This window comes from Myotis nattereri, assembly GCF_964212035.1.
Source record: "Myotis nattereri genome assembly, chromosome: 10".
In the NCBI taxonomy this organism is placed as follows: domain Eukaryota; kingdom Metazoa; phylum Chordata; class Mammalia; order Chiroptera; family Vespertilionidae; genus Myotis; species Myotis nattereri.
Genome location: NC_138085.1, coordinates 967,774 through 1,250,837, shown reverse-complemented (window position 1 = coordinate 1,250,837; position 283,064 = coordinate 967,774). Strand labels below are relative to the sequence as shown.

Below are 283,064 nucleotides of genomic sequence, written 5' to 3'. Positions count from 1 at the left end.
GGGCCTTTGGTAAACAATAAGAGAGGCTGCTCCACGGGCCTGTACAAAACGGAAGGTTTTTCTAGGAAACTCAGTGGGACAAAAAGTTAAAAAAAAAAAAAAAGTGCTTCAGGCAAGGTCACCTATCTTTGGAGGAAAAGTGACAGGGGTCTTATCAACTAATGTTTTCAGTTCACGTTCCAGAGCGTGCATGGTGCTTCTGTTGGAGACATTACAAAATATTTGCACATTGTGTTACCCCCCTCAAAAAAAAACTTGTTAAAGTGAAAACTACAATCTCACAATGCAAAATGGCATCACTCATGCTAAAAGCCCATGATACCAAACCTAGATTTAATACCTGACATAATTGTTATTTCACCCTCTCCCAGAAATATAATCTTAATTAACCCGTTGGAATTTTCTGGTCAAGCGCCAGGAAGGTAATGTGTCACTCAGTCCTCTCCATCCCCCATGAAAAGAAGAGGCAATCTGCATGATACACACCTTTCCCATTCCTGCCCAAAATGAACTTACTTTCTTTTGTTAATAGTTGCCTTGCCCACTTTGCTTCCTGTAAAAACCTTCCATCTTGAATGGCCCCCGAGAATTCCCTTCTCGCTGCTACATGGGATGCTGCCCGACTCAGTAATCACTTAAGGAAGCTCATTAGACCTTCAAATTTACTCAGGTGAGTTTTGTTCTTAACACACTAAGTGCCCTGTCAGTCACCGGTGGCTGACACTATACTTCCCATCCGGAAAACAAAACAGGCTGGGCGCTTAACGTGTTAACAAACAATACCTTTTTTCTGTAGACGCGTTTTCAAAATTAAGATATCCAGAGCTTCCTGTGTATTCCCTGAGAACACTCAGGCCCTGAGTTAATTTCCTGGTGACCACACACTGGGTGGCCTGGCCCGGCAGAAATGTGCTCTGATCGTCCGGAAGCCGTGCCTCTGCAGCCCTAGAGAGAAGGCCTGCTAGTCCCCAGCCTCTGCTGGCGGCAGCGGCAGCGCTGGCCCTCGGCTCACAGCTGCACCTGCACATTCCGGCCCCTGTCTCCGCATCACACAGCTTTCTTCCAGGCCCTTCCCATGAGGACACCAGTCAGTGGATTTGGGGCCCACTCTAACCTGGTGTGACCTCATCTTAACTAATTACACCTGAAAAGACCCCATTTCCAAATAAGGTCACATTCTGAAGTTCCAAGTGGACATGAATTTTGGGGAGACTCTATTCAACCCAGTAGAAGACCTACGCTCTCATGAACATATGTCTTGGTAGTTCAACCCCCCTCATCTCTGCCCTTATTTTATTAACCTAAAAGTAAAAGGCCAAAGTGAGGGGCAGCAGCATTTATTTGAGATCAAAAGCATAGCTATTTGGGAAGCACTGATTCAGGCAGAAACCCAAATGATGCTTCAAGTAGGAGATCAGGAGGAGGCCAGGGTCGCTTATGGGACAGGGAAGGAGAACAGTTACATCGATGAAGGAAGGTTCTCCCCAGGTGCAGATAAGCTAACACAGTGATGCTCGTTCTGAAGGGTGTTTCTCATTTCTAGTTCCATAGGTGTCATCCCTCCAATAGTCAGAATATCTGCTTTCTTGTTACCTTTGCAGACAGTCCTGCGGTCCTCTGCTCCACTGGTTGGCAACCCTGACTTGAGCTGCAGGTTCTCTCAGGTCTGGCTCTGGAATGTGGTTTCCTGTAGAGGTGGTCAGTCTTCCCCAGCAGGCTCCAGGCACATAGGGGAGAGCCTGTTGCAGTTCCCTGGACTAGAGCTATCCGTGTGTCCTGTGATAAGGGTTGGGTTGCTTATGACACTGAACACATGATGACAGGAGCATCTTTGACCTAAAATGTTCAGTTGTGAATACTGGAAGGGATGTGGGTATTTCAGAGATCTTGGTACTCTGTGGATGAGCTGCCCTGGGGACTCTATGTTTACTCATGCCGTTAGCTGTTTAGGATCTAATGATGCCGCTGCAAATCAGCTGATTTAATTTAAACTGTTGGTCAGTCCTGAAGATGGAGCTCCCTGCTTTGGGGATGTCAGCGGCCTGCACACCCGTGTCAGCCCCTTGTCGACTCAGGTCTGAACGTGTGATGCTCACACTTTTCCTTCTTTGTTTCCAGGGCAGCCTTCTGAGTGTCGACAACAATCCAGGGAAGGCCCAGATTAAAGCATGCGCAGCCCTAGCTGGTTTGACTCAGCGGAGAGAGCGTCTGGCCATGGACTGGAGGGTCCTGGGTTTGATTCCAGAAGAGGGCACATGCCTCGGTTGCAGGCTCGATTCCCAGCTCTGGTTGGGGCACGCGCAGGAAGTGACCAATCGATGTGTCTCTCACATGGATGTTTCTCTCTCTGTCTCTCCACCTCCCTTCCACTCTCTCTAAAACTCAATGGAAAAATATCCTCGGGTGAGGATTAACATAAGTAAAGCATGCATGCACAGGCGTCCTGCTGCTGCTGCACCACATGGTGTCACATTTGGCTCCAGTCATGTTGGCCATGGCGGGCAGCACAAGAACAAGATAATTTTGAGCACACTTACCAAACACATCTCTGACCTCACAGGGCTCATTAACTTCTCTGAATACTGAGTCAGCTTTTGCAGAAATCAAGTTGCACATTTATTTTTTTATTTTTATACTAGAGGCCCGATGCACGAAATTCGTGCAAGAGTAGGCCTTCCTTCCCCCAGCTGCCAGCACTGGCTTCCCTCTGGCTGCCTGCAGGCACCCAGGACCTGGGCTTCCCTCCAACCCAGGCTTCCTCCAGAAGGACGTCCAGTCTAATTAGCATATTACCCTTTTATTATTGTAGATATTTTTATTGATTTCCGAGAGGAAGCAAGAGGGAGAGAGAGATAGAAACATCAATGATGAGAGAGACATTGATTGACTGCCTCCTGCACGCCCCCCACTGGGGATTGAGCCCGAAACCTGGGTATGTGCACTTGACCAGAATTGAACCCAGGACCTTTCAGTCTGCAGGCTGACACTCTATCTACTGAGCCAAATCGGCCAGGGCTGCACATTTATTATTAATTTTGTAATTTAGGAGAACCTTTAATCTTAGTCTCTAAATGACTGGTGTGACTACATAGGAAGATAGCTGCTGATGGGAAGGCAGACTGCAAGACAGTGTGAGAGTGAGAGAATGAAAGGAGAGTGTGTGGACGTACCGAGAGTGTAGATTTGTGGGTGAGCGATAGCTATACTCCAGGGGACTGTTGGAGACTGTTGGATCGGGCTCCCCTAACCGGGCAGCCTCCACTGCTGCTGAAATTTCTCCCCGAGCAGCCAGATCAGCCGCGGAGACCGCGCCATCTTGAGTGGCTGATATTGGAAGCATATACATCCAGAGACCCTGCAACCACAGCACCCAGGGACCAGCTACAAATCCAGGAACACCGGATCGCAAGCAGCACGAATACGTGGACTCAGAGGAGCCCTGCTTCTCCTCACAAAAGGTCAGATTTCACCTAGATAAAGGTGTGGTTTGTAATTCAGGTTGGAGAGAGGAACACGTGCGGGGGAAGTCTGTGCCCCACAAAGTCCGTGGCTGTTGGGGCCAGCGTGATCCTCGAGTGTGGAAGGGGTCCCGCAGGGCTGCTGGCAGAAGGGAACTCTAAACATCAGCCCATAGCTGTACTGGGTGCAAAAAGGCAGCCTCAGATTTTGCCAGTTTGCTGGCTGCTTAGTGCCAGGGGAGAGAGGACGTGCAGAAGAGACTTTGGGAGAATTGCGCACAGAGCTGGACCGGGGAGGGTTGTGAGCTTGTGCACTTACTCTGGCTCTTTTTTTTTTTTCTCCTTAAATCTTTGCTTTTGATTATTAAACGCAATACATAGGATCGCCCAATTGGGCTCACTCACAGAGACTGCAGGGGAAAGTTGTTTTTGTGGAACCTGGGATCAGTGCGGGGACTAACGACCAAGGAACCAGCTCTGGGTCAGTCGACTCTCCCAAACCAGTATTAAGTGCAATAGGGAAAACAAAACCTAAATACTGGCTAAGGAGGACTTATAGCCTCGGAGGTCAATCCAGAAACACTGCCACCCAGGGGCTGAACCACGAATGGACTCTTCTGCAAACACAAATAAAGGCAGTCTGGGAAAACAAATACTGCCGGCTTTAAAATCGGGACTGTGGTCTACAACACGAAGGAACAGTGTATCGCAGGGAACTTCAACACTCTCCTGAATACCTGACAGGACTAAGGCGTGCTAAGCAGAGGAGTAGAGGAAGTGAAGGACCTTCACTACTGCACATTTTTATTTTTTTCACCTTTTACTTAAGAAACTAAATATTTTTTTTTTTTTCCTCACCCGATTTTACCTTCTTAATTACTGCATTTTTATTTTTAACCAGTATTATTACTACTACCATTTTACCTTTTTTTTAAAGTGTCATTTTATTTTCTCATTATTTTATTTCGGGATTAGTGTTCTACACTCTATTTTCATCTTTCCTTTAGCATCATTTTACTCTATTTCAACTTTACCTTTATGCCAAAACTCTCTTCCTCACTTTTCCCCTTTTGTTGTCCTGTTTCTCTTACCCTATTCCTGCTTTAGATTTTCCCTATTCCTTCTTTTTACCCCCATTAAAATTTCACCCTACTTATATATCTAATTTCCAATCCCCTGCTCCAAGTCCATATACACCTCTCTCTTCTCTTTCTTCACTATCCAAATTTTTTTTCTCTCTGTCGTTTTGTTGTTGTTTGCTTGATTGTTGATTATATTGGTTTTTTTATGCTTATGAGATTGTTTGACTTTTTCTTTTTCTTTTTTTTTATTTTATTTATTTATTTTTTTTGGTTATTTTTTGCTCCGGTTTTCCTTCACCTCGCTTGATATTAGTTGTTGTTTGTAGTTTGCATTCATCTCCAGGGATCTGTTGTTGGCATTTGTTGGGATTAGTGGCTGTTCCATTGGAGTTTTCTCCCCATATAAATAGTTTCTTCCCCTCTTCTATTTCATTCTCTTTCTTTTCTCTCTTACTTTTTTTTCCTTTTCCCAATTTCATTTTTGCACTCCCTTATTTTTCTTCTTTTTCTCTTCTTCTTTCTTTCTTATCCCCTAATTATCTTTTCTCTGGTGGTCACCTTTATTTGGGGTTATTAGTATCGTGAATACATTTGTGTTCAGTGCATTGTGTTTTGTTGTATTGTATTTTGTGACTTTAAATCAATGCAGCAGAGAGAGAACTACATAACCAAACACCTGGAGAAAAGAGATCATGGGGAGACAAAGAAACAGCCCTCATATGGAAGATAAGCACGCATCACCAGAAAAGGAAGTAAACGAAATGGAGGCAATGGAGGCAAGCAACCTGTCAGAGAAAGAATTCAGAGAACTGGTCATAAGGTGGATGAAAAGAAAGGAAGACAAATTCAACAATATGTGTAAGAACCAAGAGGAAATGAAGAAGAACCAAGAAGAAATGAAAAATGACATCACTGCTATAAAGAACTCAATAGAAAGCATTGACAGTAGACTAGAAGAAGCAGAGGACTGCATCAGTGAGCTAGAAGACAAGGTAGGAAAAAAAATACCCAAGCAGAGCAGCTTCTAGAAAAAAAAATTGAAAAGCAGGAGCAGAACCTAAGAGAAATTTGGGACAACATGAAACGAACATCCGCATAATAGCGGTGCCAGAAGGAGAGGAAACTGAGCAAGGTATAGAAAACCTGTTTGACCAAGAAACCAGAAACACCAATCAGAAAGGATATATGCACCCCTATGTTCATAGCAGCACAATTCACCATAGCTAAGATCTGGAAACAGCCTAAGTGCCCATCAGTAGATGAATGGATTAGAAAACTGTGGTACATCTACACGATGGAATACTATGCTGCTGTAAAAAGGAAGGAACTCTTACCATTTGCAACAGCATGGATGGAACTGGAGAGCATTATGCTAAGTGAAATAAGCCAGTCAATGAAGGAAAAATACCACATGATATCACTCATTCATGGATAATAGAGACCATTATAAACTTTTGAACAATAATAGATACAGAGGCAGAGCTGCCTCAAACAGATTGTCAAACTGCAGCAGGAAGTCCGGGGAGGGTTGGGGGGCAGGAGGGAGGGGGGTAAAAGATCAACCAAAGGACTTGTATGCATGCATATAAGCATAACCAATGGACATAAGACACTGGGGGATAGGAGAGGCTAGGGGACTGTCAAGGGTGGGGGGGAAAATGGACACATATGTAATACCCTTTGTAATACTTTAAACAATAAAAAAAAAGGTAAGCAGTTAGCCTCAGGCTACCATGCAAAAAAAAAAAAAAGAAAACTTGTTTGAAGAAATAATGACAGAAAACTTCCCTGACATAGGGAAGAAAAAACTCACACAATTCCAAGAAGCTCACAGAGTCCCAAACAAAATGAACCCCAAAAGACTGACGCCAAGGCACATTATAATTAAATTGGCAAACTCCAACGACAAAGCAAGAATCTTAAAAGTGGCCAGAGAGAGACAGAAAACTACCTACAAAGGATCCCCCATCAGACTAGTGACTGATTTCTCAACAGAAACACATCAGGCAAGAAGGGAATGGAATGAAATATACAAAGTCATGCAAAGGAAGGGTCTGAATCCAAGAATACTGCACCCAGCAAGGCTATCAATCAAAATTGAGGGTGAAATCAGGAGCTTCACAGACAAAAAAGGACTTTGGGAGTTTATTATCACCAAACCAGCAATGCAAGAAATGCTAAAGGGTCTGCTGTAAAAAGAAAAAAATAGGAAATGAAGAAGGAACACAGGGGTAAAGAATAAAAATATTGACAAACAAGTATCTATAAATAATAACTTTAAATGTAAATGGATTAAATGCCCCAATAAAAAGACATAGTGTAACTGAGTGGATAAGAAAACATGACCCATGCATCTGCTGTCTACAGGAAACTCACCTCAGAAAAAAAGATGCACACAAACTGATGGTGAAGGGATGGAAAAAGGTTTTTCAGGCAAATGGAAATGAAAAATAAAAAAAGCTGAGGTAGCAATACTTATTTCTGACAAATTAGATCTCAAAGTGAAGGACATAAAAAGAGATAAGGAAGGCCACTTCATAATACTAAAGGGAGCAATCCAACAAAAAGAAATAAGTCTGGTAAGCATATACACACCCAATATAGGAGCACCCAAATACATAAAAAAAAACTTCTGGAGGAGATCAAAGGAGAGATTGACAGCTATACAATCATAGTAGGGGACTTTAATACCCCACTATCACCATTGGACAAATCCTCTAAACAAAAAATCAGCAAAGAAACATAAATCCTAAATGACTCACTAGATCAGATGGAATTAATTGACATCTTCAGAACATTTTACCCCAAAGCCACAGAATATACATTCTTCTCAAGTGCACATGGGTTATTTTTAAAGATAGACCATATATTGGGTCACAGGCAAAGTCTCTTCAAATTCAAGAAGATAGAAATCATATCAAGCATCTTCTCAAATCACAATGGCATAAAACTGGAAATCAACTACAATAAAAACAATCCAAAAAAATTAAACACATGGAGACTAAATAGCATGCTATTAAACAATGACTGGGTTACCAGAGAGATCAAAGAAGAAATAAAAAACATCATAGCAACAAACAACAATGAAAACACAACAATCCAAAACCTATGGGACACAGCGAAAGCAGTCTTGAGAGGGAAGTTTATAGCTCTACAGGCCTGTCTCAAAAAACAAGAAACAATGATAATAAATTACCTAACCCTACAACTCAAAGAGTTAGGAAGAGAGCAACAAGAAAAGCCCAGTGTAAGCAGAAGGAAGGAAATAATAAAGATCAGGGCGGAGATAAACGACATAGAGACCAAAAAAAACAATACAAAAGATCAACAAAACCAAGAGCTGGTTCTTTGAAAGGATAAACAAGATTGATGAGCCTCTAGCCAGGCTCACCAAGAAGCAAAGAGAGAGGACCCAAATAAACAAAATCAGAAATGAAAGAGGAGAAATAACAACAGACCCCACAGAAATACAAAGGATTGTTAAAAAAAATACTATAAACTGCCCTAACCGGTTTAGCTCAGTGGATAGAGCCTTGGCCTGTGGACTGAAAGGTCCCAGGTTCGATTGGCATGTACCTTGATTGTGGGCACATTCCCAGTAGGTGGTGTGCAGGAGGCAGCTGATCGATGCTTCTCTGTCATCTATGTTTCTAACTCTCTATCCCTCTCCCTTCCTCTCTGTGAAAAATCAATAAAATATATTTTTAAAAAATACTATGAACAACTCTACTCAACAAACTAGACAACCTGGAGGAAATGGACATATTCCTAGAAAAATACAACCTTCCAAAACTCAATCAGGAAGAATCTACAAATCTCAATAGGCCAATAACTATGGAAGAAATTGAAGCAGTCCTAGGTCTTGTCCTGGAGCAAATGGTGTAAGCAGCTGAAACTAATAACACCCACCCCAAATTGGCAAAATTACTCAGCTGGTGAGACAGTTTACAGCCGGGAAGGGCAGAGCTCCCCTGGAAAGGTAAAAAACCAGGGATCTGGGCAGGAAAGTTTGCCAGACCTCTGAGCCCAGAGGCGCAGAGGGAGACCGTGTGGCAGACAGCCGCGTCTCTTGGGACAGGCACAGCCCCTGACTGAGGAAAGGAGATCCTCGGGATTCCTGGAGCCGGGGGATTTGAGATCTGGGTTCTGTAATTACGGAGGACTGAGCCTAAAAGGGGCAGCCTGAAGAGCTGACAAGACCATGCAGTGCTGGTAAGAGAGGAGCTTACAGAGTCTTAGACTTCCCCATTTCCGCGGCCGGCATTTGTTTGTTTGTTTTCACTGAACCCTGTTCATAGGACATTTCGGATACAGATACTCACTTGGCTGAAGAGAGGGAAAAGGTGCGGACGAGTGGAATCTGGGGAGAGGCTGAGGAGAGAAGGGGGGCCAGGAGAGGGGGCAGCAAATTGAGTGCTGAGTCACCCCTGAGCCCAGGACTAGAGCAGCCATTCTCTCCGGAGGTTAGGATTCCTCCCCCCAGCCCCCAGGCAAGGAGCACAGCCACACCTAGATTCCGCCCTAAACGAGATGAATGATTAAAATAATTTGATTATGCCGAAACTGGTTTGGCTCAGTGGATAGAGCATCAGCCTGCAGACTGAAGGGTCCCGGGTTCGATTCCGGTCAAGGGCATGTACCTGGGTTGCGGGCACATCCCCAGTAGGAGATGTGCAGGAGGCAGCTGATTGATGTTTCTCTCTCATCGATGTTTCTGACTCTCTATCTCTCTCCCTTCCTCTCTGTAAAAAATCAATAAAATATATTTTAAAAATAATAATAATAATTTGATTAGTCCCTGGGAATTAACAGGGTCTGGCCTATAGAGGGACTTTCAGTCCCAGCAACAACGATGAAAGCACCAGCTCTGGGCAGTGGACTTCCCCAAACCAGTTTTAAGTGCAATAGGGAAAACAAACCCTAGCTACTGGATAGAGAGGCCATATAGCCTCAGAGGCCAATCCAGAAACACTGCCACCCAGAGGCTGAGCCACAAACTGACTCTTAGGTAAACACAAATTAAGGCAGTCCGGGACACAAATACGGCCTGCTTTAAAATCAGGACCATGGTTTACAACACGGAGGAACAGTGTATCGCCGGGAAATTCAACACTCTCCTGAATACCTGGCAGGACTAAGGCGAGTCAGACTGAAGAGTAGAAGAACCGAAGGACCTTCACTACTGCAAATTTTTATTTATTTATTTTATTCTTTTTTCACCTTTTAACTAAGAAACCAATTTTTTTCTTTTTCCATCACCTGATTTTACCCTTTTAATTACTACATTTTTATTTTTAACTAGTATTATTACTGCTACCATTTTACAATTTTTAAACTGTCATTTTATTTTCTCTTTATTTTATTTTGGGATTAGTGTTCTCCATTCTATTTTCATCATTCCTTTAGCATCATTTTTCTCTACCTCGATTTTACCTCTATGCTAAAACCCTCTTCCTCACCTTTCCCCTTTTGTTGTCCTGTTTCTCTTACCCTATTCCTGCTTTAGGGCCGCGAGGCTGCTGTGGGCACAGGGTTTGGTCTTGGCCCATCCTCTGGGCCCCCACCTGGCTCCTCCTGCTGTGGCCCCCGGTCCCCTGTCTGCCAGCAGCCCTGCTCATGCTGCTGCTGTTCCCACGGGCTGACAGCGCCGGCATGCTAGCATCCGCTGATAGCACAGAGTGATTGGGGCTGGTGGCAGCAGTGGGTGTGAGTGGGGCCGGTGCCATGAGTGGGTGTGAGTGGTAGCTGCTTCCCTGATCACCCCTCACGAGCAGGGGGAGGTGGTAAAGCCCTCAGGGGTGATTGGGGCTGGCAGCTGCCGCTCACACTGCTGATGATGCCAAGTGATCGGACTGGCGCTGGGCACCAGCAGCAGATTCAAGCAGCGGCTCCAGTGCCGACAGTGGGTGCCAGTGGTGGCTCCATTGCTGGTAGCAGGTGCGAGCAGAGCTGTCACCAGCAGCGGGTGAGAGAGGCAGCTGCTGGCCTGGATCACCCCTCAGGAGTAGGGGGAGGTGGAGAAACCCTCAGGGGTGATCAGGGCAGACGCCAGAAGCAGGTGCAAGCACTGGGCAGGACTGCAGCACGCAGAAGCAAAGAATTTTTTGTAACTTCCAGAGGCTCGCCCCGATGACAGTGACTGGTGCCCCATGTTGGTCTGCACCCCTGCTCACCTGCTCCACCGTCCCACCGCAGCCAACGACCGCCAGGTTCTGCAGTCTGCCGCCTGCTGCCAACACTGCCATGTTCCATGCACGCCCCCTGGTGCTCAGTGCACATCATAGCGACCAGTTGTTCGGTTGTTCCACCGTTCAGTCTATTTGCATATTAGCCTTTTATTATATAGGAATTCTCAGAAGAGAAACTACACAAATAATGCAATTTACCATTGCAACAAGAAAATTAAGATAATTAGGAATAAACTTAACCAAGGAGGTAAAAGACTTGTACTCGGAAAACTAAAGGATGTTGAAAAAAGATAGAAAAAGATGTAAACAAGTGGAAGAATATACCATGTTCATGGATTGGTAGAATTAACCTCATTAAAATGTCCATACTACCCAAGGCAATCTACAAAGTCAATGCAATTCCTATTAAAATACAAAAAGCATATTTCACAAATCTGGAAGAAATACTCCAAAAATTTATATGGAACAGGAAAAAGACCCAAATAGTTGTAGCAATCTTGAGAAAAAAGAACAAAGTTGGAGAAATCACAATACCAGATTTCAAGTTGTACTACAAAGCCACCATATTCAAAACAGTCTGGGACTGGCACAAGAACAGGCATGTAGACAATGGAACAGAACAGAAACCAACCCAGGCCATTACACTCAATATCTGACACAGGAGGCAAGAGCATACATTGGGGCAGAGACAGTCTCTTCAATAAATGGTACTGGGAAAATTGGACAAATACATGCAAAAAAAATGAAAATAGACCAACAACTTACATCATACAAAAGAATAAACTCAAAATGGCTAAAAGACTTAAATATAAGTAGTGAAACCATAAAAATCCTAGAAGAAATCATAGGCAGCAAAATCTCAGACATCTCTCATAGCAATATGTTTACAGATACATCTAGGGCAAAGGGAACTAAGAGGAAAATAAACAAATGGGACTATATCAAAATAAAGGGCTTCTTCACAGCAGAAGAAACCATCGGCAAAATGACAAGAGAGCCCACTGCATGGGAGAACATATTTGCCAATGATACATTTGATAAAGGTTAATATTCAAAACATATAAGGAACTCATACAACTTAACAAAAGGAAGACAAACAATCAAATTTAAAAAGTGGGCAAAAACCTAACTAGACACCTTTCCAAAATGGACATACAGATGGCCAAGAGACATATGAAAACATGTTCAATGTCACTGATCATCAAAGAGATGCAAATTCAAACAACACCTGTCAGGATGGCTACCATCAACAAATCAACAAACGACAAGTGCTGGCGAGGATGTGGAGAAAAGGGAACCCTCCTGCACTGCTGGTGGGAATGCAGACTGGGGCCGCCATTATGGAAAACAGTATGGAGTTTCATCAAAAATTTAAAAATGGAACTGCCATTTAACCCAATGACCCCACTTCTAGGAATATATCCTAAGAAACCTGAAGCACCAATCAGAAAGAACGTATGCACCCCTATGTTTGTAGCAGCACAATTTACAAGAGCTAAGATCTGGAAACAGCCCCAGTGCCCATCAGTCTTGGCTTTTAATTCTTTATTTTTTTTTAAGTTTTAAAATATATTTTTATTGATTTTAGAGAGGAAGGGAGAGAGAGAAAGATAAAACATCAATGATGAGAGAGAATCACTGATTGGCTGCCTCCTGCACTCCCCCACTGCAGATTGAGCTTGCAACCTGGGCAAGTGCCCCTGCCTGGAATTGAACCCAGGACCCTTCAGTCCGCAGGTCAATGCCTTATCCACTAAGCCAAACCAGCTAGGGCTTGGCTTTGAATTCTTTAAAAACAAAACAACAACAATGAAAATGGCCATATATTCCCAAACAAAACACATTTCAGGAGAAGAGTGGCATTCCATTTTTACAAGTGCCTTTAATGCCTGGCTTAATGAAAAAGAACTCAATTCTCATATCTGCTTCTGTATTTAATCTGTTGGAATATGTTGCTTTGGTTCATGTATATGCAAACAATCCAGTTTTACTTAGATATTAGATAATGAACTTTTTACAAAACTGTGGCTATTCTCTGGTACAACACCAAAATTTAACAAGTTTCAGTTTGCTAAAGGTCCTTTATGATGTGAGATCTGAAGCCACGTCAATAAATTTCCATAGTCTGTTACATTAATATCCACTGCGTGCATCCCTCACCATGATGATTTGGGGACTGCCATACATTAGTTATCTGGAAAATACTATTCACTGCAATATTTAGATCTTCTAAATGCTGACACATTTCATACAAAATAAAACATCACATTTATTATATCATCACTGTTCTCATCAGCAAAGTATTTTAAGCATTTAGAAGCTGCGAAGCTCACAGGCAGATACAAGTTTTCCAAATTCTAATTTCCACATGAATGCCCTATTTTATCATTTGCAACAGGTATCATTAGTAGTTTTCCTTGAAGTAACAGGGCTCACATCGTTCATTTCCAGAAACATTTGTCAGCTGTACTGTGGTTCGTCTGCTGATGATCCTTCAGGTAAAGTGCTGCTCCACGGAAACATGCTAATTCGGCTCATAATCCAGTCTCCAAAATGCTTTCCTTTGAGACAACAGCAGAGGCAGTAGAGAGATTTGTGTCCTTCCCATTTCAACAGACAGAATAGAAAACACACATGTGCTCAATGGGGTGAGATTTGGTGACAGTAATAATGTCTGTTGCTTCATCAAACTTCTTAAGTGGAACTGGCCTTCGTTACTTTTTAAAATATTTTTATTGATTTCAGAGGAGAAGGGAGAAGGGTAGAGAGATAGAAGCATCAATGATGAGAGAGAATCATTGATAAGCTGCCCCCTCCACACTGAGGCTAGAGCCCACAACTCGGGCATGTGCCCTGGCTGGGAACTGAACTGTGACCTTCTGGTTCATAGGTGGACATTCAACCACTGAGCCACGCCGGCCGGGCTCCATTACTTTTTGATGTGAGTGCACAGCACTGGAGACTAGATGGCTAGAGTGACTGTGCTGCTGCCTTAATCTATAGTCCAGGACTACAATTTCATCTGCTCCAGGACTACATTTCCCAGCATGGCACTGTGCCATCTGCTCCAGGACTACACTTCCCAGCATGGCCACTGTGCCATCTGCTCCAGGACTACACTTCCCAGCATGGCCACTGTGCCATCTGCTCCAGGACTACAATTCCCAGCATGGCCACTGTGCCATTGGTGCAAAGGTCAATGGAATGAAAAGGAACTAGTGTCTTACTGTTATTATGAAGAGTAGAAGCCCGATGCACAAAGATTTGTGCGAGAATGAGCCTTCCTTTCCCTGGCTGGCAGCACCGCCTTTGCTCCAGCCAGAGCCACCTTTCTACTCGCCATCTTTGTTGGGTTAATTTGCATACTCACTCCTGATTGGCTGGTGGGCATTGCGAAGGTACATCAATTTGCATCTTTCTCTTTTATTAGTGTAGATAATTTTAACAACACTGACGTCCTGAAAGCATCTCAACTACCCTTGCCAAGGTTCCTTGGACCACACTTTGAGAACTGCTGCCTAGACCAGGGTCAGCAACCTTCTTCTTAGAGAGCCAGCTAGTAGATATCTCAGGCTTTGTGGGCTCGTCCCCTCCTGCAATGCCAATCACCAGCTCCGGGACCAGTTGGGGGGCCTCCTGAGGAAGAAGCCACACCCCGCTGGTCCAGAGCTGGGTCAGCCTTTAGACCCGAAAAGACAAGTGGGGGAAGGATGGTCAACACCTGGCAGGAGGGTCCTGAAGGACAGTGGCCTTCACCTGAGGTGTGGAAACCAAGGCCTCAACACCCTCCTCTCCCACCCCCAAATCTGCTGGGGAACCCAACGTCAAAGCCCTCCTGGAAGCCGAATCTGGGGAGGCCCAGCTTCCCGCGTAGATCGGGAGGAGACAGCAGGTCTGTGGCCCAGAAGGTCCTGGACTTGCTGCTGGACCAGCTGCATCATCAACTAGACTCCCCCGCACCACCACCCCACACACAGCCCCCCTCCCTCCCGCACACAGCCCCCAACCCCACCCCTTCATGCTGGACCACAACTGACCAGGGCTGGGACCACGCAGACTCAGTCCAGTAAAGGTTTGCAGATGGGGAAGCTCTGCAGAACCAAGGAGTACCCCCTCCTCCCCCCTCCTCATGCCTCCCCTGTAAGTTGTCAGTCAAACCTGCCACGCAGGGGACCACCAGCACCCAAGGTGCCCCACGATGGGTGCCAGTGCTGAGCAGCAACCCCCCCAACCCTGCCCACCTCCTGGCTTGAAAGCGCCTGGCTTGGAGCATGCGCAGCTCCTCCCGCCCACACACCTGCCTGGGCGCGGAAGCCTCTGGGTTTGCAGACCTGCCAGGAGCAGGTGCAGAACCTCTGAACCACCCTCTTCCCCGGAAGCCCCGCCCCCACCCTGCCCCCCAGGCATGCTCCCTGCCCCCCCCCCGCCTTACCCCCCCAGGCATGCTCCCCACCCTGCCCCCCAGGCACGCTCCCCACCCCGCCCCCCCTGCCCCCCAGGGGCGCTCCCAGCCCCCTGCCCTGCCCCCCAGGTGCGCTCCCTGCCCCACCCCTTCCCCGACCCCCAGAGGCGCCCAGTGCTCTGGGCCTTTCCGCTCACCTCCACACCCCGCCCTGTGGCCCTGGTTTTGGTGATAACTTTTTGAAATAAACAAGCGGTGCCCAGCTGGCAGTCTCCGGCTTGTCGCCACACCCTGGCCGGGAGGGGTGAGCGGCTGCAGCCACAGGGGGAGACCACAGGGTCTTGCAGCTGCTGTCTCTCCGGGGCAGGATCTCCAAGTGCAGGGTCTCTGGGTGGGTCTCCCAGGCGGGGTCTCCTGGGCTGGGTCTCCTGGGAGGAGTACCCGGGGCAGCCCGCTATGCAATAAACCATAAGTGCGAGATACATGTTAACTGCTTATTAAAGTTGAGTGTTCTGTCTTCGTTACATTTCATCTTAAAATGGCATTGCTGTTCAGAGTTCTTCACCATGACTCTCATCAACACGGACCTAACTTACCTACAGAAACAGTCTTGAATACGATATCCCTGAGAAGAATCTGATGGGAAAAACCTCAATTTTAAGACATGTGAAAGTATGTTCCTAGCATTTTACTTATTTCAAATAATTTTTAAAATTGATTTTGGAGAAGGGGAGAGAAGCATTGATGCCAGAGCTAAACTTCGGCTGGCTGCCTCCGGTACTGGGAATCAAACTGGCATGGGGTGATGCCCAACCAACGGACTCATATTCCTAGTATTTTAGGTCATGTGCTGGGGGAGGGGAGGGGCAAGCTTAACTACAACAAGACTGTGCACCCACCTTTGTGCCTGCTGTTCCCGCCATCGGAAGAGCTGCTCTTCTTGTCTTTCCATCCTTAGCTTCTCCCGGGGGTCTCTCTGACCTGGAGGGAAGTAGCCACGCACACCCAGCTCCCACCATCGCCCTCTTTGAAGTCTCCGCAGAGTACTCATTGCCTGATCAGGGTCTTGGTTTTTATTTATTGATTCATGTCTTTCTTCTTTTAATAGAATATACATTCCATAGGGATCTATGGATCTTTTAAAAATATATATATATATTTTATTCATTTCAGGGAGGAAGGGAGAGGAAGAGAGCTAAATAGAAACATCAACGATGGGAGAGAATCATTGATTGGCTGCCTCCTGCACATCCCCCACTGGGGATCGAGCCCACAACCGGGGCGTGTGCCCTTGACTGAAATCGAACCTGGGACCCTTCAGTCTGCAGGCTGATGCTCTATCCACTGAGCCAAACCGGCCAGGGCGGGACGTATGGATCTTGAGTGTCTAATTACTTTGCTCTTCTAGGACATAGCAGAGTGCCTGGCATATAATATATGGGCTCAATAAATATTTTCTGTGTGAATGAAGGAAAAAGAAATGATTTGTCATTTTAGAAGCATTGTAGAAGTTGAGTTTCTCTCATTTGTTTTAGGTTGGTGGCTCTCAATCTTGGCTTTGCATTAAGATAACTTACGGAGCTTTCTAAAAACTCCAGAGCCCAAACCACACCCAAATTAGTCAAAATCTCTAGGGGTGGAGCCCAGATATCAGTATTTTTTTAAACCTGGGCATTTTCAAGGCTGTCTGTATGGCTACACCCAAAGAGTGTACCGTCCTTACCACTTGATGGCAGTAGAAACTCTTCAAACACCACCAGCCAATGCTTGAGGCCCTGTCTCTCAGCTAATGATGGACCCATTATTTCACGTCCTTTTATTCTAAAATTAAGCAAACACAAAATAGAACTGAAATTAACAGTATTATAATTATAAACACCAACCTTGATCTGGTGAAACAAATACAAATCTATAATAGATGAAATTATTTTTCTGAATTAATTTTGGCTATTTCTAATGGCTTTCCCTTAACAAAATAATTATACACATTACCATAATAAGCACCTATATGTCTGTCAGGCTAATAAAATAAAAAATACAAATACAATTGTAACCCCCTGAATATGTTTCTTTCCTCCCTGCTCCATTCCTCCCCCCAGGCTTCCTATTCTAAAAAGCCTAAACCTGGCCTACCAGTGTGGCTTAGTGGGTTGAGCATAGTCCCATACACCAGGAGGCCACCGGTTCGATTCCCAGTCAAGGCACCTGCCCTGGTCTCAGGCTCAATCCCCAGTAGGAGGTGTGCTGGAGGCAGCTGATTGATGTTTCTCATTGATGTTTCTCTCTTTCCCCTCTCCCTTCCTCTCTCTTAAATCAATAAAAACGTATTTTTAAAAATAAAAATAAGGGAGAAACCAAGGTGGCCGCATAGGTAAACACTGGAGATTGCTGCCTCACATAATCACTTCAAAAGTACAACTAAAAGACGGAACGGACATCACCCAGAACCACAGGAAGGCTGGCTGAGTGGAAATTCTACAACTAGAAGGAAAGAGAAAAGCATACCGAGACTCAGAGAAGGTGCAGTGAGGAAGTAAAATACTACGGTGCAGAGGTGCGTGCGGAGCGGGCTGGCGGCTGAGGGCGTGGTTGTCTGTTTCAATCAGGAGGGAGTCTCAGGCTCTGAGCTCCAGTTCCGGGCGAGTCTGTGGGGACCCAGACTCATATGGGAGAAGCGGGACTGTCTGGCATCGGTCGGAACTCGAGGGCAGCTTTCTCTCGGAGGGGCTTGCAGCAATTACCGGGACATTGAGAAGCAAAGCCTCTGAGGGCAAGACTGAGAGCAGCCATAACTGCTAGCCCCACCCTGTTGATCCCCTGGGACCCGCCCCGCCCAAGCCCTGCAGGGGAGGCTTTTCCTGGATAGCCTCAGGCAAAGGCTAGATTAGCATCTCCCTAGAGATCCAGGAGCCAGGAAGCCCAGAGGTCAGAGTGGGACCATCCAGTTTGCAGCTCCGTGGAACCATAAAGGACACACTCAGGGGGCAGACTCAGTGAGCACCAAAGCCCCATTGAAGCAAGTCTTGCCCCATAGGATGTCTCCAGCACAGAAGTTCTCCCACTGCAGACACAGCTGATTCTCACAGCCAATTGGCCTGGAGGCCAATTCCTCCCAGTGATACCTACAACAATCAAGGCTTAACTACAACAAGACTGTACACAAAGACCACAAGGGGGTGCACCAAGAGTGTCCTCCTCAGGTAATTGGGGAGGCTGAACCACTGGGCCCTAGAGGACACTTAGCACAGAAAACCACTTTATCAACACAGGAAAGCATAAAAAATGCAGAGACAAAGAAAAAGGACACAAATGACAGAAATGGAAGAAAGCAAACTACTGGATATAGAGTTCAAAACCACACTTTTAAGGTCTTTCAATAATTTTCTAGAAACTGCCGATAAACTTAATGAGATCTATAAGAAATCTAATGAGACCCTCGATGTTGTAATAAAGAACCAACTAGGAATTACTACACTGACTGAAATAAAGAATATTATACAGACTCCCAACAGCAGACTAGAGGCAGCCAGCGCCTGCCACCTGGTAAGGAAGGGGTGGCGGTGGGCATCCTCCCAGCACCAGCGCAGCCAGCACCTGCCGCCTGGGCCTCAGCTTCCAGGGACACCACACCCGAGTGGCCACATAGCAGGAGATGGACGGGGCTGTAAGCCCACACCCTTTCTGATGGGCAGCAGGCATGCTGACCTCGCTCGGAGAGGAGCACCCTTAGGCCCCTCCTCCCCCAGCTGCTCGTGGCACCCAGGGTCCCAGCAGGACCTCCAAACAAAGGCAGCCAGTGCCCGCTCCATAAGGACCAGAGAGAATCGTCTCTCAACAACTCGAGCTGCTAAATATAAAATACCCACCATTATTAGTTGCATTTTAAATTAAACAGGGTGCTTTAAAAAAGTATCTATATACCAGTATTTATAAAAGCCTAAGCAACTGTCCGACCATCCGACTGGTGGCTATGACACACAATGACCACCACGGGGCAGACGCTCTACACAGCAGCTGCCGAACTGTGGTGAGTTGGCAGCTGCAGTTCTTGGGTGATGCACCCAGAACCAGAGAGGAAGGAGCCTGATTCCGGGGTGCGTCACCTGAGAACTGCCCTCTCGCAATCCCGGACCTCTCATAAAATTTGACTCTGTATTTCTTTACTAAGCTACTCAGCATCAAACAAAGGCAAACTTAATTTCACTTTAGACATTTTGATTGTTATCTGAAGGCTGAGGCCTTATGGGAGAGAAACAGTGAGTGAATTCATTTCCCTAAGCAGACAGATCTTCCTTTCTTGCTACTTTGTTACTAGAAAGGAGAAAAATAAGTCTTAGCAAGCGTGCTTAATGTCAAAACGATTTCAGATAAATTTACCTTGTGACTAGGAAAACAGTAGCCCCCGATTGATTGCTCCTGTTCTGCCTTCCTGTGCTACAGCCTGAGGTGAGAACCTGGTTTTCCTGAGTGTGGTTTGCAAGGGCGTCCAGATGGGCAGAGATGCCGAGAGGCCTGGGCGGGGGAGGGGGCAGCAAGGAGTGTGCAAGAAGACGGGGGAGAGAGGGAGGGAGGTCTGGACAAGAGGAGATATGAGATTGTAAATTGGTGCAGCCACTATGGAAAATAGTGTGGAAATTCCTCAAAAAATTAAAAATAGAGCTACCATGTGACCCAGCAACTCCACTTCTGGGTATTTATCCAAAGAAAACAAAAACACTAATTCAAAAAGATAAATGCACCCCTATGTTCATTGCAGCATAATTTACAACTGGAGGCCCAGTGCATGAGATTCGTGCACTGGCGGGGGGGGGGGGGCGTTCCTCAGCCTGGCCTGTGCCCACTTGCAGCCTGGGACCCCTTGGGGGATGTCTGCTTGCGGCTTACCGATACCCCCCAGGTATCGCTATCGGGCCTAAGCCGGCAGTCAGACATGCCTCTCGCAGTCCGGGACCCCTCGCTCCTTACTGGCTGCCTTCAGCAGAGGCGGGAGAGGCTCCTGCCACTGCTGCTGGGCTTGCCAGCTGTGAGCCCGGCTTCTGACTGAGTGGTGCTCCCCCTGTGGGAGTGCACTGACCACCAGTGGACAGCTCCTGCATTGAGCATCTGCCTCCTGGTGGTCAGTGCGTGCCATAGCGACTGGTTAATTTGCATATTACGCTTTTATTATATAGGATAGCCAACATGGAAGCAACCTAAGTGTCCATCACTAGGCAAATGGGTAAAGAAGATGTGGGACATGTATCACAAAATATTACCCAGACATAAAAAAGAATGAAATCTTGCCACTCGTGACAGCATGGATGTACCTAGGTGGTATTGTGTTAAATGAAATAAGTCAGTCAAAGCAAATATGATCTCACTTATATGTAGAATCTAGAAACCAAAATAAATGAACAAACAGAACAGAAACAAACTCATAGAAACAGAGATCATTCTGATGGTGGCCAGATGGAAGCTGGGTGAGTACGGTGAAGGGATTAAGAAGTACAATGCCAGCTGTGAAAACAGTCACGGATGTAAGCACAGCCCAGGGAATGTTGTCAACAATATTGTAAGATATGTGTGGTGTCAGATGAGTCCCAGAGGGGCCAGTGTGACCACTCTTAAGTTACGTAAGTGTCTAATCATATCATATCGTGTGTCGGCTGTGATTGACAAACATTTTTAACGAGGAGATAGTGAGCACCCCAGCAAGTGGAACTTTGTGTGAGAGACGTTATAGCAGAGTTTTCTGATGTTTCCCGGTGTGGTGTGTTGGAACCTTTTCCTTTTCCTCTCCATAAATTTTATCCACATTATTTGGGGATTTTTCAGTAGTTTGGGGGTTTTAGAAAACATATGGCTGGCCCTGGTCAAGTGGCTCAGTCTATTGAGCATCGGCCTGTGTGCCGAAAGGCTCTGGTTGCATCCCCATCAGGGCCCTTGCGGGTGGCAGGCTGGGTGCCCAGTGGGGCATGCAGGAGCCCGCGATGGGGGTCGTGCTCTGGCACACTGATGGCTCCTCTGGGGAGCCAGATCTGAGGCCCCCGGGGCCGCCTGGGCAGTGCCTGGGGGACACCAGGGAAAGACTGCTCCTCCGCAGGCAGGAGGAGGGAGGGGCTCCCTGCCATGTATTTGCGAGAGAAGAGAAGCTCTTTCTAGAAGCACCTTCTTCTCTCCTCGCAGCGCCCCTGCTGGGGGGAAGTCTGCGCCGGTTTCTCCGTGTTGTTTTTCTGTCCGTCCTCATACTGAGCAGCTCAATAGCCACCCGTCGGCCCCCCCATCCCCGCCCCCATCCCATCTGAAACTCCCTCTTCCATTAGCGTTGGATCACAGTGACATCTATACTAATCAATAATAATAAAAGCATAATATGCTAATTAGACCAGACGACCTTCTGGAGGAAGCCAAGGCTGCAAGGGAAGCCAGTGCGGGCGGCCTGGGGAGGCGGGGAGGAAGGCCTACTCTTGCAGGAACTGCGGGCATCGGCCTCTCGTAAGAACGGAGCAGCAATGTCAGCGTCTGTGCGCGGCGCGCTCACACTCCAGCTGCGCCTGCCCAGGAGCGGGCGACCGCGCCCTGGCACCGAGCCACGCTGCGGCTGGAGGCTGGGTGGAGGCGGGCGGAGAGAGACAGGTGCCAGGAAGGAAAACCAGCGCCAGCCCCGGGCGGCACCGTTTCCAGGCCTCACCCGCAGCGGGAGGCGCAGGCCCTGGGGGGTGCACAGGGTCACAGAGGGCGGACAGGTTTTGGCTCCAAAGTGGGTGCTCTTCGCCCGTTACCTCATCCCAAACCAGCCTCCACCCCACCGCCGCCTGGGGGCTGTGCTGGTCCGTCCGCACGTGGCCCGCCCGGCCCGCGGCCACCCGTCCAGGCGCTCCCGGTCCCGGTCCCGCCACCTCACCTGCTTCCGCGCCCCAGCCCCGCGGCTTCCAGCAGCACCTGCGGGGCAAAGCCAGGGCCTCCCAGGAAGCGGAGTTAGCTAGCGGCGCTCGGCGGGAGGTACTGGCTGTTGGTGTGATTATTAAAGCGTCTTTCAGGCTGTTTCTGTCCCGATGCTCCAACCGCACCGAGGCTGCGCGCTCTGGGAAGGGATGGAGCACTTGCCACAGCGCCACCCGGGCCTTCTCTCCGCATTGTGCCTGCGTCCGGGGCAAATAGACCCGCAGGCTGGTTGGCACCGCTGCGCCAGCTGCAAGGGTCCCGGGCTGTGCCCACCCAGCCACGGCCCCACCCGCACCCCGCTGCTTTCCAGGGCAGCGACCTGCTCTCAGATTCTCTAACCATTGAGCAACCAGCCAGGGAGTAATATTCCATTGTCCCACACCTTTTATTTTTTTATTTTTATTAAATTTTTTTTATTGATTTCAGAGAGAGAGAGAGACAGAGAGACAGAGAGAGAGAGACAGAGACAGTTAGAAACACAATGATGAGAGAGAATCATTGATCGGCTGCCTCCTGCACGCCCAGCACTGGGGATCAAGCCCACAACCTCCTGGTTCATAGGCTGATGCTCAACCACTGAGCCACACTGGCCGGGCTGTTCCACACCTTTTATACCCACTCATCTATTGACGGGCATTTGGATTGCTTCCATATCTTGGCTATTGCAAATAATTCTGCAGTGAACATGGGATGCATATATTCTTGCAAATTAGTGTTTTGGGTTTCTTGGAATATATACCCAGAAATGGAATTGCTGAGTCATAAGGCAGTTCATTTTTAATTTTTTGAGGAACCTGCATGGTGTTTTCCACAGTGGCTGCACCAGTCTGCGTTCCCACCAGCAGTTTGTAAGAGTTCCCTTTTCTCCATGAGAAACTTTTGTTTAGACTTGTTCATTTATTGCAAAATTTCTCAGAGGTTTTCTTTATTTTTTTAAGTCTTTTTTAAAAATATATTTTATTGAATTTTTACAGAGAGGAAGGGAGAGGGATAGAGAGTTAGAAACACTGACGAGAGAGAAACATCGATCAGCCGCCTCCCGCACACTCCCCACTGGGTATGTGCCCGCAACCAAGGTACATGCCCTTGATCGGAATCGAACCTGGGACCCTTGAGTCCGCAGATCGACGCTCTATCCACTGAGCCAAACTGGTCAGGGCATTTTTAAGTCTTTTTAAAAAATATTTTTATTGACTTTAGAGAGAGAAAGGGAGATGAGAGAGACAGATCGGCTGCTCCCTGCATGCCCCCTACCAGGGACTGAGCCTGCCACCCGGGCATCGGACAGGGAGGCAACCTTCTGGTGCACAGGAGGAGGCCCACTCACTGCGCCACCCGGCCGGGCTCTCGGAGGCTTGCTATTCTGCGTGTTGTGAGTTTTCTGGAGAGGGTGGGCAAGCTCTTGTTTGACCACAGGATCCTTTTCTGCAGGCATCTCACGGGAAAAGCGTTCCTAGAAGTCCATCGGGTGGAACACTGCGCTAGAGACTCAGATCGGTAAGGTCTCAGAAACCAGACAGGAGGAGCCGACCCCACTTGGCCCAGGGTGTGTCCTTGGAGGTTTCTGAGACGGACTCTGGGGTTTGGACATGGTCATCATTAACCCCTTTTAGAAGAAAGACAAAAATTGTAATTACAGCAACACACATTTTAAAATGGCATTTTCCAAAGTTTTCAAGGCTCTAGCCTAGAACAAATCAAAACAATGTTAGTCGGCTGGCTGCCTGGGGCATTAATTGGTACTAAAGTATCATTAGAAGCACAAGCAATGAAAAAAATTTTTTTGAAAGGATAAACTGAACTTCATCAAGATTAAAAAGTTGTGTGCTTCAAAGAACACTATCAAGAAAGCGAAAAGATGCCCACAGCATAGGAGAAAACCTTGGTGACTTATACATCTGTTAAGGGACTAGTATGCAGAGCACATAAAGAACTCATAGAATTTAGCAATGAAATGACAAATAAACTAATTAAGAAATGAGAATCATCTTTCTCCAAAAAAGATACATAAATGGCCAATAAGCAAAGAAAATGGTCAAGCCATTAGTCATTAGGAAAATGGGTACCACTTCAGCACCATGGGATGGCTGTTCTAAAAAACAGGTGCAGCCCTGGCTGGTGTGGCTCAGTGGATAGAGTGTCAGCCCATGGACTGAAGGGTCCCGGGTTCAATTCTGGTCAAGGGCACGTACCTTGGTTGCAGGTTTCCTGGCCCTGGTTGAGGTGCATGCAGGAGGCAACCAGTTGATGTGTCTCTCTCACATTGATGTTTCTCTCTGTCTCTCCCTCTCCCTTCCACTCTCTCTAAACAATGGAAAAAATATCCTCGGGTGAGGATTAACAACAACAACAACAACAACAACAAAAAGTCATCAGAGCAGAGTGGGTGGTCGCCACAGCCTGGCCTGTGGCCTCCGTTCGCAGGGCTGGGGGCGCGGGGGAGGGGGAGCTGAGCCTCTGAGTCCTTGGGTAGCAGAGAGACAGGCCCTGAGAAAGGGAGGGAAGAGGGACCATCCGCTGTAGCAGAGACAGCTGAGCCTTGAGCCCCCACTCTGGTCCTGGGCTGTCGTCTTTGGGTGGTAAGACCTTGGGCAAGTCCATCCCTTCTCTGGGCCCCTTTCCCCTCCCTCTGCAAAAGGGACCAAATCACATGATCTGGGAAGCCTCTTTAAATCCAGGTGTTGCTCATCAATCACTTTGGGAATAATGTGAAAAGTTTAATGACTGGTGACTTGTCTGGGTGATCGCTAGCTCAGTCAGTCATTCTGGGGCAGCCCAGGGAGGACGGGGCTGCATTTGAGGAACACGTTGCTAGGTGAGGTTGTTGCAGGAACATCCTGGGCCGCACTTCCACAGCCCGGACGCAGGCTGCATGCCACAGCCCATCGCCTCCAGGCTGCATGGCACAGCCCATGGCCTCCAGGCTGCAAGCCTGCAGAGGCTGTTGCTGTGCTGAGCACGGTAGGTGACCGCGACACAGGGTGAGCGTTTGTGTATCTGAAAGTGGAAGAGGTAGTAAAAGCGCAGCGTGGAAGATGACTCGGCATGGACGGCGCCCGCAGGGCTACAGGTTGCTCCGGGTGAGCGGCACACGCAAGAGGAAGCCCTCAGCCAGGCGCGAGGGTCCCGGGCTCCCCCGGAAGTCGCCTGGGTCGCGCCGGGACCGGCCCGCAGGGTCTGGGTGCCACACCTCGTCAGGCACGGCCACGTGGCGGGACTCCACGTTAAGCACAGCTGCTATAATACGTGTTAACAACATTACAGTTTGGTGTTAGAAATAAGTATTCACTTGATTTTGCCATTTTCTCTTCATATTTTGGAGCCCATAACGTTTTTTACAGAATGCAAACATTTTGAAGGGCCCTTAAACTGCAAGCAGGCGCCCTAACCAGTTTGGCTCAGTGGATAGAGCATTGGCCTACGGACTGAAGGGTCCGTGGTTCGATTCCTGGTCAGGGCACATGCCTGGGTTGCAGGCTCGATCCCCCGTAGAGGGTGTGTAGGAGGCAGCTGATCAATGATTCTCTCTCATCATGGATGTTCCTATCTCTCTCTCCCTCTCTAAAATCAATAAAATACGTGTTTTAAAAAAATGCAAGCAGGCTCTGGGCCCGGCGGCTGCCCTCCCAGCTCTGCTACCCTCGCTGACTGGCTCTGATTGCGTCCACATCCGGGCCGTGAAATCTCTCCGGTGGTGTCTGATGGCAGCTGATAAAGGGGCCGGCAAGAGCCTGGCGGGCGCCAGGGGCCTGGAAGCTCACAGCAGACACACACTCTCCATGAGCGCCTCCAGGGAGCCGACTTCAGCAGAATCATGCGACATGTTGGCTGCACTGTGTGTGTGTGTGTGTGTGGCGGGGGGGGGGGGGTGTTCCTCAAAACAAGTTCGCAGCAGCCAAAGCAAGACAGCCAGGCGACCCCGCTCACCACCCAGGCCGGCGCCAAGTGGCCCAGTGAAGAGAGATTGGAGGCCAGGGGAGCTGGGCCTGCAATATGGGAGGGCAGGAGGTGGGGAGGCACGCCCAAGTCTGAGCACGATTCCCCTGAGGAATTCAGCCACCACTGTCTGCGCTGGGCATCCCTCAGGGGCAGGCATCCTCTGGGCCCAGCCCTCAGCTGGCCGGGACCCCATCCGCTCTGAGGGTAGGACTCGGGCTCCGGACCCACAGGCCCTCAACGAAGAGAGAAGCCAACCGCTGACTGAGGTTGTGCCGCTGCTCCTGGTGGCAGGGCAGTGCAGGGCTGAGGCCGGCTGGTCCGCACGCTGGCCACCCCTGCGGACTCCTGCCCACACCTGAGTGGTGGCTGCTGCTAACACCAGTTAGAAAGCCAGTGCTTATGTCCTGCTGCGTTTCTCTCCCAGTGAGGACGAGTGACGTTCAGGGCATGCTGTTTGGCGTGGCCAGTGAGTTAGGGCGTGTGGGAAGCCGCCCAGGGGCAGTGTGGCATCAGAGCCCTTCCTGCTGCTACTGAGCCCTTCCTGCTGCTACTGAGCCCTTCCTGCTGCTACTGAGCCCAGGAAGGGGTGGCTCTCGGGGGCGGTGAAGGGTGGGTGGAGGGTGTGGGCCTGCCTCCGCCTCATGCTCCAGCAGTGGGGGGCCCTGCTCCAGGTGGGGGTCCTGCGGGGTGGGGGAGGGGTGGTCAGAGGCCAGGGCCACCTGGCCGTGAGGACAGAGGGGCCGAGGGACCAAGGCCACTGGGCAGGCCTCCTCCCTGCCTCCCCCCCCCCCCCCCCCGGGCCTCCCCCTCAGCTCAGAGCTTTGACTGCACAGCTGGAGGCAGAAGTGAAGACCCACCTGCTCCCCAGGCTCTGCCCGCTTAGCAGGGGACTGGACGAGGCGGGGGACCGACAGGAGATACCCCAGGACACCCAGGCTTCAGCCAGGCCTGCGTGAAGCAGGCGCCTTCCTCTGGTTCTCAGGGCCTGGGAGGGACCAAGGGAAGTAGACGGGGGTGGGGGTGGGAGTGGGGGTGACCTCAGCGGGAACTTCACGCTCCACGGAGGCAGCTCCCTCACATGTGGTGGGTGGCGCCTGGCTGTGTGATGGGGCATTGAGGGCAGGGGGCAGCGGGGTGGGGGGAGTCAGGGGAGCCCGGCCTCCAGGAGGTGCTGGATGTCCTGCCCTGTCCCCCCGCCCCGCCCCCGCCACCCCTGCTGCTTCCAGCGAGAAGGAAGGGAAGGGCAGGAAGAAGAGCGCATGGAGGCCTCACAGCCAGGCCTGGAGGTGCCCCATTCTTCTCGCTTCCACGGGGACCACTTGGTCTCGGGGCTGCTCCCAGCGAGAAGGGGAGCGGGAAGCTGTGCCCTGGCTGCAGGCCCAGGAGGAAGGGAGGGCTGGGTTTTGATGGACAGCCAGCAGCCTCTGCCCTGGTAGGTAATGATGGCTTCAATCAAAACAGGACATTTAAAGGCAAAACTAAACACTAGGTCCCAGAGTTCAGCTTCCCCCGTCCCCCCCCCCCCCCCCGCCCACGTCCAGGACCCTCAGAACTCCCCTTTCACCTCAGGACTGCCCCTCCTTCGCCTCCCAGAACGCGAGAGCCGCGAGGCAGGAGCTGCGGCCACATTTGAGGTTTATTCCTCTGGATGGAGCATGAGCGCTCCTGGCTGTGCTTTAAGCCTAGTGATTCCGTGTGAGGGCCCTGAGTCAGTGGGGCTGATGCCCAGTGAAGCCAAGTGCATCAGGAAGTGGCTTCCCCTCGACCATGGAAATGTTACCTCCCGATCCTCAGAGGTGGGGCCCAGCCTCGCGGCGATGACCGCTACAAACACACTTGCAAAAGGGAGTTTTCGATCGTGTGCACGGACCTCGCCTCCGGCCACGCTGAGGGGAGGACCTTGCAGAACCTCATCCGAGGCAACGCTGGAAAGACTCTTGATGATTCGGCGCAGAGTGGTCCGTGTTTCCCGCACCCACAAGCCGGCTGGCCGCCTCCTGGAGCTGTACCAGCTGCTGAAGGTGAATTCTGAGTGGGAGTGACACCATCGGACAGGCAAGGGGGTACATCTAGATGTCATTTCCAAACTGCACACTTTCGATGGCTGTGGCGTTTGGGTTTAGAATGTAAGCCAGAAGGGGCTGCGTTTACAGCACCACACACCTGGACACCATTAGAAAGGCCTAATACATCCACACGCCCTCCAGGGGGTCAGCCCTCCCATGGGGAACAGCCAGCCCAGGGTGTGGGCGTCCAACTGTTTCTCCCCTTTCTTCTTGGGAGGCCACTTGGTGGCTCTGTGACCAGCAGGGCGGTGGGCTAAGGAAGGAGAGATGGCGCCCACTCGGTTTTGGCTGAAGCGATGCTTGTCAACAAGGAACTATGAAGATGAGGAGGCTGGACCTAATGACTTAAATCAGCCATCGCACCGTCTTCTACGCCTGAGCGTGATCGGACAAGCGAGTGGAAATCAGGCTCAGGCGGCATCTCCCAGAAGGCGTGGGCCCCCTGCGGGCCATTCTGCGCCGGCTCCTGTCAGGTAGCCCCCCTTTTTCACGTCAGGCAATGCTCTGGAGACCTGATCTGGAGGGAAATGCACTCAGGCAGGAAGCCTCGTCAGGCTGACTCCATACCGTCCCGGGGTCACTGCTTCTCCTCCCTGACCCCTCGAGCCAAGGAAACCCACTGGCATCCAGAAGCCAGGACAGCATGGAGCGAGCTCTGTCGGGAGGCACCGATCTGGGAGGCTAAGCCAGGACTGGCCCGTCACAGGGCTTCTCTCCAGTGCCTGAGAGCTGTGGCCATGGCGAGCAGCCACCAGGAGACCCCGCAATGTGGAGCCCCGACAGCCCCACCTCTGCGAGCTTCTCTCCACTCAGGCAATTGTTCTCTTATATTTTGTTTCTCTCCAAGGAAGAAGCTTGAGTATCTGAGGGGGTGTAGTTTGTGTGCAAGTACTAAGCGGAAATGCCTCGGTGCTGGCCGTCAGAGAAAAGAAACGGTCAGTCCGCTTGCTTCTGCATCTGCTTCCCTTTTCTTTAGTTCCTCTTAGACGTGTCCAGATGAGCATGTCCACCCGTGTCTAAGTGAGCGTGTCCACAGGTGTCTAAGTGAGCATGTTCACCTGCATCTGAGCATGTCCACCCGTGTCTAAGTGAGCATGTCTACCCGTGTCTAAGTGAGCGTGTCCACAGGTGTCTAAGTGAGCATGTCCACCCGTGTCTAAGTGAGCATGTCCACCCGTGTCTAAGTGAGCATGTCCACCCGTGTCTAAGTGAGCGTGTCCACCCGTGTCTAAGTGAGCATGTCCACCCGTGTCTAAGTGAGCGTGTCCACCCGTGTCTAAGTGAGCATGTCCAAATGTGTCTAAGTGAGCATGTCCACCCGTGTCTAAGTGAGCATGTCCACCCGTGTCTAAGTGAGCATGTTCACCTGCATCTGAGCATGTCCACCCGTGTCTAAGTGAGCGTGTCCACCCATGTCTAAGTGAGCGTGTCCACAGGTGTCTAAGTGAGCATGTCCACCCGTGTCTAAGTGAGCATGTCCACCCGTGTCTAAGTGAGCATGTCCACCCGTGTCTAAGTGAGCGTGTCCACCCGTGTCTAAGTGAGCATGTCCACCCGTGTCTAAGTGAGCGTGTCCACCCGTGTCTAAGTGAGCATGTCCATATGTGTCTAAGTGAGCATGTCCACCCGTGTCTAAGTGAGCATGTCCACCCGTGTCTAAGTGAGCATGTTCACCTGCATCTGAGCATGTCCACCCGTGTCTAAGTGAGCGTGTCCACCCATGTCTAAGTGAGCGTGTCCACAGGTGTCTAAGTGAGCATGTCCACCCGTGTCTAAGTGAGCATGTCCACCCGTGTCTAAGTGAGTGTGTCCACAGGTGTCTAAGTGAGCATGTTCACCTGCATCTGAGCATGTCCACCCGTGTCTAAGTGAGCGTGTCCACAGGTGTCTAAGTGAGCATGTTCACCTGCATCTGAGCATGTCCACCCGTGTCTAAGTGAGCGTGTCCACCCATGTCTAAGTGAGCATGTTCACACGTGTCTAAATGAGCATATTCAGGCCACGAAATGGGCAGAAAGGAAAGAAAAGTGAGAGGAAAGTGATGAAAAGCTAACGGGAGATTTTGTAGAGAAGTTTCAATGATCACCACTGTAAAAAAACTGTTTTTTCTTTTAAAACTGTTGGCCGATGTGGCTCAGTTGGTTGGGCATCATCCTATGCTCCAAAGGGTTGCTGGCTTGATTCTGGGTCAGAGCACATGCCCAGGTTGTGAGTTCGATCCCCTGTGTGGGTGTGCAGGAGGCCGATCAATGTTTCACTCTCACATCAATGTTTCTCTCTCTCTCTCTCTCTGTCTCCCTGGTTTGTTTTTTGCAGATATTGACAAGCTTATCTCAAATTCCTAAGGAAATGCCAGAGACCAGAGTAGTAAAATCAATCTTGAAAAAGAACAAAGTCAGGGGACTCACATGTTCTGATTTCAACACTAACTACAAAGTTGCAGCGATTAACACTGAAGTACTGGGGTAGCATAAACACAAAATCAATGGGACAGAATTGAAAGTTCAAAAATAAACTCTGATCATTATGGTCAATTGATTTTCGTCAAGTGTGCAAAAAATTCAAGGGCGAAAGAACAGTCTTTTCAACAAATGATGCTGGGAAAACTGGATATCTATATGTACAAGAATGAAGTTGGACCTCCACCTCACATCTTATCAAAAATGAACTCAAAATGGGTCTGTAAACAAGCACAGCTAGGGTTCAGGAGCTGAAGAAGGGGTTGACGCACAAATGAAAACACTGGACAAGAAATAGGAATTTAGAAATCATGGGGGAGCCAGGTGGAAACGTCCCTCTAGTGGAGAAGCTCCCCCAACCCTGGACCTGCCAGCTTTTTTTTTTTTTTTTTTTAAAGATGAAAGTTTTGTTTACTGAAATGTAAGAAAAAACACTACATGCAAATTTTATGTACTATAGCCAAGAGCACTTGGAGAGTTATTTTTCACCTAAATTTTTTTTGCAAAAGAACTGGAAATAGGCCCATTTTAATAATGAGATACTCATAAAGGCAACACCATATTTACAGCTTTCATAAGATTTCCCTCCTGGTGTGAATTTTCTGAGGCACTGTGCATGAATTCAGGAGGACTTCCCACATTATATATGCGGTGTTTTTCTGTAGTGTGTGTTCTCGTATGTCTTCTTAAGGATGAGGAACAACTGAAGGCTTTCCCCTGCCAGCTTTTTATTCACTTAAATACACATTTGCCCTTTAGGAATGCAAACAGGCATATCAAAGGTAAAGTTTGGAAAACAGTAAAAGAATGATCAGGATAGGGGATTGCCCTGAGCCATTTGGTCAACAGCAGGGCAATATTATCTGCTGAATATCAAAGTCCACTAGCCTTCTAGTGGGACTTTTTGCTAACTACTATTGGTCTTTGCCTCCAGCATGGGTCAAAGACATAACTCTAAGAGTTAAAAGTATAAAACTCTTAGAAGCATAGATAGGGTAAATCTTTGCGAGTTTAGATTAGGCAATGGCTCTTATATATGACACCAAAAGTATAAGCAAAAATAACAGTAAGCTAGACTTCATAAAAATTAAAAACTTTCGTGCTTCAAAGGACACATCAAAAAAGTGAAAAGACATTCACAGTGGGAGACAATGGTTGCAAATCATACATCCAATAAGGGACTTTGTTATGGACTGAACTGTGTTCCCCAATATTCATAATTTGAAGCTCTAGCCCCCAGTGTGATTGTATTTGAGGCAAGGCCTTCAATGAGATAATTAAGGTTGAATGAGATCATAAGGGTGGGCCCTACTCCAACGTGACTGGTGTCTTTATAAGTGTAGGAAGAGACATCAGGGATGTGGACACAGAGAAAAGACCATGTGAAAACACTGCCTACAGGTCAAGGAGAGAGTCCTCAACAGAAACCAACCCTGCTGGAACCTTGACCTTGAACTACCAGACTCCAGAACTGTGAGAAGATAAATGTATGCTATTTAAGCCCTGATTCTGTGGTATTTTATCATGGTAGCCTGAGTAGATTAATGCAGACTTGTATCCGGAATATACAAAGAACTATTACAACTAAAAAATAAAAATGAGCAATGTATAAAAAGAAAATAAATAAATAAAAATGAGCAATGGTCTGAATAGTCAGTTTTCTTTAAAAGATATACAAATGGAATGATGCTAGACATCATTAGCCATCAGGAAGATGAAAATGGGAACCATGATGAGATGTCACTCCACATCAGCTAGGATGGCACAATCACACTGACAATAGCAAATGTCTGAAGACGTGGAGAAATCGAGCCCTCATACACTGCTGGTAGCTGCCGTGGAAAGCAGTTTGGAAGTTCCTCAAAAAGTTAAACCGTTTCCACGTGACCCAGCAACTTAACACCTAGGTTTATATTCAAGAGAACTGAAAATGTGTCCATGAAAAAACATGTACATGACTGTTCATAGCAGCATTATTTATACTTGCTAAAAACTGTAAACAACCCAAATGTCTATCAACTGATGAATGGATACATAGAATGTGGTACATCCATAAATGGAATATTATTTAGCCTTGAAAAGAAGTGAAGGACTGATAAATGCTGCAACTTGGATGAGTCTTGAAAATAGTATGCTAAGTGAAAGAAAGCAGACACAAAAGGCAATATATTGTGTAATTCCCTTTATATGAAATGTCCAGAATAGACGAATCTATAGAGAGCAGATTGGCGGTTGCCAGGGGCTGGGAGAAATAGGGACTGGGAGTGATTCTTATGGGTCCTGGGCTTCTTTTGGAATATGTGACAAAAATGTCCTGGACTTAGATGGCAGCAAAGGATGTACAAACTGCAAATATGCTAAAAACCATGGGATTATATCCTTTTCCGTTTTTTAATTCTCACCTGAGGATATTTTTTGAATGGATTTTAGAGAGAAAGAAAGGAGAGAGAGAGAAAGAGAGAGAGAGAGATCAATTTGTTGCCTCCCATACATGACTTGGGGGCTCAAACCTGCAACCTAGCTGTGTGCCCTGACGGGAATCTTTTGGTGCACAGGACAACGCTCCAACCGACTGAGCCACCTGGCCAGGCCTGGGTTCTATTCTTTAGAAGGTGAATTTTAAAATGTGTTACTTACATCTTATAAAGCTGTTATTTAAGAAACTAAAAAATATTTATGCAGATATACAAATTAAAGGAATTTTCAAAATGTAGTATAGTAGCCTACGTATTGTTTTGTCCACTAGGTTAAAATCTCCAGGCCACTTAATTTGGTTTTTGTTTGTCTGGGTTTTTTCTTTCGTCCCCTTCCTTGTATGGGTTCTGTAGGGTGCTGGTTCCCCTCCATTTTTCTCCGTGTCTAGAGCTGTGTCCAGAGGCATGCTCTGCCCTCAGCAAGCAGAGGGCCTCTCTTCTCCTCCCATGCCTCCTGAGGAGGGCGGGCCAGGGCAAAGGTCGGGCCTGGCCTGTGCATCTTGTGCCCCCCGGCTCCCACTGGGTCCTGAGCATGGTGCCCAAGCCCCCTTTGCAGGGGTGACCCCCTGGTTGCAGCCTCTGGAGGGTGTAAAATGTGGATGACACTGTGCATGTGGGACCTGGGGCCGGAGGTGGGTGGGCGGGTGGGCATGTCTTTTCAACAGGCACCGTTTGTAGTCTGAGTTTTCACCACGCGCTACAGCTGCAATTGTGCCTCACCCTCCCACCCCCAACTCGTACGTTGAAGTCCTCTTTCTCTAAAATCAACGCAAACATACCCTTGGGTGAGGATTTAAAAAAAAAAAAAATATATATATATATATATATATATACACACATATATACACACACACACACATACATATACATATACATACAGACATATCAAAGTACATAATTTTAGGAGACATTGTTTTTAGATTTATAACCACAGCTCCCGTTCCCATCCCCTTTGCTCTCTCTACAAACAGCCTCTTTCAACCCTTTGCCCTTCCTTCTGCTATTTACTTCCCTATTTCTAAATTACATGCTCATACCACTATTTCTTGATTTTTAACATATTATCAATTGACTTCCTGCTATGGAACATGAGAATTCAGGTTTTCTACTCTTTCCCTTCCCCAAAACCATACACTACCCTCACTGTAGTCATAATACAATATTTAGTTAAAACAAACATTCAGTGATTGTTATTTTGATTAAACTAATATGTTCATAGCCAAGCCATATTTTGTATATGATTACATTTCTCCCCTTGGAAAACTTAGTCTCCATTGTGTTAAACTTTCCCTCATTTTAATAACATGCTGTTTTCTATGTATTTGATGCAAACTTTCTCAGTCTCTGCCAGTTTCTCCCAAGCAGACAGCCTCTCGGGCTCATAGCTCTCCTGTCTGCTCAGACGTCCGTCCGTCCGTCCGCCCGCACAGGACTGCTGGGCCCGCTGGGAGCTCCCGCCCAGCCTCCTGTCTTCTACTTCCCGGTTCCTATTTCCTCCCACTTTTTAAATTTATTCCCTCTTTCCACATTCTTCATTATTTCCTGAGAAAGTATATTTGGCAAGTACATTATTTAAATATCTGAAAATATCTTCCTGTGATTAACACATCGTACCTGGCTAATAGCTGGGCTGGGCACAGGCCTCCCAGCCAAAGCGTTCTCTGCCGGGTGTTGGGAGGCTCTGCCCTGCCCTCTAGCTTGTAGTGCTGCTGTTGGGAAGTCATTGCTCTGACTGCTCACCTTTAGTCTGTGGCCTGTTTCTTCCCTTTGGGAGGTTTTAGGATTTTCTTTTCATCCTGGGTGCTGTGAGGTAGATAAGGACGTGCCTCAGCATTTGCCTTTGTTTGTCAGGTTAAACTCTTCAAATTGGGACCTTAGCTTTACCCGCATTTACGGTGGGTCCTTGTTCACATCAACAGGTGTGGAGATGCCCGGCCGGCGGCTCAGTGGTTGAGCGTTAGTTTACGAACCAGGAGGTGCAGTTCGATTCCCAGTCAGGGCACTTGCCTGAGTTGTGGGCTTGATCTCCAGTGGGGGGTGCAGGAGGCAGTGGATCAATGATTCTCTCTCACCACTGATGTTTCTCTCTTTCTCTCCCTTCCTCTTTGAAATAAAAAAATATATATATTTAAAAATTATAGGTGTGAAGAAGTGGAAGGGAAAGGCTCTCCACCTACTCTGGTTAGTAACCATTACTATATACCAAATAAGAAGAGGGACCCTACTTTTACTGGTTCAATGGTGGCTGAAGGTGCACAGAAGACATTTTTAGGTCAAATCCTGGGCTCTGAGAAAGAGTCGTGTAACTTGCATCTTGCAGGAATTATAATTTATGAAGATCCTTTCAGTTGCTCAAGCCCTTTCCTTGTGCTTGAGGTTACGACTGAAACAGAATGTGGATTCTGCACCTGCTGTAGATCAGACCTTCATGCAGAGGAGTGAGATGGCACAGGTGTGCCCAGGGCTGGGGTTGGGTAATCCCAGAGGAAATGATAACAATTAGCATTTGAAAGATGTACCCCGGCCAACACCGGAGATTACTGTTTAGAATAATCTGGTCGGGGACTCCGCTGGCCGGAGTGTCATCTCATGCACCAAGGTGGCGGGTTTGGTTCCGGTCGGGGCACATGCCCAGGGTGCGGGTTCACCCCAGTCAGGGCGCGTATGGGAAGCAACTGATCAATGTTTCTCTCTCACGTGTGTGTCTCTCTCTCTTCCTCTAAAAATCAATAAGAAACACACCCTCTGGTGAGGATGAAAACATAAAACACGGATGAGGGTGCATGTGGGTTGTTTCAGTTCCAGGAACTTGTGTCCGTTCAGTGCAGTGGTCGGCAAACTGCGGCTCGCGAGCCACATGCGGCTCTTTGGCCCCTTGAGTGTGGCTCTTCCTAAGCCTTAGGAGTACCCTAGTTAAGTTAATAACAATGTATCTACCTATATAGTTTAAGTTTAAAAAATTTGGCTCTTAAAAGAAATTTCAGTTGTTGTACTGTTGACTGATGAGTTTGCCGACCACTTTAGTGAAATGACTGACACGTCCCGAGTGCTGTGCGTCCCCAGAGCCGTACTTAATATATCGAACACCGGACAGCACCTCTAGAGAAGGGGCTCTGAGGAAGGGGCTATGATTACCCCAGGTGTATAGTCGAGGAGGCTGAGATTCAGGGAGATGCCCATCTTGCCCAAGGCCAAGGTGCCCAGCTCACTAGCAGCAGGAAGAATGTGATTAGGGTTGTCCATCCTCCCAGGGATGTGCCCTAAAGCCCAGGTCCTGGCTGCTGCCCCCACGACGCCCTCCCTCCTGGACCCTGTGCGAACATTCCTCTTCCAAGCCCGCGAGGAGAGGAGCCACTGCTTGCGGGACTCCCAGGGGCTCCTGGGCACGGGGCCCACTCCGTGCTGGGCCTGTGGTTCGGCCCTGGGTGTTCAGGGCAGGGCCACCTCCCATCCACCCTGCAATCCCAGGGCTGGGCAGTGTGTGGGAAAGGGGTGCCAGTCACTGTCCCCGGAAGGCATGTGCTCTTGCCCCGCTGCGGCCCTGTCGCTGCTGCACCCATCTTGATGACTCCTTCCTCGGGGTCACGCAGAAGCGTGGTCAGTGGCCTGCTGGTGGCTGCCCACTGCCGGTCAGGTCGGGTTTCTGGGCTGAGTCCGTCCGAGCCTCCTTGGCTGCCAGCGAAGAGGTTCATCTACTTTTCATTCTGTCCTAATAACAGCCACGCTTTGGCAGGATCCCTTTGTCCATGCCCGAGGGACGCTCTGGTGTTCTTTTCCTCTTGTGACGGGCAGTACTGGCGGTGAAATTGGACCTTGGTTCTTGAGTTTGGCAAAGAAAGAATTCAGAGCCCAGAACTCAAATTATAAGAGAAACTTTCAGGCAGAGGTGAGGCAGCGGGCTGCACAGGTGCAGGAGACTGGTTACAGAATCAGAAGAAGGGACTTTGAGCTTAGGAGAGGCAAAAGCATGTGCGTGGGGGAAGGAAGGGGGGAGGAAAGGGGAGGGGGGAGGGAGAGGGAAGGAGAGAGAGAGAGAGAGAGAGAGAGAGAGAGAGAGAGAGCGCTGGCTCCTCCTGTCCTGAGGGTTTCGAAGGCTGGGAGTGTGGGGGAGGATCTCAGTAGATCAGGGCACACACCCAGGGTGCAGGTTCAATCAGCTTTATGCTGATGCAACAAAATGAGACTCGTTCCCCTGACTTGGTCCGTCCTTGGGTGTGGTTGGCACAGATGGCACCGAATGGATTTTTAAAAAATAAATCTTTATTGTTGAACATATCATATATGTCCCTCCCCCCCCCCATTGTCCTCCCCCCCCACACTGATTGGATCTTTTAAAATATTATCTTTATTGTTGAAAGTATTACAGCTGGCCCCTTCCCCCACTCCCATTGACCCCCCTCCATCCTGCACTAGTTCCCTCCCTGGGCCTTCGCCTCACTATTGTCTGTGCCTATGGTTATAGATATAAATTCTTTGGTTAATATCTTCTCTCCCTCCCCTCCTCTTCCCTCTGAGTTCATCAGTCTGTTGCATGCTTCTATGTCTCTGGATCTATTTTGTTCATTAGATTCTACATATACGTGAGATCATGTGATATATATCTTTCTCTGACTGGCTTATGTCACTTAGCATGACACTCTCCAGAACCCTCCATGCTGTCTCAAAGGGTAAGAGATCCTTCTTTTTTACAGCCGCATAGTATTCCATGGTGTAGCTGTACCACAGCTTCTTTATCCACTCATCTACCGATGGGCACTTGGCTGTTTCCAGATCTTAGCTATTGTAAATTGTGCTGCTATGAACATAGGGGTGTATATGTTCTTTCTGAATGGTGTTTTGGGTTTCTTAGGATATATTCCTAGAAGCGGAATCACTGGGTCAAATGGCAGTTCCATATTTAATTTAAAAATATATTTTTTTATTAAAAAAAGAAAATATACATTTTTATTGATTTCAGAGAGGAAAGGAGAAGGAGAGAGAGATAGACATCAGCGATGTCAGAGAATCATGGATCGGCTGCCTCCTACACGCCCTACACTGGGGATGTGAGCCCGCCATCCGGGCCTGTGCCCTGACCAGGAATGGAACCCAGGAGCCGCAGTCTGCAGGCCAGTGCTCTATCTACTGAGCCAGACTGGCTGGGGCATATTTCATTTCTGAGAAAGCTCCATAGTGGTTTTCACAGTGACTGTACCAGTCTGCATTCCCACCAACGGTGCTTATCTATGTCCCTGGATAGGGTGATTTAAGCTATTTACCCTCTGGTTGGGGAGGATAAATGTGAGCCATTTACTCTCACGTGCCCTTGGTTAGGGAGGTAGGTTTTCTGCTTTGTTAGAGGCTGTAAACAGCTCGGCTGTTTAACGGTCTCAGTTTCCCTCTTCCATTCGTCCTGGCACACTAGCTGCTCTCATCTCTTGCTCAGTTGTTATATTAGCTGCCTCCCTGTAGAGGTGGACTGGAGTCTCCCACTTCCCCAGACTGTTCAAGGACAGCTTACTCGTGTCTATTTTCATACCAGTTTTGAGGAAATACTCAGTTTTAAAACTCTACCTCCAAATCCCCTATATGTTTTCCTTACTATCACCTATCCCACATTTTCCAGCTTTTCTTTATTACTTTTTAAATTCTATTTATTGATGAGAGAGAGAGAGAGAGAGAGAGAGAGAGAGAGAGAGAATTGTTGTTCCATGTGTTTATGCATTCATCAGTTGATTCTTGTATGTGCCCTTGTAACCGGACAATCATGGGTCCGTACTGCCTGTCACTACTTGAGCCAATTCAGCAGAGACAGGGTAGAATCTTATATGAGCATTTATTCCAATCCTGCTGGCAGCCTGGAAGAGCAGCAGGTCAGAAATCTGCTCTGCCCCCCATAAGCCAGCTGCTTACAGTGGGTAGAAGGACAAAGATTACATGGAAAAGTAGGCAATAGTTATGCCAAATAGCAGTTTACAGGCCTGGAGATTCACAAAGGCCTGGGGGTATGCGAAGGCTGGGGTTTTCAAAGGGCTGGCAGCTCTGGTTTCTGCAACAGGTTGTTAATGTTCCATGATAACAGGTAGCTCCCTGATGGGGAGGGTGGGCTGCATTTCCAGTGAGCTCCTGTTATGCCCAGATTTCAAGATCCCCAAAAAACCACGCCAGGGAGCCAGTCCGATGCAAAAGCAGAGGGTCTCTTATACAAGCTCACTTGGTTCCCCCCCTTGCCTCCATTACTGGGTGCAAGAGAGAGTCCTGAATCCCAAGAGAACAAAGAATTTATAGGGCTTGGGGTCCGGGGGCAGGGTGCAGCTAGGGTCTGGTTACACAAAGACAGGGGGGGTGGCCAGCATACTTTTGGCCTTGGGCTAGTCCCCCCCCCCCCCCCCCCCCCCCCCCCCCCCCGCTTTCCCGTTGGCCGAGATAAGGGCAGGCTGAGTGACTGATACAGCCTGCGGCTTTCTCTTGGAAGAGGGGTTAAGGACACAGCCATCAGTCCTGCTCTGTCATTTCACTCCCAGGTCCTGTGTGTACCTCCCAGCCAGGTTACAGTGCGCCTTCTTTAACCAGAACAAATCCATCACGGTTCACAGAGCATGAGTCATATTTCTTACACTTCTACTCAGTCCCCAATATTCTACTTGTGCCCTGTCACACTCACAGGGATCGAGCCCACACCATGGTGTATTGGGACGTTTGCTCTAACCAGCTGAGCTACCCAGCAGGGCCCTGTTTCCAGCTTTTCAATCCTCAGGACAGACATGACTGGTTTCATATTTGTTCCCCTCGGACCCACCGAGTGGTTTGTGTCCAGGAGGGGCGTCCAGTGCTGAGTTTGTGTGACCCTTGCCTCGGGCCCTGCTTCATCACTACCTCTCCGCAGCGCCCACAGATCCTTTGCCAGAGCATCCACGTGAGTTAAGCATTTAAAAAATCTGAAAAAATTTGTCTTTAACATTTTATGCTACTTTTGGACTATTTGTAAACATGTTTCTTGTTGTTTTAAGTGCTGTGTTATTCCAAACACACCTGGGTCTTCTGGTTGCATCCTAGGTCTGGCCACCTGCAGCTGTGGGTACCAGAGGCCTTTTTCCTCTCTCCTCCTGGGTTTAGGATGCGGGCATCCCAGCGGCCTCCCAGCAGGGGCGGGGCGGGGCGGGAGGGGCGGAGCTTGATGGGAGGGGCGGGGCTGGAGGGCGGAGTTTGACGGGAGGGGGCGGAGTTCGGAGGGGGCGGGGCGGCGGGAGGGGCGGGCCTGGCCGCGCGGTGCGTTTCCTCCCTCCGCCCGGAGCTGTGCGCGGAAGGCGCCGGGACTGAGCACCGTGGGGCCGGCGAGGGCGGGGCGGGCCGGGGCGGCGCGGGGCGGGGCTGGCCGAGCCTGCGCGGGGCGACCTGCGCCCGCCGCGCTCGCGGACGCTCGGGGCGGCCCGGCTGGTGCGCCCGCCGCCGCCGCGCCGCGGCCATGTGGCTCCAGCCCGAGGAGGTGCTGCTCAAGAGCGCGCTGCGCCTGTGGGTGACCCAGAGGAGCAGCGGCTACTTCGTCCTGCAGCGGCGCCGCGGGCACGGCGAGGGGGGCGGCCGCCTCACCGGTAAGGGCGCGGGGGGCGCGGGCGGGCGGCGGGCCCGACCTCGCTCCCCGCGGGGCCGCTGGGCCGGGACCCTGCGGGGCTTGTTTTCTTTTCTCGCATTTTCCCTGCGAGCCCCGGACGGCTGGTGGCGAAGGGGCTGGCGGGCGAGCGGGTGCCTTCGCCGCCGGCCCGGGGACCCCGGAGGCAGCCGTGGCGCGGGAATCGCAGGAAGACGCCGCGGGGTGTGACGGAGGCGCCGGGGCTCCCGGGAAGGGCGCGGGGTGCGCCTCCCGCCCCGCCCGCCCCTGAGCGCGCCCGAGGCTGCAGCTGGCGCCCGGCGGGACCGGTGTGCGCTGGGCCGGCCGGACCGAGAGCCCGAGGCTTTGCCGATCCCAGGCTCGGGGTCGTGGCGCCCACGCTGAGCAGGTCAGCGTCCTACCCCCGTTCAGAGTCTTTCAAGGAATGACAGGAAGACGAAACGCAGGCTTGTAAAATTTATGAAAAACAAAGCCTTTCCCCCCAAAAGTTATCCAAACCGCATGGAAAACCAAGCGGTTGGAAATATGTTTTTAAAAGATGTTACTGACTGTCCTGGGGGACAGGGGTTAATGAAGTGACGTCTCAGGTGTCCGGTCCTGTCAGCGCCATGTGTACTCACCTTGTGCTGCGTGGTCACCACCCAGTCAGGCCTCCCTCCGTCCCGCCGACCCGGGCGCCCTGTTCCCCCGCCCGCCCGCCCCTCTCCCGGCGCCCCCCACGCTGCGTCCTGAGCGGGAGGTGAGGCCCGCCGACGAGGCGCGTGGATCAGCCTTCCCGGCTGTATCCAGGGCACCTCAATGGAATTTCCAAATTGTGGAATCTGAATCTTAGATCTTCTTCCCATCACACCCTCCTGGTGCTGAGGGGGAGAGCAGTGCCCGGGGGAGAGGCGCGGGGTCCTGGGCTCGTTGTTGGTGACTCTGCTGCTTATTCCGGGGAGCCCCTCCCGCTAAGGAGTCTGGGGAATGTGACCCGCTCAGCAGCAGGCCCTGCACCGGCAGAGCCCGCGCCAGGGCAGCGACCCCCCGCCTGACCCCAGAGCGGGGAGCGGCACAGGCCTGGCTAGGAGGGCGGACCCACTGAGCCTGGCGCTGATGGGTCGGGACGGCAGAGTGGCAGGCAGCTGAGGTAACTGGATGGAGGGCTAGTGGGGTGACCTGCTGTCCGGGAGCAGGTGGGCCTGCCGGGGTGGGTCGGGCTGTGTTAGGCCCTGAGGGAGGGAGTCAGGGGAAGAGGCGGGAGCCCGCGGGGCCTTGTCGGGCCCTGAACAGCAGCCACCGGAGGTTGGCGGCAGCCTGTGGCCCGTCCGAGGCCGAGGCGGGCATCGTCTGCGCCCTCCCCTGCCTCCCGGGGCTTATCTGAGTTTTGGTGCATCCGGCACAGCCCCTGGCCTGTAGGTGGTGTCCTTCCGTGGAGGGGGGGCCAGGGCGTGGGGTCTGTCAGTGGGGAGGGAAGGCCGTTCGCCTAGGTCACTGCACACTGGCTGTGGGTGCTCGTGCAGCCGCTCTGCTCTGGGGACTCCGGGCTGTTCCTCCAGCAGGAGAGGCAGATCCAGACGGAGGCAAGGCCTCCGGCCGATGCCCCCCGAGTTCAGGCCGGCCTCCCCGGGAGAGCGGGCCTCCTTCCCGTCCCCCTGCTGGCTTTATCAGGACCCCCTGTGGACTGTCCTGGTGCCAGCTCCGGGCAGCAGGAAGCAGGCACCCCTGCGCGGCTCAGCCGCTGGTCTGACGTGGCCCAGAGGGCAGCTCCACGTTGGTGGCCGTTTTCAGAAATTTCAGAATTCTAACCTGGCAGATTTTCAGCTGTTTATGTTAAAGGTTTAAAACTGAGTTTATCGATGAAAACAATGGACACTAACATGAGGCACACTGTGACCAGTAAGCACTCTGACAAGTTTAAGACAAGGTTTTGTTTCATCGAGGTCATAATTGGTCCTACTCTCTCTCTCACACACACATTTCCTATGCACATCTCCAGTTTTCTTTCTCCATAACTTTCTCACTTTTCAATGTACAAGATACTTATTTTGTTCATTGTTTCTCTACTAAATTGTCTGTCTGTAAGGGCACAGTGCCTAGAGCTGCGTGTAGTGTGTTCTCAGTAAACGTCTGCAGGGTGAGTAGGTGGATGGATGTGTGCATGAGTGAAGGACCTCACTTTTCCTTAAATGTTGGGTGAAGCGGAGGCCCAGCTTTCCGACCGAGGCTGCTGATTACGGGGCACAAGAGCACCCCCTCTCTGCTCGGCTCCCTGTTCCCCTGGCTGCTGGCGGCTGTGGACAGCTGGAGGGATGGTGAAAACAGACCCCCTCCTCCTGTCTTTTCCGTAACTTGCTCCTCCGGGGGGGAAGGATCTGGGCACCAGCGTCCCAGGTGACCTCTGTTACTGCCGCCGGACCTGTCTGGGGAAGTCCATCCTCCGGGGTGGGTGGGGGGCAGCCTCTCCTCCAGGTAGAACCCCGCGTGGCTGATACAGTGTCATAAGATGTTTCCAAAGCGCCCTCAGAAGGCTTTGCTCCCTGGAGCAGGAAGGAGCTAGGGCAGTGATGGCGAACCTCTGACACGTGTGCCAGAGGTGACACGCGAACTCATTTTTTTGGTTGATTTTTCTTTGTTAAATGGCATTTAAATATATAAAATAAATATCAAAAATATAAGTCTTTGTTTTACTATGGTTGCAAAGATCAAAAAATTTCTATATGTGACACGGCACCAGAGTTAAGTTAGGGTTTTTCAAAATGCTGACACGCCGAGCTCAGAAGGTTCGCCATCGCTGAGCTAGGTGTCCCCTGGCTGCGCCTCGGCCACAGAGTGTCAGCACAGGACAGAGGGGAGAGCTAGCACTTGGGAGCCGGTGGACGGGGGACGGGGGACTCGGAACGAGCAGCATCAGCTTCACGACGAGGTCACCGCCCAGCCTGGAGTGGCGGGAACAGCTCAGCCTGATGGGGCCTGGGGGGAGCTGGACGTGATTGAGAGGCTTAGCTTTTTAACCAGTTCATTTGCTAGCTGTGAAGGCTTTTATGATTTTGACTCTACATCAGCCGTGGGCAAACTACGGCCTGTGGGCCGGCCCGTTTGAAATGAATAAAACTAAAAAAAAAAAAAGAAAGACCGTTCTCTTTTATGTAATGATGTTTACTTTGAATTTATATTAGTTCACACAAACACTCCATCCATGCTTTTGTTCCGGCCTCCGGTCCAGTTTAAGTACCCATTGTGGCCCTCCAGTCAAAAAGTTTGCCCACCCCTGAGCTACATTCTGGTGACATTGGATAAAGGAGGAATTTGTTTAAAATGCAAGTGGTAAATCTGATAATATTTTTAGCTCAGATTTCCCCTCCATTAGTGAAACTTGAATGAACTGTGTTAAAAGTTGAGCAGTTCCCGGGTGCTGCTGCCTCACCCCTGCTCCCGGCGAGTCCCCCAGCACCAGGCTCTCACCCGATGCCCTCCCAGCTGCCCTCTGCCTGGGGCCCTCGCCTCCCCATCCTCTCCCACTGCCCCTGCTTTTCCTTCACAGACTCATCGCTGTCGGCAATCTCTGTGGCGCGATCTGTTTGGAGCACACCAGGCCGGTCAGTCCTCGCCGCTGCCGCTGCACTGGCCCTTCTGTCACTGGATACTCTTGATAGATGTATAGGTGCGACCGTGAGGACATCTGAGTAGGGTTGATAGACGTGAACCTTTGAGGATGAGAAATGTTTTGCATTGTTGTGGCAATAGAAATTATGCAGAAAACAGCAACAGGTAACGTAGAGCATCGCCGTTTCCCACGCCCGCCCTTCCCGCATGCTGCAAGGACCAGGGGCAGTGTGTCAGCCCGACAGCCAGCACTAGAGCCCCCCGTGGTAACCTCTATGCAAAGGGTCCTATCAGACCTGGAAGGAGGCCCCAGTACATCAGTGCGGCTCTGTGACTCCGAGTCACTGATGCTCTTGGACATTGGCTGGGTCTGTTATTCCACCAGATTTTATTATTTGCTTCCTTTTATTGACTTTTTTTAAAAAAGGAAAGAAAAATCAATAACAAAATAGACAGCCCCTGAAAAGATCTTAGGAAAAGGTACTGTATTTTGTGATTGGTTTTATTCTGAATAAATAAATATTTACTAATAGAGAATGAACATTGGAACAATAAATAGGATGGTAGTTTGCCAGAAAATTTTAAATATAAAATCTTTTGTGTGAACAGGAGTACATCATGTAAATGTGAACAATAACTAATAAAATGAGCAAAGACTAGAATCTCTCCAGTGCCTGAGAGCCCTCTGGTGTGTTTTGCTGGTACAGTGTGTCGTCCCCCCCCTCCCCCCCCCCCCCCCGTGTTGCGATTCCCTTGCTTTTGTTTGTAGTTTTAACATCTGTATATGTCTCCCTAAAATACATTGTTTAGTTTTGTATGCTTTTGTAACTTTATGAAAGGAGAATCATACGTCGTGTATTTTTCTGAAGCTTATTTTCCCAGGACTCCAGTTATATTTTAAGCGTGTGTGCGTGTGTGTGCGCGCGCGCGTGTGTGTGTGCGTGCGTGTGTGCGCGCGCACGCGTGTGCGTGTGTGTGCGTGTGGCGCGTGTGTGCGCGCATGTGTGCGCGTGTGCGTGTGCGCGCGCGCGCTCGCAGTTTTCCTTCGGGATCTGGGGAGGATGTGTCTCCCGTGGCTACCAAAATCCGCAGATGCTCAATTTCGGTGTAGTTTTTGCATATAAACAGTACACATTCTCCTATATGCTTCTGACATTAAACATTGAAATAAATGTGAGCTATACATACCTTTAAGAAAGATTCCTGAAAACAAGCAAGGTCATTCTCTTCCAACTCACTGGTTCCAGTTCCGGGTCATGGTGGCCGGATGCTCCCAGTAGCTCAGGTGTGCAGACGGGTCCCACTCTGGGCAGGACACCCTCCATCTCAGGGCCGCTCGCACGCTCACTCAGGGACCACGGAGACACGCCAGTCACCCTGCACGCTTCTGAAATGTGGGAGGAACCTGAGTCCCCGAAAACCCAGAGCCGTTCTCATGAAATGACGTTGAATGTAGCAATGTTCTGTTACTCGGTGGTATTTATGTATTCATTCTCCTGTTGGTGGGTATTTGGGTTTCTGGTTGTTTCTGCTGTTACAGATAATGCTGCTGTGAGCATTCCTACCCGATGTCCACGAGTGACCTGCTGGGTGGACCAGCCCAGATGGCCAGGCCGTGCTGCAGTGACAGTCGCTCTCAGCGGCCTGGGGCCCACGTTTGTGTCCCCCGTGCTGTCTCTCTGGCGTGGCCTGCAGGGAGCCGATGACGGCTCCGTCCCTACCGTGCCCATGGCCTCCAGGGTGAGGGGAGGGCAGCGTGGCGAAGCTCATGCTGCTCTTGGAGCTTCCGCTTGGAAGTGACGCCTGTTCTCTTTGTTCGCATCACATTGGCCACAGCAAGTCATGTGCTCCGTGCGGCCTCCCAGGCGTGGCCTGCCATCGCACGCTTGCTGCGGAGAGGAGAGCGTGCCTGCGAGGAGCCCCGCGCCAGCCGACAGATGTGCACCCAGCTTTTCTGGATCATTCCAAGTTGTGTTCCAGGTAGTTGTGCCAGGGCACAGGCTGGCAGCAGTGTGCGAAGATGCCCACGTGGCACTTCCTCACCAGGACTTAGTAGCCAGGTAGGAATTCAGATAACTCAGAACCACCGAGGTGATACTTCCCTTCCTAGTCCGTAGGATGAGAATTTTTATGTGTTTCTTAAGTATTTGTTTTGCCTTTGAGAAATGTTTGTGTCTTTTGCCCATTTTTTCCATGGGAGTTGTGTGTGTGCACACACGTATGTATGTGTTGTGTATTTTTCTTTTTCTTTTTTTAAAAATATATTTTATTGATTTTTTACAGAGAGAAAGGGAGAGAGATAGAGAGTTAGAAACATCAATGAGAGAGAAACATCTACCAGCTGCTTCCTGCACACCTCCTACTGGGGATGTGCCCGCAACCAAGGCACATGCCCTTGACCGGGATCGAACCTGGGACCCTTCAGTCCGCAGGCTGATGCTCTATCCACTGAGCCAAACCGGCCACGGCTGTATTTTTCAATTATATGTATGTTAACATTCCCTTTATGACTTGGCTTTTTATTTTTGAAGAACCAACATTCTTAATTATCATGCAGTCACATGTACCAGTCTTTCTCTTACTAGTTTGTGCTTTTTTGTTATTTGTTTAAGAAAAATCCGTAGAAGGGGGTCTCCAGGGTGTGACGCAGCTGGGGGCCCTCAGACCAGATGGGACAACCCCTAAGACAAGAGAAATTGCTTGCACCCCTGCGGTTCTGGCGCAGGTGGGAGGACGATCTGCCTGCCAGGGGGACTTTGCGGATACATGATTGTTACATGGAAAGCTTAATAAGCACAAAATCCCAGGACAGTTAATTCCAGGGAAAAGGAAAAGTTGTGTGGATTAGGATGTTTCATAGTTTTACTCTAAAATTCAACTCTCAGTGTATACATACTTATAATATGAATTCTGACTGGTGATCTAAATGACAGATTCAGGAAGCAGTGTGTAAGCGTGTTCCCTGAGGGTGTGAAGTGCAGGAAGGGCCAGCTGAGAGTTGGAAGTGGTTGCCTGGGGACGCGAGGAGCAGGAGGCGGTGGGCTGCGGGTTTCTCAGGAGCGCTGTCGCTTCTTTATGCGCACACTTTGATAAAAAGTACATGGAATGGAAACTTCGGGAGAGTGTGGCCTTTTCCCAGTTACCCGCTCTGTGTGGGAGCGGGGCCCGGGAGGCATGAAGCAGCGCTGCGTTCTTGCCTCCCGACAGGTGTCTTTCAGTGTCTGTCCTGCAGTCGCTATGTTTAGCCTTCAGAATGCCCAGCATGTGTGGGTGTGTCTGCCTCACAAAGGCTGGACAGCTATTTTCAGAAATGCATCTCATCGAGCCAAGTCTTTTATTTGGAATTAAAATATATCTATTCTGGACTTCTTTTTCTCTCTAGGGAGGCCATCAGTTTAGAGTTATAAGTTTATGACTTCTTAAAAAATACATTTTTATTGATTTTAGAGAGGAAGGGGGAGGGAAAGATAGAAACATCAGTGATGAGAATCATTGATCAGCTGCCTCCTGCATGCCCCATACTGAGGATTGAGCCCTCAAGCCAGGCCTGTGCCCTGACTGGGAGTCAAACCCTGACCTCCTGGTTCATAGGTTAATGCTTAACCACTGAGCCACGCCAGCCAGGCATAAGTTTATGACTTTTGTAATACTCTGACTGTAACCCGTGCCTTCTGGGGCCTCAGTTTCTTAACCTGAAAAACAGTAATAACGATAATAATTTAAAAACAGTTTTTGATTTGAGGGAGTATTTATACTTCAAACTGAACTATTTTCCACATATCTTGGCAAGTCCCATTTAGTAATTTGTATTTAAAGAAGAAGAAGAAGCAGGGGAAGGTGTCAGTCAGCAGTGCCGGGTCCCGTGTTCTCATGAACCTCACAGTCTAGGGCAGTGGGGATGCGAGTGGTAGTGGTGAGTGGCACTGACCCAGAGAGCACAGACTTGTGAATGGGGTGAGTGCAGGGGATGAGAGGGAGTGATGGGGAGACAGCTGGAGTGTTGGGGGGCGTGCTTGAGGACCTGTGCCTCAGCCGAGACCTGCAGGGTGTGGAGAGGGTCATTTGTTAGTCTGCTGGGTGGGAAGCAGAGAAAGGGCAGCGTGTGCAGAAAGCCTGGTGGCCTCGGAGTCTGTTCTGGACGAGGTGGTGTGCCGAACCTGTGAGCTGTCTAGTAAGGCCTGCAGGGGAGGGAACCACAGGGACTGAGGAGTGGGGGACAGGAGGAAATCAGAATGTATTTTTCCAGAAGCCGGGAGAGAAGTGTATTCAAGCAGGAAGGAGCGAAGGGGGACCAGCTGTGCCGTGAAGAATGGGAAAGGCTTGTGGGATATCTGCAACCTCAGCCAGAGCGGTTCCGTGAAGGCCCGTGTGGTGCAGGCCCGTGTGGTGCAGGCCCGTGTGGTGCAGGCCTGTGGGGTGCAGGCCTGTGGGGTGCGGGCCCGTGTGGTGCGGGTCCGTATGGTGCAGGCCCGTGTGGTGCAGGCCTGTGGGGTGCAGGCCCGTGGGGTGCGGGCCCGTGTGGTGCGGGTCCGTGTGGTGCGGGCCCGTGTGGTGCGGGCCCGTGGGGTGCGGACCCGTGGGGTGCGGGCCCGTGTGGTGCGGGTCCGTGTGGTGCGGGTCCGTGTGGTGCGGGCCCGTGTGGTGCGGGCCCGTGTGGTGCAGGCCCGTGTGGTGCAGGCCCGTGGGGTGCAGGCCCGTGGGGTGCGGGCCCGTGTGGTGCGGGCCCGTGTGGTGCAGGCCCGTGTGGTGCAGGCCCGTGGGGTGCGGGTCCGTGTAGTACAGGCCCGTGTGGTGCAGGCCCGTGTAGTACAGGCCCGTGTGGTGCAGGCCCGTGTAGTACAGGCCCGTGTAGTGCAGGCCCGTGTAGTGCAGGCCCGTGTAGTGCAGGCCCGTGTGGTGCAGGCCCGTGTAGTACAGGCCCGTGTAGTGCAGGCCCGTATAGTGCAGGCCCGTGTGGTGCAGGCCCGTGTAGTACAGGCCGGTGTGGTGCAGGCCCGTGTAGTACAGGCCCGTGGGGTGCGGGTCCATGTAGTACAGGCCCGTGTGGTGCAGGCCCGTGTAGTAAGGCCCGTGTAGTACAGGCCCGTGTAGTACAGGCCCGTGGGGTGCGGGTCCGTGTAGTACAGGCCCGTGTAGTACAGGCCGGTGTGGTGCAGGCCCGTGTAGTACAGGCACGTGGGGTGCGGGTCCATGTAGTACAGGCCCGTGTGTTGCAGGCCCGTGTAGTAAGGCCCGTGTAGTACAGGCCCGTGTAGTACAGGCCCGTGTGGTGCAGGCCCGTATAGTGCAGGCCCGTGTGGTGCAGGCCCGTGTGGTGCAGGCCCGTGTAGTACAGGCCCGTGTGGTGCAGGCCCGTGTGGTGCAGGCCCGTGTAGTACTGGCCCGTGTGGTGCAGGCCCGTGTGGTGCAGGCCCGTGTAGTACAGGCCCGTGTGGTGCAGGCCCGTGTAGTACTGGCCCATGTGGTGCAGGCCCGTGTAGTACTGGCCCATGTGGTGCAGGCCCGTGTAGTACTGCCCCGTGTGGTGCAGGCCCGTGTAGTACAGGCCCATGTGGTGCAGGCCCGTGTAGTACTGGCCCATGTGGTGCAGGCCCGTGTAGTACAGGCCCGTGTGGTGCAGGCCCGTGTAGTACAGGCCCGTGTGGTACAGGCCCGTGTAGTACAGGCCCGTGTGGTGCAGGTACGTGTAGTACAGGCCCGTGTGGTGCAGGTCCGTATAGTGCAGGCCTGTGTAGTACAGGCCCGTGTGGTGCAGGCCCGTGTAGTACAGGTCCGTATAGTGCAGGCCCGTGTGGTGCAGGCCCGTGTGGTGCGGGTCCGTGTGGTGTGGGTCCGTATAGTGCAGGCCCGTATAGTGCAGGCCTGTGTGGTGTGGGTCCGTATGGTGCAGGCCCGTGTAGTACAGGCCCGTGTAGTGCAGGCCCGTGTGGTGCAGGCCCGTGTAGTACTGGCCCGTGTGGTGCAGGCCCGTGTGGTGCAGACCCGTGTAGTACAGGCCCGTGTGGTGCAGGCCCGTGTAGTACTGGCCCGTGTGGTGCAGGCCCGTGTGGTGCAGGCCCGTGTAGTACAGGCCCGTGTGGTGCAGGCCCGTGTAGTACTGGCCCATGTGGTGCAGGCCCGTGTAGTACTGGCCCATGTGGTGCAGGCCCGTGTAGTACTGGCCCGTGTGGTGCAGGCCCATGTAGTACAGGCCCATGTGGTGCAGGCCCGTGTAGTACTGGCCCATGTGGTGCAGGCCCGTGTAGTACTGGCCCGTGTGGTGCAGGCCCGTGTAGTACAGGCCCGTGTGGTACAGGCCCGTGTAGTACAGGCCCGTGTGGTGCAGGTACGTGTAGTACAGGCCCGTGTGGTGCAGGTCCGTATAGTGCAGGCCTGTGTAGTACAGGCCCGTGTGGTGCAGGCCCGTGTAGTACAGGTCCGTATAGTGCAGGCCCGTGTGGTGCGGGTCCGTGTGGTGTGGGTCCGTATAGTGCAGGCCCGTATAGTGCATGCCTGTGTGGTGTGGGTCCGTATGGTGCAGGCCCGTATCGTACAGGCCCGTGTAGTGCAGGCCCGTGTGGTGCAGGCCCGTGTAGTACAGGCCCGTGTGGTGCAGACCCGTGTAGTACAGGCCCGTGTGGTGCAGGCCCGTGTGGTGCAGGCCCGTGTAGTACTGGCCCGTGTAGTGCAGGCCCGTGTGGTGCAGGCCCGTGTAGTACAGGCCTGTGTGGTGCAGGCCCGTGTAGTACAGGCCCGTGTAGTACAGGTCCGTGTGGTACAGGCCCGTGTAGTACAGGCCCGTGTAGTGCAGGCCCGTGTGGTGCAGGCCCGTGTAGTACAGGCCCGTGTAGTGCAGGCCCGTGTAGTACAGGTCCGTATAGTGCAGGCCCGTGTGGTGCAGGCCCGTGTGGTTCGGGTCCGTGTGGTGTGGGTCCGTATAGTGCAGGCCCGTATAGTGCAGGCCCGTGTAGTACAGGCCCGTGTAGTGCAGGCCCGTGTGGTGCAGGCCCGTGTAGTACAGGCCCGTGTGGTGCAGACCCGTGTAGTACAGGCCCGTGTGGTGCAGGCCCGTGTAGTACTGGCCCGTGTGGTGCAGGCCCGTGTGGTGCAGGCCCGTGTAGTACAGGCCCGTGTGGTGCAGGCCCGTGTAGTACAGGCCCGTGTGGTGCAGGCCCGTGTGGTGCAGGTCCGTGGTGTGCAGGCCTGTGGGGTGCTGGTCCGTGGTGTGCAGGCCTGTGGGGTGCGGGTCCGTGGGGTACAGGCCCGTGGGATGCAGGTTCGTCAGGTGTAGGCCCATGCGGTGCAGGCCCATGGGGTGCAGGCCTGTGGGTGCATGCCTGTGGGGTGCAGGCCCGTGGGGTGCAGGTCCGTGGGGTACAGGCCCATGGGATGCAGGCCCGTGTGGTGCGGGTCCGTGGTGTGCAGGCCTGTGGGGTGCAGGTCCGTGGGGTACAGGCCCGTGGGATGCAGGTTCATGGGGTGTAGGCCCGTGGGGTGCAGGCACATGGGGTGCAGGCCTGTGGGTGCATGCCTGTGGGGTGCAGGCCTGTGGGGTGCAGGTCCGTGGGATGCAGGTCCGTGGGGTGCAGGCCTGTGGGGTGCCGGTCCGTGGGGTGCAGGCTGGTGTAGTGCAGGCCCCTGGGGTGTGGGTTGGTCAGTGTGTGGGGATGGGACAGGATGGGTGGTAGAAAGTAGGGATAGCGTGTGAGGGCAGTTCTGTGAAGGTGGGATTTAGTGGTTTTGTTTTTGTTGTTACAAATTATTACTTGTCTGCAAGAAGAGTATGTTAAATGCGCTGGTGTGCATGGGCTGTGAAGTCGGGGGAGAGCTGCCAGGCCGTGAGCGAGCAGTGGGTGGGATGTGGATGGGCCAGGGAGCAGTGGGGCTCCAGGTGAGGCCTCAGGAACGTTTCGCAGGAATGTGCTTTGGAAGTGAGGTTAACCACTCAGGACTGACAAAAACTGCCTCCGAGAACCTGTGGCTGACCACCCAGAGATGAGCTGATTTAGGTGGAACCCCAGGACGTGGGCTTAGCTGGACGGTGAATGTGTCATGGGCAGAAGCACCCTGTGAGGAGACCATGGCAGCTTAACACTGGCCCTGCACACGGTGCCACCTGGTGCTACACAGAGGTGCCTGTGTGGGGGACACCCCTTGTACCATCTGGTTATAAATAATGTTATCAGGATTAAAAAATAAAATTTATTTCTAGAAAGAAAATATAAGATTAAATCTTATTGCAGTAAGTTATACAGGTTGACCAGGAAGTTCTACTATCCTGAATTATTGAGACATTTAACAGGGTCTAAAGTAAATGTGTGGCCCTGGCCAGTTTGGCGTAGTGGATAGAGCATCGGCTTGTGGTCCCAGGTCGATTCCGGTCAAGGGCACGGACCTAGGTTGTAGGCACCTCCCCGGTCCAGGCCCTGGTCAGGGCTTGTGTGGGAGGCAACTAATTGATGTGTTTCGCTCACATCGGTGTTTCTGTTTCTTCCTCTCCCTTCCACTATCTCTAAAAATTAATGGAAAAATAACCTTGCGTGAGGATTAACAAAAAAATTTTTAACTTAAAAAAATCCTTCGGTATGGATTAAAAACAAAACAAAACAATGTGTGGCCCAGAGATTGGGGTTTACTGGTGGGAGGTTTCACTAAAGACACACAGCGGCGTTTCTAATGGGTTGGCCTGATCGTGGGAGTCGGAAGGATTCTGGGGTCTCCCCTGAGAAGCCGTGTCTGCGGGACAGAGCGCCCTGAGCGGACACTCCGCGCTCCCGCGGTGGAGAGGAGAGTCGGTGGTTTATCTGCTCAGCGTGGAGAGCCCAAGTAGGTTCTGACTCCTGTTAGTTGCTGTTAGAATGAAAAAATAACCTGTGACACGGGAGCGGGGCGTTAAAGATTGACCTCAGAACAGAGCTCACGATCTCCCGTCCGCCAGTGCTCAGTCCGGAAGGGTTTGGCTGTGGAGACTAGATTGCAGTCAAGTCCATGTCCCTGTCCCAAACCGCGTGCACACCGCGCCGTGGGCTTTTGGTTTAACTTGGAGCTTCCCTTAGGTCGTTATTTATTTATTTATTTATTTACATTTCTTTATTGGTTAAGGTATTACAAATGTGTCCTCATCCCCCCATTAACCCCCAACCTCCCCCCGCCCCCTCATGCTCTCATCCCCCTGTTGTCCATGTCCACTGGTTTGGCTTATATACATGCATACAAGTCCTTTGGTTGATCTCTTCCCCTTACCCCCACCCTCCCCTACTTTCCCTCTGGGGATTGATAGTCTGATCGCTGTTTCTCTGTCTTTGTATCTGTCCCTGTTCATCAGTCTATGTTGTTCTCTATATTCTACTAATGAGGGACATCATATGGTATTTATCTTTCTCTGACTGGCTTATTTCACTCAGCATAATGCTCTCCAGCTCCATCCATGCTGTTGCAAATGGTAAGAGGTCCTTCTTTTTTACCGCAGCATAGTATTCCATCGTGTAGATGTACCACAGTTTTTTAATCCACTCATCTGCTGATGGGCACTGAGGCTGTTTCCAGATCTTAGCTATGGTGAATTGTGCTGCTATGAACATAGGGGTGCATATATCCTTTCTGATTGGTGTTTCTGGCTTCTTGGGATATATTGCTAGAAGTGGGATCACAGGGTCAAATGGGAGTTCCATTTTTAGTTTTTTGAGGTAGCTTCATACTGTTCTCCACAGTGGCTGCACCAGTCTGCATTCCTACCAGCAGTGCACGAGTGTTCTCCGCATCCTCTCCAACACTTGTCGTTTGTTGATTTGTTGATGATAGCCATTCTGACAGGTGTGAGGCGATACCGCATAGTCGTTTTGATTTGCATCTCTCTGATGACTAGTGACTTTGAGCATGTTTTCATATGTCTCTTGGCCTTCTGTATGTCCTCTTTTGTAAGGTGTCTATTTAGGTCCTTTGCCCATTTTTTGATTGGATTGTTTATCTTCCTTTTGTTAAGTTGTAGGAGTTCCCAGTAAATGTTGGAGGTTAAACCCTTATCGGTGATAACATTGGCAAATATGTTCTCCCACTCAGTGGGCTTTCTTGTTGTTTTGTTGATGGTTTCTTTTGCTGTGTAGAGGCTTTTTATTTCGATGCAGTCCCATTTGTTCATTTTCTCCTTAGTCTCCATTGCCCTAGGAGCTGTATTGGTAAAGATATTGCTACAACAAATGTCTGATAGTTTGCTGCCTATGGATTCTTCTAAGATTTTTATGGTTTCCTCTCTTACATTTAAGTCCTTTATCCATTTTGAGTTTATTTTTGTGTGTGGTATAAGTTGGTGATTTAGTTTCATTCTTTTGCATGTACCTGTCCAATTTTCCCAACACCATTTATTGAAGAGACTGTCTTGACTCCATTGTATGCTCTTGCCTCCTTTGTCAAATATTAATTGAGAATAATGGCTTGGTGGACTTCTATGTTCCCTGTTCTGTTCCATTGGTCTGTCTGTTCTTGTGTCAGTACCAGGCAGTTTTGAGAACAGTGGCTTTGTAATACAGCTTGATATCTGGTATTGTAATCCCTCCAACTTTGTTCTTCTTTCTCAAGGTTGCTGCAGCTATTCGTGGTCTTTTTTTTATTTCAGATGAATTTTTGGTGAGTTTTTTCTAGGTCTGTGAAATATTCTGTTGGTATCTTAATGGGGAGTACATTGAATCTATAGATTGCTTTGGGTAGTATGGACATTTTAATGATGTTGATTCTACCAATCTATGAACACGGTATATTCTTCCATTGGTTTATATTTTCTTCTATCTTTTTTCAACGACCTGTAGTTTTCCAAGTATAGATCATTTACCTCCTTAATTAAGTTTATTCCTAGGTATCTTAATTTTTTTTATTGTAATGGTAAATGGGATTGTTTTTTTAGTTTCTCTTTCTGTGAGTTCATTATTGGTGTATAAAAAAGCCATATATTTCAGGGTGTTAATTTTGTATCCTGCTACATTGCCAAATTCATTTATTAAGTCTCGTAGTTTTTTGATGGAGTCATTATGGTTTTCTATGTACAATATCATGTCATATGTGAATAATGACAGTTCTACTTCTTTTCCAATTTGGATGCCTTTTATTTCTTCTTGTCTGATCGCTATGGCTAGCCCTTCCAGTGCTATGTTAAACAGGAGTGGTGAAAGTGGACATCCCTGTCTTGTTCCTGTTCTTAGGGGAAACGGTTTTAGTTTTTCCCCATTGAGTATGATGTTGGCTGTAGGTTTGTCATATATGGCCTTTATCATGTTGAGATATGCTCCCTCTATTCCCTCTTTGCTGAGAGTTTTTATCAAAAATGGGTGTTGGATTTTGTCAAATGCTTTTTACGTGTCTATTGATATGATCGTGTGATTTTTGTTTTTCAGTGTTTATGTGATGTATCACGTTTATTCATATGCAGATATTGTACCAGCCTTGAATCCCTGGAATAAGCCCCACTTGATCATGGTGTATGATCTTTTTAATATATTGCTGGATGCGATTTGCTAATATTTTGTTGAGGATTTTAGCATCTGCGTTCATCAGGGATATTGACCGGTAATTCTCTTTCTTTGTAGTGTCTTTATCTGGTTTTGGAATTAAGATAATGCTGGCCTTCCAAAAGAGTTTGGAAGTGTTCCTTCCTCTTGGATTTTCTGAAATAGTTTGAGGAGTATAGGTGTTAGTTCTTCTTTGAATGTTTGGAAAAATCTCCCCTATGAAGCCATCCGGGCCTTTTTTTTGGTGGGAGTTTTTTGATTATTGCTTCTATTTCATCAGTTGTTATTGGACTATTCAGGTTTTCTGATTCCTCCTGATTCAGTTTTGGGAGATTTTATTTTTCTAGGAATTTGTCAATTTCATCCACATTGTCCAGCTTGTTGGCATAGAGTTGTTCATAGTATTTTCTTACAATCCTTCCTGTGGTTACTTCTCCACCTTTGTTTCTGATTTCATTTTTTTGGGTCCTGTCTCTTTGTTTCTTGATGAGTCTGGCTAATGGTTTATCTTTTCAAAGCTCTTGGTTTCATTGATTTTTTTGTATTTTATTTTATATTTTTTAGTCTCCATGTTATTGATTTCTGCTCTAATCTTTATTATTTCCTTCCTTCTACTTTGGGATTTTCTTGTTGTTCTCTTTCTAGTTCTTTAAGTGGTAGGGTTAAATAGTTTATTGCTGATTTTTCTTGTTTTTTTGAGGTATGCCTGTAGTGCTATGAACGTCCCTCTCAGGACTGCTTTTGCTGTGTCCCAGAGATTTTGGGTTGTTTTGTGTTCATTTTCATTTGTTTCCGGGAAGCTTTTTTTAAATTTATTTCTTGATCCTGTTGGTAACCCATTCATTGTTTAATAACATGCTATTTGGCCTCCATGTGTTTGAATGTTTTGGGGTGTTTTTACTGTAGTTGATTTCTAATTTCATTCCACTGTGATCTGAGAAGATGCTTGATATTATTTCAATCTTCTTGAACTTGTAGAGACTTTTTTTGTGTCCTAGCATGTGGTCTATCTTTATGAATGACCCATGTGCATCTGAGAAGAGTGTATATTCTGCAGCTTTGGGGTGAAATGTTCAATAAATGTCAATTAAATCCTCCTGATCCAGTGTCTTTTAGAGTCACTGTTTCCTTGTTAAGTTTTTGTCTGGAAGATCTGTCCAGTGACGTCAGTGGGGTGTTAAAGTCCCCTACTATGACTGTATTGTTGTCAATCTCTCCCTTAAAGTCCTCTAGAAGTTTTAAAATATATTTAGGGGCTCCTTTATTGGGTGCATATATGTTTACCAGGGTTCTATTCTCTTGTTGGATCAATCCCTTTAGTATTATGTAGTGACCTTTGTTGTCTCTTGTGATGGCCTCATTTTGAAGTCTATTTTATTGATATGAGTATTGCTACTCCAGCTTTTTTTTCTTTTCCTTTTGCATGGAAATTTTTTTCCCCATCCCTTCACTCTCATCCTGTGTGTGTCTTTTGTTTTGAGGTAGGTCTCTTGTAGACAACATATAGTTGGGTCATGTTTTCGTATCCACTCAGCTACCTTATGCTTTTTGATTGTAGCATTTAATCCATTTACATTTAGGATTATTATTGAGAGGTACTTATTTATAGCCATTTTAATTCTGTATGGCTAGGTTTCTCTCTCTGTTTCTTCTTCTCATTACAGCAGTCCCTTTAGCATTTCTTGTAATGCTGGCTTGGTGGTGATGAACACCTTCAGCCTTTTTTTTTTTGTTTTTTGTCTGGGAAGCTCTTTATTTGACCATCTATTTTGAATGATATACTTGCTGGTTATAATAATCTTGATCTCATATCCTTGCTTTCCATTACCTTGAGGAGTACTTCATGCCATTCCCTTCTGGCCTGTAGAGTTTCTGATGAGAAATCAGGTGTCAGCCTTATGGGAGCTCCTTTGTACTAGGTGTACTGGTTAATAATGCAAATTTTGTAATCAAAGAAAACATGATAATTTCAAGAGATACATCAAAAGTGCTTTTATTCAAAGTAATGTCCATCTCTAGCTACACATTTCCCCCATCTTTCAAGTAATTTGTAGATACCATCCCAATAGAACTTCACTTGTTTTGAGGCAAACCATTCAGAGACCCAATTTTCCACTTCTTCATACATTTTGAAGTGCTGCTCAGAAAGTGCATGTGCCATCGATTGGAACAAGTAGTAATCTGAAGGAGCAAGGTCTGGTGAATACGGGGGTGGGGTGGGTTAATACTTCCCAGGCAAGGTCTTTTACTAGGTATACCGGTTAATAATGCGTATTTTGGGTAATAAATGGAGTCACACATATGTTGATATATATGCGATTTGATATATATGCTATTTTGTTGTATTGACAACAAGCTTCAAAACCATATGTTAAGTTTTCTGAAGCTGTTAGCATCATAGATATTTTTACGCTTAAAAATGTTGAATTGTGTGCCAAAAAAAAGAGCATTTGTAGGAAGTTTTAATTCATTACTTTATTTTGAAGAAAGGTGCTGCTGGATACTTCGGGAAGCTTATGGTGAACATGCTCCATCTCAAGATCCCTGTGAGCGCGGGTTTAAACGCTTTCAAAGTGATGATTTCGATGTGAAAGACAAAGAACGTCCAGGGCAACCGGAAAAGTGTGAAGACCAACAGTGACAAGCGTTACTGGAGGAAGATGTGTGTCAGACTCAGAAACAACTTGCAGAAAGATTAAACGTTGCTCAGCAAACAATTTCCGATCGTTTACCAGCAATGGGAAAGATTTTAAAAAAAGGAAAATGGGTGCCACATCAACTGAACGAAAGACAAATGGAAAACCGAAAAGTCATCAGTAAAATGTTGCTTCAAGGGCACGAAAGAAAGTCTTTTTTGCATCGAATTGTGACTGGCGATGACAAGTGGATTTATTTTGAGAATCCCAAATGCACAAAATCATGGGTTGATCCAGGTCACCCATCAACATCGACTGCAAGGCCAAATCGCTTCGGAAAGAAGACAATGCTCTGCGTTTGGTGGGATCAGGAAGGTGTGGTGTATTATGAGCTTCTAAAACCAGGTGAAACCGTTAATACTGATCGCTGCCAACAACAAATAATCAATTTGAACCACGCTTTAATCGTGAAATGACCAGAATGTGCCAGAAGACACGGCAAAGTAATTTTGCTTCATAACGCACCGTCACACACTTCAAAACCAGTTAAAGACACGTTAAAAGGGCTTGCCTGGGAAGTATTAACCCACCCGCTGTATTCACCAGACCTTGCTCCTTCAGATGACCACTTGTTCCGATCGATGGCACACGCACTTTCTGAGCAGCACTTCAAAACGTACCAAGGAGGAGGCTAGGAAAATGGCGACCGGCAGGAAGGTAGGGAGGGAGAGAGTGTGAGAGCGCAAGGAAGTGATAGAGGAGTGTGTGGACGCGTGTGGTGTGTGTGTATGAGCTAGGGACAGTTAGATTCTGCAGGTCTCCTAAGGGGCTGCTAAACCGGGCAGTCTTAGGCGGCGGACACTCCTGGGCGGCCAGCACGGGCACGGCGACCACGCCATCTTGGGAAACAGAGCTGCTTGAGACTAGGATCCTGGCCTCAGCACCACCCAGTCTGATCTCAGATGCATACCAGGACCCTGCAGCCCCTGGGGACAGAGACCTGTGACCACAGCTACAGACCTGCGGACACCAAAAGTTCAGAAATCACCACGGCAGATCCGTGAGTAACAGAGCCCCTCCCCCTCCCTGCAGGCGTGTGGGCGGCGCCATAGTAACTGATAGACCCACCCCTTGCCCGGGCCTCAGTGCTGCCACAGGAACTATAGCCTGGAAGTGCACGAGCACCTTGGAACTGGTCCCGCATAGTGCCCGCTTCAGGAGTCCTGGGCTGGGAGCAATTGCGCCAACACCGGGATCTGGTCCTGCTTGCACTGCCGGCTTCGGAGCCCTGTGCTGGGAGCAATCTCGCGAACACCAGGAATTTGTTCCGCGTAGCCCGGGGCCCAGGGACCCCGATTCTCTGGGCAGGAGGCAGCACCAAGCACCAGTGACTTGACTGTGTTTCTTATCACCTGCGCCTGAGATCCTGATTTCCTGTGCATTCATACTAAGAGCCAGTGACTCCAATTCTTGGTGCAAGTGCACACAGGGACCCTGATTCTCAATGCGAGGTCGAGCGAAGCAACAGAGACTCTGATACTGGATTCTTGGGGAACTCTGACTCCTGGCCCACGCTAGGGGCGCTGATTTTCAACACGCTCCAGGGGGATCTGTTTCAGCACAGTGCAGGCAGGGTCCCTGATCCTAAGGGTGCGTACGAGGCCACATTGAGCGCTGGCAACACTGACTCTGAGCGAGCCTGGTTCCCACCAACCCACAACAACAACACATCTTAGTGTCAGAGCTCTTCAGTGACACTAGGGTGGTGTGAGGCTCCCACTGCACACGGCCCAGGCCCACGCAACTCGACATTTAATGATGGCAAATGTACAAGACAGAGAGAGAATCTTAAAGGCTGCAAGAGAGAAACAGAGAGTTACTTACAAAGGATCCCCCATCAGATTATCAAATGATTTCTCAACAGAAACACATCAAGCTAGAAGGGAATGGAAGGAGGTATACACAGTGTTGCAAAGCAAAGGACTGAATCCAAGAATACTATATCCAGCAAGACTATCAATCAAAATTGAAGGGGAAATCAGGAGCTTTGCAGACAAAAAAAGGCTAAGGGAGTTTATCACTACCAAGCCAACAATGCAAGAAATGCTAAAAGGAATGCTGTAAAAAGAAGAAATATAAAGGTAAGAAAGAACACAGGCACGAAAATAGAAATGAATCCAAGCACGTATTTTTCAATAATAACTTTAAATGTAAATGGACTAAACGTTCCAATCAAAAGACATCGAGTGGCTGAATGGATACAAAGACATGACCCATATATATGCTGTCTACAAGAGACCCAACTCAGAAAAAGGGACTCACACAGACTGAAAGTGAAGGGATGGAAAAATATCTTTCAGGCAAATGGAAATGAAAAAAAAGCTGGGGTAGCAATACTTATATCTGACAAAATAGACCTCAAAGTGAAGGCCATAACAAGAAATAAGGAAGGCCACTTCATAATATTAAAGGGATTGGTACAACGAGAGGATATAACCCTTATAAACATATATGCACCCAATGCAGGAGTGCTGGGGTCCAACCCCAGCGGGTCCAGGGGTCCCCAAAGGTGTGGACGGGGTCAGCAAAGAAGGAATGACACGGAGACAGCGTTCAGTTGATCAGCAGCCTAGCCAGGATCTCTAGCCAAGTTCTGGTCAGGATCTCCAGCGAAGTCCTGGTTAGGATCTCCAGCCAGGTTCTGTGTCCATGTTCTCTTGCTAGGTTCTCCAGATCTCCAGCCAGGTTCTGTCCAGGTTCTCCAGCCAGGTTCAGTCACCAGGTTCTAGTCAGGTTCTCTTGCCAATTTCTGTAGTCAGGTTCAGTCCAGGATCTTTTGCCATGTTCTCTCCAGCGAAGTTCTTCTGTCTGTGTAGGTTCTGTCTTCTAAGTTCTGTCTTCTAAGTTCTGTGTTCTAAGTTCTGTGTTGTTACATCTGTATTTATACCAATTGATTCCAATCCTATCAATCTCTATTCCAAAGGTTAGGGCGTTTCTTATCTCCATTCCAGGGAGTAAAGATTATGTAGCTTAAGCATGATTGTTCATAGTTAAAGTGATTAATTACCCGCCTGGCACTTAGGCGGGTTTTATTCCCTCCCTAACTTCAGGGGAAAATCCCTACCTGGGGAAACAACCTTTCTCAGAGACCTTGGTTAAAACACATAGTGCCAAGAAGGTGAGCAAACATATTAAGAACAGTATGCCATATATGCCAGGTCCTTTGAAACAGCAAGGATGGACCGGCTCCCGGCACAGGAGCACCCAAATACATAAAGAAACTCCTGGAAAATAACAAGGGAGAAATCAACAACAACACAATCATAGTAGGGGACTTAAACACAACACTGACATCACTGGATAAATCCTCTAGACAAAAAATCAGCGAAGAAACAGCAATCCTAAATGACTCACTAGATCAGATGGACTTAATTGACATCTTCAGAACATTTCACCCCAAAGCCACGGAATATACGTTCTTCTCAAGTGCACATGGGACATCTTCAAAAATAGACCACATATTGGGTCACAAGCAAAGTCTCCCCAAATACAAGAAGATTGAAATCATACCAAGTATCTTCTCAGATCACAAGGGCATAATATTAGAAATAAACCACAATAAAAACAATCCAAAAAACTCAAACACTTGGAAGCTGAATAGCATGTTACTAAATAATAATTGGGTTACCAGTGAGATCAAAGTAGAAATTAAAAACACCCTGGAAACTAATGACAATAACAGTACAATAACCCAAAATATATGGGACACAATGAAAGCAGTTCTGAGAGGGAAGTTTATAATATTACAGGCCTACCTCAAAAAATAAGAAAAAATGATAGTAAATCATTTAACTCTACAACTCAAAGAATTAGAAAGAGAACAACATAAAAAGCCCAGAGTGAGCAGAAGAAAGGAGATAATAAAGATCAGAGCAGAAATAAATGACATAGAGACCAAAAAAACAATACAAAAGATCAATGAAAGCAAGAGCTGGTTCTTTGAAAGGATAAACAAGATTGATGAGCCTCTAGCCAGGCTCACCAAGAAGCAAAGAGAGAGGACTCAAATAAACAAAATCAGAAATGAAAGAGGTGAAATAACAACAGACCCCTCAGAAATTCAAAGAATTCTTAAAAAATACTATGAACAACTCTACTCTAACAAACTAGACAACCTGGAGGAAATGGACATATTCCTAGAAAAATACAATCTTCCAAACTCAATCCAGAGGATTCTAAAAATCTCAACAGGCCAATAATGATGGAAGAAATTGAAGCAGTCATCAAAAAGCTCCCAGCAAACAAAAGCCCAGGGCCAGACGGCTTCACAGGGGAGTTTTACCAAACATTCAAGGAAGAACTAAAACATATCCTCCTCGACTATTCCAAAAAATTCAAGAAGAAGGAACACTTCCCAGCTCATTCTATGAAGCCAGCATCACCCTAATACCAAAACCAGATAGAGACAACACAATGAAAGAGACTTACAGGCCAATATCCCTCATGTACATAGATGCCAAAATACTCAACAAAATTCTAGCAAATCGGATCCAGCAATGCATCAGAAAGATCATACACCATGACCAAGTAGGATTCATCCCAGGGATGCAACGATGGTACACTATCCATAAATCAATAAATGTGACACATCACATAAACGAAATGAGAGATAAAAACTACATAGTCATATCAATTGATGCAGAAAAAGGTTTTTGACAAAATTCAACACCCTTTCTTGATAAAAACTCTCAGCAAAGTGGGAATAGAAGGATCATACCTCAACATAATAAAAGCCATATATGACAAACCCACAGCCAACATCATACTCAATGGGCAAAAACTAAAACCATTTCCCCTGAGAACAGGAACAAGACAGGGATGCCACCTCTCACCACTCCTGTTCAACATAGTACTGGAAGTACTAGCCATTGCGATCAGACAAGAAGAAGAAATAAAAGGCATCCAAATTGAAAAAGAAGCAAAACTGCCCTTATTTGCAGATGACGTGACACTGTACATAGAAAACCCTAAAGACTCCATCAAAAAATTATTAAGAGTTAATAAATGAATTCGGCAATGTAGCAGAATACAAAATTAATGCCAAGAAATCTAAGGCATTTCTTTACACCAATAGTGAACTTACAGAAAGGGAGACTAAAAAAACAATCCCATTTACCATCGCACCAAAAAAATTAAGCTACCTAGGAATAAACTTAACTAAGGAGGTAAAAGACTTATATGCGAAAAACTACAGGACGTTGAAAAAAGAGATAGAGGAAGACATAAACAGATGGAAGAACATAGCATGTTCATGGATTGGTAGAATCAACATCATCAAAATGTCCATACTACCCAAAGCAATCTATAGATTCAATGCAATCCCCATTAAATTACCAATGGCATATTTCACAGATCTAGAACAAACGTTCCAAAAATTCATCTGGAATAAAAAAAAGACCTCGAATAGCTGCAGCTATCCTGAGAAAGAAGAACAAAGTAGGTGGGATCTCAATCCCAAATATCAAACTGTATTACAAAGCCACTGTTCTCAAAACAGCTTGGTACTGGCACAAGAACAGACATATAGACCAGTGGAATAGAATAGAGAACCCAGAAATTGACCCAAAGCACTATGCCCAATTAATATTCGACAAAGGAGGCAAGAGCATACAATGGAGTCAAGACAGTCTCGTCAATAAATGGTGTTGGGAAAATTGTACAGATACATGCAAAAAGATGAAACTAGACCACCAACTCATACCATACACAAAAATAAACTCAAAATGGATAAAAGACTTAAATGTAAAACGGGAAACCTTAAAATACTAGAGGAATCCATAGGCAGCGAAATAGCAAACATATGTCAAAGGAATTTCTTCTCTGATAATGCTCCTAGGGCAATGGAAACTAAAGAGAAAATAAACAAATGGGACTACATTAAAATAAAAAGCTTTTGCACAGCAAAGGCAACCATCAACAAAACAACAAGAAGACCCACTGCATGGGAGAACATATTTGCCAATGATATCACCGATAAGGGTTTAATTTCCAAAATTTAAAAGAAACTCATGAAACTTAATAATAGGAAGATAAACAATCCAATAAAAAAATGGGCAATGGACTTAGATAGACACTTTTCAAAAGAGGACATACAGAGGGCCGAAAGACATATGAAAACATGCTCAAAGTCACTAATTAATATGAGAGATGCAAATCAAAACGACTATGCGGTATCGCCTTACACCGGTCAGAATGGCTATCATCAAATCAACAAACAACAAGTGTTGGAGAGGATGTGGAGAAAAAGGAACCCTTCTGCACTGCTGGTGGAAATGCAGACTGGTGCAGCCACTGTGGAGAACAGTATGGAGCTTCCTCAAAAAACTAAAAATGGAACTCCCATTTGACCCTGTGATCCCACTTCTAGCAATATATCCCAAGAAGCCAGAAACACCAATCAGAAAGGATATATGCACCCCTATGTTCATAGCAGCACAATTCACCATAGCTAAGATCTGGAAACAGCCTCAGTGCCCATCAGCAGATGAGTGGATTAAAAAACTGTGGTACATCTACACAATGGAATACTATGCTGCGGTAAAAAAGAAGGAACTCTTGCCTTTTGCAACAGCATGGATGGAACTGGAGAGCATTATGCTAAGTGAAATAAGCTAGTCAGAAAGATAAATACCACATGATCTCACTCATTTGTGGAATATAGTGAACAACATAGGCTGATGAACAGGGACAGATACAAAGACAGAGAAACAGCGATCAGACTATCAATCCCCAGAGGGAAAGTAGGGGAGGGTGGGGGTAAGGGGAAGAGATCAACCAAAGGACTTGTATGCATGCATATAAGCCAAACCAGTGGACATGGACAACAGGGGGATGAGAGCATGAGTGGAGGGGGGGAAGGATGGGGGTTAATGGGGGGAAATGAGGACACATTTGTAATTCCTTAAATAATAAAGAATTTAAAGATTAAAAAAAAGAAAAGAAAAACTAAACAAACAAACAAACAAACAAAAAACAGGAAACATACCAAGAAGTGGAAAATTGGGTCTCTGAATGGTTTGCCTCAAAACAAGGAAAGTTCTATTGGGACGGTATCCACAAATTACCTGAAAGATGGGGGTAATGTGTAGCTAGCGATGGACATTACTTTGAATAAAAACACTTCTGATGTTTCTCCTGAAGTTATCATGTTTTCTTTGATTACAAGATCTGCATTATTAACCGATACACCTAGTAATATGTCTTTAACTGATTTTGAAGTGTGTGATGGTGTGTTATCATGAAGCAAAATGTCTTTGCTGTGTCTTCTGGCCCATTCTGGTCATTTTACGATCAAAGCATGGTTCAAATTAACCTGGATGTTCTTTGTCTTTCACATCGAAATAATCACTTTTAAAGCATTTAAACCAGCGTTCACAAGTATTTTGAGAAGGAGCATGTTCACCATAAGCTTCCCGAAGTATATGATAACTTTCAGCAGCACTTTTCTTCAAAATAAAGTAATGAATTAAAACTTCCCGCAAATACTCTTTTTTTTTGCATGAAATTCAACGTTTTTAGGTATAAAAATATCTATGATATTAACACCTTCAGAAAATTTGACATATGAAGTTTTGAAGCTTGTCAGTACAACAAAACAGCATACATATCACATTGCATATATATCAACATCTGTGGAACTCTATCTACTGAAAAAAATCTGCATTATTAACCGGTACACCTAGTAGGTAACAATTTGCCTTTCTCTTGCTGCCTTTAAGATTCTCTCTTTGTCTTTAAATTTTGGCATTTTAATTATGATGTGTGGGTGTGGGTCTGTTTGGGTTCTCCTTGTTTGGGTTTCTCTGTGCCTCCTGAACTTGTGTGACTTTTTCCTTTACCAGGTTTGAGAAGTTTTTTGCCATTATTTCTTCAAACACCTTCTCTATTCCTTTCTCCCTTTCTGCCTCTTCTGATACACCTGCTATTCTAATATTGTTACTATTCTAATATTGTTACGTTTCACATCATCCCACAGCTCCCTTAAGCTGTCCTCCTGTTTTTTAATTGTTTTTTTCATTTTGGTTCTCTGATTGAGTGATATTTTCAACTCTGTCTTCTAATTCACTGACTTGATCCTCAGCTTCCCCTAATCTGCTGTGTATTCCTTCCAATTTGTTCTTTATTTGTGTTATGTTATTCTTTATCTCAGACTTTTCTTTTTGCATAGTTACTATATTTTTTTCATACTCTTGAGCATTTTTAACATATCATTACTCTGAACTCTGTTTCAAATAAATTTCTTATCTCTGCCTCATTTATCTCTTCTTCTGAAGAATTCTTTAGTTCTTTCATTTGGGGGTTGTTTCTTTGTTTCCTCATTTTGGTTGTCTGTTTGGGTGTATGACTATGTTTTAGGTAGATCCTGTATGCCTCTCATTCTCTAGTGCAGGACAGTGTTAAAGGCTGTTTCTGACTAATTAGATCAGGCAAAAACTCAAAGCCTCCAGAGACTGCCTCTGTCTACAGACTAATAGGATTTTGACTTAAATTACCCCCAGGCAATCGTCCTCAGGTGTAGTGAGATTTTTTTCAACAGGGTGGGGCAGTTGCCTCTGCTTGGAAGCTAATTGTTATTTTTAATCTAAGTGGCCTCAGGGCAAGGTGTTTCCAATAGGGTATGTCGACTGTCTTCCCCCCAGGCAAGGCAGATATCTGTGTGGGAAACATGTGCTCCACTGCCTGAGGAAATGACTCAGGCCCAGAAACCGGGTGTCTGCCTTCTGAGCTCTATCCCCTGAGTCCCCAGTCCTGGATTCTGCTTTCACAGCTCCAGTCCACTTTGTCCTCCCTCTGCCAGAGCACAAGGTGGGTGGCTCCACAGGGAATTTTTGTGCATTGGCCCTTTAAGAGGGTGCCTGAACTTTCAGCTACCACTCCCTGGCAGACAGCACCCCGCTGCTTTCCACAGGTAGATGTTATGTGGGCACCCTCCTCAGATGTGGCCCTCTCTGCTGAGGAGCCCAGCTTGGGTATTAGATCCCAGAGTTCTCAGTGGCACCCCTCCCCCCCCCCCACAGCCCCCCAGCTGAGATATCTCTCTGGGACTTCAGTTGCTGTCTGTGGGTGCCTGGCCAGCCCTTTCATGCCTCTGCCCTTCCTACCAGTCTCTATGCGTCTCCACCTTCGGTCCTTGGGTATCAGGGTTCTCTCAGGTGATTTTCTGTTGATTATTCAGGAATCCTTTCCGTATTTCAGTTGTAATTCCAGCTTGTTCCTGGGAGCATGTCTGTGCAGCATCCTCCTACTCTGCTGCCCTGTATAAATCTTGCTTCTTTGCTTTGCTTTTCTGTAAACTTCACTCCAGTTAGAAACCTTGCTCACCCTCCACCATCCTTTCTCTTAATTGTTCATGTCTGTATCTGTGTAACAGTGTCAGAGTGGCCAGCCCACACCTGGGAGAGTACAGGACTCATGTATATTTGTTTGGTCTTTTTCCTACAGACTCCACTCATCTCCAAAGTTAAATAGTCAACACCCTCCCCTCCACCTTCACTCCTGGGTTCATGCATTTGTAGTGCACTTAGATTTTGGGGGCCATATTCTGCATTCAGTTGGGTGTCCCTTGACCTGCTAAATGATATTTTAAAAATTTGCAAACATTAAAGTTCATGCTGAAAGCTTTTGTGGGATTTGACGAATGCATGGCATTGTATACCACAATGACAGGGCCATACAGGATCGTTTCACCACCCAGAGGTCCCCAGGTTTGACTAATCACCGCTTCTTCCCGGCAGCCACCGACCTTCCTGCCCTTGCTGTACCTTCCCTCTTCCTTTTTCCAGAATAATTGGAGTCACACAGAGTGCAGCCTTCCTCAGGAGGGCTTCTTCCTCTTCGCAGTTGCAGTTAAGATTCCTCAATGTTTTTTCACGACTTGAGAGCTCACTTCTTTTTATCACGGAATACTACTCCATTCACCTATTGAAGGACATCTTGCTTCTAGTTTGGGGCAATTACAAATTAAAACTTCTGTAAACAGCCCTGGCCGGTGTGGCTCGGTGGATAGAGCGTCGGCCTGCGGACTGAGGAGTCCCGGGTTCGATTCCAGTCAAGGGCATGTACCTTGGTTGGAGGCACATCCCCAGAAGGGGGTGTGCAGGAGGCAGCTGACCGATGTTTCTCTCTCATCGATGTTTCTAACTCTCTATCCCTCTCCCTTCCTTTCTGCAAAAAATCAGTAAAATATATATATTTTTAAAAACACAAAACTTCTGTAAATATTTGCAGGTTTTATGTGGACAGAAGTTTTCATATCATTGGGGCGAATACCCAGGGGGTATGAAAAGACTGTTTAGCTTAGCAGGAAGTTGACAAACTGTATATTAGCATGCCTGTGCCATTTGCAATCCCGTCAGCAATGAGTGAGCTCCTGATGCTCACATCCTCTAAGCAGCGGTTCTCAACCTGTGGGTCGCGACCCCTTTGGTGGTCGAACGACTCTTTCACGGGGGTCGCCTAAGACCATCCTGCATATCAGATATTTACATTACGATTCATAACAGTAACAACATTACAGTTATGAAGTAGCAACGAAAATAATTTTATGGTTGGGTCACAACATGAGGAACTGTATTTAAAGGGCCAGAAGGTTGAGAACATTGTCAGTTTTGGATTTGTTTTTTGGCCACTCTAATGGGTATCTACTAGTATCTTGTTTCAGTGTGCAATTCCCTAGTGAAAAATGATGTCCAGCAGCTTTTCATATGCTTTTTTGTTATCTCTTTGTCTTCTGTCTAAAGTTTATGTTCAGATCTTCTGCCTAAAATTTTAAATCCTCACTTAAGGATATGTTTCTTGAATTGAGAGAGAGAGGGGAGAGAGAGAGAAACATCCAAGGGAGCCTCCTGTCCATGCCCCGACTGAGGATGGAACCACAACGTAGGAATTGATTGCCCTGACCAAAAATTGAACCTACAACCTTTTGGTGTATGGATGACGCTCCAACCAACTGAGCCACCCTTTCTGGGCTCTTTTGCTTATTTTAATTGGGTTGTTTGTTTTCTTATTGAATTTTAATAATTTTTTTGTACATTTTGGATACCAGTCCTTTATCAGATATGTGTTTGCAAATAGTTTTGCTCAGTTGGTGGCTGGTCTTGATTCTCTTAAGTGTCTTTTGCAGAACAATAGTTTTTGGTGTTGTCTCTAAAAAGTCATCACCAAACCCAAGGTCATCTAGATTTTCTCCTATATTTTCTTCCATGAGTTTTCTGGTTTTGTATTAGGTCTGTGATCCATTGTGAGCTAATATTTTTGGTGGAAGGTTTAGGTATGTGTCTTAATTTTGCCTGTTGGTTTGTTTTGCTTATGGATGTCCAGTTGTTCTAAAACCATTTGTTGAAGACTTATCCTTCTCCATTGAATTATCTTTGCTCCTTTGTCAAACAAAGATCAGTTGATTGGATTTGTATGGGTCTGTGTCTGGCTCCTGTTCTGTTCCATTGACCTGTCAATGCTACACTGTCTTGATTGCTGTAGCTTTCTAGTAAATCTTGAAATTGTGTCATGTGAGTTCTTCAACTTTGTTCTTCAGTATTGTGTTGGATCTTCTAGGTAATTACCATTTTATATAAACCTTAGAATTAATTGTCAACATCTATAAAATAGCTGCTGGGATTTTTATTGGGATCACATTGAATCTATAGATCAATCAAGATGGGATGAATTGACATCTTAACATTATTGAATCTCCCATAAATATTGAATATCTATTTAGATCTTTGATTTTTTAAAATCAGATTTTGTAATTTTCTGCATGTAGATATTACTCATCTTTTGTTAGATTTCTACCTAATAAAAATACCATTTGCATCCAGCTGGTGTGGCTCAGTGGTTGAGCATTAACCTATGAACCATGAGGTCAGGGCACATGCCTGGGTTGCAGGCTCAGGAGCAACCGATCGATGATTCTCTCTCATCATTGATGTTTCTGTCTGTCTCTCCCTCTCCCTTCCTCTCTGAAATGAATTAAAAAAAAAAAATACCATTTGCTGTTGTCAGTGGTATTTCCATTTTTGTTTCAAATTCTAGTTGCTCATTGCTGAACTATAGGAAAGCAGCTGTCATATTAATGTTGTGTGCTGCAGTCTTGTTATACTTGCTTATTAGTTCCATAAGGTTTTTTTTGTTGTTGTTGGTTCTTTGGGATTTTCCCAAAAAAGACAAGCATGCCCTGACCGGTATGGCTCAGTGGATGGAGCGTCGGCCTGCGGACTGAAGGGTCCCGGGTCAAGGGCATGTGCCTTGGTCGCCGGCACGTCCCCAGTAGGGGGTGTGCAGGAGGCAGCTTATCGATGTTTCTCTCTCATCGATGTTTCTGGCTCTCTATCCCTCTTCCTTCCTCTCTGTAAAAAATCAATAAAATATTTAAAAAAATAAAAAAAAAAGATAAGCATGTCATCTGTGAACAAAGACAGTTTTATTTCCTCCTTCCCTATCTGTACACTTTTTGTTTCCTCCTCTTGTCTTATTTCACACGGTGTCGAAAATGCCACAAAAGCATTTAGCTTCTCATCAGTAAATATGATCTTTGTAGATATTCTTTGTCAAGTTAAAGAAGTTCTTGATTTTGTGGAGAGTTTTTTAAAAAAATATGCAGAGATGTTGGATTTTGTCAAATGCTTTTCTGCATGAATTGATGTGGTTATGTGATTTTTCTTCTTTATCCTGTGGGAGTGGTGTATTTCATCGGCTGATTTTCAGATATTGAGCCAGCCTTGCATACCTGGAGTAAGTCCCACTGCCCCTGGTGTGTAATTCATTTTGTATGTTGTTGGAGTCACGTTGCTAATATTTTGTTGAGGATTTTACATGGTAGATATTGGTTTGTAGTTTTCCTTTATCTGGTTTTGGTATTAGGATAATGCTGGTCTTACTGAATGAAGTAGGAAATGTTCCCTCTGCTTTTTTTTTTTTTAAAGATTGTGGAGATTATGTTCATGAGTCCCTAGCACTGAGTGGAAGTCACCAGTGGAACCGTCTAGACCTAGCGTTTTCTTTTTTGGCAGGTATTCATTGGCTCAGTTTCTTTAATATAGACTTATTCAAATGACTTATTTCTCCTTGTGTGAATTTTGGCAATTCCGTTTCATGTAAGTGATCAAATTTGTTGGCATGAAGTTGTTCATAGTATTTCCTTATTTTCCTGAGACCGCACAGTGGACAGAGCTGGGGACTCTGCATGTGCACATGTACACACACATGTGTTTCCTAGTACATGTTTATGACAGACACGTTCACGGACACGTTGTCCACATTTCTTTTTGTGCAAAGCTACTATATGAAAGTGAGCGAGCCTCCCGCTGTGCCCAGTATGTCCTGCTGCTGCCCAACACGCCAGTCTTCTTCCCACGTTCGCTTCTCCCTGTTCTCCCGCTGAGAACCCGACTGGCTGCATATCTGGCCCGTCCTGCTGTGGCTGCGCAGCTCCCGCCGGCAGGTGCCGCCTGGCGCTGCCCCACCTCCCGCTGCCCACACGCCCCTGCCGGCAGCGCCCTCCATCTGTCCGTTCTATGGCTTTAGGGAAAGAAAGAAGAAGGGGTGCGTGGGTTTTTATAACAGTTATTCCTTAGGCTGCTCAGTTTTTGCCTCCTTACTGGATCGCTCCTGAATTACAGATTATTAAGGGCTTTTGAAAGCTGTGTGCGGGGTAAAGGGGCTTCGACTTTTATTTATTCATTCATTCATTCATTCATTCCTCACCCAAGGACATCTTTTTAAATTGATTTTAGAGATAGCGAAGGGGAGAGCGAGAAAGAAAGAAGGAAGCATCGACATGAGAAACTTTGATCGGTTGCCTTGGGTAATCACCCCGATCAATCAGGGCTTGAACCTGCATCCCGGGCATGTGCAGTGAGCAGGAGTGGAACCTGCCGCCTTTCAGGCACAGATGCTGCTGCTCCCGGGCAAGCGGCTTTGCCTCAATGCAGAGCCTGAGCAGGGGCTGCGTGGCGGTCAGTTCCCACTCAGAGGGCGCCCTTTTCCTCCTTCGCAGGTCGCCTGGTGGGAGCCCTGGACGCGGTGCTGGACTCCAGCGCACGGGTGGCTCCGTTCCGGATCCTGCTGCAGGTGCCCGGGTCCCAGGTCTGCTCTGCGATCGCGTGCGGTGAGTGACCGAGTGGGTCCGATGCTGATGGGGCTGTGGCCACGGGCGAGTTTTGTTCTGTGCGGAGCCTTCAGATCCTAAGGCCCGAGCGGGGAGGAGCTGCAGGTGGTGCGGCTGGAAGGCAGCCCCTGAGCCCACCTCTTCTCTGAACTCTGTTCTGGTTCTTTAAGCTTCAAACGCACATGGAGGCGATGAGCTGGACAGCTAGCTGGACCTGCTCAGCTCTCCAGTGACTTGCCGCTCCGGGCTGCTGTGCTGGTGACAGGGAATTGAGCCATTTGCTTCTTAATCTGTGTCTAACATAAATCTGCTCTGGGCACCTGCACCTGCACCTGCACCTGCTGTGGTGGAACATCCAGGGCTGTGTCCGAGGGGCGCGGCTCCACGGTGCACTGAGTCGCTGGCTGCAGGCTGGTCTCACTTCCCATCCTGCCCATAAGGGCCCGCCCGTGCCCGCCTCCCGTGCCAGCGCCTGGGGCGAGGCATCCTCACGTCTGAGAGGCCCCTTCTTCTAAAAACCAGAACCAAGAGGTGTCTTTTTAATTACACAGGCAGTACATGTTCACCGTCCAGAATTAAAGCAGGTAGGAGAGAAGGAAAACCAAATCCTTTCCGGCCCTTTCTCCGTTGCGAGTCCTGTCCGCATTCTGCACGCGTGCAGTCTGGCTTTGCTCTTTCTCTGCTGGAGACCGTGGGCTTCGGCGGCACTCGAAGTCCTCAGCCGCCCTGGATACTTTCACTCGGAATAAATACAGAAAAGAGCAAGGAGAAACTGTCATCCGTGTCTCCCATCCAGGACGAACCCTGTTAACGCCTCGGGGTGTCATTTTTTCCAGTCTACTTTTTGTTTTTTACTTTTATTTTTTATATGTTTTTATTAATTTCAGAGAGAGCAAGGGAGAGTGAGAGAGGGATGGAAACATCAATGATGAGAATCATTGCTCAGCTGCCTCCTGCTCGCCCCCCACTGGGGATGTGCCCCATCTGGGAACCAAACGGTGACTTCCTGGTGATGGGTCAGCCACTGAGCCACGCTGGCCAGGCCATTTTGTTTTTAAATTAGGATAAGCCCATCTGTATTTGCATAAAATGATAAAAATGGTGCATGTTTAGTGTAAAGATGTCGATTAACAGTGAAAGGTACAGAGAAGACAGGATCGCTGCCCCCCCCCCCCCCTTCCCCGGGGCACCTGGCACACTGGTCCTGGGCTGCAGGGAGAGGCTCTGAAGCCAGCTTGCCTGGAGCTGTTCCTCATAAAAGCCTCCCGCCTGCACTTGACGTCAATAAGAGAAGAGACACTGCAAAGCCGAAGACATGTGAACTTCCAGTAAATGTTCCTTTAGCGCAGGAGCGTCTTTTCTGGAAGGTTCACTTCAGGTTAGGGGAGAGGTTTTCCGAAGCTTTGCACGGCTAGGCTGTGGCTTTTGAAACAGTGTTTCCATTTTGACTTGAGGCCCATTCCGAGGCTTTCTTCTCCTTCCTTTCTCGTTCTGGAAGTTTCCTTGTTAATTTCGCACTGAGTCCTGTTCTCTTCGCACCACTGTGCTTTCCACCAGTGTTTGGATCACTCCCCTATTTAAATTAATTTCATGCTTCTACTCAAGTGTGCTTTATTTTTAATTTTTGTCTTTTATTTAAAAATTTATTTTTATTGATTTCAGAGAGGAGGGAGAGGGAGAGAGAGATAGAAACATCCACGATGAGAGAGAATCATGGACCGGCTGCCTCCCTCACGCCCCCACTGGGGATCGAGCCCGCCATCCGGGCCTGTGCCCTGACCGGGAATCAGACTGCCACCTTTCTGTCCAGGGCAACACTGCACACGCCAGGGCGACAGTGGGCTCTCGGTGGCACACGGCGTTCGCCAGTTTACTCATCCAATCCTTTCTTAGCGACTTGTTTCTGATGTTTCAAGTATTTCAAAACCTGACACAAACGTCCAGACACTTAACTCTTCCAGGCCACTCGCGACCCCCGTGTCTGCTCCACACCAGATGTGTGCTCGCTGTGTGAGGGGCCCCCGGCCATGGGAAGGCAGACAGCAACCTGGAGTGGGCAGGTACAGGGGGGACAGGAACCGGGACAGCGAGGCAGGCAGGGCCGTGAGCACCGGAAGGGAAGTGCTGCATCAGGGATGTGTGATCAGAATGACCTCTCTCTCTGTCTCTCTCTGTCTCTCTCCCTGTCTCTCTGTGTCTCTCTCTGTCTCTGTCTCTCTTTCTCTGTCTCTGTCTCTCTGTGTGACTCTCTCTCTCTCTCTCTCTCTCTCTCTCTCTCTCAATTACCTGCCTGGGACTGCAGCGACTTCACTGCCCCGCCCCAGCGGTGTCATCCCTGGACCCGACTCAGGCAGGTCTGCAGGTGCTTGGCTGCCTCCTGCATCTTGAGCACAGCAGGCCCCCGAGCAAGCGGTTCTTGTCTTGTCGGTCAGCTTTTCCTGCCAAGGAAGAGAGGGTAGGCAGGCGGTGAGGGCATGTGCCCGGGCTTGTGGTATGGATGTAGGTACTTAGACCTCTTCTGGGAGTTATTTGGGCATCTTAACACAGTGCTATTGACTCACCATATTTAATATTTTATGTCTTGAGCACCGAGAAAGGATCCCTGCCCAGGTTTCACATCTCAGATAAAGCAAATCCAGAAGGGCCGTCAGGGCCTGGGTGGCGCCGGGACGGGCGGGGCAGGAAGATGGTGCAGGGGTGACGGATGTCTGCAGCGGGTTGGCTGCTTGCATGGCAGTGGGGGGCATAGGGCCTTGAGAGCTGCTTTCTTGGGTGAACAATGGCATTTGGCAGCAGCGACCTGTGGATGACTGAGGTTGGAAATAGAGGAGAAATAAGTTGCTATTGTGATTATTTTTTAACTTATGTGGCCCAGACTCCCAGACTTGGTCCCTGCTGGCTGCAGGAGGGGTGGGCATTGAGAGGTGAGACGTGCCCTGTGTCTGCTCAGGCGACTGCCCGACACCCCGCAGCCCGCGTCCTCTGTTCTCCCTCCGTCCCCCCCACTTCTGACCACTGTCATTTCCTTTATTCTTTGCTTCCCCCCAATACAAGACCTCAGAGCCGTGCTTGCCACTGCCCCTCTCATGCCGAGGACAGAGCCTGACATCCAGTGAGACCTGAGGGCGGGCGAGGGTGGCGTGTGGGGAGGTCAGCAAGGGGACCTGTCCCAGGCCAGGGGCTGGGGACAGGCAGAGGTTTGGGCTGAGCCACCAGGACCAGGGAGCAGTAGAGAAACTTCGCCATTTGTAGGAATATATCCTAAGAAACCTGAAGCACCAATCAGAAAGACTGTATGCACCCCTATGTTCATAGCAGCACAATTTACAATAGCTAAGATCTGGAAACAGCCCAAGTGCCCCAAAAAACAGGCATCTTTTTTTTTTTTAAGCTGGGATTTTTATATCTTGTTGACAAAATGAAATTTTCATGCTTATGAAATGTCCCTCTGTCTCTCAAGTAATAACTTTTTGATTCTTCTCTCTGGTGGTGATATGGTTAAGCCAATGTCTTTGGTTAATGTTTGCAAAGTATAATTTTCCATATTCCTCCTTTATGTCTGTGTTGTTTTTTTAAAGAGTAATTTAACTATGTTTTTATTGATTTTGGAGAAAGAGGAAAGGCGAGGAATAGAGAGATAGAAGCATCCATTAGCTAATCCCTACATGTCCCTACTGGGGATTAAGTGCACAACCCGGGCATTTGCCCTGACCAGGATCGAACCGAACCAGTGACCTCTTGGTTCATAGGTGGACGCTCAACCGTTTAGGCCACCAGCTGGCTAATCGGTGCGTTAAACTTTAGATGTTTTCTTCCAAGAAACACATGATGGGTTTTGGGGTTTTTTTTATCCAGCCTGATAATCTTTTTCTTTTTCAAGTTTTTGGGTTGTTTTTATTTTTTTCTTTAAAGTCCATTGATTGTCGCAAAAGCCCAGGGCATTTAACTAAGGAGAAAACAAATGTTCAACTGAGATCTGAGAACCCAGAGCAGTGAGCTGGCCACTGGGCATTCTGGGGAGGGTGGGGGAGCGGGCAGGGGGCCGTGGGGGAGCGGGCATGGGGGGGCTGCGGGGGAGTGGGCAGGGGGCCATGGGGGGCCGCGGGGGAGCGGGCAGGGGGCTGCGGGGAAGCGGGCAAGGGGCCGTGGGGGAGCAGGCATGGGGGCAGCGGGCAGGGGGGCCCGCGGGGGAGCGGGCAGGGGGGCCCGCGGGGGAGCGGGCAAGGGGCCGCGGGGGAGCGGGCAGGGGGGCCCGTGGGGGAGCGGGCAGGGGGGCCCGCGGGGGAGCGGGCAGGGTGCCGTGGGACGTCTGACACAGGCAGCACAGGAGGAAGGCGAGACGCCTGGCAGTGCAGGGTTTCGTCAGCTGCTGTCAGGATGGTGTTGAGCCAGCTTGGCTTCCTTCAGGGTCGGTTCATCTCCCCCCCCACTCCCATCCCCACCCCATAGCTGTCAGTCTGTTCCATGTGTTCACGCCTCTGGTCCTATTTTGTTAGTCAGTTTATTTGTTCATTAGATTCCACATATGAGTGAGATCATGTGATACTTGTCTTTCTCTGACTGGCTTATGTCACTTAGCATGACACTCTCCAGGACCCTCCAAGCTGACTCAAAGGGTAAGAGATCCTTCATTGTTGCTGCTGCATAGTATCCCATGGTGTAAATGTACCACAGCTTCTTTATCCACTCATCTACCGATGGGCACTTGGCTGTTTCCAGAGCTTAGCTATTGTAAATTGTGCTGCTATGAACACAGGACTGCATACATTCTTTCTGATTGATGTTTCAGGTTTCTTAGGATATATTCCTAGAAGTGGGATCACTGGGTCAAAAGGCAGTTCCATATTTAATATTTTGAGGAAACTCCATACTGTTTTCCATAATGGCTGCCCCAGTCTGCATTCCCACCAGCAGTGCAGGAGGGTTCCCTTTTCTCCACATCCTCGCCAGCACTTGTTTGTTGATTTATTGATAGTAACCATTCTGACAGGTGTGAGGTGATAGCTCATTGCCATTTTAATTGCATCTCTATGATGATCAGTGACTTTGAGCATTTTTTCATGTGTCTCATGGCCATCTGCATGTCCACTTTGAAGAGGTGTCTAGTCAGGTCCTTTGCCCATCTTTTAATTAGGATTTTTTGTCTTCTTGCTGTTGATTTGTGTTAGTTCTTTATATACTTTGGAGAGTAAACCCTTAGCTGATGAATCATTGATGAACATGTTGTCCCATGCAGTGGGTTTAAATTTTAGATGTTTTTCTTCCAAGAAACACATGATGGGTTTTGATTTTTTTATCCAGCCTGATAATCTTTTTCTTTTTCAAGTTTTGAGTGTTTCTATTTTACTTTTGGTGGGGAGGTTGTTTTTATTTTGTTTTGGGGGGACTGTTTTTATTTTTTTTCATTTTGTTGGTGGTCAAAACAGGGATCTTGCTTTCTTTTTTTTTAAACATGGTTTTTATTGTTGTAAAATACACGCAACAGAACTTCCCATCTTCACCGTTGTTAGTGCCGCTCAGTGGCGATAAGAACATTTATAATGTTGAGTGACCGTCACCACCATCTCCAGACTCTTCTCCCCAAATGGAAACCCCGTTCCCCTCTCCCACCTCCCTCCCCAGCCCCGGGGACCGCCATCCCCTTCCCTCCCCATGAATGTGACCACTGTGGGGACACCATGGAAGTGGACTCACAGTGTTGGCCTCTTTGTGTCTGGCTCTGTCACGGAGCACAGTGTCCCCGGGCTCATCCCTCTCGTAGCCTGTGTCAGAGTGCCCTGCCATTCCCAAGGCTGAATTGTAATCCACTGCATATTGGCTTTCTTTTTGGAACAGATTTAAAATGATTGGCCCACAAGTAGAGGCCAAGGCCATGGTGTATGGGACATGGACAGTCGACTCCCGGAAGCCAATTCCTAGTCACGGTCAGGGGACAGCACCGGCGGGCACTCACGGCCTGGCTGCAGGCGCAGGCGCAGGCGCAGGGGTCGGCTTTTGGCTTTGACTGAATTGACTCCTAAGTGGCGAGAGCTCCCTGGAGCTCTGAAAGGACAAGGGGACGTGGCTGCCATGTCTGTGGCAGAGGCTCAGCCTGGGCGCTGCTGTGGTTGAGGGTTCAGGCCACAGCGCCTGTTAGTTATTTATCGATCAAGCCTTTGCCGCTGCCTGTGAACAGCACTCAGCTCTACAGAGAGGCACCTGACGGCAGGCGGCTGGTGGGTGACTGCGGCAGCGAAAGTCGCATGTTCACACTCCTGGCAGGTCTGCCCCATGGCCCTGAAGCCAGGCGGTGGCGGGTGGAGTGGCGCCACCGTGATGCCCCTGACATCAGCAGACGGGGTGGGGGAGACCCCCTGATCAGGCAGAGGCATCACTGTGTCTGGGAAGGGTATGTATGTATTTTGAAAAAAGTAGTTAATATTTTAGATTTAGAAAATGGAAAAACATGATTTTGAAATGTCAAGGATCCTAAAGGAAGCTCTGATAGGTTAGTTGACGAATATGTGGCACGTTTTACGACACTGAGAATCACAAGAGTCAGAAACATTCGTGGTCCTCTCAGCACTGTGTTAGCAGGTGCCGTTGGCTTTGGAGAGGGACGGAGCCCGGCACAGGCTGCTGAGGGACTTGCCAGGGTCACCCCGTGCCAGGGCACTCCCTGGGGGCCCAGTGCCCGTCCTCACAGAACGTTCCCTCCCAGTGTCCTTCACGTGCTGCTGTCCCTTATCTCTGCCCTTGACCGTGCCTGGAGTTTCAGTTTCTTGTGTCCACATCACTGTTTGCTTTGTCTTTGCAGAGTGCATTCATTCTGGGAGGAAGTGCCCCCGTGTGGGTCAGACCGTCTTGAGAGCTCTGTGCCAGGGCAGCACAGGCAGTGCCAGCCACGCCTTCTCCCAGAGCAGGGCCCACTGTGTGCCAGGAGTGCCGCCAGAGCCTTCTCTGGGAGCCCACTCAGGGCCACTCGCCGCCCACGCCAGGCTGGGGTTTGCTTGCTTCCTTCGAGTGGCATGGGTGGCATTCTCCATGTGGATATGCATTTGGAAATGGCTGAGTGGGGCCAGGGCTCATGTTCCTTTCCTACTAGGGAGTTCTGTTACCAGCCTCTTACTGTTTTATTTTTATTTTTTTTATTAATTAAATCTTTATTGTTCAGATTATTACATTTGTTCCTCTTTTTTAATCTTTATTGTTCAGATTATTACATTTGTTCCTCTTTTTTCCCCCCATAACTCCCCTCCACCCAGTTCCCACCCCACCCTCCTCCCTCACTCCCCACCCACTGTCCTCATCCATAGGTGTGCGATTTTTGTCCAGTCTCTTCCCGCACCCCCCATATCCCTTTCCCCCCCAAGAATAGTCAGTCCCTTCCCTTTCTATGCCCCTGATTCTATTATAATCACCAGTTCATTCTGTTCATCAGATTATTCACTTGATTTTCAGATTCACTTGTTGATAGATGTGTATTTGTTGTTCATAATTTGTATCTTTACCTTTTTCTTCTTCTTCCTCTTCTTAAAGGATACCTTTCAGCATTTCATCTAATACTGGTTTGGTGGTGATGAACTCCTTTAGCTTTTTCTTATCTGTGAAGCTCTTTATCTGACCTTCAATTCTGAATGATAGCTTTGCTGGATAAAGTAATCTTGGTTGTAGGTTCTTGGCATTCATCACTTTGAGTATTTCTTGCCACTCTCTTCTGGCCTGCAAAGTTTCTGTTGAGAAATCAGCTGACAGTCGTATGGGTACTCCCTTGTAGGTAACTGAGTTTCTTTCTCTTGCTGCTTTTAACACATTGTATGCGGGAAACATGTTTACACGTTTTACGTATTTATACGTTCTACCAGGGTAGTAGAGCGCGGGACACGTATTAATACGTTTTTTATAGACTAGCGGTAGAATGCGGTTAACGTATAAATACGTAAACTAAAGTTATCGTAATTTTACTGAACGTTGCCATTTGCGCAAAAACTTAGCAAAAATGGCCCACGCCACCTGTTAGCGCGCGATAAAAACTACCCACAAACAATGTGTTAAGAGTCTCTCTTTGTCTTTTGCTCTTGGCATTTTAATGATGATGTGTCTTGGTGTGGTCCTCTTTGGATTCCTTTTGTTTGGGGTTCTCTGTGCTTCCTGGACTTGTAAGTCTATTTCTTTCACCAGGTAGGGGAAGTTTTCTGTCATTATTTCTTCAAATAGGTTTTCAATATCTTGCGCTCTCTCATCTTCTGGCACCCCTATAATTCGGATGTTGGTACGCTTGAAGCTGTCCCAGAGGCTCCTTACACTATCTTCGTATTTTTGGATTCTTTTTTCATTTTGCTTTTCCGGTTGGGTGTTTTTTGCTTCTTCGTATTTCAAATCGTTGACTTGATTCTTGCGATCCTCTAGTCTGCTGTTGGGAGTCTGTATAATATTCTTTATTTCAGTCAGTGTATGCTTAATTTCTAGTTGGTCCGTTATCACAACCTCGAGGGTCTCATTAGATTTCTTGTAGGTCTCATTAAGTTTATTGGCAGTTTCTAGAAAATTCTTGAAAAACCTTAAAAGTGTGGTTTTGACTCTATATCCAGTAGTTTTCTTTCCTCCATTTCTGTCATTTGTGACTTGTTTCTTTGTTTCTGCATTTTTTATGCTTCCCTGTGTTGATAGAGTGGCTTTCTGTGCTAAGTGTCCTCTAGGGCCCAGTGGTTCAGCCTCCCCAATTACCTGAGGAGGACACTCTTGGTGCACCCCCTTGTGGTCTTTGTGCACAGTCTTGTTGTAGTTAAGCCTTGATTGTTGTAGGTATCACTGGGAGGAATTGACCTCCAGGCCAATTGGCTATAAGAATCAGCTGTGTCTGCAGTGGGAGAACTTCTGTGCTGGAGACACCCCTCTGGGGCAAGACTTGCTTCAATGGGGCTTTGGTGCTCAACTGTTTTAAATAAAGTATTTTTGTTTATGCTCTAGTAATTTAAACTTAACTAAAAATGTTCTTTCATTAGGGATGTTGCTTACTTATAGTTATTTAAGGGAAAATTCTGAGTCTAACTTTCAGTAAATTTTGAGTTAAAAATCATATTTTAATGATATTGACTGATAATTTGAGAGACAGAGGAAGGGAGAGAGAGAAACATTGATTTGTTATACTTTTCACTCATTGACCGGCTCCTGTATGTGCCCTGGCTGTGCTGGGACCCACAGCCTTGGGGTCTCGGGATGATGCTCTAACCAGCTGACCTCCGGGCGGGCCGGGGGGGGGGGCGGTGTGAAACCTGCTCTCCACCATGGGAGGCTGCCGACCGGCCACTGCTGGGTCCTCGTGTAGCACCGGCCCCGCTCTGCTGGGACAGCCCCTTTCTGTCCTGGACACCGGCCCCGCTCTGCTGGGACAGCCCCTGTCCGTCCTGGGCACCGGCCCTGCTCTGCTGGGACAGCCCCTGTCGGTCCTGGGCACCGGCCCCGCTCTGCTGGGACAGCCCCTGTCCGTCCTGGGCACCGGCCCCGCTCTGCTGGGACAGCCCCTGTCCGTCCTGGGCACTGGCCCCGCTCTGCTGGGACAGCCCCTGTCCATCCTGGGCACCGGCCCCGCTCTGCTGGGATAGCCCCTGTCCTCCTGCGGTAACCCGTTCGCATGGCTCTCTCCTTACCTGACACTGAGCTGTTGTTCTTTTGTTGACATACTTCAGAACAAATGTGACCCGTGCGGGATCTAGAAGTTTTTAAGCCGGAGTCAAACCTTCAGCGCATGCCGCCCAGGCCGCCGGCCTCCGCACGGAGCCGGCCTGGTCAGCAAAGGCAGTGCCGGGGCTCTGAGCCCACGGCCAGCATGACCCCTGCCATGTTAGCACCAGGAGGGGCAGACGAGGCATCGGGTTTCGAAATACGATGGCGTCAATATGACTTCCTGTGGAACGCCCCTCGGTACCAGGGCGGGGTGAGGGGCTCGCGGGGCCTGGTGTGAACAGGGAATCTGGGAGCGCGGCCCCTCCGCCGCTTCTAGCTCTGCGTTCACTTCTGACTTTCCTGACTATTCCTTCCAGGTCAGTGGTCCAGGTTTATGCCTCCTTTGTTGTTAAGAAGGGGTTTTTAATTCTTCCATGAGTATTTTCAAACATACCCCAAAGCAGTAAGAACAGTACAGTGACCCCCCCCCCCCCCCAGGCCGTAGGCAGGGGCATCGGCCATCGTGCAGGTGCATTAGAATCAGGTTTGCCGCTTGGTCTTATTCTCGGAGCCCCTTTTCCTCCTGATGTTTTTAAAGCAAATCCTAGAAATTGCCTTTGCCTCCCCGCCTGCCACAGCCTCGGGATGTGGTCATGCTGGCCCCCGCGTGCATCGTGCAGTGGAGTCAGCTGGCGTTCCTCAGATCGCCGCGTATCCAGGCTTTCGCTTGCCTCCAGACGCTTTCCTGGATCTGGTGGTTCTGATTCATATTCAACTAGAACCACACTCTCATTTCATTGTCTCTTTTAGTCAAGAAAGCTGCCACCCTCCCCTCCCACAATTATTCCCCAAAGCACTGCCTTGGGGGGGAGATGGGGCCCTTGTTATGTAGCATGTTCACAGGCTCTGCTCCTGTGTCCCTCCTCAAGACAACACTTACCTCCTCCTCAGTCCTTCATATTTCCTGGAAACCAGGTGTTTACAAAGGTTCAGCTGTTATGTTTTTTTTCCTTTCTTTTTAATCTTTATTGTTGAGGATATTACAAATGTTCCTCCCTTTCCCCCATTGGCCCTTTCTACCTGGTTTCCGCCCCACCCCAGGCCTTCGCCACCTTATTGTCTGTGTCCAAAGGTAATGCATATCCTATCTAATAAGAAAGGAATATGCTAATTAGCCTTTATGCCCTGAGGTATAATGACCAAGCGCTTCACCACCAGATCAAGGATCAGCAGGAGGATGGGCCGGCGAGGTACAAGTGGGCTGCGGAGAGCTACAGGAGGGGGCAGGGCAGCAAGCTATGGGGGGAGGAGGGGGGGGGGAAGCTACAGGAAGGCAGGGCAGCAACCTACTGGCGCATGGATTCGTGCGCAGGGCTACTAGTATGCCTATAAGATCTTTGGTTAATCTCTTCCCGCCCCCCCTCCCTGCCCCCTTCCCTCTGAGATTCATCAGTCTGTTCCATTTCCATGCCTCTGATTCTATTTTATTCACCAGTTTATTCTGTTCATTAGGTTTCTTAGTCATTTATTTTGATTTTTAGATTCAATTGTTGATAGATACGTATTTATTGACATTTTATGGTTTATATTTTTCTTCTTCTTCTTCATCTTCATCTTCAACCTCATCTTCTTCCTCTTATTAAAGAACTAGAGGCCTGGTGCATGAAATTTGTGCACAGTGGTGGTGGGGGAGTGGAGGGAGTGGGGGGAGGGTGTCCCTCAGCCTGGCCTGCGCCCTCCCCAATATGGGACATCCCGCTCACAATCCGGGACCGCTGGCTCCTAACTGCTCTCCTGCCTGCCAGCCTGATTGCCCCTTAACTGCTCACCTGCCAGCCCGATTGCCCCCAACTGCCCTCCCCTGCTGGCCTGATTGCCCACAATTTCCCTCCGCTGCTGGCCTGTTTGCCCCCAACTGCCCTCCCCTGCAGGCCTGTTTGCCTTTGACATATTCACTAAGATCCTTGAAAGTCTCACTAAGATCCTTGATTAACCTTATAACCATGGTTTTGAACTCTGTATCAAGTAGTTTGCTTGCTTCTTCCATTTCTTTCATTTGTGACATGTTTCTTTGTCTCCACATTTTGGCTGCTTCTCTGTGTTTGTTTCCATATACTCCCTCTGTCCCATAATAACAGTAGTAAGTGAATATTTAAACGGGAATTATTGGCGAATGCAGCTGTAAGTTATGTTGTAGTGCAAAATTGCGAAGCCTTCAATCAAAATCAGTGTTTCATGACATCTGTCATTTGTTTTGACACATCTTTCAATTTTTAGGTTAATCTAATTATTATGAACTAGAGGCCCGGTGCACAAAAATTTTTGCACTCGGGGGGGAGGGGGGTCGCTCAGCCCGGCCTGTGCCCTCTCGCAGTCTGGGACCCCTCGGGAGATAACAACTTGCTGGCTTAGGCCTGCTCCAGGGTGGCAGAGGGCAGGCCCAATCCCTAGGTGCAGCCCCTGGTTGGGCTCAGAGCAGGGTCGATTGGGGAGTTGGGGCACTGCCCCCTGTCATGCACAAAGCAGGGCCAATCAGGGGGTTGGGGTGCTGCCACCAGTCACGCACAGAGCAGGGCCCATCAAGGCATTGGGGCGCTGCCCGCTGTCACGCACAGAGCAGGGCCCATCAGGGGGGTTGGGGCTCTGTACCCGGTCATGCACAGAGCAGGGTCGATCAGGGGGTTGGGGAGCTCCCCCCTGTCATGCACAGAGCAGGGCCCATCAGGGGCTTGGGGAGCTCCCCCCTGTCACGCACAGAGCAGGGCCGATCAGGGGGTTGAGGAGCTCCCCCCTGTCACTCACAGAGTAGGGCCGATAGGGGAGTTGGGGCTCCGCCCCCTGTCACACACAGCAGGGCGGATCAGGGAGTTGGGGTGCCGCCACTCTCACACTCAGGGCAGGGCTGATAGGGAGGTTATGGCTCTATCCCATCACACACAGAGCAGGGCTGTGGGGGGGCGTTGGGGCGCCGCACCCTGTCACACACAGAGCAGGGCCGATCAGGGGGTTGGGGCGCCGCACTGTCACACACAGAGCCGCAGGGCGACCAGGGGGTTGGGGAGCTCCCCCCTATCAGGCACAGAGCAGGGCTGATCAGGGGGTTGGGGCGCCTTCCCCTGTCACGAACAGAGCAGGGAGGTTGTGGCCCCGCCCCCTGTCACACACAGAGCCACAGGGCGATCAGGGGGTTTGGGCACTGCGCCTTGTCACGCTGATCCCGGTGCCAGGAGGCCTCTCGGCTCCGCTGGTCCCGGTGCTGGGAGGCCTCGCGGCTCCGCTGATCCCGGTGCTGGGAGGCATATTACTCTTTTACTATATAGGATTGAGGCCTGGTGCATGGGTGGGGGCCAGCTGGTTTGCCCTGAAGGGTGTCCTGGATCAGGGTGGGGGTCCCCACTGGAGTGCCTGGCCAGCCTGGGTGAGGGGATGATGACTGTTTGCAGCTGGTCACACACCCTTCTGGGTGGCGGTCCCCATTGTGGTGCCTGGCCAGTCTGGGTGAGGGGCTGAGGGCTGTTTTCAGGCTGGCGGGTGACTGAAGCTCCCAACTGCTCCTTTTTTTCTTTTTTCTTTTTTTATTCTGGGCCAGCTTTAGCTCTGGCTCCAGCTCTGAGGCCTCTGCTGCTGAAAGCAGGTATCTGGTTTGTTTGGGTTCTATAATCGAAACACTGTATCAACTCCAGCTCTGAGATCGCAGCTGGCTGAAAGCAGGTTTCTGGGGTTTTGTTTAGCTTCTATATTTGTAACAATGTTTCAAACTGCAAGCTCAGAGGCCGGCAAAGCAGGCGGGGAATGTTGGAGTCCTCCGTCACTGAAGGCAGCTTGAAGTGGACATGAGGAGACGCTGGAGTTGATACAGTGTTTCGATTATAGAACCCAAACCAGATACCTGCTTTCAGCAGCAGAGGCCTCAGAGCTGGAGCCAGAGCTAAAGCTGGCATAGATTTTAGAGAGCTGTGGCCTCCAAACGAAACACCACAGACCTGGCAGCAGCAGCAGCTGCTTCCTCACAGCCCAGGGGCTGGACACGACACAGGTGCAGGCGGGAGGGTGTCTGTGGAGGCCTCGCCCGGCCGGGCAGCCAGCTCTGGCTACATGTTTAAATCCAGTCACCGCTCGTAAGCAATGTCCAGGGACTGGTTAGCGTGTGATCACACCGCGGGGAGCGCGGGACTGGTTCTGCGGGCGCCTGCGGCTTCCGTGGGCCTTGCCGCTGGGCCCGTGTCCCAGGTGGCTCAGCCCCGCCAGCGTGCGCGTCTGTTCCCTCGGTGACGGGAGTGCTCACATTTGCTAGACTGTTCAGTGTAAATGTAAAATGTCTGTCAGGAACAGAGAGACCTTTTCTGTGACATGGAACCTTCATACTTGCTTAATTTTAATTACACAAACTTGTCCACATAAGTGAAAAGTAAGCTCTCCCTTGTCAACTTTTAACACATGCATTCGGAAAGCCTACTTTATTATGTAGCGGACTTGGCTGTACCCCGTGGTCCGCGTAGCCTGTGGCACCGAGGTCCTGGGATGCCATCGCCCCGTCCCGGCGGGGCCTCACCTGCACCGGGAGGCCGCCCGCCGCTCCTGAGGGGGGCTGCTTGGCTGGCCTGAGCCGCCCAGCGTCTGCGGACGCATCTGTGTTAATAACCTGGTCAGCAGCCTTGTTTATCCATTCAATTTTTTTGGATTGCTTTCTTTTCTTATTGATTTAACTTAATTTTCTAAAAATTTAAGCTTTTTTACAATTTCTTAATCAAACCTAAAATATCCATAAAACAAAATATTTGTCGAGACACCACGTTTCCATCACTTGCGGCTGGGCATCCTGCCGTCGACAAACATTTGACAAATATACCAAGTCCCCACGCATGTGTCACGCCGCGCCCTTGCCCTCCCCGCGGCTCTGGAAGTCGCTCCGTGTCAGAGTCGGCGTGGCCCACCTCGCCCTCGCCCTCGCCCTCGCCCTCCAGACAGACCGAGTCTTCAGGCTGCTCTCCGCTGGTGGACGCTGTGTGTTTTCCACCTTCGCCAGCGCGGCCTGTGCCCCGTGGTAACCTGGCAGGTAAGGACCTTCGTGCTTTTGCTGCCGCGCCGTTGGGATGGAGCACTTGAGGGGGTCGCTGGACCCAGAGTGGGGACGGGCTCCGCGGCGCTTCTGCCAGCGAAACGCCCTCAGCACTGGGTGGCGTGTCAGCACCCAGGCTCCTCATCAGACCCGGTGTCACAGTTTTGCCAACCTCATAGATGTTTCTGCAGAGTTTCATTTTCATTCCTTTTATTATGGTTAAGGGCTGTTTCCAGAACCTCCTGTTCTTACCCTTTGCCTGGTATTTTATTGGGCGGTTTTTCTTTTTTTAAAAATATTTTTATTTAAAATAAAATATTTATTTAAATATTTTATTTTATTGAGTTTAGAGACAGAGGAAGAAGGAGAGGGAGATAGGATCATCAATAGGAGAGAAACATGGATCTCCTGCCTCTTGCACGCCCCCTCCTGGGGGTCGAGCCTACCACCGGGCCTGTGCCCTGACCAGAAGCGAACCTGCCACCTCTTGGTTCCTGGGTCGGCACTCAACCACTGAGCAACACAGTCCAGCCTGTTCTTTTTCTTCTTCAATTTCAGATACTGTCAGTATGTTAGGAATATTACCTTTTATCTAAGATACAAAATTTTAAAAATGTTTCCCCAGTTTGCCATGTCTTTTCGTGGCTTTGCTTTTGCTTTTGGTGTATTATACCACACAAAGTTTTTTATATGTAGTGGGATTTACAGCTCGCCCTTTATACTTCCTGATTTTGTCATGGTTAGGAAGGTCTTCTCAGTCCCAAGGTATACAGGAGTTCACTCATGTTTCCTTCAAGTATTGGTAAATTAATGGGTATTTTGGTACTTTTTAAAGTTGTTCCATGTCTTGTTGCTTGCATTGTTTCTGATAAGAAATCTGCTGTCAGTGTTTGTTCCTCAGGAAATACTGTCTTTTTCTTCTTTGTTACTGGTTTTTACCAATTTGATTAGGACATGTGTTTGTGATTTTCTTTATGCTTTCTCTGCATGGTGTTTGAGATCTGTGTGTTTATAGTGTTCATCAAACTGGAAAAAAGGCTTCAGCTCTTACTTCTTTAAATATGTGTGTATATACACTGAGTGGCCAGATTATTATGACCACCTGACATTTGTAGGCAAATTAGCCGTACACTGCATCGTATGGGATATGGAAGCTGAAGGCCTGTTCGAACACCTTTGCTGTCTGCAGTTACCAAGATAAAACGTCTCAAATTCACACAGGAACACAAGGATTGGACAGTTGAGCATTGGAAAAAAGTCATGTAGTCCGATGAATCACGTTTCCAGTTGCCTCATGCAGATGGCAGAGTGAGAATTTGGTGGAAACAGTATGAAAGCATGCACCCCACATGCATGAGTACAACCCTTCAAGCTGGTGGGGGCAGTGTTATGGCTTGGGCATGTTTTCCTGGCATGATTTGGGCCCTTTAATTCGTGTGGAACAACGTCTGAATAGCACAACATACCTAAGTATTGTTGCTGATCAAGTTCATCCTGTCATGTTGATGGCGTATCCCAATGGAGATGGCTTCTTCCAACAAGACAATGCGCCATGCCACGGTGCTCGTATTGTGCAGGAGTGCTTTCAAGAACATGAGGGAGACTTTACCTTGCTTAGGTGGCCCCCACAATCACCAGATCTCAATCCAATTGAGCATTTGTGGGACGAAGTTAAAAGAGCCGTCAGGCAGCTGGTTCCACAACCATCAAATCTCACAGAACTGGACAGTGCTATTCATCGGGCATGGTGTCAGATTCTTTGCATCACCTTTCAACATCTCGTGGAGTCAATGCCAAGAAGAATCGCCACAGTATTGGAGGCAAAAGGTGGCCCAACGAAGTACTGATGGTGTGGTATAATAATCTGGCCACTCAGTGTATATCTTTCTGTTATCTGACCCTCCTTTTTTCCCTTTTTTCCCGGGACACACTTTTTTTGCTGCTGTTAATCCTCACCTGAGGATATTTTTTCCATTGCTTTTCAGAGAGATAGGAAGGGAGGAAGGAGGGGGAAGAGAGAGAGAAACATCTATGTGAGAGAGACACGTCAACTGGTTGCCTCCTACACGCACCCCAACTAGGGGACGGGGAACGAACTGCAACTCAGATACATACTCTTTTTTTTTTTTTTAAATATATTTTTATTGATTTCAGAGAGGAAGGGAGAGGGAGAGAGAGATAGAAACATCAATGATGAGAGAGAATCATTGATCAGCTGCCTCCTGCATGCCCCACACTGGGGACCAAGCCCAAACCCAGGCATGTGCTTTTGACCAGAATCGAACCCAGGACCCTTCAGTCCGCAGGCCAAGGGTCTTTTCACTGAGCCAAACCAGTGAGGCCAGGTACGTACTCTTGACCGGGCATTGAACCCGCCACCCTTTGGTGGATGGGCTGATGCTCTGACCATTGAATCACACCAGCCAGAGCCAATTACACACTTTTAGGCTGGTTGTTATTCCAAAACTCACTGAATCCCTGTTCTTTCTCTTGTTAATTCTTTTTTTAAAAAATGTTTTTATTGATTTCAGAGAGGAAGGGAGAGGGAGAGAGAGAGAGAAACATCAATGATGAGAGAGAATCATTGATCAGATGCTTCCTGCACGCCCCCTACTGGGGATCAAGCCCACAACCCGGGTATGTGCCCTTGACTGGAATCGAACGCAGGACCCTTCAGCCCGCAGGCCAATGCTCTGTGCACTGAGCCACACCAGCTAGGGGTTGTTACTTCTTTTTCCTCTGTAGGTAATTATTTTTCACTGTAGGTAGTTTTTATCGCCATATCCTCAGGTTCTCTGCTCCTTTCCCCTGCAATGTCTAATTTACCTCTAATCCCATCCAGGATATGTCTGCTTTCAGACACCGATTTTACCCCTGCACACTAGCTCTGAGTCTTTTTGTATACCTCCTGTTCAGTCTCTCACCGTGCTTAACTGCCCTCTGCTTTTTGAACATTGGAGTGTATTTATAGTGGCTGTTTTATGACCTTGCCTATTGGTATTTATCTGTGTTATTTCTGGTTCTGTTTCTATTGATCGGTGTTTCTTCTGGGAGGAAAACCGATCTCTGCATCTTTGCTCCTCTCCTGCTTCTGTTTTGAGAGGTGTTGCCAGAGGCACCAAGACAAGGACATTTAAGTGACTTTCAATTAGAAATGGAAAATCGATTGCACTTTCAGTATTAAGGAGGTTGAGTTTATTTGTTTTTCACTTATTCTAAATACTTGGAAGACTCATTTTAATTTGAAGGCAAAATGGCAAGGAAATTATGTAAAAAGAAAGGTTTAAAATTTACTTTCTTAACCCATCCAGTGAGACATGTACACAGCAAAAGCCCTGGAAGTCGAGGGTGTGACCCTCCCTGCCCGCCAGGTCCTGTGAGGATGCTGCTCAGACGCACACGTTTCCTTTAGGCAAGTGGGGCCCTGGTCCCACCCTCTCCCTGTTGTAACTGCCTCTGAGTAACTGAGTGAGGGGTGAGTGGCATTTAGGAATGACAGTACTTTGACAGTTACACTTTAATTTTTGTTTTTTTTAGAATGCATGGTATATTTTATAATTAATTAGTTAATTAATTTTGTTAATCCTCACCTGAGGATATTTTCCAATTGATTTTTTTTTTAGAGAGAGAGAGAGTGGAAGGGAGGGGGAAAGGCAGAGAGAGAGAAACATTGATGTGAGAGAGACACATTGATTGGTTGCCTCCCATGCAAGCCCCGACCAGGGCTGGGGATCAAGCCTGCAACCGAGGCCCATGCCCTTGACTGGAATCGAACCCGGATCCTTCAGCCCACAGGCTGGCGCTCTACCCACTGAGCCACACCAGTAGGGCTAGTACACCTTTAATTTGCCACTTTGTGTGTGTGGCGTCTAGTCCAGGCATTAGACAGTGGCCGTTGGTGTTTGGAGCAGACCCGAGCGAGGTGCACGCGATGCCCCTTTGCTTGTGAACCAGGGTCTCGGTGGCTGGAGAAGGTGTTCCATTCAAGTGGACATTTATTATGCAGAGACTTGCTTTTTGAAAGTGAAGCTTGGATCAAGTTATTTATGGCTGTGTTTGTGCAGAAGCTGTAGGTGTAGTCAACACGACGCTTGTTTTATTTCCTGAAAGTGCCTCTGGGAAAAGCAAAGAGAATAAATATTGTGTGAGTTTCTAAGCAACTCAGATGTCGTCTCCCCTCGCGCTCCCCTCGCCCCGCCGCCTGTCTCCAGAGTGTATTACAGACGAACCAGAAAAACCAGGCCTCCGGGGCTCATCCGCCTTGGGGTCCTCCAGGCTGAGTGGGGATGCTGGCGGGCTCGGAGAGCAGGGGCACCTCGCTGGGGCGCGTGCTGCACAGGCCGGTCTGCGCCTCTGGCTGCTCTTCCTGTGAGCACGGTTTTGTGAGTCCTTTATTTAGAAATTACCAGTGTGGTTTGTTCTGTGGTCTTAGCTGAGGTTTCTCATACTGTATTTTAGTTATAAATCTGATTTTTTACTTCCCACATGGGTAATGTTTAAGATCCACTGAACTTTCTTTTTCTGCAAAATTAGGGGTCTTAATAAAACAAAGTGTAATTCAATATTTGGACTCGTGTTGTCAGCCAGGCACTCCTGTGAGTGCTGATTTTAGAGAGCTGTGGCCTCCAAACGAAACACCACAGACCTGGCAGCAGCAGCAGCTGCTTCCTCACAGCCCAGGGGCTGGACACGACACAGGTGCAGGCGGGAGGGTGTCTGTGGAGGCCTCGCCCGGCCGGGCAGCCAGCTCTGGCTGTGCCCCCGCACTCCTGGTGTGTGTGCCACTCCTTATGAGGACACCAGTCCTTCTGGGCCAGGGCTCCACCCCGTGACCCGGAGAACCTGCTCACCACCCACCGGCCTGCTGCAGCGGGACAGGCGGCCTGCTGCAGCAGGACAGGCGGGCCTGGGCCTCGGGGAGGTGGGGCGGGGCAGGCCTGCAGCAGCGTCCTGGTCTTGGAAGTCGCGCGTGGGGCGGGCTGCCATTGTGTTGAGTTCATCTGTAGCCTTTTTCTCATTCTGCCTCTTCAGTGCATGACAAATTCTCACTTTCTTCTCTTCTCTCTCCCATTTCCCGCCACGTTGCCCATGACTTGGCTTTGACCACGACCCACAAACAGGTGTATTCATGTGCGCAGAAGTCCGAGGTGTAGTTCACAGGGCAGGGTCACCCTCATGAGGGTGTGCACGTGCTTTCTCCTCTGTGTCATGTTCTAAAAGCTGGTTTCTGAGGGGCCCCTTCGCATAGTTGGAGAACAAGCTCCCAGCGTCGTCACACGCGGAAAGGCTCCGTCCCTGATTTATGGCATTTTGAAGCCAGTCATGAGACTTCCCTGCAGAGGAAATGATAGTTTGGAACATTTCCCTGCCATTTGGCAGCTTTGGTAGGAAATGGAGGACGGTGCAGTGGAAAAGTTTCCTCACACGCCGTCCTTGCTGGGGAGGCGTCCGGTGCGTCACCTCAGGCCCGGGGGGGGGGGGGGGACCGTCACGCTGTGCTCAGTGGTGGCCTCTGGGTGCAGTTATTCTCTTTCTCAAGGTGTCGTTTAGAATTATCTTTTCCTGTCATAAGCTCTTCCCCAGCAGGTAGAAGAAGTTGTTCTTTTAGTCCTCACCCCAAGATATGTTTTTATTGACTTTAGAGAGAGGAGGGAGAGAGAGAGAGAGGGAAAAACATGGATGTGAGTGAGAAACATCCATTGGCTGCCTCCCATACGCCCCTGACCGGGGATTGCACTGGTCACCTAGGTATGTGCTCTGACTGGGAGTTGAACCCACAACCTTTCTGGGGTACGGAATGATGCTCCAAACAACTTGTGATCCGAGAAACGCGTGGGTGGTCTCCTCTGCTGCTGGTGGGGGCTCCTGGGGAACTGCTGGAATAAGCATTCCCAGAGGCCCCTGGGAAGGCGAGTGAATGTTATTTGTGTGGGATTATATCCGGGTTCCCTCAGCCCCACCTCCCTTCATCCCAGTCCTGCAAGAGGTGCAGCTGGGAGTCGGCAGAGCTGGGAGCAAAGCCAGAGTCCAGTTTCTGCCCCACGTGCAGCGGGGCCAGTCGGCATCAGGCGAGCTGCAGTCCATCGGCCCAGGGTAGGTCCACACGGCCATGGGCACATGGCAGGTGAGGGCGCCCAGGGCGTGCACCCCCTGCTACCAGAGTCCCGGGAGCACAGCGAGGGAGCGCCTTCATTTAGGAGGTGGCGGATCTCAGTCCTCCCGCCCTTGCAGTGGCCACCCCTGCTCTGGCCAGTGACCTGTTCCCAGGTGTGACTGACCGACAGGTGCCTTCCCTGTGTCTCCCAGCCTTGCCCGGGCAGGCCTGCAATTGGCCTGCCCTTTGCTCCTTTACAGTTATTAATAACTGGGTACATTCCCATGGCATTGAATGAGCCACCAGCCAGGGCCGTAGAAGAATTTTTTAAAGAATAATGGTTTAATTTTGTGATGGCTGTCTTCATTCGTATGACATACTGTGATGTGGTCATGGTGTCTGGTTATCAGCTGAGATGAAGGAACCTGCTTCCTGTCCAGGGACATGGCTGAGGGGCTCGGCCGGCAAGCACAAGGCCGAGTCAAGCACAAGGCCGGCAAGCACTCGAGTCAAGCCGTCGGCGGTGCCGGCCCTGTGGCCTCTGCAGATGCTCCGTAGTGATGAGACCCAGCTTATCGGGGGCTGCAGGGCCCTTCAGGGTTGAGCGGGGGACCTTTCATTCATATGTGACCGTGGAGACGCATCGGCCTCCGTCTCCTCTCTCAGGCGCATCGCGCATTGATGGGACGGCTGCAATAGAAGGGCCCCGGGGAGTCCTCGCCCTCTCCCTCCTTCCTGACCCTTCAGCTCTTCGTCGTGGAACAGGAAGTGCGTGACGCATGGAGCAGCTCACTGAGGACCAGTGCGCTCTCCTCTCCCACTGACTGCTCGCTTTACAGAAGCTCCTGAGCCGAGGGCTGTGTTATCACAGGCAATGAAGGATGAAGATCCAGAAAGAGGCCTGGAAGCGAGGAGAGAGCGAGGCCCGGGCAGGTCTGTCGGCCCAGCCCAGCCCAGGGGCTCTGGAGGTCGTGGCGTGCTTTGCCTGCTGCAGACGCCGTGCCCGACCTGCCAGGGGTCGGGCGTCTGTTGTGTCTGTGACTGGCGCTGCGGTTGCTGTGTGAGGACACTGACCCAGCAAGGAGGTGCCGGCGGGCGGTGGGCAGCAGGCCCTGCGCGCCCCATCCGCCCCGAGCCTGGGAGCCTGGGAGCCTGGGAGCCTGGGGCCGGGGCCGGGGCCAGTCAGGCAGCATTTGGAAGTTTCATGGGTTCATGCAGTGCAGGCCAGAACGGTTTGGTTTGATTTTGTGTCAAAATGTTCTTTCCCTTTAGGAGAGGAATGGGGGGTCTGGAGGGCCCCGGTTTCCGGACACCACAGGGCCTCCTCGATGGGAGGGTGGAGGAGCCAGAGGGTTACAGCCAGTCACCTGGAGCTGTGATTGGGGCGGGAAGGGCACCAGGTGTCTGACCGGTGGGGTCAGACCGGACCTGGGCTCAGCAACCTCGGTACCTGGGTTCTGGGTTCTGCTGGGAGAGACTCCCGAGCCAAGACTCCAACTGTAAGAACGTTTATTTGGAAAGTCACAGAAGAGGAAGAAATGATGGTAGAAGAAATGGCTGAGGAACAAGTTACAGCGGCAGAGAAGGGCCCTTGGAGGTTAGAAGTGAGGAAGGTGGTAATGGTTACACTCGCCAGGTGGGGGAGAAAGGCACAGTGGTGCTCCCTGGAGGGAGGCGCTGGGTCCTCCTTCTTAGGGCTTCAGGGTGGAGACCTTAGGGGAGGTCCCAGGGAAGATCTCAGTAGAACAGTCAGCAGCTTCCCAGGCGTGTCCTTTCAGGGTCATGGTCTCCATGATTGGTCAGTGCCAGGGGGTCATTACCCAGTGCAGCTGGGCCCAGTCAGCCGTGGGGACACTTGTCTGGTTCTGCTGCTCTTCTGGGCCTGGAGTGAACCACATCTGAGGCCTAGATGTTACCTCTGGGGAGGAAGGTCAGGGGTCCAAACCGCAGGACTAGCGACCTGCTGGGGAGGGAGGTCACGGGGGGAGGGAGGTCCCTACAATGGATTGCCTGTCGCCAGGCACCTCGACCTGTCCATCGTCCATCCACTGCGGCCACAGCCCCGATGGCTGATCCTGAGTTTCTTGTCCTTTCAGAGCCAGACAGGGTGGCGGGTGCTGGGTAGCTGAGTAGGGTCACCGGTCGTTAGGGACTGAATTGTGACCCTCAAAGGATTCACACGTTGAAGGCCTGTCCCCCGTGGTGGTCCTGGGAGCTGGGAACTGTGGGAGGCATTAGGATGAGAGGAGGTCATAGGCAGGGTGACTCCAGGCCCCTCGGCCCCGGCCAGGTGTGGACAGTGAGGCAGCAGCCGTCTGTGAGCCGGGAAGGTCCTCCCCGGAACCAACCTGCCACCATGTCTGAGGCTCCAGGACTCAGCCGTGAGCAACAGCTGCTGTGAGACCTCTGCCTGGTGTGCCCTCAAGCAGCCCACGCGGCTGAGAGCGGACCAGGTGCCCGCGGGCCTGTGGGCAGAGGTGCGGGCAGCCACGGGCTGGCTCCAGGACGGACGGAAGCCTGTCGTTAGTAGTGACTGAAGGACATTGTTTTGGCAGTGCCGTGCCTGAACCTTGGGAGAATACAAGAAAAAACCGTTGTTTTAAACTCATTTTTCCTTGTCGTATTCCTACCTTCCTATTTACTCTTTCCCACACTGCCCGCTCAGACGGTGCTGGTGCAGGTCCTTTGCCCTCCCTGGCCCCAAACGCACATCCCAGTGAGTTCTGTGGCCTTTATATGAGTCGGGTGTTGTAAGGTCCACTCATGCACTCGTACTCTGGGAGGGAAAGGTCAGTGTTAGAGTGAGGGCCTGGCTGTTAGTGGGGCGTGGCCTATGTTAGTGTCATATGGCCTGTGTTAGTGGGGCGTGGCCTGTTAGTGGGGCGTGGCCTGTGGCTCATGCCCCTTGCCACGGCTTCCCTCCTGCTGTGGTTTGCCTGATGCCATCGCTCCTTCATGGCTAAAGTGTCTCCTGCTTCCACTTTGGAAATCTGACTCTGCCATCAGCCTGTATCTGCTCCTGGTGCCCAGGAGCCTCCCCTGTCCAGCACCAGCTTCTTCACACCCAGGACTTCACTGAGCCTCTGCTCTGTGCCAGCCTTCACTGGCTGCGGGCACAGCCCAGGTGCCCACTGCCCAGTGGCGAGGACGAGGATACTCCCTGAGAGGAAGTACAGACAGCTAACACGGCTGACACGTTCACACAGCCAACACAGCCAACTAACACGGCTGACACGGCTGACAAGGCTGACACGCTCACACAGCTAACACGGCTGACACAGCTTACACGGCTGACACGTCTGACAAGGCTGACACGCTCACACAGCTAACACGGCTGACACAGCTTACACGGCTGACACACTCAAACAGCAGCTTTCCAGGTGTGTTCTTTCAGGGTCATGGTCTCCTCAATGGTCAGCGCCAGGGCAGGGGGGTCATTACCCAGTGTAGCTGGGCCTGATGTAAGCCGTGGGGACACTTTGTTGGTTCATTTCTAACACTGAACCAATACAGCCAACATGGCTGACACGCTTACACAGCCAACACAGCTGACACAGCTGACACAACTAACATGGCTGACACGCTCACTCAGCCAACACAGCTGACACAGCTGACACAACTAACATGGCTGACACGCTCACACAGCAAACACAGCTGACACAGCCGACGCAACTAATAGGGCTGACACGCTCACTCAGCCAACACAGCTGACACAGCCGACACAACTAACATGGCTGACACGCTCACACAGCCAACACAGCTGACACAGCCGACACAACTAACATGGCTGACACGCTCACTCAGCCAACACAGCTGACACAGCCGACACAACTAACATGGCTGACACATTCACACAGCCAACACAGCTGACACAGCTGACACAACTAACATGGCTGACACGCTCAGCCAACACAGCTGACAAAACTAACATGGCTGCCACGCTCACACAGCCAACACAGCTGACACAGCTGACACAACTAACATGGCTGACACGCTCACTCAGCCAACACAGCTGACACAGCTGACACAACTAACATGGCTGCCACGCTCACACAGCCAACACAGCTGACACAACTAACATGACTGACACGCTCACTCAGCCAACACTAATACAGCCGACCCAACTAACATGGCTGACACGCTCACACAGCCAACACTAATACAGCCGACCGAACTAACATGTCTGACACGCTCACTCAGCCAACACTAATACAGCCGACCCAACTAACATGTCTGACACGCTCACACAGCCAACACAGCTAATACAGCCGACACAACTAACTTGGCTGACACGCTCACTCAGCCAACACAGCTGACACAGCCGACACAACTAACATGAATGACACACTCACTCAGCCAACACAGCTGACACAGCCGACCCAACTAACATGGCTGACACGCTCACTCAGCCAACACAGCTGACACAGCTGACACAACTAACATGGCTGACACGCTCACACAGCCAACACAGCTAATACAGCCGACCCAACTAACATGGCTGACACGCTCACTCAGCCAACACAGCTGACACAGCCGACACAACTAACATGGCTGGCACGCTCACACAGCCAACACAGCTGACACAGCCGACACAACTAACATGGCTGACACGCTCACTCAGCCAACACAGCTGACACAACTAACATGGCTGACACGCTCACACAGCCAACACAGCTAATACAGCCGACCCAACTAACATGGCTGACACGCTCACACAGCCAACACAGCTGACACAACTAACATGGCTGACACGCTCACACAGCCAACACAGCTGACACAACTAACATGGCTGACACATTCACACAGCCAACACAGCTGACACAGCTGACACAACTAACATGGCTGACACGCTCACACAGCCAATACAGCTGACACAGCTGACACAACTAACATGGCTGACACGCTCACACAGCCAACACAGCCGACACAACTAACATGGCTGACACACTCACACAGCCAACACAGCTGACACAGCCGACGCAACTAACATGGCTGACACGCTCACACAGCCAACGCAGCTGACACAGCCGACACAACTAACATGGCTGACACGCTCACACAGCCAACACAGCTGACACAGCTGACGCAACTAACATGGCTGACACGCTCACACAGCCAACACAGCTGACACAGCTGACACAAGTAACATGGCTGACACGCTCACACAGCCAACACAGCTGACACAGCCGACACAAGTAACATGGCTGACACGCTCACACAGCCAACACAGCTAATACAGCCGACACAACTAACATGGCTGACACGCTCACTCAGCCAACACAGCCGACACAACTAACATGGCTGACACATTCACACAGCCAACACAGCTGACACAGCTGACACAACTAACATGGCTGACACGCTCACACAGCCAACACAGCTGACACAGCCGACACAACTAACATGGCTGACACGCTCACACAGCCAACACAGCTGACACAGCCGACACAACTAACATGGCTGACACATTCACACAGCCAACACAGCTAATACAGCCGACACAACTAACATGGCTGACACGCTCACACAGCCAACACAGCTGACACAGCTGACGCAACTAACATGGCTGACACGCTCACACAGCCAACACAGCTGACACAGCTGACACAACTAACATGGCTGACACGCTCACACAGCCAACACAGCTGACACAGCCGACACAAGTAACATGGCTGACACGCTCACACAGCCAACACAGCTAATACAGCCGACACAACTAACATGGCTGACACGCTCACTCAGCCAACACAGCCGACACAACTAACATGGCTGACACATTCACACAGCCAACACAGCTGACACAGCTGACACAACTAACATGGCTGACACGCTCACACAGCCAACACAGCTGACACAGCCGACACAACTAACATGGCTGACACGCTCACACAGCCAACACAGCTGACACAGCCGACACAACTAACATGGCTGACACGCTCACACAGCCAACACAGCTGACACAGCCGACGCAGCTAACATGGCTGACACGCTCACTCAGCCAACACAGCTGACACAGCCGACACAAGTAACATGGCTGACACGCTCACACAGCCAACACAGCTGACACAGCTGACACAAGTAACATGGCTGACACGTTCACACAGCCAACACAGCTGACACAGCCGACACAACTAACATGGCTGACACATTCACACAGCCAACACAACTAACATGGCTGACACATTCACACAGCCAACACAGCTGACACAGCCGACACAACTAACATGGCTGACACATTCACACAGCCAACACAGCTGACACAGCTGACACAACTAACATGGCTGACACGCTCACACAGCCAACACAGCTGACACAGCCGACGCAGCTAACATGGCTGACACGCTCACTCAGCCAACACAGCTGACACAGCCGACACAAGTAACATGGCTGACACGCTCACACAGCCAACACAGCTGACACAGCTGACACAAGTAACATGGCTGACACGCTCACACAGCCAACACAGCTGACACAGCCGACACAACTAACATGGCTGACACATTCACACAGCCAACACAACTAACATGGCTGACACATTCACACAGCCAACACAGCTGACACAGCCGACACAACTAACATGGCTGACACGCTCACACAGCCAACACAGCTGACACAGCCAACACAACTAACACAGCCGACACAGCTAACACAGCTGACACGCTCACACAGCTGACACAACTAACACAGCCGACACAGCTAATACAGTTGACACACTCACACATCCAACACAGCTAACGCAGCCAACACAGCTAACACAGCTAAGCTTTTTGGTAACAGCCTTGCTTAATGCCTCAAAAATAGCATGGTTTTGTTGTTGCTGCTGCCTTTGAAAGAAATTAACTTACTAACACACTTCAATGTTTTTCTTTTAACATGTATTATGAAGCCTCTTTTTTTGTTGTTAATCCTCACCTGAGGATATTTTTTTCCATTGCTTTTTAGAAAGAAAATAGAAGGGGTGAGGGGGGAGGGAAACATTGACTGGTTGCCTCCCACATGTGCCCCCACTTAGAGCAGGGAGTGAACCAGCACCCAGGTATGTGCCCTTGACTGGAAATGCTCTAACTCAGTGGTTCTCAACCTTCTGGCCCTTTAAATACAGTTCCTCATGTTGTGACCCAACCATAAAATTATTTTCGTTGCTACTTCATAACTGTAATGTTGCTACTGTTATGAATTATAATGTAAATATCTGATATGCAGGATGGTCTTAGGCGACCCCTGTGAAAGGGTCGTTGCCCGCCAAAGGGGTCGCGACCCACAGGTTGAGAACCGCTGCTCTAACTCCTGAGCCGCCGGCCAGGGCTGAAGCCTCTTCTTTATGTGTTTTGAGGGAGATGCTGTAAGCCTGGAAGTCGTGTGCAGCCAGGCCTGCTGCAGGCGGCAATGCCTCTCGTAGGCGCTCCCCCAGCCGGGCCGATGCCACTCCTGAGGCCTCATTTTTACGGGGAACCTGTGAGCGTGAGGTTTGCGCTGCTGCGTGGCTCTAACCCTGGAATAGCGCTGTAATCTCGGATATTTTTGTCATTTGTGTGGAGGCCGTAGGAATGCCACATATGAAGGAGGCAGGACGTCCAGAGAGCATGCCCCAGGGTCACCCGGCTGGTGTGGCCTCGGGACAGGTGTCGAAGTCCCCGTGCGGGGAGACCGGGCTCCAGTGGGGCGCATCCTGGGCAGCTGGTCCAGGATGTGAGAACCCAGGATGGGAAAATTCCATAAACATAGATTCGTGTCATCTGGGAAACGAATCCTCGTTCTGGGACTTGCTCTTGTCTCTCAACCCGTGTCTTTCCTGCTGCACCAGGGGCGACGCTGGAGGAGGTGGAGCAGCACTGGGACTGGCTGGAGCAGAACCTGCTGCACACCCTGCCCGTCTTCGACAGCAAGGAGGACGTCGCCAGCTTCGTCAAAGGAAAGGTGCAGGTGGGTGCCCGTGCCGACACCCCTCCCAGCTTCCTTGATGCTTCCTTGTGACCATTTGAACACAAGCATTTTTAACTTAGTCTGCGTTTTCTCCACCGTGACTGAACTCCTGGCCTCACACATAAAGGCAATGAGTCCCTCTTGTCACCTGTTCAGTTTGGCAAAATACACCTAAAATGTGAAAAAGGCCTCATTCTCAGACCCAAGTTTTTGTTATCCTGTACAGAAGTGCAGGCCATTTTTTTTGTCTTAGGGGAAAAAAAAAGTAATATTTGTTTTTGCAGAACAACAATGTTATTTGAGTTTTAAAATTAATTATTCTCAACTTTTTTGCAGTTGCAACATCTTGTGACTATTTTGTTGGGCGTCACACTTTCCTCCTAAAAGTGGATTCTTATTCTGAAAATATGCACATTGAATGGATGTAAAGCCGATTAAGTTTTGAGATGGCAAGAGAGCTGGATGGGGCAGTGCCTGGCTTTCGGAGAGTTTCTCTCGCTGTCTCCTGGGAATCACCCCTCACATCACTGCTCTCACAGTGACATGGCTGGTAGCCATTGTTTTAATAACCCAACCAGGCAGAGAAATGGTTTCTTATTCAAAATTTTACTCTTTTTAAAAAGTATATATTTTTATTGATTTCATAGAGGAAGGGAGAGGGAGATAGAAACATCAGTGACGAGAAAGAACATTGATCGGCTGCCTCCTGCACGCTCCCTACTGGGGACTGAGCCCACAAACCGGGCATGGGCCCTTGACCAGAATCAAACCCAGGACCCTTCAGTCCGCAGGCCAACGCTCTATCCACTGAGCCACACCAGCCAGGGCCACAATGCCACTCTTATGAAACAGCTACACAGTAGCTGTAGTAAGTGTTCCTCCTTTAGGGTAAAACATTCCAGACCATTGATTTTGCTGGGTTGTTTTTCTCTTCAAAAGTCTCCCTTTCCTATACACTAAGCGCTCAGCGTTAGTGAAGGGTGTCAAGTGAAATTGTGATTTTAAAGGGACAGTAGAGAAGCGTTCTTTTCCTTTGGGGGCTGGGGGTACTTGTGGGGTCAGGAAGGAAACAGAGGTCTCTTGAATCCAGCCAGGAGGCGGCTGTGTGGGCTGGTGGCCTCTTGGCTTCGCCTCCGGCCTTTGGGTGAGCAGGTGAGGGGCCGTGGTGGGCGTGCCTGGCTGTGGCTGCACCTCAGCTTGGCCCGGTGGCCTGTACTTGGGTCCCCGGGCCAGGGCGCAGTGAGGCTTAGCTACAGAAACGCCGTTTCCTGCTTATTCTTCACGCTTCCCCCTTTCCTTGGTCTGACGTGGGTTGCGGTGGTTTTTTGCTTGAGTGCTGGAGGGGGATTCGCTTTGGCCCTGTGACTTTAGGAGAGTTTCTGAGGGAGGAGAAATGTCCTCTGCCCATCTAGGTTCTGAGGCTGTGGCCCCAGAAATTCAGCTGACAAAAGTCAGAGTAACAAGAGAAAAGCAAATTTTGTTAACGTGCGTCACGCCAGTACATGGGAGAAACTCGGGGATGGCTAGAGCTTGGGGCTTGTTAGCGTCTTAACAGAGAGCAGCGTGTTTGTAGAGGGGACGGGCAGAGGAGAAGGAGCCTGCGTTGAGGGCGGCAGGCTGTCGGCAGGAAATCCCGGTGGGAACCCGTGGGAGGTGAGGGCGTCTCAGTGTGGACGCCTCCGCTCTGTCTCGCTGGGCAGTCTTTGGAGCCACGGAAACCCCAGCATTACGCTCCTTTTCTACTTTGGAGGACTATAGGGTACCTATGAAATGTGCCAGGTATCACAGTTAGGCAGTCATTAGCTTTATTTTTCCATTGATTATTTTTCTTAGAGAGTGGGAGGGAGAGGGATAGACAGAGAGAAACATCGCCGAGAGACACATCGATTGGCTGCCTGCTGCACGTGGCCAGGGATCGAGCCTATAAATGAAGTTTGTGCTCTTGACCAGGATTAAACCCAGGACCCTTTAGTCCATGGGCTGACGCTCTATCCACTGAGCCAGACCAGCCAGGCGGGCCATTGTTGGCTGTATAGCAACATTGTTGAGCGTAATGAGGAAGACTATTTGTTCCTTTTTTTTTGTTTAAAGGTAACTCCAGCTTGGGTGGTTCTTTGGTGTTGCTGCGCACGGAACTCACATGCCAACCACTGAGTCCTCACAGCCTGTCTGTGGGAGGGGCGGGGGGGAGGGTGTCTGGGGGGGGGTGTCTGGGGGAGGGGCGGGTGTCTGGGGGAGGGGTGGGTATCTGGTGGGGAGGGTGTCTGGGGGAGGGGCGGGTGTCGGGGGGGAGGGTATCGGGGGGAGGGGCGGGTGTCTGGGGGGGAGGGTGTCTGGGGAGGGGCGGGTGTCTGGGGGGGAGGGTGTCTGGGGAGGGGAGGGTGTCTGGGGGGAAGGGTGTCTGGGGGGGAGGGTGTCTGGGGGGAGGGTGTCTGGGGAGGGGCGGGTGTCTGGGGGGGAGGGTGTCTGGGGGGAGGGTGTCTGGGGGGCGGGTGTCTTTGGGGAGGGTGTCTGGGGGAGGGGCGGGTGTCTGGGGAGGGGCGGGTGTCTGGGGGGAGGGTGTCTGGGGAGGGGCGGGTGTCTGGGGGAGGGGCGGGTGTCTGGGGGGAGGGTGTCTGGGGAGGGGCGGGTGTCTGGGGGGGAGGGTGTCTGGGGGGCCGGGGGTAAAGCAGTCGTTTCCGTAGGGAGCTGGGGCCTCGCAGTCAGTGGTTTGCGGAGCCTCCTGGCTGGTGGGTGGCCAAGGAACCCCTGCGCTTAGGTGTCCGCCAGCTGGGCCTCCGCGTGGCTGTGCTTCTGGGGGACAGTCTGGTGAGCGCCTCTCCGTCCTGGTGCGTGTGGCTGAGCAGGAGGGCTCCTCCCACCGGCCCCCCTTCGCCCTTAAAGGGCTGTTGTCTCTGTGCCAGGCCCTGATCGCTGAGGAGACCAGCAGCCGGCTGGCCGCGCAGGAGGAGGAGCCCGAGAAGTTCCGAGAGGCCTTGGTCAAGTTTGAGTCCAGGTTCCAGCTCCCGGAGGCGGAGAAGCTCGTCACCTACTACTCGTGCTGCTGCTGGAAGGGCCGGGTGCCCCGCCAGGGCTGGCTCTACCTCAGCGCCCACCACCTCTGCTTCTACTCCTGCTTCCTGGGCAAGGAGCGTAAGTGCCGGGCGGGGCGCTGGGCCCCAGTGAGTCATTAACGAGGCGTCCGACACAGCACACTTCAGTCAGTAGTTGAGATGATAACAGTAAGAGTTGATTAATTTTCAAGTAACTTCTGCGAAAAATATTTAATGACATTTCCTACTTAATGATGTCACCAGGAAGGGATTCGACTTCAGGAGCGCCATGTGCTCTCCTGCCTTGGGGCTCAGCTCACGGGGCCTCGAGGGGGTTGGCTTTGCACGCAGCTGTCCCCGCCGGCCCCTGTCCCCGCCGGCCCCTGTCCCCCCAGCCCCTGTCCCCCGGCACCTGTCCCCACCGGCCCCTGTCCCCCCGGCCCCTGTCCACGCCGGCCCCTGTCCCCGCAGACCCCTGTCCCCGCCGGCCCCTGTCCCCCCGGCCCCTGTCCCCGCCGGCCCCTGTCCCCGCAGACCCCTGTCCCCGCAGACCCCTGACCCCCGGCCCCTGTCCCCCCGGCCCCTGTCCCCGCCGGCCCCTGTCCCCGCAGACCCCTGTCCCCGCAGACCCCTGACCCCCGGCCCCTGTCCCTCCGGCCCCTGTCCCCGCCGGCCCCTGTCCCCCCGGCCCCTGTCCCCGCCGGCCCCTGTCCTCACCGGCCCCTGTCCCTGCAGGCCCCTGTCCCCCCGGCCCCTGGCTCCCCGGCCCCTGTCGCCCCGGCCCCTGTCCACGCCGGCCTCTGGCCCCCCGGCCCCTGGGCCCCCGGCCCCCGTCCCCGCCGGCCCCCGTCCCCGCCAGCCCCCATCCCCGCCGGCCCCCGTTCCCCCGGCCCCCGTCCCCCCGGCCCCTGTCCCCACCGGCCCCTGTCCCGTCAGCCCCTATCCCCCCGGCCCCTGTCCCCCCCGGCCCCTGTCCCCGCTGGCCCCTGTCCCCGCAGACCCCTGTCCCCGCAGACCCCTGACCCCCGGCCCCTGTCCCCGCCGGCCCCTGTCCCCACAGGCCCCTGTCCCCCCGGCGCCTGGCCCCCCGGCACCTGTCACCGCCGGCCTCTGGCCCCCCGGCCCCTGTCCCCGCCGGCTCCTGTCCCTGCCGGCCCCCATCCCCGCCGGCCCCTGTCCCCCCGGCCCCTGTCCCCGCCGGCCCCTGTCCCCGCCGGCCCCTGTCCCCGCAGACCCCTGTCCCCACAGAACCCTGTCTCCCCGGCCCCCGGCCCCCATCCCCGCCGGCCCCTGTCCCCCCCGGCCCCTGTCCCTGCCGGCCCCTGTCCCCGCAGACCCCTGTCCCCGCCGGCCCCTGTCCCCGCAGACCCCTGTCCCCCCCGGCCCCTGTCCCCGCAGACCCCTTTCCCCCCCGGCCCCTTTCCCCGCCGGCCCCTGTCCCCGCAGACCCCTGTCTCCCCAGCCCCCGTCCCCGCCGGCCCCTGTCCCCGCAGACCCCTGTCTCCCCAGCCCCCGTCCCCGCAGGCCCCTGTCCCCCCCGGCCCCTGTCCCCGCAGACCCCTGTCCCCCCCGGCCCCTGTCCCCGCAGACCCCTTTCCCCCCCGGCCCCTTTCCCCGCCGGCCCCTGTCCCCCCCAGACCCCTGTCCCCGCAGACCCCTGTCTCCCCAGCCCCCGTCCCCGCCGGCCCCTGTCCCCCCCCGGCCCCTGTCCCCGCCGGCCCCTGTCCCCGCAGACCCCTTTCCCCCCCGGCCCCTTTCCCCGCCGGCCCCTGTCCCCCCCAGACCCCTGTCCCCGCAGACCCCTGTCTCCCCAGCCCCCGTCCCCGCCGGCCCCTGTCCCCCCCGGCCCCTGTCCCCGCAGACCCCTTTCCCCCCCGGCCCCTTTCCCCGCCGGCCCCTGTCCCCGCAGACCCCTGTCCCTGCAGACCCCTGTCTCCCCAGCCCCCATCCCCGCCGGCCCCTGTCCCCCCCGGCCCCTGTCCCCGCAGACCCCTGTCCCCCCCGGCCCCTGTCCCCGCAGACCCCTTTCCCCCCCGGCCCCTGTCCCCGCCGGCCCCTGTCCCCGCAGACCCCTGTCCCCGCAGACCCCTGTCTCCCCGGCCCCCGGCCCCCGTCCCCGCCGGCCCCTGTCCCCGCAGACCCCTGTCTCCGCCGGCCCCTGTCCCCGCAGACCCCTGTCTCCGCCGGCCCCTGTCCCCGCAGACCCCTGTCTCCGCCGGCCCCTGTCCCCAACGGCCCCGTGGTGCTCACGGAGGCGAACACGCTGCTGCCCGCAGCCCCGGGCCATTCAGAAGCTCGGCCCTGAGGTCGGCAGGTCGGGCAGCCTCTGCCCTGGCTGCGGTTTCAGGAGCGGCTCTGCTCATGTCTCCTCCAGGGCCTGGAGCCCACGGCGCCACAAACGCCAGTTGTATATTGAATTTTAAAGAGTTATTCTCATTGAAACTTCTTTGGGAACCAAATATGGCTCCATGTGCTATGCAGGTGGTATGATGCTGTGTGTATACATAACTGCACCCAGAAATGCTTCCTTTTTATTCCTGCGTTTGGTTTATGCTTCAAATTGAACCCGAGGGCGGGAGGGCGCCCCGCACTGCGGCCTCCGTGCTAATGCTCTGGTCCAGGGCTGGGGTCCGGCCGAGGGGCCATGTGAGGCCTGAGAATTCATGTGGGCCGGCCCTGCCAAGGCGCTGGGGTGAGTTAATTAAATGTTCGACCAAACAGAGCAGCTAATGTTTAAGTAGATAATTGTGTGTGGCCAGCGAGTGATGTTAAAATATCCCCAAACAAAAACCCCGACAGCCTGGCAGAGCAAAGCCTCCCAGTCCATGCCCCTGTTTGCACAGCCGCCGCTCCCCACAACCTCCCCCCGGGGTGTGTTCTGACCTGCTTCCCACTCTCATGTCCATGTGGAAACTCCTGCTCATCCTTCAAGACTCAGTTCCGACTTAATCGCCTCCAGGGACCTTCCCTGGCCCCCTGGTCACTGGAACCCCGGCTGCGATTATGTGCCGGTCCTGCCCAGTGCCTGGTGCCTTATCTGCTTGCACCTCAGTTTCCCTGTTGAATGAGCTCCTGCAAGGCAGGGCTTTTCACAAGCAGCAGGCAGTGAGGGGGCGTTGATGGTGTAGATGGAGAGAGAGGGAGGGAGATGGGGGGAGAGGGAGGGAGGGGGGAGGGAGGGAGGGGGGAGGGAGGGAAAGACCTTATGTGAAAGCAACTGGGAAGAAGTAGCTGAAGAGCCCTCCTCCCCAGCGATGCTCCCCCGCAGCCGCAGCATTCCTGAAGCACGCGCTACCCAGCATTTCATCGGGGCACTGCCCCCTGCTCCCTTAGATTCTAAAAAATAAAATGAAAACAGCCAACACAATAGCTGATCAGTGGGAATGAATCAGAATTATACCTAGTTTTTTGGTCAGATCGGCAAAAATTATCCTATAGTTTTGGGTAGGCCACAGAATTTTGGTAATTAGTTTGTGCGCCATGACATGAAAAGGTTGAATTCGCGGCTCTAGCCTAATGTGGAAATGTGGCCTTTTAAAATTATTAATGCATGGAAGGCATTATTGCAAAGTAAAAGGAAAGAACTGGTAGAAAGGAAAACACTTAATCCCCCTCTTTATTTGAAAAGGAAAATGAGTTATTTTCCAACACTGGCCAGTCATGGTCACTAAACCTAATTTTGTTAAGATGATAAAATTTGGAGGAAATAAAGGGTTGCCCATATTTGGTGACATTTGTGACTTTCATTTGTGACCTGTGTGTCCCCCGTGCTCTGCAGCACGCTCGCCTGGCTCCACGCGGACACACTTCCGAGATGGACACTTGCTCTGAAGTGGACTGAGCTCTGCATCGCTGTGTAAGGCTCCGTGGACACGGCTGTGCCCTGTCTTCGAAGGCTGTCACACTGTCGTTGGCACAGTCGGAGCTCAGCCCATTTTCCTCACCGAGCTCAGAAGAACCCCTGTGCGCTCAGGGGTGGACAACCCCTGGCACGCGTGCCAAACATGACACACCAGTAACTTTTGTTGGCACGCGAAACTCTCTCTTATAATCTTCCATTTACAATTTTTTTCTTAATATCGACTTTTTTATTTTTCCGATAAATTCAGTGTAGGTGCATGTTAGATAAATAATTTTACATAACATATATACATTAAAAAATAAATGTATTTTTCATCATCATATACTGTGTTTTTGTCGCTCGAATGAATTTTATTATTTCTTCAAGGTTCTTCACATACATACACCTTAAGAGATATCGAGTAGGCGTAACATGATCTCAAAAAATTAGGGTTGGTACACAGAAGAATTTTGAGTCAGAGATCTTGCTGGTGTTGGCACCCACTCACAAAAAGGTTGCCCACCCCTGCTATAGCTCATGCAATGGCTTGAAACCAGCATTTATGTGGATTGAAAAATTTCTGCAACTTTTGCAAAAACTGAAGTTGAAATATGCTTGAGAGAGTGCTCACTGCTGTTTCAGAATGTGTTCCTTGCAGTATGCGTGGCAGCAACTTGGGAAGTTCCCCTTACGCCCAACGCGCGCCACCGGCACGAGCGGTCCCGGCAGCCGCAGCAGCGTTCCGGGCTGGCCCTTTCCTGCTGGTTCAGAGGCATTTGTGTCTCAGTGTCAGAGTGTGTTTTGGGGTAAAATATGTTCTGCTCTTTTTTCTTCTAGTTAAACTTGTGATCCCGTGGGTTGACATCCAGAAGTTAGAGAAAACGTCCAACGCCTTCCTGACGGCCACCATCCGCGTCAGCACGCCCAGCAAGGAGCGGGACTTCTCCATGTTCCTGGACCTGGAGGGGGCGCTGCAGGTCATGGAGCAGCTGGCCGACGTGACGCTGCGCAGGCTGCTGGACAATGAGGGCTTTGACCTGGACCCCCCACTGCAGGAGCCAAGCCAGATCACCAAGAGGTGAGCCCCCGGCCAGGCCCTCCGGGACCTGCTGCCAGCCGCCACGTTGCCCCGCCTGCCTGGCCTGAGCTGTACGAGCCTTAACTTTCCCTCCTAGCAGAACCCACTGCTGTGTTGTTAATCATGACAGAGATGCAGCCATTGGTAGCAATTATTATTCATCTCCTTTATGCCACAGACTTTGATTTCTGGGTTCAATTCCTTTTTTCAGATGTTATTTCAAAATTGATTTTCATAAAAATATACTTCCAGAAAATGTAATACAGTAGCCTCAAGCTAGAATGCTATTCAGCATTGGGCTTTATTAATGAACATTAAGAAAATTTATATTTTTATATTACATTACTTTGTAGAAAACGTTTTCAGGACAGCTGGGTTACGTTCACACCAACTTATTAGAAATGTGCTTACTAAGTGTCTACACTCTCGGAATCGTTGCCCCACATTGATACTCGTCAGGGAGCTTGAGGTATTTGTCCCCTTCAAGAAGCTCCGCGTCTCAAGTCAGCAGGTGTGGGAATGGGCTCCAGTGAAGGTGTTTCCGTGGCTCTTCCTCTGGCACGCCGCCCCACTCCCGGCGAGCGCCTGAGCCTCCTGCACGATGCTCCGCTGCCACGTGAGCTCTGTGACCCCGCGTCTCCTCGCCGCCGACCGGCTCCTTGCTGGGCCCCATCCCAGCCCGAAAGTCCCGCTCGACTGAGCCCCCTCACCCTGTGCTGCAAGAGGTAGCCTGGGGACCTGCTCCCCGCAGCCTAACCATGAGCTATATGTCAGCACTATCTACTTCCCTTTTTTAGTTTTCTTTTTTTTTAAGAGAAAAAGCATGCACACAGCAGTGAGCAAGGGGCTGGCTCACAGGGACGCGTGGCCTCGGCCTCCCCAGGCCCGCCCTCCAAGCTCACACTGCCTCAGAGAACAGACACCCACCGCAGCCCAGCAAGCCACCGGGCAGGGAGGCAGGCAGGCTGTGGGCCCGCAGGGGAGGCGTGGCCTGGGCGCTGCATGTGCCCCCCCCCCCCCCCCCCCCCGTGCCAGGTGCCAACGGGTGACCTGCGGGCAGGGCGAGGCCCGAGTCCTCCCTGGAGAGAACACCCTGGGGTCCCTTCCCCGTGGTGCTGGTGCCCGTGCTTCCCCGCACAGCGCCGGTCTGGCAGCCGACCTCACTGAGGAGCGAGCGCAGGCCGCGCAGCGCTGCCCTCACCGGTCTCCCTGCCACGGCCTTGGGTGAGACGCCCGTGACACCCGCGCTGTGTGCGGGCCGTCCTCGCTGCGGGCTCTGCGAGGCGACGTCTCCTCCTCAGCCCTCCTCGGCGTGTCGACATTTACTGGCTCCAGGGAGTCTCATGGTCACACGCAGGTGCGAACCTAGACAATGTTCAGTGCAGCCTCAAGTGGTGCGAGCACGATGTGCAATAAAGAATTGGAAACAATTTTAAAGAAGAAAGAAAGGAAGTGGGGGAGAGAGGTGAGGACAGAAGGGGCCCTAGGGTGGCTGGCGATGGCGCTCCCAGGATGGCCCAACGAGGGCGGGATGGGGCGTTGGCCTGTGTGGCCGCTCCCTGCACTTGGACCTTCGAAAGCGAAGGACTGCGCCGCCCTCCATCCCCCCAGCTCTCCCTGTGGCTCTGTCCTGGAGACGCCGGCGGACACAAGCAGGTAGTGACTCAGTGGACTTGGCTTCCTGCTGAGAGACCAGGCTTTCAAAGTTTAGGGAAGCAGCCTTCGTGCAGGGCCTGGTCAGCGGGCTGGCGGCCGTCCGGGCTCTCTGTTGATGTTCTCACTTCCCTTCCCAGAGAGCGGCTCTGGAACAGCGCCTCCGGGGTCATGCACCTGGCGACCGTGGAGTGGCACCACGGCTGTGTGTGCTGCCTGGGCCCGGTGGGCACAGCACAGCCAGGCTGTGCCTGCGTGGAGGCGGGGGGAGCTCTCAGGCAGGCAGGACGGGGCACCACGCGGGCCTGGCAAGGGCTCCCAGGTGTGGCCGCCGAGAACCCAGGAAGCAGGCGACTCCTGGAGAGAACATGGAAGGAGGAGGGAAGCAATGGATTGGTTTTAAACTTTTCAGACAGAGAAGATCACGTCTGACGTTGTGAATGACGGAGTGAGGACTGCGACCAGCTAGGGTCGGGGGCGGGAGAGTGTGGGCGTCACTAGTGGAAATTAAGTGTCTTCATTCAAACCCGCTTGGGTGGTGAGCGTGCTGGAGGGCGTCAGCCCCGCGGCCCTCGGGAACGTTTCTGGCGTTGCAAGCTCTTCCTGCCGCACCTACGTAGCTCCTCTCCCAGCTGCCCTGCCCAGCAGCTCCCCTGGCGTCTCAGACCATCCTCAGCTCCTCAGCCCGCGCGTGCCCCTGTCCGGCTGCTCCCCGCGCCCCACTAGGGCTCTCCAGCCTCACGCGGGCCCAGCGCGGCACCTGGGGCTCGTGGGGCCCGAGCCGCCCGCCTCAGGGCAGCCTCCCACCCGCGCCGCGTGCCCGGGCCCTGGTTCTCCGGGCGGAGGGCACGCGAGGACGAAGGAGGAGGAGAGCCTGTGGGTGACCGCGTGGTGCCGCTCAGTGTGGATGAGGTCTGGTCCCTCGGGCTCTGGGCGGGTTTTCACCGCACGCAGCCCCGCCCTCGCTCCCTGGAGCAGCGCACGCGTGGGAGAGGCGGGCCCACGCGCAGACGTGGCTCCTAGGAAAGCTCACCTCGCCTTCCTGCTTGTGTCTGGCAGGTGCCTAACAAGAGACTGTGGAAATCTTTGTGTGTTTATTTATTTACTCTTTTTGTTTTTAATATATTTTTAATGTATAAAATGGCAATCTAGGATGCGCAGAAATGAGTATTTCCTTACTTATCAGAGCATATTATTCTGTTGATTTTTTCAGCAATTTTTTTTATTGTTTAAAGTATTACAAATAGTAGTACATATGACCCCTTTTTTTTCCATTTGACCTTCCCCTGGTCCCCCCTACTCCCAGGACTGCCCCCCCCCCCCAGTGTCTTGTGTCCATTGGTTATGCTAATATGCATGCAGACCAGTCCTTGGGTTGATCTCTTACCCCCCTTCCCGCCCCCTAACCCTCCCCGGCCTTCCCGGTGTTGTTTGACAGTCTGTTCGATGCTTCTCTGCCTCTGTATCTATTTTTGTTCATCAGGTGATAATGGTCTTTATTATCCATAAATGAGTGAGATCATGTGGTGTTTTTCTTTCACTGACTGGAAATGATCTCTGAAAGTATAGTCTTTACTTTTAATTTTTAAAATATGTTTTTATTTATTTCAGAGAGGAAGGGAGAGATAGAAACATTCACGATGAGAGAGAATCATTGATTGGCTGCCTCCTGCACACCCCCCACTGGGGATGGAGCCCACAACCCAGGCATGTGCCCTGACTGGGAATCAAACCCAAGACCCTTCAGTCCGCAGGCGACGCTCTGTCCACTGAGCCACACCAGCCAGGGCTTCCTGTGTTTTTTGACGAGGCAAACTGGCTGCAGGGGACTGAGCTACCCCAGAGGGCGGGTGTGGAGCCAGGATCTGGCCAGCACTAAAGCAACACCGCACAGGCCCGATGGGAAAGCCCGCCTGTGCCCGTCTCGCCACACCTTTCTCCCTCCATCCATCCCAGCACCACCCCCCATTCCACAGGGGAGCCGGCAGTCTCCCCCACGCCCCGGAGGCTCTGGAGAGAGAGGGAGACCTGCTTTGGTCCCTCTTCCCCTAATCTAAGATGGAGAGCTCTAGTTCTGGGTTTGTGGGGAAATAAGAGCACTGCCCACCCCTTGCTTTTTGGGGTCCCCTGAATTTTGAAGTGTGTGCATGTCGCCAGCACTCCCTGCCGTGTTGTCAGGCGTGACTGTCCATGTTCACTTCACTCAGCGGCACACCTGATGGCTCTTGCTGCAGCTTCTGAGGAGCCCGCCAGTTCCCAGGATGGCGAGTGCGAGGAAGGCTGATCGGCGCCGTCCCTGCTGTGCCAGGCCGTGCCATGCCGTGCCCTGCGGCGTGGCTGGTGGGCAGTCAGTGCGGTCGGCTGCTTGGCTGGTTTCCGTCCGTGCGGGTGCTGCTGCCTGGCTTAGGCCTGAGGTCACACCACTCAGCGTTGGAGTGAGAACGCAGATACCGCACAAGGCACCCTTTTACCACGTACTTATTGTTTTAGAAGGCGAGCAAGAGCTTCCCGGCCGCAGCAGAAACACACTCTGGTCAGTGAGGCCAGGAAGGGCCTAGAGGCCCAGGAGGCCCAGGCGGGCTGCTCGGCCACGGGGAAGCCAGAGAAAAGGGGGCCTTGGGGGCAGGTTCAGGGGTGAGCTGGACGAGCCGCCGCCGCTGCTCCCAGGGCGAGTCCTGTGGGGTGTTGGGGTTTAGGACGTGCGCGCCTGTGGGGGAGAGGGCCCGGCTCACCCTTAAAGCACACGCTTAGGGGTCTCCGTTTATCCACAGAGATGTGCCGTCACACGGTCCATGTGGGAACATTGCCGCCACCGGGACGCAGCTGCGCATCCCAGGCACCCACCTCCCACCCCCCACCCCCCACCCCCGGTCTTTGCAGTCACCCGGCTGGTTTCTGTCTTTATAGATTGGCTTCTTCTGGAAACTTCATAGAAAGGGATCAGGCGTGTGTGGTGTTTGTCTGGGCTTCTTTACCTTCGCGTTTCTCAGGGTTTGTGCATATAGAGGTGCCAGCACGTGGTCCCTTTTTATGGCTGAATGACGTGTCATTGTGTGGCTGTGTCACGTTTTACCCGTTTGTCAGTTGATGGTCCGGGTGGTCCCAGCGTTGGGCTGCGATGGGTGACGGTGCTGGGACAGGTGCGTAAGTTCCCGTGGCACGTGTTCCGTTCGGCACCAGCGCAGCCGCTGGCCCTCGGCTCCAGGCCCAGCCCTCTGAGGAGCCGCCCGCGAGGGCCAGCCCTTTAGAGACCGGCTGTCACACGCTCGGTTTGTGGTGACTCCCGGTGTTGTCGGGCCCGGGAGGAACGTGCGGGTCTGAGTCCTTCCCTGACTCTGGTCAGAGGCGCCCACCCGCCTGCGGGCCGCCGCGCCCATGAAGGCCGCACGTGGGTGTGAGTGCGCCGCGGGGGTCCGGGGCTCAGGCAGTGCCCCGCCTCGGTTTACTCCCTTCCTCTCCCCAGGGACCTGGAAGCCCGGGCGCAGAGCGAGCTGTTCCGGGCCGTCTTCAGGCTGCCGCGGCGGGAGAGGCTGCACGCGGTCCGGGACTGCGCCCTGTGGACGCCCTTCAGCCGCCGCCACACTGCCGGGCGCCTGTTCACCTCCGACAGCTACATCTGCTTCGCCAGCAGGGAGGAGGGCTGCTGTCAGGTCCTCCTCCCGCTCCGAGAGGTGGGCCTGCAGGGCGGCGGGCGGCGCGGGGGGAACGGGCCTGGCCTGATAATCCCACTGGGCTGTGGCACTGACTGTTGTTGCTATGGCAGCCTGGGATTTGTAGAACAGTGATAGGTGAGAACAGGGCCTGCTCACCTCCGTGTTATCGATAAAGCTAAAGCGGTAACTTAAAACCTTCCGACAGCTTTAGGCACAAAAGGGAAGAGAAAGGCCACCTTCTCAAAGCATCCCTTGGAAGATACACCTCAAGTGGCTCGGCTGTTATACCCTCCCGGCACTTCAGTTAAAACTTGAACCCTGCTCCTGGCACACGGGCCAGGCCCTTCCCACTGCAGAGGCCACATCTCCCCGCAAACAGCAGCGGCTGCCCTGGAGCTGCAAGCTCCCCCCTGGGCCAGCGGCACCTCTGACACCTCTGAGGCAGGGCCGCCTGGCGGGGGCCACTGAGCACGCTTCCCAGGGGCTCAGCCTGTCTTCACCCCTGACCCCTCCCCGCCTCCCCGCCTGTCTTCACCCCTGACCCCTCCCCGCCTGTCTTCACCCCTGACCCCTCCCCGCCTCCCCTCCTGTCTTCACCCCTGACCCCTCCCCGCCTCCCCTCCTGTCTTCACCCCTGACCCCTCCCCGCCTCCCCACCTGTCTTCGCCCCTGACCCCTCCCCGCCTGTCTTCACCCCTGACCCCTCCCCGCCTCCCCTCCTGTCTTCACCCCTGACCCTTCCCCGCCTCCCCTCCTGTCTTCACCCCTGACCCCTCCCCGCCTCCCCACCTGTCTTCGCCCCTGATCCCTCCCCGCCTCCCCTCCTGTCTTCACCCCTGACCCCTCCCCGCCTCCCCTCCTGTCTTCACCCCTGACCCCTCCCCGCCGCCCTGCCTGTCTTTGCATGTGCAATGTCTTCATTTCACAAATATTCTCATTTCATTTCAAAGTGGAGCAGAAAACCCGGTTGTTGCACACACTCTTATTTTTTAGGTGACGGTCATACATGCACAGCAGCGTTTGGGTTCAGTGTGGAGTAATTCACGCTATTTTGCTGCCCCCTCAGAACTCTTTTCTTACCAGCCTCGTTGATCAACACCCTCCCCGCCTCCCCAGCCCCGGCACCCGCCACCGCACTCTCTGTCCCTGGGGCTTCACTTCTCTGGGGCCTCCTGTAAGTGGAGCCCGCCCGGACGTGCCCTTGGGTGGTGGCCACGGCCCTCACGGGGTATCCTTGGTGCATCCGTGTGCCGCCTGTGCCAGCATGCAGTCTGCGTGTACGGACCACGCGGCGGCCGCTGGCCATCGGGTCGCTGGGCAGCTGCCCTGCTGGCTGTGGTGAAGGTGCTGCCTCACCCGCAGTCTGTGGGATGGGTGGCTCTGTCCGTCCATCCGTCCGTCCATCCGGGACATTCCTGGACGTGCTCAACGCTGCCTCCCCTTCGGCGCAGGTGCTGAGCATTGAGAAGATGGAGGACACGAGCCTGCTTCCCAGCCCCGTCATCGTCAGCGTGCGGGGCCAGATGGCCTTCCAGTTCATCGAGCTGAAGGACAGGGACGCGCTGGTGGAGGCGCTGCTGGGCCGGCTGCGGCGGGTGCAGGCCACCCGCCCCGCGCACCACAGCGCCTCGCAGGGTGACGACAGGGTGCGCCCTCCCGCCGTGGGCCCACCGCGCTGCCCTCTGGTCCCCACCCCACGGGGTGCGTCGGGCTGTGGGCTCTGTGGCCGCCTGGCCATCGCGGACAGTCCTCGGTCGTGTCCTCAGGTGGAGGGAGGGGCCATGTGGGGCCGGGTAACCTCCAAGAGAAGCTGTCGCCCTGCGGGTGGGCCTGCAGGCACCGGCCTGGGCTCCGTCCCTTCCCACCCGCCTCCCCCCCAGCAGAGGGAGGGCAGGAGAGGCTCAGTGCGGGTGGTGTCGAGCGCTGGCGCTGCTCAGCTCTGCACGGTGTGGGGGGGTCTCCCGGGCAGCACAGCGGCCCCCCTTCCCCTGAGGGTCACAGCCTCTGGGTGCGGTTAGTCTGCTTCCTGAGGGTCAGTCCTGGGCAGGTTTAGTTTGTGGGCTCACACCTCCAGGGGCGCCGTGCCCGCTGCGAGGCAGTGACCTGCTGCTTCCTTCCGCCCCGCAGACGCCCCTGCCGCTTGAGTCAACAAGCGCCTGCAGCGACCACACGTTTGGGGACCTGGAAATGGTGTCTTCCCGGAGCAGCGAGGAGAGGGGAGAGGAGGCCCCGGGCGCTGTCCTGCCAATGGTGGGTGCAGGCCCCCCGGCGGGCGCTCCTGGAGCTGGCACGGTGCCGCCTCCCAGCCCCCTGCTCCTGCAGCTCAGCATCAAGGGGGCAGGGGTGCAGGTTGCCGGCCACCCGAACAGCAGGTCCCCGCTCTGCCTCCTGGGCCCAAAGGGGAGGGAGGGGGTGCTGGTCCCCGCTGCCTGCCCCATGTGCGTGCGTGGAGGGGCCGTGCTGGGCGTCCCCTGGGTCCCCTGCGCCCTCCCCTGGCCCAGGCACCCGGGTCCTCCCTCGGCACCGCCTCTCTGCTGGGACGGAGTCTCCTGTCCCTGTGCTCTTGGCCTCAGACGCTTGGTCACAGTTACTCAGTAGCTTCATCTCTGGCGGGAGAAGCTGAGGGAGGTGTTTGCAGGAGGTGAGTGAGCGCAGGCCGGAGCCGTGCGGGAGGTGGCGCCCTGTGGGCGGCTCTGCGGCCTCGTGCTGGTGGCCGTGCGCGCTCTTCCCGGCGGCACCGCGTCCTGCTCATGGCGCTCCGCACGGAGCACCGGCTCACACAGAGGCCCGATTGCCTCCTCCACGGAAGGGTAGCAGTGAATGCACGTGTGAGCTCCCCCCACTGGGACGTGAGATGATTAAAAGCATAAATAAACCCCTCACTTCAAAGGAGCTGACATCCTGCCCTCGGGCCGCTCTGAGGGTGTGGAATGGCCGGTTAGGCCGCAGCTTTCTTGCTCTGATAGAGCCGCGGCGTGTTCGGGTTTGTGTTTCCTCCGCCGGCAGGAAGCTCAGGGCAGGCTCGGATCTGCCCGCTCCCCTTCGCCCTCTGCCCTATCCCCCTTCACCCTCTGCGGCTGAGCTGACCGCGGGCTCTCGCCAGGCCCATGATCAGCTCCCTGGGCCTCCATTCCCACCTCCCCCTCCCGTCTGCTTTGGGTCACGTTAGTGTTGGGACAGACGTTTTCTTCCCATCCAGGTTCCAAGGAAATGGCATTTGGCCGTGGGGGGAGGCGTGGGCCGTGGGGGGAGGCGTGGGCCGTGGGGGAGGCGTGGGCCGTGGGGGGCGGCGTGGGCCGTGGGGAGGTGTGGGCCGGGGGGGGGGCAGCGTGGGCCGGGGGGGGGGGCGGCGTGGGCCATGGGGAGGCGTGGGCCGTGGGGGAGGCCTGGGCCGTGGGGGAGGCCTGGGCCGTGGGGGGCAGCGTGGGCCATGGGGAGGTGTGGGCCGGGGGGGGGGGGGGCGGCGTGGGCCGGGGGGGGGCGTGGGCCATGGGGAGGTGTGGGCCGGGGGGGGGGGGGCGGCGTGGGCCGGGGGGGGGCGTGGGCCATGGGGAGGTGTGGGCCGGGGGGGTGCAGCGTGGGCCGGGGGGGGCGGCGTGGGCCATGGGGAGGCGTGGGCCGTGGGGGAGGTGTGGGCCGGGGGGGGGGAGGCGTGGGCGGGGGGGGCGGCGTGGGCCATGGGGAGGCGTGGGCCGTGGGGGAGGTGTGGGCCGGGGGGAGGTGTGGGCCGGGGGGAGGCGTGGGCCGTGGGGGAGGCGTGGGCCGGGGGGGGGAGGCGTGGGCCGGGGGGGAGGCGTGGGCGGGGGGAGGTATGGGCCGGGGGGAGGCATGGGCCGTGGGGGAGGCGTGGGCCGGGGGGGGGGAGGCGTGGGCGGGGGGGGGGCGGTGTGGGCCATGGGGAGGCGTGGGCCGTGGGGGAGGTGTGGGCCGGGGGGAGGCGTGGGCCGTGGGGGAGGTGTGGGCCGGGGGGAGGCGTGGGCCGGCGGGGGGGGAGGCGTGGGCGGGGGGGGAGCGTGGGCGGGGGGGGAGGCGTGGGCAGGGGTGGAGGCGTGGGCCGTGGGGGAGGCGTCGGCCGTGGGGGGCGCGGCGTGGGCCGTGGGGAGGCGTGGGCTGGCTTCTTTGTACCTTAACGATGTTCCCGTTTCCAGTCCAGGGAAGAGGTAAAGATAAGCCTGTGGAAGGACCACTTTGTGGAATATGGTAGGACCGTGTGCATGTTCCGCACGGAGAAGATCCGGAAGCTGGTGGCCATGGGCCTCCCCCAGTGTTTGCGTGGCAGGCTCTGGCTGCTCTTCTCAGGTGAGCGGGTCTGCGCCTCTGGGCCCCTGTGGTTTCTGGAGCAGTCGTATGACGTATGACAGGCAGGCTGAGCGGTGGGTGTGACCTGGGTGCAGGCTGAGCAGTGGGTGTGACCAGGCTGAGTGGTGAGTGTGACCAGGGTGAGTGGTGGGTGTGACCTGGGTGCAGGCTGAGTGGTGGGTGTGACCAGGCTGAGTGGTGAGTGTGACCAGGGTGAGTGGTGGGTGTGACCTGGGTGCAGGCTGAGTGGTGGGTGTGACCTGGGTGCAGGCTGAGCGGTGGGTGTGACCAGGCTGAGTTCGGGGGGAGTATAGGGAGGGCTCACACCTCCCCCGACGGCCCATGCCTCCCCCTGCGGCCACTGGGCGCTGTCGCTGGGCTGACCTGCTCGCTCCCGCCATCTCAGCCTCCTCACTGCCCCATGTGCGTCTGGCTGGCGTGGGGCCGGTGGAGTGCGAGGCCTAGCGAGGTGTAGAGTCTGTGCTGTCCTGAGGGCTCTGTGAGGAGCCACATCTGCAGGGAAGGGCCGTTCTGGGCGTGAGCCCTCAACAGGCTGCACCTGGGGCCTCCCAGGTGGCTTGCTGGCCGCAGCTGCGACCACCCTGAGCACTGGTTCCTGGGCTCCTCCCTGGGGCCTCTGTCCTGCTCCCTTGCCCGGCCTCTGGCCTGGCACTGCCGCAGCCCCAGGCCCACCCCCTGCTGCTGTGGGTGCTGGGACCTCACGGATGGATGGATGGACTGAGACTCCCGAGCAGGATGCCTTGGTTGCCAGGTTGATAGGAGCCATTTGTCTGCAGGGCTGGGGGCAGAGCAGGGGCAGGGCTGGGGCAGAGCAGGGGCAGGGCTGGGGGCAGAGCAGGGGCAGGGCTGGGGGCAGAGCAGGGACAGGGCTGGGGGCAGGGCTGGGGCAGAGCAGGGACAGGGCTGGGGGCAGGGCTGGGGACAGAGCTGGGGGCAGAGCAGGGACAGGGCTGGGGGCAGGGCTGGGGGCAGAGCAGGGACAGGGCTGGGGGCAGAGCAGGGACAGGGCTGGGGGCAGGGCTGGGGGCAGAGCAGGGGCAGGGCTGGGGGCAGAGCAGGGGCAGGGCTGGGGGCAGAGCAGGGACAGGGCTGGGGGCAGGGCTGGGGGCAGAGCAGGGACAGGGCTGGGGGCAGAGCAGGGACAGGGCTGGGGGCAGGGCTGGGGCAGAGCAGGGGCAGGGCTGGGGGCAGAGCAGGGACAGGGCTGGGGGCAGGGCTGGGGCAGAGCAGGGGCAGGGCTGGGGGCAGAGCAGGGGCAGGGCTGGGGCAGGGCCGCACTCTAGGTGCACTGCCTGGCCTGTCACAATTGTTTCTGTGCACCTGCCTAAATATCTTTTCAAATTAAAAATGCCTTCTGTATTTTTATATTTAAAAAAACAGTCTGTATTCATATTGCAAAAAAAATAATGGGCAAAGAAGGTAACATTACTCATCATGTAGTTCCTAAAGCGGTTTAGGTGGATGGTCTTCCAGGTATTTTAATGAACGAATTTTATTTTATTTTATTATTTTACCTAATTTTAATTTAATTGTATTTACTCAGCCCCACTTGAGGATATGTTTATTGATTTTAGAGAGACAGGAAGGGGAGGGAGAGAGACAGAGATCGGCTGCCTCCCATACAGGCCCCGCCCGAGATTAAACCCCCGCCTTCGGTGCTCAGGGGGCCGCTCCACCAAGCCCCCAGCCGGCAGCGGACCTATTGGAAACACACGTGTGGTTAGCTTCCCATGTCCCTGGGGTTCCATGTGTGGATTCAACCAGCACATTGAAAACATTCGGGGGGAATCCCAGGAAGTTTAAAAAGCAGCGCTCGACATTGCCCCACGCCCAGCGTGGCGCCCACCCCGGAACTGGGCATGTGCAGCCGACCCTGCGTGGCCCCCGTGCTACACAGGTCATATGCGGCCGGACGCAGTATGGAAGGGTTTGAACACCATGGGTTGTGGTATCCGGGGGTTCCTGGGACTGTTCACACACTCACCGCTTATTAAAGAACCGACTGCTCAGTCAGCTCACAAGAGCTGTGGCCTCAGCAGGAGAAGGGCTGGCACGAGGGCTGCTGAGGTATTGAAGCTGTTCAAGGTGCATGCAGCCGTCCGTGTGCGTGCTGGGTGCTGTGTGCCGGGGGCGTTGTCAGTGTGGGTGTCAGTGTGGGTGCCGGGGCGTTGTCAGTGTGGGTGTCAGTGTGGGTGTCAGTGTGGGTGCCGGGGCGTTGCCAGGGTGGGTCCCGGGGGCATTGTCAGTGTGCGTGCAGCATTGGTTCCTTGGCAGTTGTTGTTGTTGCTTCACTGTAGTCGCACCTTCTCCTGCTAACACGTGGGCACTCAATTCTTTCTTGTCGAGTTAATGCATGAATGGGGTGTGTGTGTCTGTGAAAGTATGCATGTGTGTGCGCGCACACATTCCCTCTTTCTGTCACTAGGGAATGCAGCTTAGAGGAGCACATTAATCACTTACGGTATGAACTTTTTGCCCTATATATGTGGTTATTCTTAGAAAGGCCATACTCTTGGTTCTGGGCAGAAATGAAGTCATTTTGGTTGTGTGTAGTCTCAAAATATTTCAGGAGACCCGCTGAGGTTCACTGGCAAGGCAGGTCTTGTGCCCCGGACGCTGTCCCGGGAACCCGCCTCCCTGAATACCTTTCATCGCCAGATGCCATAACCGACCTCGCCTCGCATCCTGGCTACTACGGGCGCCTGGTGGAGGAGTCCCTGGGGAATTGCTGCCTGGCCACGGAGGAGATCGAGCGGGACCTGCACCGGTCCCTGCCGGAGCACCCCGCCTTCCAGACCGAGACGGGCATCGCCGCTCTGAGGAGGGTCCTGACAGCCTACGCCCACCGCAACCCCAGGATCGGATACTGCCAGGTGAGGTGCGGGGGGCCCTCAGTCCACACGGTGCTGGCCCCGCCTTCTGTCTGTGTCCGGCCTTGGGACCAGCACTGTCCTGGGAAGGCTCTGCCCCAGAAAAGGTGTCAGGGAGGTAGGGAAGGCGCCCTGGGCAGGCAGGCTGCTTGCCAGGTCAGACTGGTGCCCGGCCTGAGCTCCTCTGGGCCGAGCCCCGTGGGCAGGCTGGGCAGCCTCCTGCCTCTGGTGCGGAACAGCCTCCTGGCAGCGCGGTCTTTCCCTCTGGAACATGCAGGGTCAGCTTTAACGTGGTGGTGCTTTGGGGAGGAAATGGTGTGTGGGCGCTCACGTCCTCAGTGCGGTGGGCAGCGCCAAGGCTGCCTGAGGACTCGGGCTTGTCGGGCTTCCACGGTGCAGACACACGGAACCCCCAGCAGGTCCTCCACGCAGGGCTAGGGAAGCTCCTGACATTTAGATGCGAGATCTTAAAGATCATAGCTGCCTGTGTGCCTGTGTGATGGGAACACGGGAACAGGCAGTTCAGTCTGGGCCTGAGGGCACCACAGCAGGTCCTGCACTGCCCACGGGCTGACCACAGGGTGACCGGGGCAGGGGGCTGAGACGGCGGGCAAGCCATGGGGACCGAGACGGCGGGCTGGCCATGGGGGCTGAGACGGCGGGCAAGCCATGGGGACCGAGACGGCGGGCTGGCCATGGGGACCGAGACGGCGGGCAAGCCATGGGGACCGAGACGGCGGGCTGGCCATGGGGACCGAGACGGCGGGCTGGCCATGGGGACTGAGACGGCGGGCTGGCCACCGCGGGGACCGAGACGGCGGGCTGGCCATGGGGGCTGAGACGGCGGGCTGGCCACCGCGGGGACTGAGACGGCGGGCTGGCCATGGGGACCGAGACGGCGGGCTGGCCATGGGGACCGAGACGGCGGGCTGGCCATGGGGACTGAGACGGCGGGCTGGCCACCGCGGGGACCGAGACGGCGGGCTGGCCATGGGGACTGAGACGGCGGGCTGGCCATGGGGACCGAGACGGCGGGCTGGCCACCATGGGGACTGAGACGGCGGGCAAGCCATGGGGACCGAGACGGCGGGCTGGCCATGGGGACTGAGACGGCGGGCTGGCCATGGGGACTGAGACGGCGGGCTGGCCATGGGGACCGAGACGGCGGCTGGCCACCGCGGGGACTGAGACGGCGGGCTGGCCACCGCGGGGACTGAGACGGCGGGCTGGCCATGGGGACTGAGACGGCGGCTGGCCATGGGGACTGAGACGGCGGGCTGGCCATGGGGACTGAGACGGCGGGCTGGCCATGGGGACCGAGACGGCGGGCTGGCCATGGGGACTGAGACGGCGGGCTGGCCATGGGGACTGAGACGGCGGCTGGCCATGGGGACTGAGACGGCGGGCTGGCCATGGGGACCGAGACGGCGGGCTGGCCACCGCGGGGACCGAGACGGCGGGCTGGCCATGGGGACTGAGACGGCGGGCTGGCCATGGGGACTGAGACGGCGGGCTGGCCATGGGGACCGAGACGGCGGCTGGCCATGGGGACTGAGACGGCGGGCTGGCCATGGGGACTGAGACGGCGGGCTGGCCATGGGGACCGAGACGGCGGCTGGCCATGGGGACCGAGACGGCGGGCTGGCCATGGGGACCGAGACGGCGGGCTGGCCATGGGGACCGAGACGGCGGGCTGGCCATGGGGACTGAGACGGCGGGCTGGCCATGGGGACCGAGACGGCGGGCTGGCCACCATGGGGACTGAGACGGCGGGCAAGCCATGGGGACCGAGACGGCGGGCTGGCCATGGGGACTGAGACGGCGGGCTGGCCATGGGGACTGAGACGGCGGGCTGGCCATGGGGACCGAGACGGCGGCTGGCCACCGCGGGGACTGAGACGGCGGGCTGGCCACCGCGGGGACTGAGACGGCGGGCTGGCCATGGGGACTGAGACGGCGGCTGGCCATGGGGACTGAGACGGCGGGCTGGCCATGGGGACTGAGACGGCGGGCTGGCCATGGGGACCGAGACGGCGGCTGGCCATGGGGACCGAGACGGCGGCTGGCCATGGGGACTGAGACGGCGGGCTGGCCATGGGGACTGAGACGGCGGGCTGGCCATGGGGACCGAGACGGCGGCTGGCCATGGGGACCGAGACGGCGGGCTGGCCATGGGGACCGAGACGGCGGGCTGGCCATGGGGACCGAGACGGCGGGCTGGCCATGGGGACTGAGACGGCGGGCTGGCCATGGGGACCGAGACGGCGGGCTGGCCATGGGGACTGAGACGGCGGGCTGGCCATGGGGACCGAGACGGCGGGCTGGCCATGGGGACTGAGACGGCGGGCTGGCCATGGGGACCGAGACGGCGGCTGGCCATGGGGACCGAGACGGCGGGCTGGCCATGGGGACCGAGACGGCGGGCTGGCCATGGGGACTGAGACGGCGGGCTGGCCATGGGGACCGAGACGGCGGGCTGGCCATGGGGACTGAGACGGCGGGCTGGCCACCGCGGGGACTGAGACGGCGGGCTGGCCATGGGGACTGAGACGGCGGCTGGCCATGGGGACTGAGACGGCGGGCTGGCCATGGGGACCGAGACGGCGGCTGGCCATGGGGACCGAGACGGCGGGCTGGCCATGGGGACCGAGACGGCGGGCTGGCCACCATGGGGACCGAGACGGCGGGCTGGCCACCATGGGGACCGAGACGGCGGGCTGGCCACCGCGGGGACCGAGACGGCGGGCTGGCCACCATGGGGACCGAGACGGCGGGCTGGCCACCATGGGGACCGAGACGGCGGCTGGCCATGGGGACCGAGACGGCGGGCTGGCCATGGGGACCGAGACGGCGGGCTGGCCACCGCGGGGACTGAGACGGCGGGCTGGCCATGGGGACCGAGACGGCGGGCTGGCCACCGCGGGGACTGAGACGGCGGGCTGGCCATGGGGACTGAGACGGCGGGCTGGCCATGGGGACCGAGACGGCGGGCTGGCCACCGCGGGGACTGAGACGGCGGGCTGGCCATGGGGACTGAGACGGCGGCTGGCCATGGGGACCGAGACGGCGGGCTGGCCATGGGGACTGAGACGGCGGGCTGGCCATGGGGACTGAGACGGCGGGCTGGCCACCGCGGGGACCGAGACGGCGGGCTGGCCACCGCGGGGACCGAGACGGCGGGCTGGCCACCGCGGGGACTGAGACGGCGGGCTGGCCATGGGGACTGAGACGGCGGGCTGGCCATGGGGACTGAGACGGCGGGCTGGCCACCATGGGGACCGAGACGGCGGGCTGGCCATGGGGACTGAGACGGCGGCTGGCCACACTGACAGACACGCAGCCCTCCCACCGCCAGGCATGGGGGTGGGCACCCTGATCTGAGTTGTAGAGCGTTTGGACATGTGCGTTTAATGTCCGAGGCCCATGTGGTCCGCTCAGTAACGCCCCCTGTGGCCCGCAGTCCATGAACATCCTGGCCTCCGTGCTGCTGCTCTACGCCTCCGAGGAGGACGCCTTCTGGCTGCTGGTTGCTGTGTGCGAGCGCATGCTCCCCGACTACTTCAACCGCCGTGTGCTGGGTAAGCGCCCCTCTCCTCCCCCTCCCCTCATCCTCCCCTTCTTTATGTTCCCCTGCCCCTCTCCCATCCCCTCCCCCTCCCTGGGTGCCTGGCATGTGAAAGGCCTGCACAGGCCAGGCGGCTCTCCCAGTCCTGGCCAGGGTCTGGGACCCCTCAGCCCTCTGCACCCACCGCAGGGCTCCAGGTTTGCAAAGCTCACTGGTATAACTGGTGTCACTCACTGGTGTGATTCCCTGCAGTTTTGGCAAAAGGGTGGAATAAAGTCACCTACAAGCATAGATTTTGGATAAAAAACAAACACATTGTTTTACGTTGATCGCTGAACTCAGAAGAAGGAAAGAAAAATGCAAGGCTCAAGAAACAGTTGAACAGTGAAAACCAGAGAGGTGTCTCCCAGCTGGGGGGCAGCAGAGGAGGTGAGGGAAGAACACAGGTAGCCGCCTTTAGGCCCGGCCTCAGGGGGACCTGGAGCCCCGCTGCCCAGCAGGCTGCGGGGAGAGCTCACAGCTCTGCTGTCCGACCTGAAGGGCCCGGAGCGTCAGGGTGGCTGACGTGGAATGCGCACCGTCTGCGGTCCAGCAGCTGCTGGTGGAGAACATGACACCACAGCTGCCTTGGTAACACCCCTGGGGCACCTCCTGGTCATGCCGGTCATGCCGGTCATGCCGGAGGTGGAGATGGCCCAGAGTTAGGTGCAGCAGGGGAGCAGGAAATAGCCAGCTGAGACGGGCCTTGACAGAGGGCGAGGCAGGGGGAAGGGCTGCGGACACCCTGGGAGAGGGAGGGCGGTGGGGGAGGGGCGCTGCCTCCCGCCTTCTGGGGGCCCTGGTATTCCTTCCTGTGCCTGGGCTGGCTCACTGGCTTGCCTCCCTTCTCACTGGATCTTGTGGGGGGGGGGGGGGGTGTGACTTTGTACAGAGGAGCAATGGATAGAGAGCCTGGGGCGGGGAGGCGTGCTGCCGTCAGTCACCAGTGCCTCCGGGATAGCTCGGGCTCCCGTGCTAGCAGGGCTCCCGGTCGGGCCGCACCGCATGCCCGCCCCGTCCAGACTGAACAGGTGGAGGCTCTCCCCTGCCCTGCCCTGCTGTGGACAACCCTGGGCACGCCGCGGTCGCCACCAGTGAACTGGCCTGCCCTGGAGCGGGTGTGGAGCGTGCTCCCTGCTAGGCTGGCTTCCTCCGCACGGAGCCAGCAGCTTTTCCTGTCCTCGCTGAGTGTTCGCTGAGCGAGCATATGGCCATTTGTCTACCTCATCTCGTTAGACAATTTTTTATACTAAATAAAGTTGCGATGAACATTTAAGCTTTTGTGTGAATACTGCCTGTTGTCAGTTTTCGTGAGTATTTACCTACGAGAAGTGCTGGGTCATAGGTTAGTTGTTTGTTTAACTTCATGAGAAACGGTCAGTTCTTCAAAGCATATTATAATGTAGTCACAAACCTTGTATCAGCAATGTATGAGCGTCCCGGTCGCTCCACATCCTTGCTGCACTTGGAATTGTCTTTCTAATTTTAGCCCTTCTAGTGTGTACGAAGTTGCACGTCATGGTGATTTTAACTTGCATTTCTCTGATGATTAGTGATGTTGAACATACATTTTTGTTCTTACTGGCCATTTGTTTATCATCTCTTTGGAAGCGTCTGTTCAGTCTTTTGCCTGTCTTTGAGAGTGTTGGTGGTTCACTTCTTTTTTTTCTTTTTTTTTAATTAAATCTTTATTGTTCAGATTATTACAGTTGTTCTTCTTTCCCCCCCCACCCCCCATAGCTCCCCTCTACCCGGTACCCACCCCACCGTCCGCCCTCACCCCCCCCCCCACTGTCCTCATCCATAGGTGCATGATTTTTGTCCAGTCTCTTCCCGCACCCCCCACACCCTTTTCCCCCCAAGAATAGTCAGTCCACTCCCTTTCTATGCCCCTGATTCTATTATAATCATCAGTTCATTCTGTTCATCAGACTATTTATTCACTTGATTTTTAGGTTCACTTGTTGATAGATGTGTATTTGTTGTTCATAATTTGTATCTTTACCTTTTTCTTCTTCTTCCTCTTCTTAAAGGATACCTTTCAGCATTTCATCTAATACTGGTTTGGTGGTGATGAACTCCTTTAGCTTTTCCTTATCTGTGAAGCTCTTTATTTGACCTTCAATTCTGAATGATAGCTTTGCTGGATAAAGTAATCTTGGTTGTAGGTTCTTGGCATTTATCACTTTGAATATTTCTTGCCATTCCCTTCTGGCCTGCAAAGTTGCTGTTGAGAAATCAGCTGACAGTCGTATGGGTATTCCCTTGTAGGTAACTGACTTTCTTTCTCTTGCTGCTTTTAAGATTCTCTCTTTGTCTTTTGCTCTTGGCATTTTAATGATGATGTGTCTTGGTGTGGTCCTCTTTGGATTCCTTTTGTTTGGGGTTCTCTGCGCTTCCTGGACCTGTAAGTCTATTTCTTTCACCAGGTAGGGGAAGTTTTCTGTCATTATTTCTTCAAATAGGTTTTCAATATCTTGCGCTCTCTCATCTTCTGGCACCCCTATAATTCGGATGTTGGTACGCTTGAAGCTGTCCCAGAGGCTCCTTACACTATCTTCGTATTTTTGGATTTTTTTTTCATTTTGCTTTTCCGGTTGGGTGTTTTTTGCTTCTTCGTATTTCAAAGCTTTGGCTTGATTCTTGCGATCCTCTAGTCTGCTGTTGGAACTCTGCATAATATCCTTTATTTCAGTCAGTGTATGCTTAATTTCTAGTTGGTCCTTTTTCATAACCTCGAGGGTCTCGCTAGATTTTTTGAGGGTCTTACTACATTTATTGGCGGTCTCACCAGACTTTTTGAGGATCTTACTAAATTTATCGGCAGTTTCTAGAAAGTTCTTGAAAAACCTTAAAAGCGTGGTTTTGAACTCTATATCCAGTAGTTTTCTTTCCTCCATTTCTGTCATTTGTGACCTGTTTCTTTGTCTCCGCATTTTTTGTGCTTCCCTGTGTTGATGGAGTGGCTTTCTGTGCTAGGTGTCCTATAGGGCCCAGTGGCTCAGCCTCCCCAATTACCTGAGGAGGACACTCTTGGTGCACCCCCTTGTGGTCTTTGTGCACAGTCTTGTTGTAGTTAAGCCTTGATTGTTGTAGGTATCACTGGGAGGAATTGACCTCCAGGCCACTTGGCTGTGAGAATCAGCTTTGTCTGCAGTGGGAGAACTTCTGTACTGGAGACAACTTTATGGGGCAAGACTTGCTTCAATGGGGCTTTGGTGCTCACTGAGTCTGTCCCCTGAGTGTGTCCCTTATGGATCCGAGGAGCTGCAATCTGGATGGTCCCACTCTGACCACCAGGCACACTGGCTCCTGGATATCTAGGGAGGTCCTAATCTAGCCTCTTCCTGAGGCTACCCAGCAGGAGCTCAGCTGTGAAGCAATGAGAATTGCCTTGGGGCCTTGGGCTAGCTGCAGTTTGTTAGGTAATTTTCAGATTGCAAAGGGCCACGCCTTTCATATGCAAAAGCCGACGCACACAGCTTGGGCGGGGCGGGGGTCCCAGGGGATCAACAGGGCGGAGCAAGCAGCTATGGCTGTCCTCAGAGGCCTCCCTTCTCAGTGTCCCGGCAATCACTGCAAGCACCTCCGAGAGAAAGCTGCCCTCGAGTTCCGACCGATGCCAGACAGTCCAGTTTCTCCCGTATGAGTCTGGGTTCCCAGAGACTCGCCCGCCAACCCTCTCCGAGTGCTCCTCTGTACCTCTGTATTTTACTTCTGCACCGCACCTCCTCTGAGTCTCAGTATGCTTTTCTCTTTCCTTCTAGTTGTAGAATTTCCACTCAGCCAGCCTTCCTGTGGTTCTGGATGATGTCCGTTTTGTCTTTTAGTTGTATTTTTGAAGTGGTTGTGTGAGGCAGCAATTTCAGGTGTTTACCTATGCCGCCATCTTGGTTTCCTCCAGTGATTCACTTCTTATTACTGTGCTGCAGGAGCTCTTTATTTTGAATGCAAGGCCTTTGTTAGGTACACTTACTGCTAGTGTTTTCTTGGAGTTTGAAGTTTGTGTTTCCATGTTTTCTTTTGAAGAACATCACTAATGTTGATTGAAGTCCAATTATAAATTTTCTGTGATTAGTGCTTTTTGTGGCTAAGGAATTTTGCCTTTTTCCTGTATTTTCTTTTTTTTTTTAATTTATCTTTATTGTTGAAAGTATTACAGATGTCCCCCCCCCCCCATGGACTCCCTCTACCCCACTCCCGCCCCCAGGCCTTCCCCGCACTATTGTCTGTCCATGGACTGTCCATCTATGCCTAGAAGCTCATCGGTCAGTCTCTTCCGCCCTGGAAGTTTCATAGCATTAGCTGTGCGACGCATCCCAAGTGCCCTCCCGTCTGGTGTGCAGCATGCGGAGACCCACACAGATGCCCCCTGACTGACACTCCCTTTCCCCATGGAACGGCCTGGTCACAGTGTCAGAAATCTGTGTGGCGGGGATTCTGTCTCCCTGTGCTGCTGGCCTCCCTCGGAGGAGCTGAGTTCAGGCTGACTTCAGAGAGCGCGTCCCTCTCACCCACACGGCCTTCCCCCCAGGGGCCCAGGTGGACCAGTCCGTGTTTGAGGAGCTCATCCAGGAGCAGCTGCCGGAGCTGGCGGAGCGCCTGCGCGACCCCTCGGCCCTGGCGTCCCTGTCGCTCTCCTGGTTCCTGACACTCTTCCTCAGCATCATGCCCCTGGAGAGCGCCGTGCACGTGGTCGACTGCTTCTTCTACGACGGCATCAAGGTCGTCTTCCAGCTGGGGCTGGCCGTGCTGGAGGCCAACGCCGGGGCCCTGTGCAGCAGCCGGGACGACAGCCAGGCCCTCGTGCTCCTCAGCAGGTGCGCCTGGCTGCGGGCTGTGCTGTGCGGGACGAGGTGGGCAGGGGCTATGCCTGGAGGCTCCTGCCCCTCAGCCATCTGCCCCCAGGGGTCCCCGCCTCCCCTCCCTCTTCTCGGCCAAGCGGGAGTCCGGTCGAAAAAGGGCCTCTGGCCCTCCTCGGAGGAGATTCAAAAGTCTGGAGTGTAGATGGAACCTAGTGGCCTGACGGGGCCGCGGGTGGGGGTGGGGGGCGCGCCGGGGTGCCCGGAGCTGCGGGGAGTGGGCTGGCAGGTCCCTTTCGGAAGCTGTGGAGCCTGAGCACCTGTGCACGGACCCTGTGCGGTCACCAGAGAGCGCACAGCCTGCGACCAGAGTCCAGTCCTCAGGTCTGGCTCAGGCTGCCTTCCCTGCCCCTGAGCGGCACCGGGGCTGCCCTGCCCTCTCCTGGGTCAGGGAAATGAGCTGTGGCTGGTGCTGAGCCACGTCTCAGGCCTGTGACCGGCGAGGGCAGCTGGCTCACCGTGAGGCTGTGCTCAGGTTTCTAGATCACATCAAGAATGAGGACAGCCCTGGGCCCCCCATGGGCAGCCACCACGCCTTTGTCTCCGAGGACCAGGAGCCCCCTCCGGTGACGGACATTGGGGACCTGATCCGCGACTCCTATGAGGTAGCGGGGCCCTGCCTGTCCCGCCGCCCGCAGGCACTGCTGGGGAGACGGGACGGGCTGCAGGGGTGGCGGGGCTGTGCCCTCGTGCCCAGGAGGGACCCTCTCCCTGCAGAAGTTCGGGCACCAGTCGGTGGGGCAGATTGAACGCATGCGCTGCAGGCACAGGATCCGGGTCCTCCAGGGCCATGAGGGCACCACCAAGCAGAACGTGGTGAGTGAAGCCTCCTCCATGGGGCGGGGGTGGGGGTGGGGCGTGCCTTGGGCCCCCTGTTGGCCTCCAGCAGGAATACCAGCTTTCTGCCCTGGCCCATGGCTCGGTTGGTTGGAGCTGTCAGCCGATGAACTGAAAGGTGGTGGGTTCGATTCCCAGTCAGGCACCTATCAGGTTAAGGGTTCAATCCCTAGTTGGGGCACTTATAGGAGGCAACTGATCAATCAGAAACATCACATTGCTGTTTCTCTCTCTCAAATTGATAGCCATGTTTTTGGGTGAGGATTAAAAAAGGGTGCCAGCTTTTCCCCGTTGAATTAAGACCTTCACAGAGGTGGCGTGGGTTTTAGTCAGACAGACTGGGAGCAGAGGGCCCGCTGGAGCCTCCGTCCCCCTGTGGGATGAGGACGGTGGCGCGGTGTGGGCCGGAGGAGGCGGCGCACAGACTCCGGGCCCTGGCCTGCGTGCTCCTGGACCGCCCACCCCGCCGTCCAGCCAGGCCAGGGCTGAACTCCACAAGAAGGTCACCTTGGCTGGAGGCCTGTGTGTCTGGAAGGGGCGGGGGGGGGGGGGCAGACCTCACTCACACCTTCGCTGTCTGCTCTCCTGCAGCTCCGCGTGGTCAGCCCTGAAGTCTCGTTCCCCCTTGGCGACCTCGAGGAGCTCTATGACTTGTTCAAGGTGCAGGTCCAGGAAGGGGAGGGAGGGACAGGCCCGGCCACTGTGGTCAGCCTGCCCGGGTGGCGTGTGGGAGCTGACCTGGGACAGCAGAGGTTGTGGCCACCCTGCCTGCTGCCCACCTGTCCCCCGCCCCCCCCCCCGCCCCGCCCACTCCTACCCTCGCTGCTGCTTTTCTACACCAGGTTCCCGGTCCCATCAGATGGAACAGGGGCCCACAGAGACCATCGCTTCATATACGTTTCCATTACTTATAATTCACTCACATGTTCCTGAACATCTACACCTATTCCTATGTTTATGTGGTTGGTATGCATGCCACATACTCTTAATATTTTTTAAATAACTTTATAATATATCATATTTGTAATAATATGCTAAACCATGTTTCTAATATTTGGTGGTTATTTAGGTGGATTCTCAGGTGTTGCTACTTATGCTACAAAGAACATTTTTTTATTGTTAAATATGTTTTTTATTGATTTGAGAGAGAGAGAGAGGAAGGGAGAGGGAGAGAGAGAGAATCATTGATTGCTGACTTCTGCACGCCCCCCACCGGGGGTCGAGCCCGCACCCCGCACATGTAGTGGGGGCTCCGCACACCGTCCCCCGCGAACATCACCTGTTTTCAAGTCTCACCGTTTTTCCTGCTGCAGGAAGAGAAAATACGAAGTCAAAGGTGACTGGGTGTCCCAAGTCCTCTGACTTCGAGAAGGAGAAGCAGGGACACGTGAAGCGGGAAGCGACTGTGCGCTTTAGCATCTACAGTCACATCTATTCAGGGTCAACTATTCTCAATTTGGGAGAATACGTGACATCACAAATCTGGATTTATGTAACGTAAACGATGGCTTTAAATTCACACTTCACTAAGTACTAGTCATGTCATTCATCTTTAAAGAGTTTTAAAGGATGTAGAGCTGACTGTTTCTTGTTTCCTGTTTCCGTATTTCCTGTGAATGATGTGACTGGTACTTAATGAAATTCATTTTCATATTAGCCCTGTCAGTCTTTCATTTTTGTAAGAATAAATACAAATAGAAACTTAAAATAACTTTGAAAATGTACCTCCAAAGGAAATGCCAGTGGAATAGTGTCCTGTCACGGTGCCCAGTTCTGTTGCACAACCTGGTGCCTCCTTTGTCCCGCCAGCCTTCCTTCCAAGCCCAGGTCAGCATCCTGCTCCGCAAGCAGCCCTCTCAGCGGTCCGTTCTCCCCGCGTCTGACCTGAATGTCCTTGGCTTTCGGCCAGACTTCTCACGTTTCAGTGCTTGATCTTCTCTGGTTGGATTTTGCATGCACCTCTTACCTTTTGAGTCAGACTTTTATTTTGTTGAGGGAAAGGCCTGGAGGAGGCGGGTTCAGGAGCCCTTGCTCAGCACCATGGATGGCACCTCCCTGAGCCGGGGAGGTGCAGGTGCGACCATTGTGTCTGTTAACAAGAGCCAGCTCTGATTGCCGTTTTAATCCCCTAAGGCAGTGGTCAGCAAACTGTGGCTTGTGAGCCACATGCGGCTCTTTGGCCCCTTGAGTGTGGCTCTTCCACAAAATACCGACTTCTGCGCATGGGCCACGAAGTTTCAGTCGCACTGTACGTGCACGCCCGCAGGTGGTATTTTGTGGAAGAGCCACACTCAAAGGGCCAAAGAGCCGCATGTGGCTCGCAAGCTGCAGTTTGCCGACCACTGCCCTAAGGCAAGTCTGGTTCTTCCTTTCATTTTTATTGAGATACTAGTGTCCTGGTGCACAGATTCAGGCACATTGAAAGGAAATTAATTAGAAGAAATATTTTAATATCGCTATTCGCCCTTTCTCTATAATAAAAGTTTCAACCAAATTCACGATTGACAATGACAGATCGAAACACACATGTGCGATTGGCACCAGCATGAGCTTTATATGTATCGTGCATGCGCAAGTCAACTTAGCCTTTTATAGACATAGAATAAACTTGTTTAATTAGACCTGCTTTCTGATTTAGCTAAATTTTTTCCAACCCAGTGAAGCACCCTGACTTCTCTTTCAGGTAATTGTCAACAACACAGCAGTAAATATCAACACGAAGCAGATTATTATTGTAGATCATGCAGGGAGAACAAAGGGTAAAATATGTAACTGCAGCAGTGTTTGACTATATTCTGCTCAGCAAGAAAACCTTGGAGTCATTTTCAAGGTCCACCATTTCTTACTTCTTTTCAGTCAGGTCAAGTTTCTAAGCTTTCTAAATCTCCGTTTTTCTGGCTAATGAAAAGAAAATAGGATTCTACTGAGTCTCCTATCTACCTACTCCAGGACTTCTGTGAGGATCAAATGAGATGAGTCACGGGAAAACACTTCACAGACATTTGGTTAAAGTGTAAAATGTTTCCACCTGGCTATAAAGCAAGTCGTGTTCCTGGGCTGAAGAAACTGCAAGGAGGCTAGTGGCTAGGGAGAGGAAGTGGGGCGTTGCTATGTGACGTCATTACCTGGCGCCCGCAGTGGCTGTTTCTGGCTGGGCTGGGCTGGGGGCCGCACTTTGCGCCGTGGGGTCTCGGCATCATCGCTGCGATTTGGTGAGCTGTCTCTCCGGGGTGGTGGCAGGGCCTGTGTGCCACTTGGGGGAAGCCGAGTGTTGCTTTGTCGGCGCCCGGTCTGTGGCGACGTTTCTTTGTAAATGGCCAAGTGGGTATCACTGCAGCTCCTGTGTTGAGCGTGTGCCCCTGATGGTCAGTGCATGTCATAGTGACCAGTCGTATGGTTGGAGGGACACTTAGCATATTAGCCTTTTATATATATACTAGAGGCCTGGTGCACAAAAATTTGTGCACTGGGGGTGGGGGGAGTCCCTCAGCCCGGCCCGCGCCCATTTGCAGTCCAGGACCCTTTGGGGGATGTCCACCTGTTGACTTAGGCCCACTCCCCAGGGGATCAGGCCTAAGCTTGCAGTCAGACATCCTCGGGGGATGTCCAGGGAGCCCTCGGGGGATGTCCAACTGAAGGCTTAGGCCTCCAAGGGATCGGGCCTAAACCATTAGTTGGACATTCTTAGTGCTGCCACGGAGGTGGGAGAGGCTCCTGCCAACACCTCTGCACTGGCCAACCATGAGCCAGCTTCTGGCTGAGCAGGACTCCCCATATAGAAGTGCACTGACCACCAGGGGGCAGCTCCTGCATTGAGCGTCTGCCCCCTGGTGGCCAGTGCGCATCATAGCAACTGGCCATTCTGCTGTTCAGTCAATGTGCATATTAGCCTATTATTATTATTATATAGGATGTCCCTGTTTCCCCCCTTTTGCCCCCTCTACCCAGCTCTTGCCCCCCACTTCTCTCTGGCCATCACCATACTGTTGTTTGTTTCCATGGGTTGTGCATATATTTTCTTTGGCTAATCCCTTCTTTAAATTCACTTCTTTAAATTTTTATTTTCAGATAAGTGCTTATAACTGCCCTATTATATATTTTCTATTATATCATCTAGAACAGCCGTAGGCAAACTATGGCCCGCGGGCCGGATCTGGCCCGTTTGAAATGAATAAAACTATTGAAAAAAAAGACCGTATCCTTTTATGTAATGATGTTTACTTTGAATTTATATTAGTTCACACAAACACTCCATCCATGCTTTTGTTCCGGCCCTCCGGTCCAGTTTAAGAACCCATTGTGGCCTTCAAGTCAAAAAGTTTGCCCACCCCTGATCTAGAATTAAGATTTTTTAATTGAACCCTTGTAAATTTTAGCACAATTTAATAAATTATGCTAGAAGCAATTAGGAGATTTTTCATGTAGTGCAGATACAGTTCAATTAATATTTTATTAACTTTTAATTTTTTAATATTTTAATTTGAAATAATCTCATACATGTAAAAAAAAACCTATAAAATACTACAGCATATTATATATACCCTTCACCCAATTTCTTAGGTGTTAATAATTTAAACATAACCATTATACAACTAACAAAATTTGGAATATATTTTTCTTATAATCTCTTTAATGTTACTTAATCCATTTACTTTGTTTTTGTTAATCTTCACCCAAGAATATTTTTCCATTGAATTTTAGAGAGAGTGAAGGGAAAGGGAGAGACACATTGATTGGTTGCCTCCTGCACATGCTCTGATATGGGCTGGGGATCAAGCCAGCAACTGAGGTACATGCCCTTGACTGGAATGAAACCTGGGACCCTTCAGTCCACGGGCTAATGCTCTATCCCCTGAGCAAAACAGGCTGCAGCTTAATTCATTTACTTTTAATCTATATGTGTCTTTATATTTAAAGTGGGTTTTGTTTTTTATTCACCCTCATAATCTGTCTTTTAATTGGTGCATTTATACCACTGACTTTCAGAGTGCTTACTGATAGAGTGACTGCTATATCAGGCGGCTTCTGGGGCTTCTGGAGCCGGCCAGCGGCCCAGGACCAGATCCGATCACGGGCCGTAGGCAGGCGGCTTCTGGGGTCGCCCACGGGGGCCTGGATGGTGGCTCGCGCTGGCGGCTCGCGCTGTCCTGCCCTGCCTGCGGTATGCAAATTAGTCGCCATCTTTGTTGGCGGTTAATTTGCATATCTTGCTGATTAGCCAAGGGGGGGTGTAGTGAAGGTATGGTCAATTACCATGTTTGTCTATTATTAGATAGGATAGATGATTGATATGAACAGGCATACAGAATGACTTGACTCACACGCATTGGGAAGGGATCACCACAGTAAGTTTAGTTAACACCTTCTTCTCATAGGAACACACACAAAAAAGAAAACAATGTGTTTGCCCTTGTGATGAGAACTTTTAGGATCTATTCTCTTAGCAACTTTCAAATAGACACACACAGTGCTATCCAGTCTCCAAGCGGTAACTACATCCCAGTGCTCACTGACAACTGCAAGTGTGCCTCTGGCCCTCACCAACTGCCCGCTGCCCCCCTGCCCCACCAGTACCACAAACCTGAGCTCTTTTCTGTGGCTCTGTGTTTTTGTTGTTCATTGTTGCTTTTGTGTTTTAGATTTCACATATGAGTGAGATCATATGGTATTTGTCTTTCTGTCTGACTTTCTTCACTTGGCATAGTGTCTTCTGGGTCCACCTGTGCTGTGAAGCAGGTTTAGATCACACAAGCGTGGGTTTGGGGCGTCCCCTCCTAGCCTTTCGGTTAGAGAACCGCTCCGTGCGTCCTGTCTCCCCCGCGAGGTGTGACCGTGTGAAGCACGCTCGGTGTCGGGCTCTCCTGGGAGCACCGGGACCTGCTCCTCTTAACCGTCAGCTACATCTGTTCACTGTTGCTGGGATATTAGGCCCAAGAGAGCATTTAGTCTGTTAAATATCACTTTACTTGCCATCATGTTCTGGTTAACTTTTCAAAATTCAATAAAAAATTTAAACTAAAGGAAGTAAAAGTATACCTACTCTCACCATTGAAAAAATATAAAACTTTAAAGCAAATACAAAAAAAGGATTTAGCCTATCTGCACCTACAGTCCTATCTTGTACAGGAAGTACTCTTCACAATATGGCGAGTCCTTTCCTATTTTACCCTTATGTTCTCTCTCTGTGAACACACACACACACACACACACACACACACACACACACACACAGGCTTATCCTTTTTTCCACACTAAAACAAGATTATGTGCACATATGGCCTGCAATTTTTTGTCATGAATATTTTTCTTTTATATATATTTTTTATTGATTTCAGAGAGGACGGGAGAGGGAGAGAGAGTAGAAACATCAATGATGAGAGAATCATTGATCGGCTGCCTCCTGCACGCCCCACATTGGGGATCGAGCCCATAATCCAGGCGTGTGCCCCGACCGAAAATCAAACCAAGACCAGGTTCATAGGTCAACACTCAACCACTGAGCCATGCCAGCCAGGCAGCCATGAACATTTTTCTAAATCAGTATTACAGCTCTTCCTCATTCTTATAAAATGGCTGCACAGCTTCACTGTAGGGCAGAACCGTAATTTACTTAATGTTTACTTATTCAGGGACATTGTGTGTCCAGTTTCTGCTGCTCGATGCGCAGTGCTGCCTGAGTGGACTTTGCCCAGACACTGCTGCCCTGCGGGGCTTCCTCCGGCGCCGCCCGGCCAGGCAGCTGCGAGGGCTTTGAGCTTTCAGACTCCAGGTCCACGGACAAGGTCTCGCACGCGCACTCCTGCGGCCGCTCCCTCCAGCATTGAATGTTCCGGACCCTTGAGCGCCTTCCTGGTTGTGTAGGAACCGCATGTCTTTGCCTTTAACCTTGCTTGCTCCTCAGTGAGGCTGAGTCGCCCCAGGAGTTCACTGGCTGATTGGGCCCTTCCCGTGCCGCCTGTGGGCGCCGCGCCTGCTTCTGTGTTGTTGGCGTGTGGGGGGCTCTGTGCACACGGGTGGGACTCGTCCTCAGCCCCCGTGCGGTGCTCTTCCGGGCAGGGCTCCATGGGCGTCTGCATCGCAGGCGCCACATGCCCGCAGCAGCTCCGTGCGCTGGGGCTTTCAGGAGCGACTGTATTAGACCTGCGTGCTGCGTGTCGCAATTCTGCAAAGGCTGCTGAAGGCGCATGTCACAGGGACTGACAGTAAAGCGGTGAATGGCATTTGGTTTCTGTCCCAAATGGAGTGTGCGCTGGCACAGTGTGGTGTGGGCACGTGTGGGGACCTGAGTTGTGAGTTGAGACATCCCGGGAGGGGACGTAACGGGGGGCGGGTGGGGGGGGGAGGGTGTGGCCCCCAGTGCCTGGGCCCGTTCTGATGGTTTTAGTTTTCAGTCTGTTCAGACTTTCATACCACCTGTGTTTCCTACTCTGACTTTTTTGGATTGTTAATATATTCATGTGATTGAACATTTAGAACATATCAAACAGTATGCTTTTCCACATTTGGTTCCTTGCCCCCATTTTCCCTCCGACAGGTGACCAGGCGTTGCGCCTTTTGTATCCTGTAGCTTTGGCTACATAAACATCAAATGAAACACTGCATGTCCTCTCTAATTAAAACTATACACTTACAAATGGTTAAAATGGTAAATTTTATAAATACATTTGCTACAAAGAAAAAAAACCTTAATAAAAAAGGGTGTCCAAATTACACTCACATGGTAGCAAGGAAAAGCTTCACATGTCTGGTCGGAGCGGTGAGACCGTGACTTAATTTTTCCATTTGTGTTACAATGATGCGTATTCAATAGTAACGATGTGACAAGGCGGGAATGCCTCCAGCGGTGAGCGGCCCCTCTGCTTTCAGCGGGAGCACATGCTGAGCTGCTACTGGGAGCAGCCGCGGCCCGGGCCCGCCCGCCACGACCCCAGCCGTCCCTACGCCGAGCAGTACCGCATAGACAGCCGGCAGTTTGCACGCCTGTTCCAGCTGGTCTCGCCGTGGACCTGCGGGGCGCACACGGAGATCCTCGCTGAGAGGGCCTTCCGGCTCCTGGACGACAACATGGACCATCTTATCGAATTCAAAGCATTTGCCAGCTGCCTCGGTAGGACTGCTGGCCGCAGCACGTTGCTTTGGGTGTGAGTCTGTGAACACAGCGCAAGGTGTACTGTAGCAGGAACGATGAGCTGTCCTTGTGAATGGCCCGACACAGTTGGTGATTTTTAAAATCACCGCAGGCTCCTCCTGAGGCCTCTCTGCTTCCTGCAGGGGGCCAGGCTCTCAGCCCCAGGTCACTGAGCTGTTCTCATGGCGCCGGGGAGTGGGGACTTGCTAGAAGCCACATCCCTAATGCTTACACGTAAAAAGAGCCTTCGGAAGGCATGAGGCTCCCTGGCAGCTCAGCAGTCACCCGTCACCACCCTTCACATGCTCACGCACACAGTGGGCCTGGGAGCAGGGGAGGAGGAAGTTCTCTATGACAAGTGTATGTGAACTGCTTGCATCTGCTCTCTCCCCCAGACACTATGTATAACGGAGAAATGAATGAGAAAATTAAACTGCTCTACAGGCTCCACGTTCCTCCCGGTAAGAAATTCGGAGACACACTGGGCTCTGTTCTGCCTTGACACTCACTGACCAGCTTTGCGCACAACACGAAAATTCTTTTTATTTTTTATTGGTTTAAGAGAGAGAGGAAGGGAGAGAAGCATCTATTTGAGAGAAAAACATCAACTGTTGTCTCCCGTAGACACCTTAGCTGGGTATACACCCTGACCAGGAATTGAACCTGTGACCTTTCTGTGTAGGAGACAGTGCTCTACCAACTGAGCCACACAGTCAGGGCCTCAAGTTCTTTTTGAATTTCATTTAGACTGGAAGCAACCAATGTTTCTTTTTAAAAAACATATTTTTCTTGATTTCAGAGAAGGAGGAGAGAGAAACATCACTGATGAGAATAATTGATCAGCTGCCTCCTTCCCGCCCCCTACTGGGGATCGAGCCCACAATCTGGGCATGTGCCCTGACTGGGAATCCAACTGTGACCTCCTGGTTCCTAGGCCGGTGCTCAGCCACTGAGCCACGCTGGCCGGGCCATGATGTTTCTGACTTAGGGCTCCTGACGGCAGATTGAGTGCCGCGCTGTGGCCGATGCGGTGGCTCTGATGCGAGTGGGCAGCAGAAGCCTTCAGGACTTGGCAGCACACCTGCCCGGGCTCTGGCTTCTGACCCGCTGGTCCAAGGACCACCCTGTAGGAACTGCTGGCCTGTGGATGTCTGGGGAAGCCAGGCCTGGTGGTCTCAGCAGATGGCTCTTTTATGCTACTGCTTCTGAAGGACCCCTTCAGTTTTCCACCATGTAAGGCCTGGCTTCCTTTAAACTGAAGCAGTGGTAACCAGGAACACAGGAAGCAGTTTTGAAATCTACAGGATCAGACGTGGTGTTCACCTCCAGGTATTGCATGGGCCTTTGAGGTTGGTAGAGGCGGGTGAGGAATTCCAGGTCTCTGGCCTCCTCGCCACAGTCCTGGTGCGGGCGGGGGCCTCGGACAGAACTTCCCGTGAGGCGCCTGGGGCACTGTCAGGCTTCCAGGCCAGGCCAGTGGCTTTCACAGCTAACACCTGTGCCAGCGCTGGAAATGCACGTATTACTGTGGGCTTCTGGGCCCACGTCCTGAGGTTGGCATTGCTGGGCTGATGTGTAACATCGTGTACATTACCTCCGGGGCGCGCTGTGGCACTTCATTGCTACTTCCCTGCAAACAGAATCAGTAAAGTTCTTTGCCATTTACGCCAACATAATTTGCTCTTATTTTTCATGTTTTCCTACTAACATAGAAGACATGCATAGTTATTTCTTTATTATCATCATTGTCTTTACCGTCTTTTCATAATCATTCTATCTGGTATTGCTAAATACGACATGATTGACTTAATTTTATTCAATGATTTCATCTTGAGTTTTAAATAACTTTATTTTGTGATAATTTTAGATTTATAGAAAAGTTACAAAGATCATACAGATCTCATTCTTGATATAACTTTAAATATATTAGTTTTTTTATATCATTTGAGATTGATATTTGTTCTCAATACTTCATATTGAATTATTGTTTCCAAATTACAAGTTTATTTCTAAAAGGCATATTTTAATTCTATTAATCAATTTAAGACCTTTATGGCTTCAGAAAATCCATTTTTCAAAAATGTTCTGAATATATAAAATTGTAATACTTATATTGTGTGACTCTGAATTTAAATTGTTAAATGGAAGATTTGATTTATTTAATATTTGAATTTTTATGCAGTTTTTTTTTTTTTTAAAGTCTTAAGAATGCAGACTCTAAAACAGGGGTGGGCAAACTTTTTGACTCAAGGGCCACAGTGGGTTCCTAAACTGGACCGGAGGGCCGGAACAAAAGCATGGATGGAGTGTTTGTGTGAACTAATATAAATTCAAAGTAAACATCATTACATAAAAGGGTACGGTCTTTTTTTGTTTTTTTGTTTTATTCATTTCAAACGGGCCGGATCCGGCCCGCAGGCCGTAGCTTGCCCACGGCTGCTCTAAAACCTGCAGTTAAACACATCAATTTGCCAAGGCCATGACAAGCCACAATAAAGTATTTTCATTTAAATAAATTTAATTTTAACAAATATGTGCATTCCACCAATAATGAATAACTTTTGGATTAAAGGTAGGACAGATGCACTAGTTGGAAGAGTTGAACTCTCATGAGGAGGTTTGCTGCGGGTCACAGTGTGAATGGAGGCCCAGAGTACCTCTGTCTGCCTGGTGGGAGGCCCAGTGCCTGGCCCCTGCAGCCTCTGACCCTGGGCCTGAGCTGAGGCTTCTGCTGCCACTCAGGAAGTGGAGGCAGGGCCTCAGGCCCTCCGAGTTCTAGGAGAGCTCACTCATTGGCTCCACTGCTTAGCAAAGGCAACAGAAAAGAAATGTCCAGCCGTAACCGGTTTGGCTCAGCGGATAGAGCGCCGGCCTGCAGACTGAAAGGTCCCAGGTTCGATTCCGGTCAAGGGCATGTACCTGGGTTGCGGGCACATCCCCAGTAGGAGATGTGCAGGAGGCAGCTGATCAATGTTTCTCTCTCATCGATGTTTCTAACTCTCTATCCCTCTCCCTTCCTCTATGTAAAAAATCAATAAAATATATTTAAAAAAAAAAGAAAGAAAGAAATGTCCAGATGATTTGCTGCTGTCTCAGGTGACACAGGGCTGAACAGTATCCCAGAGACTAGTAAGTCAGGATGACTAATGTGTGCTTAAGAGGAAAATTCAGCACTCAGGTTATACCCACCATCTTGCTTCTCTCTGATCAGCCTTTTCTTACGGTTACACTCAGAAACAATACTGAAAATAAACTATAATCTCCCACTTTTGGGACCGTGCCCTTATGTCAAAATACCTACTGGAAACCAAGAAAACTGAAGGGTCACTACACTGCTCTAAGAACCACATTATTACTACTTTTTAAATGTATTTTTATTTCAGAGAGGAAGGAAGAGGGAGAGAAACATCAGTGAGAGAGATTTCATTGATCAGCTGCCTCCTGCACACCCCTACTGGGGTTCGAGCCCACAACCTGGGCACATGCCCTGACGAGGAATCGATCCATGACCTCCTGGTTCATAGGAAAGGCCACATTATCAGTGAGCACGACCCACGTGGCATACATGAGCAGGTCACCAGCCAAGGTGGAAAGAGATGAGCTAAATGATGACTCCTCCCAGGATCAAGAACTTCCTTCAGAGAACGCAGTCAGGGTGAGGATTCAGTTTGAGAAGGATTCTGAAAAACATGATGTACCGAGGACACTTGCGAAGGTCAACTTCTCACAGGACACAAAAAGTGACAGTTCACCTTCTGTCTAACAACTTGGCCAGTGCTGACACCAGCCAGGCAGAAGTGATGCCAGGCACACTGGTTTGGCAATGGACAGCTTGGGTTTGGTGAGGGATCTGTTCTTTGGATTGGAATCCAAGTTGAAAATGCCACTAGAAGATTTTTAAAAATATGAAGTGTAGAATACAAACTGACTTAAGAAAAATTTTGTGAAATTACTGTCAGGAAGCCATTAAGATATTAGATTAATCCAGTACTTATATACCTCGTGACTTTTTTACAGTCGATACCTGAGACACCAGTTGGATACTTTACACAGCTGGTGGTCTGTGAAGTCTGAAAGGTTGGCGACAGCTGCTTTAGTTGTTTTTCTCATCAGTGACTCGGAATTCCTAATCCAAATTCAAGTCCCATATTTGTTTTTTCCAACCACGTGGAGGGAGGAACAGGAGAGCACTATTTTGCTTTTGCAAGAAAATATGATGGAGAAATGCATCTGGAGGCCAAATTGTATTGAAAGCAGATGTAAGAGATAAGGGAGTTTCAGATAACCAAATGTAAATCATTCACCAGATTTTAACTTGTGCAGTCCTTGAAGTGAGACATAATGAAAACTTTAAATGTTTAATTCATTTATAATCTTGAATTATGAATTTTATACACACACACACACTAGAGGCCTGGTGCATGAAATTCGTGCACCAAGGGGGGGTTCCCTCAGCCCAGCCTGCACCCAGTCCAATCAGGGAACCCCTCAGGGGATGTCCGACCACCGGTTTAGACCCAATCCCTAGGGATCGAGCCTAAACTGGCAGTCAAAAACCCCTCTCACAATCTGGGACCACTGGCTCCTAACCACTCACTTGCCTAAATTGCCCCTAACCTCTCTGCCTGCCTGCCTGAGCACCCCCAACTGCCCTCCTCTGCCGGCCAATTTGGTTCTGATTGGTCAATTTCTATGTCAGTCAGTGTCAAAAGCTCCACCTCCTAGGCAGACATTGGCTCCTCACAGTTGACCCAGATTTGGTTTTGATTGGTCAGTTTCTATGCCAGTCAGCATCTCTGGGCCTATCAATGGGGCCTGATCAGCAACCTGGTGGAGGCCTGGAGAGAAATGGAGGTACAGCTGTTGGCCAGACTGGGAGAGAGGCAAGTTCTGATCAGCAGCTGCCACAGCAGCTACGGATCAGACCCTGCCTGCCTCTCTCTCTGCAGGCCTTTCTCCAGGCCTGATCTGCAGCCCCCTAAGGCAGTCAGTGCTGGGTTGCCACGAGCCTTAGATGTTTTGACCCTGGCTCTTTATTATATAGATTGGAATTACAAAAATAAGGTTACATTTATAATAAAAGTTCAAATAGCTCATTAAAAGGCTGCAAGTACATCTGAGGATTGTATATAAACTTGGTTTACTCTCTTCCCTAATGCATTGTGTCCTAGTGCCCAGTCAGGTCGTGTTTTCTGTGCCAGGACTGGAGAGGTTGGAAGCCCTGCTCTGTGGTTGATTGGCCTTTCCAGTCCCGTCAATGTTGACTTTATCTGCCCCTTTTCTGGACACTGTCCACTGTGTGAATCTTCCTGCCCTAGGCTCCCATGACATTTGTGTTTATTGGTTCTTGCGTTGAAGCATTTGTTAGTGACTTGTGAATAGGTTTGCTTGGTATCCCAAGCTCTGAGGATAGAGACCGTGTCCTGTTGGACATCTCAGGGCCTGTTTCCCAGGAGTCCATTTCCATCATGCTGGCCCCAGGACCACCCAGTGTTTGTAATTTTCCTCCTATTCAGTTCTGAGTGGCTTCACATGTGCCACTGTGTAGAATTTGCCTTGGACAAAGTTGGGAAAGAGAATGACTACCTTTGTAATAGAAAAGAATAAAGTAAAGGAAAAGAAACAGAGACCTGTCAAGGAGGGGGTAGCTTATCAAGGCTTCGGTGCCATCTTGTGGGCATTTGTTCCATCACAACTGAATTTTGCCTTTGATTTCAGTGAATGGTTTACAGATAAGCTGAGGTTGCTTTTAAAATGAGGATCCTTTGTCCATAATCCCCTTTATAAGTTTTATTAATCTATAACTCATACTGTACAATTTATTTAAAGTGTGCAGCTTGTCATCACCCCAGAAAGCAAGCCCATACCGTGTGGCTTTGCCCCAGTTCATCCATTTTCCTCTGGAGCAGCAGTTCTCAACCTGTGGGTTGTGACCATCGGAAAACACATATAGCATATCAGATATTTATATTACGATCCCTAACAGTAGCAAAATTACAGTTATAAAGTAGCAACAAAAATAATTTTATGGTTGGGGATCACAACATGAGGAGCTGTATTAAAGGGTCGTGGCATTAGGAAGGTTGAGAACCACTGCTCTGTGGAGTCTACATACTTGCCTCGTCCAGGCATTTCCTAGAAAGGGAATCATGTGGTATGTGCTTTTTTGCCTGGCTGCTTTCACTTAGTACGTTTTAAAGGTTCCTCGGGGTGGCAGCATGTACCGGTGTGTCATTTGTGGTGAATGTGATGCTCGGATTTACGGGCATGCCGTCATTTATCCATTCACCAATGCTTAGGAACAACGCTGCTACAGGCATCCGTGTGCCAGTTTTTGAGCTGACCCTTTTCCATTCCCATTTGGTGTGTACCTACCTGTCTAGTGGAATTTGGGGGTTGAATAGTGATTTATGTTTAACTTTTGGGGAACTGCCAGAGTCCTCCCCAACGGGCTGTAACTCCTCCTCCTCCGCCAGCAGTGCGCCAGGGTTCCGATGTGACTGGACCTTTGTGCCGTTCAGCCTTGGAACAGAGCGCGTTGCGTCCAGTAAAGCCTTTTGCAATTTGTTAGAAATTATATAACAGCACGTGCTCAAAGGAAAACACGAGAAGTTTAAGTTACCTGTTACCCCATCTCAAGATTCTGTGTAAAATTTGTGTGTAGGACATACGTACATATAAACTGACGTGTATTTAAACACAGTGGATCTTACTCCACACACTCCCGGCCAATGCCTGTCAGTCCTATGAACTGGCACGTCGTTAACCGCAGCAGGACCGGCACCAGGGAAAGGCATCGCCTTGGTGTGCACTGGGCTCCGCAGACCGTGCAAAGGCTACAGCTGAGGTTGGGGGCTGCTGGCTTAGCTTACTTATCTATTAGCTTCTTTACCCCAAAAGCTTTGATTTTGGTTACAGTAATTTGTTCAATCTCTTTTTAAGCCCTCACTGAAGATGACCAAGACAGCCAGTCACCACTGAAGAACCCTCTGCTGTCCACATCAAGACCCCTGGTCTTTGGGAAAGCAAATGGCATGTACCTTTTCACTGTCAGGAGCCAGATGGCGGCTCTCCTTAGACTTTCCCCGTCCTGAGACTCAGTACTGCACACTGCTTCCCAAGGCCAGGAGCCCGCAGGGCCGCAGTGCCCGAGGGACTGCCCGCAGCCCTCTAGTAGCAAGTAACCCAGCGGCCACGCCCCCTTTGTGGTCCGTTGCTCCCCCCCATTTACCTAGGCTGTTTGTAGATCTTGGTTTAATTTCTCATCTCCCCTTCTGTTTTGCTTTTACTGAAATTATTTAAACTATATGTTGTTTCCTTTGTCTCAGATGATGCCTCCGACTATAAGAAACAGCTAAAGCAGATGATTAAGGATTTAGCCAAAGAAAAAGCTAAATCTGAGACCGAGTTGCCCCAAATGAGCCAGGTATGGATTATATTGTGTGAATTAACTTTTGTCCATCTGTTCAGACGTAAGCCTACTAATTAAGCTGGGGCTCCTTTACCACCAAAGCCATAATCAAAGGGTTTTGTAACTTCTGGGAGCTAGACACTGTGGTAATTAAAATGTCTTCAAAACAGGACACACTGCTTCCTGTCTTTTTTAAAAATATTTTTGACTTCAAAGAGAGGGAGAGATAGAAACATCAATGAGAGGGAATCATTGACCAGCTGCCTCCCACATACCCCTTACTGGGGATCAAGCCCACAACCTGGGCATGTGCCCTTGACCTTTATCGAACCCAGGACCCTTCAGTCCACAGGCTGAGGCTCGATACAGACTCAAACTAGCCAGGGCTGGTTCATGTCTTTGAAAGGTTTTTCTATCACACCCATTTACCCAGGTTGTGATCAAGAGTCAGTTTCTTCCCTGGTGATAACATATGGGGGCACTGTGGACACAGCTTTCTTCCCTAAAAAGCTAGTATACTCCCGTTGCTTCACCGGTATGACAGCGGTTAATCTCCAAAACCTTGGTTTCTGTGCCACATCCCAGCACTTGTGGGTTGAACGGGGTGCACACACTCGATGAATAGCACACTTCTGAGTGGGCTGGTAATTCCTTGGAGGCAAAGGGCAGAGGCTACCTTTTCTCATGTTTTGCTTCCGAGTTCTTTTAAGAATGCACTACACTTCCATCCTGGTCATGCTGCTATGTACTTTTTGTATTCCAGAGAGAATTTATCCAGTTCTGTAAAACGTTGTACAGCATGTTCCACGAAGACCCAGAGGAAAACAACTTGTACCACGCCACTGCCACCGCCGCCACGCTCCTGCTACAGATCGGGGAGGTGGGGCAGCGCAGCAGCAGCAGCTCCAGGAGCTGCTCCCAGGACAGCGGGGAGGGGCCGCGGGCCTCGGCACCTTCTCCTGAGCAGGACTCTGTTTTTATGGACACGGACACTGGGACAGCTCCCCAGAACACCAGGGCATTTCCTGAAGAGGCGGAAGGGGACTGGACAATCTCCCTTGAACACATTTTAGCTTCACTTCTGACTGAACAGTCATTAGTAAACTTTTTTGAAAAGCCACTGGACATTAAATCCAAACTTGAAAATGCCAAGATCAATCAGTACAACCTCAAAACTTTTGAAATGAGCAGCCAATCACTGCCTGAACTTAAGCAAGATAGTGACTTGCTGAGATGAGTTGGCCATAACAAAGCAAGAACCACCCATTTGTGGATTGTCAGCCCCATAAATGCAGATTTCAGTCTCATTCATTCCGAGTATAGTCTTCGTTCTGGGCATCCAGGTAAGCAACCTGACAGCCCCAACTGTGGCCAGAACTGATGCAACCCTCAACATTGTGTTCTTTTTTGAGAGAGACATTGATGTTGCCTTCCATACAAACCCTGGCCTGGGATGGGACCTGCAACCTGTCATGTGCCCTGACTGGGAATCAAACCTGTAGCCTTCCGGTGCGCAGAATGCCGTTCCAACAAACCGAGCCGCAGCAGCCAGGCCAGGCTGTTTGACTCTCAGATTCACTGAAATAGGCACCGCTGCTGTGATGCTTTCATTCAGATAGAACACGGGTCCAATGCTTGATGCTAACCCAGACTAAGAAACGCCCAAGCTCATGTTTCACTTGGATAATGGGAGGTCTAGAGTCAAGTTCACTTTGAAGATCTAAGAGCCACTGTCTGTGCAATTGCATCTGGCTTTTTCTTTGCACAAATTTTGTTTCAATGCTGGTAATTGAAACCATTTTAATATATTTGGTTGTATTCACTTTCCTTACAAAAATGTTGTGTATAAATCATGCTATCAATGTTGGCCTCCAAGATTTTTAATAAGAAATTTTTGTACCGACTCTGGTCCTTGTTTATACCTCGCAGTTATTTGAGTTCTGAGGTCTGGGTTGTGCAGTGAACAGAGGCTGGAGGACTCCCCCCACCCCCCCCACCCCCCAGCACCTGGTGCTCTAAGTCAGCGGTGTACCACTGTGGGGTCTTTAACCCTTACAATTCTGCACACAGTAATGCAGCAGCATCCCTGCAGCACTGTTCTCAGCCGGATTCAGATTTTGGGCTGGATAAGCTTTAGCCCCACGTAAACTGGAACTAAAAATAATCTCATGGGGCCATTACAAGTGAGCTAAGACATTAACTGCAAATGTAAATTACCCCATCAGAATATCAATTACTTTAGAAGACAATTTTATCAATACACATTAACCCTTTGTGGTCCAATGTTGTTTTTGGAATTCAAACAGTCCGGTCCAAATTAATTGACGGGACTGAATGTTGAACTTTTTAATGTTCTTATTGCTCGACGTTGGACCTGCTCCTAGCGCCTGTTCTGTTGAGTCAGCCTCGAGGTTGGACCGGGAGGGTTAAACCTAAGATGCTATGAATTGCATCATTTCAGTTTGTTAAAATGAAAAGTGGCCAATGGCAATTGAGTTCTACATGCCAGTTTCTGGGAAATGTTTATCTTTTAGAATCAATGAAACATGCATGTAAAAGTACTAACCATTGCACCTCCAATGTCCCAACTACCTGTGGGGTCCTAAAGCCAGGCTACACGGCCAAATTACCTAGAAAACCCTGGTTAGGCCTGTCTATATACTCAAACTCCAGGGGCTGGGAAAAGGGATACAGACATGGTATTAAAGAGACCTCTCCAAATGGTTCTGTAGCTGGGAACTACTTTAAGGTTATAAACATTACGTTGCCGTCAAAAACAAAACCAACCTCCAAGGCAGTTGTGTAACTTTATTTGACCATCAGCATTAGTTCTCGTCCGTGTTCACGGCCTGCAGACGGACAGGAGGCGCCGCCTTTCAGCCCATGCCCTTCCCAGCGGCATTAGTTCTCGTCCACGTTCACGGTCTGCAGACCTGCAGAAGGAGGTGTGTCACCTTCCGCCCGCGCCCTCCCCAGCGGCAGCTTGAGGAGCGGCATGAAACTTACTTTTGAAAGTGGTGACAGGCACGTAGGTGACCAATGTGTACAGCTTGTTTGGTGAGTCTTCATCCTCATTACGTTTTCTGGACAAACGTACCCGGATACGATATGGGACATTCCTAATAAGTAACATAAACGTGTTGGTCAGGTCAACGCCCCCTATCATGACACAGGCACCAGGGGTCCTCAGACATCCTGTCCCCACTGCTGTAACAGGCTTCCAAGGCCCCGTCCTTTGTTCCAACCTGATAGGGAGCCGGCAGGACACCTGACCAACGTGGAAACGTGAGCCTAACTTGCCAGGTCCTCTCCCTCTGCCACCAGCACAGAAACTGGTGATGGGCTTGTCTAAAAGGTAAATCTGGAGAAACACCCCCTCTGCAGGCTACACTGAACACGGGACGATGACATGCGCTTTCCCCGCCTCAGGCAGGCAGTCCACTCTCATCGGTCAGAGGATGTGAAGTGTCCGGAAACCTGCAGCTCTTGGCTTCTGACACCACTCCCCACTTACCTCAAAGGAGCCATCATTGGCAGCTCCTTTGTCAGATACATTTCTACTGAACTCGAACTGCTGGCCCACTGCAGGCTGCTCTCAAGGGTTGTCATCCCACTCAACCCCAACATTGAAAAGTCACCCAGACACCACACCCTGCCCTACGCCAGCTCATACCACCGCCCAGCCCCTATCACTTCACTGCCCTTAGCTAGTCCCACCTCCATGCTGGCACCTTCATCTTCCTTCACAGCAAAAACACCTTCCTGCTTTTAAGCAGGGTCTCTTAACCTCGGCACTACTGACATTGGGGCTGGGTGATTCTTTGTTGTGGAGGCTGCTGTGTGTATTCTAGGATGTTTCCAGAACCCTTGGCCTGTGGCAACCCCACCAGTGACCACCAAATGTGTGCTTGGGGAGGGGAGGTAAGATTGCCTCTGGTTGAAAACCAGTGCTCCAGTGGCTTCTAGAGATAAACCCAAACTCTTTGTCACGACCTACAAGACTCCCCATGATCTGCCTCCTGCCTAACTCTCCATCCTCATTCTGTCCTTCAAGTCACTTGTTTGACTTCCACCTTCATCAACCTGTTCCCAGATCACACCACATCTCTTTGGGCAGCACTTCTACCAGCCCCTGCACTGCTGGACCCCCATTTGGGTCTCATTACAAATACCACATCCAAAGGCTTCTCTGCAGACACTAACCCCCTTTGAGATATTGCCTCACTATTTTTTAATAATTCCACTAGAGGCACAGCGCACGAAATTCGTGCATAGGTACGGTCCCTAGGCCTGGCCTGTGATCAGGGCCATCTCCCCCGCCTCCCCGTTTGCCACTGGGAGATTGGAGCTGGCCGGCCAGGAGGAGGGACCAAGAGGTCAGCTGTTCTTGCCCACTCACCAGCCCCGCCCCCACCACCGGCCGCCCTGTGTGGGGTGACCTACGAGGTGGGGGCCTTGGCCTGGCACCACCCGCCACCCACCCTCGGTTCCCTTTCGCTATCCGTCAATGGCGATGGGAGGAAAGGGACTGAGAGGTGGTCAGTGCTCCCCACAGTGACTGGTCAAGTGGTCGTTCAGCTATTAAGGCCAATTTGCATATTGCCCTTGTATCACATAGGACATGCACCAGTGATTACTGAGCTCATACACAGGGTACAGTGCAAGTGGATCAGCTGGTGTAATTTTAACTCTTATAACACGTAACGTCCCACCTTATTCCTTTGGCCCAGACAGCTTTGTTGAGCCTGGTGTCAATGCGCACGTCTGGAGTCCCCATCTCCTTCATGGCAAATTTCCGGATCTCCTTGAGTGCCCGAGGGGCACGCTTCTTGAAACCCCTTAGATTCAGACATAAGTAAAAAATGAATTAAAGGAGCACAAAATTAAATTGAATGTCCTATTTTAATAAAAAACGTAAACCAAACTTTAACAAGGCAGAACAATCCTTTTTTCCACCAGCGCTAATGCCCAGCAACTGGTACAACAGGAGCCGCACCCCCACTTCCAGTGACGGAGGATAAGGCTCTGCACATGACCCTGAAGGAATGCTAGCACATACCATGGCCCACCCTTTCCTGATAAGCAAAAGCGCCCCCAAACTCTATCCTGTCAAGAGGAGAGAATCTAAGAATGCCATTAGAACATGCCTGAGCACAAAGCATACGCTGTACCCACAGGAATATGCTAAGTAGATCTGTCACACCTTCAGACACAGCATGTTTCTGGAGCCCACTCAGTACGAATTTAAGTTCCCTACCCTGGTCTGTGCTGAGAGCAGAGGTTATAAACATTACGCACGGAGCCCCTACCAAACACCTGAGGTCGAGTCAACACTACGGAGCTCTTGGGAGGTGCCAGGCACCGTCATTAACTCCTGATGGTCCCAGCTCTGAGCTTGCACCTTCTGTGTGCTGTTTAGATAAGGACACAGACATCCACTGAAATTTAATGCTTTGACTTAAAAACGTGAAAAAGCAACACTTTACTACAGGCGGAAACGGTCAAACATTTGTAGGCCAATCCAAGGGGGTGCGGAGAGAACAGTCTAAAGAGGTGCTGATGTTTCTGTCTCTCCCCCTTCCTCTCTGGAATAAAAATTTTAGCTCTAACCGGTTTGGCTCAGTGGATAGAGCGCCGGCCTGCAGACTGAGGGGTCCCAGGTTCGAGTCTGGTCAGGGCATGTACCTTGGCTGCGGGCACATCCCCCGTGGGGGGTGAGCAGGAGGCAGCTGACCGATGGTTCTCTCTCATCGATGTTTCTAACTCTCTATCCCTCTCCCTTCCTCTCTGTGAAAAATCAATAAAATATATTTAAAAAAATTTCTTTTAAAGAAAGGGTGTTCGCTGCGTGACGGTCAGAAGGGGCCCACAATGGTTCACCTCTGTAACCCAACGCGCCTCATGGTGCTCTTTCCTGTCAGGAGGCAGACGCATCGGATGCAGCAGGAGCAGCAAAGGGAGCCTGTCACAGGGACTTCATTCTGCTCTAAACCTTCAATAACGGCCGCGGCCCACACAAAACCCGGCTCCCCACGCCCCCACAGCCACCTGACCACATCTCCCTGCTCCCCACTCCTCTCACCAGCTCCTGGTTATTTCTACAAGGGCACACCATTCACTCACATGCTTCACCACCAGGAAGCAAAAGGTGCCAGAGGCCACAACAGGGTGAGGCGACCCCTGGGGCGCATCAGCTGGTGTCGAGTGACAAACACGGACGAGGGGGGACGAGGGAGAGAGCACTGGGCCGGCCGCTGAGACGGGCCACGGCCGAAGGTGCCCAGGCCGCCGGGCAGGGGTGCGCGAGGAAAGCGTGTACGGGGCGGGGCCGACACAAGCCAGCTTCCCTCACCCAGGAACCCAAGCGGCCAGTCCACGTGGAGCCACCGCAAGTCCTCTGGGCTCCACGCGGGGCGGCTGGGGAGCCCGTGGAGGGTGAGGCCGCACCGGGGTCCGGGGAAGGGAACCAGGAGAGGGAGCTGCCACCTAACCACGAGGGACGGAGAACGCCGCAGGGACCCGTGCGACGGGCCGAGGAAGGGCAGAGCCAAGAGGACAAGCTCCTTGGCCAGGGGTGGCCGGACCCCCGAGCCTGAGAGGTAGACACGGCCTGCAGACGGAGGGGCGCGGGCCTGCGCTTAGGGCGTTTGTAACGAAGCACGAAGCGCCTGAGCTCGCTCACCGGCAACGGCCACCTCCGCTTTCCAAGCCCCAGGACCGGGGCGGCCGCAGAGCACCTCTTCTCACTCGCGTATTTTAGCGTTCAGTCTAAGTACGCGGTCTAACTGCCTGCAAGTGAGCTGGGAGGGCAGGGCCTTTGGGTTCCCTGCCGAACCCGCAAGGGCCGCTGGCAGTGCCCATCACAAGGCCTGGCGAGAATAAAGCTCGAAATGCGGGAAGCGGTGGTGGCCGGCCGCGGCTCCTCGGAAGCAACATCAACGCGCAAAGGCCCCGATGCCTGCTCCGGAAGCCGCCGGACCCCAGACAGGCCGAGGCGCCCGGGCCGGGGTGCAGCGCCGACAGCCACCGGTGCCCACGAGCTGCACCCAGCGAGGCCGCCCATTCCAGTACCTGGCGCCCCAGACGCAGGTCCCCCTCCCCTTCGCCTCGGGTCCCAGCCCGGCCAGCGCCCACGTTCCGGAGGGCACGCCCCGCGGGTCCACTCCCGACCCGGGAGGCACTGAAAGGCCCGCTTTCTCTCGCGGCGCACCGCTCGCCTGCCCACGCCCGGGGGAGCCCACGCCCCGCTCCGAGGGGGGCGAGCCCCTCTGCTCCGGCCGCTCTCCCGGAGCCTCCCTCAACCTCGCTGTCCGCCGGCCCCTCCAGCGGGACTCGAACCCTCCGCACCGCATGCGGCCCATGGAGCACAGGCCGGGCGCCTGAAGAAGCTGCCCGGCCCCGCCGGCCTTCCGGCCTCGCGCGGTACTCACACGCCGTGGATGCGCTTGTGGATGTTGATGGTGTACTCCCTGGTCACCACCTCGTTGATGGCGGAGCGGCCCTTCTTCTTCTCGCCACCCTTCTTGGCGGGAGCCATCTAAAGCGAAGCGACACGGAGGCTGAGCAGCGGGGCGCGCACGGCCACGTCCTCCCGCTCGCCCCGCGCGCCGCCGCCCCGAGCCCCTCGCCGGCTCTAGGCCACCCTCTCCCAGGCTGGGAGCCCTCAGCGCCGGGCAGGCTGCCGTCCCGGGACCCCGATGCCCCGGCCCCGCTCAAGAGAGCCCGCCGGCCCGGGAAGCGCCGCTGCGGGCGAGGATGGAGCCCGATGGCTGAAGCCACCGCGCCATGTACTCACCGCGCCCGGCAAGTTGGAAAGAAAGAGCGCGGGGTATTGTGGGAGAGGGAACGCAGGGTCGCAAGTACAACTTCCGGGTCGCCTGGAGCGGGGCGGAGCCAGAGGCGGGGCAGTGACGTCTGTGTGCGCCGGCAAAGCGAGCCGGCCTGGGCTGCTTCCTGTCGGGGCCGGGCTGGCGCATCCGGTCGGCGGCGCCGCGGGTGGCGCGTTCCAGAGTTGTCGGTAGCGGAGCCGGGCTTGGCGAGGAGGCAAGGAAGGGCTGCCGCCTCTGCCTGGGCCCCGGGGGCGGGCAGGGCTCGGGACGCGCGCTCCTGTGCGCCCGCCCCTCCTGGCCGCGTGGGGACTGCGGGCGGGGGCGGGGGCTGCGGCCCGCCCAGGGTCCGCGGGGGCGGAGCGGGGCCAGCGGACGCTCGCGGGGGCGGGCTGGGGAGTGGGCAGTTATGTGGTCGCAGTGGACGGGCGTGAGCAGAGCCAGGACGATGGGCAGGTCAAGGTGCCTGGCGCCAGGCAGTCCATTGTAGGGACCTCCCTCCTCCCCCCGTGACCCCTGACCTTTCCTCCCCTGTGATTTTCCAAATAAATGTTTTCCTACAGTTGGAGTCTTAGCTCTGAATTCTCTCCTAGCCAGAACCCAAGTACCGAGGTTGCTGAGCCCAGGTTCGGTCTGACCCTGCCTGTCAGACACCTGGAACTGTCCCACCACCTAGAACACTATTGTCCTGGACTGTGGGGCCAAGGAGCGTTGTGTCCAGCCGGATGCTTGAATGTGAACAAAAAGGGGGGACCTGGCAGACCACCCAGCTCGGGGCCCCTGCAGGAAGGCTGGACACGCAGTCCTGGGCAGGCATTGCTTCCTCAGCGGAGGGCAGCTGCCTTGACGGAGCCCTGGCCCTGGTTCTCTGGCATCGAGGGTGACATACTGCTAAAATGTCAGACCTTTCCAGACCCTCCCAGGCAGGCCGCTGCGGCAGACCACGCCAGCACAAAGCCCGCATTGCTGCCCGCACCATCTCTTCACCACATCAAATGTTAGCTACGCTGTGCCAGCCCCAGGGAAGGAGTGTGAGAGATGGCGGTGGCTCTGAGGCGGCACCCAGGTCATCCAGGGGCCCAGGAGCGACGGAGCGCTGTCCCCAGCGGGAGTCACAGCCAGCTGGCCCAGGAGCCACGGAGCGCCGTCCCCAGCGGGAGTCACAGCCAGCTGGGTCAGGAGCCACAGAGCGCCGTCCCCAGCGGGAGTCACAGCCAGCTGGCCCAGGAGCCACGGAGCGCCGTCCCCAGCGGGATTCACAGCCAGCTGGCCCAGGAGCCACGGAGCGCCGTCCCCAGCGGGAGTCACAGCCAGCTGGCTCAGGAGCCACAGAGCGCCGTCCCCAGCGGGAGTCACAGCCAGCTAGCCCAGGAGCCACGGAGCGCCGTCCCCAGCGGGATTCACAGCCAGCTGGCCCAGGAGCCACGGAGCGCCGTCCCCAGCGGGATTCACAGCCAGCTGGCCCAGGAGCCACGGAGCGCCGTCCCCAGCGGGAGTCACAGCCAGCTGGCCCAGGAGCCACGGAGCGCCGTCCCCAGCGGGAGTCACAGCCAGCTGGCCCAGGAGCCACGGAGCACCGTACCCAGCGGGATTCACAGCCAGCTGGCCCAGGAGCCACAGAGCGCTGTCCCCAGCGGGAGTCACAGCCAGCTGGCCCATGAGCCACGGAGCGCTGTCCCCAGCGGGATTCACAGCCAGCTGGCCCTGGAGCCACGGAGCGCTGTCCCCAGCGGGATTCACAGCCAGCTGGCCCAGGAGCCACGGAGCGCTGTCCCCAGCGGGAGTCACAGCCAGCTGGCTCAGGAGCCACGGAGCGCTGTCCCCAGCGGGAGTCACAGCCAGCTGGCCCAGGAGCCACGGAGCACCGTACCCAGCGGGATTCACAGCCAGCTGGCCCAGGAGCCACAGAGCGCTGTCCCCAGCGGGAGTCACAGCCAGCTGGCCCATGAGCCACGGAGCGCTGTCCCCAGCGGGATTCACAGCCAGCTGGCCCTGGAGCCACGGAGCGCTGTCCCCAGCGGGAGTCACAGCCAGCTGGCCCAGGAGCCACAGAGCGCTGTCCCCAGCGGGATTCACAGCCAGCTGGCCCAGGAGCCCGCCCCTTAGCGCTTAAGACAGGGAGGGTGGAAGCTAAAGTTTTTGAATCCTCACATGTCTGAAGGTACTTATTCAACTCCAATTTATTACTGTTTTGACTTGTATGGAATTCTAGGTTTAATGCATGTTGAAGGCGGTCTCCATTGCCTCCCTCACCCTGCCTCCGCCTCTCCTCAGGCTGAGGCAACTCTCACACCATAGTGACCTTTGGGATCCCTATGCTCCTGCTCCCCATGCCCCACCTGCAGATACCCTACCCTTTCCAACAGGCTCCCAGCACCCAGGGGGAACTCAGCACCTACAGGTGCCTCCTGGCATCATCCATAGGGGCAAGAAAGTATCACCTTAATCAGAAATCGGTGGAGTTTCCAGGTAACTGGATAGAGGCTACTTGTTGAAGCAAATAGACTGCTCCTATGAAAATCTATAAAATGGGGGTTTGCAGCAGAAGAGGTGGCCTGGCAGGCAGGGGAGCCTAGGCTCTGGGGGCTGGGGGAGTCTGGCAGGCAGCGTTGGCATCATGGGGAGAGCAGTGCCTAGGAGTGGGCACTCCCAGAGAGAGGAGTCCACTGCATGCCAGCCCGGCCCCTCTGAGCCGCCGCCAACATGGAAGACGTGTGGATCCTGTCGGCAGGAGAACCTGGAGTTGGGAAGCCATCTGGTCAGTGAAGAACTCCCAGAGGAGGTTCCTCCCTGGGCAGAAGAAATCACTATTCCAGCTGATGTTGCCCCTGGGAGAGCACCAACACACCGAGATTATTCAGAAGCAGAACAGAATGACGAGCAACTTCAAGAAATACCACAGGCTGATGTCATCTGCATAGTTTATGCTGTTAACAAGCGTTCTGTTGATGAGGTAACAAGTCGGTGGATTCCTCTCATAAATGAAAGAACAAAAACAGCAGCTTGCCTTTGACATTGGTTGGGAACAAATCTGATCTCGTGGGATATAGTAGTGTGGACACCATATCACATCTGGCCCCCAAGTAGCCTAAGTACTTAGGCTGTTCACTATTGACTGAACAAGAGTCTCAAGCTTCAGCCATTACAGTAACGAGATAAAAAGATAGACCTTCAGAAAAAGACTCAAAGAAATGTGTTCAGAGATAATATAATTGGGTGAAAAAACTGGGGAAAGTGGAGTTCTTCAGACTCTTCTTGGAAGAAACTTAATGAGGCAGAAGGAAATTCGTGATGATCATAAATCCTACTATGTGAATAATCCCTGTTTATGTATGTGGATGAGAAGTACTTGTTGCATGATATCTCCGAATAGGAATCTTTCACTGGGGCTGAGAGCACTGTGACATTGCATGCCTGGTATATGATGTCAGTAATCCCAAGTCCTTTGAATACCATGCCAGGATTTTTTAAAATATGTTTTTATTGATTTCAGAGAGGAAGGGAGATAGAAATATCAACGATGAGAGAGAATCATTGATCGGCTGCCTCTGTACGCTCCACACTGGGGATCAAGCCTGCAACCGGGGCATGTGCCCTTGCCCGGAATCGAACCTGGGACCCTTCAGTCCACAGGCCGATGCTCTATCCACTGAGCAAAACCAGCTAGGGCTGTGCCAGAATTTTTAAGCAACACTTTATGGACAGCAGAATCCTTTGCTTAATCATAGCTGCAAAGTCAGACCTGCATGAAGTTAAACAAGAATAGAGTATTTCACCTGCTGATTTCTGCAGGAAACAAAAGCCTCCACCACAAGCCTTCACTTGCAGTACTGCTGAGGCACCCAGTGAAGATGTCCTTGTTAAGTTGACAACAATGGCCATGTACCTGCACATGACACAAGCTGACCTCAAGAGCTCCACGTTTTGGCTTCGAGCAAGTTTTGGTGCTACTGTTTTTGCCGTTTTGGGCTTTGCTATGTACAAAGCATTATTGAAACAGCAATGATTAAAAAAAAATGCTGGTCCCTACCAAAACATACTTTTACGTACATTCTGAATGCTTTAAACTCTGCTAGAAATATTGACATAATTGCAGAGTTACTTTAGTAATTATTTGTAATTCGTGCATAAGAGTATTTTAACGACAGTTGTAACTGCAGTATGGGCTAGCTAGCATATGGAAAGAAACAGCTTAACAGCCAGACTAAAGTGGCTAAATTCCAGAGGCCAAAAGGCAATGTTTTGTAAATAATGTACATATTCAGGCAAGATATAGTCTCCCAAACTTAGTTCTAGAAATGATGTTTCTACATAGTATTGTTGATGCTCAGTAGGCTCATTCTCCTAGGCGTAAGTCAGCTCATGGATCACTTATTTATTTCACATTTACCGGAATGGTCTTTGGGTCCTTGAAGTACACAGGCACAATTTGCCACTTTCTCTCCTTGTTAAAAACAAACAAGCTGCCCTGACGAGTTTGGCTCAGTGGATAGAGCATCGGCCTGGGGACTCAAGGGTCCCGGTTTCGATTCTGGTCAAGGGCATGTACCTTGGTTGTGGGCACATCCCTAGTGCGGAGTGTGCAGGAGGCAGCTGATTGATGTTTCTCTCTCATCAATGTTTCTAACTCTCTATCCCTCTCCCCTCCTCCCTGTAAAAAATCAATAAAACATATTTTAAAAAAACAAACAAGCCAGTGTCAGCTTACCAGCACAGCCTTGGTTGAGTCAAATGGGTGGGCCTGCCTGGAAGCCACCCACTGTCTAGACCAGTGGTCGGCAAACTACGGCTCGCGAGCCACATGCAGCTCTTTGGCCCCTTGAGTGTGGCTCTTCCACAAAATACCACGTGCGGGTGCGCATGTACAGTGCGATTGAAACTTCATGGCCCATGCACAGAAGTCGGTTTTCAGCCTGGGCGAGTCTATTTTGAAGAAGTAGTGTTAGAAGAAGTGGGGCGTGTCGGTTGGTTGGGCGGTCAGTCGGTCGGGCGTTGCGGAGACACGGTTCAGGCAGGCCACGGGATACGCAGTGCAGGGGAGGCGCGAGCGATTCATGCACGAGTTGAGTGAGCCAGTCTGTCAGCAGTCTCATTGTGCAGTGGTTAGTGCTAGTCGCGTCCGCAAATCGCGCGCGGGTGACAAAAGACAGACAAAATAAGTATACAAGACGAGTGTGGATGGGAGAGTTGGAAGGGGTCGACCTCAGAAACCGTACCTCAATCAGATTGAGGACTTTCTTAGCAAAGGCCAGCTTAGGAGTATCCTAGTTAAGTTAATAACAATGTACCTGCCTATATAGTTTAAGTTTAAAAAATTTGGCTCTCAAAAGAAATTTCAATCGTTGTACTGTTGATATTTGGCTCTGTTGACTAATGAGTTTGCCGACCACTGGCCTAGACAATTGTATAGCTGAGTGGAGGCTCTCCTTAAGGAAGGAGGAGCTAAAGGCAATTAGAGGTGTTACCTACAGGGTCCTGTTGCTTCCTTTGCCAGGATGTTGAATTTTATAGCCCTTTCAATCAAATGAGAAAAAAGGTTTGTCTATTATCAATGGTTTCAGTTCAAATAAACAGTCACCACTACAACAATTGAATTTCCTCCCAAAGTGTAAGTCATTCTACAAGGGCTGTGTCTGCCCTAGTGACTCAGCAGCTGCCTGTGGCACGAGTGTTCTATGTCTGGCTGCGATAATCTGGAAGCAGCACTTTTTAAAATGGTGAAATGAATCTCATGAATATAAACTTTCATGATAAACCTATTTCCCATCGTCGACTGTGGAGAAGCAGGGGACTTGGTTAGGGTGTCTGGAAGGAGGGTTAGCCGAAAGGCCAGGGCCGCTGAGGGGCCGTGCTGAAGCAGCCCGCACAAGTCTGAGCTGCTGGGTGTTTTGCTAGAATCTCTATGTTTAGTCTTTAAGCATATACTCAAGGATACCTACCCTGCTGATTGTATCTAGAGGTTAATTTTAGTTCAAGCTGTTGTTACAATAAATGCCAAAGGAGGCAGGCGAGCAGGGCTACTTGGTGGCGATAGCCAAGTAGTGCCTTAGCCTCTTCCACAGAACGTGTGTCAGAGTCATCACTCACCCGTCGCTCAGGGTCTGCCCAGGGTCTGCCTGTCAGTCCCGGCAAAGTGGTGCCCCATGGGAGGAGGAGCCAGGAATGCAACGAAACGCAACGGAACACTCCAAAACTAAGTAAGAAAATGAAGGTAACTGCAGGAAGTCATTGGAGCCGGCTTGGGATTTCCAAGTTCCAGGGAATTGTTTCTCAGCTAAGGAATTCACTACGTCTGTTATGCTTCTTAAGAATGTCAGTATGTTTTCCATTGGAAAAATAATCCTGTTTCTGAAAGTCAGGAAAAAAAGGTTTTTCCTGTATTTGCCTAGGAAGCAAAGGTTTGATATATATGATTAAAATAATTATGTTATATTAATCTGAAAGTTAATTACTTTAAATGAATAAATTACTTAATACCATTTAATAACAATAATTAATAATAATAATAATAATATATCTTTGACCACCTTCCTAGGGTTTGAATTTTAAGATATGCTTTCTCTCCTTATGAAGTAAAATTTTATACTTAAGGTATATGGGGAGCTCTGATAAGTAAGAAAATAATAATTATATTCTATTTACATATGATATTAAATAGATTCTGATATGCTTTCATTTATAACTGTTAAGTTATAATATTGTGGAATATTGTGCTTTACAAAAAGCACAATATGTCATATTACTCTATAAAGTATCTAGATTTATATAAATACTGGCAAGAAAAATCAGATGAAAAAGAGTTTAATTATAGGACTAAATAAACTAAAAATAATTAGTTTTGGTAATTATTGTTCTCATGGCAATGTGTTTGCACGGATCCAATAAGAATCTGATTTCTTCATAACAGGACATAAGTCAGTTTCCAATTGTAGTTTTATTAACCAAAACTTTGCTGGATTCTCATGTCTGAAAGAGACAGGCCAGGACTCTGGATGTCACCAGGATGCTCTAAGGAATGAAGACTGACTGAAGCCGAAAAGCCCCTTGGATAAATAGCCTGGTACCTTGCTTGGTCATGTGGTTCATGGCAGTCTTTCCAGGTAAGGAACAAAGGTTGCTTTCCAGAGAGATGGCATGAAAGAAACATCAAGACACCTGTAGAGACCTCAACTTGAGGAATACACTCCAACTCTATAGGTATTGCAGGTGAAGCCTGATGGCAACTGTGTGGCATAGCTTCTTTGCCCTGGGGGTAAGCTTTATCATGAGATTCCAGCAAGGTGTATATATATCTATATATATATATATATATATATATATATATATATATCTACACTAATAAAAGAGAAACATGGTAATTGGCGTACGACTGCTACCCTTCCCATTGGCTAATCAGGGTGATATGCAAATTAACTGGCAGCCAAGATGGCAGCCGGCAGCCAGGCAGCTAATGCGAACAGGGAGGCTTGCTTGCTTCAGTGACGGAGAACTCCATGTTCCCCGCCTGACTTGCCGGCATCTCAGCTGCAACTCTAAGCAACTATGTTGCGAATATAGAAGCTAAAACCCCCCAGAAACCTGCTTTACTCAGCGGGGCTTCAGCCAGCTGGACCACAACATTGTATCAAATACAGACGGTAAACAAAGGCCAGAAACCTGTTTTCAACAGCTGAGGCCTCAGAGCTAAAGCTGGCCCAGAATAAAAAGAGAAAAAAAGGAGCGATTGGGAGCTTCAGTCCCAGCCTGAAAACAGCCCTCAGCCCCTCAGCCCCTCAGCCAGACTGGCCAGGCACCCCACTGGGGACCCCCACCCTGAAGGGTGTGTGACCAGCTGCAAACAGCCATCATCCCCTCATCCAGGCTGGCCAGGCACCCCAGTGGGGACCCCCACCCTGATCCAGGACACCCTTCAGGGCAAACCAGCCAGCCCTACCCATGCACCAGGCCTCTAATCTATATAGTAAAAGGGTAATATACCTCCCAGCACCGGGATCAGTGGAGCCGCGAGGCCTCCCGGCATCGGGATCAGCGTGACAGGGGGCAGCGCCCAAACCCCCTGATCGCCCTGCAGCTCTGTGTGTGACAGGGGGCGGGGCCACAACCCCCCGCCCCCCACGGGCCCTGCTCTGTGTGTAACGGGGTAGAGCCATAACCTCCCCATTGGCCCTGCCCTGAGTGTGACAGTGGCGGTGCCCCAACCACCTGATCGGCCCTGCTCTGTGGGTGATAGAGGGCGGCACCCCAACCCCCTGATACGCCCTGCCCTGAGTGTGACAGGGGGCGGTGCCCCAACTCCCCTATTGGCCCTACTCTGTGAGTGACGGGGGAGCTCCTCAACCCCCTGATCGGCCCTGCTCTATGCATGACGGGGGAGCTCCCCAAACCCCTGATTGACCCTGCTCTGTGCATGACAGGGTATGGAGCCCCAACCCCCCTGATGGGCCCTGCTCTGTGCATGACAGGGGGTGGCGCTGCAACCTCCCCATCGACCCTGCCTTGAGTGTGACAGGGGGCGAGGCCCCAACCCCCCAATCGGCCCTACCCTGAGCGTGACTGAGGGTGGCATCGCAACCTCCCAATCTGCCCTGCTCTGTGCATGACAGGGGAAGGCGCCCCAACTCCCCAATCGACCCTGCTCTGAGCCCGACCAGGGGCTGCACCTAGGGATTGGGCCTGCCCTCTGCCACCCGGGAGCAGGCCTAAGCCAGCAGGTCGTTATCTCCCGAGGGGTCCCAGACTGCGAGAGGGCACAGGCCGGTCTGAGGGACCCCCCCACCCCCCCAAGTGCACAAATTTTTGTGCACCGGGCCTCTAGTATATATATATGTTTTTTAACGTATAGCGGTCAGTGTATGTAAAGTGCCAGTACAACCTCCGAAAATAGTGCTCTCCCACGTCCAGTCCCGGGGCGCCCGGGGCTAGCCCTTGCCCGTGAGGCCCAGCGGCTGCAGGAAGGGCGGCAGCGGCAGCTCATCCAGGGCCTCGGGGAGGCGGCAGGGCGAGATGGCGGTGACCCGCACCTGCATGGCGCGCACGAAGAGCGAGGGCGGCGCCAGCGCGCCAGCCTCTGGAACTTCTCTTCGCCCAGCAGCCGCTGCCAGCGCGGCCGGTCGCCCAGCAGCTCACGGCGGGCCAGGCGGGCGGCCGCGGGCGTGTACAGCACCAGCAGGTCCAGCAGCAGCAGGCGGCGCTGGCGCGCCTCCCCGGGCGCAGCGGGCGCCTCTCTGGGCACAGCGGGCGCCCCGGTGGCAGGAGTGGCCCCGGAGTCGTGGCCCAGGTGGCGCAGCAGCAGCTCGAGTGGCGTGAGGCCCCCGCCATCGCGCAGGCCGGACGAGGCCCCGTGGCCGAGCAGCAGGAAGAGGCACTCGGGTGGCGCCAGTTCGCAGGCCACGTGCAGCGCCGTGCCACCGCCCTCCACGCGGCCGCAGCCCCGGCGGTCCAGCCGGCGAGAAGTCCCGCTCGGGGCGCAGGACGCGGCGCAGGGCGCCCACGCGGTTGCAGCGCACGGCCAGCGCCACGTGCGGCCCGGCGCGGCGCAGCAGCGGAAGCCGGGGAAGTGGCCGGCAGGTAGCGCGCGGGCCTGGGGGTCGTGCACCAGCGCGCAGAGCAGCGCCTCGGACGGCGAGTAGGCGGCGGCGAGCCCGCGCTCGTCCCCGTGGAAGGCCTCGCTGGCGCGCACGTCCTCCGGCAGCCACACGGGCAGCAGGTCGCGCACTGCCTGGTAGAAGGCGAAGGAGGACTTGCGGCGCTGCGCTGGCGCCCTCCGCTCCCCGGGCCGCTGTGCGTCCCAGGGCATGCTGGCAGGGGCCACGCCGGCCTCCGGGCATGGGCTCCGCGGCCAACCACCTGGTTCCTGCACGGGATCCTCTGGCAGACGTGGGTCTGTCACTGTGCCTCGCAGAACCTCGGCTCCTTCATCGTGGGGGGCGGTGGCCGCGGGCCTGGCTCCCCCCGTGGCGGCAGGAGCGCGTGGTCCCTGCACGGGGAGTTCGGAGGCGAAGGTCCCAGGAAGGACGGACAGACGGGGAGTGGCCGCCGCCCGCGCAGCCGCTCTCTGGGCCGTGGTCCGTCCCAACGCTGGGCGGCGGGCGGGCGGCGGGGGTCGCAGTGCGGCCCTGGCGGGCAGCAAGGCATATATTTTTTAATAGTCTATGTAAGCAACTCTTATCCTTGTTGTGTTCATACAAATAATCAGGCCAAATTATAACTAGATTTAATATAGTAAGTAAATTAGTCTTTACTAAAAATTTTAGGGAGAACAATTGTTTCAACAGGAGATTATTAGAAACTTCTAACTTTTGCCTAATAATACTAAATTTTATAATACAGTTTCTCTTCACCCGATTACAAGCCCTACTTATACCTAGGCAATGCCACCTCTACGCACCATTGCCACCTTCTATGCCCAGTCCTCATCATCCCTCTGACAGAGAGCAAGGATCTCTTGGCTCTGAGAGAAACCTCTGACCTGCCTCAGTAGGAAGTAATTACAGAAGAAACCCAGCGTCCTCTTTTCCTAAAAAAATTCGGAGCCAAGATCCTAGAGGGGGATGTAGTAAGCAGTTAGATAGACATGAGCAGAGCAAGGACGATAGGCCAACTAGAGGAGAGATAGACTCTGAGACATACTTCTTACCATTCCACCTGGTCTGAAGCTGGGAATAGAGGAACCTGTGTAGAACTAACCTTTAATCAAAACTAATTAGAAGGAATTTAGAGTTTTCATGTAATAGAAGGTATAGAAATAAAGGGGAAAAAAGCAAAGTAGATAAACTAAAAGGGTATGTGTAAGTTACAAAAGGATATGTATAAGCTACAGAAGGTATATATAAATTGCAGAAGGTATGTGTAAGTTGTAAAAGGAATGTATAAGTTACAAAGGGTCTGTACAAGTAAAAAAGAACTAAAGTTGAGGAAGTAAAAATTGTAAGAAGGGATATAAAGAAAGGAATATAACAGGAAGAACGGAAAATTAGAGTAGAAATAATTTGTGAAAGTTATGAGTGTTTATTATGAAAGTTATAAGAATGTTTATAGGGGGAGAAACCAAGATGGCGGCATAGGTAAACACCGGAGATTGCTGCCTCGCACAACCACTTCAAAAATACAACTAAAAGACGGAACGGACATCACCCAGAACCACAGGAAGGCTGGCTGAGTGGAAATTCTACAACTAGAGGGAAAGAGAAAAGCATACTGAGACTCAGAGGAGGTGCAGTGCGGAAGTAAAATACTAAGGTGCGGAGGTGTGTGTGGAGCGGGCTGGTGGCTGAGGGCGTGGTTGTCTGTTTCAATCAGGAGGGAGTCTCAGGCTCTGAGCTCCAGTTCCGGGCGAGTCTGTGGGGACCCAGACTCATACGGGAGAAGCGGGACTGTATGGCATTGGTCGGAACTCGAGGGCAACTTTCTCTCTCAGGTACTTGCAGCAATTGCTGGGACACTGAGAAGCAGGGCCTCTGAAGGCAGGACTGAGAGCAGCCATAACTGCTCGATCTGCCCACCCTGTTGATCCCCTGGGACCCGCCCCGCCCAAGCCTTGCATGGAGGCATTTGCTGGATAGCCTCAGGCAGAGGCTAGATTAGCACCTCCCTAGAGATCCAGGACAGAAGTTCTCCCACTACAGACACAGCTGATTCTCACAGCCAATTGGCTTGGAGGTCAAATACTCCCCAGTGTTACCTACAACAATCAAGGCTTAACTACAACAAGACTGCGCACAAAGACCACAAGGGGGTGCACCAAGAAAGCATAAAAAATGCGGAGACAAAGAAACAGGGCACAAATGACAGAAATGAAGGAGAGCAAACTGCTGGATACAGAGTTCAAAACCACACTTTTAAGGGCTTTCAAGAACTGTCTAGAAGCCGCCGATAAATTTAGTAAGACCCTCGAAAAGACTGGTGAGACCGCCGATAAATGTAGTGAGATCCTCAAGAAATCTAGTGAGACCCTTGATGTTGTGATAAAGGACCAACTAGAAATTAAGCATACACTGACTGAAATAAAGAATACTATACAGATTCCCAACAGCAGACCAGAGGATCGCAAGAATCAAGTCAAAGATTTGAAATATGAAGAAGCAAAAAACACCCAACTGGAAAAGCAAAATGAAAAAAAATTCCAAAAATACGAAGATAGTGTAAGGAGCCTCTGGGACAGCTTCAAGCGTACCAACATCAGAATTATAGGGGTGCCAGAAGAAGAGAGAGAGCAAGATATTGAAAACCTATTTGAAGAAATAATGACAGAAAACTTCCCCTACCTGGTGAAAGAAATAGACTTACAAGTCCAGGAAGCGCAGAGAACACCAAACAAAAGGAATCCAAAGAGGACCACACCAAGACACATCATAATTAAGATGCCAAGAGCAAAAGACAAAGAGAGACTCTAAAAAGCAGTAAGAGAAAGAAAATCAGTTACCTACAAGGGAGTACCCATACGACTGTCAGATGATTTCTCAGCAGAAACTTTGCAGGCCAGAAGGGAGTGGCAAGAAATATTCAAAGTGATGAACGCCAAGAACCTACAACCAAGATTACTTTATCCAGCAAAGCTATCATTCAAAATTGAAGGTCAGATAAAAAGCTTCACAGATAAGAAAAAGCTAAAGGAGTTCATCACCACCAAACCAGCATTAGATGAAATGCTGAAAGGTATCCTTTAAGAAGAGGAGGAAGAAGAAAAAGGTAAAGATACAAATTATGAACAACAAATACACATCTATCAACAAGTGAATCTAAAAATCAAGTGAATAAATAATCTGATGAACAGAATGAACTGGTGATTATAATAGAATCAGGGACATAGAAAGGGAATGGACTGACTATTCTTGCGGGGGAGGGGGGGGGGAAGGAGGGTGGGGGGTTCGGGAAGAGACTGGACAAAAATCGTGCACCTATGAATGAGGACAGTGGGTGAGGAGTAAGGGCGGAGGGTGGGGTGGGAACTGGGTGGAGGGGAGTTGTGGGGGGAAAAAAGGAACAAATGTAATAGTCTGAACAATAAAGATTTAATTAAAAAAAAAGAATGTTTATAAAGAAATCTTAAAAGGAATTATAAATATACTGAATAATAAATCTAATAGAGCTCCTAAATTAATCTGAAAAGTAATCATATTATTTTAAATCTTAGAACACATATTCTTATATGTGAATAGGAGGTTAAGTTTCTCTTATTTGTGAATAGGCAGTTAAGTTTCTTTTCAAGGCCTGTGCGAAGTAATTAGGGAGATGACTCAGCTGTGAATCCTGCAAGCAGAACCGATAAGCATAGACCGACACACCTGGAGTCAACATCATCTTGTCAACATCATCTCATCGCCTGACAATAGCTGATGTCTACAGACCCCAGGCCTGCACATGGGTACATTCCTCACCCTAGCTCCTTCCCCTGTATGATCCTGTCCCTACACCGTGCTAGAAGGCAAATTTTAATGCTTGTAAGCACCCTGTCTTCTTAATTAGACTAACCCTTGTTGTCATTGTAATTCTTTTTGTTTTTCTTATAGTCTACAAAATCAGAACTCGAACGGGGAACACACTTCACAGACCCCAACCTTCCAAAGCAGAAAGTTCACCGCCTCCCTGTCTTCTGCAGCCAGCAAAACAAAAAGGGAGGAGATGTGGGGAAGCACAGGACTTGGTTGGAAAGTCTGTAAGGAGGATGCTCCGAATGGTCAGGGGCCTCTGAGGGAACCTTGCCGAAGGTGGCAGCCCCTTCCGTGACTTTTCCCAGCAAGGCTGACCCCCGGGTGTTTTACTGGAATCGTTGTTTAGTCTTCCTTAAAGGACGCATGTGCTTTCTCAAGGATGCTTACCCTGCTGATTGTGGCTAAAGGTTAATTTTAGTTCAAGCTGTTATGACAGTAAAAGCCAAAGGAGGCTACTTGGTGCTGATAGCCAAGTAGTGCCTTCGCCTCTCTTTCAGAGCAAGCTGCTCATCGTCATTTAGGGTCTGTCAGTCAGCCCTGGCAATTTACCTTTCCAACTATTTAAATAAATAATGACTGTGCACCATGAACAAAAGAAAATCTATAAAAGTAGAGGCCGAGCGCCTCCTGCCGTGTGAGAAGGCACCCCGTGGGGGGCGGGACCTGTGCCTGACCAATGTAGCACTGGCGGGCTGCAGCACTGTGTCCGCTGGGGTGGGGGCATGCGCTCCTGTGTGTTGTGTCTCTGCTCTGGCCCACCCTCAGCCCCAGCCTCTGCGTGTGTTGTGTCTCCACTCTGGCCTGCCCCAGCCTCCCCACGGCCGCTGGGGTGGGGGCAGCATGCAGTCCCCTCCTGCCCATCTGCGCGGACAGTGCCTCCTGAGCGGTTGTGATGCAGCTTCTTTTGAGCGGTCATGATGCTCGGATAATTAGAATAGAGGCCTGGTGCATGAAATTCATGCACTGGGGGAGGGGGGGGTGTCCCTCACCCCAGCCTGCACCCTCTCCAATCACTTCTTTTAGTGTTTAGATTCATCAGATAATTGCTCAATTATCCACTTTGTTTTGCCTGTGTAGATATCCTGGCTCAAGCCCATTAACCAACTAATGTACACCAAAGATGAGAAAATCAGGAGAGTGCGCCTATGTTGATATTTCTGTTCTCAGCTCAATGGTTTGTCTTTATCCTTGATGTCTGCTGTCCTCACTAAGAGTTAGCAAATCAGCCCTAGCCAGTTGCTCAGTGGATAGAGCATTGGCCTTCCTACTGAAGGGTCCTGGTTTGATTCCAGTCAAGGACACATACCTGGGTTGTGGGCTTGATCCCCATTGGGGATGTGTAGGAGGCAGCCAATCAATGATTCTCTTTCATCACTAATGTTTCTATCTCTCTCCATCTCTCTTCCTCTCTTTCTAAATATCAATAAAAAAATATTGAAAAGACTTACCAATTATGCTAAGTGAAATAAGCCAGTCAATGAAAGAAAAATACCACATGGTCTCACTCATTTATGGATAATTAAGACCATTATAAACTGATGAACAGAAATAGATACAGAGGGAGAGCAACATTGAGCAGACTGTCAAACTGCAGCGGGAAGGCCGGTCAGGGGCCTCTGAGGGGACCTTGCCAAAGGTGGCAGCCAAGGGTTGGGGGGCAGGAGGGGGGTGGTAAGAGATCAACCGAAGGACTTGTATGCATGCATATAAGCACAACCAATGGACACATACACTGGGGGGTATGGGAGGCCAGAGAAAGGTCAACGGGAGGGGGAAAAAAGGAGACATATATAATACTCTCTGTAATACTTTAAGCAATAAAACAACATTTTAAAAAATTACTAGTGGCCTGGTGCACGGACTCAGGCATTTTGAAAGCAAATTAATTAGAAGAAAGATTTCTATAATAATTACTTTATTGGAAAAATTACATGTCAAAACAGTATATACAATATACTATTATAAAATTAAAATACAAAATATTTTAATATTGCTACTTGCCCTTTATAATAGAAGTGTCAGAGATGAAACAAAATTATTAAAATGTATATGAAAATAATATATAATTTATGATTAATAAATAAACAATAACATGATATAAAACAACAAAGATATGACATAAAAATAACAAAAACATGATAAAAACAACACTGATAAAAACAATGATTGATAATTGATTACTAAATAAACAACATGATATAACAACAAAGACATGATATAAAAACAACAAAAACATGATATAAAAACAACATTGATAAAAACAATGACTGATAAATTGATTAAACAATAGTTGGTTTTCAGACGTATTCTGTCGACGATGCCACTTTCAGCTTCAGAGGTACATTCTGCCAATAGTTGGTCTTCAGATACATTCTGTCATCGCATGCTATTGGGGTGAGCAAATATCACGCATGCGGGAGTCAGCGTTTATTTTTAAATTGCCAGTGCACCTCATATGTACCGGTCAGTCGGTTGAATGGCCAGAGGAATATACAGTTGGTAAATTAGCTTTTTATATATATAAAGCCCGAACAACTAGAACAACCAGAATGACAGGTCACTATGATGTGCATTGCGACCTGCCAACAGGCCAGATGCGGTTGGGGCGCCCCACCCAAACTCCCGCAATTGCTCCCACCGCTGGCCCCGCAACACATTGCCACCTCCCCCAATCTGGGGTGGGGCTGGCTAACCTCCCACATCCCCTCCCACCTTCCCCCAGGCCATCTGAATCCAACCCATGCATGAATATGTGCACCCAGCCTCTAGTTTATATATTAAATTATATGATTTCATGATCTTAAAGAAAGATGTGTTTAGCTCCATCACCACAAAGTGGCTCAATAGTAGCAATAGAAGCAGCAGTTTGACGAACATGAACTCTCATTCTGATCATGCTCACCCAGAATTTAATCTCTGAAACATTTTAAAAAAATATATTTTTATTGATTTCAGAGAGGAAGAGGCCCCGGCAATTTTCCAATGGCCCGGACACCAGGCGTTGCCTTATCAGAGCTCCACCCAGGTGGTCATGGAGACTCAGTTGCACTAGTACAACTCCTTCCAATCCTTGTCCGGGAGCTAGAGACCAGAGCACCGGCAGTCGGAGTGGGCCCAGGGTTGAGGGTGGGTACAGAGGGCGCTGTCCCCACGGGATGAAGAGGACCCAGGAGAGCCACATATCAGATTCCCCGAGAGTGTTCAGCGGCTCTTCCTGCATTTATTATTTATTATTAATTAATTAATTAATTAATTTGATTATTTGATTATTTCTCATAATCCTCAGCCAGGATATCTCTCCCTTGACTTTTAGGGAGACAGAAAAAACCGGGAGAGGCAGACAGAAACATGGATGTGAGGGAGACACCGGCATTGGTTGCCTCTGGCAGGCGCCCCGAGGGGGCAGGGATCCAGCCTGCAAGGGAGGTAAGCGCCCTTGACCCCAGTCGAACCCGAGACCCGTCCATCCACAGGCCTGCGCTCTGTCCACTGAGCCCAACCCGCTGGAGCCTCCTCCACTAGCGGCACAGACACTTCCCTCCCATCCAGGGGTGCCCTCTGTCAGGCGGGAGACCCCTTTCCCTGATTGGGGGTGGAGGTCGTGGTGGCCGGGGGTGGGGGATCCAAGAGTAGCCCCAGGGGTCCCCCCACCAAACCCTCAGCTCCGCCAAGGCGAGGAGGGGCGTGGCTGAGCCGCTCTCCTGGGCCCAGGGTGGGTGTTGGGGGTGGGGAGGCGGAGTGCTGCAGAGTGGCAGGAAGGGGGCGGGCGTCCGAGTGGACCTCAGGGCCGGCCCTGCCTTGGCCACGGGGCGGAGCTTGGGCAAGGAAAACAGAAACATCCAAAAGCCCTGTCCCCGCACCCCGCACCCCGCACCCCGACCTGGTGCTCCGCCACCCGACTCCGCACACCCGCCGCCCCGGCCCGGACCAGATCTCTCTCTTGCACAGCCATCAGCTGTCTCTGGCCCGCCCGTCTCCTGAGCTTCCAAAAGACGCAGGAGGGCGCCTTCTTTGGGGGTGCGATTGCCTGAAAGGCGGAAGGGGGTGTCCACCGCCACCGGGTAGGACGAAGCCCCCCGAGGGATGGCACAAAGCGAGGGGCGGCCTGGGCCTTTGGTGGGGCCCGCGGGGTTCCCTTAGCAGTTGGGGAGCGACCTCCGCCCGCAGCACCGGGGGTTCGATGGGATGCCCCGGGTGTGGGTGGCCTGTTGCCCCCGCAGAGCACAGAGCGCGTGGGGCTTGCACGGGTGCGGGAGGAGGGCAGAGACACGCCCCTGCCAGGCAGCGCTGCTGTCCGTTAGGCGCGAGGCACCATTTCCTAAGTTTTGACGGCGGACGAGGGTGGGCGGGGGTGGGGGTTCAGTTCTGAGAGTAGCCCGGCGGGGCGATGGGAGGTTCCCCCCACACCCCCAAAAGGCGGATGGGGCGGGCTCCAAAAATGGCCATCAAAAGCCTACAGCACCCGGTATTCCCAGGCGGTCTCCCATCCAAGTACTAACCAGGCCCGACCCTGCTTAGCTTCCGAGATCAGACGAGATCGGGCGCGTTCAGGGTGGTATGGCCGTAGACGCTGGAGCCGGCCTCCGGGAGCCTCAAGTGCCCGCGGCGCCCGGGCTCCAGGCCCGCTGAGCCCTGGGCCCCCTGGCCGACCTGGTGCTCAGCTCCCCCCACCCTGCGCCCTCCCGCCCGCCCGCCCTCCAGGCGGGACGAGATCTGTCCCTGCGGAGCCACCAGCTGCCTCTCATCCACCTTCTGAGCTTCCAGGTGATGCGAGGCTCGTGAGAGCCGCTCCCGGGGAGGGGGGGGGGGGGGTTGGGGGGGGCGTGGGGGGGGGGCGGGGGTGTGGGTGCGATGTCCCGGTGAGCCCGCAAGGGGGCGCCCTCTCCATCTGGGCTCCGCTAGGGAGTCCACTTCACATCCCCATCACAGCATTGTGTTGGGGAGAATCCAATGGCTAAACACGTAGTTAGGACCAAAAATGTGCACGTGCCTAGGCAGGGCCCAGGGGGAGTGGAGGTGGAGGCCGCCCACCATGTAGGCCCACAGCCAGCCCCAGGTCTGATGCGCCGAGTCCTGGGAGACCCTCGGAGGGGATGTGGCCTGGGTGGTCACCCCTTCGTTTCCTCCATTTCACCCTCTTCCAGGTGGAGACCTGGCCAGGCGGCCCAGGGCGGTGTGCGTCTACCAGGACCGCAGTGCTGAAGCCCGGGCCTGTTGGAAGCGGCCGTCCAGGCCACATCCCACCCCGTCCAATGATCTGGCCCTCTCTGAGTGTTTGCATCCGGCGCAGGTCGCAAGGCCCACAGGTGTGGCAGGTGTGGTGTCACATGCAGCGGTCCGGGTCTCTAGAAGATTGTTTCCTGCATCATCCCTCGCGTGTGTGTCGGCAGGGTCCCTGGGAAGGCCCAGGAGGACACAGTGGCTTTGCCAGGACACTAAACCGGTCAGACAACACAGGTCTCACGGGGCTCTCCTTAACGCTAGGCCCCTGGTGGCAAGAACGGGGAGCTGGGGCAGGGCAAAGCTGAGTTGGAGAACTTGGAGTATTTCTGGGGGTGTCAGTCAAAAGCCCAGAGGGCTTTCCGGGCAAGTGTGCTTAAAGGAACACATACAGGTAATGGAACCCTGCAAACTTTATGTCACTTCCTCAGTGACAGGACAATACAGAAGCTAGAACTCTGGTCACCAGGCACCACATTCCTGAGACAGGCCCCTATCACCTCACTTGACTGGAGACCTGGGAGAGAGCAGCTTGCTCTCCACTGGTCTCCAGATGTCCTTGGGGTGTGCCTTTGGAAAAGCTTACAGCAAAACTGTTTCACTCAGGCAGACAGTGGTTCTAGTCTCCCTTCTGACGCCTGCTGACGTTGAGCGTTGTGTAGCCTCAGGTAACTTAGGACAGCCTAGCGTTGGCCAATCCCAGGGAGGCCACAACTGGGGGCACTTGAGGGCGTCATATCCGTCCTTGCCACTGTGTGTGTGTGTGCGTTGTGTGTGTGTGCCTGTGCGTTGTGTGTGTGTGTGTGTGTGTTTGTGCTGGAGCAGAAGAAACTGCAGGAGGGGTGGTTTGCTGGGTCAAGTGACTACCTCAGGTCATGGGGGGCATAAGAGGAAGTGAGTGCTGGGGACCAAGGTCCCGTACCCTCTGGAAATCCTAGGGGTTGAGGGCTCATTTTATTCCTCCATGGCTGGAAGTCTATTCAGACAACCCTGTGCACCTGATCAGGGAACATGACTTCATGGTGGGTTTTCCTACTGTGCTGAGACCCAGGCAATTTTCCTGGACACCAGGAGTTGCCTTATCAGAGCTCCACCCAGGTGGTCATGGAGACTCAGTTGCACTAGTACAACTCCTTCCAATCCTTGTCCGGGAGCTAGAGACCAGAGCACCGGCAGTCGGAGTGGGCCCAGGGTTGAGGGTGGGTACAGAGGGCGCTGTCCCCACGGGATGAAGAGGACCCAGGAGAGCCACATATCAGATTCCCCGAGAGTGTTCAGCGGCTCTTCCTGCATTTATTATTTATTATTAATTAATTAATTAATTAATTTGATTATTTGATTATTTCTCATAATCCTCAGCCAGGATATCTCTCCCTTGACTTTTAGGGAGACAGAAAAAACCGGGAGAGGCAGACAGAAACATGGATGTGAGGGAGACACCGGCATTGGTTGCCTCCGGCAGGCGCCCCGAGGGGGCAGGGATCCAGCCTGCAAGGGAGGTAAGCGCCCTTGACCCCAGTCGAACCCGAGACCCGTCCATCCACAGGCCTGCGCTCTGTCCACTGAGCCCAACCCGCTGGAGCCTCCTCCACTAGCGGCACAGACACATCCCTCCCATCCAGGGGTGCCCTCTGTCAGGCGGGAGACCCCTTTCCCTGATTGGGGGTGGAGGTCCTGGTGGCCGGGGGTGGGGGATCCAAGAGCAGCTCCAGGGGTCCCCCCACCAAACCCTCAGCTCCGCCAAGGCGAGGAGGGGCGTGGCCGAGCCGCTCTCCTGGGCCCAGGGTGGGTGTTTGGGGGTGGCGAGGCGGAGTGCTGCAGAGTGGCAGGAAGGGGGCGGGCGTCCGAGTGGACCTCAGGGCCGGCCCTGCCTTGGCCACGGGGCGGAGCTTGGGCAAGGAAAACAGAAACATCCAAAAGCCCTGTCCCCGCACCCCGCACCCCGCACCCCGCACCCCGACCTGGTGCTCCGCCACCCGACTCCGCACACCCGCCGCCCCGGCCCGGACCAGATCTCTCTCTTGCACAGCCATCAGCTGTCTCTGGCCCGCCCGTCTCCTGAGCTTCCAAAAGACGCAGGAGGGCGCCTTCTTTGGGGGTGCGATTGCCTGAAAGGCGGAAGGGGGTGTCCACCGCCACCGGGTAGGACGAAGCCCCCCGAGGGATGGCACAAAGCGAGGGGCGGCCTGGGCCTTTGGTGGGGCCCGCGGGGTTCCCTTAGCAGTTGGGGAGCGACCTCCGCCCGCAGCACCGGGGGTTCGATGGGATGCCCCGGGTGTGGGTGGCCTGTTGCCCCCGCAGAGCACAGAGCGCGTGGGGCTTGCACGGGTGCGGGAGGAGGGCAGAGACACGCCCCTGCCAGGCAGCGCTGCTGTCCGTTAGGCGCGAGGCACCATTTCCTAAGTTTTGACGGCGGACGAGGGTGGGCGAGGGTGGGGGTTCAGTTCTGAGAGTAGCCCTGCGGGGCGATGGGAGGTTCCCCCCACACCCCCAAAAGGCGGATGGGGCGGGCTCCAAAAATGGCCATCAAAAGCCTACAGCACCCGGTATTCCCAGGCGGTCTCCCATCCAAGTACTAACCAGGCCCGACCCTGCTTAGCTTCCGAGATCAGACGAGATCGGGCGCGTTCAGGGTGGTATGGCCGTAGACGCTGGAGCCGGCCTCCGGGAGCCTCAAGAGCCCGCGGCGCCCGGGCTCCAGGCCCGCTGAGCCCTGGGCCCCCTGGCCGACCTGGTGCTCAGCTCCCCCCACCCTGCGCCCTCCCGCCCGCCCGCCCTCCAGGCGGGACGAGATCTGTCCCTGCGGAGCCACCAGCTGCCTCTCATCCACCTTCTGAGCTTCCAGGTGATGCGAGGCTCGTGAGAGCCGCTCCCGGGGAGGGGGGGGGGGGGTTGGGGGGGGCGTGGGGGGGGGCGGGGGTGTGGGTGCGATGTCCCGGTGAGCCCGCAAGGGGGCGCCCTCTCCATCTGGGCTCCGCTAGGGAGTCCACTTCACATCCCCATCACAGCATTGTGTTGGGGAGAATCCAATGGCTAAACAGGTAGTTAGGACCAAAAATGTGCACGTGCCTAGGCAGGGCCCAGGGGGAGTGGAGGTGGAGGCCGCCCACCATGTAGGCCCACAGCCAGCCCCAGGTCTGATGCGCCGAGTCCTGGGAGACCCTCGGAGGGGATGTGGCCTGGGTGGTCACCCCTTCGTTTCCTCCATTTCACCCTCTTCCAGGTGGAGACCTGGCCAGGCGGCCCAGGGCGGTGTGCGTCTACCAGGACCGCAGTGCTGAAGCCCGGGCCTGTTGGAAGCGGCCGTCCAGGCCACATCCCACCCCGTCCAATGATCTGGCCCTCTCTGAGTGTTTGCATCCGGCGCAGGTCGCAAGGCCCACAGGTGTGGCAGGTGTGGTGTCACATGCAGCGGTCCGGGTCTCTAGAAGATTGTTTCCTGCATCATCCCTCGCGTGTGTGTCGGCAGGGTCCCTGGGAAGGCCCAGGAGGACACAGTGGCTTTGCCAGGACACTAAACCGGTCAGACAACACAGGTCTCACGGGGCTCTCCTTAACGCTAGGCCCCTGGTGGCAAGAACGGGGAGCTGGGGCAGGGCAAAGCTGAGTTGGAGAACTTGGAGTATTTCTGGGGGTGTCAGTCAAAAGCCCAGAGGGCTTTCCGGGCAAGTGTGCTTAAAGGAACACATACAGGTAATGGAACCCTGCAAACTTTATGTCACTTCCTCAGTGACAGGACAATACAGAAGTTAGAACTCTGGTCACCAGGCACCACATTCCTGAGACAGGCCCCTATCACCTCACTTGACTGGAGACCTGGGAGAGAGCAGCTTGCTCTCCACTGGTCTCCAGATGTCCTTGGGGTGTGCCTTTGGAAAAGCTTACAGCAAAACTGTTTCACTCAGGCAGACAGTGGTTCTAGTCTCCCTTCTGACGCCTGCTGACGTTGAGCGTTGTGTAGCCTCAGGTAACTTAGGACAGCCTAGCGTTGGCCAATCCCAGGGAGGCCACAACTGGGGGCACTTGAGGGCGTCATATCCGTGCTTGCCACTGTGTGTGTGTGTGCGTTGTGTGTGTGTGCCTGTGCGTTGTGTGTGTGTGTGTGTGTGTGTTTGTGCTGGAGCAGAAGAAACTGCAGGAGGGGTGGTTTGCTGGGTCAAGTGACTACCTCAGGTCATGGGGGGCATAAGAGGAAGTGAGTGCTGGGGACCAAGGTCCCGTACCCTCTGGAAATCCTAGGGGTTGAGGGCTCATTTTATTCCTCCATGGCTGGAAGTCTATTCAGACAACCCTGTGCACCTGATCAGGGAACATGACTTCATGGTGGGTTTTCCTACTGTGCTGAGACCCAGGCAATTTTCCTGGACACCAGGAGTTGCCTTATCAGAGCTCCACCCAGGTGGTCATGGAGACTCAGTTGCACTAGTACAACTCCTTCCAATCCTTGTCCGGGAGCTAGAGACCAGAGCACCGGCAGTCGGAGTGGGCCCAGGGTTGAGGGTGGGTACAGAGGGCGCTGTCCCCACGGGATGAAGAGGACCCAGGAGAGCCACATATCAGATTCCCCGAGAGTGTTCAGCGGCTCTTCCTGCATTTATTATTTATTATTAATTAATTAATTAATTAATTTGATTATTTGATTATTTCTCATAATCCTCAGCCAGGATATCTCTCCCTTGACTTTTAGGGAGACAGAAAAAACCGGGAGAGGCAGACAGAAACATGGATGTGAGGGAGACACCGGCATTGGTTGCCTCCGGCAGGCGCCCCGAGGGGGCAGGGATCCAGCCTGCAAGGGAGGTAAGCGCCCTTGACCCCAGTCGAACCCGAGACCCGTCCATCCACAGGCCTGCGCTCTGTCCACTGAGCCCAACCCGCTGGAGCCTCCTCCACTAGCGGCACAGACACTTCCCTCCCATCCAGGGGTGCCCTCTGTCAGGCGGGAGAGCCCTTTCCCTGATTGGGGGTGGAGGTCCTGGTGGCCGGGGGTGGGGGATCCAAGAGTAGCCCCAGGGGTCCCCCCACCAAACCCTCAACCCCGCCAAGGCGAGGAGGGGCGTGGCTGAGCCGCTCTCCTGGGCCCAGGGTGGGTGTTGGGGGTGGGGAGGCGGAGTGCTGCAGAGTGGCAGGAAGGGGGCGGGCGTCCGAGTGGACCTCAGGGCCGGCCCTGCCTTGGCCACGGGGCGGAGCTTGGGCAAGGAAAACAGAAACATCCAAAAGCCCTGTCCCCGCAGCCCGCTCCCCGCACCCCGACCTGGTGCTCCGCCACCCGACTCCGCACACCCGCCGCCCCGGCCCGGACCAGATCTCTCTCTTGCACAGCCATCAGCTGTCTCTGGCCCGCCCGTCTCCTGAGCTTCCAAAAGACGCAGGAGGGCGCCTTCTTTGGGGGTGCGATTGCCTGAAAGGCGGAAGGGGGTGTCCACCGCCACCGGGTAGGACGAAGCCCCCCGAGGGATGGCACAAAGCGAGGGGCGGCCTGGGCCTTTGGTGGGGCCCGCGGGGTTCCCTTAGCAGTTGGGGAGCGACCTCCGCCCGCAGCACCGGGGGTTCGATGGGATGCCCCGGGTGTGGGTGGCCTGTTGCCCCCGCAGAGCACAGAGCGCGTGGGGCTTGCACGGGTGCGGGAGGAGGGCAGAGACACGCCCCTGCCAGGCAGCGCTGCTGTCCGTTAGGCGCGAGGCACCATTTCCTAAGTTTTGACGGCGGACGAGGGTGGGCGGGGGTGGGGGTTCAGTTCTGAGAGTAGCCCTGCGGGGCGATGGGAGGTTCCCCCCACACCCCCAAAAGGCGGATGGGGCGGGCTCCAAAAATGGCCATCAAAAGCCTACAGCACCCGGTATTCCCAGGCGGTCTCCCATCCAAGTACTAACCAGGCCCGACCCTGCTTAGCTTCCGAGATCAGACGAGATCGGGCGCGTTCAGGGTGGTATGGCCGTAGACGCTGGAGCCGGCCTCCGGGAGCCTCAAGTGCCCGCGGCGCCCGGGCTCCAGGCCCGCTGAGCCCTGGGCCCCCTGGCCGACCTGGTGCTCAGCTCCCCCCACCCTGCGCCCTCCCGCCCGCCCGCCCTCCAGGCGGGACGAGATCTGTCCCTGCGGAGCCACCAGCTGCCTCTCATCCACCTTCTGAGCTTCCAGGTGATGCGAGGCTCGTGAGAGCCGCTCCCGGGGAGGGGGGGGGGGGGGTTGGGGGGGGCGTGGGGGGGGCGGGGGTGTGGGTGCGATGTCCCGGTGAGCCCGCAAGGGGGCGCCCTCTCCATCTGGGCTCCGCTAGGGAGTCCACTTCACATCCCCATCACAGCATTGTGTTGGGGAGAATCCAATGGCTAAACAGGTAGTTAGGACCAAAAATGTGCACGTGCCTAGGCAGGGCCCAGGGGGAGTGGAGGTGGAGGCCGCCCACCATGTAGGCCCACAGCCAGCCCCAGGTCTGATGCGCCGAGTCCTGGGAGACCCTCGGAGGGGATGTGGCCTGGGTGGTCACCCCTTCGTTTCCTCCATTTCACCCTCTTCCAGGTGGAGACCTGGCCAGGCGGCCCAGGGCGGTGTGCGTCTACCAGGACCGCAGTGCTGAAGCCCGGGCCTGTTGGAAGCGGCCGTCCAGGCCACATCCCACCCCGTCCAATGATCTGGCCCTCTCTGAGTGTTTGCATCCGGCGCAGGTCGCAAGGCCCACAGGTGTGGCAGGTGTGGTGTCACATGCAGCGGTCCGGGTCTCTAGAAGATTGTTTCCTGCATCATCCCTCGCGTGTGTGTCGGCAGGGTCCCTGGGAAGGCCCAGGAGGACACAGTGGCTTTGCCAGGACACTAAACCGGTCAGACAACACAGGTCTCACGGGGCTCTCCTTAACGCTAGGCCCCTGGTGGCAAGAACGGGGAGCTGGGGCAGGGCAAAGCTGAGTTGGAGAACTTGGAGTATTTCTGGGGGTGTCAGTCAAAAGCCCAGAGGGCTTTCCGGGCAAGTGTGCTTAAAGGAACACATACAGGTAATGGAACCCTGCAAACTTTATGTCACTTCCTCAGTGACAGGACAATACAGAAGCTAGAACTCTGGTCACCAGGCACCACATTCCTGAGACAGGCCCCTATCACCTCACTTGACTGGAGACCTGGGAGAGAGCAGCTTGCTCTCCACTGGTCTCCAGATGTCCTTGGGGTGTGCCTTTGGAAAAGCTTACAGCAAAACTGTTTCACTCAGGCAGACAGTGGTTCTAGTCTCCCTTCTGACGCCTGCTGACGTTGAGCGTTGTGTAGCCTCAGGTAACTTAGGACAGCCTAGCGATGGCCAATCCCAGGGAGGCCACAACTGGGGGCACTTGAGGGCGTCATATCCGTCCTTGCCACTGTGTGTGTGTGTGCGTTGTGTGTGTGTGCCTGTGCGTTGTGTGTGTGTGTGCGCGAGCGCGTTGCGTGTGTGTGTGTGTGTGTGTGTGTGTGTGTGTGTGTTTGTGCTGGAGCAGAAGAAACTGCAGGAGGGGTGGTTTGCTGGGTCAAGTGACTACCTCAGGTCATGGGGGGCATAAGAGGAAGTGAGTGCTGGGGACCAAGGTCCCGTACCCTCTGGAAATCCTAGGGGTTGAGGGCTCATTTTATTCCTCCATGGCTGGAAGTCTATTCAGACAACCCTGTGCACCTGATCAGGGAACATGACTTCATGGTGGGTTTTCCTACTGTGCTGAGACCCAGGCAATTTTCCTGGACACCAGGAGTTGCCTTATCAGAGCTCCACCCAGGTGGTCATGGAGACTCAGTTGCACTAGTACAACTCCTTCCAATCCTTGTCCGGGAGCTAGAGACCAGAGCACCGGCAGTCGGAGTGGGCCCAGGGTTGAGGGTGGGTACAGAGGGCGCTGTCCCCACGGGATGAAGAGGACCCAGGAGAGCCACATATCAGATTCCCCGAGAGTGTTCAGCGGCTCTTCCTGCATTTATTATTTATTATTAATTAATTAATTAATTAATTTGATTATTTGATTATTTCTCATAATCCTCAGCCAGGATATCTCTCCCTTGACTTTTAGGGAGACAGAAAAAACCGGGAGAGGCAGACAGAAACATGGATGTGAGGGAGACACCGGCATTGGTTGCCTCTGGCAGGCGCCCCGAGGGGGCAGGGATCCAGCCTGCAAGGGAGGTAAGCGCCCTTGACCCCAATGGAACCCGAGACCCGTCCATCCACAGGCCTGCGCTCTGTCCACTGAGCCCAACCCGCTGGAGCCTCCTCCACTAGCGGCACAGACACATCCCTCCCATCCAGGGGTGCCCTCTGTCAGGCGGGAGAGCCCTTTCCCTGATTGGGGGTGGAGGTCGTGGTGGCCGGGGGTGGGGGATCCAAGAGTAGCCCCAGGGGTCCCCCCACCAAACCCTCAACCCCGCCAAGGCGAGGAGGGGCGTGGCTGAGCCGCTCTCCTGGGCCCAGGGTGGGTGTTGGGGGTGGGGAGGCGGAGTGCTGCAGAGTGGCAGGAAGGGGGCGGGCGTCCGAGTGGACCTCAGGGCCGGCCCTGCCTTGGCCACGGGGCGGAGCTTGGGCAAGGAAAACAGAAACATCCAAAAGCCCTGTCCCCGCACCCCGCACCCCGCACCCCGACCTGGTGCTCCGCCACCCGACTCCGCACACCCGCCGCCCCGGCCCGGACCAGATCTCTCTCTTGCACAGCCATCAGCTGTCTCTGGCCCGCCCGTCTCCTGAGCTTCCAAAAGACGCAGGAGGGCGCCTTCTTTGGGGGTGCGATTGCCTGAAAGGCGGAAGGGGGTGTCCACCGCCACCGGGTAGGACGAAGCCCCCCGAGGGATGGCACAAAGCGAGGGGCGGCCTGGGCCTTTGGTGGGGCCCGCGGGGTTCCCTTAGCAGTTGGGGAGCGACCTCCGCCCGCAGCACCGGGGGTTCGATGGGATGCCCCGGGTGTGGGTGGCCTGTTGCCCCCGCAGAGCTCAGAGCGCGTGGGGCTTGCACGGGTGCGGGAGGAGGGCAGAGACACGCCCCTGCCAGGCAGCGCTGCTGTCCGTTAGGCGCGAGGCACCATTTCCTAAGTTTTGACGGCGGACGAGGGTGGGCGGGGGTGGGGGTTCAGTTCTGAGAGTAGCCCTGCGGGGCGATGGGAGGTTCCCCCCACACCCCCAAAAGGCGGATGGGGCGGGCTCCAAAAATGGCCATCAAAAGCCTACAGCACCCGGTATTCCCAGGCGGTCTCCCATCCAAGTACTAACCAGGCCCGACCCTGCTTAGCTTCCGAGATCAGACGAGATCGGGCGCGTTCAGGGTGGTATGGCCGTAGACGCTGGAGCCGGCCTCCGGGAGCCTCAAGTGCCCGCGGCGCCCGGGCTCCAGGCCCGCTGAGCCCTGGGCCCCCTGGCCGACCTGGTGCTCAGCTCCCCCCACCCTGCGCCCTCCCGCCCGCCCGCCCTCCAGGCGGGACGAGATCTGTCCCTGCGGAGCCACCAGCTGCCTCTCATCCACCTTCTGAGCTTCCAGGTGATGCGAGGCTCGTGAGAGCCGCTCCCGGGGAGGGGGGGGGGGGTTGGGGGGGGCGTGGGGGGGGGGCGGGGGTGTGGGTGCGATGTCCCGGTGAGCCCGCAAGGGGGCGCCCTCTCCATCTGGGCTCCGCTAGGGAGTCCACTTCACATCCCCATCACAGCATTGTGTTGGGGAGAATCCAATGGCTAAACAGGTAGTTAGGACCAAAAATGTGCACGTGCCTAGGCAGGGCCCAGGGGGAGTGGAGGTGGAGGCCGCCCACCATGTAGGCCCACAGCCAGCCCCAGGTCTGATGCGCCGAGTCCTGGGAGACCCTCGGAGGGGATGTGGCCTGGGTGGTCACCCCTTCGTTTCCTCCATTTCACCCTCTTCCAGGTGGAGACCTAGCCAGGCGGCCCAGGGCGGTGTGCGTCTACCAGGACCGCAGTGCTGAAGCCCGGGCCTGTTGGAAGCGGCCGTCCAGGCCACATCCCACCCCGTCCAATGACCTGGCCCTCTCTGAGTGTTTGCATCCGGCGCAGGTCGCAAGGCCCACAGGTGTGGCAGGTGTGGTGTCACATGCAGCGGTCCGGGTCTCTAGAAGATTGTTTCCTGCATCATCCCTCGCGTGTGTGTCGGCAGGGTCCCTGGGAAGGCCCAGGAGGACACAGTGGCTTTGCCAGGACACTAAACCGGTCAGACAACACAGGTCTCACGGGGCTCTCCTTAACGCTAGGCCCCTGGTGGCAAGAACGGGGAGCTGGGGCAGGGCAAAGCTGAGTTGGAGAACTTGGAGTATTTCTGGGGGTGTCAGTCAAAAGCCCAGAGGGCTTTCCGGGCAAGTGTGCTTAAAGGAACACATACAGGTAATGGAACCCTGCAAACTTTATGTCACTTCCTCAGTGACAGGACAATACAGAAGTTAGAACTCTGGTCACCAGGCACCACATTCCTGAGACAGGCCCCTATCACCTCACTTGACTGGAGACCTGGGAGAGAGCAGCTTGCTCTCCACTGGTCTCCAGATGTCCTTGGGGTGTGCCTTTGGAAAAGCTTACAGCAAAACTGTTTCACTCAGGCAGACAGTGGTTCTAGTCTCCCTTCTGACGCCTGCTGACGTTGAGCGTTGTGTAGCCTCAGGTAACTTAGGACAGCCTAGCGATGGCCAATCCCAGGGAGGCCACAACTGGGGGCACTTGAGGGCGTCATATCCGTCCTTGCCACTGTGTGTGTGTGTGCGTTGTGTGTGTGTGCCTGTGCGTTGTGTGTGTGTGTGCGCGAGAGCGTTGCGTGTGTGTGTGTGTGTGTGTGTGTGTGTGTTTGTGCTGGAGCAGAAGAAACTGCAGGAGGGGTGGTTTGCTGGGTCAAGTGACTACCTCAGGTCATGGGGGGCATAAGAGGAAGTGAGTGCTGGGGACCAAGGTCCCGTACCCTCTGGAAATCCTAGGGGTTGAGGGCTCATTTTATTCCTCCATGGCTGGAAGTCTATTCAGACAACCCTGTGCACCTGATCAGGGAACATGACTTCATGGTGGGTTTTCCTACTGTGCTGAGACCCAGGCAATTTTCCTGGACACCAGGAGTTGCCTTATCAGAGCTCCACCCAGGTGGTCATGGAGACTCAGTTGCACTAGTACAACTCCTTCCAATCCTTGTCCGGGAGCTAGAGACCAGAGCACCGGCAGTCGGAGTGGGCCCAGGGTTGAGGGTGGGTACAGAGGGCGCTGTCCCCACGGGATGAAGAGGACCCAGGAGAGCCACATATCAGATTCCCCGAGAGTGTTCAGCGGCTCTTCCTGCATTTATTATTTATTATTAATTAATTAATTAATTAATTTGATTATTTGATTATTTCTCATAATCCTCAGCCAGGATATCTCTCCCTTGACTTTTAGGGAGACAGAAAAAACCGGGAGAGGCAGACAGAAACATGGATGTGAGGGAGACACCGGCATTGGTTGCCTCGGGCAGGCGCCCCGAGGGGGCAGGGATCCAGCCTGCAAGGGAGGTAAGCGCCCTTGACCCCAATGGAACCCGAGACCCTTCCATCCACAGGCCTGCGCTCTGTCCACTGAGCCCAACCCGCTGGAGCCTCCTCCACTAGCGGCACAGACACTTCCCTCCCATCCAGGGGTGCCCTCTGTCAGGCGGGAGAGCCCTTTCCCTGATTGGGGGTGGAGGTCCTGGTGGCCGGGGGTGGGGGATCCAAGAGTAGCCCCAGGGGTCCCCCCACCAAACCCTCAACCCCGCCAAGGCGAGGAGGGGCGTGGCTGAGCCGCTCTCCTGGGCCCAGGGTGGGTGTTGGGGGTGGGGAGGCGGAGTGCTGCAGAGTGGCAGGAAGGGGGCGGGCGTCCGAGTGGACCTCAGGGCCGGCCCTGCCTTGGCCACGGGGCGGAGCTTGGGCAAGGAAAACAGAAACATCCAAAAGCCCTGTCCCCGCAGCCCGCACCCCGCACCCCGACCTGGTGCTCCGCCACCCGACTCCGCACACCCGCCGCCCCGCCCCGGCCCGGACCAGATCTCTCTCTTGCACAGCCATCAGCTGTCTCTGGCCCGCCCGTCTCCTGAGCTTCCCAAAGACGCAGGAGGGCGCCTTCTTTGGGGGTGCGATTGCCTGAAAGGCGGAAGGGGGTGTCCACCGCCACCGGGTAGGACGAAGCCCCCCGAGGGATGGCACAAAGCGAGGGGCGGCCTGGGCCTTTGGTGGGGCCCGCGGGGTTCCCTTAGCAGTTGGGGAGCGACCTCCGCCCGCAGCACCGGGGGTTCGATGGGATGCCCCGGGTGTGGGTGGCCTGTTGCCCCCGCAGAGCACAGAGCGCGTGGGGCTTGCACGGGTGCGGGAGGAGGGCAGAGACACGCCCCTGCCAGGCAGCGCTGCTGTCCGTTAGGCGCGAGGCACCATTTCCTAAGTTTTGACGGCGGACGAGGGTGGGCGGGGGTGGGGGTTCAGTTCTGAGAGTAGCCCTGCGGGGCGATGGGAGGTTCCCCCCACACCCCCAAAAGGCGGATGGGGCGGGCTCCAAAAATGGCCATCAAAAGCCTACAGCACCCGGTATTCCCAGGCGGTCTCCCATCCAAGTACTAACCAGGCCCGACCCTGCTTAGCTTCCGAGATCAGACGAGATCGGGCGCGTTCAGGGTGGTATGGCCGTAGACGCTGGAGCCGGCCTCCGGGAGCCTCAAGTGCCCGCGGCGCCCGGGCTCCAGGCCCGCTGAGCCCTGGGCCCCCTGGCCGACCTGGTGCTCAGCTCCCCCCACCCTGCGCCCTCCCGCCCGCCCGCCCTCCAGGCGGGACGAGATCTGTCCCTGCGGAGCCACCAGCTGCCTCTCATCCACCTTCTGAGCTTCCAGGTGATGCGAGGCTCGTGAGAGCCGCTCCCGGGGAGGGGGGGGGGGGGGTTGGGGGGGGCGTGGGGGGGGGCGGGGGTGTGGGTGCGATGTCCCGGTGAGCCCGCAAGGGGGCGCCCTCTCCATCTGGGCTCCGCTAGGGAGTCCACTTCACATCCCCATCACAGCATTGTGTTGGGGAGAATCCAATGGCTAAACAGGTAGTTAGGACCAAAAATGTGCACGTGCCTAGGCAGGGCCCAGGGGGAGTGGAGGTGGAGGCCGCCCACCATGTAGGCCCACAGCCAGCCCCAGGTCTGATGCGCCGAGTCCTGGGAGACCCTCGGAGGGGATGTGGCCTGGGTGGTCACCCCTTCGTTTCCTCCATTTCACCCTCTTCCAGGTGGAGACCTGGCCAGGCGGCCCAGGGCGGTGTGCGTCTACCAGGACCGCAGTGCTGAAGCCCGGGCCTGTTGGAAGCGGCCGTCCAGGCCACATCCCACCCCGTCCAATGATCTGGCCCTCTCTGAGTGTTTGCATCCGGCGCAGGTCGCAAGGCCCACAGGTGTGGCAGGTGTGGTGTCACATGCAGCGGTCCGGGTCTCTAGAAGATTGTTTCCTGCATCATCCCTCGCGTGTGTGTCGGCAGGGTCCCTGGGAAGGCCCAGGAGGACACAGTGGCTTTGCCAGGACACTAAACCGGTCAGACAACACAGGTCTCACGGGGCTCTCCTTAACGCTAGGCCCCTGGTGGCAAGAACGGGGAGCTGGGGCAGGGCAAAGCTGAGTTGGAGAACTTGGAGTATTTCTGGGGGTGTCAGTCAAAAGCCCAGAGGGCTTTCCGGGCAAGTGTGCTTAAAGGAACACATACAGGTAATGGAACCCTGCAAACTTTATGTCACTTCCTCAGTGACAGGACAATACAGAAGTTAGAACTCTGGTCACCAGGCACCACATTCCTGAGACAGGCCCCTATCACCTCACTTGACTGGAGACCTGGGAGAGAGCAGCTTGCTCTCCACTGGTCTCCAGATGTCCTTGGGGTGTGCCTTTGGAAAAGCTTACAGCAAAACTGTTTCACTCAGGCAGACAGTGGTTCTAGTCTCCCTTCTGACGCCTGCTGACGTTGAGCGTTGTGTAGCCTCAGGTAACTTAGGACAGCCTAGCGTTGGCCAATCCCAGGGAGGCCACAACTGGGGGCACTTGAGGGCGTCATATCCGTGCTTGCCACTGTGTGTGTGTGTGCGTTGTGTGTGTGTGCCTGTGCGTTGTGTGTGTGTGTGTGTGTGTGTTTGTGCTGGAGCAGAAGAAACTGCAGGAGGGGTGGTTTGCTGGGTCAAGTGACTACCTCAGGTCATGGGGGGCATAAGAGGAAGTGAGTGCTGGGGACCAAGGTCCCGTACCCTCTGGAAATCCTAGGGGTTGAGGGCTCATTTTATTCCTCCATGGCTGGAAGTCTATTCAGACAACCCTGTGCACCTGATCAGGGAACATGACTTCATGGTGGGTTTTCCTACTGTGCTGAGACCCAGGCAATTTTCCTGGACACCAGGAGTTGCCTTATCAGAGCTCCACCCAGGTGGTCATGGAGACTCAGTTGCACTAGTACAACTCCTTCCAATCCTTGTCCGGGAGCTAGAGACCAGAGCACCGGCAGTCGGAGCGGGCCCAGGGTTGAGGGTGGGTACAGAGGGCGCTGTCCCCACGGGATGAAGAGGACCCAGGAGAGCCACATATCAGATTCCCCGAGAGTGTTCAGCGGCTCTTCCTGCATTTATTATTTATTATTAATTAATTAATTAATTAATTTGATTATTTGATTATTTCTCATAATCCTCAGCCAGGATATCTCTCCCTTGACTTTTAGGGAGACAGAAAAAACCGGGAGAGGCAGACAGAAACATGGATGTGAGGGAGACACCGGCATTGGTTGCCTCTGGCAGGCGCCCCGAGGGGGCAGGGATCCAGCCTGCAAGGGAGGTAAGCGCCCTTGACCCCAATGGAACCCGAGACCCGTCCATCCACAGGCCTGCGCTCTGTCCACTGAGCCCAACCCGCTGGAGCCTCCTCCACTAGCGGCACAGACACTTCCCTCCCATCCAGGGGTGCCCTCTGTCAGGCGGGAGAGCCCTTTCCCTGATTGGGGGTGGAGGTCCTGGTGGCCGGGGGTGGGGGATCCAAGAGTAGCCCCAGGGGTCCCCCCACCAAACCCTCAACCCCGCCAAGGCGAGGAGGGGCGTGGCTGAGCCGCTCTCCTGGGCCCAGGGTGGGTGTTGGGGGTGGGGAGGCGGAGTGCTGCAGAGTGGCAGGAAGGGGGCGGGCGTCCGAGTGGACCTCAGGGCCGGCCCTGCCTTGGCCACGGGGCGGAGCTTGGGCAAGGAAAACAGAAACATCCAAAAGCCCTGTCCCCGCACCCCGCACCCCGCACCCCGACCTGGTGCTCCGCCACCCGACTCCGCACACCCGCCGCCCCGGCCCGGACCAGATCTCTCTCTTGCACAGCCATCAGCTGTCTCTGGCCCGCCCGTCTCCTGAGCTTCCAAAAGACGCAGGAGGGCGCCTTCTTTGGGGGTGCGATTGCCTGAAAGGCGGAAGGGGGTGTCCACCGCCACCGGGTAGGACGAAGCCCCCCGAGGGATGGCACAAAGCGAGGGGCGGCCTGGGCCTTTGGTGGGGCCCGCGGGGTTCCCTTAGCAGTTGGGGAGCGACCTCCGCCCGCAGCACCGGGGGTTCGATGGGATGCCCCGGGTGTGGGTGGCCTGTTGCCCCCGCAGAGCTCAGAGCGCGTGGGGCTTGCACGGGTGCGGGAGGAGGGCAGAGACACGCCCCTGCCAGGCAGCGCTGCTGTCCGTTAGGCGCGAGGCACCATTTCCTAAGTTTTGACGGCGGACGAGGGTGGGCGGGGGTGGGGGTTCAGTTCTGAGAGTAGCCCTGCGGGGCGATGGGAGGTTCCCCCCACACCCCCAAAAGGCGGATGGGGCGGGCTCCAAAAATGGCCATCAAAAGCCTACAGCACCCGGTATTCCCAGGCGGTCTCCCATCCAAGTACTAACCAGGCCCGACCCTGCTTAGCTTCCGAGATCAGACGAGATCGGGCGCGTTCAGGGTGGTATGGCCGTAGACGCTGGAGCCGGCCTCCGGGAGCCTCAAGTGCCCGCGGCGCCCGGGCTCCAGGCCCGCTGAGCCCTGGGCCCCCTGGCCGACCTGGTGCTCAGCTCCCCCCACCCTGCGCCCTCCCGCCCGCCCGCCCTCCAGGCGGGACGAGATCTGTCCCTGCGGAGCCACCAGCTGCCTCTCATCCACCTTCTGAGCTTCCAGGTGATGCGAGGCTCGTGAGAGCCGCTCCCGGGGAGGGGGGGGGGGGGTTGGGGGGGGCGTGGGGGGGGGCGGGGGTGTGGGTGCGATGTCCCGGTGAGCCCGCAAGGGGGCGCCCTCTCCATCTGGGCTCCGCTAGGGAGTCCACTTCACATCCCCATCACAGCATTGTGTTGGGGAGAATCCAATGGCTAAACAGGTAGTTAGGACCAAAAATGTGCACGTGCCTAGGCAGGGCCCAGGGGGAGTGGAGGTGGAGGCCGCCCACCATGTAGGCCCACAGCCAGCCCCAGGTCTGATGCGCCGAGTCCTGGGAGACCCTCGGAGGGGATGTGGCCTGGGTGGTCACCCCTTCGTTTCCTCCATTTCACCCTCTTCCAGGTGGAGACCTGGCCAGGCGGCCCAGGGCGGTGTGCGTCTACCAGGACCGCAGTGCTGAAGCCCGGGCCTGTTGGAAGCGGCCGTCCAGGCCACATCCCACCCCGTCCAATGATCTGGCCCTCTCTGAGTGTTTGCATCCGGCGCAGGTCGCAAGGCCCACAGGTGTGGCAGGTGTGGTGTCACATGCAGCGGTCCGGGTCTCTAGAAGATTGTTTCCTGCATCATCCCTCGCGTGTGTGTCGGCAGGGTCCCTGGGAAGGCCCAGGAGGACACAGTGGCTTTGCCAGGACACTAAACCGGTCAGACAACACAGGTCTCACGGGGCTCTCCTTAACGCTAGGCCCCTGGTGGCAAGAACGGGGAGCTGGGGCAGGGCAAAGCTGAGTTGGAGAACTTGGAGTATTTCTGGGGGTGTCAGTCAAAAGCCCAGAGGGCTTTCCGGGCAAGTGTGCTTAAAGGAACACATACAGGTAATGGAACCCTGCAAACTTTATGTCACTTCCTCAGTGACAGGACAATACAGAAGCTAGAACTCTGGTCACCAGGCACCACATTCCTGAGACAGGCCCCTATCACCTCACTTGACTGGAGACCTGGGAGAGAGCAGCTTGCTCTCCACTGGTCTCCAGATGTCCTTGGGGTGTGCCTTTGGAAAAGCTTACAGCAAAACTGTTTCACTCAGGCAGACAGTGGCTCTAGTCTCCCTTCTGACGCCTGCTGACGTTGAGCGTTGTGTAGCCTCAGGTAACTTAGGACAGCCTAGCGATGGCCAATCCCAGGGAGGCCACAACTGGGGGCACTTGAGGGCGTCATATCCGTCCTTGCCACTGTGTGTGTGTGTGCGTTGTGTGTGTGTGCCTGTGCGTTGTGTGTGTGTGTGCGCGAGCGCGTTGCGTGTGTGTGTGTGTGTGTGTGTGTGTGTGTGTGTGTGTGTTTGTGCTGGAGCAGAAGAAACTGCAGGAGGGGTGGTTTGCTGGGTCAAGTGACTACCTCAGGTCATGGGGGGCATAAGAGGAAGTGAGTGCTGGGGACCAAGGTCCCGTACCCTCTGGAAATCCTAGGGGTTGAGGGCTCATTTTATTCCTCCATGGCTGGAAGTCTATTCAGACAACCCTGTGCACCTGATCAGGGAACATGACTTCATGGTGGGTTTTCCTACTGTGCTGAGACCCAGGCAATTTTCCTGGACACCAGGAGTTGCCTTATCAGAGCTCCACCCAGGTGGTCATGGAGACTCAGTTGCACTAGTACAACTCCTTCCAATCCTTGTCCGGGAGCTAGAGACCAGAGCACCGGCAGTCGGAGTGGGCCCAGGGTTGAGGGTGGGTACAGAGGGCGCTGTCCCCACGGGATGAAGAGGACCCAGGAGAGCCACATATCAGATTCCCCGAGAGTGTTCAGCGGCTCTTCCTGCATTTATTATTTATTATTAATTAATTAATTAATTAATTTGATTATTTGATTATTTCTCATAATCCTCAGCCAGGATATCTCTCCCTTGACTTTTAGGGAGACAGAAAAAACCGGGAGAGGCAGACAGAAACATGGATGTGAGGGAGACACCGGCATTGGTTGCCTCTGGCAGGCGCCCCGAGGGGGCAGGGATCCAGCCTGCAAGGGAGGTAAGCGCCCTTGACCCCAATGGAACCCGAGACCCGTCCATCCACAGGCCTGCGCTCTGTCCACTGAGCCCAACCCGCTGGAGCCTCCTCCACTAGCGGCACAGACACTTCCCTCCCATCCAGGGGTGCCCTCTGTCAGGCGGGAGAGCCCTTTCCCTGATTGGGGGTGGAGGTCGTGGTGGCCGGGGGTGGGGGATCCAAGAGTAGCCCCAGGGGTCCCCCCACCAAACCCTCAACCCCGCCAAGGCGAGGAGGGGCGTGGCTGAGCCGCTCTCCTGGGCCCAGGGTGGGTGTTGGGGGTGGGGAGGCGGAGTGCTGCAGAGTGGCAGGAAGGGGGCGGGCGTCCGAGTGGACCTCAGGGCCGGCCCTGCCTTGGCCACGGGGCGGAGCTTGGGCAAGGAAAACAGAAACATCCAAAAGCCCTGTCCCCGCAGCCCGCTCCCCGCACCCCGACCTGGTGCTCCGCCACCCGACTCCGCACACCCGCCGCCCCGGCCCGGACCAGATCTCTCTCTTGCACAGCCATCAGCTGTCTCTGGCCCGCCCGTCTCCTGAGCTTCCAAAAGACGCAGGAGGGCGCCTTCTTTGGGGGTGCGATTGCCTGAAAGGCGGAAGGGGGTGTCCACCGCCACCGGGTAGGACGAAGCCCCCCGAGGGATGGCACAAAGCGAGGGGCGGCCTGGGCCTTTGGTGGGGCCCGCGGGGTTCCCTTAGCAGTTGGGGAGCGACCTCCGCCCGCAGCACCGGGGGTTCGATGGGATGCCCCGGGTGTGGGTGGCCTGTTGCCCCCGCAGAGCACAGAGCGCGTGGGGCTTGCACGGGTGCGGGAGGAGGGCAGAGACACGCCCCTGCCAGGCAGCGCTGCTGTCCGTTAGGCGCGAGGCACCATTTCCTAAGTTTTGACGGCGGACGAGGGTGGGCGGGGGTGGGGGTTCAGTTCTGAGAGTAGCCCTGCGGGGCGATGGGAGGTTCCCCCCACACCCCCAAAAGGCGGATGGGGCGGGCTCCAAAAATGGCCATCAAAAGCCTACAGCACCCGGTATTCCCAGGCGGTCTCCCATCCAAGTACTAACCAGGCCCGACCCTGCTTAGCTTCCGAGATCAGACGAGATCGGGCGCGTTCAGGGTGGTATGGCCGTAGACGCTGGAGCCGGCCTCCGGGAGCCTCAAGTGCCCGCGGCGCCCGGGCTCCAGGCCCGCTGAGCCCTGGGCCCCCTGGCCGACCTGGTGCTCAGCTCCCCCCACCCTGCGCCCTCCCGCCCGCCCGCCCTCCAGGCGGGACGAGATCTGTCCCTGCGGAGCCACCAGCTGCCTCTCATCCACCTTCTGAGCTTCCAGGTGATGCGAGGCTCGTGAGAGCCGCTCCCGGGGAGGGGGGGGGGGGGTTGGGGGGGGCGTGGGGGGGGGCGGGGGTGTGGGTGCGATGTCCCGGTGAGCCCGCAAGGGGGCGCCCTCTCCATCTGGGCTCCGCTAGGGAGTCCACTTCACATCCCCATCACAGCATTGTGTTGGGGAGAATCCAATGGCTAAACAGGTAGTTAGGACCAAAAATGTGCACGTGCCTAGGCAGGGCCCAGGGGGAGTGGAGGTGGAGGCCGCCCACCATGTAGGCCCACAGCCAGCCCCAGGTCTGATGCGCCGAGTCCTGGGAGACCCTCGGAGGGGATGTGGCCTGGGTGGTCACCCCTTCGTTTCCTCCATTTCACCCTCTTCCAGGTGGAGACCTGGCCAGGCGGCCCAGGGCGGTGTGCGTCTACCAGGACCGCAGTGCTGAAGCCCGGGCCTGTTGGAAGCGGCCGTCCAGGCCACATCCCACCCCGTCCAATGATCTGGCCCTCTCTGAGTGTTTGCATCCGGCGCAGGTCGCAAGGCCCACAGGTGTGGCAGGTGTGGTGTCACATGCAGCGGTCCGGGTCTCTAGAAGATTGTTTCCTGCATCATCCCTCGCGTGTGTGTCGGCAGGGTCCCTGGGAAGGCCCAGGAGGACACAGTGGCTTTGCCAGGACACTAAACCGGTCAGACAACACAGGTCTCACGGGGCTCTCCTTAACGCTAGGCCCCTGGTGGCAAGAACGGGGAGCTGGGGCAGGGCAAAGCTGAGTTGGAGAACTTGGAGTATTTCTGGGGGTGTCAGTCAAAAGCCCAGAGGGCTTTCCGGGCAAGTGTGCTTAAAGGAACACATACAGGTAATGGAACCCTGCAAACTTTATGTCACTTCCTCAGTGACAGGACAATACAGAAGTTAGAACTCTGGTCACCAGGCACCACATTCCTGAGACAGGCCCCTATCACCTCACTTGACTGGAGACCTGGGAGAGAGCAGCTTGCTCTCCACTGGTCTCCAGATGTCCTTGGGGTGTGCCTTTGGAAAAGCTTACAGCAAAACTGTTTCACTCAGGCAGACAGTGGTTCTAGTCTCCCTTCTGACGCCTGCTGACGTTGAGCGTTGTGTAGCCTCAGGTAACTTAGGACAGCCTAGCGTTGGCCAATCCCAGGGAGGCCACAACTGGGGGCACTTGAGGGCGTCATATCCGTGCTTGCCACTGTGTGTGTGTGTGCGTTGTGTGTGTGTGCCTGTGCGTTGTGTGTGTGTGTGTGTGTGTGTTTGTGCTGGAGCAGAAGAAACTGCAGGAGGGGTGGTTTGCTGGGTCAAGTGACTACCTCAGGTCATGGGGGGCATAAGAGGAAGTGAGTGCTGGGGACCAAGGTCCCGTACCCTCTGGAAATCCTAGGGGTTGAGGGCTCATTTTATTCCTCCATGGCTGGAAGTCTATTCAGACAACCCTGTGCACCTGATCAGGGAACATGACTTCATGGTGGGTTTTCCTACTGTGCTGAGACCCAGGCAATTTTCCTGGACACCAGGAGTTGCCTTATCAGAGCTCCACCCAGGTGGTCATGGAGACTCAGTTGCACTAGTACAACTCCTTCCAATCCTTGTCCGGGAGCTAGAGACCAGAGCACCGGCAGTCGGAGCGGGCCCAGGGTTGAGGGTGGGTACAGAGGGCGCTGTCCCCACGGGATGAAGAGGACCCAGGAGAGCCACATATCAGATTCCCCGAGAGTGTTCAGCGGCTCTTCCTGCATTTATTATTTATTATTAATTAATTAATTAATTAATTTGATTATTTGATTATTTCTCATAATCCTCAGCCAGGATATCTCTCCCTTGACTTTTAGGGAGACAGAAAAAACCGGGAGAGGCAGACAGAAACATGGATGTGAGGGAGACACCGGCATTGGTTGCCTCTGGCAGGCGCCCCGAGGGGGCAGGGATCCAGCCTGCAAGGGAGGTAAGCGCCCTTGACCCCAATGGAACCCGAGACCCGTCCATCCACAGGCCTGCGCTCTGTCCACTGAGCCCAACCCGCTGGAGCCTCCTCCACTAGCGGCACAGACACTTCCCTCCCATCCAGGGGTGCCCTCTGTCAGGCGGGAGAGCCCTTTCCCTGATTGGGGGTGGAGGTCCTGGTGGCCGGGGGTGGGGGATCCAAGAGTAGCCCCAGGGGTCCCCCCACCAAACCCTCAACCCCGCCAAGGCGAGGAGGGGCGTGGCTGAGCCGCTCTCCTGGGCCCAGGGTGGGTGTTGGGGGTGGGGAGGCGGAGTGCTGCAGAGTGGCAGGAAGGGGGCGGGCGTCCGAGTGGACCTCAGGGCCGGCCCTGCCTTGGCCACGGGGCGGAGCTTGGGCAAGGAAAACAGAAACATCCAAAAGCCCTGTCCCCGCACCCCGCACCCCGCACCCCGACCTGGTGCTCCGCCACCCGACTCCGCACACCCGCCGCCCCGGCCCGGACCAGATCTCTCTCTTGCACAGCCATCAGCTGTCTCTGGCCCGCCCGTCTCCTGAGCTTCCAAAAGACGCAGGAGGGCGCCTTCTTTGGGGGTGCGATTGCCTGAAAGGCGGAAGGGGGTGTCCACCGCCACCGGGTAGGACGAAGCCCCCCGAGGGATGGCACAAAGCGAGGGGCGGCCTGGGCCTTTGGTGGGGCCCGCGGGGTTCCCTTAGCAGTTGGGGAGCGACCTCCGCCCGCAGCACCGGGGGTTCGATGGGATGCCCCGGGTGTGGGTGGCCTGTTGCCCCCGCAGAGCACAGAGCGCGTGGGGCTTGCACGGGTGCGGGAGGAGGGCAGAGACACGCCCCTGCCAGGCAGCGCTGCTGTCCGTTAGGCGCGAGGCACCATTTCCTAAGTTTTGACGGCGGACGAGGGTGGGCGGGGGTGGGGGTTCAGTTCTGAGAGTAGCCCTGCGGGGCGATGGGAGGTTCCCCCCACACCCCCAAAAGGCGGATGGGGCGGGCTCCAAAAATGGCCATCAAAAGCCTACAGCACCCGGTATTCCCAGGCGGTCTCCCATCCAAGTACTAACCAGGCCCGACCCTGCTTAGCTTCCGAGATCAGACGAGATCGGGCGCGTTCAGGGTGGTATGGCCGTAGACGCTGGAGCCGGCCTCCGGGAGCCTCAAGTGCCCGCGGCGCCCGGGCTCCAGGCCCGCTGAGCCCTGGGCCCCCTGGCCGACCTGGTGCTCAGCTCCCCCCACCCTGCGCCCTCCCGCCCGCCCGCCCTCCAGGCGGGACGAGATCTGTCCCTGCGGAGCCACCAGCTGCCTCTCATCCACCTTCTGAGCTTCCAGGTGATGCGAGGCTCGTGAGAGCCGCTCCCGGGGAGGGGGGGGGGGGGTTGGGGGGGGCGTGGGGGGGGGCGGGGGTGTGGGTGCGATGTCCCGGTGAGCCCGCAAGGGGGCGCCCTCTCCATCTGGGCTCCGCTAGGGAGTCCACTTCACATCCCCATCACAGCATTGTGTTGGGGAGAATCCAATGGCTAAACAGGTAGTTAGGACCAAAAATGTGCACGTGCCTAGGCAGGGCCCAGGGGGAGTGGAGGTGGAGGCCGCCCACCATGTAGGCCCACAGCCAGCCCCAGGTCTGATGCGCCGAGTCCTGGGAGACCCTCGGAGGGGATGTGGCCTGGGTGGTCACCCCTTCGTTTCCTCCATTTCACCCTCTTCCAGGTGGAGACCTGGCCAGGCGGCCCAGGGCGGTGTGCGTCTACCAGGACCGCAGTGCTGAAGCCCGGGCCTGTTGGAAGCGGCCGTCCAGGCCACATCCCACCCCGTCCAATGATCTGGCCCTCTCTGAGTGTTTGCATCCGGCGCAGGTCGCAAGGCCCACAGGTGTGGCAGGTGTGGTGTCACATGCAGCGGTCCGGGTCTCTAGAAGATTGTTTCCTGCATCATCCCTCGCGTGTGTGTCGGCAGGGTCCCTGGGAAGGCCCAGGAGGACACAGTGGCTTTGCCAGGACACTAAACCGGTCAGACAACACAGGTCTCACGGGGCTCTCCTTAACGCTAGGCCCCTGGTGGCAAGAACGGGGAGCTGGGGCAGGGCAAAGCTGAGTTGGAGAACTTGGAGTATTTCTGGGGGTGTCAGTCAAAAGCCCAGAGGGCTTTCCGGGCAAGTGTGCTTAAAGGAACACATACAGGTAATGGAACCCTGCAAACTTTATGTCACTTCCTCAGTGACAGGACAATACAGAAGCTAGAACTCTGGTCACCAGGCACCACATTCCTGAGACAGGCCCCTATCACCTCACTTGACTGGAGACCTGGGAGAGAGCAGCTTGCTCTCCACTGGTCTCCAGATGTCCTTGGGGTGTGCCTTTGGAAAAGCTTACAGCAAAACTGTTTCACTCAGGCAGACAGTGGTTCTAGTCTCCCTTCTGACGCCTGCTGACGTTGAGCGTTGTGTAGCCTCAGGTAACTTAGGACAGCCTAGCGATGGCCAATCCCAGGGAGGCCACAACTGGGGGCACTTGAGGGCGTCATATCCGTCCTTGCCACTGTGTGTGTGTGTGCGTTGTGTGTGTGTGCCTGTGCGTTGTGTGTGTGTGTGCGCGAGCGCGTTGCGTGTGTGTGTGTGTGTGTGTGTGTGTGTGTGTGTGTGTGTGTTTGTGCTGGAGCAGAAGAAACTGCAGGAGGGGTGGTTTGCTGGGTCAAGTGACTACCTCAGGTCATGGGGGGCATAAGAGGAAGTGAGTGCTGGGGACCAAGGTCCCGTACCCTCTGGAAATCCTAGGGGTTGAGGGCTCATTTTATTCCTCCATGGCTGGAAGTCTATTCAGACAACCCTGTGCACCTGATCAGGGAACATGACTTCATGGTGGGTTTTCCTACTGTGCTGAGACCCAGGCAATTTTCCTGGACACCAGGAGTTGCCTTATCAGAGCTCCACCCAGGTGGTCATGGAGACTCAGTTGCACTAGTACAACTCCTTCCAATCCTTGTCCGGGAGCTAGAGACCAGAGCACCGGCAGTCGGAGTGGGCCCAGGGTTGAGGGTGGGTACAGAGGGCGCTGTCCCCACGGGATGAAGAGGACCCAGGAGAGCCACATATCAGATTCCCCGAGAGTGTTCAGCGGCTCTTCCTGCATTTATTATTTATTATTAATTAATTAATTAATTAATTTGATTATTTGATTATTTCTCATAATCCTCAGCCAGGATATCTCTCCCTTGACTTTTAGGGAGACAGAAAAAACCGGGAGAGGCAGACAGAAACATGGATGTGAGGGAGACACCGGCATTGGTTGCCTCTGGCAGGCGCCCCGAGGGGGCAGGGATCCAGCCTGCAAGGGAGGTAAGCGCCCTTGACCCCAATGGAACCCGAGACCCGTCCATCCACAGGCCTGCGCTCTGTCCACTGAGCCCAACCCGCTGGAGCCTCCTCCACTAGCGGCACAGACACTTCCCTCCCATCCAGGGGTGCCCTCTGTCAGGCGGGAGAGCCCTTTCCCTGATTGGGGGTGGAGGTCGTGGTGGCCGGGGGTGGGGGATCCAAGAGTAGCCCCAGGGGTCCCCCCACCAAACCCTCAACCCCGCCAAGGCGAGGAGGGGCGTGGCTGAGCCGCTCTCCTGGGCCCAGGGTGGGTGTTGGGGGTGGGGAGGCGGAGTGCTGCAGAGTGGCAGGAAGGGGGCGGGCGTCCGAGTGGACCTCAGGGCCGGCCCTGCCTTGGCCACGGGGCGGAGCTTGGGCAAGGAAAACAGAAACATCCAAAAGCCCTGTCCCCGCAGCCCGCTCCCCGCACCCCGACCTGGTGCTCCGCCACCCGACTCCGCACACCCGCCGCCCCGGCCCGGACCAGATCTCTCTCTTGCACAGCCATCAGCTGTCTCTGGCCCGCCCGTCTCCTGAGCTTCCAAAAGACGCAGGAGGGCGCCTTCTTTGGGGGTGCGATTGCCTGAAAGGCGGAAGGGGGTGTCCACCGCCACCGGGTAGGACGAAGCCCCCCGAGGGATGGCACAAAGCGAGGGGCGGCCTGGGCCTTTGGTGGGGCCCGCGGGGTTCCCTTAGCAGTTGGGGAGCGACCTCCGCCCGCAGCACCGGGGGTTCGATGGGATGCCCCGGGTGTGGGTGGCCTGTTGCCCCCGCAGAGCACAGAGCGCGTGGGGCTTGCACGGGTGCGGGAGGAGGGCAGAGACACGCCCCTGCCAGGCAGCGCTGCTGTCCGTTAGGCGCGAGGCACCATTTCCTAAGTTTTGACGGCGGACGAGGGTGGGCGGGGGTGGGGGTTCAGTTCTGAGAGTAGCCCTGCGGGGCGATGGGAGGTTCCCCCCACACCCCCAAAAGGCGGATGGGGCGGGCTCCAAAAATGGCCATCAAAAGCCTACAGCACCCGGTATTCCCAGGCGGTCTCCCATCCAAGTACTAACCAGGCCCGACCCTGCTTAGCTTCCGAGATCAGACGAGATCGGGCGCGTTCAGGGTGGTATGGCCGTAGACGCTGGAGCCGGCCTCCGGGAGCCTCAAGTGCCCGCGGCGCCCGGGCTCCAGGCCCGCTGAGCCCTGGGCCCCCTGGCCGACCTGGTGCTCAGCTCCCCCCACCCTGCGCCCTCCCGCCCGCCCGCCCTCCAGGCGGGACGAGATCTGTCCCTGCGGAGCCACCAGCTGCCTCTCATCCACCTTCTGAGCTTCCAGGTGATGCGAGGCTCGTGAGAGCCGCTCCCGGGGAGGGGGGGGGGGGTTGGGGGGGGCGTGGGGGGGGGGCGGGGGTGTGGGTGCGATGTCCCGGTGAGCCCGCAAGGGGGCGCCCTCTCCATCTGGGCTCCGCTAGGGAGTCCACTTCACATCCCCATCACAGCATTGTGTTGGGGAGAATCCAATGGCTAAACAGGTAGTTAGGACCAAAAATGTGCACGTGCCTAGGCAGGGCCCAGGGGGAGTGGAGGTGGAGGCCGCCCACCATGTAGGCCCACAGCCAGCCCCAGGTCTGATGCGCCGAGTCCTGGGAGACCCTCGGAGGGGATGTGGCCTGGGTGGTCACCCCTTCGTTTCCTCCATTTCACCCTCTTCCAGGTGGAGACCTGGCCAGGCGGCCCAGGGCGGTGTGCGTCTACCAGGACCGCAGTGCTGAAGCCCGGGCCTGTTGGAAGCGGCCGTCCAGGCCACATCCCACCCCGTCCAATGATCTGGCCCTCTCTGAGTGTTTGCATCCGGCGCAGGTCGCAAGGCCCACAGGTGTGGCAGGTGTGGTGTCACATGCAGCGGTCCGGGTCTCTAGAAGATTGTTTCCTGCATCATCCCTCGCGTGTGTGTCGGCAGGGTCCCTGGGAAGGCCCAGGAGGACACAGTGGCTTTGCCAGGACACTAAACCGGTCAGACAACACAGGTCTCACGGGGCTCTCCTTAACGCTAGGCCCCTGGTGGCAAGAACGGGGAGCTGGGGCAGGGCAAAGCTGAGTTGGAGAACTTGGAGTATTTCTGGGGGTGTCAGTCAAAAGCCCAGAGGGCTTTCCGGGCAAGTGTGCTTAAAGGAACACATACAGGTAATGGAACCCTGCAAACTTTATGTCACTTCCTCAGTGACAGGACAATACAGAAGTTAGAACTCTGGTCACCAGGCACCACATTCCTGAGACAGGCCCCTATCACCTCACTTGACTGGAGACCTGGGAGAGAGCAGCTTGCTCTCCACTGGTCTCCAGATGTCCTTGGGGTGTGCCTTTGGAAAAGCTTACAGCAAAACTGTTTCACTCAGGCAGACAGTGGTTCTAGTCTCCCTTCTGACGCCTGCTGACGTTGAGCGTTGTGTAGCCTCAGGTAACTTAGGACAGCCTAGCGTTGGCCAATCCCAGGGAGGCCACAACTGGGGGCACTTGAGGGCGTCATATCCGTGCTTGCCACTGTGTGTGTGTGTGCGTTGTGTGTGTGTGCCTGTGCGTTGTGTGTGTGTGTGTGTGTGTGTTTGTGCTGGAGCAGAAGAAACTGCAGGAGGGGTGGTTTGCTGGGTCAAGTGACTACCTCAGGTCATGGGGGGCATAAGAGGAAGTGAGTGCTGGGGACCAAGGTCCCGTACCCTCTGGAAATCCTAGGGGTTGAGGGCTCATTTTATTCCTCCATGGCTGGAAGTCTATTCAGACAACCCTGTGCACCTGATCAGGGAACATGACTTCATGGTGGGTTTTCCTACTGTGCTGAGACCCAGGCAATTTTCCTGGACACCAGGAGTTGCCTTATCAGAGCTCCACCCAGGTGGTCATGGAGACTCAGTTGCACTAGTACAACTCCTTCCAATCCTTGTCCGGGAGCTAGAGACCAGAGCACCGGCAGTCGGAGCGGGCCCAGGGTTGAGGGTGGGTACAGAGGGCGCTGTCCCCACGGGATGAAGAGGACCCAGGAGAGCCACATATCAGATTCCCCGAGAGTGTTCAGCGGCTCTTCCTGCATTTATTATTTATTATTAATTAATTAATTAATTAATTTGATTATTTGATTATTTCTCATAATCCTCAGCCAGGATATCTCTCCCTTGACTTTTAGGGAGACAGAAAAAACCGGGAGAGGCAGACAGAAACATGGATGTGAGGGAGACACCGGCATTGGTTGCCTCTGGCAGGCGCCCCGAGGGGGCAGGGATCCAGCCTGCAAGGGAGGTAAGCGCCCTTGACCCCAATGGAACCCGAGACCCGTCCATCCACAGGCCTGCGCTCTGTCCACTGAGCCCAACCCGCTGGAGCCTCCTCCACTAGCGGCACAGACACTTCCCTCCCATCCAGGGGTGCCCTCTGTCAGGCGGGAGAGCCCTTTCCCTGATTGGGGGTGGAGGTCCTGGTGGCCGGGGGTGGGGGATCCAAGAGTAGCCCCAGGGGTCCCCCCACCAAACCCTCAACCCCGCCAAGGCGAGGAGGGGCGTGGCTGAGCCGCTCTCCTGGGCCCAGGGTGGGTGTTGGGGGTGGGGAGGCGGAGTGCTGCAGAGTGGCAGGAAGGGGGCGGGCGTCCGAGTGGACCTCAGGGCCGGCCCTGCCTTGGCCACGGGGCGGAGCTTGGGCAAGGAAAACAGAAACATCCAAAAGCCCTGTCCCCGCACCCCGCACCCCGCACCCCGACCTGGTGCTCCGCCACCCGACTCCGCACACCCGCCGCCCCGGCCCGGACCAGATCTCTCTCTTGCACAGCCATCAGCTGTCTCTGGCCCGCCCGTCTCCTGAGCTTCCAAAAGACGCAGGAGGGCGCCTTCTTTGGGGGTGCGATTGCCTGAAAGGCGGAAGGGGGTGTCCACCGCCACCGGGTAGGACGAAGCCCCCCGAGGGATGGCACAAAGCGAGGGGCGGCCTGGGCCTTTGGTGGGGCCCGCGGGGTTCCCTTAGCAGTTGGGGAGCGACCTCCGCCCGCAGCACCGGGGGTTCGATGGGATGCCCCGGGTGTGGGTGGCCTGTTGCCCCCGCAGAGCACAGAGCGCGTGGGGCTTGCACGGGTGCGGGAGGAGGGCAGAGACACGCCCCTGCCAGGCAGCGCTGCTGTCCGTTAGGCGCGAGGCACCATTTCCTAAGTTTTGACGGCGGACGAGGGTGGGCGGGGGTGGGGGTTCAGTTCTGAGAGTAGCCCTGCGGGGCGATGGGAGGTTCCCCCCACACCCCCAAAAGGCGGATGGGGCGGGCTCCAAAAATGGCCATCAAAAGCCTACAGCACCCGGTATTCCCAGGCGGTCTCCCATCCAAGTACTAACCAGGCCCGACCCTGCTTAGCTTCCGAGATCAGACGAGATCGGGCGCGTTCAGGGTGGTATGGCCGTAGACGCTGGAGCCGGCCTCCGGGAGCCTCAAGTGCCCGCGGCGCCCGGGCTCCAGGCCCGCTGAGCCCTGGGCCCCCTGGCCGACCTGGTGCTCAGCTCCCCCCACCCTGCGCCCTCCCGCCCGCCCGCCCTCCAGGCGGGACGAGATCTGTCCCTGCGGAGCCACCAGCTGCCTCTCATCCACCTTCTGAGCTTCCAGGTGATGCGAGGCTCGTGAGAGCCGCTCCCGGGGAGGGGGGGGGGGTTGGGGGGGGCGTGGGGGGGGGCGGGGGTGTGGGTGCGATGTCCCGGTGAGCCCGCAAGGGGGCGCCCTCTCCATCTGGGCTCCGCTAGGGAGTCCACTTCACATCCCCATCACAGCATTGTGTTGGGGAGAATCCAATGGCTAAACAGGTAGTTAGGACCAAAAATGTGCACGTGCCTAGGCAGGGCCCAGGGGGAGTGGAGGTGGAGGCCGCCCACCATGTAGGCCCACAGCCAGCCCCAGGTCTGATGCGCCGAGTCCTGGGAGACCCTCGGAGGGGATGTGGCCTGGGTGGTCACCCCTTCGTTTCCTCCATTTCACCCTCTTCCAGGTGGAGACCTGGCCAGGCGGCCCAGGGCGGTGTGCGTCTACCAGGACCGCAGTGCTGAAGCCCGGGCCTGTTGGAAGCGGCCGTCCAGGCCACATCCCACCCCGTCCAATGATCTGGCCCTCTCTGAGTGTTTGCATCCGGCGCAGGTCGCAAGGCCCACAGGTGTGGCAGGTGTGGTGTCACATGCAGCGGTCCGGGTCTCTAGAAGATTGTTTCCTGCATCATCCCTCGCGTGTGTGTCGGCAGGGTCCCTGGGAAGGCCCAGGAGGACACAGTGGCTTTGCCAGGACACTAAACCGGTCAGACAACACAGGTCTCACGGGGCTCTCCTTAACGCTAGGCCCCTGGTGGCAAGAACGGGGAGCTGGGGCAGGGCAAAGCTGAGTTGGAGAACTTGGAGTATTTCTGGGGGTGTCAGTCAAAAGCCCAGAGGGCTTTCCGGGCAAGTGTGCTTAAAGGAACACATACAGGTAATGGAACCCTGCAAACTTTATGTCACTTCCTCAGTGACAGGACAATACAGAAGCTAGAACTCTGGTCACCAGGCACCACATTCCTGAGACAGGCCCCTATCACCTCACTTGACTGGAGACCTGGGAGAGAGCAGCTTGCTCTCCACTGGTCTCCAGATGTCCTTGGGGTGTGCCTTTGGAAAAGCTTACAGCAAAACTGTTTCACTCAGGCAGACAGTGGTTCTAGTCTCCCTTCTGACGCCTGCTGACGTTGAGCGTTGTGTAGCCTCAGGTAACTTAGGACAGCCTAGCGATGGCCAATCCCAGGGAGGCCACAACTGGGGGCACTTGAGGGCGTCATATCCGTCCTTGCCACTGTGTGTGTGTGTGCGTTGTGTGTGTGTGCCTGTGCGTTGTGTGTGTGTGTGCGCGAGCGCGTTGCGTGTGTGTGTGTGTGTGTGTGTGTGTGTGTGTGTGTGTGTTTGTGCTGGAGCAGAAGAAACTGCAGGAGGGGTGGTTTGCTGGGTCAAGTGACTACCTCAGGTCATGGGGGGCATAAGAGGAAGTGAGTGCTGGGGACCAAGGTCCCGTACCCTCTGGAAATCCTAGGGGTTGAGGGCTCATTTTATTCCTCCATGGCTGGAAGTCTATTCAGACAACCCTGTGCACCTGATCAGGGAACATGACTTCATGGTGGGTTTTCCTACTGTGCTGAGACCCAGGCAATTTTCCTGGACACCAGGAGTTGCCTTATCAGAGCTCCACCCAGGTGGTCATGGAGACTCAGTTGCACTAGTACAACTCCTTCCAATCCTTGTCCGGGAGCTAGAGACCAGAGCACCGGCAGTCGGAGTGGGCCCAGGGTTGAGGGTGGGTACAGAGGGCGCTGTCCCCACGGGATGAAGAGGACCCAGGAGAGCCACATATCAGATTCCCCGAGAGTGTTCAGCGGCTCTTCCTGCATTTATTATTTATTATTAATTAATTAATTAATTAATTTGATTATTTGATTATTTCTCATAATCCTCAGCCAGGATATCTCTCCCTTGACTTTTAGGGAGACAGAAAAAACCGGGAGAGGCAGACAGAAACATGGATGTGAGGGAGACACCGGCATTGGTTGCCTCTGGCAGGCGCCCCGAGGGGGCAGGGATCCAGCCTGCAAGGGAGGTAAGCGCCCTTGACCCCAATGGAACCCGAGACCCGTCCATCCACAGGCCTGCGCTCTGTCCACTGAGCCCAACCCGCTGGAGCCTCCTCCACTAGCGGCACAGACACTTCCCTCCCATCCAGGGGTGCCCTCTGTCAGGCGGGAGAGCCCTTTCCCTGATTGGGGGTGGAGGTCGTGGTGGCCGGGGGTGGGGGATCCAAGAGTAGCCCCAGGGGTCCCCCCACCAAACCCTCAACCCCGCCAAGGCGAGGAGGGGCGTGGCTGAGCCGCTCTCCTGGGCCCAGGGTGGGTGTTGGGGGTGGGGAGGCGGAGTGCTGCAGAGTGGCAGGAAGGGGGCGGGCGTCCGAGTGGACCTCAGGGCCGGCCCTGCCTTGGCCACGGGGCGGAGCTTGGGCAAGGAAAACAGAAACATCCAAAAGCCCTGTCCCCGCAGCCCGCTCCCCGCACCCCGACCTGGTGCTCCGCCACCCGACTCCGCACACCCGCCGCCCCGGCCCGGACCAGATCTCTCTCTTGCACAGCCATCAGCTGTCTCTGGCCCGCCCGTCTCCTGAGCTTCCAAAAGACGCAGGAGGGCGCCTTCTTTGGGGGTGCGATTGCCTGAAAGGCGGAAGGGGGTGTCCACCGCCACCGGGTAGGACGAAGCCCCCCGAGGGATGGCACAAAGCGAGGGGCGGCCTGGGCCTTTGGTGGGGCCCGCGGGGTTCCCTTAGCAGTTGGGGAGCGACCTCCGCCCGCAGCACCGGGGGTTCGATGGGATGCCCCGGGTGTGGGTGGCCTGTTGCCCCCGCAGAGCACAGAGCGCGTGGGGCTTGCACGGGTGCGGGAGGAGGGCAGAGACACGCCCCTGCCAGGCAGCGCTGCTGTCCGTTAGGCGCGAGGCACCATTTCCTAAGTTTTGACGGCGGACGAGGGTGGGCGGGGGTGGGGGTTCAGTTCTGAGAGTAGCCCTGCGGGGCGATGGGAGGTTCCCCCCACACCCCCAAAAGGCGGATGGGGCGGGCTCCAAAAATGGCCATCAAAAGCCTACAGCACCCGGTATTCCCAGGCGGTCTCCCATCCAAGTACTAACCAGGCCCGACCCTGCTTAGCTTCCGAGATCAGACGAGATCGGGCGCGTTCAGGGTGGTATGGCCGTAGACGCTGGAGCCGGCCTCCGGGAGCCTCAAGTGCCCGCGGCGCCCGGGCTCCAGGCCCGCTGAGCCCTGGGCCCCCTGGCCGACCTGGTGCTCAGCTCCCCCCACCCTGCGCCCTCCCGCCCGCCCGCCCTCCAGGCGGGACGAGATCTGTCCCTGCGGAGCCACCAGCTGCCTCTCATCCACCTTCTGAGCTTCCAGGTGATGCGAGGCTCGTGAGAGCCGCTCCCGGGGAGGGGGGGGGGGTTGGGGGGGGCGTGGGGGGGGCGGGGGTGTGGGTGCGATGTCCCGGTGAGCCCGCAAGGGGGCGCCCTCTCCATCTGGGCTCCGCTAGGGAGTCCACTTCACATCCCCATCACAGCATTGTGTTGGGGAGAATCCAATGGCTAAACAGGTAGTTAGGACCAAAAATGTGCACGTGCCTAGGCAGGGCCCAGGGGGAGTGGAGGTGGAGGCCGCCCACCATGTAGGCCCACAGCCAGCCCCAGGTCTGATGCGCCGAGTCCTGGGAGACCCTCGGAGGGGATGTGGCCTGGGTGGTCACCCCTTCGTTTCCTCCATTTCACCCTCTTCCAGGTGGAGACCTGGCCAGGCGGCCCAGGGCGGTGTGCGTCTACCAGGACCGCAGTGCTGAAGCCCGGGCCTGTTGGAAGCGGCCGTCCAGGCCACATCCCACCCCGTCCAATGATCTGGCCCTCTCTGAGTGTTTGCATCCGGCGCAGGTCGCAAGGCCCACAGGTGTGGCAGGTGTGGTGTCACATGCAGCGGTCCGGGTCTCTAGAAGATTGTTTCCTGCATCATCCCTCGCGTGTGTGTCGGCAGGGTCCCTGGGAAGGCCCAGGAGGACACAGTGGCTTTGCCAGGACACTAAACCGGTCAGACAACACAGGTCTCACGGGGCTCTCCTTAACGCTAGGCCCCTGGTGGCAAGAACGGGGAGCTGGGGCAGGGCAAAGCTGAGTTGGAGAACTTGGAGTATTTCTGGGGGTGTCAGTCAAAAGCCCAGAGGGCTTTCCGGGCAAGTGTGCTTAAAGGAACACATACAGGTAATGGAACCCTGCAAACTTTATGTCACTTCCTCAGTGACAGGACAATACAGAAGCTAGAACTCTGGTCACCAGGCACCACATTCCTGAGACAGGCCCCTATCACCTCACTTGACTGGAGACCTGGGAGAGAGCAGCTTGCTCTCCACTGGTCTCCAGATGTCCTTGGGGTGTGCCTTTGGAAAAGCTTACAGCAAAACTGTTTCACTCAGGCAGACAGTGGTTCTAGTCTCCCTTCTGACGCCTGCTGACGTTGAGCGTTGTGTAGCCTCAGGTAACTTAGGACAGCCTAGCGATGGCCAATCCCAGGGAGGCCACAACTGGGGGCACTTGAGGGCGTCATATCCGTCCTTGCCACTGTGTGTGTGTGTGCGTTGTGTGTGTGTGCCTGTGCGTTGTGTGTGTGTGTGCGCGAGCGCGTTGCGTGTGTGTGTGTGTGTGTGTGTGTGTGTGTGTGTGTTTGTGCTGGAGCAGAAGAAACTGCAGGAGGGGTGGTTTGCTGGGTCAAGTGACTACCTCAGGTCATGGGGGGCATAAGAGGAAGTGAGTGCTGGGGACCAAGGTCCCGTACCCTCTGGAAATCCTAGGGGTTGAGGGCTCATTTTATTCCTCCATGGCTGGAAGTCTATTCAGACAACCCTGTGCACCTGATCAGGGAACATGACTTCATGGTGGGTTTTCCTACTGTGCTGAGACCCAGGCAATTTTCCTGGACACCAGGAGTTGCCTTATCAGAGCTCCACCCAGGTGGTCATGGAGACTCAGTTGCACTAGTACAACTCCTTCCAATCCTTGTCCGGGAGCTAGAGACCAGAGCACCGGCAGTCGGAGTGGGCCCAGGGTTGAGGGTGGGTACAGAGGGCGCTGTCCCCACGGGATGAAGAGGACCCAGGAGAGCCACATATCAGATTCCCCGAGAGTGTTCAGCGGCTCTTCCTGCATTTATTATTTATTATTAATTAATTAATTAATTAATTTGATTATTTGATTATTTCTCATAATCCTCAGCCAGGATATCTCTCCCTTGACTTTCAGGGAGACAGAAAAAACCGGGAGAGGCAGACAGAAACATGGATGTGAGGGAGACACCGGCATTGGTTGCCTCTGGCAGGCGCCCCGAGGGGGCAGGGATCCAGCCTGCAAGGGAGGTAAGCGCCCTTGACCCCAATGGAACCCGAGACCCGTCCATCCACAGGCCTGCGCTCTGTCCACTGAGCCCAACCCGCTGGAGCCTCCTCCACTAGCGGCACAGACACATCCCTCCCATCCAGGGGTGCCCTCTGTCAGGCGGGAGAGCCCTTTCCCTGATTGGGGGTGGAGGTCGTGGTGGCCGGGGGTGGGGGATCCAAGAGTAGCCCCAGGGGTCCCCCCACCAAACCCTCAACCCCGCCAAGGCGAGGAGGGGCGTGGCTGAGCCGCTCTCCTGGGCCCAGGGTGGGTGTTGGGGGTGGGGAGGCGGAGTGCTGCAGAGTGGCAGGAAGGGGGCGGGCGTCCGAGTGGACCTCAGGGCCGGCCCTGCCTTGGCCACGGGGCGGAGCTTGGGCAAGGAAAACAGAAACATCCAAAAGCCCTGTCCCCGCACCCCGCACCCCGCACCCCGACCTGGTGCTCCGCCACCCGACTCCGCACACCCGCCGCCCCGCCCCGGCCCGGACCAGATCTCTCTCTTGCACAGCCATCAGCTGTCTCTGGCCCGCCCGTCTCCTGAGCTTCCCAAAGACGCAGGAGGGCGCCTTCTTTGGGGGTGCGATTGCCTGAAAGGCGGAAGGGGGTGTCCACCGCCACCGGGTAGGACGAAGCCCCCCGAGGGATGGCACAAAGCGAGGGGCGGCCTGGGCCTTTGGTGGGGCCCGCGGGGTTCCCTTAGCAGTTGGGGAGCGACCTCCGCCCGCAGCACCGGGGGTTCGATGGGATGCCCCGGGTGTGGGTGGCCTGTTGCCCCCGCAGAGCACAGAGCGCGTGGGGCTTGCACGGGTGCGGGAGGAGGGCAGAGACACGCCCCTGCCAGGCAGCGCTGCTGTCCGTTAGGCGCGAGGCACCATTTCCTAAGTTTTGACGGCGGACGAGGGTGGGCGGGGGTGGGGGTTCAGTTCTGAGAGTAGCCCTGCGGGGCGATGGGAGGTTCCCCCCACACCCCCAAAAGGCGGATGGGGCGGGCTCCAAAAATGGCCATCAAAAGCCTACAGCACCCGGTATTCCCAGGCGGTCTCCCATCCAAGTACTAACCAGGCCCGACCCTGCTTAGCTTCCGAGATCAGACGAGATCGGGCGCGTTCAGGGTGGTATGGCCGTAGACGCTGGAGCCGGCCTCCGGGAGCCTCAAGAGCCCGCGGCGCCCGGGCTCCAGGCCCGCTGAGCCCTGGGCCCCCTGGCCGACCTGGTGCTCAGCTCCCCCCACCCTGCGCCCTCCCGCCCGCCCGCCCTCCAGGCGGGACGAGATCTGTCCCTGCGGAGCCACCAGCTGCCTCTCATCCACCTTCTGAGCTTCCAGGTGATGCGAGGCTCGTGAGAGCCGCTCCCGGGGAGGGGGGGGGGGTTGGGGGGGGCGTGGGGGGGGGCGGGGTGTGGGTGCGATGTCCCGGTGAGCCCGCAAGGGGGCGCCCTCTCCATCTGGGCTCCGCTAGGGAGTCCACTTCACATCCCCATCGCAGCATTGTGTTGGGGAGAATCCAATGGCTAAACAGGTAGTTAGGACCAAAAATGTGCACGTGCCTAGGCAGGGCCCAGGGGGAGTGGAGGTGGAGGCCGCCCACCATGTAGGCCCACAGCCAGCCCCAGGTCTGATGCGCCGAGTCCTGGGAGACCCTCGGAGGGGATGTGGCCTGGGTGGTCACCCCTTCGTTTCCTCCATTTCACCCTCTTCCAGGTGGAGACCTGGCCAGGCGGCCCAGGGCGGTGTGCGTCTACCAGGACCGCAGTGCTGAAGCCCGGGCCTGTTGGAAGCGGCCGTCCAGGCCACATCCCACCCCGTCCAATGATCTGGCCCTCTCTGAGTGTTTGCATCCGGCGCAGGTCGCAAGGCCCACAGGTGTGGCAGGTGTGGTGTCACATGCAGCGGTCCGGGTCTCTAGAAGATTGTTTCCTGCATCATCCCTCGCGTGTGTGTCGGCAGGGTCCCTGGGAAGGCCCAGGAGGACACAGTGGCTTTGCCAGGACACTAAACCGGTCAGACAACACAGGTCTCACGGGGCTCTCCTTAACGCTAGGCCCCTGGTGGCAAGAACGGGGAGCTGGGGCAGGGCAAAGCTGAGTTGGAGAACTTGGAGTATTTCTGGGGGTGTCAGTCAAAAGCCCAGAGGGCTTTCCGGGCAAGTGTGCTTAAAGGAACACATACAGGTAATGGAACCCTGCAAACTTTATGTCACTTCCTCAGTGACAGGACAATACAGAAGTTAGAACTCTGGTCACCAGGCACCACATTCCTGAGACAGGCCCCTATCACCTCACTTGACTGGAGACCTGGGAGAGAGCAGCTTGCTCTCCACTGGTCTCCAGATGTCCTTGGGGTGTGCCTTTGGAAAAGCTTACAGCAAAACTGTTTCACTCACGCAGACAGTGGCTCTAGTCTCCCTTCTGACGCCTGCTGACGTTGAGCGTTGTGTAGCCTCAGGTAACTTAGGACAGCCTAGCGTTGGCCAATCCCAGGGAGGCCACAACTGGGGGCACTTGAGGGCGTCATATCCGTGCTTGCCACTGTGTGTGTGTGTGCGTTGTGTGTGTGTGCCTGTGCGTTGTGTGTGTGTGTGTGTGTGTGTTTGTGCTGGAGCAGAAGAAACTGCAGGAGGGGTGGTTTGCTGGGTCAAGTGACTACCTCAGGTCATGGGGGGCATAAGAGGAAGTGAGTGCTGGGGACCAAGGTCCCGTACCCTCTGGAAATCCTAGGGGTTGAGGGCTCATTTTATTCCTCCATGGCTGGAAGTCTATTCAGACAACCCTGTGCACCTGATCAGGGAACATGACTTCATGGTGGGTTTTCCTACTGTGCTGAGACCCAGGCAATTTTCCTGGACACCAGGAGTTGCCTTATCAGAGCTCCACCCAGGTGGTCATGGAGACTCAGTTGCACTAGTACAACTCCTTCCAATCCTTGTCCGGGAGCTAGAGACCAGAGCACCGGCAGTCGGAGTGGGCCCAGGGTTGAGGGTGGGTACAGAGGGCGCTGTCCCCACGGGATGAAGAGGACCCAGGAGAGCCACATATCAGATTCCCCGAGAGTGTTCAGCGGCTCTTCCTGCATTTATTATTTATTATTAATTAATTAATTAATTAATTTGATTATTTGATTATTTCTCATAATCCTCAGCCAGGATATCTCTCCCTTGACTTTCAGGGAGACAGAAAAAACCGGGAGAGGCAGACAGAAACATGGATGTGAGGGAGACACCGGCATTGGTTGCCTCTGGCAGGCGCCCCGAGGGGGCAGGGATCCAGCCTGCAAGGGAGGTAAGCGCCCTTGACCCCAATGGAACCCGAGACCCGTCCATCCACAGGCCTGCGCTCTGTCCACTGAGCCCAACCCGCTGGAGCCTCCTCCACTAGCGGCACAGACACATCCCTCCCATCCAGGGGTGCCCTCTGTCAGGCGGGAGAGCCCTTTCCCTGATTGGGGGTGGAGGTCGTGGTGGCCGGGGGTGGGGGATCCAAGAGTAGCCCCAGGGGTCCCCCCACCAAACCCTCAACCCCGCCAAGGCGAGGAGGGGCGTGGCTGAGCCGCTCTCCTGGGCCCAGGGTGGGTGTTGGGGGTGGGGAGGCGGAGTGCTGCAGAGTGGCAGGAAGGGGGCGGGCGTCCGAGTGGACCTCAGGGCCGGCCCTGCCTTGGCCACGGGGCGGAGCTTGGGCAAGGAAAACAGAAACATCCAAAAGCCCTGTCCCCGCACCCCGCACCCCGCACCCCGACCTGGTGCTCCGCCACCCGACTCCGCACACCCGCCGCCCCGGCCCGGACCAGATCTCTCTCTTGCACAGCCATCAGCTGTCTCTGGCCCGCCCGTCTCCTGAGCTTCCAAAAGACGCAGGAGGGCGCCTTCTTTGGGGGTGCGATTGCCTGAAAGGCGGAAGGGGGTGTCCACCGCCACCGGGTAGGACGAAGCCCCCCGAGGGATGGCACAAAGCGAGGGGCGGCCTGGGCCTTTGGTGGGGCCCGCGGGGTTCCCTTAGCAGTTGGGGAGCGACCTCCGCCCGCAGCACCGGGGGTTCGATGGGATGCCCCGGGTGTGGGTGGCCTGTTGCCCCCGCAGAGCTCAGAGCGCGTGGGGCTTGCACGGGTGCGGGAGGAGGGCAGAGACACGCCCCTGCCAGGCAGCGCTGCTGTCCGTTAGGCGCGAGGCACCATTTCCTAAGTTTTGACGGCGGACGAGGGTGGGCGGGGGTGGGGGTTCAGTTCTGAGAGTAGCCCTGCGGGGCGATGGGAGGTTCCCCCCACACCCCCAAAAGGCGGATGGGGCGGGCTCCAAAAATGGCCATCAAAAGCCTACAGCACCCGGTATTCCCAGGCGGTCTCCCATCCAAGTACTAACCAGGCCCGACCCTGCTTAGCTTCCGAGATCAGACGAGATCGGGCGCGTTCAGGGTGGTATGGCCGTAGACGCTGGAGCCGGCCTCCGGGAGCCTCAAGAGCCCGCGGCGCCCGGGCTCCAGGCCCGCTGAGCCCTGGGCCCCCTGGCCGACCTGGTGCTCAGCTCCCCCCACCCTGCGCCCTCCCGCCCGCCCGCCCTCCAGGCGGGACGAGATCTGTCCCTGCGGAGCCACCAGCTGCCTCTCATCCACCTTCTGAGCTTCCAGGTGATGCGAGGCTCGTGAGAGCCGCTCCCGGGGAGGGGGGGGGGGGTTGGGGGGGGCGTGGGGGGGGGGCGGGGGTGTGGGTGCGATGTCCCGGTGAGCCCGCAAGGGGGCGCCCTCTCCATCTGGGCTCCGCTAGGGAGTCCACTTCACATCCCCATCACAGCATTGTGTTGGGGAGAATCCAATGGCTAAACAGGTAGTTAGGACCAAAAATGTGCACGTGCCTAGGCAGGGCCCAGGGGGAGTGGAGGTGGAGGCCGCCCACCATGTAGGCCCACAGCCAGCCCCAGGTCTGATGCGCCGAGTCCTGGGAGACCCTCGGAGGGGATGTGGCCTGGGTGGTCACCCCTTCGTTTCCTCCATTTCACCCTCTTCCAGGTGGAGACCTAGCCAGGCGGCCCAGGGCGGTGTGCGTCTACCAGGACCGCAGTGCTGAAGCCCGGGCCTGTTGGAAGCGTCCGTCCAGGCCACATCCCACCCCGTCCAATGACCTGGCCCTCTCTGAGTGTTTGCATCCGGCGCAGGTCGCAAGGCCCACAGGTGTGGCAGGTGTGGTGTCACATGCAGCGGTCCGGGTCTCTAGAAGATTGTTTCCTGCATCATCCCTCGCGTGTGTGTCGGCAGGGTCCCTGGGAAGGCCCAGGAGGACACAGTGGCTTTGCCAGGACACTAAACCGGTCAGACAACACAGGTCTCACGGGGCTCTCCTTAACGCTAGGCCCCTGGTGGCAAGAACGGGGAGCTGGGGCAGGGCAAAGCTGAGTTGGAGAACTTGGAGTATTTCTGGGGGTGTCAGTCAAAAGCCCAGAGGGCTTTCCGGGCAAGTGTGCTTAAAGGAACACATACAGGTAATGGAACCCTGCAAACTTTATGTCACTTCCTCAGTGACAGGACAATACAGAAGTTAGAACTCTGGTCACCAGGCACCACATTCCTGAGACAGGCCCCTATCACCTCACTTGACTGGAGACCTGGGAGAGAGCAGCTTGCTCTCCACTGGTCTCCAGATGTCCTTGGGGTGTGCCTTTGGAAAAGCTTACAGCAAAACTGTTTCACTCAGGCAGACAGTGGTTCTAGTCTCCCTTCTGACGCCTGCTGACGTTGAGCGTTGTGTAGCCTCAGGTAACTTAGGACAGCCTAGCGATGGCCAATCCCAGGGAGGCCACAACTGGGGGCACTTGAGGGCGTCATATCCGTCCTTGCCACTGTGTGTGTGTGTGCGTTGTGTGTGTGTGCCTGTGCGTTGTGTGTGTGTGTGCGCGAGAGCGTTGCGTGTGTGTGTGTGTGTGTGTGTGTGTGTGTGTTTGTGCTGGAGCAGAAGAAACTGCAGGAGGGGTGGTTTGCTGGGTCAAGTGACTACCTCAGGTCATGGGGGGCATAAGAGGAAGTGAGTGCTGGGGACCAAGGTCCCGTACCCTCTGGAAATCCTAGGGGTTGAGGGCTCATTTTATTCCTCCATGGCTGGAAGTCTATTCAGACAACCCTGTGCACCTGATCAGGGAACATGACTTCATGGTGGGTTTTCCTACTGTGCTGAGACCCAGGCAATTTTCCTGGACACCAGGAGTTGCCTTATCAGAGCTCCACCCAGGTGGTCATGGAGACTCAGTTGCACTAGTACAACTCCTTCCAATCCTTGTCCGGGAGCTAGAGACCAGAGCACCGGCAGTCGGAGTGGGCCCAGGGTTGAGGGTGGGTACAGAGGGCGCTGTCCCCACGGGATGAAGAGGACCCAGGAGAGCCACATATCAGATTCCCCGAGAGTGTTCAGCGGCTCTTCCTGCATTTATTATTTATTATTAATTAATTAATTAATTAATTTGATTATTTGATTATTTCTCATAATCCTCAGCCAGGATATCTCTCCCTTGACTTTTAGGGAGACAGAAAAAACCGGGAGAGGCAGACAGAAACATGGATGTGAGGGAGACACCGGCATTGGTTGCCTCGGGCAGGCGCCCCGAGGGGGCAGGGATCCAGCCTGCAAGGGAGGTAAGCGCCCTTGACCCCAATGGAACCCGAGACCCTTCCATCCACAGGCCTGCGCTCTGTCCACTGAGCCCAACCCGCTGGAGCCTCCTCCACTAGCGGCACAGACACTTCCCTCCCATCCAGGGGTGCCCTCTGTCAGGCGGGAGAGCCCTTTCCCTGATTGGGGGTGGAGGTCCTGGTGGCCGGGGGTGGGGGATCCAAGAGTAGCCCCAGGGGTCCCCCCACCAAACCCTCAACCCCGCCAAGGCGAGGAGGGGCGTGGCTGAGCCGCTCTCCTGGGCCCAGGGTGGGTGTTGGGGGTGGGGAGGCGGAGTGCTGCAGAGTGGCAGGAAGGGGGCGGGCGTCCGAGTGGACCTCAGGGCCGGCCCTGCCTTGGCCACGGGGCGGAGCTTGGGCAAGGAAAACAGAAACATCCAAAAGCCCTGTCCCCGCAGCCCGCACCCCGCACCCCGACCTGGTGCTCCGCCACCCGACTCCGCACACCCGCCGCCCCGCCCCGGCCCGGACCAGATCTCTCTCTTGCACAGCCATCAGCTGTCTCTGGCCCGCCCGTCTCCTGAGCTTCCCAAAGACGCAGGAGGGCGCCTTCTTTGGGGGTGCGATTGCCTGAAAGGCGGAAGGGGGTGTCCACCGCCACCGGGTAGGACGAAGCCCCCCGAGGGATGGCACAAAGCGAGGGGCGGCCTGGGCCTTTGGTGGGGCCCGCGGGGTTCCCTTAGCAGTTGGGGAGCGACCTCCGCCCGCAGCACCGGGGGTTCGATGGGATGCCCCGGGTGTGGGTGGCCTGTTGCCCCCGCAGAGCACAGAGCGCGTGGGGCTTGCACGGGTGCGGGAGGAGGGCAGAGACACGCCCCTGCCAGGCAGCGCTGCTGTCCGTTAGGCGCGAGGCACCATTTCCTAAGTTTTGACGGCGGACGAGGGTGGGCGGGGGTGGGGGTTCAGTTCTGAGAGTAGCCCTGCGGGGCGATGGGAGGTTCCCCCCACACCCCCAAAAGGCGGATGGGGCGGGCTCCAAAAATGGCCATCAAAAGCCTACAGCACCCGGTATTCCCAGGCGGTCTCCCATCCAAGTACTAACCAGGCCCGACCCTGCTTAGCTTCCGAGATCAGACGAGATCGGGCGCGTTCAGGGTGGTATGGCCGTAGACGCTGGAGCCGGCCTCCGGGAGCCTCAAGAGCCCGCGGCGCCCGGGCTCCAGGCCCGCTGAGCCCTGGGCCCCCTGGCCGACCTGGTGCTCAGCTCCCCCCACCCTGCGCCCTCCCGCCCGCCCGCCCTCCAGGCGGGACGAGATCTGTCCCTGCGGAGCCACCAGCTGCCTCTCATCCACCTTCTGAGCTTCCAGGTGATGCGAGGCTCGTGAGAGCCGCTCCCGGGGAGGGGGGGGGGGGTTGGGGGGGGCGTGGGGGGGGGCGGGGTGTGGGTGCGATGTCCCGGTGAGCCCGCAAGGGGGCGCCCTCTCCATCTGGGCTCCGCTAGGGAGTCCACTTCACATCCCCATCGCAGCATTGTGTTGGGGAGAATCCAATGGCTAAACAGGTAGTTAGGACCAAAAATGTGCACGTGCCTAGGCAGGGCCCAGGGGGAGTGGAGGTGGAGGCCGCCCACCATGTAGGCCCACAGCCAGCCCCAGGTCTGATGCGCCGAGTCCTGGGAGACCCTCGGAGGGGATGTGGCCTGGGTGGTCACCCCTTCGTTTCCTCCATTTCACCCTCTTCCAGGTGGAGACCTGGCCAGGCGGCCCAGGGCGGTGTGCGTCTACCAGGACCGCAGTGCTGAAGCCCGGGCCTGTTGGAAGCGGCCGTCCAGGCCACATCCCACCCCGTCCAATGATCTGGCCCTCTCTGAGTGTTTGCATCCGGCGCAGGTCGCAAGGCCCACAGGTGTGGCAGGTGTGGTGTCACATGCAGCGGTCCGGGTCTCTAGAAGATTGTTTCCTGCATCATCCCTCGCGTGTGTGTCGGCAGGGTCCCTGGGAAGGCCCAGGAGGACACAGTGGCTTTGCCAGGACACTAAACCGGTCAGACAACACAGGTCTCACGGGGCTCTCCTTAACGCTAGGCCCCTGGTGGCAAGAACGGGGAGCTGGGGCAGGGCAAAGCTGAGTTGGAGAACTTGGAGTATTTCTGGGGGTGTCAGTCAAAAGCCCAGAGGGCTTTCCGGGCAAGTGTGCTTAAAGGAACACATACAGGTAATGGAACCCTGCAAACTTTATGTCACTTCCTCAGTGACAGGACAATACAGAAGTTAGAACTCTGGTCACCAGGCACCACATTCCTGAGACAGGCCCCTATCACCTCACTTGACTGGAGACCTGGGAGAGAGCAGCTTGCTCTCCACTGGTCTCCAGATGTCCTTGGGGTGTGCCTTTGGAAAAGCTTACAGCAAAACTGTTTCACTCAGGCAGACAGTGGTTCTAGTCTCCCTTCTGACGCCTGCTGACGTTGAGCGTTGTGTAGCCTCAGGTAACTTAGGACAGCCTAGCGTTGGCCAATCCCAGGGAGGCCACAACTGGGGGCACTTGAGGGCGTCATATCCGTGCTTGCCACTGTGTGTGTGTGTGCGTTGTGTGTGTGTGCCTGTGCGTTGTGTGTGTGTGTGTGTGTGTGTTTGTGCTGGAGCAGAAGAAACTGCAGGAGGGGTGGTTTGCTGGGTCAAGTGACTACCTCAGGTCATGGGGGGCATAAGAGGAAGTGAGTGCTGGGGACCAAGGTCCCGTACCCTCTGGAAATCCTAGGGGTTGAGGGCTCATTTTATTCCTCCATGGCTGGAAGTCTATTCAGACAACCCTGTGCACCTGATCAGGGAACATGACTTCATGGTGGGTTTTCCTACTGTGCTGAGACCCAGGCAATTTTCCTGGACACCAGGAGTTGCCTTATCAGAGCTCCACCCAGGTGGTCATGGAGACTCAGTTGCACTAGTACAACTCCTTCCAATCCTTGTCCGGGAGCTAGAGACCAGAGCACCGGCAGTCGGAGCGGGCCCAGGGTTGAGGGTGGGTACAGAGGGCGCTGTCCCCACGGGATGAAGAGGACCCAGGAGAGCCACATATCAGATTCCCCGAGAGTGTTCAGCGGCTCTTCCTGCATTTATTATTTATTATTAATTAATTAATTAATTAATTTGATTATTTGATTATTTCTCATAATCCTCAGCCAGGATATCTCTCCCTTGACTTTTAGGGAGACAGAAAAAACCGGGAGAGGCAGACAGAAACATGGATGTGAGGGAGACACCGGCATTGGTTGCCTCTGGCAGGCGCCCCGAGGGGGCAGGGATCCAGCCTGCAAGGGAGGTAAGCGCCCTTGACCCCAATGGAACCCGAGACCCGTCCATCCACAGGCCTGCGCTCTGTCCACTGAGCCCAACCCGCTGGAGCCTCCTCCACTAGCGGCACAGACACTTCCCTCCCATCCAGGGGTGCCCTCTGTCAGGCGGGAGAGCCCTTTCCCTGATTGGGGGTGGAGGTCCTGGTGGCCGGGGGTGGGGGATCCAAGAGTAGCCCCAGGGGTCCCCCCACCAAACCCTCAACCCCGCCAAGGCGAGGAGGGGCGTGGCTGAGCCGCTCTCCTGGGCCCAGGGTGGGTGTTGGGGGTGGGGAGGCGGAGTGCTGCAGAGTGGCAGGAAGGGGGCGGGCGTCCGAGTGGACCTCAGGGCCGGCCCTGCCTTGGCCACGGGGCGGAGCTTGGGCAAGGAAAACAGAAACATCCAAAAGCCCTGTCCCCGCACCCCGCACCCCGCACCCCGACCTGGTGCTCCGCCACCCGACTCCGCACACCCGCCGCCCCGGCCCGGACCAGATCTCTCTCTTGCACAGCCATCAGCTGTCTCTGGCCCGCCCGTCTCCTGAGCTTCCAAAAGACGCAGGAGGGCGCCTTCTTTGGGGGTGCGATTGCCTGAAAGGCGGAAGGGGGTGTCCACCGCCACCGGGTAGGACGAAGCCCCCCGAGGGATGGCACAAAGCGAGGGGCGGCCTGGGCCTTTGGTGGGGCCCGCGGGGTTCCCTTAGCAGTTGGGGAGCGACCTCCGCCCGCAGCACCGGGGGTTCGATGGGATGCCCCGGGTGTGGGTGGCCTGTTGCCCCCGCAGAGCACAGAGCGCGTGGGGCTTGCACGGGTGCGGGAGGAGGGCAGAGACACGCCCCTGCCAGGCAGCGCTGCTGTCCGTTAGGCGCGAGGCACCATTTCCTAAGTTTTGACGGCGGACGAGGGTGGGCGGGGGTGGGGGTTCAGTTCTGAGAGTAGCCCTGCGGGGCGATGGGAGGTTCCCCCCACACCCCCAAAAGGCGGATGGGGCGGGCTCCAAAAATGGCCATCAAAAGCCTACAGCACCCGGTATTCCCAGGCGGTCTCCCATCCAAGTACTAACCAGGCCCGACCCTGCTTAGCTTCCGAGATCAGACGAGATCGGGCGCGTTCAGGGTGGGATGGCCGTAGACGCTGGAGCCGGCCTCCGGGAGCCTCAAGTGCCCGCTGAGCCCTGGGCCCCCTGGCCGACCTGGTGCTCAGCTCCCCCCACCCTGCGCCCTCCCGCCCGCCCGCCCTCCAGGCGGGACGAGATCTGTCCCTGCGGAGCCACCAGCTGCCTCTCATCCACCTTCTGAGCTTCCAGGTGATGCGAGGCTCGTGAGAGCCGCTCCCGGGGAGGGGGGGGGGGGTTGGGGGGGGCGTGGGGGGGGCGGGGGTGTGGGTGCGATGTCCCGGTGAGCCCGCAAGGGGGCGCCCTCTCCATCTGGGCTCCGCTAGGGAGTCCACTTCACATCCCCATCACAGCATTGTGTTGGGGAGAATCCAATGGCTAAACAGGTAGTTAGGACCAAAAATGTGCACGTGCCTAGGCAGGGCCCAGGGGGAGTGGAGGTGGAGGCCGCCCACCATGTAGGCCCACAGCCAGCCCCAGGTCTGATGCGCCGAGTCCTGGGAGACCCTCGGAGGGGATGTGGCCTGGGTGGTCACCCCTTCGTTTCCTCCATTTCACCCTCTTCCAGGTGGAGACCTGGCCAGGCGGCCCAGGGCGGTGTGCGTCTACCAGGACCGCAGTGCTGAAGCCCGGGCCTGTTGGAAGCGGCCGTCCAGGCCACATCCCACCCCGTCCAATGATCTGGCCCTCTCTGAGTGTTTGCATCCGGCGCAGGTCGCAAGGCCCACAGGTGTGGCAGGTGTGGTGTCACATGCAGCGGTCCGGGTCTCTAGAAGATTGTTTCCTGCATCATCCCTCGCGTGTGTGTCGGCAGGGTCCCTGGGAAGGCCCAGGAGGACACAGTGGCTTTGCCAGGACACTAAACCGGTCAGACAACACAGGTCTCACGGGGCTCTCCTTAACGCTAGGCCCCTGGTGGCAAGAACGGGGAGCTGGGGCAGGGCAAAGCTGAGTTGGAGAACTTGGAGTATTTCTGGGGGTGTCAGTCAAAAGCCCAGAGGGCTTTCCGGGCAAGTGTGCTTAAAGGAACACATACAGGTAATGGAACCCTGCAAACTTTATGTCACTTCCTCAGTGACAGGACAATACAGAAGCTAGAACTCTGGTCACCAGGCACCACATTCCTGAGACAGGCCCCTATCACCTCACTTGACTGGAGACCTGGGAGAGAGCAGCTTGCTCTCCACTGGTCTCCAGATGTCCTTGGGGTGTGCCTTTGGAAAAGCTTACAGCAAAACTGTTTCACTCAGGCAGACAGTGGTTCTAGTCTCCCTTCTGACGCCTGCTGACGTTGAGCGTTGTGTAGCCTCAGGTAACTTAGGACAGCCTAGCGTTGGCCAATCCCAGGGAGGCCACAACTGGGGGCACTTGAGGGCGTCATATCCGTCCTTGCCACTGTGTGTGTGTGTGCGTTGTGTGTGTGTGCCTGTGCGTTGTGTGTGTGTGTGTGTGTGTTTGTGCTGGAGCAGAAGAAACTGCAGGAGGGGTGGTTTGCTGGGTCAAGTGACTACCTCAGGTCATGGGGGGCATAAGAGGAAGTGAGTGCTGGGGACCAAGGTCCCGTACCCTCTGGAAATCCTAGGGGTTGAGGGCTCATTTTATTCCTCCATGGCTGGAAGTCTATTCAGACAACCCTGTGCACCTGATCAGGGAACATGACTTCATGGTGGGTTTTCCTACTGTGCTGAGACCCAGGCAATTTTCCTGGACACCAGGAGTTGCCTTATCAGAGCTCCACCCAGGTGGTCATGGAGACTCAGTTGCACTAGTACAACTCCTTCCAATCCTTGTCCGGGAGCTAGAGACCAGAGCACCGGCAGTCGGAGTGGGCCCAGGGTTGAGGGTGGGTACAGAGGGCGCTGTCCCCACGGGATGAAGAGGACCCAGAAGAGCCACATATCAGATTCCCCGAGAGTGTTCAGCGGCTCTTCCTGCATTTATTATTTATTATTAATTAATTAATTAATTAATTTGATTATTTGATTATTTCTCATAATCCTCAGCCAGGATATCTCTCCCTTGACTTTTAGGGAGACAGAAAAAACCGGGAGAGGCAGACAGAAACATGGATGTGAGGGAGACACCGGCATTGGTTGCCTCTGGCAGGCGCCCCGAGGGGGCAGGGATCCAGCCTGCAAGGGAGGTAAGCGCCCTTGACCCCAATGGAACCCGAGACCCGTCCATCCACAGGCCTGCGCTCTGTCCACTGAGCCCAACCCGCTGGAGCCTCCTCCACTAGCGGCACAGACACTTCCCTCCCATCCAGGGGTGCCCTCTGTCAGGCGGGAGAGCCCTTTCCCTGATTGGGGGTGGAGGTCGTGGTGGCCGGGGGTGGGGGATCCAAGAGTAGCCCCAGGGGTCCCCCCACCAAACCCTCAACCCCGCCAAGGCGAGGAGGGGCGTGGCTGAGCCGCTCTCCTGGGCCCAGGGTGGGTGTTGGGGGTGGGGAGGCGGAGTGCTGCAGAGTGGCAGGAAGGGGGCGGGCGTCCGAGTGGACCTCAGGGCCGGCCCTGCCTTGGCCACGGGGCGGAGCTTGGGCAAGGAAAACAGAAACATCCAAAAGCCCTGTCCCCGCAGCCCGCTCCCCGCACCCCGACCTGGTGCTCCGCCACCCGACTCCGCACACCCGCCGCCCCGGCCCGGACCAGATCTCTCTCTTGCACAGCCATCAGCTGTCTCTGGCCCGCCCGTCTCCTGAGCTTCCAAAAGACGCAGGAGGGCGCCTTCTTTGGGGGTGCGATTGCCTGAAAGGCGGAAGGGGGTGTCCACCGCCACCGGGTAGGACGAAGCCCCCCGAGGGATGGCACAAAGCGAGGGGCGGCCTGGGCCTTTGGTGGGGCCCGCGGGGTTCCCTTAGCAGTTGGGGAGCGACCTCCGCCCGCAGCACCGGGGGTTCGATGGGATGCCCCGGGTGTGGGTGGCCTGTTGCCCCCGCAGAGCACAGAGCGCGTGGGGCTTGCACGGGTGCGGGAGGAGGGCAGAGACACGCCCCTGCCAGGCAGCGCTGCTGTCCGTTAGGCGCGAGGCACCATTTCCTAAGTTTTGACGGCGGACGAGGGTGGGCGGGGGTGGGGGTTCAGTTCTGAGAGTAGCCCTGCGGGGCGATGGGAGGTTCCCCCCACACCCCCAAAAGGCGGATGGGGCGGGCTCCAAAAATGGCCATCAAAAGCCTACAGCACCCGGTATTCCCAGGCGGTCTCCCATCCAAGTACTAACCAGGCCCGACCCTGCTTAGCTTCCGAGATCAGACGAGATCGGGCGCGTTCAGGGTGGGATGGCCGTAGACGCTGGAGCCGGCCTCCGGGAGCCTCAAGTGCCCGCTGAGCCCTGGGCCCCCTGGCCGACCTGGTGCTCAGCTCCCCCCACCCTGCGCCCTCCCGCCCGCCCGCCCTCCAGGCGGGACGAGATCTGTCCCTGCGGAGCCACCAGCTGCCTCTCATCCACCTTCTGAGCTTCCAGGTGATGCGAGGCTCGTGAGAGCCGCTCCCGGGGAGGGGGGGGGGGGGTTGGGGGGGGCGTGGGGGGGGCGGGGGTGTGGGTGCGATGTCCCGGTGAGCCCGCAAGGGGGCGCCCTCTCCATCTGGGCTCCGCTAGGGAGTCCACTTCACATCCCCATCACAGCATTGTGTTGGGGAGAATCCAATGGCTAAACAGGTAGTTAGGACCAAAAATGTGCACGTGCCTAGGCAGGGCCCAGGGGGAGTGGAGGTGGAGGCCGCCCACCATGTAGGCCCACAGCCAGCCCCAGGTCTGATGCGCCGAGTCCTGGGAGACCCTCGGAGGGGATGTGGCCTGGGTGGTCACCCCTTCGTTTCCTCCATTTCACCCTCTTCCAGGTGGAGACCTGGCCAGGCGGCCCAGGGCGGTGTGCGTCTACCAGGACCGCAGTGCTGAAGCCCGGGCCTGTTGGAAGCGGCCGTCCAGGCCACATCCCACCCCGTCCAATGATCTGGCCCTCTCTGAGTGTTTGCATCCGGCGCAGGTCGCAAGGCCCACAGGTGTGGCAGGTGTGGTGTCACATGCAGCGGTCCGGGTCTCTAGAAGATTGTTTCCTGCATCATCCCTCGCGTGTGTGTCGGCAGGGTCCCTGGGAAGGCCCAGGAGGACACAGTGGCTTTGCCAGGACACTAAACCGGTCAGACAACACAGGTCTCACGGGGCTCTCCTTAACGCTAGGCCCCTGGTGGCAAGAACGGGGAGCTGGGGCAGGGCAAAGCTGAGTTGGAGAACTTGGAGTATTTCTGGGGGTGTCAGTCAAAAGCCCAGAGGGCTTTCCGGGCAAGTGTGCTTAAAGGAACACATACAGGTAATGGAACCCTGCAAACTTTATGTCACTTCCTCAGTGACAGGACAATACAGAAGCTAGAACTCTGGTCACCAGGCACCACATTCCTGAGACAGGCCCCTATCACCTCACTTGACTGGAGACCTGGGAGAGAGCAGCTTGCTCTCCACTGGTCTCCAGATGTCCTTGGGGTGTGCCTTTGGAAAAGCTTACAGCAAAACTGTTTCACTCAGGCAGACAGTGGTTCTAGTCTCCCTTCTGACGCCTGCTGACGTTGAGCGTTGTGTAGCCTCAGGTAACTTAGGACAGCCTAGCGATGGCCAATCCCAGGGAGGCCACAACTGGGGGCACTTGAGGGCGTCATATCCGTCCTTGCCACTGTGTGTGTGTGTGCGTTGTGTGTGTGTGCCTGTGCGTTGTGTGTGTGTGTGCGCGAGCGCGTTGCGTGTGTGTGTGTGTGTGTGTGTGTGTGTGTGTGTGTTTGTGCTGGAGCAGAAGAAACTGCAGGAGGGGTGGTTTGCTGGGTCAAGTGACTACCTCAGGTCATGGGGGGCATAAGAGGAAGTGAGTGCTGGGGACCAAGGTCCCGTACCCTCTGGAAATCCTAGGGGTTGAGGGCTCATTTTATTCCTCCATGGCTGGAAGTCTATTCAGACAACCCTGTGCACCTGATCAGGGAACATGACTTCATGGTGGGTTTTCCTACTGTGCTGAGACCCAGGCAATTTTCCTGGACACCAGGAGTTGCCTTATCAGAGCTCCACCCAGGTGGTCATGGAGACTCAGTTGCACTAGTACAACTCCTTCCAATCCTTGTCCGGGAGCTAGAGACCAGAGCACCGGCAGTCGGAGTGGGCCCAGGGTTGAGGGTGGGTACAGAGGGCGCTGTCCCCACGGGATGAAGAGGACCCAGGAGAGCCACATATCAGATTCCCCGAGAGTGTTCAGCGGCTCTTCCTGCATTTATTATTTATTATTAATTAATTAATTAATTAATTTGATTATTTGATTATTTCTCATAATCCTCAGCCAGGATATCTCTCCCTTGACTTTCAGGGAGACAGAAAAAACCGGGAGAGGCAGACAGAAACATGGATGTGAGGGAGACACCGGCATTGGTTGCCTCTGGCAGGCGCCCCGAGGGGGCAGGGATCCAGCCTGCAAGGGAGGTAAGCGCCCTTGACCCCAATGGAACCCGAGACCCGTCCATCCACAGGCCTGCGCTCTGTCCACTGAGCCCAACCCGCTGGAGCCTCCTCCACTAGCGGCACAGACACTTCCCTCCCATCCAGGGGTGCCCTCTGTCAGGCGGGAGAGCCCTTTCCCTGATTGGGGGTGGAGGTCCTGGTGGCCGGGGGTGGGGGATCCAAGAGTAGCCCCAGGGGTCCCCCCACCAAACCCTCAACCCCGCCAAGGCGAGGAGGGGCGTGGCTGAGCCGCTCTCCTGGGCCCAGGGTGGGTGTTGGGGGTGGGGAGGCGGAGTGCTGCAGAGTGGCAGGAAGGGGGCGGGCGTCCGAGTGGACCTCAGGGCCGGCCCTGCCTTGGCCACGGGGCGGAGCTTGGGCAAGGAAAACAGAAACATCCAAAAGCCCTGTCCCCGCACCCCGCACCCCGCACCCCGACCTGGTGCTCCGCCACCCGACTCCGCACACCCGCCGCCCCGCCCCGGCCCGGACCAGATCTCTCTCTTGCACAGCCATCAGCTGTCTCTGGCCCGCCCGTCTCCTGAGCTTCCCAAAGACGCAGGAGGGCGCCTTCTTTGGGGGTGCGATTGCCTGAAAGGCGGAAGGGGGTGTCCACCGCCACCGGGTAGGACGAAGCCCCCCGAGGGATGGCACAAAGCGAGGGGCGGCCTGGGCCTTTGGTGGGGCCCGCGGGGTTCCCTTAGCAGTTGGGGAGCGACCTCCGCCCGCAGCACCGGGGGTTCGATGGGATGCCCCGGGTGTGGGTGGCCTGTTGCCCCCGCAGAGCACAGAGCGCGTGGGGCTTGCACGGGTGCGGGAGGAGGGCAGAGACACGCCCCTGCCAGGCAGCGCTGCTGTCCGTTAGGCGCGAGGCACCATTTCCTAAGTTTTGACGGCGGACGAGGGTGGGCGGGGGTGGGGGTTCAGTTCTGAGAGTAGCCCTGCGGGGCGATGGGAGGTTCCCCCCACACCCCCAAAAGGCGGATGGGGCGGGCTCCAAAAATGGCCATCAAAAGCCTACAGCACCCGGTATTCCCAGGCGGTCTCCCATCCAAGTACTAACCAGGCCCGACCCTGCTTAGCTTCCGAGATCAGACGAGATCGGGCGCGTTCAGGGTGGTATGGCCGTAGACGCTGGAGCCGGCCTCCGGGAGCCTCAAGAGCCCGCGGCGCCCGGGCTCCAGGCCCGCTGAGCCCTGGGCCCCCTGGCCGACCTGGTGCTCAGCTCCCCCCACCCTGCGCCCTCCCGCCCGCCCGCCCTCCAGGCGGGACGAGATCTGTCCCTGCGGAGCCACCAGCTGCCTCTCATCCACCTTCTGAGCTTCCAGGTGATGCGAGGCTCGTGAGAGCCGCTCCCGGGGAGGGGGGGGGGGGTTGGGGGGGGCGTGGGGGGGGGCGGGGTGTGGGTGCGATGTCCCGGTGAGCCCGCAAGGGGGCGCCCTCTCCATCTGGGCTCCGCTAGGGAGTCCACTTCACATCCCCATCGCAGCATTGTGTTGGGGAGAATCCAATGGCTAAACAGGTAGTTAGGACCAAAAATGTGCACGTGCCTAGGCAGGGCCCAGGGGGAGTGGAGGTGGAGGCCGCCCACCATGTAGGCCCACAGCCAGCCCCAGGTCTGATGCGCCGAGTCCTGGGAGACCCTCGGAGGGGATGTGGCCTGGGTGGTCACCCCTTCGTTTCCTCCATTTCACCCTCTTCCAGGTGGAGACCTGGCCAGGCGGCCCAGGGCGGTGTGCGTCTACCAGGACCGCAGTGCTGAAGCCCGGGCCTGTTGGAAGCGGCCGTCCAGGCCACATCCCACCCCGTCCAATGATCTGGCCCTCTCTGAGTGTTTGCATCCGGCGCAGGTCGCAAGGCCCACAGGTGTGGCAGGTGTGGTGTCACATGCAGCGGTCCGGGTCTCTAGAAGATTGTTTCCTGCATCATCCCTCGCGTGTGTGTCGGCAGGGTCCCTGGGAAGGCCCAGGAGGACACAGTGGCTTTGCCAGGACACTAAACCGGTCAGACAACACAGGTCTCACGGGGCTCTCCTTAACGCTAGGCCCCTGGTGGCAAGAACGGGGAGCTGGGGCAGGGCAAAGCTGAGTTGGAGAACTTGGAGTATTTCTGGGGGTGTCAGTCAAAAGCCCAGAGGGCTTTCCGGGCAAGTGTGCTTAAAGGAACACATACAGGTAATGGAACCCTGCAAACTTTATGTCACTTCCTCAGTGACAGGACAATACAGAAGTTAGAACTCTGGTCACCAGGCACCACATTCCTGAGACAGGCCCCTATCACCTCACTTGACTGGAGACCTGGGAGAGAGCAGCTTGCTCTCCACTGGTCTCCAGATGTCCTTGGGGTGTGCCTTTGGAAAAGCTTACAGCAAAACTGTTTCACTCAGGCAGACAGTGGTTCTAGTCTCCCTTCTGACGCCTGCTGACGTTGAGCGTTGTGTAGCCTCAGGTAACTTAGGACAGCCTAGCGTTGGCCAATCCCAGGGAGGCCACAACTGGGGGCACTTGAGGGCGTCATATCCGTGCTTGCCACTGTGTGTGTGTGTGCGTTGTGTGTGTGTGCCTGTGCGTTGTGTGTGTGTGTGTGTGTGTGTTTGTGCTGGAGCAGAAGAAACTGCAGGAGGGGTGGTTTGCTGGGTCAAGTGACTACCTCAGGTCATGGGGGGCATAAGAGGAAGTGAGTGCTGGGGACCAAGGTCCCGTACCCTCTGGAAATCCTAGGGGTTGAGGGCTCATTTTATTCCTCCATGGCTGGAAGTCTATTCAGACAACCCTGTGCACCTGATCAGGGAACATGACTTCATGGTGGGTTTTCCTACTGTGCTGAGACCCAGGCAATTTTCCTGGACACCAGGAGTTGCCTTATCAGAGCTCCACCCAGGTGGTCATGGAGACTCAGTTGCACTAGTACAACTCCTTCCAATCCTTGTCCGGGAGCTAGAGACCAGAGCACCGGCAGTCGGAGTGGGCCCAGGGTTGAGGGTGGGTACAGAGGGCGCTGTCCCCACGGGATGAAGAGGACCCAGGAGAGCCACATATCAGATTCCCCGAGAGTGTTCAGCGGCTCTTCCTGCATTTATTATTTATTATTAATTAATTAATTAATTAATTTGATTATTTGATTATTTCTCATAATCCTCAGCCAGGATATCTCTCCCTTGACTTTTAGGGAGACAGAAAAAACCGGGAGAGGCAGACAGAAACATGGATGTGAGGGAGACACCGGCATTGGTTGCCTCTGGCAGGCGCCCCGAGGGGGCAGGGATCCAGCCTGCAAGGGAGGTAAGCGCCCTTGACCCCAATGGAACCCGAGACCCGTCCATCCACAGGCCTGCGCTCTGTCCACTGAGCCCAACCCGCTGGAGCCTCCTCCACTAGCGGCACAGACACTTCCCTCCCATCCAGGGGTGCCCTCTGTCAGGCGGGAGAGCCCTTTCCCTGATTGGGGGTGGAGGTCGTGGTGGCCGGGGGTGGGGGATCCAAGAGTAGCCCCAGGGGTCCCCCCACCAAACCCTCAACCCCGCCAAGGCGAGGAGGGGCGTGGCTGAGCCGCTCTCCTGGGCCCAGGGTGGGTGTTGGGGGTGGGGAGGCGGAGTGCTGCAGAGTGGCAGGAAGGGGGCGGGCGTCCGAGTGGACCTCAGGGCCGGCCCTGCCTTGGCCACGGGGCGGAGCTTGGGCAAGGAAAACAGAAACATCCAAAAGCCCTGTCCCCGCACCCCGCACCCCGCACCCCGACCTGGTGCTCCGCCACCCGACTCCGCACACCCGCCGCCCCGGCCCGGACCAGATCTCTCTCTTGCACAGCCATCAGCTGTCTCTGGCCCGCCCGTCTCCTGAGCTTCCAAAAGACGCAGGAGGGCGCCTTCTTTGGGGGTGCGATTGCCTGAAAGGCGGAAGGGGGTGTCCACCGCCACCGGGTAGGACGAAGCCCCCCGAGGGATGGCACAAAGCGAGGGGCGGCCTGGGCCTTTGGTGGGGCCCGCGGGGTTCCCTTAGCAGTTGGGGAGCGACCTCCGCCCGCAGCACCGGGGGTTCGATGGGATGCCCCGGGTGTGGGTGGCCTGTTGCCCCCGCAGAGCACAGAGCGCGTGGGGCTTGCACGGGTGCGGGAGGAGGGCAGAGACACGCCCCTGCCAGGCAGCGCTGCTGTCCGTTAGGCGCGAGGCACCATTTCCTAAGTTTTGACGGCGGACGAGGGTGGGCGGGGGTGGGGGTTCAGTTCTGAGAGTAGCCCTGCGGGGCGATGGGAGGTTCCCCCCACACCCCCAAAAGGCGGATGGGGCGGGCTCCAAAAATGGCCATCAAAAGCCTACAGCACCCGGTATTCCCAGGCGGTCTCCCATCCAAGTACTAACCAGGCCCGACCCTGCTTAGCTTCCGAGATCAGACGAGATCGGGCGCGTTCAGGGTGGTATGGCCGTAGACGCTGGAGCCGGCCTCCGGGAGCCTCAAGTGCCCGCGGCGCCCGGGCTCCAGGCCCGCTGAGCCCTGGGCCCCCTGGCCGACCTGGTGCTCAGCTCCCCCCACCCTGCGCCCTCCCGCCCGCCCGCCCTCCAGGCGGGACGAGATCTGTCCCTGCGGAGCCACCAGCTGCCTCTCATCCACCTTCTGAGCTTCCAGGTGATGCGAGGCTCGTGAGAGCCGCTCCCGGGGAGGGGGGGGGGGGTTGGGGGGGGCGTGGGGGGGGGCGGGGGTGTGGGTGCGATGTCCCGGTGAGCCCGCAAGGGGGCGCCCTCTCCATCTGGGCTCCGCTAGGGAGTCCACTTCACATCCCCATCACAGCATTGTGTTGGGGAGAATCCAATGGCTAAACAGGTAGTTAGGACCAAAAATGTGCACGTGCCTAGGCAGGGCCCAGGGGGAGTGGAGGTGGAGGCCGCCCACCATGTAGGCCCACAGCCAGCCCCAGGTCTGATGCGCCGAGTCCTGGGAGACCCTCGGAGGGGATGTGGCCTGGGTGGTCACCCCTTCGTTTCCTCCATTTCACCCTCTTCCAGGTGGAGACCTAGCCAGGCGGCCCAGGGCGGTGTGCGTCTACCAGGACCGCAGTGCTGAAGCCCGGGCCTGTTGGAAGCGGCCGTCCAGGCCACATCCCACCCCGTCCAATGATCTGGCCCTCTCTGAGTGTTTGCATCCGGCGCAGGTCGCAAGGCCCACAGGTGTGGCAGGTGTGGTGTCACATGCAGCGGTCCGGGTCTCTAGAAGATTGTTTCCTGCATCATCCCTCGCGTGTGTGTCGGCAGGGTCCCTGGGAAGGCCCAGGAGGACACAGTGGCTTTGCCAGGACACTAAACCGGTCAGACAACACAGGTCTCACGGGGCTCTCCTTAACGCTAGGCCCCTGGTGGCAAGAACGGGGAGCTGGGGCAGGGCAAAGCTGAGTTGGAGAACTTGGAGTATTTCTGGGGGTGTCAGTCAAAAGCCCAGAGGGCTTTCCGGGCAAGTGTGCTTAAAGGAACACATACAGGTAATGGAACCCTGCAAACTTTATGTCACTTCCTCAGTGACAGGACAATACAGAAGCTAGAACTCTGGTCACCAGGCACCACATTCCTGAGACAGGCCCCTATCACCTCACTTGACTGGAGACCTGGGAGAGAGCAGCTTGCTCTCCACTGGTCTCCAGATGTCCTTGGGGTGTGCCTTTGGAAAAGCTTACAGCAAAACTGTTTCACTCAGGCAGACAGTGGTTCTAGTCTCCCTTCTGACGCCTGCTGACGTTGAGCGTTGTGTAGCCTCAGGTAACTTAGGACAGCCTAGCGATGGCCAATCCCAGGGAGGCCACAACTGGGGGCACTTGAGGGCGTCATATCCGTCCTTGCCACTGTGTGTGTGTGTGCGTTGTGTGTGTGTGCCTGTGCGTTGTGTGTGTGTGTGCGCGAGCGCGTTGCGTGTGTGTGTGTGTGTGTGTGTGTGTGTGTGTGTTTGTGCTGGAGCAGAAGAAACTGCAGGAGGGGTGGTTTGCTGGGTCAAGTGACTACCTCAGGTCATGGGGGGCATAAGAGGAAGTGAGTGCTGGGGACCAAGGTCCCGTACCCTCTGGAAATCCTAGGGGTTGAGGGCTCATTTTATTCCTCCATGGCTGGAAGTCTATTCAGACAACCCTGTGCACCTGATCAGGGAACATGACTTCATGGTGGGTTTTCCTACTGTGCTGAGACCCAGGCAATTTTCCTGGACACCAGGAGTTGCCTTATCAGAGCTCCACCCAGGTGGTCATGGAGACTCAGTTGCACTAGTACAACTCCTTCCAATCCTTGTCCGGGAGCTAGAGACCAGAGCACCGGCAGTCGGAGTGGGCCCAGGGTTGAGGGTGGGTACAGAGGGCGCTGTCCCCACGGGATGAAGAGGACCCAGGAGAGCCACATATCAGATTCCCCGAGAGTGTTCAGCGGCTCTTCCTGCATTTATTATTTATTATTAATTAATTAATTAATTAATTTGATTATTTGATTATTTCTCATAATCCTCAGCCAGGATATCTCTCCCTTGACTTTTAGGGAGACAGAAAAAACCGGGAGAGGCAGACAGAAACATGGATGTGAGGGAGACACCGGCATTGGTTGCCTCTGGCAGGCGCCCCGAGGGGGCAGGGATCCAGCCTGCAAGGGAGGTAAGCGCCCTTGACCCCAATGGAACCCGAGACCCGTCCATCCACAGGCCTGCGCTCTGTCCACTGAGCCCAACCCGCTGGAGCCTCCTCCACTAGCGGCACAGACACTTCCCTCCCATCCAGGGGTGCCCTCTGTCAGGCGGGAGAGCCCTTTCCCTGATTGGGGGTGGAGGTCGTGGTGGCCGGGGGTGGGGGATCCAAGAGTAGCCCCAGGGGTCCCCCCACCAAACCCTCAACCCCGCCAAGGCGAGGAGGGGCGTGGCTGAGCCGCTCTCCTGGGCCCAGGGTGGGTGTTGGGGGTGGGGAGGCGGAGTGCTGCAGAGTGGCAGGAAGGGGGCGGGCGTCCGAGTGGACCTCAGGGCCGGCCCTGCCTTGGCCACGGGGCGGAGCTTGGGCAAGGAAAACAGAAACATCCAAAAGCCCTGTCCCCGCAGCCCGCTCCCCGCACCCCGACCTGGTGCTCCGCCACCCGACTCCGCACACCCGCCGCCCCGGCCCGGACCAGATCTCTCTCTTGCACAGCCATCAGCTGTCTCTGGCCCGCCCGTCTCCTGAGCTTCCAAAAGACGCAGGAGGGCGCCTTCTTTGGGGGTGCGATTGCCTGAAAGGCGGAAGGGGGTGTCCACCGCCACCGGGTAGGACGAAGCCCCCCGAGGGATGGCACAAAGCGAGGGGCGGCCTGGGCCTTTGGTGGGGCCCGCGGGGTTCCCTTAGCAGTTGGGGAGCGACCTCCGCCCGCAGCACCGGGGGTTCGATGGGATGCCCCGGGTGTGGGTGGCCTGTTGCCCCCGCAGAGCACAGAGCGCGTGGGGCTTGCACGGGTGCGGGAGGAGGGCAGAGACACGCCCCTGCCAGGCAGCGCTGCTGCCCGTTAGGCGCGAGGCACCATTTCCTAAGTTTTGACGGCGGACGAGGGTGGGCGGGGGTGGGGGTTCAGATCTGAGAGTCGCCCTGCGGGGCGATGGGAGGTTCCCCCCACACCCCCAAAAGGCGGATGGGGCGGGCTCCAAAAATGGCCATCAAAAGCCTACAGCACCCGGTATTCCCAGGCGGTCTCCCATCCAAGTACTAACCAGGCCCGACCCTGCTTAGCTTCCGAGATCAGACGAGATCGGGCGCGTTCAGGGTGGTATGGCCGTAGACGCTGGAGCCGGCCTCCGGGAGCCTCAAGTGCCCGCGGCGCCCGGGCTCCAGGCCCGCTGAGCCCTGGGCCCCCTGGCCGACCTGGTGCTCAGCTCCCCCCACCCTGCGCCCTCCCGCCCGCCCGCCCTCCAGGCGGGACGAGATCTGTCCCTGCGGAGCCACCAGCTGCCTCTCATCCACCTTCTGAGCTTCCAGGTGATGCGAGGCTCGTGAGAGCCGCTCCCGGGGAGGGGGGGGGGGGGTTGGGGGGGGCGTGGGGGGGGCGGGGGTGTGGGTGCGATGTCCCGGTGAGCCCGCAAGGGGGCGCCCTCTCCATCTGGGCTCCGCTAGGGAGTCCACTTCACATCCCCATCACAGCATTGTGTTGGGGAGAATCCAATGGCTAAACAGGTAGTTAGGACCAAAAATGTGCACGTGCCTAGGCAGGGCCCAGGGGGAGTGGAGGTGGAGGCCGCCCACCATGTAGGCCCACAGCCAGCCCCAGGTCTGATGCGCCGAGTCCTGGGAGACCCTCGGAGGGGATGTGGCCTGGGTGGTCACCCCTTCGTTTCCTCCATTTCACCCTCTTCCAGGTGGAGACCTGGCCAGGCGGCCCAGGGCGGTGTGCGTCTACCAGGACCGCAGTGCTGAAGCCCGGGCCTGTTGGAAGCGGCCATCCAGGCCACATCCCACCCCGTCCAATGATCTGGCCCTCTCTGAGTGTTTGCATCCGGCGCAGGTCGCAAGGCCCACAGGTGTGGCAGGTGTGGTGTCACATGCAGCGGTCCGGGTCTCTAGAAGATTGTTTCCTGCATCATCCCTCGCGTGTGTGTCGGCAGGGTCCCTGGGAAGGCCCAGGAGGACACAGTGGCTTTGCCAGGACACTAAACCGGTCAGACAACACAGGTCTCACGGGGCTCTCCTTAACGCTAGGCCCCTGGTGGCAAGAACGGGGAGCTGGGGCAGGGCAAAGCTGAGTTGGAGAACTTGGAGTATTTCTGGGGGTGTCAGTCAAAAGCCCAGAGGGCTTTCCGGGCAAGTGTGCTTAAAGGAACACATACAGGTAATGGAACCCTGCAAACTTTATGTCACTTCCTCAGTGACAGGACAATACAGAAGCTAGAACTCTGGTCACCAGGCACCACATTCCTGAGACAGGCCCCTATCACCTCACTTGACTGGAGACCTGGGAGAGAGCAGCTTGCTCTCCACTGGTCTCCAGATGTCCTTGGGGTGTGCCTTTGGAAAAGCTTACAGCAAAACTGTTTCACTCAGGCAGACAGTGGTTCTAGTCTCCCTTCTGACGCCTGCTGACGTTGAGCGTTGTGTAGCCTCAGGTAACTTAGGACAGCCTAGCGATGGCCAATCCCAGGGAGGCCACAACTGGGGGCACTTGAGGGCGTCATATCCGTCCTTGCCACTGTGTGTGTGTGTGCGTTGTGTGTGTGTGCCTGTGCGTTGTGTGTGTGTGTGCGCGAGCGCGTTGCGTGTGTGTGTGTGTGTGTGTGTGTGTGTGTGTGTTTGTGCTGGAGCAGAAGAAACTGCAGGAGGGGTGGTTTGCTGGGTCAAGTGACTACCTCAGGTCATGGGGGGCATAAGAGGAAGTGAGTGCTGGGGACCAAGGTCCCGTACCCTCTGGAAATCCTAGGGGTTGAGGGCTCATTTTATTCCTCCATGGCTGGAAGTCTATTCAGACAACCCTGTGCACCTGATCAGGGAACATGACTTCATGGTGGGTTTTCCTACTGTGCTGAGACCCAGGCAATTTTCCTGGACACCAGGAGTTGCCTTATCAGAGCTCCACCCAGGTGGTCATGGAGACTCAGTTGCACTAGTACAACTCCTTCCAATCCTTGTCCGGGAGCTAGAGACCAGAGCACCGGCAGTCGGAGTGGGCCCAGGGTTGAGGGTGGGTACAGAGGGCGCTGTCCCCACGGGATGAAGAGGACCCAGGAGAGCCACATATCAGATTCCCCGAGAGTGTTCAGCGGCTCTTCCTGCATTTATTATTTATTATTAATTAATTAATTAATTAATTTGATTATTTGATTATTTCTCATAATCCTCAGCCAGGATATCTCTCCCTTGACTTTCAGGGAGACAGAAAAAACCGGGAGAGGCAGACAGAAACATGGATGTGAGGGAGACACCGGCATTGGTTGCCTCTGGCAGGCGCCCCGAGGGGGCAGGGATCCAGCCTGCAAGGGAGGTAAGCGCCCTTGACCCCAATGGAACCCGAGACCCGTCCATCCACAGGCCTGCGCTCTGTCCACTGAGCCCAACCCGCTGGAGCCTCCTCCACTAGCGGCACAGACACATCCCTCCCATCCAGGGGTGCCCTCTGTCAGGCGGGAGAGCCCTTTCCCTGATTGGGGGTGGAGGTCGTGGTGGCCGGGGGTGGGGGATCCAAGAGTAGCCCCAGGGGTCCCCCCACCAAACCCTCAACCCCGCCAAGGCGAGGAGGGGCGTGGCTGAGCCGCTCTCCTGGGCCCAGGGTGGGTGTTGGGGGTGGGGAGGCGGAGTGCTGCAGAGTGGCAGGAAGGGGGCGGGCGTCCGAGTGGACCTCAGGGCCGGCCCTGCCTTGGCCACGGGGCGGAGCTTGGGCAAGGAAAACAGAAACATCCAAAAGCCCTGTCCCCGCACCCCGCACCCCGCACCCCGACCTGGTGCTCCGCCACCCGACTCCGCACACCCGCCGCCCCGGCCCGGACCAGATCTCTCTCTTGCACAGCCATCAGCTGTCTCTGGCCCGCCCGTCTCCTGAGCTTCCAAAAGACGCAGGAGGGCGCCTTCTTTGGGGGTGCGATTGCCTGAAAGGCGGAAGGGGGTGTCCACCGCCACCGGGTAGGACGAAGCCCCCCGAGGGATGGCACAAAGCGAGGGGCGGCCTGGGCCTTTGGTGGGGCCCGCGGGGTTCCCTTAGCAGTTGGGGAGCGACCTCCGCCCGCAGCACCGGGGGTTCGATGGGATGCCCCGGGTGTGGGTGGCCTGTTGCCCCCGCAGAGCTCAGAGCGCGTGGGGCTTGCACGGGTGCGGGAGGAGGGCAGAGACACGCCCCTGCCAGGCAGCGCTGCTGTCCGTTAGGCGCGAGGCACCATTTCCTAAGTTTTGACGGCGGACGAGGGTGGGCGGGGGTGGGGGTTCAGTTCTGAGAGTAGCCCTGCGGGGCGATGGGAGGTTCCCCCCACACCCCCAAAAGGCGGATGGGGCGGGCTCCAAAAATGGCCATCAAAAGCCTACAGCACCCGGTATTCCCAGGCGGTCTCCCATCCAAGTACTAACCAGGCCCGACCCTGCTTAGCTTCCGAGATCAGACGAGATCGGGCGCGTTCAGGGTGGTATGGCCGTAGACGCTGGAGCCGGCCTCCGGGAGCCTCAAGTGCCCGCGGCGCCCGGGCTCCAGGCCCGCTGAGCCCTGGGCCCCCTGGCCGACCTGGTGCTCAGCTCCCCCCACCCTGCGCCCTCCCGCCCGCCCGCCCTCCAGGCGGGACGAGATCTGTCCCTGCGGAGCCACCAGCTGCCTCTCATCCACCTTCTGAGCTTCCAGGTGATGCGAGGCTCGTGAGAGCCGCTCCCGGGGAGGGGGGGGGGGGGTTGGGGGGGGCGTGGGGGGGGCGGGGGTGTGGGTGCGATGTCCCGGTGAGCCCGCAAGGGGGCGCCCTCTCCATCTGGGCTCCGCTAGGGAGTCCACTTCACATCCCCATCACAGCATTGTGTTGGGGAGAATCCAATGGCTAAACAGGTAGTTAGGACCAAAAATGTGCACGTGCCTAGGCAGGGCCCAGGGGGAGTGGAGGTGGAGGCCGCCCACCATGTAGGCCCACAGCCAGCCCCAGGTCTGATGCGCCGAGTCCTGGGAGACCCTCGGAGGGGATGTGGCCTGGGTGGTCACCCCTTCGTTTCCTCCATTTCACCCTCTTCCAGGTGGAGACCTGGCCAGGCGGCCCAGGGCGGTGTGCGTCTACCAGGACCGCAGTGCTGAAGCCCGGGCCTGTTGGAAGCGGCCATCCAGGCCACATCCCACCCCGTCCAATGATCTGGCCCTCTCTGAGTGTTTGCATCCGGCGCAGGTCGCAAGGCCCACAGGTGTGGCAGGTGTGGTGTCACATGCAGCGGTCCGGGTCTCTAGAAGATTGTTTCCTGCATCATCCCTCGCGTGTGTGTCGGCAGGGTCCCTGGGAAGGCCCAGGAGGACACAGTGGCTTTGCCAGGACACTAAACCGGTCAGACAACACAGGTCTCACGGGGCTCTCCTTAACGCTAGGCCCCTGGTGGCAAGAACGGGGAGCTGGGGCAGGGCAAAGCTGAGTTGGAGAACTTGGAGTATTTCTGGGGGTGTCAGTCAAAAGCCCAGAGGGCTTTCCGGGCAAGTGTGCTTAAAGGAACACATACAGGTAATGGAACCCTGCAAACTTTATGTCACTTCCTCAGTGACAGGACAATACAGAAGCTAGAACTCTGGTCACCAGGCACCACATTCCTGAGACAGGCCCCTATCACCTCACTTGACTGGAGACCTGGGAGAGAGCAGCTTGCTCTCCACTGGTCTCCAGATGTCCTTGGGGTGTGCCTTTGGAAAAGCTTACAGCAAAACTGTTTCACTCAGGCAGACAGTGGTTCTAGTCTCCCTTCTGACGCCTGCTGACGTTGAGCGTTGTGTAGCCTCAGGTAACTTAGGACAGCCTAGCGATGGCCAATCCCAGGGAGGCCACAACTGGGGGCACTTGAGGGCGTCATATCCGTCCTTGCCACTGTGTGTGTGTGTGCGTTGTGTGTGTGTGCCTGTGCGTTGTGTGTGTGTGTGCGCGAGCGCGTTGCGTGTGTGTGTGTGTGTGTGTGTGTGTGTGTGTTTGTGCTGGAGCAGAAGAAACTGCAGGAGGGGTGGTTTGCTGGGTCAAGTGACTACCTCAGGTCATGGGGGGCATAAGAGGAAGTGAGTGCTGGGGACCAAGGTCCCGTACCCTCTGGAAATCCTAGGGGTTGAGGGCTCATTTTATTCCTCCATGGCTGGAAGTCTATTCAGACAACCCTGTGCACCTGATCAGGGAACATGACTTCATGGTGGGTTTTCCTACTGTGCTGAGACCCAGGCAATTTTCCTGGACACCAGGAGTTGCCTTATCAGAGCTCCACCCAGGTGGTCATGGAGACTCAGTTGCACTAGTACAACTCCTTCCAATCCTTGTCCGGGAGCTAGAGACCAGAGCACCGGCAGTCGGAGTGGGCCCAGGGTTGAGGGTGGGTACAGAGGGCGCTGTCCCCACGGGATGAAGAGGACCCAGGAGAGCCACATATCAGATTCCCCGAGAGTGTTCAGCGGCTCTTCCTGCATTTATTATTTATTATTAATTAATTAATTAATTAATTTGATTATTTGATTATTTCTCATAATCCTCAGCCAGGATATCTCTCCCTTGACTTTCAGGGAGACAGAAAAAACCGGGAGAGGCAGACAGAAACATGGATGTGAGGGAGACACCGGCATTGGTTGCCTCTGGCAGGCGCCCCGAGGGGGCAGGGATCCAGCCTGCAAGGGAGGTAAGCGCCCTTGACCCCAATGGAACCCGAGACCCGTCCATCCACAGGCCTGCGCTCTGTCCACTGAGCCCAACCCGCTGGAGCCTCCTCCACTAGCGGCACAGACACATCCCTCCCATCCAGGGGTGCCCTCTGTCAGGCGGGAGAGCCCTTTCCCTGATTGGGGGTGGAGGTCGTGGTGGCCGGGGGTGGGGGATCCAAGAGTAGCCCCAGGGGTCCCCCCACCAAACCCTCAACCCCGCCAAGGCGAGGAGGGGCGTGGCTGAGCCGCTCTCCTGGGCCCAGGGTGGGTGTTGGGGGTGGGGAGGCGGAGTGCTGCAGAGTGGCAGGAAGGGGGCGGGCGTCCGAGTGGACCTCAGGGCCGGCCCTGCCTTGGCCACGGGGCGGAGCTTGGGCAAGGAAAACAGAAACATCCAAAAGCCCTGTCCCCGCACCCCGCACCCCGCACCCCGACCTGGTGCTCCGCCACCCGACTCCGCACACCCGCCGCCCCGGCCCGGACCAGATCTCTCTCTTGCACAGCCATCAGCTGTCTCTGGCCCGCCCGTCTCCTGAGCTTCCAAAAGACGCAGGAGGGCGCCTTCTTTGGGGGTGCGATTGCCTGAAAGGCGGAAGGGGGTGTCCACCGCCACCGGGTAGGACGAAGCCCCCCGAGGGATGGCACAAAGCGAGGGGCGGCCTGGGCCTTTGGTGGGGCCCGCGGGGTTCCCTTAGCAGTTGGGGAGCGACCTCCGCCCGCAGCACCGGGGGTTCGATGGGATGCCCCGGGTGTGGGTGGCCTGTTGCCCCCGCAGAGCTCAGAGCGCGTGGGGCTTGCACGGGTGCGGGAGGAGGGCAGAGACACGCCCCTGCCAGGCAGCGCTGCTGTCCGTTAGGCGCGAGGCACCATTTCCTAAGTTTTGACGGCGGACGAGGGTGGGCGGGGGTGGGGGTTCAGTTCTGAGAGTAGCCCTGCGGGGCGATGGGAGGTTCCCCCCACACCCCCAAAAGGCGGATGGGGCGGGCTCCAAAAATGGCCATCAAAAGCCTACAGCACCCGGTATTCCCAGGCGGTCTCCCATCCAAGTACTAACCAGGCCCGACCCTGCTTAGCTTCCGAGATCAGACGAGATCGGGCGCGTTCAGGGTGGTATGGCCGTAGACGCTGGAGCCGGCCTCCGGGAGCCTCAAGTGCCCGCGGCGCCCGGGCTCCAGGCCCGCTGAGCCCTGGGCCCCCTGGCCGACCTGGTGCTCAGCTCCCCCCACCCTGCGCCCTCCCGCCCGCCCGCCCTCCAGGCGGGACGAGATCTGTCCCTGCGGAGCCACCAGCTGCCTCTCATCCACCTTCTGAGCTTCCAGGTGATGCGAGGCTCGTGAGAGCCGCTCCCGGGGAGGGGGGGGGGGGGTTGGGGGGGGCGTGGGGGGGGCGGGGGTGTGGGTGCGATGTCCCGGTGAGCCCGCAAGGGGGCGCCCTCTCCATCTGGGCTCCGCTAGGGAGTCCACTTCACATCCCCATCACAGCATTGTGTTGGGGAGAATCCAATGGCTAAACAGGTAGTTAGGACCAAAAATGTGCACGTGCCTAGGCAGGGCCCAGGGGGAGTGGAGGTGGAGGCCGCCCACCATGTAGGCCCACAGCCAGCCCCAGGTCTGATGCGCCGAGTCCTGGGAGACCCTCGGAGGGGATGTGGCCTGGGTGGTCACCCCTTCGTTTCCTCCATTTCACCCTCTTCCAGGTGGAGACCTAGCCAGGCGGCCCAGGGCGGTGTGCGTCTACCAGGACCGCAGTGCTGAAGCCCGGGCCTGTTGGAAGCGGCCGTCCAGGCCACATCCCACCCCGTCCAATGACCTGGCCCTCTCTGAGTGTTTGCATCCGGCGCAGGTCGCAAGGCCCACAGGTGTGGCAGGTGTGGTGTCACATGCAGCGGTCCGGGTCTCTAGAAGATTGTTTCCTGCATCATCCCTCGCGTGTGTGTCGGCAGGGTCCCTGGGAAGGCCCAGGAGGACACAGTGGCTTTGCCAGGACACTAAACCGGTCAGACAACACAGGTCTCACGGGGCTCTCCTTAACGCTAGGCCCCTGGTGGCAAGAACGGGGAGCTGGGGCAGGGCAAAGCTGAGTTGGAGAACTTGGAGTATTTCTGGGGGTGTCAGTCAAAAGCCCAGAGGGCTTTCCGGGCAAGTGTGCTTAAAGGAACACATACAGGTAATGGAACCCTGCAAACTTTATGTCACTTCCTCAGTGACAGGACAATACAGAAGTTAGAACTCTGGTCACCAGGCACCACATTCCTGAGACAGGCCCCTATCACCTCACTTGACTGGAGACCTGGGAGAGAGCAGCTTGCTCTCCACTGGTCTCCAGATGTCCTTGGGGTGTGCCTTTGGAAAAGCTTACAGCAAAACTGTTTCACTCAGGCAGACAGTGGTTCTAGTCTCCCTTCTGACGCCTGCTGACGTTGAGCGTTGTGTAGCCTCAGGTAACTTAGGACAGCCTAGCGATGGCCAATCCCAGGGAGGCCACAACTGGGGGCACTTGAGGGTGTCATATCCGTCCTTGCCACTGTGTGTGTGTGTGCGTTGTGTGTGTGTGCCTGTGCGTTGTGTGTGTGTGTGCGCGAGCGCGTTGCGTGTGTGTGTGTGTGTGTGTGTGTGTGTGTTTGTGCTGGAGCAGAAGAAACTGCAGGAGGGGTGGTTTGCTGGGTCAAGTGACTACCTCAGGTCATGGGGGGCATAAGAGGAAGTGAGTGCTGGGGACCAAGGTCCCGTACCCTCTGGAAATCCTAGGGGTTGAGGGCTCATTTTATTCCTCCATGGCTGGAAGTCTATTCAGACAACCCTGTGCACCTGATCAGGGAACATGACTTCATGGTGGGTTTTCCTACTGTGCTGAGACCCAGGCAATTTTCCTGGACACCAGGAGTTGCCTTATCAGAGCTCCACCCAGGTGGTCATGGAGACTCAGTTGCACTAGTACAACTCCTTCCAATCCTTGTCCGGGAGCTAGAGACCAGAGCACCGGCAGTCGGAGTGGGCCCAGGGTTGAGGGTGGGTACAGAGGGCGCTGTCCCCACGGGATGAAGAGGACCCAGGAGAGCCACATATCAGATTCCCCGAGAGTGTTCAGCGGCTCTTCCTGCATTTATTATTTATTATTAATTAATTAATTAATTAATTTGATTATTTGATTATTTCTCATAATCCTCAGCCAGGATATCTCTCCCTTGACTTTTAGGGAGACAGAAAAAACCGGGAGAGGCAGACAGAAACATGGATGTGAGGGAGACACCGGCATTGGTTGCCTCTGGCAGGCGCCCCGAGGGGGCAGGGATCCAGCCTGCAAGGGAGGTAAGCGCCCTTGACCCCAATGGAACCCGAGACCCGTCCATCCACAGGCCTGCGCTCTGTCCACTGAGCCCAACCCGCTGGAGCCTCCTCCACTAGCGGCACAGACACTTCCCTCCCATCCAGGGGTGCCCTCTGTCAGGCGGGAGAGCCCTTTCCCTGATTGGGGGTGGAGGTCGTGGTGGCCGGGGGTGGGGGATCCAAGAGTAGCCCCAGGGGTCCCCCCACCAAACCCTCAACCCCGCCAAGGCGAGGAGGGGCGTGGCTGAGCCGCTCTCCTGGGCCCAGGGTGGGTGTTGGGGGTGGGGAGGCGGAGTGCTGCAGAGTGGCAGGAAGGGGGCGGGCGTCCGAGTGGACCTCAGGGCCGGCCCTGCCTTGGCCACGGGGCGGAGCTTGGGCAAGGAAAACAGAAACATCCAAAAGCCCTGTCCCCGCACCCCGCACCCCGCACCCCGACCTGGTGCTCCGCCACCCGACTCCGCACACCCGCCGCCCCGGCCCGGACCAGATCTCTCTCTTGCACAGCCATCAGCTGTCTCTGGCCCGCCCGTCTCCTGAGCTTCCAAAAGACGCAGGAGGGCGCCTTCTTTGGGGGTGCGATTGCCTGAAAGGCGGAAGGGGGTGTCCACCGCCACCGGGTAGGACGAAGCCCCCCGAGGGATGGCACAAAGCGAGGGGCGGCCTGGGCCTTTGGTGGGGCCCGCGGGGTTCCCTTAGCAGTTGGGGAGCGACCTCCGCCCGCAGCACCGGGGGTTCGATGGGATGCCCCGGGTGTGGGTGGCCTGTTGCCCCCGCAGAGCACAGAGCGCGTGGGGCTTGCACGGGTGCGGGAGGAGGGCAGAGACACGCCCCTGCCAGGCAGCGCTGCTGTCCGTTAGGCGCGAGGCACCATTTCCTAAGTTTTGACGGCGGACGAGGGTGGGCGGGGGTGGGGGTTCAGTTCTGAGAGTAGCCCTGCGGGGCGATGGGAGGTTCCCCCCACACCCCCAAAAGGCGGATGGGGCGGGCTCCAAAAATGGCCATCAAAAGCCTACAGCACCCGGTATTCCCAGGCGGTCTCCCATCCAAGTACTAACCAGGCCCGACCCTGCTTAGCTTCCGAGATCAGACGAGATCGGGCGCGTTCAGGGTGGTATGGCCGTAGACGCTGGAGCCGGCCTCCGGGAGCCTCAAGAGCCCGCGGCGCCCGGGCTCCAGGCCCGCTGAGCCCTGGGCCCCCTGGCCGACCTGGTGCTCAGCTCCCCCCACCCTGCGCCCTCCCGCCCGCCCGCCCTCCAGGCGGGACGAGATCTGTCCCTGCGGAGCCACCAGCTGCCTCTCATCCACCTTCTGAGCTTCCAGGTGATGCGAGGCTCGTGAGAGCCGCTCCCGGGGAGGGGGGGGGGGGGGTTGGGGGGGGCGTGGGGGGGGGCGGGGTGTGGGTGCGATGTCCCGGTGAGCCCGCAAGGGGGCGCCCTCTCCATCTGGGCTCCGCTAGGGAGTCCACTTCACATCCCCATCACAGCATTGTGTTGGGGAGAATCCAATGGCTAAACAGGTAGTTAGGACCAAAAATGTGCACGTGCCTAGGCAGGGCCCAGGGGGAGTGGAGGTGGAGGCCGCCCACCATGTAGGCCCACAGCCAGCCCCAGGTCTGATGCGCCGAGTCCTGGGAGACCCTCGGAGGGGATGTGGCCTGGGTGGTCACCCCTTCGTTTCCTCCATTTCACCCTCTTCCAGGTGGAGACCTGGCCAGGCGGCCCAGGGCGGTGTGCGTCTACCAGGACCGCAGTGCTGAAGCCCGGGCCTGTTGGAAGCGGCCGTCCAGGCCACATCCCACCCCGTCCAATGATCTGGCCCTCTCTGAGTGTTTGCATCCGGCGCAGGTCGCAAGGCCCACAGGTGTGGCAGGTGTGGTGTCACATGCAGCGGTCCGGGTCTCTAGAAGATTGTTTCCTGCATCATCCCTCGCGTGTGTGTCGGCAGGGTCCCTGGGAAGGCCCAGGAGGACACAGTGGCTTTGCCAGGACACTAAACCGGTCAGACAACACAGGTCTCACGGGGCTCTCCTTAACGCTAGGCCCCTGGTGGCAAGAACGGGGAGCTGGGGCAGGGCAAAGCTGAGTTGGAGAACTTGGAGTATTTCTGGGGGTGTCAGTCAAAAGCCCAGAGGGCTTTCCGGGCAAGTGTGCTTAAAGGAACACATACAGGTAATGGAACCCTGCAAACTTTATGTCACTTCCTCAGTGACAGGACAATACAGAAGCTAGAACTCTGGTCACCAGGCACCACATTCCTGAGACAGGCCCCTATCACCTCACTTGACTGGAGACCTGGGAGAGAGCAGCTTGCTCTCCACTGGTCTCCAGATGTCCTTGGGGTGTGCCTTTGGAAAAGCTTACAGCAAAACTGTTTCACTCACGCAGACAGTGGCTCTAGTCTCCCTTCTGACGCCTGCTGACGTTGAGCGTTGAGAGCCTCAGGTAACTTAGGAAAGCCTAGCGATGGCCAATCCCAGGGAGGCCACAACTGGGGGCACTTGAGGGCGTCATATCCGTCCTTGCCACTGTGTGTGTGTGCGTTGTGTGTGTGTGTGTGCGTGTGCGTTGTGTGTGTGCGCGGGCACACGCATGGCATGTGTGTTCGCGCGTTGTGTGTTTGTTTGTGTGCGTGTGTGTGTGTGTTTGTGTTTGTGTGTGTGTTTGTTCTGGAGCAGAAGAAACTGCAGGAGGGGTGGTTTACTGGTTGAAGTGCTACCTCAGGTCATGGGGGGCATAAGAGAATGTGAGTGCTGGGGAACAAGGTCCCGTACACTCTGGAAATCCTAGGGGTTGAGGGTTCACTTTATTCCTTCATGGCGAAGTCTATTCAGACAGCCCTGTGCACCTGATCAGGGAAAATGACTTCATGGTGGGTTTTTTAACTGTGCTGAGACCCAGGCAGTTTTCCTTGACACCAGGAGTTGCCTTATCAGATCTCCACCCAGGTGGTCATGGAGACTCAGTTGCACTAGTACAACTTCTTCCAATCCTTGTCCGGGAGCTAGGACCAGAGCACCGGCCGTCGGAGTGGGCCCAGGGTTGAGGGTGGGTACAGAGGGCGCTGTCCCCACGGGATGAAGAGGACCCAGGAAAGCCACATATCAGATTTCCCTGAGAGTGTTCAGCGGTTCCACCTGCATGTATTTATAATTAATTGGTTTATTATTTATTTATTTATTTATAAAATTATTATTTATTTAATTATTTCTCCTAAGCCTCAGCCAGAATATCTCTCCCTTGACGCTATAATATTTTCCAGAAATGATTAAAAACTTGTAAGAAACACTTGAAATAGAAGAAAATAGATTCTTACTACATTTACTGCCGTTTTCAATGAGGGAATGGCCTGAAAACTGATAATATTTACAACTCCGGCCACTTTCGGGAGCGTATTCACTTCAACATGCTTTCAAATATTAGGAATTCATGTTTATACAACTGAAAATTTGTGTAAACGGCTGTAAGTGGGGCTATACTGCTTATGTTTAGAATTGAGGCCAACTTTCTCCCGCGTCTTTTGTGTGAATCAGTTAATATCCTGACGGTTCCAGTACATACTTGTGAGTAAACCCTCTAATTCTGGTAAAACTCTAAAAATATGCTATTATGTTTTCCAGAAATGATTAAAAACCTGTAAGAAACACTTGAAATAAAATTAAATAGAATCTTACTACATTTCCTGCCGTTTTTTAATCACGGACATTACCATAGGAATGCTGGGAAAAGACCAGAAAACTGATAATACTTACAACTCCGGCCAATTTAGGGAGCATATTTCCTTGAATTTGCTTCCAATATTAAAAATTCATGTTTATACAGCTCAGAATTTCAGTAAAAATGCTGTAAGTAAGGACTATACTGCTTATGTTTACAACTGAGGCCGAATTTCTCTAGCATCTTTTGTTTGAATCAGTTAATATCCTGAGGGTTCCAGTACATACTTGTAAGAAAACTCTCTAATTGTGGTAAAACTCTGAAAATACGCAATTAGAGTTTCCAGAAATGATTAAAAACTTGTAAGAAACAGTTGAAATAGAAGTAAATAGGTTCTTACTACATTTCCTACCGTTTTTAATCACAGACATTACCAGTGGAAAGCTGGGGAATTACCAGAAAACTGGTAATATTTACAACGACGGCCACTTCAGGGAGCGTTTTCACTTGAATTTGCTTTCAAATATTAGGAATTCATGTTTACACAGTTCAAAATTTGTGTAGATAGGCTGTAAGTGAGGACTATACTGCTTATGTTTACAACTGAGGCCGAATTTCTCTGGCGTCTTTTGTTTGAATCAGTTAATATCCTGATGGTTCCAGTACATACTTGTAAGAAAGCTCTCTAATTGTGGAAAAACTTTTTAAAGTGGCAATTAGAGTTTCCAGAAATAATTAAAACTTTTAAGAAACCCTTGCAGTAAAAGTACATATATTCTTACTACATTTCCTGCCGTTTTCAATCACGGACATTACCCGTGGAAAGCTGGGCATTGACCAGAAAACTCATAATATTTACAACTGCGGCCTCTGTAGGGATCGTTTCCACTTGAATTTGCTTTCAAATATTAGTAATTCATGTTTATACAGCTCAAAAATTGTGTAGAAAGGCTGTAAGTGAGTACTATACTGCTTATGTTGACAATTGAGGCCGAATTTCTCTAGCGTCTTTTGTTTGAATCAGTTAATATCCTGAAGGTTCCAGTACGTACTTGTAAGAAAACTCTCTAATTGTGGTAAAACTCATAAAATACGCAATTAAAGTGTCCAGAAATAATTAAAAAATTGTATGAAACACTGGAAGTAAAAGTACATAGATTCTTATTACATTTCCTGCCGTTTTCAATCACGGACTTTACCCGTGGAATGCTGGGAAATGACCAGAAAACTGACAATATTTACAACTCCGGGCACTTTAGGGAGTGTATTCACTTGAATTTGCTTTAAAATATTAGGAATTCATGTTTATTCAGCTCAAAATTTGTGTAGAAAGGCTGTAAGTGAGGACTATCCTGCTCATATTTGCAGTTGAGGCCGAATTTCTCTGGCTTCTTTTGTTTGAATCAGTTAATATCCGGACGGTTTCTGTACATATTTGTAAGAAAACTCTCTAATTGTGGAAAAACTCTTAAAAGAGGCCATTAGAGTTTCCAGAAATTATAAAAGCTTGTAAGAAACTGTTGAAGTAAAAGTACATAGATTCTTACTGCATTTCCTGCCGTTTTCAATCGAGGACATTACCCGTGGAAAGCTGGGCATTGATAAGAAAACTGATAATATTTACCACTTCGGCCATTTTAGGGAGCGTTTTCACTTGAATTTGCTTTCAAATATTAGGAATTCTTGTTTATACAGCTCAAAATTTGTGTAGAAAGGCTGTAAGTGAGGACTATACTGCTGATATTTGCAATTGAGGCCGAATATCTCTAGAGTCTTTTGTTTGAATCAGTTAATATCCTGAAGGTTCCAGTACATACTTGTATGATAACTCTCTAATTGTGGTAAAACTGTTTAAATACGCAATTAGAGTGTCCAGAAATGATTGAAAATTTGTAAGAAACACTGGACGTAAAATAACATAGATTCTTATTACATTTCCTGCCGTTTTCAATCACGGACATTACCCGTGGAAAGCTGGGAAATGACCAGAAAACTGATAATATTTACAACTCCGACACCTTTAGGGAGCGTTTTCACTTGAATTTTCTTTCAAATATTAGGAATTCATGTTCATACAGCTCAAAATTTGTGTAGAAATGCTGTAAGTGAGGACTATACTGCTTATGTTTTCAATTGAGTCCTAATTTCTCTGGAGGCTTTTGTTTGAATTAGTTAATATCCTCACGGTTCCAGTACATACTTGTTAGAAAGCTCTCTAATGTGGAAAAAATTTTGAAAGAGGCAATTAGAGTTTCCCGAAAAAATAAAAAGTTGTAAGAAACTCTTGAAGTAAAATTACATGGATTCTTACTGCATTTCCTGCCGTTTTCAATCACAGCCATTACCCGTGGTAAGCTGGGCAATGACCAGAAAAGTGATAATATTTACAACTGCGGCAACTTTAGGGAGCGTTTTCACTTGAATTTGCTTTCAAATATTAGGAATTCATGTTTATACAGCTCAAAATTTGTGTAGAAATGCTGTAAGTGAGGACTATACTGCTTATGTTTACAACTGAGGCCGAATTACTCTAGCGTCTTTTGTTTGAATCAGTTAATATCCTGAGGGTTCCAGTACACACTTGTAAGATACTCTCTAATTGTGGTAAAACTCTTAAAATACGTAATTAGAGTTTCCTGAAATGATTAAAAACTTGTAAGAAACACTTGAAGTAAAAGTGCATAGATTCTTACTACATTTCCTGCCTTTTTCAATCACGGACATTACTTGTGGAAAGGTAGGAAATGACTAGAAAACTGCTAATATTTACAACTGCGGCCACTTTAGGGAGCGTTTTCACTTGAATTTGCTTTCAAATATTAGGAATTCATGTTTATACAGCTCAAAATTTGTGTAAATAGGCTGTAAGTGAGGACTATACTGCTCATATTTGCAATTGAGGCCGAATATCTCTGGCTTCTTTGGTTTGAATCAGTTAATATCCTGACAGTTGCAGGACATACTTGTAAGAAAACTCTCTAATTGTGGTAAAACTCTTAAAATACACAATTAGAGTTTCCAGAAATGATTAAAAACTTGTAAGAAACACTTGAAGTAAAAGTATGTAGATTCTTACTCCATTTCCTGCCGCATTCAATCACGGACATTACCCGTGCAAAGCTGGGAAATGACCAAAAAACTGATAGTATTTACAACTCCGGGCACTTTAGGGAGCTTTTTCACTTGAATTTGCTTTTAAATATTAGGAATTCATGTTTATACAGCTCAAAATTTTGTAGAAAGGCTGTAAGTTAGGACTATACTGCTCATATTTGCAATTGAGGCCAAATTTCTCTGGCTTCTTTTGTTTGAATCAGTTAATATCCTGACGGTTCCAGTACATACTTGTAAGAAAACTCTCTAATTGTGGTAAAACTCTTAAAATAGGCAATGAGAGTGTCCAGAAATGATTAAAAACTTGTAAGAAACACTTGATGTAAAAGTGCATAGATTCTTACTACATTTCCTGCCGTTTTCAATCACGGACATTACCCGTGGAAAGCTGGGAAATGACCAGAAAACTGATAATATTTACAACTCCGGCCACTTTAGGGAGCGTTTACACTTGAATTTGCTTTCAAATATTAGGAATTCATGTTTATACAGCTCAAAATTTGTGTAGAAAGGCTGTAAGTGGGGACTATCGTGCTTAAGTTTACAATTGAGGCCGAGTTACTCTTGTGTCTTTTGTTTGAATCAGCTAATATCCTGACGGTTCCAGTACATACTTGTAAGATACTCTCTAATTGTGGTAAAACTCTTAAAATACATAATTACAGTGTCCTGAAATGATTAAAAACTTGTGAGAAACACTTGAAGTTAAAGTCCATAGATTATTAGTACATTTCCTGCCGTTTTCAATCACGGACATTACAGTGGAAAGCTGTGAAATGACCAAAAAACTGATAATATTTACAACTCCGGGCACTTTAGGGAGGGTTTTCACTTGAATTTGCTTTTAAGTATTAGGAATTCATGTTTATACAGCTCAAAATTTGTGTAGAAAGGCTGTAAGTGAGGACTATACTGCTCATATTTGCAATTGAGGCCAAATTTCTCTGGCGTTTTTTGTTTGAATCAATTAATATCCTGAAGGTTCCAGTACATACTTGTAAGAAAACTCTCTAATTGTGGTGAAACTCTTAAAATACGCAATTAGAGTGTCCTGAAATGATTACAAACTTGTAAGAAACTCTAGAAGTAAAAGTACATAGATTCTTACTACATTTCCTTCCGTTTTCTTTTCTTTTTTTTTGAATTTATTGCTTAAAGTATTGCAAAGGTTATTAAATATGTACATATGTGTGCATTTTATCCCCCTCCCTAGACAGTCCCCTAACCTCCCCTATCCCCAATGTCTTATGTCCACTGGTTATGCTTATATGCATGCATACAAGTCCTTTAGTTGATCTCTTACCCACCTACCTCCTGCCCCCCAACCCTCCCCCGCCTTCCCGCTGCAGTTTGACAATCTGTTTGAGGCAGCTCTGCCTCTGTATCTATTATTGTCCAAAAGTTTATAATGGTCTCTGTTATCCATGAATGAGTGAGATCATGTGGTATTTTTCTTTCATTGACTGGCTTATTTCCCTTAGCATAATGCTCTCCAGTTCCATCCATGACGTTGCAAATGGTAAGAGTTCCTTCCTTTTTAGAGCAGCATAGTATTCCATCGTGTAGATGTATCACAGTTTTCTAATCCATTCATCTACTGATGGGCACTTAGGCTGTTTCCAGATCTTAGCTATGGTGAATTGTGCTGCTATGAACATAGGGGTGCATATATCCTTTCTGATTGGTGTTTCTGGTTTCTTGGGATATATTCCTAGGAGTGGGATCACAGGGTCAAATGGGAGTTCCATTTTCAGTTTTTTAAGGAAACTCCATACTCTCTTCCATAGTGGCTGCATCAGTCTGCATTCCCACCAGCAGTGCACAAGTGTTCCTTTTTCTCCACATCCTCTCCTGCACTTGTCGTTTGTTGATTTGTTGATGATAGCCAGTCTGACAGGTGTGAGATGGTACCTCATTGTTGTTTTGATTTGCATCTCTCGGATGATTAGTGACTTTGAGCATGTTTTCATATGTCTCTTGGCTTTCTGAATGTGCTCTTTTGAAAGGTGTCTATTTTGGTCCTTTGCCCATTTTTGATTGGATTGTTTATCTTCCTTTTGTTGAGTTGTATGAGTTCCCTATAAATTTTGGAGATTAGGCCCTTATCAGATATGACATTGGCAAATATGTTTTCCCACACAGTGGGTTTTCTCGTTGTTTTGTTGATGGTTTCTTTTGCTGTGCAGAAGCTTTTTATTTTGATGTAGTCCCATTTGTTCATTTCTTCTTTAGTTTCAAGTGCCCTAGGAGCTGTATCAGTGAAGAAATTGCTTCGGCATATGTCTGAGATTTTGTTGCCTTTGGATTCTTCTAGAATTTTTATGGTTTCCTGTCGTACATTTAAGTCCTTTATCCATTTTGAGTTTATTTTTGTGTATGGTGTTAGTTGGTGGTCTAGTTTCATTTTCTTGCATATATCTGTCCAATTTTCCCAACACCATTTATTGAAGAGACTATCTTGGCTCCATTGTATGTTCTTGCCTCCTTTGTCAAATATTACTTGAGCATATTGGTTCGGGCCGATTTCTGGGCTCTCTATTCTATTCCATTGATCTATATGCCTATTCTTGTGCCAGTACCAGGCAGTTTTGAGAACAGTGGCTTTGTAATACAACTTGCTATCTGGTATTGAGATCCCACCTACTTTGTTCTTTTTCAGGATTGCTGCAGCTATTCAGGGTCTTTTTTTATTTCAGATGAATTTTTGGAGGGTTCGTTCTAGATCTCTGAAGTATGCCGTTGGTGTTTTAATGGGAAGTGCGTTGAATTTATAGATTGCTTTGGGTAGTATAGACATTTTAATGATGTTGATTCTACCAATCCATGAACACGGTATGTTCTTCCATCTGGTTATGTCTTCCTCTATATCTTTTTTCAATGTCCTGTAGTTTTCTGAGTAGAGGTCTTTTACCTCTTTAGTTAAGTTTATTCCTAGGTAGCTTAATTTTTTTGGTGCGATGGTAAACAGGGTTGTTTTTCTAATCTCTCTTTCTGAAAGTTCACTATTGGTGTATAGACATGCCTCAGATTTCTTGGGGTTAATTTTGTATCCTGCTACATTGCCAAATTCATGTATTAAGTCTAGTAGCTTTTTGATGGAGTCTCTAGGGTTTTGTATGTATAATATCATGTCGTCTGCAAATAAGGACAGTTTTACTTCCTCTTTTCCAATTTGGATGCCTTTTATTTCTTCTTCTTGCCAAACTGCAATGGCTAACACTTCCAGTACTATGTAGAACAGGAGTGGTGAGAGGGGGCATCCCTGTCTTGTTCCTGTTCTTAGGGGAAATGGTGTTAGTTTTTGTCCATTGAGTATGATGTTGGCTGTGGGCCTGTCATATATGGCTTTTATTATGTTCAGGTATGATCCTTCTACTCCCACCTTGCTGAGAGTTTTTATCAAAAATGGGTGTTGATTTTTGTCAAATGCTTTTTCTGCATCAATTGATATGACCATGTGGTTTTTTTCTTTCAATTTGTTTATGTGATGTATCACGTTTATTGATTTGCGGATATTGTACCATCCTTGCATCCCTGGGATAAATCCTACTGGGTCATGGTGTATGATCTTTCTGATGTACTGCTGGATCTGATTTGCTAAGATTTTGTTGAGGATTTTGGCATCTATGTTCATGAGGGATATTGGCCTGTAATTCTCTTTCATTGTGTTGTCTTTACCTGGTTTTGGTATTAGGGTGATGCTGGCTTCATAGAATGAGCTTGGAAGTGTTCCTTCCTTTTGAGTTTTTTGTAGTAGTCTGAGGAGGATAGGTTTTAGTTCTTCCTTGAATATTTGGTAAAACTCCCCTGTGAAGCCGTCTGGTCCTGGGCTTTTGTTTGCTGGAAGCTTTTTGATGACTGCTTCAATTTCTTCCATAGTTATTGGCCTGTTGAGATTTTTAGATTCTTCCTGATTGAGTTTTGGAATGTTGTATTTTTCTAGGAATTTGTCCATTTCCTCCAGGTTGTCTAGTTTGTTGGAGTAGAGCTGTCCATAGTATTTTTAAACAATCATTTGTATTTCTGTGGGGTCTGTTGTTATTTCGCCTCTATCGTTTCTGATTTTGTTTATTTGGGTCCTCTCTCTTTGCTTCTTGGTGAGTCTGGCTAGAGGTTTGTCAATCTTGTTTATCCTTTCAAAGAACCAGCTCTTGGTTTCATTGATTTTCTGTATTGTTTTTTTGGTCTCTATGTGATTTATTTCTGCTCTAATCTTTATTATCTCCTTCCTTCTGCTCACTCTGGGGTTTTCTTGTTGCCCTCTTTCTAATTCTTTGAGTTGTAGAGTTAGATGATTTACTACCTTTTTTTCTTGTTTTATGAGATAGGCCTGTAGAGCTATAAACTTCCCTCTCAGGACTGCTTTCATTGTGTCCCATAGGTTTTGGATTGTTGTGTTTTCATTGTCATTAGTTTCCAGGATGTTTTGAATTTCTTCTTTGATTTCATTGGTAACCCAATCAATATTTAATAGCATGCTATTCAGATTCCAGGTGTTTGAGTATTTTGGGTTGTTTTTATTGTAGTTAATTTCTAATATTATACCATCGTCGTCTGCGAAGACGCTTTTTATGATTTCAATCTTCTTGAATTTGGGGATACTTTGCTTGTGACCCAATATATGGTCTATTTTTGAATATGTCTTTTGAGCATTTGAGTAGAATGTATATTCCGTGGCATTGGGGTGAAGTGTTCTGAAGATGTCTACTAAGTCCATCTGATCTAGTGAGTCATTTAGGATTGCTGTATCTTTGATTGTTTGTCTAGAGGGCTTATCCAGTGCTGTCAGTGGTGTATTAAAGTCCCCTACTATGATTGTATTCTTGTTGATCTCTCCTTTGATATCTTCCAGGAGTTTTTTTATGAATTTGGGTGCTCCTTCATTGGGTGCATATATGTTTGCCAGGGTTATATCTTCTTGTTGTATTGATCCCTTTAGTATTATGAAGTGGCCTTCCTTATCTCTTGTTATGGCCTTCACTTTGAGGTCTATTTTGTCCGATATAAGTATTGCTACCCCAGCTTTCTTTTCCTTTCCATTTGCCTGAAAGATATTTTCCAATCCTTTCACTTTCAGTCTGTGTGAGTCCCTTCTAATGAGGTGGGTTTCTTGTAGACAGCAGATGTATGGGTCATGTTTTTTTATCCATTCAGCCACTCGATGTCTTTTGGTTGGAGCATTTAGTCCGTTTACATTTAAAGTTATTATTGAAAGGTATTTGTTTGTAGCCATTTCTTTTTGTGTGTGGCTGTTTTCTTTCTGAGCTTTTTATTTCTTATTTTTATACCAGTCCCTTTAGCATTCCTTGCATTGCTGGCTTGGTGGTGATAAACTCCCTTAGCCTTTTTTTGTCTGTGAAGCTTCTTATTTCCCCTTCAAGTTTGAATGATAGCCTTGCTGGATAGAGTATTCTTGGATTCAGTCCTTTGCTTTGCATCACTTTGTAAATTTCTGTCCATTCTTTTCTGGCCTGATGTGTTTCTGTTGAGAAATCATTTGACAATCTAATGGGAGATCCCTTGTATGTAACTTTCCGTCTCTCTCTTGCAGCCTGTAAAATTCATCTTTGTCCTGAACATTTGCCATGGTAATTATGATGTGTCTTGGTGTGGGTCTTTCCGGGTTCACCTTGTTTGGGACTCTCTGGGCTTGTGTGACTTTTTTCTTCCCCATCTCAGGGAAGTTTTCTGATATTATTTCTTCTAATAGGTTTTCTAATCCGTGTTCATCCTTCTGTTGTTCTGGTACCCCTATTATTCGTATGTTGTTTCGTTTCATGTTGTCCCAAAGCTCCCTTAGCCTCTCCTCCTGTCTTTTCATTTTTTTCTCCAACTGCAGTACATTTTGGGTGTGTTTTGCTTCCTTGTCTTCTAATTCACTAATTCGGTCCTCCGCTTCTCCTAGTCTACTGTTGATACTTTCAATGGAGTTTTTCATTGCAGCTATATCACTCTTCATTTCTTCTTGGGTCTTACTTAAGTTGTTGATTTTTTCATCTGTTTCTTCTAGCTTCTTCCATATGTTATCGATTTTTTCATCTGTTTCTTCTTGCTTCTTGCAGAGGTTGTCGATTTTTTCCTCCATCCGGTTTATGCACTCTAGGACCCTTATTCTGAATTCTTTTTCTGTCATGTTGCATGCCTCTGTATTACTTAGCTGCTTTTCTGGAGAGTCCTCCTTCTCTTTCCTTTGGGGGTTTCTTTGTCTACCCATGTTTGATCTCACTGACATATCTAGACGTTGAGTCGTTCAGTGGTTGCTCCCTTGGTGGCAGTGACGCCTTGGTCTGTGTTTGCTCTTTGGCGGTTGCGGTAGCAGCTGCTCTTCAGTTGGCAGCAGCTCCTCTGGTGGGTGCTGTTCACAGCTGTGGTGGCTCTTCTGGCTGGTGGGGCGAGGTTTCACGTACAGCTGCTGTTCCTCAGCAGAGGGTGTGGTACTGAGGAGGTTGCTGTTGCTTGGATCTGCTGCGTTGATTTAAAGTCACAAAATACGCCGAAACCGGTTTGGCTCAGTGGATAGAGCATCGGCCTGCGGACTGAAAGGTCCCAGGTTCGATTCCGGTCAATGGCATGTACCTGGGTTGCGGGCACATCCCTGGTGGGGGATGTGCAGGAGGCGGCTGATCGATGTTTCTCTCTCATCGATGTTTCTGACTCTATCTCTCTCCCTTCCTCTCTGTAAAAAAATCAATAAAAATATATTTAAAAACAATAAAAATAAAGGCACAAAATACAACACAACAAGGCACCACGTACCAGGCACTATACACAAATATATTCACGATATTAATAACCCCAAATAAAGGTGACCACCCGAATTAAGAGAATTAGGGGATGAGGAAAAAGGAAGAGAAAAAGATAAAAGAGAAAAAAGAAAAGAAAAGTAGGGACCAAAAAAGGGAGTGCAAAAATGAAATTGGGAAAAAGGAGGGGGGAAAATAAAAGCGAGAAGAGAAAAGGAAAAAAAAAAAGAGCGAAAAGAGAGAATGAAGTGGAAGAGGGGAAGAGACTTTTTATATGAGGAGAATACTCCTATAGAACAGCCACTAATCCCAACAAATTCCAGCAACAGCTCCCTGGAGATGAATGCAAACTAGAAACAACCAATAATATAATGATGAAAATAGAATGGAGAACACTAATCCCAAAATAAAATAAAGAGAAAATAAAATGGCACTTTAAAAAATGGTAAAATGGTAGCAGTAATAATACTGGTTAAAAATAAGAAGGTAGTAATTAAAAGGGTAAAATCAGGTGATGGAAAAAGAAGAAAGAAAAAAAAAAGAAGAAAAAAAAAGAAAAAAAATTGGTTTCTTAGTTAAAAGGTGAAAAAGGAAAAAAAAAAATTGCAGTAGTGAAGGTCCTTCGGTTCTTCTATTCTTCAGTGTGGCTCGCCTTAAACCTGCCAGGTATCCAGGAGAGTGTTGAGTTTCCCTGCGATACACTGTTCCTCTGTGTTGTAAACCACAGTCCTTATTTTAAAGCAGGCTGCATTTGTTTCCCAGACTGCCTTATTTTGTGTTTAGCAAAGAGTCAGTTTGTGGGTCAGCCTCTGGGTGGCAGTGTTCTGGGGTTGGCCTGTGAGGCTATAGGGCCTCTCTGTCCAGTGGAGGTTCACTGCCCAGAGCTGGCTGCGTAATAGTTACCGGCGCTGTGTTGTTGCTGGGATTGAAAATCCCTCTATAGGCCAGACCCTGTTAACTCCCAGTGACTGATCAGGTTATTTTAATCCTTGATCTCCTACAGGGTGGAATCTGGGTGTGGCTGTGCTCCTTGCCTGGGGGCTGGGGGGAAGAGTCTCACTCTCAGAAGAGAATGGCTGCCCAAGTCCTGGGCTCAGGGGTGTCTCAGCACTCAATTCGCTGCCACCTCTCCCGGCCCCCCCCTCTCCTCAGTCTCTCCCCAGATTCCACTCCTCCGCACACTCTCCCTCTCTTCAGCACAGGTGAGTGTCTGTATCCGAAATGTCCCATGAACAGGATTCAGTGAAAACAAACAAACAAACAAACGCCGGCCGCGGAAACGGGGAAGGCTTGGTTTCTGTAAGCTTCTTCTCTTACCGGGACTGCATGGTCTGGTCAGCTCTTCAGGCTGCCCCCTTTAGGCTCAGTCCTCTGTGATCACAGAACCCAGCTCTCAATTCCCCCGGCGGTGCCAGGAATCCCGCGGTTCTCCTTTCCCCGTCAGGGGCTGTGCCTGTCCCAAGGGAAGCGGCTGTCTGCCACGCGGTCTCCCTCCGACTCTCTGGGCTCAGAGGTCTGGCAAACTTTCCTGCCCGAATCCCTGTTTTTTTTTACCTTTCCAGGGGAGTTCTGCTCTTCCCGGCTGCAAACCGTCTCCTTCTTTCTTTGTACAATTCTGTGATTCCTTTTCCTTTAATATCAAGTACATATATCACTTTTAAAAAGACTAACAAAAACAAATTTTACAGGTTTATTTATAAAACAGAAAAGGAACTAATAAAATCAACCCAGACTCAGATTTTTGCACTAGTAATAAATTACATTAAGTGAGATACATCTGAACTGAACTGAATTTATCAGAAAAGTCAGTGAAATTTTGGGTACAAATGACCTTTTAGGACACTTGACCTTGCCAGAGCATTTCATGTGTAGTCCCTCACCTGCCCCTCAGACAGACAAGGCAGCAGCTCAGATACATGCTTCCATCTTCTTCAAGATCTCAAGGCCCATCCTACATAATAAAAGTCTACTATGCAAATTGACCAAACGGTGGAATGACTGGACGCTATGATGCACACTGACCACCTGGGGGCAGATGCTCAATTCAGGAGCTCCCCCCTGAGCTCGTGCACTGGGCCTCTAGTACATTATATTCTTCCTGCAACTTATTTCTTTTAAAATGCCACTGTAGAACTTAGCCCCACAATATACATAAAACAATGAAACACAAAAGGGGCCAAAACTGTAAAGATGGGTTCAAATTCTGTAAATTTATGGTTAAAATTGACATCTTTCAAAGGAATAGTAATCAATTTTTATGTTCAACAAGTGTATTTTAGTATAGCACTTCTAAAACTAAGCTTTAAAAGTCATTAGAAATTACCCCAAACATGTCAGCTTAGGTCAAATTCAATCCACTGCCTTCTAAGCCCCTACTGGTAGGCAGTTAGCAGTATCTCACGGGCATCCCAGTGGTTTTCCACATACGAAAGTTCCCGTCTCCCTCAACACCTAATACACATGAATTTATTTAAACTCTCCCTAAAGAAATATATATTATCAACCTGGACTCTTGGAGTACAAACTCCTTCTGACTATTACCTTGTGTTTAAGGTGAGACTGCATTTTATTTATTCTAAGGTGCCAAGGAGAGGAGAGTTTGGAGCCAGAATGTAATAGAGAAAATAATGGCTGAAAAATCCCAAAATCTGGCAAAAGACATAAGCTACAGATTTAATAAGCTACACAAACCCCAAGTAGGATAAACGCAAGAAATCCATGCCGAGATACAACTATTTTACTCCCAGTTCAGATAAAAGAACACCACTTTTCTTGAATCATGAGTTTGATGTCTACCAGGATAAGCTAAGGAAAACCCACCAACCCCTTCAGAGCTTATCTGCTTTCAGTGTCCTGACCAAAGTGTACATCAGCACCATGGACAGGACACATTCTCCTTGACCAGCCACATCTCATCTGCATCTCCTAGGACTGAAAGCAAACGTGCCCTTTGTTCCAGAGGCTGACATGCTCTTCCAAAATTGTTCCCTACACACCAAGGAACAAGGGCAGACAGTGCCCCGTGCAAGACAAGCAGAACCATGGGGGAGCCCCAGAGAACTGTCTCCCATCAGGCAACATGTAACTTTCACTTTCAGGAAATTGTGTTATGAACGAGCACCCTCTCCAATAGGAAGGTTCTTCTATACAAGTTCAACTAAGGACGGAGAACCTGATTAGATAAAGGACATGGCGTATATTCCTTGCTGTTATCACTAACCTAGTACACATTCCTGGCTATCTGACAGCTTCTGCAGTCAGGAGCGGGGCATGCCATAAGCCAGCCGTGGGCAAACTACGGCCCGCGGGCCGGATCCGGCCCGTTTGAAATGAATAAAACTAAAAAAAAAAAAAAAAAAGACCATACCCTTTTATGTAATGATGTTTACCTTGAATTTATATTAGTTCACACAAACACTCCATCCATGCTTTTGTTCCGGCCCTCCGGTCCAGTTTAAGAACTCATTGTGGTCCTCGAGTCAAAAAGTTTGCCCACCCCTGGGTAAGCGGTCCCTCTGATTTGGGGCTCAGAAGACCAGGGTTTTGGCTGAGACGGTGGTCTCCCCTGAGTGTCCAGGAGGAAAGGAGATGCTTCCAATCTCACCCCAGTTGCGGACAGAATTCGGTTTCTTGCAGGTGTAGGACTGAGGGTGGATCTCCTGTGGCTGCGGCTGCAGGCGTCCTCAGCTCCGAGAGGCCACAGAGCTTCTTGACCCGTGGGTCACTTGCTGCTGCAGAGCCCACAGAGCAAAGGGCCAGCAACTCCAGCTGAATGGGCGCTGCGGTTGGTGTGAGGAACCCGTCAATGTGTCGGTGCCACCGCGGTGGACATGTGCTCTCCTGCTGTCTTCAGATGTGTTCCTGGATGGGGCTGGATGGGATCAGAATCAGTGGGGTGGATGCCAGGGTGTCCTGGCAAAAGGCACCATTGGGGTTGAGTGACAGTGTGTGTGTGAGGAGGGTGTGGGCACGAGGAGCCTGTGGATTTAGAAACTTGAGAGAAGTGGCCGCTGAATTGTCATTGAATGATCTGACTGGGTGTGTCTGTCCCACAGCCTGACCGTTCCCTGACCCAAGGCCCTGACGGTCAGCAAGTGGAGCAGGGTCCCAGGACAGGAAGCCCTTACTGGGCTTTTCCCCAAAGGCTGTGGCTGGAAGCCCAGCGTCACTGCCCATGGAACCACCAGGGAGGAGGCGTGTTCTCCTGAGAGCTGGGGCTGCATCTGTGATTCTTGGGGGCAGGAGTCCTGCAGCTGTGTGTTCCGGGTTTGCATTTCCTCCAGCTCCCACTCTAGCATCCAAACTAGCCATCCCTGACCAGGCCCTTCATGGACTTCCACCCTCTGCCCCGTGCACATGTGCAGGCCCAGGTTCATGCAGCCCAGCCCAGGGCCCTGGGGGGCACCGCAGGGAAGTTCCCGTGCCCTTGGAAGGCAATGGGTGAGAACCTGCATGGCAGGTGTGCCCACTCAGTCACACAGGAGAATCTCCTTGCACCCGAGAGAGAAGAAATAAGACTTAACTGGCTCCTTCCTGCCTTATTCCTATGGATCAAACTTTGCCCCCTGTATCCTCAGGCCAGGGAAATACGTGGATGTTTTGCTTTTAGGGAAATGACCGTAGAGAACGGCAGGCCACTCTAAATTCTAAAAGTGACTCTGTCTTAGTGTTTGGGCTGCTCTGACAAAAATACCATAAACTGCATGGCTTATAAGCAACAATTTATTTCTCATAGTTCTGCAGGCTGGGAAGTCCAAGATCATGGTGCTGGTAGTTTCAGTGTCTGCTGAGGGCCTGCTTTCTGGCTCATTGACAACCTTCCCTTCACTGGGTCCTCACTTTCTGGAAGGGGCACTAATGCCAGTCAGGAATGCTCCACTCTCATGACCTAAGCACCACCTCCAAACACCATCACATACAGCATATGGTTTCAACATCGAAATTTCAGGGGAGGGGGTCACAAGCATTCCGTCCTCTCAGTGCGCTCATTCTTGGATTGAAGTCTTCTGAGAAGAGGCATTTGAGCTAAACCCTGAGGGTTGGCATTCCAAATAAAGAAATGAGGGTATACCCAGATCCCAAGACCACAAAGTGCAAGGTCTGTTTGGGGACTCTCAGGAGATGATCTTAGTGCAGACAGGTTTCAGCCAATTTTATATTTCAGGATGAAGAATTTGAACTTGATTTCTTAGGCCATAAGTTGTCTAGTTGTCCATATATATATATATATATATATATATATATATATATATATATAGTTTTCACCTGAGGATATATTTATTTATTTATTTATTTATTTATTTATTTTGTTTTTTTTTTTTAATTAAATCTTTATTGTTCAGATTATTACATTTGTTCCTCTTTTTTCCCCCCCATAACTCCCCTCCTCCCAGTTCCCGCCCCACCCTCCGCCCTCACTCCCCACCCACTGTCCTCATCCATAGGTGCACGATTTTTGTCCAGTCTCTTCCCGCATCTCCCACACCCCTTTCCCCCCCAAGAATAGTCAGTCCATTCCCTTTCTATGTCCCTGATTCTATTATAATCAACAGTTCATTCTGTTCATCGGATTATTTATTCACTTGATTCTTAGATTCACTTGTTGATAGATGCATATTTGTTGTTCATAATTTGTATCTTTACCTTTTTCTTCCTCTTCCTCTTCTTAAAGGATACCTTTCAGCATTTCATATAATCCTGGTTTGGTGGTGATGAACTCCTTTAGCTTTTCCTTATCTGTGAAGCTCTTTATCTGACCTTCAATTCTGAATGATAGCTTTGCTGGATAAAGTAATCTTGGTTGTAGGTTCTTGGTATTCATCACTTTGAATATTTCTTGCCACTCCCTTCTGGCCTGCAAAGTTTCTGTTGAGAAATCAGCTGACAGTCGTATGGGTATTCCCTTGTAGGTAACTGAGTTTCTTTCTCTTGCTGTTTTTAAGATTCTCTCTTTATCTTTTGCTCTTGGCATTTTAATTATGATGTGTCTTGGTGTGGTCCTCTTTGGATTCCTTTTGTTTGGGGTTCTCCGCGCTTCTTGGACCTGTAAGTCCATTTCTTTCACCAGGTGAGGGAAGTTTTCTGTCATTATTTCTTCAAATAGGTTTTCAATATCTTGCTCTCTCTCATCTTCTGGCACCCCCATAATTCTGATGTTGGTACGCTTGAAGCTATCCCAGAGGCTCCTTACACTATCCTCGCATTTTTGGATTCTTTTTTCATTTTGCTTTTCCTGTTGGGTGTTTTTTGCTTCCTCGCATTTCAAATCATTGACTTGATTCTTGCGCTCCTCTGGTCTGCTGTTGGGAGTCTGTATAATATTCTTTATTTCAGTCAGTGTATGCTTAATTTCTAGTTGGTTCCCCAATATAACATCGAGGGTCTCATTAGTTTTCTTGTAGATCTCATTAAGTTTATCGGCGGCTTCTAAACAGTTCTTGAGAGACCTTAAAAGTGTGGTTCTGAACTCTATATCTTCCATTGACAATTTTGTCCTGTTTCTTTGTCTCCGCATTTTGTTATGCTTCCTTGATGCACCCCCTAGTGGTCTTTGTTCGTGGTCTTATAGTTAAATTTTGATTGTTGTAGCTAATTCCAGGGAGGGTTTGACCTCCAGGCCAAGTGGCTATGAGGATCAGCTGTGTCAGCAGTGAGAGAACTTCTGTCCTCTAGGGAGGTGCTAATCTGGTGTTTGCCTGAGGCTATCCGGCAAATGCCTCCATGCAGGGCTTGGGCGGGGCGGGTCGCACAGGATCAACAGGGTGGGCTGGAGAGAGCAGTTATGGCCGCTCTCAGTCCTGTCCCCAGGGGCTCTGCCTCTCTGAGTCCCAGCACCCGCTGCAAAGCTCGGAGAGAAAGCTGCACTCGCCCTGACCGAAGCCAAACAGTCCCGCCTCTCCCGTCCGAGTCTGGGTCCCCAAAGACCCACCTGCATCTGGAGCTCAGAGTCCGCGACTCCCTCCCGATTGAAAACGCCAACCGTGCCCTCCGCTGCCAGCCCGCTCCGCGCGCTCCGCACCTCAGAATCTGACCCCAGCACTGCGCCTCCTCTGAGTGTCCGCTTGCGTTTCTCTTTCCTCCCAGTTGTAGGACTTCCACTCAGCCAGCGTTCCTGTGGTTCTGGGTGATGTCCCTCCCTCTTTTAGTTTCACCTTTGAAGCAGTTGTCCAAAGCAGCAAACTCCGGCGTTAACCCATGCCGCCATCTTGGTTCTCCCCCGAGGCCCCTCTATTTATTTATTTAGAGAGAGAGAAAGAGAGAGACATCTATGTGAGAGAGAAACTTCAATCAATTGCCTCCTGCATGCCCCTCACCCCCGGGATCAAACTGCAACCTAGGTATGTGCCCTGATTGGAAATCAAACTCACAACCTTTTTTTGTTACAGGAGGACGCTCAACCAATTGAACAACGGGGTCAGAGCTCCACTGATATTTTTTAAAATATGTATTTCTTTATTGATTTTAGAGAGGAAGGGAGGAGAGAGAGATTGGAACATCAATGATGAGAGAGAATCACTGATCAGCTGCCTCCTGCACACCCCCTACTGGGGATGGAGCCTGCAACCCAGGCATATGCCCTTGGCCTGGATGGAACCTGGGACCCCTCAGTCCGCAGGCTGACGCTGTATCCACTGAGCCAAGCCGGCTAGGGCTCCACTGACATTTTTAACCTAGACATCCTATGCAGTGGGAGAGCAGAGCTCAGGAAAGTTTTCTAGTTTCCATCAGTGTGAGATTGTACAGCTAAGTCCACAGAGAGGGAGGGCAGGTAAAGCTGGGGTGCTTCATCCAGGTCTAGGGGTCACCTGGCGGTGTGTCTGTGAAGCTCAGAAATTGCACGCCATGTTTCTGTGAGGACCTCCGTGTCTTTCCTGCACTTTTCACAGGGCCTGGCCCTACAGGGTGAAGGAGCACCGGCAGAGGGGAAATCAGCGCGCCCCTCACCGCCCCAGTCCCACGGGGGAGCGAGCAGAACCGGCCTGGAAGTGCAGCAGCTCCGGGTGGAGGCAGCTCAGGCTCGTAGTGACAGGACCCGGCGCAGATGGAGAGGCCGGGACGGTCCGGTCACAGCTCCGACTCCAGCTGACCGGGTCCTGCTTCCGGGCTCCACGCGGCGCCGGGGACCAGGCGGTACCGGCGGGCGGACCCAGCATCCTCCCCCGAGGCGAGCAGAGCCGGACCGCGGGCTGCGGCGCCTCCCGCGAGACCCGGTGCTTCCAGGCCCCGCCCCCGGGCCCCGCGCGAAGCAGGACGGGAAATTCAGCGGAATCCGTCCTTTGGTTTTGGAGCGGGAGCTGACGCCCGCGGTCCTCGGCTGCGGCTCCCCGGTTCTCGGAGCGGGGGACGGAGGGGGAGGAAACGCTCAGCAGCGGCGGAGTCCCCGTGGCCTTCTCTGCTGTGGCCCCGGGGGCGCAGCCGGGCTCCCGCGCCTGGCGCGTCCCAAGTGACTCAGGCGAGGCCCGGCCGGCGGCGCTGCTGGTCGCCGCGTGTCCCTGATCCCGCACCCGACCGCCCCGGGCGGCGTGGCCTGGGCTCCGCGGCGCCGCCCCCCCCCCACCCACCCGGCCTCCTTTGGAGCTGAGAGCAGTGTCTGCATAGCCTCAGCTCAGGGCGGGCCCACCTCTTGGCCAGCGCTGCTGAGGCCCCAGCTCAGCCCAAGGGTCTCGCTGACCCTGAGGCCCTGGATGCGGCCCTTCTGCCCAGACCCGGCTCCGGTGCCTCCTGTGCCTTCGGGTCCCGCCACCCAGCCCCCTGCCTAGCTGCCTCCCATGCCCCTGGCAGGTCCCTGTTCCCAGGAAGCAAGGCCATGGTCTCCATGCAAGGGCATCAGTTCCATGCGGGGCTGTTATAGGGCCCCGGGAAGCGCACACACAGTTGGGGCTGCAAAGAACTAAATATACTAAGCAGCACAAAGTGGCCATTGTTCTGTGCAGGCGATCCTTTAATTACCGATTCTGTGGCTTCCTCTCAGAGTTAATATGTTGGTTATCCCGTTGACTAGAACATAGGAAGGCCAGCTGGATTTTGTGGGTGTTTGGTGTAAGTTCTATAAGGCACTGTGGGGTGCACAGTCCTCTGCCAGGGGCTGTACCCCCCGTGGACGCCGGGTAGTAGACAAAGAAGACATGAGAAGACAGAGGCATATAGGAGATTCTTTTTAAAAAATATTCATTTTTTTACAGAGAGGAGGGAGAGAGAGAGAGAGAGAGAGAGAGAGAGAGAGAGAGAGAAGAAACATTAATGAGAGAGAAACATTGTTCAGACTCTTCCTGCTCACCCACTACTGGGGATGTTCCTGCAACCAAGGTACATGCCCTGGACTAGGACCCTTCAGTCCGCAGGCGGGTGCTCTATCCACTGAGCCAAACCGGTTAGGGCAGGAGAGTCTCTTTTGCAGGCCATGTAGCCATTGCTAACAAGGAGCCATCAGACAAAACAGTTCTTCAAAGTAGCTTCACACAGTGGCTGCGCCAAGCAGCCCTTGCTAACACAGTAGCAAACAGGAGCCATACCAAGCAACCACCCACTGGCTGGTTAGTAACACGTTTGTACTAACTTAGACACAAAGGCTTCCTGCCGAATAGTGACATCAGTATTTGGGTTATAGTAAGCTACTCCTGCCCAGTGTGTTCAGTACAATCTCTGTGTCCTTGCTTAGATTGGCCTTAAACATCCTGATTAGGATGCTCCTGCTCAGATTGGCCTTGAACATCCGGCGTACTCTGATGAGGGTCCCACAGGCACTATCTCAGTCATGGCCCAAGTTTAAGTGTTCTCAAAACTGACTTATCGGAAGGAGGAAAAAGTGTCATGAATGTGACATAACCGTTCTCTCAGGAATTACACTTAATTCACAAAAATCATAACTGCAACCCTAGAGGAGCTGCATGGGCACCACAGGCTCAGATGTTTCAGCCAAGAAAGCTGCTGGTGCCAAAAAGACCTCAGAGGAGAAACAAAGTCAAATTAAACTGTTTGTGATGTGAAAGCCATTTCCAACACTGTTTTTAAAGGTTGTCTAGTGCTGACATGAATGTTTGTTTTGATTCCTGTATTTGAGGATTGCAGCTTAACCTCTATTCCACAAAACCGTTTTCCATATAAGAGTTGTCTGAGACAGAACTGTCATCCACCTTCTACAGTGGCCGAATTTGACTGGCTGTCAGTTACTGTTCGTAGAAATGTTCTGGAGGTAATGGGTGAGGGCTGTTTCCACCCACAGCTCATCCACTTCTTTGTAGTAATAAGCGGAACTGTAGTAGATTATGTTCTTTCAAAGCTAGAACTGTTAAGTTTGCAAACAAGCATGACTGATCCATTGCCAGTAATTTTATTCATGCCTTGGTCTTTGGGGTTTGCACCAGAAATTGGAATTGCTTGCAATTACATGTTTAGGTGGATTGAGGCTCACAATTAATGATGACATTTACTAGTTTCTTAAAGCACCAAGTGGTTCAACTTTTGATGAATTAGAAATGATATGTTGTTTTTGTTTGTTTCATTTCAATATGCCAGTGATCTGTTAGGTGTGCTTTTTAAATGTTGTTCCAGCATTTGAACAGAAATGCCCTTAAATGTTGAGAGCCATTTACTATAAAGTAAAACTTGTCTAAATCCTTAAATGTGAAATGTGGAGAAATTAGTGAGTAGTAGTAGGAAATGTAGGATCAATATTGTTAGACATAAGTGCTTATCTCTCAGCCCAGTGATTTCCTACAGTTGATTTTGTCAGCAGCTAACATGTAGCTGTAATGTTAATTATGTACTGATAGTGTAAGGTAACTATGAAATGGTAAGTAATTATCTGAAAGAATCAGATCTGGAATGCCCTTTGATGTTATGATTACTTGTACACCTACAATGTGATAGGATTGTATGACACTCATCTAAGGATTAATGGATCTTCTGTAAACTTCTGATAATTTCCTTCTCGTTTTGATTCCAACAGCTGTCCAGAATGTGTTTGAATTCACACAGAAATAATATTGATATCTGAAAGCCATGTTGAACTTCTCTGAAGAAAGGGCAACAATGATTGCAGCTGGGGATTTGCAGGAATTTGTTCCTTTTGGTCGGGACCACTGCAGACACCACCCTAATGCTTTGAACCTTCAGCTTCGGCAGCTGCAGCCAGCCTCTGAGTTGTGGTCCTCTGATGGTGCTGCTGGCTTGGGGGGATCCCTGCAGGAGGTTACAATCCATGAAAAACAGAAGGTTTTATCAAGGTTCTCAGTTTGCTTTTGAAATGTAGAGAGATTTGATCTACTTGTAATTTAAGGCTACCCAGATGCAACTGAGAAATGAGTATGATGCTACTTCTAGGGTATAGGTTAAGATTTGGTCATTTTTATCAAAGCTAAAAATAATGACCTTAATTGTATTACAGTGTCATGGCTGTTTAGACATATAACTCAGGGATTTATAATGAGAGTCACTATGATTATGCTCCATTTAAATCTCTTTTTCTTCACGTAGTATGTGGGACCAGATTTCATGTTATTTGATGGTTAGATAGTAGAGTTAGCAATGGTCCCTGCTGCCAAAAACTTACATGTTTCTAGAGGAGAAAAGAAATGCCACATAAGTAGATACAGTACTAGTTTTTAAATAGGGGAATGAGAAGTAAGTGCATGTTAAACAGTCAGTCTTTCTAATCTTAATTCCATTTCTGTATCCCTTTTGGGATACCAAAATTTCCAGGAGCGGAAGTCTGTAGTTAGGAATCCAAACCTTTCTCTGCCCTGTTCATTTTGATGGTTGGCACAAGGGCAGGAAGGTGAATGTATATGCAGTTGTGAAGCAGGGAAGTCTGCATGGTGGATAAGCTCCCCCAGTGTCCCATGTGCACTTCACTGCCCCCTCTGCTTCACCCCCCATATGCTTCATATGTTTTAGTCTCCCAAGAATGTTGGTTTAATTTTTGGATATATAGGTAAGGTCTAGTTTTTGTTTATTTATGTTTTTGGCAGCATAAAATGGTAATGTAATAATAAAATACTTAATATAGAGAATTCTTGAGGTAAATTCCCATTTTTGAAATCCTGTAGAATACAGTATGATACATACACCCACACCCCCTCCTCTGTTAATCAGTGGCACCAAACCTAAGAGTTGGGCTTGGACTGAGTCTTACTCCACAGACAGAGTAGGAGACTTGTATCTGGATTGCTGTTCAATTTTAATTAATCAATCTTGCTCCATAATGTTGCAAAAGAAATAAAAACCGTGTAAACATGTCTTACGTATGTAAATTTTTAAGGAAAGTTGGCAGTTAAGGAGAGGCGGAAGTGAAATTGGAGAAGTGGATTATGACGAGGAACTCTATGTGGCTGGAAATATGGTGATCTGGAGCAAAGGAAGTAAAAGCCAGGCACTGGCTCTTTACAAGGCCTTTACAGTTGATAGTCCTGTTCAACAGGTGAGTTGATTGGAATTTTAGTATTTGATTGATTATTGAGTAATTTTTTTTTAAAAAACAAAGCTTTTATCCTAAAATTTAACAGAAATAATAAAAACAATATATAATGATCCCAGTAGCTAGATATATGTTTTAACATATAGTGAAGATAATGGTAGGGAAATAAACATTTCATTTATTTTCTATATCATCATTTTTTTGCACTGTTCTTTGTCAATTTAATGGTAATGTGTAAACACTTGAGTAATTCCATTAGTTATTGCCAAAAAAATTTATGAGACTTAAATTTAAGGGTATAAGAATATATTAGCACATGATTATATTTGGTTGCAAAGTGTTGAATAAATAAAAATCAAGTTCATAGTAAAAATACTCAGAGAGTAAGGGAAAGGAAAAAACAAAATCTAATTTGCTGTCATTGCACATGCTTGGGTTGCACTCAGGGGGAAGACTCAGTGAGCACCAAAGCCCCATTGAAGCAAGTCTTGCCCCAGAGGGGTGTGTCCAGCACAGAAGTTCTCCCTCTGCAGACACAGCTGATTCTCACAGCCGATTGGCCTGGAGATCAATTCCTCCCAGTGATAACTACAACAATCAAGGCTTAACTACAACAAGACTGTGCACAAAGACCACAAGGGGGTGCACCAAGAGTGTCCTCCTCAGGTAATTGGGGAGGCTGAACCACTGGGCCCTAGTGGACACTCAGCACAGAAAACCACTTTATCAACACAGGGAAGCATAAAAAATGCAGAGACAAAGAAGAAGGACACAAATGATAGAAATGGAGGAAAGCAAACTACTGGATATAGAGTTCAAAACCACACTTTTAAGGTTTTTCAAGAATTTTCTAGAAACTGTCGATAAACTTAATGAGGGCTAAAAGAAATCTAATGAGACCCTCGAGGTTGCGATAAAGGACCAACTAGAAATTAAGCATACACTGACTGAAATAAAGAATATTATACAGACTCCCAACAGCAGACTAGAGGATTGCAAGAATCAAGTCAACGATTTGAAATACGAAGAAGCAAAAAACACCCAACCAGAAAAGCAAAATGAAAAAAGAATCCAAAAATACGAAGATAGTGTAAGGAGCCTCTGGGATAGCTTCAAGCCTACCAACATCCAAATTATAGGGGTGCCAGAAGAAGAGAGAGAGCAAGAGATTGAAAACCTATTTGAAGAAATAATGACAGAAAACTTCCTCTACCTGGTGAAAGAAATAGACTTACAAGTCCAGGAAGCACAGAGAACCCCAAACAAAAGGAATCCAAAGAGGACCACACCAAGACACATCATAATTAAAATGCCAAGAGCAAAAGACAAAGAGAGAATCTTAAAAGCGGCAAGAGAAAGACAGTTACCTACAAGGGAGTGCCCATACGACTGTCAGCTGATTTCTCAGCAGAAACTTTGCAGTCCAGAAGGGAGTGGCAAGAAATTTTCAAAGTGATGAATGCCAAGAACCTACAACCAAGATGACTTTATCCAGCAAAGCTATCGTTCAGAATTGAAGGTCAGATAAAGAGCTTCACAGATAAGGAAAAGCTAAAGGAGTTCATCACCACCAAACTAGTATTATATGAAATGCTGAAAGGTATCCTTTAAGAAGAGGAAGAAGAAGAAAAAGGTAAAGATACAAATTTTGAACACCAAATACACATCTATCAACAAGTGAATCTGAAAATCAAGCGAATAATCTGATGAACAGAATGAACTGGTGATTATAATAGAATCAGGGGCATAGAAAGCGAGTGGACTGGCTATTCTTTGGGGGGCAAAGGGGTGAGGGGGGTGTGGGAAGAGACTGGACAAAAATCGTGCACCTATGGATGAGGACAGTGGATGGGGAGTGAGGGAGGAGGGTGGGGTGGGAACTGGGTGGAGGGGAGTTATGGGGGGAAAAAAGAGGAACAAATGTAATAATCTGAACAATAAAGATGTAATTAATTTTTAAAAAAGGAAAAAAAAGAACAGTAGTAAAAAGCAAAAAAAAAAAAAAGAGTCATGGAAGGGGAAAAAGGTGGGGCCTATTCTAGGTTAAAAGAGACTAAAGGACATCACCAAATGCAATATTTTTTGCACCATTTTGAATGAACTTTGATTGAGTCCTGGTTCTAGAAAATTATCTTAAAAAAACATTTTGGGGAAAATTTGAAAAAGTTGCAAATGGACTGAATATTAGGCGATGTTAGAAAAATTTTTTCTTAGGCAAGATGATGGTTTTGTGGTGTATAGGAGAGAATATTTATTTTGGGGAAATGCATGATGAAGTCATGATGTGGGGGATTTTCAGGTAGTCAGCACCCCCCACTCAAATCCCTCACATGCACATAAGCAGATATGGCATAATGGTAACCACAGTTAGATTTCTTTGTTTATTTTTAAAACATTTTTTATTGATTTTAGGGAGGAAGGGAGAGGGAGAGAGAGAGAGAGGAACATCAGTAACATCAATGGTAAGAAGAGAATCATTGACTGGCTGCCTCCTGCATGCCCACTACTAGGGATTGAGCCCACAACCTGGGTATGTGCCCATGACTGGAATCAAACGCAGGACCAGTCCACAGGCCGGTGCTCTATCCACTGAGCCAAACAGGCTAGGCCTTAACAACTGTTAGATTTAGATGAAACAGGTGTTCACTGTATTATTTCAACTTTTCTTACTGAATATTTTTAGAATAAAAAGTTTTGGGGCGAGGGAGAATATATTTATAGCAGTTTAATTAATTATTGGGCTATTGACAAGAGATTTCAAGACTTTTTGACTAATGTTAAATTCCTTAGTGGTAAGCACTGCAATCTTGGTACCTGGACATTGCTTTTTTGTGTTTCCCCCCATTAACTGTTACCTGATGAACATTGTACCCTTCTAACAATATACTGGGAACGGTAAACTGAATTATTCCTAAACTTGAGGGCATGTGTAAAAGCATTTCTGTCCAGGAGTGTTGAAGCCAGTGACCATTTTTTTTTTAAATATATTTTTATTGATTTCAGAGAGGAAGGGAGAGGGATAGAAAGATAGAAACATCAATGATGAGAGAGAATCATTGATCGGCTGCCTCCTGCACGCCCCCTACTGGGGATTGAGCCCGCAACCCGGGCATGTGCCCTTGACTGGAATCGAACCTGGGACCCTTCAGTCTACAGGCTAACGCTCTATCCACTGAGCCAAACCAGCTAGGGCGCCAGTGACCATTTTGATGATATTTCCGCCCCGCCCTCCCCCACACCCCCATGTAACCATATGGTTAGTGTAGTTGTGAAAGTGGCATGACGATATCCAACAAGTGTTTGGTTTTTTGGTGTTTTTTTTTTTTAATATGTATTTTTATTTTTCAGAGAGGAAGGGAGAGGGAGAGAGAGATAGAAACATCAATGATGAGAGAGAATCATTGATTGGCTGCCTCCTGCACAACCCACACTGGGGATGGAGGCTGCAATTCAAACATATGCCCTGACCTGGAATCAAACTGTGACCTCCTGGTTCATTGGTCGATGCTTAACCACAGAGCCATGCTGGCTGGGCTCAAACTAATTCTTTGCTTCTATGTTTCCATCTTAAATTCTCCAAAGGATGATTGCATGTTTACTAGATTCCATGGATGTGCAGTTAGATGAATTGTCTCTTTTGTCTCCTTTATCTTAAGATTGCTTGTAAATAGAACGATACTATTTTTAATTTCAGTCCTTTTGGTCTGGAAAACATATTGTTCTTTAGTTTTCTTACTATATGGGGGAAGATATTTTGTATTTGGTTAGGAATCAATACCAGGTGTATGTGACTCAGATTTAGTTGAACAAATAAACAGATAACTAAAATGCTGTATGCAGATAAATTAAAATGCCATATAATACCTGTGTGTCCACAGTGTGGTGAGTCAGGGGACTGGCTCTGAAGGCAGGATTTCTCAAAGAAGTTGCTGATTGAACTGGAAGTTGGGAAAAGAAGGGCATTCTAGGCAGAGCGAATCAGCCAAACGATTTGTGGAAAAACATGATGTTTTTAAGTTCAGAATGGATGTACACAGGGTTTGGTTGTGGAGAGATGCTTGCAGGTGCTGAGTGGATCCAAACTGAAGGGCCTTGTTTGTACCTGGGAACTTGAAATTTAAACTGTGCACAGAAGGAGCCTGTCAAGGATGTTAAAATGGAAAGTACATCTTCAGTTCTGTATTTTGAGAAGATATGACTTTGGTGGCAATGTGTAGGATGTGTAGGATTGGCTGGAGAGTAGAGAGACTGTTGTCAAGGATACTGTTCTATGATAGTTCAGGGGAAAAAGATTGGCTCTGAAGAGAGAAGACAGAGATGAGAGACAGAGCTGAGGGAATGTGCAAGTCCTGAGACATCAGGAGTAAGGGAGAGTATGAAAATACTATTGGGGTGGGGATGGGAGTGGCCCGGAAGAGATTAATGCGGGGAAAGGAGGACCTATGTAATACTTTCAACAATATAGATTTAAAAAATAAAAATAAAATAAAATACTATCTGCTTTTAGAGACTGGGAGGATGGGATTTCATAAAAGGAAGCTGAGTCAATAATAGGTAAGGTGTAGATTTGAGACATTTCAGGTGGGAGTGCAGCTCTAATGCCGGTTTTTCCTAAATTCAACAACCACAGATCAGACAATTCAATTTAAAACTGGACAGAGGGCTTGAAAGGGAATTTCTCTAAAGATATGTACATGGCCAATGAGCACATGAAACAGTGCTCAGCATGTTTAATCATTAGGCAAATGCAAATCAAAACCACAGTGAGATATCATGTCATACCTACTGAGATGACTGATATATTAAACAATGAAAAAAATAAGTGAGGATGTTGAAACTAGAACCCTGTGATTACTGGTGGAAAAGTAAAAAATGCCACTGTTGAAAACCATTTGCTGTTTCTCAAAAAGTTAAACCTCGGCAGGGTGGAGGGGATCAATGGGGGATAGAAAGGGACATCTATAATATTTTCAACAATAAATTTCAAGATAAATTGGGGGGGGGAGTTAAACCTAGAATCACCATATGATTCAACAATTCCCCTTTTGGGTATATATACACAAAAGACAGAAGCATCGATCAGATGCTCAAACCTCAGAGGGAAGGTAGGGGAGGGTGGGGGTAAGGGATAGAGGTCAACCAAAGGACTTGTATACATGCATATAAGCATAACCAATGGACACAGACCCAGGGGAGTGAGTTCATGAATGGGAGTGGGGTGCGGGGCAATGGGGGAATTGGGACATATATGTAATACCTTAATAAAAAAATGTTGAAATAAAAAGAAAAGATTTGAAAGCAGGGACTCAGTCGAACACCAGTGTTCATAGCAGCATTATTCACAATAGTTGAAATTGGAAACAACCCCAATGTGTATGGAGAGATGACTGGATATACAATATGTGGTATTTGCCTACAATGAAATATTTAGCCTTTAAAATGAAGGAAATTCTGAGATGTGCTACAACATGGATGAACCTTGAGGATGTTATACCCAACATAACATAAATACTGTATAATTCCACCTTCATGGGGTACTTTGCTTCTAATAGGTAAATTCATAAGGACAGAAAATATAATGGGAAGCTGAGGGAGGGAGAAAGGGGGAGTTGTTGAATTGGCAGTTTCTGTTTGGGATAATGGAAAAGTTCTGGAAATGGATAGCATTGAGGTTACACAACTTTATGAATGAATGTATTTAATGGTACCGAATTTGTACACCATAAATGGTTAAAATGGTAAATTTTACGTTATGTATATTTAACCACAATTAAAAAACCCATAAAATACCATTAAATAATTTCAAGTAAGTGATTGTTAGGCATGCTAGTGAAAGTTGAATGGCATTTCCTAGTTATGTTTTGCAAGATGAAAGGGAAAGTTTAGTTTTTCTAAAGATTTTTTTCTGACTGTCTAAGAATGGTGAGATCATTAAGAAACCTGTAGGTTGTGAATAGCTCTTCTGGTAATCTTTAGTTTTAGAAAGGACCTAAGGTCAATACAGGTTGAGCCACGGTTTGAGGACACTTTTGTAGCAAGGCTTCTATCTAGTAGATTTTTAAATTTTTGTCTACTCTTTTCTTAAAATTTACACACATACTTTATCTTTTCTTATAATATTTATCATTAATCTGTTTAATTTTATTTTACCTTTTTTAGTTCCCATGGTGCATGTGTTGAGCTGGTGAGAAGATAGTATATAGCTATATGTCATAATTATTTATTTATTTTTAAAATCTTTCCTTTTGAAAGTATTATAGATGTCCCCCCCCCCTTTTTAAAAATATATTTTGTTTATTTCTTACAGAGAGGAAGGGAGGGAGAGAGTTAGAAACATCACTGAGAGAGAAACATCGATCAGCTGCCTCCTGCACACCCCCTGGGGATGTGCCCACAACCCAGGTACATGCCCTTGACCGGAATCGAACCTGGGACCTTTCAGTCTGCAGTCCGACGCTCTATCCACTGAGCCAAACCGGTTTTGGTGTCCCCCCTTTGTTATTGTTCCCTTCTAGCTCACCATATTTCTTATTTAGATACTATTTGTTAATAGGCAATTATTTAGATGCAATTCTTAGATAAGCATTTTGTCTTAATTTTAGGCATTTATCATATCACAGGGTAAGTCTGAAAAAGCCTACAATAAGTTTCTTTTTAGAATTTTATTGAACTTTTTGATTCCAAATGTATACCTCTTTTTCTTTGTTGTTCAAAACAAAATGAATAATTGTGGTTTTGTCTAAGCATTTTTATATTATTCATTAAAGGAAGAGTCCCACATCTCTTTCTGGAGAAGGTGCTGTGGAGACTGTGGAAATGACAACAAAGAGCCTCAAATCTCGTGGAGAAAGTGCTTTGGAGACTGGAAATGACAACAGAGGATTTAGAAGATCACTAAAGTTATTTAGGTGTGTTGATATTCCTTTCATTTTCCAGCATTGTGATTACTTAATTTTTAAAATGTTTTAATTGATTTCAGGGACAGGAAGGGAGAGGGAGAGAGATAGAAATATCCTTGATGAGAGAGAATCATCAGTTGGCTGCCTCCTGCACACTACCTCCTGGGAATAAAACTGAAAACCTGGGCATGTGCCCTGGTCAGGAATTGAACCATGACCTCTTGGTTCATGGATTGATGCTCAACCACTGAGCAACACCTGCTGGGCCAGCATTGGGATTTTTTTTTTCATATTCTTAGATCAACTTAATGTGAAAATGGAACTTGAATCCTTTAATTGAACTTTTTATTGTTTAAAGCAGTGGTTCTCAACCTGTGGGTCGTGAGCCCTTTAGGGGTCGAATGACCCTTTCACAGGGGTCGCCTAATACCATGGGAAAACACATATATAATTACATATTGTTCTTGTGATTAATCACTATGCTTTAATTATGTTTAATTTGTAACAGTGAAATTGGGGGTCAACATAACATGAGGAACTATATTAAAGGGTCGCGGCATTAGGAAGGTTGAGTTTAACACTGGTTTAAAGTATTACATATGTCTCCTTCTCCCCCCATCGACGACCCCTCCTTGATCACTCCCACCCCCCTAATTACAAGGAGGCATGATTTAAAAAATCAATATCTGTTTCTTCTTCTCGGGATTGGGAGTATTTACTGAATTCAGACCACCCCCAGAAGGTTGAGTCTCACCTTTTGAACAGATCTTTATGTCTGAATCCTTTGGAAAGTTTCTCAGATGAAGGATGAAGACTTGTCACAGAATCTCAGTCTGGATTCTTCTGCACTTCTCTCACATACCTGCAATCTTTTTCCTTCTTCACTGGGTCTCTGAGGAGCCTAAATGGAATACTCTGATGGGAGAAGGAATTCATTCACTTGTTGACGCCCCTTGTTCAGTTGGCAAGGTAAATACTGTGTGTAGAGTGAAAACTTCCAGGAGTGCTCAGGTGACTCAGAAATTGGCCTTAGGAACCCAGAGCATTTTTTGCAAAACACAGAATTGTTTGAAGATATTGGCTATGTAAGGGCTTGTGAGTCATCTTTGTCCTAAGATCAGCAGGAAGCCAGGAAACAGGGTAAACACTGGGGGTGACCCAGTGCATTTCATGTTGACAAACTGACTGCCTGCACTGTGGTGGAAGGTCTATAACAATACCTGCTCTGCTGTAACAATACCTACATTCTAGTAGTGCTTACAGTTCAGAGAATTGCAGTTTAGCTAAATAAATTGTCAACAAGGCCAGGGAATCATGACCCCCATTAGTGATGAGAAAACCTGTCAGAGTGTGTTTCCAAGACCATGACGCTGGGTTCGCTGTGGGCTCTGCTGCACTTGTGTTGTGGCCTTCTGTGTCTCTCAGTTTCCTGGTGGATCTGCGTTTAAATGGTGCTGACACTGCACTCTCACAGCCTGGCCAGCACTCTGTTTAACACTGAATTCTAAAGGTCACACACTTGGGTATTGTGACCCTTGATAATAAAATTGAATGGAATAAAAATATCAACATCTGAGTTAATATTACAGCACGTTTTCTAATTTTTGTGATCTTCCTTGAGATAAAGAAGTTGTATTCTGAGACATGGCACTTTTAATTTTTTCATTTCTCTTAGGACAAATCATTACTATCATGAAAACTGTTTTATAATGAAATGGTTTCCAACCCTAATAACGGGCTCTGGTATTTTTCACATATTTTATTTAGTTTTAAAACTTCACAGTGAATTAACTGGTATTTCCCCATTTTCTGGAGAAAATATTGAGGCTCTGGAGATGGTTTTTTGAAGATCAACAGCTAATAGGTAATGGAAGAGAACCGAGATCACAGTGTTTTTACAGTAGTTTCACCTGCACAAAATTTGTCTAGCAAAAGTCCTTGAGGTTGCACTTATCATACTGGGCACTGGAAAGTCCAGAAATAGAATAAAGGGGCTCTGGATTTGATTATCTTTTTTCTCATAAGTATGTTTTTAAATGGGAAAGTTCTACTGATGAATGCTAGCTGTTGGGGGTAAATATTGTAATACCTTCCTAGTTATTTGTATTTTATATGTTCTTGTTGTTGTAGGGACTAAAAATTGGAGTTTTACTTAGATCATTACTGCAAGGATTACACAATGCTTTTCAGAACAACTGAAGAAGTATGCACACTTGATCAAGGTAAGCATCTGTGTCATTAAAGGTTTTGTGAAGAGTATGGTGACATTTGCTTGTATTTCTGTTATGTTTGGACTCTATGTCATAAACTCGCTTCTAAACAACATAGAGTACAGCCCAGCTGATGGGGTGTCAGGTCCTGGCACTTCTCTGGTACTCTCGTTCTTGAGGTCCCTTCCTTCCTCTCAGCTTCTCTCTCGCTTTCTCTGTGTGTGTGCGTCTCTGTCTGTGTCACTGACCTCCTGTTGTTCAGTCAGTAAGCTGAGTCCACCCCCTTTTCCTTACCACTTTAGTAAATCTTGGTTTTGGTAAGTGCTCCATTTTGTTCTGAGAGTGTCTTGTTCTGAGAAAAGATACGGCATATCGTGCTACTTTATTATAACTTCTAGACATAAACTGTCAAGTGCCATGAGTGGGATAGATTTCCACCTTGACATTCCTGATACGACGATTCTAGTGTGAAGCCATCAAGGTGAGCAGCAAGAGTACTAAGCCACATTGACTTCAGGGCCTCCTGATACCATGTGTTCTCTGCGACCTGTCAACCTCTAGTATCGCCAGGTCCCTAACCATTCTCTACCGGCAGCCCGAAGGATCTTTTGAAAATGTAAATATGATCATGTCTCTTCTGAAAACTGACAGTGGTCTCCTATGGCCTTTAGAAATGAGTCCCAAATCCTTAGCGTGTCCGTCCAGGCCGTCCATGATCCGACCTTAGCTTCTTTTGCAGTCTTGTCTCTCCCTCACCCCTTTTCTGTGGTCACACTTTGAGATCCTCATTGGCATCGTACTCTGCCAGCCCAGCTTAGAGCTGTGCCATGCCCTGTATCCGGACGTCTCCCTCTGGAGTCGGTGGAAGGCTGGTGTTCTTTCCGGCATCTCCCATCTTTCCCCTGTCCTGCTCTCTGCTCCCATAGTTGTTTTGTTTTTGTTTTCGTGTTTGTAGTTGTTGTTTTCAGCAATACCATGAAATGCTACAACCTTGTCCACCCTCAGGAGTTTTAAGGATCTCATTCAGTGTGGAAGCTGAGAATTATAAGCAGCAGAATAGTGATGAAGCTAACAGGAGGGACTTGTCTTTCTCACAAAAGAACAAGTAGGTGGATCCAATATTGAAGTCAGCTGCTCAGTGATGTCAGGGTAGGCTCCCAGCATCAACGAGAGGAAAAAAATCCTCTGCTCGCTATTGTGCTTTATATCAGGGAGGAAAATAGTGTCTCAGAAATCAGCTATGAGACTCTGGCGTGAACCCTTGGGCAGAACAGGCCGAATTGCAAGGGACATAGAGCAGTTTAGTGTCAAACTGCTCCTGAAAGAGGTGCCTCAGCCCAGGAGGAGGTGGTGAGGGGAAGGGCAGTGGGGACCTGTGGGATGGTGAGCTTCGTGTTTCTACTGTGATCACTGATAGCCCCGTACATTTCTTCTGTGTGGACTTGTGGAGGAAAGGTGCCCCGAGATTCAGGGATGACTGTTAAACAACGGTTTCCTAGCGTTTTGAAGTGCCCTGTCTCATAGGGTCCATATTATCCACATATAACTGGTTAAACATATATGTCATTATTGATCTCAGAGAGAGGAAGGGAAAGGGAACAGAGAGAGCGGGGGGTGGGGATGGGGGCGGTGAGGAGGCTGGGGAAGGGGAAAGAGAAACATCAATGATGAGAGAGCATTATCGGTCCCATAGCCCCAGCGCGCAACCCCAGTACGGGCCCTGACTGGGAATGAAACGGGGATCTCTTGGTTCTGCGGTCGACGCTCAAGCACTGAGCCACACCAGCCCGGCAGCCACATATCACTTTAAAATGAAACTTTTTTTTTTAAAATTCAAATTTACTAAAACTTAAAATTCACTGGGACATTTCGGTTTCTCTTGTTGGATACCTGAGGAGTGTTGGCTTGGTGTATTGACAAGCTGGTTTGCCTTGAAAGCAAATATGAAATGAAAGAAAGTAAATGTGTCTCCCCTCAGAGCAAAGTGTTCACATGAGAACGATGAGCTTTGGATGATTGGGCCACAGCACTGAATGGATCCCTCTTGAACAGCGTGCCTCCCTTTGAAATACTCGCCAGTGGCATTCTTTTGTCCTTTTCTGCTTAGAATTTTCTGACATGGTGGTTTTCATTTTAATTATAGATTGTTCCAGTGGTGGTGTCAGTGAACTATGGGCCTTCCGGTGGAACCAGGCTGTGTACCTTGTTTCCCTGCCGTCCTGTTCCAGTGGAACCATTGCCTCTCCCTAAGCTGAGTTTGACTGGTGAGTTAAATTCTGGGCTCATGGAGGAAGGGAAATGATTCAGGAAGTGTTTATTGGAGGGAGTTGTTTTGAGTTACTCCTGTTGCAACCAAAGCAATGCTCTTGCTATTCCTAGTGATATTAAATATGGTTAAGAGCTAGTCTACTGGTTGTTTCTGGCCAAATAGCAAATCCAGCTAAATAGCAAGGGAAGTAGAAGGTCCCCCATTAAGTAATTTTTCCTTTCATGAGACCATTTCAAGATACAAATTGGCATTTGGGAAAGTTTAGAAAGATATGATTGAGTCTGGCCAGTGTTGCACAGTGGTCGAGCGTCTGCCTGGGAACCAGGCAGGAGTGCACAGTTGGTTTGATTCGGGGTCAGGGCACAGGCCCGCGGTGCAGACTGGATCACCAATAGGGGTCGTGAAGGAGGCAACCGATCAATGCTTCTCTCTCATCATTTATGTTTCTGTCTCGCCCTTTCTCCCTCCCTGAAATTAATCTAAGTGTATTTTTAAAATATAGATTGAGTCTAGCCCCGGCTGATGGGGCTCATTGGATGGGCATCTCCCCTTGCACTGAAAGTTTCTGGATCTGTTCCCAGGGAGGGCACGTGGCAGGGTTTTGCGGTCACTTCCATGTCGGGGTGGGCAGGAGGCGGCTGGTGCACCTCTCATCTGTGTTCTCTGCCTCTCCCTTCCTCTCTCTACTGTCTATGTATATCCTGGAGGTACGATCCTTGTGTCAACCAGAACCTGTACATGAAGCACAATGAGAAGAAACTGTCACTTCTGGTAGTTTTCACTGCTGACAGTTCACCAGTGTGAACATTCTGGTGTATATATTTCCAGATTTTATTTCCCATTTTATCAGTGTATACGTAGTTATCAGAGGAAATTAAAGGTTTCAAAACTTATTTTAAAACTGTATTATACAGTGAGCACCTTCCATGTCAGCATATATGTGTACGTGTGTGCGTGCATGTGTGTGTGTGTGTGTGTGTGTATGGAATTATGTATATGTACATGAGAAGACATGGTCTACACGTGTTTTTAAATAACAACCTTATTTATTCAAAAGGAGTATTTAACTTAATGGGAAATAGTCTACATAAATAGGTAGGTACTTTTAGAAATTATCCTTACTTACTATTATAAATGTACAGTTGGGATGTATTCCTCTGAATTATTTAAGATAATCGCCTAGAACTCTTCTGACAGCACGAGAGAAGGCTTCCAGGGCAGCCAGTAGCTGGCTCCATAATGGCTTCAGGTACTGCCTCGGGCCAGGCCTGGCCAGGGCAGGGCCTCTCATTGGACCAGGCTCTGGCCCCTGAGCAGGCCCTTCCTCTGTGTCCGGAGAGCTCTGGAGTTCTGGGCATGGACCTGGAGCAGGAGAAAGAGACACATTGACTCACACTCCTGGCTTTCCTGTGACTTAGTGCAGACAGGAAAGATGCCACCGCCTTTAAGGGAACTCCAGCCCATGAGCCTGCCCTCCCCCGATGATCTGCCCAGATGATCATTCCCCCTCACCTTGTTGAGTTGTCTCGGTGGGCTCAAGGTGCTGCAGTGCCAACCATAGATTTTGGGCATGGCCCACCAGGTGTGAGGCAGAGGAGTTGACGGGCACCAAGGCCTGCTCTACCTCGAAGCAGGCCAAAGGAAGGGGCTGCCCCAAACCCTGGACCTGGTCCAGCCAGGTCCCCACCATGGCAGGAAAGGCCCTGGGGAGAGGCAGGTGGGCAGCAGAGTCTGAGTCCTGGTCTTGCTTTCCACTCTGCCCTCCCATGGCACACTTGTTCAGATCTGAGCCTCTGTGCAGGCCCCCTTGCCAAACCAGGGGACAACCCCATGCCACCCTTGGCCCCTGTGTGGCTCTCCTGGTTGTAGCAGTTGTGGGATCCAGAAGGTTCAACACGGAGTCTGAGTGAGACTCTTCTTCCCACTGGCAGCTCTCCTGAAGGTCCTGTAAACTGCACACCCCCACCCTCCAGGACCTGGGCGTCTGGGCTGAGGACTGAGACAGACTGCTCACCACAGTCCTGTTCTGAGCTTGGCCACCTTGGTCAGGGGAGATGGATATGGAGGGGCAGGCAGAGCGAGGTGGGATGTTTTTCACAAAACTTTCTCATACTGGCAAGGAAAAAAGAAGCTGATGTTTAATATAGGTTTGGAATTGGGAGGGTGGGATGGATGGTGGTGGTCACAGTCATGAGGAACAGGGTGTTGTGTTAGTGCCGGCAGTGTATAATAATGAATTTGATTTCCTTTTACATGGAATACTATTGAATATAGTTAAATGATAGAAAGGATGGTCAGCTCAAGATCTGAAGTTTTATGCCACAACCGGTCCAGTTTTCCCTTAAACAACTTGGTCTAGAACAGCATTGCTGGATATTGGAGATACTAGAGAAGTGAGGTTTGACTCTGTTTCACTGATGGGGAGGGATCTAAGGAGGGGGCAGGCATGTGAGAAGGGAGTAATGTAGATTTCTTTAGTTGGGGCACCAGACAAGCCATTCCATACTGAGCAAGAAACTTAGAATAAGGAGAAGGAGAAGTCTGATTGGGGATGTTTTTCACAAAAATTTCTCATAGAGGCAAGGAAAAAAGGAGATGATGTTTAATATAGGTTTGGATTCGGTGGGTGGGATGGATGGTGGTGGTCGCAGTCATGAGGAACAGGGTGTTGTGTTAGTGCTGGCAGTGTATAATAATGAATTTGATTTCCTTTTACATGGCAGACTATTGAATATCGTTAAATTCTTGAAATGATGGTCAGCTCAAGATCTGAAGTTTTATGCCACAACTGGTCCAGTTTTTCCTTTAACAACTTGGTGTAGAACAGCATTGTTGGATATTGGAGATACTAGAGAAGTGAGGTTTTACTCTGTTTCACTGATGATTCACTTCATGTTACTTTTGGCCATACATAAGTAAGATATTAGTAATAAGGGAAATTGGGTATGGTGTACATGGTTATTATCTTCACAATTTTTCTGTAAATGTGGAACTATTCTAAAATAAAACATCCATTAAAACAACACTCAAAATCCTAGGAAATTGTATTAACTGAACATAGTGGAATGGACCACTGCATTGACGAGGGGGTATGGGAATTGTCTTTGAGGAAACACCACGTCCCTGCCATATGCTGGACTGTAATGGAATTACAGGAAATGAGAGAGAGAGAGGACAGTTTGGGAAAAATGTTAGGAGTTAAGAGGAAGGTCTCTGTTTTATAACCAGAGTGTGTGAGATTTCTGCATCTTCTGCTACCCCCGCCCCTCCTGGATGGTCTAGCTTAGGCATTGTGATGTCAAGCCACACCATGGCAACCACAGAATTTGGGCAACCAGAGCTGAAGAGAGTGGCTCCTCATTACCCTAAAGAGTATAAGTAGAGGCTAGGCCGCCTTCAGTAGTGTCCGTTGCCTCAAGATAGCGAAACTTAATAAGATGATATTGTAGACTAGTAGAGATAAGGAGTAAGACTCCAAACAGAAGGATGGATGAAGAAACTGTAAGTCCAAAAGTGAATTTATGTTTGTATTGGAGGTAGGTGGGATGGATGGTGGAGGTCGCAGTCATGAGTAACAGGGTGTTGTGTTAGTGATGGCAGTGTATAATTAAGTATTTGATTTCCTTTTTATATGGCAGACTATTGAATATTATTAAAGTATGGAAAGGATGGTCAGGTCAAGATGTGAATTTTATGCCACAACTGGTACAGTTTTTCCTTTAACATCATGGTGTAGAACAGAATTGTTGGATATTGGAGATCCCAGAGAAGTGATTTTTGACTCTGTTTCATGATGGGGAGGGATCTAAGCAGGGGGCAGGCATGTGAGACTGGAGTAATGTAGATTTTCTAAGATGGGGCACCAGAGAAGCTATTCCATACTGAGCCAGACACTTAGAATAAGGACAAGGAGAAGTCTGAATGGGGATTTTTTTCACAACACTTTCTCATTCTGGAAAAGAAAAAAGAAGCTGATGTTTAATTTAGGTTTGGATTCGGTGGGTGGGATGGATGGTAGTGGTCACAGTATTGAGGAACAGGGTGTTGTATTAGTGCTGGCAGTGTATAATAATGCATTTGATTTCCTTTATACATGGTAGACTATTGAATATTGTTAAATTATTGAAAGGATGGTCAGCTCAAGATCTGAAGTTTTATGCCACAACTGGTCCAGTTTTCCTTTAACAACTTGGTCTAGAACAGCATTGCTGGATATTGGAGATACTAGAGAATTGAGGTTTCACTCTGTTTCACGGATCATTCACTTCATGTTACATTTGCCCAAACATAAGTAAGATGTTAGTAATAAGGGAGATTGGGTATGGTGTACATGGTTATTATCTTCACAATTTTTCTCTAAATGTGGAACTGTTCTAAAATAAAACATCCATTTAAACAACACTCAAAATCCTAGGAAATTGTATTAACTGAATATAGTGGAATGGACCACTGAAATGACGGGGGAGTATGGGAATTGTCTTAGAGGAAACACCACCTCCCTGCCCTATGCTGGACTGTAATGGAACTAGAGGAATTGAGAGAGAGGATAATTTGGGAAAAATGTTAGGAGTTAAGAGGAAGTTCTCTGTTTTATAACCAGAGTGTGTGAGATCTGCATCTTCTGCCACCCCTGTCCCTCCGGGATGGTCTAGCTTAGGCTTTGTGATGTCAAGCCACACCATGGCAACCACAGAATTTGGGCAACCAGAGCTGAAGAGAGTGGCTCCTCATTACCCTAAAGAGTATAAGTAGAGGCCAGGCCCCCTTCAGTAGTGTCTGTTGCCTCAAGATAGCGAAACTTAATAAGATGATATTGTAGACTAGTAGAGATAAGGAGTAAGACTCCAAACAGAAGGGTGGATGAAGAAACTGTAAGTCCAAAAGTGAATTTATGTTCGTATTGGGGGTAGGTGGGATGGATGGTGGAGGTCGCAGTCATGAGTAACAGGGTGTTGTGTTAGTGATGGCAGTGTATAATAAAGAATTTGATTTCCTTTTTATATGGCAGAC

The 283,064-nt window shown here is 53.0% G+C and overlaps 2 protein-coding genes, 1 long non-coding RNA gene and 1 pseudogene across 4 annotated transcripts; 1 reads left to right on the top strand and 3 right to left on the bottom strand.

Annotated features, from left to right (window-relative positions):
• Window positions 1–12,600: 12,600 nt before the first annotated feature.
• LOC308526523 lies at window positions 12,601–16,953 on the bottom strand. The gene is made up of 3 exons (XR_013996555.1): window positions 16,854–16,953; window positions 16,030–16,111; window positions 12,601–13,289 (listed from the first exon to the last, which is right to left on the bottom strand). It is a non-coding gene; the product is annotated as an uncharacterized lncRNA (long non-coding RNA).
• A 23,386-nt stretch (window positions 16,954–40,339) lies between these two features.
• TBC1D8 (TBC1 domain family member 8) lies at window positions 40,340–148,360 on the top strand. Its single transcript, XM_081101626.1, has 20 exons — window positions 40,340–40,563; window positions 72,332–72,442; window positions 101,045–101,163; window positions 104,067–104,295; window positions 108,874–109,114; window positions 114,231–114,438; window positions 115,872–116,066; window positions 116,548–116,670; window positions 118,569–118,719; window positions 121,399–121,613; window positions 125,071–125,188; window positions 129,749–130,034; window positions 130,552–130,681; window positions 130,794–130,892; window positions 131,505–131,573; window positions 138,780–139,020; window positions 139,437–139,502; window positions 145,984–146,073; window positions 146,370–146,467; window positions 147,216–148,360. Exons 1-20 carry the CDS (start codon window positions 40,437–40,439, stop codon window positions 147,687–147,689), a joined length of 3,390 nt encoding a protein of 1,129 aa, XP_080957752.1. The 5' UTR covers window positions 40,340–40,436; the 3' UTR covers window positions 147,690–148,360.
• Window positions 148,361–149,242: 882 nt separating this feature from the next.
• On the bottom strand, window positions 149,243–154,292 carry RPL31 (ribosomal protein L31). The gene is made up of 5 exons (XM_081101316.1): window positions 154,248–154,292; window positions 153,883–153,989; window positions 151,165–151,290; window positions 149,459–149,571; window positions 149,243–149,385 (listed from the first exon to the last, which is right to left on the bottom strand). The coding sequence occupies exons 2-5, from the start codon at window positions 153,987–153,989 to the stop codon at window positions 149,354–149,356; spliced, it is 378 nt and encodes a 125-aa protein (XP_080957442.1). The 5' UTR covers window positions 154,248–154,292; the 3' UTR covers window positions 149,243–149,353.
• Window positions 154,293–163,196: 8,904 nt separating this feature from the next.
• Window positions 163,197–164,074, bottom strand: LOC308526365 (ankyrin repeat domain-containing protein 9-like; annotated as a pseudogene). Its single transcript has one exon. The product of its transcript is annotated as an ankyrin repeat domain-containing protein 9-like (transcript).
• Window positions 164,075–283,064: the final 118,990 nt, after the last annotated feature.

Coding starts and splice junctions, on each gene's coding strand:
- TBC1D8 (XM_081101626.1), top strand. CDS start 40,437: ATGTGGCTCCAGCCCGAGGAGGTGCTGCTCAAGAGCGCGCTGCGCCTG. Junction 104,296..108,873: donor CTGCTTCCTGGGCAAGGAGC/GTAAGTGCCGGG, acceptor TTTTTCTTCTAG/TTAAACTTGTGATCCCGTGG. Junction 116,671..118,568: donor CGGGCGCTGTCCTGCCAATG/GTGGGTGCAGGC, acceptor TCCCGTTTCCAG/TCCAGGGAAGAGGTAAAGAT.
- RPL31 (XM_081101316.1), bottom strand. CDS start 153,989: ATGGCTCCCGCCAAGAAGGGTGGCGAGAAGAAGAAGGGCCGCTCCGCC. Junction 149,572..151,164: donor GTCTGGGCCAAAGGAATAAG/GTGGGACGTTAC, acceptor GTTACTTATTAG/GAATGTCCCATATCGTATCC. Junction 149,386..149,458: donor GCCTGTCACCACTTTCAAAA/GTAAGTTTCATG, acceptor CTCCTTCTGCAG/GTCTGCAGACCGTGAACGTG.